This window comes from Girardinichthys multiradiatus, chromosome 21, assembly GCF_021462225.1.
Source record: "Girardinichthys multiradiatus isolate DD_20200921_A chromosome 21, DD_fGirMul_XY1, whole genome shotgun sequence".
Lineage (NCBI taxonomy): Eukaryota > Metazoa > Chordata > Actinopteri > Cyprinodontiformes > Goodeidae > Girardinichthys > Girardinichthys multiradiatus.
The window spans coordinates 28,830,431-29,118,788 of record NC_061813.1 but is presented as its reverse complement, the minus strand read 5'-3'; the positions used below and the strand labels follow the sequence as shown (position 1 = coordinate 29,118,788).

General features: G+C 39.5%; 9 protein-coding genes across 13 annotated transcripts in view; 5 read left to right on the top strand and 4 right to left on the bottom strand.

The window, feature by feature from the left end:
• Positions 1-81,443: 81,443 nt before the first annotated feature.
• LOC124858461 (glucagon family neuropeptides-like) lies at positions 81,444-90,991 on the bottom strand. Of its 3 annotated transcripts, XM_047350519.1 has the most exons (7): positions 90,661-90,991; positions 90,353-90,457; positions 89,815-89,949; positions 88,902-89,006; positions 88,142-88,276; positions 87,541-87,661; positions 81,444-81,895 (listed from the first exon to the last, which is right to left on the bottom strand). In XM_047350519.1, exons 2-7 carry the CDS (start codon positions 90,448-90,450, stop codon positions 81,887-81,889), a joined length of 603 nt encoding a protein of 200 aa, XP_047206475.1. In that variant the 5' UTR covers positions 90,451-90,457; positions 90,661-90,991; the 3' UTR covers positions 81,444-81,886. The 3 variants fall into 3 exon arrangements, with proteins under 3 accessions (XP_047206475.1, XP_047206473.1, XP_047206474.1); XM_047350517.1 differs by lacking the exon at positions 88,902-89,006 and having other exon boundaries at positions 90,661-90,987; XM_047350518.1 differs by lacking the exons at positions 81,444-81,895; positions 87,541-87,661; positions 88,902-89,006 and having other exon boundaries at positions 87,736-88,276; positions 90,661-90,982.
• Positions 90,992-105,229: 14,238 nt separating this feature from the next.
• Positions 105,230-141,383, top strand: LOC124857676 (tyrosine-protein kinase yes-like). Of its 2 annotated transcripts, XM_047349047.1 has the most exons (13): positions 105,230-105,733; positions 117,786-117,917; positions 124,404-124,704; positions 130,006-130,105; positions 130,636-130,734; positions 130,910-131,013; positions 132,416-132,565; positions 132,908-133,063; positions 134,327-134,506; positions 135,465-135,541; positions 135,724-135,877; positions 136,843-136,974; positions 137,913-141,383. In XM_047349047.1, the coding sequence occupies exons 3-13, from the start codon at positions 124,413-124,415 to the stop codon at positions 138,119-138,121; spliced, it is 1,653 nt and encodes a 550-aa protein (XP_047205003.1). In that variant the 5' UTR covers positions 105,230-105,733; positions 117,786-117,917; positions 124,404-124,412; the 3' UTR covers positions 138,122-141,383. The 2 variants fall into 2 exon arrangements, with proteins under 2 accessions (XP_047205003.1, XP_047205004.1); XM_047349048.1 differs by lacking the exon at positions 117,786-117,917.
• An 83-nt stretch (positions 141,384-141,466) lies between these two features.
• Positions 141,467-152,599, top strand: enosf1 (enolase superfamily member 1). The gene is made up of 15 exons (XM_047349050.1): positions 141,467-141,613; positions 141,705-141,807; positions 143,086-143,201; positions 145,124-145,210; positions 145,302-145,328; positions 145,405-145,477; positions 146,311-146,349; positions 146,505-146,587; positions 146,665-146,787; positions 146,859-146,993; positions 148,506-148,547; positions 148,630-148,759; positions 151,511-151,610; positions 151,682-151,763; positions 152,492-152,599. Exons 1-15 carry the CDS (start codon positions 141,533-141,535, stop codon positions 152,582-152,584), a joined length of 1,314 nt encoding a protein of 437 aa, XP_047205006.1. The 5' UTR covers positions 141,467-141,532; the 3' UTR covers positions 152,585-152,599.
• Positions 152,600-152,715: 116 nt separating this feature from the next.
• tyms (thymidylate synthetase) lies at positions 152,716-156,739 on the bottom strand. Its single transcript, XM_047349051.1, has 7 exons — positions 156,425-156,739; positions 155,525-155,598; positions 155,259-155,433; positions 153,548-153,649; positions 153,302-153,477; positions 153,150-153,221; positions 152,716-153,061 (listed from the first exon to the last, which is right to left on the bottom strand). The coding sequence occupies exons 1-7, from the start codon at positions 156,651-156,653 to the stop codon at positions 152,924-152,926; spliced, it is 966 nt and encodes a 321-aa protein (XP_047205007.1). The 5' UTR covers positions 156,654-156,739; the 3' UTR covers positions 152,716-152,923.
• Positions 156,740-158,546: 1,807 nt separating this feature from the next.
• Positions 158,547-164,019, bottom strand: LOC124857677 (clusterin-like protein 1). The gene is made up of 9 exons (XM_047349049.1): positions 163,958-164,019; positions 163,067-163,158; positions 162,826-162,974; positions 160,884-161,054; positions 160,370-160,808; positions 160,155-160,277; positions 159,617-159,822; positions 159,089-159,269; positions 158,547-158,847 (listed from the first exon to the last, which is right to left on the bottom strand). Exons 2-9 carry the CDS (start codon positions 163,155-163,157, stop codon positions 158,837-158,839), a joined length of 1,371 nt encoding a protein of 456 aa, XP_047205005.1. The 5' UTR covers position 163,158; positions 163,958-164,019; the 3' UTR covers positions 158,547-158,836.
• A 4,972-nt stretch (positions 164,020-168,991) lies between these two features.
• Positions 168,992-231,164, top strand: LOC124857633 (collectin-12-like). Its single transcript, XM_047348953.1, has 10 exons — positions 168,992-169,273; positions 175,015-175,065; positions 211,247-211,369; positions 224,110-224,196; positions 224,284-225,327; positions 225,457-225,942; positions 227,326-227,462; positions 227,557-227,666; positions 230,451-230,596; positions 230,697-231,164. Exons 1-10 carry the CDS (start codon positions 169,267-169,269, stop codon positions 230,705-230,707), a joined length of 2,202 nt encoding a protein of 733 aa, XP_047204909.1. The 5' UTR covers positions 168,992-169,266; the 3' UTR covers positions 230,708-231,164.
• A 2,826-nt stretch (positions 231,165-233,990) lies between these two features.
• hacd1 (3-hydroxyacyl-CoA dehydratase 1) lies at positions 233,991-261,471 on the bottom strand. Of its 2 annotated transcripts, XM_047350563.1 has the most exons (8): positions 261,315-261,443; positions 259,211-259,469; positions 252,026-252,143; positions 251,921-251,939; positions 251,731-251,819; positions 247,899-248,020; positions 238,021-238,199; positions 233,991-235,178 (listed from the first exon to the last, which is right to left on the bottom strand). In XM_047350563.1, exons 3-8 carry the CDS (start codon positions 252,119-252,121, stop codon positions 235,096-235,098), a joined length of 588 nt encoding a protein of 195 aa, XP_047206519.1. In that variant the 5' UTR covers positions 252,122-252,143; positions 259,211-259,469; positions 261,315-261,443; the 3' UTR covers positions 233,991-235,095. The 2 variants fall into 2 exon arrangements, with proteins under 2 accessions (XP_047206519.1, XP_047206518.1); XM_047350562.1 differs by lacking the exon at positions 259,211-259,469 and having other exon boundaries at positions 261,315-261,471.
• A 3,626-nt stretch (positions 261,472-265,097) lies between these two features.
• On the top strand, positions 265,098-269,859 carry LOC124858394 (transmembrane protein 236-like). Its single transcript, XM_047350417.1, has 4 exons — positions 265,098-265,369; positions 265,559-265,631; positions 266,147-266,270; positions 267,703-269,859. The coding sequence occupies exons 1-4, from the start codon at positions 265,098-265,100 to the stop codon at positions 268,434-268,436; spliced, it is 1,203 nt and encodes a 400-aa protein (XP_047206373.1). The 3' UTR covers positions 268,437-269,859.
• A 1,963-nt stretch (positions 269,860-271,822) lies between these two features.
• Positions 271,823-288,358, top strand: part of mrc1a (mannose receptor, C type 1a) — a 19,016-nt gene continuing 2,480 nt past the window's right edge. Inside the window, exons 1-26 of the mRNA XM_047349062.1 lie at positions 271,823-271,962; positions 272,045-272,446; positions 272,674-272,847; positions 273,519-273,674; positions 273,757-273,870; positions 273,951-274,091; positions 274,183-274,362; positions 275,056-275,213; positions 275,287-275,403; positions 275,479-275,594; positions 275,759-275,907; positions 276,959-277,158; positions 277,260-277,375; positions 277,475-277,556; positions 277,650-277,794; positions 280,366-280,404; positions 282,287-282,450; positions 282,582-282,646; positions 282,776-282,876; positions 282,958-283,097; positions 283,246-283,348; positions 284,424-284,593; positions 285,094-285,199; positions 287,391-287,623; positions 287,718-287,880; positions 287,956-288,108. Of these exons, the coding sequence (XP_047205018.1) occupies positions 271,893-271,962; positions 272,045-272,446; positions 272,674-272,847; positions 273,519-273,674; positions 273,757-273,870; positions 273,951-274,091; positions 274,183-274,362; positions 275,056-275,213; positions 275,287-275,403; positions 275,479-275,594; positions 275,759-275,907; positions 276,959-277,158; positions 277,260-277,375; positions 277,475-277,556; positions 277,650-277,794; positions 280,366-280,404; positions 282,287-282,450; positions 282,582-282,646; positions 282,776-282,876; positions 282,958-283,097; positions 283,246-283,348; positions 284,424-284,593; positions 285,094-285,199; positions 287,391-287,623; positions 287,718-287,880; positions 287,956-288,108 (3,757 nt within the window). The 5' untranslated portion in view covers positions 271,823-271,892. The remainder of the gene's footprint in view (positions 271,963-272,044; positions 272,447-272,673; positions 272,848-273,518; positions 273,675-273,756; positions 273,871-273,950; positions 274,092-274,182; positions 274,363-275,055; positions 275,214-275,286; positions 275,404-275,478; positions 275,595-275,758; positions 275,908-276,958; positions 277,159-277,259; positions 277,376-277,474; positions 277,557-277,649; positions 277,795-280,365; positions 280,405-282,286; positions 282,451-282,581; positions 282,647-282,775; positions 282,877-282,957; positions 283,098-283,245; positions 283,349-284,423; positions 284,594-285,093; positions 285,200-287,390; positions 287,624-287,717; positions 287,881-287,955; positions 288,109-288,358) is intronic.

The following is a 288,358-nucleotide window of genomic DNA, read 5'->3' as shown; positions in this document are numbered from 1 at the left end:
GGATGAACGGCTGCCCAAATCAAGGCAGAATTAAATGTGCACCTCAACTCTCCTGTTTCCACTAGAACTGTCCATCAGGAGATCCACAGGGTCAATATACACTACCGGGCTGCTATAGCCAAACTTTTGGTCACTCATGCCAATGCCAAACGTCGGTTTCAATGGTGCAAGGAGCGCAAATCTTGGGCTGTGGACAATTTGAAACATGTATTGTTCTCTGATGAGTCCACCTTTACTGTTTTCCCCACATCCGAGAGAGTTACGGTGTGGAGAAGCCCCAAAGAAGCGTACCACCCAGACTGTTGCATGCCCAGAGTCAAGCATGGGGGTGGATCAGTGATGGTTTGGGCTGCCATATCATGGCATTCCCTTGGCCCAATACTTGTGCTAGATGGGTGCATCACTGCCAAGGACTACCGAACCATTCTTGAGGACCATGTGCATCCAATGGTTCAAACATCGTATCCTGAAGGCAGTGCCGTGTATCAGGATGACAATGCACCAATACACACAGCAAGACTGGTGAAAGATTGGTTTGATGAACATGAAAGTGAAGTTGAACATCTCCCATGGCCTGCACAGTCACCAGATCTAAATATTATTGAGCCCCTTTGGGGTGTTTTGGAGGAGCGAGTCAGGAAACATTTTCCTCCACCAGTTCCACGAAGTCACCTGGCCACTATCCTGCAAGAAGAATGGCTTAAAATCCCTCTGACCACTGTGCAGGACTTGTATATGTCATTCCCAAGACGAATTGACGCTGTATTGGCCGCAAAAGGAGGCCCTACACCATACTAATAAATTATTGTGATCTAAAACCAGGTGTTTCAGTTTCATTGTCCAACCCCTGTAGATTTTAAGTCTTGCATGCTTGAAGACTGTCTGGATGAAAATTATGCGCATAACTTCCACTTTAAAAAAACTTTGTGTTGTTCTTACCCATGTACTTTTTTTGTCACACATACTATGATGCATCTCATCTCTTATTTTGTGAGTGAAATCAGTTCTGACTAAACTTTGCAACAATTAAATTTTACAGCCGTTTGGTGGAACCCAAAAAGATTGGGATAATCACAGAAGGTGTTAAAACAGATAATTTATTTATTTCATCTGCAAATGTGAAGTTCACAAATTCTAAAGTATGAATAAATACTGAAGTTCTTCTTTTAGTACTTACATATTTTTCCAACCAACCAGTCAAACCAACCTAAGTCTGTATCATTGTGAATTATTACCCTGACAGAAATGTAACAAAAACTAATTATTCCATCTAATTCAAGAGAATTGTGCAACGGATGAGTTTCTTTTTGCTTTTCTATGTTATTATCATCTAAGACCAAAGTACAAAAGGACAAAACTACTGACTCCTTTTGTTAGTGTCATTGCTTTTGTTACAGGTGAAGGTGAGTCTTATGCAGACATTTGGGTGGAGGAAACATTTTCACACATTCAGATCTCAGTTTATTGTTCATGAAGAATAGGGTGGGAGGAATTCCATTTCCAGACAGCAGGAGTCCTCTGTAGTTTTCCACTGCCTGTCTTTATCCCAGTCTCAGCATCATTTTGGCCACCAAACGGTGTGATGTCAGATCTCATCCCTTGCATCACAAACCAAAGGTGCTCACTGGAACATCTGCTCATGCTGTTACGGTCGTAAAATCTCATACCTCGGCCCATCAATCTGCAGACGTGTCAGACAATAAAAGCTGATAGAAAGTGTTTATTTTAATCAGTTTAAGTTTGGAATTTACATTTGTGCAGATATCTGAGGGTTCAGGAGGTGCAGCTAATGATATCATCGAAGAGATGCCAAAGACAAATCGTCTGGGTCAGTTTTTCACCAGTATTACATGGTACCATGCTATAGTGTACTGTTTGCTGAATTCAGTGTTTGGCGTTGATTTGATAAACTGTCTAAAGCCCCAGAAAGAGTAAAGTTGCATTCTGTTTACTTGTCTTTTGATTTTGCTTTCCATTTTAAACCATTAAAGATTATTTTAGCAGAGGAGTCTGTCATATTCTGCACAACTACTTCCCCTCTGCACCAATTTTTTGTTAATCAATGTATGCTGTTCTGACCAATGTCTATAAACATTAATACTGTAGTTCTTCAGTCTTCCAGAAGGTATTCCAAGCTTTTCATTGTCCACTCAGTCCAGTCTCTGTACTCGACCATGACAGCGTATTCTCCAGTGTGTGCCCAAAAGATGAGGTAAATGTTTCAAGAACCTGAAGCAAATGAACAGTATATAGAAGTCATGTTTTTAGGAAATAGGAAAATAATCCAACAAAGACCTGACTCAGGACCTAACAGATGCATTTTCTTCAGCCAGTCATTTACTGTTCCCAGAACTTTCTTGTGAGATCTGACATCTGAACTCTCCATTAACAATAAATTTAGCAATTTATGCATTAAGATACAATTACATCCAAACAAAGCAGTCCAGATTAGATTTTAGAGGCCTATTTCTGTGACTTGTGTCAAGCACAAAGAAGGATGAAAAGCTCCCAGAAATGTGCCAATAAATTACAGATTTGTTTTACTTTGATTTGGGCGGACTAACCCTTTAAATGTTTTAGCATCTGATTGATGAAGAATAATAACCAGTGCTTGTCACTGGGACATGTGTCAAGCAGTTCAACTCCTTTTGAAAGATGTCTCCTAAGCTGGGATCACACGCTTCCAGCTGAGGCCCTGGGTTTATATGACGGGTGAGTGAACAACACATGACAAGGCAGGGGCTCAGACATGCTTGGTGCCCTGGTGATGTGAGGTGGACAGTCTCCCTCTTCTCATTATCCTCTCACTGGGTGTTAAGGAGAAGTGGAGATGAGAGGGTGGAGGAGACTGGCTGGCTATCTCTACATCCCCTGTGGACAGGGAACAGATGGGACCTGACTCTCTGCTCACAAATCACTGCCAAGAAGGCTTTAGTCTGCTCCAGTGACTGTTTCCAAAATGATAACTGCTGTTTACTGAAACAAGAGTAGAGTCATGGATCAAGGGAATGCAAGGAAAATGAAGAGATTACAGTCTAATAGCAAAGAAATAAACTCCAGGTTGATGCGAGACAGTGAGAGTTGCTGGTTGTTAAAATTTGAATCCTGTCAGGCTTCGCTGGATGGTATAGAAACTACAGCAATAAAGCCAGAGAAGAGAAATGGCTAGTTTTTAAGAAATTTAAAAATGCTAAAAAAATATCCCTATGCAGCAACTGTTGCATCAAAGGTTCTAACAGCAAACACTGCTCAGCAACATTGGCAACAACAGAACCTTCGTCTGTCCAGGACAATGCAATCATTTTTAGCTGAGGCTGGATATAGGTTTGAACATTCTCAAAGACTTGAGGATTCAATTTTCCTGACCACAGTTAGTGGTTTTCTGGGACAATTGTCCTTATTGGGTTGGTACTATTAATGGAACGTTTTCTAATTTCACCACCTATTATTTGCATGTACAGGAGATAGATTACTGCTATTCACCTTATTAGAGCTGTAGCTGTAGCAGACCGGGTTGTTTTGGTATGTAGTCAGCTGTATATTTGAGGTAACTTGTTTGCATCCATCCATCTGTTGTGATCATGAATATGAATATATTCCTTTATATTTAATATTAAAACTTTAATATTTTCAGTCAGTCATTTTCTACCGCTTATTCCATAGTGGGTCACGGGTGAGCTGGTGTCTATCTCCAGCAGTCTATGGGCAAGAGGTGGGGTACACCCTGGACAGGTCACCAGTCCATCGCAGGACACCACACATACAACCATGCACACACTCATTCATACACCTAAGGGCAATTTAGAGTTACCAATTAACCTAACAGGCATGTTTTTCAACTGTGGGAGGAAGCCAGAGTACCCGGTGAGAACCCACACATGCACGGGGAGAACATGCAAACTCCATGCAGAAAGACCCCAGGCTGGGAATTGAACCCAGGACCTTCTTGCTGCAAGACAACAGTGCTACCAACTGTGCCACCGTGCAGCCCCACTTTAATATTTTATTAAATAATATTTCAGTCTGTTAAGGGTTGTCCTGTGAATACCAACCCAATAAGGTAGTGGTATTAGGACAAAATGGAAAGGGGTGACCCAAGCTCTGGCATTATTGAACAGGAAGAATCTGTACACACAGAATGAATTCACACAATTTCTTAAAATACAAGAATTTATTAACAAAAATAAGTCAACTCAAAGTCAAATATATTTAAATCAACAAACTCTTACCCAACTAAACTACCAAGCAAAATGAAAGAATAAAGAAGACCAATTGTCATCGTTTGTTTAATTGTTTTGACCCACATGCAGAGAGACACTCAGGAGGCAGGAGAAAAATTTAACAAGTTTATTTAAAAGGAGAATACTGGAACTGGAACCGGGACCGGAAACTGCAAACTGTACGGGAGAGACGCAGGAGGTAAGTAATCTTAAATTATGTTTAGGAAACAGATGGAAAATGATTCTAAGCTTTGGCTTACTGTGAATGAGGTGAGTTTGATGAAGAAGAATGATGTCGAGTCAGGGAGAGCTGTGAGACTGCTGCTGAGTCTGTGGTAACCCAAAGTGGTTTTGAGTTTCTTAGGGGAAGCATTCAGAAGAAATCTTGGCAATTTGATTCTGTGAGTTTGGTTACCTGACGAGATTCTCGGAAGCTGGTGGTGGATTGTTAGTTGGTGGAGGGTGAGCAGGGTTCGCTTGGAGGAGGACAGAGGCTTGGAGCTGTCAGCTAGTACTTGATCCAAGTAGATTTCTTGGGAGCCTGGAAACTTGACTTTGGCAGGATGCAAAGCAGGGACCTGGAGCCAGGGCTGAGAATTGCAGGAGCTTTGGAGCTTGGACTTGAAGTCACCTGGAGCCAGGGCTAAAGTTGCAGGAGCTTTGAGGCTTGGACTTTAAGTCACATAGGAGGGAGCACAAGAAAGGGTAAGAAAACTGCGAGCTTCAGCAAGACTATAGTCTTCAAGGTTTTGCCAGATGACGTTACCACAAAGGCAAACACTCAGGCACTGGAGTGCTGACAGCTCCACCTTATTATGCTCCTCCAGATGACTGCAGATGGAAAACACCTGCTACCCTCACACCTGGGAATCCTGGCGGCATCTAGTGGTGAGTAAATGTAAGCAGCAGGCCAGAAACAACACAACAAAACTCCCAGACTCTGACAACAATGGGTTATGTACAATATAAACAAGTGAATGAAAGATGGTTGAAAACCATGACCGAAAGAGTGATGCAATATTACCATGTAATATTTATGTTTGAGAACCAAGGATTATCTTGAAGAATCTGGAAGTGAAGTTAAGTTAGTCTCAGAACTAACTTAGGCAATAATTGGTATACCTTCAAACAACCATTCACAATGCAAGATCAGATAAAACATTATTTTAATGAAATGATATTTCAAAGAACGATTTGCTGAATAAAACCAACCTTCTGGATGACTAATTCTCAATGGTGTTTAATTAGCTGCCTTTATTTATTAAAATAATATTTAATTTTTTTACATTTTTATTTATTTATCTTGCTCTCGGTGGAAGACACACGCATTTTCTCTCCCTCCCTCCCTCCCTGCTGATCCCTGCTTCTGCTTTTGTCTGTATTGTTCTCAGAGCCTCGTTTTGCATATCCTCCAAACTTGTAAATTATGGATTTGGTCAGCTGGACTCTCAACGTAATTGGTCAATTTTTTTTTTTTCCTACGGGAAGACAGGGTAAAGGAGACCCTCTTGTCCAGGCAGGACGTTCTTCTCTGGATACACAATGGATTCTTGGCAGCAGTGGAAGATTGTGTTCCTGACTACGATGTTGGTCGCGGACGTAGAAAATGTGTACATATTTGGACTTTGATAACAGGATTTCTGCTTTTTGGAGTTGGTGGTTACCTGGCTTATCGGGTGATTCGCAAAACGTGGGCGGCTGTTCAAAGCATTCCAAAGCTTCCTGCGATGTTAGATGGAGTCTGTAGAGCGATCAACCCTCAGACTGAAATGTTAAGAGAGCAAAATCGCAAGCTGGACATGATTCTTGAACAGAATCGCAGCCTGGCAGCGGTTGGACTCATAGGTTAAAGGATATAATCTTGGAGAAGTTGTACGCTCCAGATCTGCGGAAAATACCAGAAATTTGACTATTTGGATTCGCAATTGAGACATACCAGTAAAACTCTTAAGGTGGTTGGAAATTCACAACTGCCTGAACCACAAAAAAGACAATAGCGCGCTGTGTCCCTCCGTCCAGTTCCACTGGGGACCTGCGTGGAAGAGGTCTGTTTGTTGGCGCGCGGATAGGAGCGGAGGGGCGCGAGGCGGTGCGAAGGAGATGAAGGACGCGGTGCGAAAGGTGCGCCGAGCGAAGCCAGAGCGATGGACGAGTTGAAAAATCTGAACTTTTTTCTAAATTCACATTGCGTCAACCAATCAGGGACTGGATGTGGCTGTGACATAGGGTGAAGGACCGCAGCGCAGAAGAAGCGGTTGTCAGTGAAGATGGAGGACCAGATCATAGTGGCGGTGTGCAGCAAGCCATAGTTGTATGACTCAACTAACTAGCTGAGATTTATTTACTCACCGAAGACAGATGGACAGGCGTTCAGCAGCGGGGATACAGCGCCGGTAGTTGGTGTCCTGGAGGCCTATTTGTCTCTCAACACAGGACTGCAGATCTTCAAACTGGGTCCTGGATAGACGGAAGTACCGCTGAAATCGACCGTCATCCAGACGCAGCTCCTGGAGTAGGTGATGGTACTCTCCGAACTGTTCCCGTTCCTGAAGAATCTGGTGAACCCAGGGACGTTGGCAGCGTTTTTCGGCTCTCCACAGGTAAAACACCGTGATTATCTGTGAAATCCATGTCCGCCATGTTCCGTTGAAACCAGCAAGCAGCAGATAGAAGCTCCTCTTATTTAATGACGTGGTGAAGCGTTACCATTTGGCCACATGGATTGCATGCGAAATGTCAAGCGAGCAACAGCACACAAATGATGCAAAAAATTCGCAGAATCCACGTTCGGTGTGAATGCACCATCAGGCATCGAAGTGCTGGCAGTAGACTCTCCTGATGAGGCTTGATGAGCAACACCTGTCGCTCCACCCAGCCACCATGTTCAGATGCCACCTAGGGGAAGAAAAAGGAAGCAGCAGGCAAAAGAGGAGACAAAGCCAGATTACCAGGAGAGAACCCACACATGCATGGGGAGAAAGACCCCAGGCTGGGATTCAACCCCAGAACCTTCTTGTTGCAAGGCAACCCGACTGGTTTGCAGTTCATCAATAATAACACAGAATCAGAATCAGAAAAGCTTTATTGCCAAGTACGTTTTTGGACATACAGGGAATTTGTTTTGGCGTAGTGGGTGCAATATATTACTCGAATTAAACAGTATAAATATAGCTACAAAATAAATATAAATATATGTGCACAGTTTTAAATGAGTGAGAGTAAATGTAGAGCAGTATGTAGAGCAGTATAAGATGCGAGAGCACAACAGTGCAGGTGATCAGTGTGCAAGTATGGCAGTGCAAGTAAAGCAGAAGTCCAAGCAGAGCGTTAATGTAACGCATAGAGTTGCAAGTTACAAGTGTCCTGTCAACAAAAAAAAAAAGTTGGGGGGGGGGGGGGAGGGAGGGAGAGTGTCAGGGTGGTTTCTGAGCTTTGTTAACAAGGCTGGTGGCAGATGGGAAAAAACTGTTCTTGTGGCGTGAGGTTTTGGTCCGGATGGACCGCAGCCTCCTGCCAGAGGGGAGAGTCTCAAAGAGTCTGTGACCGGGTTGGGAGGGATCAGCCAGAATCTTCCCTGCCTGCTTCAGGGTCCTGGAGGTGTAAAGTTCCTGGAGCGACAGTAGACTCCAGCCAATCACTTTCTCAGCAGACTGAATGACACGCTGCAGCCTGCCCTTATCCTTGGCTGTAGCAGCGGCGTACCAGATGGTGATGGAGGAGGTGAGGAAGGACTCAATGATGGCTGTGTAGGAGTGCACCATCATAGTCTTTGGCAGGTTGAATTTCTTCAGCTGCCGCAGGAAGAACATCCTCTGCTGGGCTTTCTTGATGAGGGAGCTGATGTTTGGTTCCCACTTGAGGTCCCGGGAGATGATGGTTCCCAGGAAGCGGAAAGATTCTACAATGTCAATTGTGGAGTCACAGAGGGTGATGGGGGCAGGTGGGGCTGGGTTCTGCCTGAAGTCCAGAGGAGAGAGAACACAGCCTTGGGGGGAACCGGTGCTGATGGTCAGGGAGTCAGAGACGTGCTTCCCCAGCCTCACGCGCTGCTTCCTGTCAGACAGGAAGTCAGTGATCCACCTGCAGGTGGAGTCGGGCACACTCAGCTGGGAGAACTTCTCCTGTAGCAGAACTGGGACGATGGTGTTGAAGGCAGAGCTGAAATCCACAAACAGGATCCTGGCGTAGGTTCCTTAGGAGCCCAGGTGCCGGAGGATGAAGTGAAGGGCTAGGTTGACTGCATCATCTACAGACCTGTTGGCTCTGTAGGCAAACTGCAGGAGGTCCAGGAGGGGGTCGGTGATGTCTTTTAGGAGTGAGAGAACAAGGCGCTCAAAGGACTTCATCACCACAGGGGTCAGGGCGACGGGTCTGAAGTCATTAAGCCCTGTGGTCCTCGGCTTCTTGGGAACAGGGATGATGGTGGAGGACTTGAAGCAGGCTGGCACATGATATGTCTCCAGTGAGGTGTTAAAAATGTCTGTGAAGACTGGAGACAGCTGATCAGCACAGTGCTTCAGGCTGGCTGGTGAGACAGAATCCGGTCCAGCAGCTTTCCGGGGTTTCTGTCTCCTGAAGAGTTTGTTGACATCCCTCTCCTGGATGGAAAGAGCCGTCCCCGGCGTGGGTAGAGGGCTGGTGGGGGGGAACTTCAGGGTGGGGGTTGGAGGTGCCCGGGCCCCTCTTGAGGTTGGGGAGGTGGGGGTGGTGGATTGTGGCTGCAGCTGTTGGGGGGTGTCGTGGGGGATGGTTGCAGGACTGTCCCTTTGTCTTTCAAAGCGGCAGTAGAACTTGTTCAGGTCATTGGCGAGGCGTCGGTCGTTGATGGAGTGGGGGGCTTTCGGCTTGATCTGGCGGTGATCTGCCTGAGCCCTTTCCAGACAGACGCAGAGTCATTGGCTGAGAACTGGTTTTGGAGCTTCTCAGAGTATAGTCGTTTGGCCTCTTTCACTGCCTTGCCAAACTTGTACTTCGCCTCTATATATATGTCTGTGTCCCCACTCCTGAAGGCCTCTTCCTTATCCAGTCTTAACCTTCTGACTTTGGCTGTGAACCAGGGTTTGTCATTATTGTAATTCACCCTGGTGCATGATGGTACACAGCTGTCCTCACAGAAGCTGATGTAGGAAGTCACAGCCTCTGTACTCATCCAGACTGTTGGTAGTAGTCCTGAACACATCCCAGTCTGTACAGCCTAAACACGCCTGGAGATTCTCCACAGCTTCACTGCTCCACTTCCTTGACGTCCTCACCACAGGTTTGCAGAGCTTTGGTTTCTGCCTGTATGCAGGAATCTGGTGGACCATGATATGGTCGGATTGGCCCAGTGCAGCATGTGGGACGGTGTGATAAGCGTCTCTGATGGTGGTGTAACAGTGATCCAGAATGTTGTCCTCTCTGGTCGGACATTTAATAAACTGTCTATATTTGGGGAGTTTGTGCGTGAGATTACCTTTGTTAAAGTCACCAGCGACGATAACTATGTTCCGCTCCAGACTCAGTATCTGGTCAGTGAGCATGCGCTGTGCGACCTGCACGATAGCTTGCGGCGGGATGTAAACACAGACCAGGATGAACGAAGCAAACTCACAAGGGGAATAGAAAGGCTTACAGTTTATGATGAAGGATTCCAGGTCTGGAGAACAGTGCTACTGAATCACGTCATTGCAGCAACCACTGTTGAGGTAGGAACAGATTCCTCCACCTTTCGCTTTGCCGGAGAGTTCCGTGTCTCTGTCTGCTCTGTAGAGCTGGAATCCTGCCAGCTGCAGCGCAGAGTCCGGTATTAATCCACACAGCCACGTCTCCGTGAAGCACAAAACTGCCGATGAATAAAAGTCCCTGTTTTTCCCCAAAAGCAGTTGTAGTTCCTCAATTTTGTTGGGAAGTGAGCACACGTTAGAGAGAAATATTCCAGATAACGGTGTTCGTAGTCCACGCTGGCGAAGACGTACCAGCACCCCAGCCCATTTCCCTCTCTTCCGGCGTTACACCGCATGAGCAAAGGTGAGCGCACCTTTGACCAGGATGTCCAAAAATTCCAGAGCAGTAGGCAGAAAAGTCGGAAATAACTCCTCTGGTGTTGTCGCCCTGATGTTCATGAGTTCTTCTCTGGTGAGAGAGCTCCAGGTACCATCACAGAAGACCGTTTTAAAACAAAAAACAAAACAAAACAATGCACACCAACACGCCGAGGCAACCATCTGCGGCGCCATCTTGAAAGTGATGGGACATCTTGACACCTATGGGACACAGCATTTTGCTTGTGCATTTTGAAGATGGATTATTACTGTGATCCACTAACTATTTTTAATCAGGTACCAGTATATGATTAATCAAGATTAATGTGGCTGAAATGTTGAATTTAAGGCAACAAATAATAGACAACAGGTGTGCTCTTTTCATTAAAAGCCTTCCCCACGTTATGCTTGGGCCATGACTGCCTGCCAGGTAAGCAACGTCAGCTTCTGTAAAGGATTTACACTGCTGATGTGAATACATCAGATATAATTTTAGGTTTCAGAAATTAAGTCCTTTTATGATCTATAATAAGTCATTAATGTATTTCCCTCCCTGTGTTAGGATCTGCCATTTTGGACTCTGTTGTGGTTTTGTGTTTGTTTACTTTTCAGCTAGATGTTTTTATTTTGGGTTTGTTTATTTCTTTCTGCTCCCTGATAGCTTTGTTCTCTCTCCTGCCTCCTAGTAATTTTGTAGTTCTTTCTCCCCTCGCCCATAGTTCCCTTGGTGTTGCTTTCTTATTTATTTATTACTGGTATGGTTTTCTCTTGATTATTATTATTATTATTATTATAGTTCTTTGGCTTCCTTGGGTTCTCTAGTTTAGTTTCCCATTTAGTATCTCTGTGTTTATTTATGGTAAGATATTTGTTCTCAAGGGACACAAATTTAAAGAATAGTAAGAGAAAGAAAGAAAAAACAGGGGGGTGACTAAACTAAAATTAGATACTTACCTGAGCTAAATCTAAATTAAATACCCACAGAAACAGTTTCTTCCCCCAGGCTGTTTCTCTGATGAACATTTGACAGTCCGAGTTCCAGAACAACACCATGCATACTTTGACTGATCTCACAGTATCTTCTCTTGTATAGTCACATGTGTATATATGTATGTTTAAAAGGTATTTTTTATTTCCATTTATATTTACTAAAAACAAAACCTTCACTGACATCAAAGTATAAAATTATAAAGTATAAAATACTAAAATTCCTTGTTTGTGTGCACAAACCTGGTAATAAAGCTGATTCTGATGTTTTGGGCAGTCTCAAGAGTTTGAAATACACTAAACCTAGCTGTTTATCATAATTTCCTGAAAGATGGTGTCAGTGATGCCATGGTATATGAGATGATTTGGTAATCTGTAAAGAACTTGTTTGCACCTTCTTTGCTGTTAATCAAGTACCTCTACCTTCCAAAAAACGTGTTGGTATTTTTAATCTTCACCCACAGAGACGCTGGATAGAAAAAAAGATTCCACATAATTTGTGAAGAGGCAGCAAAAGAAAATCATTGTGAAAAAAACATACACTGTAATAAACAGTGTAGAGACAAAGGCTCATTCTCCTGTGGAATAACTGGGAATGATTCATCCCACTGATGGCCCATCTCTACCCCCACTCTCCCGCCTGTCACAGGCTTAGGGTACCTGGGTAATGTAGTCATCCACTGGGGAAATAATTAGAAAGCTGCCACCTGTACTTCCTCCACAGTCCTCCTCCTCTAGAGCTCATTAGAGAGAGTGTCTGTGTGGAGTGGGAGAGAGTAAATTAATCAACAGCGGAAATCTGACATTAATTAGTCATCTTGGCCTAAACACTTCCACATCCACAGAGGCAACGACACGCTCACTGAATACATTTTATTTGTACTGTCAGACGGTGCAAGCAAAAACACATCATAACATTAACAACTAGACTTCAACGAACATTTATTAACATGACAAAACGGTCTGAGGAGCCAAACCTTTAAGTCCCCAAACAGTTCAGTGTTGTGAAAGTACTTAGCCCTTCATTAACCCCTGAACACCATGTTTGTGTTATTCATATTTTGTTTGTTTTGACAGCTAATTTCTTACAAGTGTCATAAATTATTACATTTCCTTTTACTAAACATCTTTTACTAACATGTTTAGTAACGATGTTTAAAAGACACTATGTTTAGGATCATGTTGAAAATGCTCATTCAGGGGAAGAAAAAAGCAGGATTTCAGAGAATATTTTCATAGTTGGAAGAGAAACATGGATATAGTCGTTTATGTAAATATAATAAAATAAAAAACAAGACAACCCCCCCCAAAAAACACTTCTACAGCACAACAAAAAAATAATCTCAAATACCCTTTCTTACTCTTGCATCATTTCAAGAAAGAGGCTTTGGGAGAGGAACTAAGAGACTAACAAATAATGGAAGTGATGAAATGTAAGTGAATTAAAAACACTGGATTTGACTTATGTTCAAAATTCAAAAGAGCTACTTCATAAAAGGACAAGGATGTATTTTTTCAGTTAATAGGCATCATTATTTGTCCTCAGTTCTATACTTTGACAAGATGGCTAATATTGATCAAATTCAAGTTCAAAGCAGACTGAATGACTTTTGGAGTCATGTTGGCATGAACTAGTTCTTGGGACTGCATAGATGCTGAAATGCATTAATTTGTCAGTACTTACATTTTTTAGGTACAATAAAACCATGCAGTTAAGTAAACCAAACAGTAGATTTTACATCATAAAACAAGGTCAGTTGGTCAGTTGGTAAAGCTTTTTATCTGACGACTCTTATAAATTGCAATCTTACAATCAAAACATTTTTTTTCCAATCTGTTTTAGCCATCCTGTCATAAGGAGATTTGTATTAAATAAAACAAAGACAAAATGGTGATAGAGTTAATATTTCAAGCTTTCCTTTGATTATATTTGCAATTAACTCGGTTACCGTTATTAGCTGTAAACATTAATCTCTTTATATCAGGTACTGTAGCATACGTAATATGATCACCAACTAAGCGGAGTTCTTATACATCATTGGGACTTGTTTAAAAAATTTGTTGGCATGAGAACTGCATTTGAAAGATGCCATATATACCTTACAAACTCTTACCAGCAATCTTAAAAGGTACAACTGTTCCATTGTGTATTAACACAAGTAGTGACCTAATAGGCAGCAACTCAGTGCATTGAGGTATCAAGACATGGTTGAAGGTGATTTCCTTCAGTTCAAGATGAGCGTCACAAGGGGAAAGAAAAGCAGATTTAAATGACTTAAATGGTGCCAGATGGACTGGTCTGTATTTCAGCAACAGCTAATCTGCAAGGATTTCCATACACAGCCATCTATTTGTTTGAAAATAACCAGGTAAACTCCATTGCGTAGACGAACAGACATTTTGATTGAAAGTCAGAAGACAATGGGGTATTTAAGATCAACAGTCGTTCGACTAACCATTCGTTCCAACCAAGGTATGTGGAACCCCATCTCTGAACCCACAACACATCCTACCTTGAATCACATGAAAGACAGAAGATGGAGGACCACTCCAGTTGCCATTCCTGTCTGCTACAGTTTCCACTGGATCACCAAAATCAGACAAAAACAGCTTGGAAGAACGTTGTGTGGTTCGACTCCCAATTTCAGCAGCAACATTCAGATGGGTGCCTATGAAAGATAAAAGCTTCAGAACATTTCTGAAACCTTGTTGAATATATGACACAAAGAAGAAAGCCGGTCCAGAATATAATCAGATGTCCAGCTTTGTTCTCCCAAGGAGTACCCACAAAAGGGACCACTGACTACAAAAGTTACAGAAGTGCAAAGAAAGATTCGGAGCCATTACCTGATTATGACCTTACAGAATGGTAAAGCACTATATGCAGTCACTCTGTCTGCACTGCTGAAGTGTCACTTTGGCACGGTGAATGATTGAAGTGCCTGAGACAGCAGGAGAGTTGGACCCATTTTCTGTTTTTATTGGGGCGCTTGAGGACACTCAAAGACTTACATCCCAAGGTGTTCAGGCAATTATGAAGTATTCAATACATTATGGGTACAGCATTCAGGTACAGTAGGTAAGAAATGTATGTAAGTGCTATCTAAATGTCATAGCAATTACCCTAGAAAAATATGCTTAATCGCATGCTACTCTGTGCAGATGATAATTCGGCATTGATTAACATCCACTTACCTTGACATGCTGAATGCTTGCAGTGACAGACACAGCAAGGTAATTTAACCTTGTTTAGATTAGTTTGGTCAATTGTTATCATTTATTTACTGTTTTGCCACAGATGCAAGTTGTTAAAATTATACTTTTACCTGAGTGTACCTCAACAATACTGAATTATTTCATAACTAACTCCTTAGCATCTGTTAACTGTTTTTTTGTACATGATCTGATGGCATTATTAAGATGTTACTCATGAAAATACTTAGATTTTTAGCAGTTTATAATGATACATCATTCATTATGATTGATGTGCAAATCTCTTGGAACTTTCATTTGAAGATCTAAAATAAAATAAGATTCTGTGACATGCATGTGTAAAAATAAAAAGTGTCATCAAACTAAGTTTAACACACCTGGTTCCGGTCCACTGTAGGTGTATTCCTTGTGGTGCTGTTTCTGTCTTCAACATTGGAGCTCATTAGGGGGCCTTTTTTTTAGTACTGAGTAATTTTCCATTCCGCCCCACACAAGTACAAAATGTAGAGTTACACAGGAAAGATGTAAGATGAAACCTTCATGGACAAAAATATTTTAGACAGATTCAAGCATTTCAAAGGTCCTCGCATTGTGTAACAATTTGTTTAGTCCTGAACCATTAAAGCAGCAGAATTGAAACAGGTACAATGATCATGTGCACTAAAATGAAAACAGACGCTGTTCTATATGTTCGGATTCTCCTGGGAGGAAACAGATCAATTAGTGACAGAGCTGCTTACTGTAGTGAAGTCATCAGACTAGAAATGGAGACACAAAGAGCCACATTGAGAGCATCGCTCATACATAATTTAGGAGAATTGGGAAAGGGTTTGTCAGGAATAATTTAATAGTCACAGCAGAAACACTGATCATCAGTAGTTATTAGCAGAAACACCCTATTACCAGAACTATTCCACAGAGAGAAAGCATTGCAGCCAGGTATTCGATGCAGATATATGAAGGTGCAATAATACTTTATTTCCCTAATTAGGCTTATCCTGAGCCAAACCGGTGAAATCTTTCAGAGAAACAGTATGAAAGGAAAGCAAATCAGGCCTCCTGTCATGATCCACACCTTCCTTTTGTTGATTGCACCTACCTGATATCTGTTCAGCCCTGTTGTATTTAGGTCTGTGATTTCTGTTTTCTCATTGTCTGGTTGTTATCATCCTGTTGACATCCTCAGTTCCTGTTACCTTCATTAAAATGTATCCATCTTCCATGCCTCTACCTCTTAACACTTCAGTCCTTCATCACCACCCACCATGACAGTACGACCAGACCATCCAAAGGACATCATGTATCCAAAGGTAACAAACAGGTGTACCTTTGGATGCTTCGGTTGGCAGGCGGAGAAGAGCTCGCATCGTGCTGGAGGAGAAGAAGCAGCGATCACCCTTTTGGGGCTCAAGGCTGGTGATTTTTTCTCACACTGTCTGACATTAAATCTTGTCCTGTTTTAAGTCAGTTAAAATATCCAAGCAATTTGTATATACTAAATGCAAGAATAATGAGAAGAAAGAAGAAAAAGGAAGAAGCATTCAGGCCTAAGAACACCATCCCAACTGTGAAGTACAGGGGTGGCAGCATCGTATTGTGTGGGAGTTTTACTGCAGGTGGAACTGGTGAGATTCACAAAACAGATGGCATCATGAGGAAAACACATTATGCACAAATACTGAATCTTCATCCGAAGGCATAAGGAAGTTAAGGCTTCAGCACAAATGGATCTTTCAAAAGGTCAATGAAACTGAGCATAACACCAAATAAGTTACAAAGTGACCTAAAGTTAACTATTAAAGGTTTGGAAAGTCATGATATCAGTGCCATAGATAATTTGTGGGCAGAGCTGGGAAGGTGTTTTTGAGCAGAGCAAGTCTGACTCGGTCACACCACTTCTGTCAAGAGGAATGGGCCAAAAAACCTAGAACGTTTAAACCAAATCAACATTTTAACAGCAAATCTACAAATTCCTGAGAAAATGCATTTAAACTCCTGAATTTGAAAATTGTTGCTTTAAAATACACACAGCCACAGATGCACCTCAATGTAATTAAGATGTTGTGAATTAACCTATAAGAAGCTTACTAAGATGTGACATGATCTGGGCTTTCCCAAATTCTTTAAAGGCATACTAATCTCAGTGTATAACGGTTACGACGACGTAAAACCTCTCTGATTATTCTGGCAGTTAGAAAACAGAAATTAATTAATTTGAATCAACCTAAAGGTGGTACAGTTTGGTGTGATTTAATGTAAAAGGAAAAAATGTATGTGTTGTTTTAGGTATGGAAAGATTTTGTTCATTAAATATGTTTTTGTGATTATAGATATCTAAATGTCCTCATGACACAAACATACATATGGTCAGCTTTAAAAAAAATCTGCATTTCAGGCTACTATTGGTCCCGAAATTAGCAAAACAAACAGATTTTGCTTTAAATAAGCATTACTGTATATGCCAACAGTTAGAAAAAAGTTACACAAATGATGGCCCGTTATTAACTATAACATTTTAATCACTAAAACAGTTGTCTCCTTTTTGGATTGTTTCCCGACTCTGTGGACTGGATTATATTAGTACACTGAGATGTGGGGCACTGACAGTAGCTGACAGATGGTTAGGACGCAATGTTGCTAAGCAACAATTAATTAAAGTAAGCCAAAACAAGTTTTTCTTTGCTTCAGTCTTTAATTAAAAAGTAAGACTTAGTTTAAAATCTCACATTAGGTAGGGAAAATGATTTTTGTATTAAGGTGTAAACATTTGTCTTGACAAACTAAATACATTTAAAGTTTTTATTTATATATTTTTTATAAATCAACATAAAATTATAGACATTCTATTAAGATCAATATCTAAGAAGGATGCATTTTTTTTTTTTGTGGAATAGACAAATCAAAGAGGAAGAGCAGCCAAATCAGAAGTGAGAGCTTCGGCTCACACAACAGAGTTGCCCGGAACATCATGAAGGCTCAAGTCACGTGAATGAACAATAACCCTATTGAAGAATTTAAAGAAAGTCACTGAATTACAACTTTTCTTTATTAAAAAAATTTATTTTGGGCTTGTTTTTTTGTCACTTGTACAGGCCTGGATGTTCATCAGAGCACATGGTTCACAAAAGCAGAGAGAGGCAGCAAAATGATGGTCCCACTACACAGCGGGGTAGATATGAGGGAGGAGAGAGGGAGGTTTAGATGAGGAGTGAATGTGTGAAGTAAGAACAAATGCAAGGAGAAAATAATGATCAGTACGCCAATAGACAGTGTGAAAAGGCCGAGAAACATTACATCCACATTTGTACTTCCATTGTGGCAAAACAATACAAATGAAAACTCATATTTAGACATCCAGTATGACCCACAGAGGCCAAACATGTGCTCCACAGTTCCCTTTTGAACAAAAATAAAACCAAATTGCAGCATTGCTCCATATTAATTTGTCTTTAATTATTTATTTACAAAATCTATCAACATTAATCAGGTAAGTTAAAAGGTAAATAGATACTCAGCTGAAAGTTAGGCACCTTTTGGCAGAAACGTAAGCAGTTTTTATCAGCCTGTTTCCCAATTTTGTTGTGACTTTTTTGTGCTTTACTCAACATCATTTCATGAAAGACTATTCTTTTTAGATTGTCTCACAAATACTACTTGTTTCACATCTTCCCAAAACAAAGCAAAGTAAGATATCAGACACTTTGACGCATTACTTTTAAATAACAGATTTTCATTTTCACACCTTGGCTTGGAAGATATAACTTGTTAATTGAGTGTGATATTTTTTTTTCAAGTGACTTGAGGCAACCTCTTTCTATCTGTATTACACCAGGCTACATAGTTGCCAGAGAAAACTACAGATCAAGGCTTCTTAAACTTCATGTTCAAAGGTCCAAATCTGATTTCTAGATACATAATTGTCAAAGGTTCAGACTAATTAGTGATGAGTAAATCACTTTTAAATTTGCTTAAATCCTGTACATTCTTTGGTGCACAAAGTTATTTGTTAATCTATCTGTTAATCTGTTTGCAGACATTTGACATTTCATAGTCAAATATATAAGTTTTCTACATTTCATATGTATTAAATATGGAAAGTCTTTTAGAGCAATTGGAAAAACACTAATTTCAGTTTTGTTTCTTAACACAGTCTTCATAGTCTGCATCAGCAATTTAGCTTTCCTCAACAAATTGGAGTCCTTTTCTAGTAACCATGCTTTTCTTGTTGTATACCATTCAGTTGGTGTTATATCACAACATATGCATAAACCTCTGTGAGTATGTGTGCACTCTGTGCAGTCTGAGTGACACCATATCAATGGTGACATTTACGTTTTCCTCCTACTCACTGCCACATGGAGAGAAAGCAAACAAATGCATGGGAAATGTGAAAGTGATCTCTGTGGTCAGACACATGGTAAACTAAGCAGGCTTGGAAACAAAACACTAAGCGGCTATTTTACATTGGACCTGAGTGGACACGAGTTTCTGGCTCTCTGCAGGGGAGCTTAGAAGCAGGAGTCTCAGGAACATTAAAATGTCTCTTACAGAAAATAAAATCTGTATGATTTAATTTAAAAAGTTGGAATTAAATACAAAACCTTAATTTTTCAGACATATTGTCTGTTAGCACTTAATTAGTTGTGTTATAGGTGACTTGATGTTATGGTCAAATGAGAAAAGTTTGAACTGTGTGGCCTTACATGAAAAACACAATGTGTAGGAGAAAACTAAGCCCCAGATTTCACATCCTCCGCTCCTGTACGTGTCCGTTCCGTTCAAGACCGCCTCCATGAGTCTGTAAAAAGCAACACCCACTACATCCGTGGTAACTCCGTGGAGCTCCGCTCCAAGTTCCTTGAAGCCCAAAGAGAGCATGCGCGTTAGGTACGAGTTACGAAATTTAAACTTTTCAGAATAAAATGTAAATATATTGATCTACATATATATATAAAAAACTAGACATTGTGTTTTTCCGGGTACCACCTGTCATGCTGCGGGTTGGAGGTAGGACCCAAATGCAAAGCATATTTGATGAAGAGGATTTAAGAAGTCACAAACTTACAGATTGACCAGGTACTGGAAAACAGCCAGGAAAGTTATATGAGCAGAGGACATGGAACCAGGTGGCAAGCACGATAATTTTCAGAAAGATATCCAGATGACAGACCAGGTGGCAAACAGCATAATGTTCAGGTAGCAATCAGGGTGATAAACAAGCCAGGTAGATATCAGGACGAACCAGTGGCAAACACTGAAACACAGAGAGTTTAAATACTGAGGGAAGTGGAGTGTGAACCAATGACCAATGACCAATTATCTCTGTAAATGTAAATGGATATGTACCACAGGCTTTTAATTTAGCTGTAATTAAACTTTTACTTAAGAAACCTTTGCTTGATCAAGATCATTTCATTAATTACATTCCTATATCCGAATTCTTGAGAAAATAGTTGCTAATTAAATGTTTGAGCATTTACACAGCAATGACCTGTTTGAAGAGTTTCCGTCAGGTTTCAGAGCTCATCATAGCACTGAAACAGCTCTGCTGAAAGTCACTAATGATATTCTCCTAGCCTCAGATAATCGACTTGTGTTTGTACTTGTCCTCAGATCTCAGTGCTGCATTTGATACAGTCGATCACAATATTCTCTTAGAAAGGATGGAACATTCTGTAGGGATCAGGGAAATAGCGCTAGTCTGGTTTAAATATAATTTTTCCGACAGATTCCAGTCTGTTCATGTAAATGATAAATCATCTTCAAAACTCCAAGCTTAATTGTGGAGTACCACAGGGTTCAGTGCTTGGGCCAATTCTCTTCACTATATATATGCTTCCAATAGGTAAAATTATCAGGCAGCATGGGATACATTTTCACTGTTATGCTGATGATACTCAGTTTTATCCATAAATCCTGATCCCAACCAGTTAGATAGACTACAAGCATGTATTGAAGACATAAAAACTTGGATGATTTTCAATTTTCTGCTTCTAAATTCAGACAAGACAGAAGTTGTCGTCTTTGGACCGGAGTCTTTGAAAAAAAACTGCTTTGTCAATCACTTGACCTCGATGGCATTAACTTGACCTCCCGTAATAAAGTAAAGAACCTTGGTGTTATTTTTGACCAGGACATGTCATTTAAATCCCATATTAAACAGGTTTCTAGGATTTCCTTCTTTCACCTCCGGATCATTGCCAAAATTAGAAATATCCTATCCAGGAGTGAAGCTGAAAAAACTACTCAGGTTTACTGGTGGTTCCTAGAGTCTCTAGAAGTAGAATGGGAGGCAGATCCTTTAGTTATCGGGCTCCTCTCCTGTGGAAACAGCTGCCAGATTTAGTCCGTGAGGCAGACAGCCTGTCTACTTTTAAGGCTAAGCTTAAAACTTTCCTTTTTGTTAAAGCTTATAGTTAGAGTGGCTTAGATTATCCTATCTCTGTAGTTATGGTGCTATAGGCTTAGACTGCTGGAGGACATAATGACCACTTTCACTCTCTTTGCTACATTCTCATACTACTCTCCAATTTTGCAATATTTGCTGTTATTTCAGCTTTTAACTTTGTGTTCTCTCTTTTTCTTCCTAGAAGCTACACCTGGCCTGACTCTGTATCTACCTGTGACACCTTTCTGGAGAGGGGCATCAACCAAGCTTCTGCTGCCAACAACTTAATGCTCACCTTCTACCAATGATCCACTTGGCCCAGTGTTTCAGTGTTCAACCCTCTTTTTCTCCAACACATAGGTACTGACTGAGCTTTTATCTGTGACTAACTCTATGTGCTCTCGTTTAAGACTCTAACCTTGAAAACTGGCTCAGAGTTTATCTGTTCTTTATTTCGAGGTGAAACGACTAAAGGAGCTACATCCATTAACATTTACTTTTCCTTTCCATAGAAAGGACTCCTGGATCAGTGCCTCTGTGATCTTTTTCTGTGTCTGCTCTGTTCTCTCAAACCCCCAGTTGGTTGTGGCAGATGGCCCCTCACACTGAGCCTGGTTCTGCTGGAGGTTTCTTCCAGTTAAAATGGAGTTTTTCTTCTCCACTGTCGCTACATGCATGCTCAGTATGAGGGATTGCTGCAAAGTCAACGCCAGTGACTGTCCGCTGTCGCTACATGCTCATCCAGGAGGAGTGACTGCTACAATTCGATGCAATCTGCTGGGTTTCCTTAAATAGAAAAACTTTGAATAAATAACTTAATCTGAGTGCACTGTTTGATAGTTAGGATTATTTGGAATGTATGTACCTAACTTGAAATCTGTATGATTCGTTTGAATTGACTTTGTGAAGTGCCTTGAGACAACATGTGTTGTGAATTGAATGAACGGAACAGAACAGAAAATTGGAGTTGTTCCGTAATTTGACGGAGTACGATGGATAGCGGGTCCGTTGACGAGGACGTTCGGAGTAGTAAAGGAGAATGTGGAACCGTTCTTATTAATTAACATAACAACGGAGTTGCTCCATCAGTCAGAAGTGAGCGGTCCTGAACGGACCTGTTTGTTTGTTCCTGCCTCCTCCTGAGAGTGAATTTTGTTTTATTGGCTTAAAATCAAGCCTTTTTACTTATAGTTACACTGCCTGTCCATCTGCATTCTGGAGTCCACTCCTATCAGCCATCGTGGCAGAATGTTTCCACCAAACACGGGCCTCGCAGACCAAAAACAAGATGCTGACATGGATCACTGGGTTCAGCACCAGATCGAGAAAGCAAAGAGGCTTCTCCCCGAAGATCTGAAGGTTCTGCCCTCTCCACTAGTGCTGGAGCAGATGGAGCATGAGGCAGCCCAGCGCCGTGAAAGCCGAGAGGGTGCACACCTTCTTCTGCCTCTGCTCCAAGATTGTTCGTCTGCTCCCACGTCTCCGGATTGCTGCCAATTGCCGCCTAATTCGGGGTCCGGCGGCGGGATGGTGGATCTCTTCTCCTACCTATGTGGCGAGGCATGAAGAACGTTCTGTGGGCCTGCCTGTGCCGCAGTCGGCTTATGATGGCTCCAGGTTGGCGATTCCTTGTCCGAGGACTGGCACCTGACACGGTGCTCCTTCCCTCCTTCCAAACATCCTGCAGTTGAGCCCACATCTTCCTCCCACCGCAGAAAATGTTGGTGCAGAGTCACTCCCAGCTGTCAAACTGTCGAGGTGGATGTTTACATTTCCACTGCTGCAGCAGCTGCAGAAGTGTTTTCCATGCCTTGGGCTGCCACAGCGCTGTCTCCCAGACTGGCTGCAACTCCGCCCATACCGTCTGCGGTCTCTCCAACCCAAGGTTCTGTGGCAACGCCAGATGAGCTGGAGGAGTGGTTGAGGTTTTTTGCATGCCAGATCAAGGGCTTCAGGAGGACCAGTCTCCTGCATCCCTCTTCTGAGCTGAAGGAGAAAGTGAGGGAGATGGAGGAGACTTATTGAACAGCAGGGAGGCAGTTTTACTGCCGGCCATGGAGATGGCCGCCTCATGCCTCCAGAGCGGTCCTGCAGCTTAGCCCACGCCATGCCTCCAAAGCGGTGCTATGGAGCCTACCTCAACCTCCTCCACATGTCGCAGAGGGCGCTGTAAGAGGGATGCCTCGGCTCCAGTCATCGGGTGTCGGGCCAACGTCTTGGCTCCTGCTCACGCCACTGACCTTCACGGCGACGCCTCAGCTCCTGCACCTGATGATGAGCTTGTCTGTCCTCCTGAACTCCTTTTTGGATTTCTGTGTGGCTTCTTCACTGAACTCATCCATGCTTCTGGAGGTCAGCTTGATGCTCCAGCTCCAGTCTTCGCTGTTGGTTGGCTCGACGCTCCAGTCTCCGCTGTTGGTCGGTTCGGCGCCCCAGCCTCTGCTCCAGCTTCTGTTGGGCAGCCAAACATCTCTGGAAGGATGTAGGAGGTCCAAACTCCAACCCTTGTTCCCAAGGTCTTCCAGGTGTTCAAGGAAAGACTGGTCCTTGTCCTGGTCGCTAAATCTGGTGACGAGGGGTTTGAGGACAAACTGTGACCTCATCCTGTTCCTGAGCGGCTCGAGGACGAACCGCTGCCTGGTCCTGTTCCTGAGCAGCTCGAGGACGAACCGCTGCCTGGTTCTGTTCCTAGTCCTGCCGCTGGGGGTCCTGCTGCCGCCAGCTCTGCTTCTCTGAGGGTCCTGCCGGGTCTGCTTCGGCCTCCGAGGTTTGGCCAGGCACCGTCTTTGCCTCTGATGGTTTGCCAGGCACCATCTCTGCCTCTGAGGGATGGCCAGGCACCGTCTCTACCTCTGAGGGTTTGCCACGCACTGTCTCTGTGAGGTTCAAGGATAACTGGCCTGTAGGTCCTCCCTGTAGGTCCTCGCCTTCATCGCCTCTGCCAGTCCCCTTGTCTTCGTCGACGGTCACCCAGACTCCTGCTCAGCCATCGCCGGCCACTCAGACATGTGTATGTGTGTGGTTACTCTCTCCCTTCCTCCTGCAAGGTACGACAGGCAGGTGCAGCCTTACAGCTGAAGATCATCAGGGCTAATCAAGAGGAGCTTCTTAAGCAGCAGGAACCCTGAAGGAGTCTTCAGATTGTTAACTCACTTGAGTGGTAATCAGACCAGCAGACTAAGCTCTGTCTCTCGTTCTCTGTGTCCTTGTTTCTTACTCGCGTTTGATCTTCCCTCTGTAGAGTGGAAAAGGTCTCCAAAGACCCATACCTGGTGTGTCTCTGTCCATTTTATGAGCCTGAGTTTGCATTTGGCTGAAGGCACTTCACTGTGCTTCCCCAATCAAGAGTCTCCTTCAGCTTCCTGGAACCTGCGAAACCAAAGAAGGCACTAACCTTTCCTCTGGATCACCTGCCTGCAAGACTCATGCCTGTCTACCCTTCAACTTCACAAACACCACCTGGAAGGAAACCCAAAGGAACAGTCACCATCTCACCATGACCTCACCTGTCAAACTCATTCTTGTGGTGTTGCTCATCTTCCCCTGGAAACTCAACTTCTTTCTAACATTCTCTCAAACATTTCTAGTTGCACATTAACAGCAGCCTGTACTCACTTACCTTTCTTACTCAGTTCACTGACCAGCAGACCCCGGGTTCCCTGACGACCCTGTTGCATTTTTCAGTTTATCAATAAACCAGTTTAACTTGAGCTCTGCCTCCGTAAGTATTGTTTGCACTACTTCCTCAGAGAGTTTTCTTTCCGTGTACCCCGACAACATTCTCTTTTTTTCCAAGGATCCCATAGCCCATAAACGACATGTCCGAATGGTCCTTCAGCATCTCCTGGAGAACCGACTGTATGTCAAGGCTGAAAAATGTGAATTTCATGTAACCTCCATAACATTTGTTGGTTTTGTTTTTGAGAGTGGACAGGTGAAGGCAGATTCCAGCAAGATCCAAGTCATTATGGAATGACCAGCACCTACTGCTACAAAACAACTCCAATGTTTTCTCAGTTTCACAAACTTCTACCGCAGGTTCATCCAAGACTTCAGTACATACTGCCTCACCTCTTCCAGAGCTCACTTTTACCAAGAGGACCTATTCCTGTACTTCTGAAGTTGAAAAAGGGCTAACATACATTGAAGGAAAAGTTCTCCTCTGCTCCCGTATTGATTGATCTCAAGGTCCAGTTTGTCCTGAAAATGGACGCGTCAAACACAGAGGTCGGAGCCATGCTATCCCAGAAGTCATCCACTGATGGTAAGCTCCACCCTTGTGCACTACAAAGTTGGAGATCGAGAGCTCCTTGCCATAAAACTAGCTCTGGAAGAATGGAGTTACTGAATGGAGGGCACCACCATACCCATCATCATCTGGACTGATCATAAAAACCTCTCCTATCTTCAGTCAGCTAAGCGCCTTAATTCCCGTCAACCCAGTTGGACATTGTTTTTCTCACATTTTAACTTTTCCTTCTCTTATAACACAGGTTCCAAAAATACCAAGCCAGCTGCTCTCTCCCATCAGTTCTCCTCAGAAGAAGAGTCCCCAGAAACAGAAACCATCATCCCTTAGTCCTGCATCATTGGGGCCCTCTCCTGGGACCTGGAGGACAGCATTCACCAAGTCCAGCAATAGGAACCAGATCCAGGAGGAGGGCACCCGGGACATATCTATGTTCCATCCACCATCAGAGCACAGGTAATCAAATGGGCTCACTCATCCAAGTTCTCAGGTCACCCCGGTTCCAGTCGCACCATTGCCTTTATCTGCCATTATTTCAGGTGGCCAACACTAAATAAGGATGTGGTAGAGTACGTGGTGGCCTGCTCCACATAGGCTCACAAAAAACAAGTTTATTGTTTTAATGTGATGAAATGTGGAAATATTCTGGAGTTAAAAATATTAGAAGACAATTATTAACCTCTGAGAGCTGTCAAGTGACAGTAATAATAGCATGATTGTTCAGTTAATTGCAATTAAAAGTAAATATATTCAGATATTTAGTAAATAATAACTTGTTTGAATTTTAAACAGAACTGAAAATGCAAATAAATAATAATAAAAATAAATAAACAAATACTCAAACATACATTCATGCCTTTTTATTTTCAAAAGTAGAAGTAATAGAAGGATTGCATAGCTTTGTCATCAGGTGTGTCAAGGCCATAGTTTACTGTAAATTTGATCTAAAGTTTGAATATGATTTTTAGTGTCTCAAAAGTAGAAATAAAGAGATAGTTGATAAAAGGTTTCTAAATGACTGCTTTACTTTTTAGTATAAACATAATTTACTACTAAGTTTACTAAGAGCTTTCATTTTTGAGAAAATCGCTGCTGTGGATTAACTGGACATTGAAATATTTTAGTCTAATGACTGCATTCAACAGTAAGCAACTCAGACACTATGTAAGGTATAACATACTTCCTGGCTGTTTTCATTTTGACTGTAAAACAACCTCTGTAAAATTTCCTCTGTCAGGTGAACTTAATGATAAGTAACTTAAGTTTGGACTAATGAATTAATTGTTTGCAGTTATATTATAGGTACTTCATAATCTTGGTTCACTTGGTGGTTGAGAAATGTGAAGTGAGATATAACTCAATAATTTATCAGCAATTTCAAGGTTTTGCATTCCTCCATACCTTAAAACAGTGAGCAGATTTTCCATCAAGACATTCAGGCAGTCGGTGAATTCTCACAAACACTCCATTTCTGGTGTTTTGCAAGGGACATGCTCATACGTGTAAACAGGAGGATCATGAGAGGGTCCAGGAGTGAAGAGCTTATGGATGAAGGATCCTTACCAGCTTTCAAAGTCATCCACATATGTCACTGCTTATAAATGTCTATAAGTAAGAGTTACAGGCAGCATTGAAACAGTAAGAATGATGGATTAAAATGTGAAAGATGCTCCCATGGATACAGCACCAAGAAATGTATCAATTTAGTCTCAAGATGCATTCATAATTAGGGCATTCAGCATTTATTCATGAGGCTGAGAATAAGAGCCCAGGTTTGATTATAAAACTTAAGAAAACCATTAGCATCTTTTTGAATCAAACACCCCTCTTCAACAAACCAGCACAAAAAGACCCAGTGCTAAGTAAATAAAGCCCACAAAAAGTGAACCTGAGTGCAATTAGAAGCAACCAGGCTCAACCACCTCCATGGCCGATCCCTTACAGAAAAAAACAACCTCCATTCATTCTAAATGGTCCATGCAAGGATTTGAATGGAGCAGATGCAGCACCACGTTCTCTGCACATTCTGCAAGGTCAGTTTTCACCAACAGCCTGTTTTTAGATGCTTCCAATGGGTCTCCTGCTTTGTCCTGACTGTGTACTCCGAAGCTGATGTGATCCTTACAACGTCAGAAATTGATGACAGTTTATCCTCCGCCTGCAAGCCCAGCAAGGTCTGTTTGGCTGAAAAGTTGACTGCAAAGTTGTAGCAGTGCAGCTAATTAAGAAAATATGTAGAAACTGCTTGCTTTTGTTAAAATCACATGAAAAGTTAAATTATTCGGCCATTTAATAAAGTTAACAATTCACTCAAAGATGCTGAATATAAAACTATTAAGTAAGATTGCAGAAGCAATGTCACCCAAATTACCATTTTATTGTAGCAAATTTATTAACACATATTAGCATTTTTTTCCCACTAAAATGTATCATAGTGTTTACTGGGACTTTCACTGGAACTGTAGGCTTTGGTCAGATGAGACTAAGTTTGAGCTTTTTGGCAACAAATGCTCCAGGTGAGTTTAGTGTGAAACAAAGGATAAATATGTGGAATAGCACCTCATAGCCACTGTTAAATGCGGTGGAGGTTCTGTAATGTCGTGGGCTTGTTTCACCTTCAAAAGCTGTTGGAACCTTGTTGAATCATGGCCTTCAACCTTGTTTGAACCGTGGCCTTATGAACTCTTTGAAAAAGAACCAGATTTTATATAAAACTGTTCAACCTTGATGGAAAACTGAAATTGGGTAGTCTTTGGGACTTTAGGCATAGTGATCCAAAACATGGCCAAAAGCACAGACATGTTTTAAATGAAACAAAGTGAACCTTCTTCCATGACAATATAGGACCTAAATACTATAGAAAACATGTGCGAAGAGGGTCTAACAAAAGGAGAGAAGCAGCTAGTCAGGCTTTTACCATCAGTTTTATTGGCCATTTAAAACAATTCTAAATGAAAATGTTAATGTTAATTTTCGTCGGATACATATGGTGCATGTGACCACATGGTGTAATTTTGAAAGTTTATTCACTCTTGTGGATTGGTATTGAAAGCAAAGAATCCACATCCATCCACATTCATCTATCCATAATAGATCAAATGCAGATTTACCAATTATGTGTACTTTGACTGTAAGGAAAAAATACGGATCTTAAATTTATATACCTCTACTGTCTTACGTTTGCGAATACGGTTTTAGTGACAGTTTTAGTTACCCCATAGATATGACACAATGTTAGCAGATATCAATTGTCAAGACTTTTTCTGTAGACCATTGTTAAGTTTGTCTATGTTTTCTCAGCCAAAAAACATCCATATTATCGTGACACATTCTGTTAGTTGAGTCTGCCTGCTGTATCAGACTACCCAATCAGCCACTTTGATTTCCAAACAACTACAAGACCTGCAAAAGCACAGCAAACATACAATCTGCGATGCTGTTACGTAAATGACACAATGCCGCAAAATCTATTGCAGCTATTTAATTGAATTAAACAGTTACAGCTGATCAGGTGGATTAATGCAACACGATTTTGAGAACACATAAACCATTCGGCTGAGAAAACAGTACCAAATTTAACAACCATCTATGAAATGAACTAAAATGGAGGATGCATCTGACCCCTCTGAGGAGAGATGGAAGGACATACGTATGGCATCTGCATGCTACAGGTAAGATAATTATCACTTATAGTAACTTTAAAGAACATCGCTACAAAAGAAGGAGGAAAACAAAACTGTGGCATTGCTGCAAAAGTAACTAATTCTGTCTTTACACATCAGCACACTGAATATTTAACATTTAATCCTACCCACACACACTATACAAAACAGGTTCACGTGACATGCAATACACATACTTCATAGACATGGTAGTGCTTGTTTAGAAGATGTGATTCATTTCTTCATGTTTAGACCTACAGGACTGTGTTAAATGATTTGTCCCCTAAAGGTTTCTTTGGTTTTGCCCTTTTTTCCACACTGAAATGATTTAAATCAAATAAATTTCAATATACAGGCCCTTCTCAAAATATTAGCATATTGTGATAAAGTTCATTATTTTCCATAATGTCATGATGAAAATTTAACATTCATATATTTTAGATTCATTGCACACTAACTGAAATATTTCAGGTCTTTTATTGTCTTAATACGGATGATTTTGGCATACAGCTCATGAAAACCCAAAATTCCTATCTCACAAAATTAGCATATTTCATCAGACCAATAAAAGAAAAGTGTTTTTAATACAAAAAACGTCAACCTTCAAATAATCATGTACAGTTATGCACTCAATACTTGGTCGGGAATCCTTTTGCAGAAATGACTGCTTCGATGCTGCGTGGCATGGAGGCAATCAGCCTGTGGCACTGCTGAGGTCTTATGGAGACCCAGGATGCTTCGATAGCAACCTTTAGCTCATCCAGAGTGTTGGGTCTTGAGTCTCTCAACGTTCTCTTTACAATATCCCACAGATTCTCTATGGGGTTCAGGTCAGGAGAGTTGGCAGGCCAATTGAGCACAGTGATACCATGGTCAGTAAACCATTTACCAATGGTTTTGGCACTGTGAGCAGGTGCCAGGTCATGCTGAAAAATGACATCTTCATCTCCATAAAGCTTTTCAGCAGATGGAAGCATGAAGTGCTCCAAAATCTCCTGATAGCTAGCTGCATTGACCCTGCCCTTGATAAAACACAGTGGACCAACACCAGCAGCTGACACGGCACCCCAGACCATCACTGACTGTGGGTACTTGACACTGGACTTCTGGCATTTTGGCATTTCCTTCTCCCCAGTCTTCCTCCAGACTCTGGCACCTTGATTTCCGAATGACATGCAGAATTTGCTTTCATCCGAAAAAAGTACTTTGGACCACTGAGCAACAGTCCAGTGCTGCTTCTCTGTAGCCCAGGTCAGGCGCTTCTGCCGCTGTTTCTGGTTCAAAAGTGGCTTGACCTGGGGAATGCGGCACCTGTAGCCCATTTCCTGCACACGCCTGTGCACGGTGGCTCTGGATGTTTCTACTCCAGACTCAGTCCACTGCTTCCGCAGGTCCCCCAAGGTCTGGAATCGGCCCTTCTCCACAATCTTCCTCAGGGTCCGGTCACCTCTTCTCGTTGTGCAGCGTTTTCTGCCACACTTTTTCCTTCCCACAGACTTCCCACTGAGGTGCCTTGATACAGCACTCTGGGAACAGCCTATTCGTTCAGAAATTTATTTCTGTGTCTTACCCTCTTGCTTGAGGGTGTCAATAGTGGCCTTCTGGACAGCAGTCAGGTCGGCAGTCTTACCCATGATTGGGGTTTTGAATGATGAACCAGGCTGGGAGTTTTAAAGGCCTCAGGAATCTTTTGCAGGTGTTTAGAGTTAACTCGTTGATTCAGATGATTAGGTTCATAGCTCGTTTAGAGACCCTTTTAATGATATGCTAATTTTGTGAGATAGGAATTTTGGGTTTTCATGAGCTGTATGCCAAAATCATCCATATTAAGACAATAAAAGACCTGAAATATTTCAGTTAGTGTGCAATGAATCTAAAATATATGAATGTTAAATTTTCATCATGACATTATGGAAAATAATGAACTTTATCACAATATGCTAATATTTTGAGAAGGACCTGTAAACCAAGATAAACGCAGAAGGAAATAATTTCATTAACTAAGGGGAAATAAATCTATCTAAACAACCTGGACCTACGTGAAGAAGTAATTGCCCCTAAACCTAACAACTGGTTAAGCCACTCTTGGTGGCAATGTTGTGGAATGTTCTTATCAAAGTGGGTAGAAGTTGACTCATAACAAGAGAAAATCCGGACTTTGTCTTTATAAGTTTTATTCAAAGGCATTCTGCATTTGAAGACCCTGTCACTGAGGTTAGTCAGTGAAACAGAGCCCCGATCAACATTTACACACAGTATTTATACCAGAACATGACAGTGTTATCTCAACTTCAAAGAGTCTGTGTTTTACGACCCTAGACCCTTCTCGAGTTCAGAAGTGACAAAGTTATCTGGGAACCCATCTGTCCTTCCCAACACATCATCCTAACTGTGGGTTTTAACCATTAAACTTCTGATAATGGCTTTTACAGCTTACTCCCTAACACAGATGTTCACAGAAGTGAGGTAACCCAAAGGTCACACACTTTGGAACACTTAATAAAAGAATTTCCATTACAGCAACATCTGCCATCAAGCATTTGTGATAACTGCAGATTAGTCTTTTATGTCACTGTGGAGAAATTATGGCATAATTTTTTAATTCACCCACATTAAAGAGTTTGTTTTTTAAATAAAACAGCTTGTTCAAGAAACAGGAACTAGGCAATTTCATAACCATCATCTTGTTATTTCTGAGCCATTAAAAGGTGACCTTGCTGGTGCGCTTCAGATAGTACGTGGCATATGCTTGGTGTTGAATTCTGTCTCGGAGCTAGGGAAAAGAGCACACACCTTGAAATTGTGTCCAAGCTTGGTGGAGCTGGTTCTTACTAGTAGTATATTTGTTTTAGATGGCAGTATGAACACAGCATGTGACTATATGCCAAAGAAAATCCTGGGAAGATATACTTTCCGATTATGAGGGGGAGTAGAAAGTGAGCAATCATGTGATGGTCACACTGTAAGAGTTTAGACTTGTTCAGCAGCTTAGTATAAAAAAACACCACTTCATATTCCCTTGAAACTGGGCACGAAGCACCATGAGAGTCTTTAATATGATTTCTAAATTAAAATAAATTAAAAACAGCTTTAAGGCCTTAAAAGTTAGTGTGATGAGCTTGCATGGATCAATTTGCATACATGAATTTTGTGTGCTTGTGACCTTATGGTGTGCTGAGATAGCATCATGAATTGCAGTGCAAGGGCTTGTTGAGTCCTATGGAAAAGCAGAAGACACCAAGTGTGCTTGAGCTTAAGGTTTCAAAGTGATGGACTAACACTCTACTTTCCAGCAGATGTCATGATTACTTATGTTATGGTGAGTAATGCAGGTTCCAAGACTCTAAAGGAGCCCTAGACCACCAGATTACCACCACCATGTTTGACAGTTGGTATGAAGTTCTTTTTCAGATATGCTGTTAATTTTACACCAGATATACTGGGAATGCTCATCAGTCCACAGAATATTTTACCAACAAGTATTTGGGATTGTCAAAATTTTTCAGCAAATGTGAAACAGGACTTTGTGTTCATTTTGGTCACCAGAGGGGTTGCTCTTTGAACTCTCCAACTGCAGTCGTCTGTGTCTCTTTCTTATCGCTGAATCATGAATACTGACCTTAATTGGGGGAAGTGAGGTCTGCAGTGCTTTCAGTGTCTGGCTACTTTTCCACGTTTTCTCTATTTGTGGATAATGGATGATTCAGGATGAAACAAGTAGGGCAATAACTTTTTCAGAAGTTGGGTTGAATAGCTTTTTTCCATTGGTAAAGGAAATTATTTTATGAAATCTTCTTAATGTACCAACATTAATGTACCAACTTTATCTGATATGACATTTGTTCTGTTGATCTGAAACATTAAAGTGGGCTAAAAAGAAGCAACAACAGAGGAAATCTGTGAGGTGGCAAATACATTTGCACAGCACTATATGGAAAAACACAGAATCTGTCACGATTGCCTCACAGTTGTTAACCACAAGTGCACACAAACTTCAATCCCAAACTTTTGACTGCGTCTTAAACACTCACTTCACCCTTGTTCACAAACATAACAGCTATTGCATAACTGTCTTTTTTCATGAACAAAGCTCAAAGCGAAAATTAAAACGATGTACAAAAAAACACTCAAAGTAAGAAAATATGTTTTAACACCTTGAAAAGTGAGAAAATAAAATTATTCAGCTGAATAATCAACTTGGATCCTTAATCTACTATATGAAACCTGTTTCATTCACAATTTTACAAGTTGTCAAAGCTGGTGTTAGAGTGATGACAATGTCCTTTCACTTTATTTTATTCCATAGTTTTCAAATCAATGACAAATAAATTAGATTGACAATTTCTTCTTTGTGTGCCAGCTCTTATTTCTGAAAACATCCAAATCCTGACCTGCAAAACTGAAAAGCCATTTGATATGTAAAATGAGTTGCTAATTTGGTTTTTACTCCAGAGAAATTATGTCTGATTATTCAATGGTTACATCAAATAAATGGAATGTTTGGCAAACACTGACATTTCTGCCAAGCCGTCCATTGATCCCTTTTGAAATGCCAATAGCAACACACAGAGCACACTTATTATTTATGCAAACTATATTTGAATGTTAATAATTCACTGGAACAATGAAAACCCTCAACATCCTCATTGTGTCACTAAAAGCAGCAATTAGATTTATATTGGTGCTAAAAGGTATCTCTTTACATGACAATTAAGTGAACATATAAACACTTTCAAATTTCCTGTTTATATTAAATGCAACTGTTGCATCATGTGGGGGTTTGTTTGAAAATCACAATGAAGATAATTTGGTTATTTGATCATCTGGATGAGCACAGTTTTTATGGAGCAGGTATATTTGCTCACTTGTAGACTTTATAAGTACTGTCATATATTATGTCTATGTCTATATGTCTCTGTCAACAGAGCAAGAGTGGGTAAGAATGAGCCTATGAAGTTTCTCCATATTAACTGTGGTTTACTGTTGTTGAGCATTAAAAGTAGTTAAATCTAAAAAGAAAAATAATATATGTATATATGTGTCAACCTTATTAATAACCAAATGAAAGCATTATGTGTTTATTAGGGATTTATTAGTGATAATACAAATGTATTGTAAAGAAACACAACAACATAGGCAAAGAAATAAAAAAAACAGCTACTACTTAAAGCAACATTCTGATGAAAACAGAAAATGAACACTGAAATTATTATTAGTGTAACTTTTTACTTGTTCTGTTAGAGCATCTTTCTGTAAAACGTTAACTCAAGGGTAATCGCACTTAATTTTGAGTTCTTAATACCTGACAAAAGTTTAAGGGAAGTTTGGAAAGGAAGAGAAAACTGAGGTTTCTAAGGGAGGAACCTTTAGGTCACTCAGCTTCTAAGCTGAAACGCCATGGTCATAGAATAAGACAAAAAAGCGCTTACATTTGGGTCAGATAACATTTTACTTTTCGGGTCCAGCTTGGGCGTCTGCTCTGGCTTCAGTCAGCTCTTGGCCCCTTTCTCCCTCTTTCTTGTACTCTCTTGAGTGGGGAAATTGTTTGCTCCAGCTGCAGCAGCTGTTTTGTACGCACGAGAGGTTTCTGTGAGACTAGGAGGCAGTTGATTCTTAGTTCATTCTGGATGTGTTTTTGGTTCAATTCAGTTTCAATTCAGTTTATTTATATAGCGCCAATTCACAACACATGTTGTCTCAAGGCACTTCACAAAAATCAGGTACATACATTCCAATTAATCCTAACCATTGAACAGTGCAGTCAGATTCAGTTATTTATTCAAATTGGATAAAAAGTTTTTCTATCTAAGGAAACCCAGCAGATTGCATTGAGTCAGAGACTTGTAGCAGTCACTCCTCCTGGATGAGCATGTAGAGACAGTGGACAGTCACTGGCGTTGACTTTGCAGCAATCCCTCATACTGAGCATGCATGTAGGAACAGTGGAGAGGAAAAACTCCCTTTTAACAGGAAGAAACCTCCAGCAGAACCAGGCTCAGTATGAGCAGCCATCTGCCACGACCAACTGGGGGTTTGAGAGAACAGAGCAGAGACACAAAAAGAACACAGAAGCACTGATCCAGGGTACTTTCTATGGGAAGGAAAAGTAAATGTTAATGGATGTAGCTCCTTTAGTCGTTTCATCTAGAAAGAAAGAACAGATAAACTCTGAGCCAGTTTTCAAGGTTAGAGTCTGAAAGAAAGCACATAGAGTTAGTCACAATAGAAGCTCAGTCAGTAGCTATGTCTAGGAGAGAGAAAGGGTTAAACACTGAAAGACAGGGCCAGGCCATGTGGATCATCGGTAGAGGGTGAGCATTAAGTTGTTGCCAGCAGAAGCTTGGACGATGCCACCCTCCAGAAAGGTGTCACAGGTAGACACAGAGTCAGGCCAGGTGTAGCTTCTAGGAAGAGAAAAGAGAGAGAACATAAAGTTTGAAGCTGAAATAACAGCAAATAATGCAAAATTGGAGAGTAGTGTGAGAATGTAGCGAAGAGGGTGAAAGTGGTCATTATGTCCTCCAGCAGCTTAAGCCTGCAGCATAACTACAGAGATAGCTCAGGATAACCTAAGCCACTCTAACTGTAAGCTTTATCAAAAAGGAAAGTTTTAAGCCTAGCCTTAAACGTAGACAGGGTGTTTGCCTCACAGACTAAAACTGGGAGCTGGTTCCACAGGAGAGGAGCCTGATTACTAAAGGATCTGCCTCCCATTCTACTTCTAGAGACTCTAGGAACCATCAGTAAACTTGCAGTCTGAGAACGAAGTGCTCTATTAGGAACATATGGAACAATAAGATCTCTGATGTATGATGGAGCTAGATCATTAAGGGCTTTATAAGTGAGGAGGAGAATTTTAAATTCTATTCTGGATTTAACAGGGAGCCAATGAAGGGAAGCTGAAGTAGGAGAAATATGATCTCTCTTTTTAATTTTCATCAGAACTCTTGCTGCAGCATTTTGAATCAGCTGAAGGCTTTTAACTGCATTTTGTGGACATCCTGACAGTAAAGAATTACAATAGTCCAGCCTTGAAGTAACAAATGCATGGAGTAGTTTTTCAGCGTCACTCCTTGATAGGATATTTATAATTTTGGCAATGTTCCAAAGGTGAAAGAAGGAAATCCTAGAAACCTGTTTAATATGGGATTTAAATGACATGTCCTGGTCAAAAGTAACACCAAGGGTTTTTACTTTATTACCGGAGCTCAATTTAATGCCATCCAGGTTAAGTGATTGACTAAGTAGTTTCTTTTTTAAAGACGGCAACTTCTGTCTTGTCTGAATTTAGAAGCAGAACATTTAAAGTCATCCAAGTTTTTATGCCTTCAAGACATGCTTGTAGTCTATCTAACTGGTTGGGCTCATCAGGATTTATGGATAAGTAAAACTGAGTATTGTCAGCGTAACAGTGAAAATGTATCTTATGCTGCCTGATAATTTTACCTATTGGAAGCATATATATAGTAAAGAGAATTGTCCCAAGTACTGAACCCTGTAGTACTCCACAATTAACCCTGGAGTTTAAAGATGATTTATTATTTACATGAACAAACTGGAATCTGTCAGACAAATAAGATTTAAACCAGCCTAGCGCTGTTCCCCTGATCCCTACAGAATATTCCTGCCTTTCTAGGAGAATATTGTGATCCACTGTATCAAATAAAGAATTTTAGATAAGAATGGAAGATTGGATATAGGTCTGTAATTTTCCAAGTCATCTCGATCAAGCGAAGGTTTCTCAAGTAAAGGTTTAATTACAGCTACCTTAAAAGCTTGTGGTACATATCCATTTACTATGGATATATTAATCAAATCTAAAATGGGGCTGGTAATCAGAGGGAACACTTCCTTAAATAATTTGGTTGGGATTGAGTCTAACATACAAGTTGAAGGTTTAGATGAAGCTAATGTTTCTGATAACTCAGGAAGCTCCACAGGATCAAAACAGACCAAACACAGATCAGGTTCTACAGTTACTTCCAATATTGTCTCACTTGCTGAGGATGAAGTAATCATCTTCGGGAGTATGTCAAAGACTTTATTTGTAATAGAATCAATTGTATTTTAGAAAAATCCCATAAAGTCATGACTGCTGAGGGCTAAGGGAATGGATGGCTCAACAGAGCTATGTGTAAGTTTAGCAACTGTACTAAAGAGTAACCTAGAATTATTCTTATTCTCTTCTATTAATGATGAGAAATAAGCTGTTCTGGCTTGGCGAAGTGTCTTTTTATACAACAGTAGGCTATTTTTCCAGATTAAGAAGGAATCCTCTAGGTGTGTAGAATGCCATTTTCTCTCCAATTTTCTAACATTGTGCTTTAAAGTACGCAGCTCTGAATTAAACCAGGAAGCCAGGCTCCTATGAATAATTACCTTCTTTTTCAAGGGGGCTGCATTGTCTAATGCACCACGCAATGATGAAGAAACACTATAAACAAAAGAATCAATTTGTGAAGGGGAAGAAACAAAATTATTGCCCTCCACTGTGTTTTTCTGTGAAAATTAAGAAATTAAAAGTGGAACAGATTCTTTAAAGGTTGTTACAGCATTTTCTGATAATGATCCACTATAATAAAATTTTCTTTCAGGTGTGGAGTACTCGGTTAAATTAAACTCAAACGTTATTAAAAAATGGTCAGACAGGACAGGTTATGAGAAAATATTGGTATGTCTTTACACTCAATGCCAAATGTCAGCACAAGGTTCAGAGAATGAAGACAAAGGTGGGTAGGTTTCTTAATGTTTTGAGCAAATCCAATTGAGTCTAAGATAGCATTAAATGCTATATTTAGGCTATCACTTTCAGTGTCAACTTGAATGTTAAAATCCCCCACTATAATAACCTTATCTGTATTTAACACTAAATCAGATAAAAGGTCTGAAAACTGATCTAAAAATTGAGAGTAAGGGCCTGGTGGACGGTACAAAACAACAAACAGAGGTGGTTTTAATGCTTTGCAATTTGGATTAGGAAATCTAAGGATGAAATATTGAAAAGAGTTGTAACTATTGATTGGTCTGGGACTAGTCAATAAATCGGACTGAAAGATGGTTGCTACTCCTCCTCCTCGCCCGGTATTTCGAGGAATGTGAAAATTTAAATAATTAGTAGGAGTTGTCTCATTTATAGTAACATAATCCTCTTGCTGCAGCCAGGTCTCTGTGAGGCACAATAAAGCAATCTGATTGTCACAAATCAGGTCACTAACTAGCAACGTCTTTGAAGAGAGATATCTTATGTTCGGTAAGCCGAATTTAATTGTTTTAGTTTTCTTTTCAGTCTGAGTTGTGTTTATTTTTGTGAGATTTTCATGAGATTTTCCTCCTTTTAGATTATTTTTTTAATCTATTCAATTTTGGCCGTGGGTGAGACACTGTCTTAATAGGGTAATGGGTGAGTAGCAGTACGGAAGCTGCAGAGAGGAGTGTTAAACTAAGACCCTGCTTCCTGGTCTGAACCCTGGGATGTCAGAGTTTTGGAGAACTAATAAATTCAGCCAGATTCCTCTTGTTCATCACTTTATATTCGCAAACAAATTATAAGCGATACAAAACATAATTTGATAAGCTGGCCCTGGTCTCTACCACAGGTGAATGAAGGTTAAACCAAACAAATCAATCAGGCTCTCTTCTTGGTTTTGGTTTTGTCTGTCTCTTTGTCTGATTCAGCATTGATAGCTCATCTAAGAGAAGCTGTCCATAGATGTAATCAGTCATGACCTTCTATTAGTTAGCAAAAAATATTTTTCATACCATGTTGCCACAGTAATGGGGGCGCTGTGCCGGTCCGTTGTGGTGAAGACAGAGCTGAGCCAAAAAGTGAAGCTCTCAATTTACCGGTCGGTCTACGTTCCTACCCTCACCTATGGCCATGAACTTTGGATCATGACCGAAAGAACGAGATCCCGGATACAAGTGGCTGAAATGAGCTTCCTCCGTAGGGTGGCCGGGCACTCCCTTAGAGATAGGGTGAGGAGCTCGGCCATCCGGGAGGGGCTCGGAGTAGAGCCGCTGCTCCTCCACATCGAGAGGAACCAGTTGAGGTGGCTTGGGCATCTATACCGGATGCCTCCTGGACGCCATCCTCAGAAGGTGTTCCAGGCACGTCCCACCGGGAGGAGGCCCAGGGGACGGCCCAGGACATGCTGGAGGGACTATGTCTCTCGGCTGGCCAGGGAATGCCTTGGGCTCCCCCCGGAGGAGCTGGAAGAGGTGTTTGGGGAGAGGGACGTCTGGGCGTCTCTGCTGAGTCTGCTGCCCCCGCGACCCGGTCCCGGATAAAGCAGAAGACGACAAGTACGAGTACCATGTTGTCCCAATGACAGACAATTTCACTAGATGAGATATATCAATATCAAGAAGCAACGGTTACCAGCATGTATTGTAAAAATTAGGTATGCTTTCAGTTGAACACTAAAGGTTTTTACTGGTCCTGAATAGAATATTGGTCATTTCAAAAGCTTATTAAATTCTAAAATAACAGAATGAGATCATTCACCTTAGAAAACACCTTGACATGTAATCAGGAAGCTAAATAACCAGCTTATCACAAATGTTTCGTGGTCATAAACCAGTCTGTGGAATAAAACAACATTTTAGCTCAATCTAATGCCACTATACAAGCATTTTAAACTATTGTGTGATATATCAGCGAAAGATCAGATGTCCAAGTTGACGTCCATGCATGACTGTCTTTCATAATCATTTATTTAACTATGCTGTCAATTATTAGAAATTCATTTTGTTTCATGTAAAGATAGAATAACAATAACAAATCTTTCCTTACCTACCAAGAACTTGCCACAGAAAACAACTAGAAAATGACTTCCTCAATATTTCTATAACCCAATGTTGTCCAACATTTTGATATGAGGTCTCATTAGCTGACTCTATCACAAAACCAGACAGCAACCCAAGAACCAATTCTTCAACATAGATACAAGGTGACAATTCTAAAGCACCCCTTTTCATATGCAAAGCTCATTATATTTCTTCAACTAAAATAGCCTCTAGATAGTGCTTTGCCACACAGACTTTACTTTGACAGGAATTGTGGCCTTTTAATACTGCAGGATCGCATGCCATGAGTTACTGTTACCCTTATAATGCTAAGTAAGAACTAGACCTCCCATAATCAAAATGGGAAAACTAGGTCTAGAATGGTAGAGCTATAGAGCCTGTGGGACTTTTAAATTTAAACAGTGAAACAGCTTATAGGGCTTACCTAGTGGACACTGAAAGGATGCAGAAACTGGCTGTAGTGACAGAAAGATGGATCCAAAGTAACATCAACATCAAAAAGATGGAATGAGAAGATGCTTTTGGGGCTGTTACCCCCAGATTGGCAAAGCGGCTTCACCAGACTCCACAAAAAACCTCTGAGCTCTCTGTACACAACAGCACAGTCCTAGAACCAGTCAAAGTACTGCCCAGAATTCCCAAGAACTTGCAGTCACGTGGTAGAGAACCCGAGCTTGAAGTGGAACCATCTGAATGGATATGGTGAGTGGAGAAATTATTTGCACTCATCGGCCACTTTATTAAGAGCACTTGTTTAGTAGCTTGTTAACACAAATGGCGAATCAGCCAATCACATTGCAGCGACTCGGTACATTTAGACGCCCATGTGAAAACGACTTGCTAAAGATCCAGCTGCATCAAGATAAGGAAGAAAGGGGATTTAAGTCACTTTGAACATGACATAGTTGTTTATGATGTGGTAAAACGGGTTGCGCATTATGGATGTGCTGCTGACAAATGCCACAGCAACTGCGTGATGCTATCATTTCAATATGGATCAAAATTTCTATAGAATGTTTTTGACACCTTGTTGAACCTATGTGTCAAAGAATTAAGGCTGTTCTGAAGGCAAAAGTGGATCCAACCTGTTAAGTAGCATGGTGTGATTATGAATATGAATATATTATTTAATCTTTTATTAAATAATATTTCTGTCTGTTAAGGGTTGTCCTGTGAATACCAGCCAAATAAAGCGGTGGTATTAGGACAAACTTGAAAGGGATGAGCCAAGCTCTGACAAGCCACGCTTTGTACCTTAATTACCCTGTTCATGAATGAATACCGGATACACAGACAGCAATTCATTCCTACTTAACTTAGTGCATATGATCGCATGATCGTATGACACTCTTGGATCCAGTTTGAAGAGTTATGTCTGTTTGCCCGCAAAGAGACATTAGCGCGCTGTGTCCCTCCATCCAGTTCCTCTGGAGACCTGCCTGGAAGAGGTCAGCTTGTTGCAAAAGCGGGGTTTTTATTCAAACAATGACATCACGGGTTACCCCATTTCTGGCTGTGCTGGAAGTAGGTTAATGCGATTTATTTTGAAAGTTCCAGAAAAGTTCTTATCATGTTGTCCCCATGGCTGGGGTCCCAACAATGGTATATCTAATAAAGTTGTTGGTGAGTGCATAGGAACTGTTCAAGCAAGAACTGCCTTTTCACTACTGGCCATTTAGAGTTGAACAGCACAATACATTGAATCACAGTTGTCATCAGAAATCTCTGTTTGCAAAGTAACAACCACAAAAGGCTACTTGGAAACAAGGTTTTTATTGGATATCTTATTATATGTGCCATGCAGCTACACATCGCATGCGAATTATATTTGGTCAGTTGTATTGTCTTACTCCCCTTGATGCACAACTCATGTAACATTTTAGTAGCAGAGATGCAAAGGTTCACAGACATGGGTGAGGAAATTGCAAGGATGAAAAGGAAAGAATGTGGATTGATTGTAATCACCCAACATTCAGCAATAGTATCATAATCACATTTTGCTGGTGTTCTAAAGTCATCATTAATTATCCACTCTTCTCAGTTGATACTTCTATTTCCTCAAAATTTGTCAGAAAATTATTTAAATGTCTGAATGTCATAGTTTCTGTTGTGGTGCTAATAGCTTTGAATACTATTCCCAATTGTCTCTTATCTGGCTTCAAAAGATTTATGATGATGAAAACATACTTTGTATATATTATATACCAGATGCTTTACTCTAATGCCTAATTATGCCTGGAAATGATAGATTTGCTTCTCCTAAGTTTCTTTGCTGACCATTGTGGTCAAATAGTGGTCACCACACCAAGCCACTGATGGACTTGTGAAAAACAGTGGCTTGTTTTGATCTCACATGTGGCCTAAAATATTCCAGACCTAAATCCACTCCCAATTAACTGAGGTGTAGGTTGTGAATAAGGCTAAGTGCATTCAACTAAATGGATGAATGTGTGACCGCTATATTGTCATCTTCCACCACAAGGCCTGTCTCTGTCCAACAGTGAAGACGCTTCAGAATAAAAAGAACCGTTTTCTGAATATTCTGTCTGGAAAAAATGTTTTAAATTGAGTCAAAATTTTTTTGAACCTAACTTTTTTCAACATCCACATTCAAAATTCATTGGAATAACCTGAACGGAAACTATAGACAAGTATGTATGGGTAACTATATAATCCTAATAGTGACTAGGTATAACAAAGCTACAAGCAATATTTCTTTCAAAGGTTTTGGCTTTGTTAACAATTCTTAGCAAAAGTGTTTATGTCACTGAAATTTTATTAGATTACTGTAATTAGCTCATCTTCCACTGAAAACCCCAGGATTTAAAGCCCCAGGATTTGTTTTTCCTGGGTAATAGGAATCCCAGGGAATCTCGTACAATCTTTTTCCATTGCCACGGAACATTTATATAAATCAGCGTAATGACATATGGGGAAGTTGTGAAGAAAACTGCAAAACACCGTCATTTCAGCAATGGCATAACTCCTTTACTCTGTTTAAATTGATAAATAATAGATGGTGAGCAGCTTTAGAGTTATACAGTTGATTAAATCCTTCCATTATTCCTTAAGTTGTACTGGATCCATAAGCAGGAAAGGTTTAAATCATTATTTTACTTTATTTTTTTTTTTACCAACCTGCATCTGGGCAGTTGTTGCTTTACAACTACATGATTAATTTACAATAACTGCTAAACACTGATTAACACACTTATTTTTATTTTATTTTCATCAGGTAAACTCATTTTAGATAACTACAGTACATGTTTTTAGTAAAAAACATTATTTATTAGAATAAAAAAAAACTGATGACCAGTCCAGTATTTCCGGAAATTGATACCTTGACTGTTTTATCATTAAAAAAAAAATATTTATATAAAGTAGATGAGCAGAGGATGGCAGCTACTGGGAGACTGCCTCCAAACCTGAAACTCTTGTCTGTTCTCCTGCAGAGCTGTCTGCATAAAAGTATGAAACATTTAAAATATTAAAGAGTTCGTACTTCACTAAAATAGGTTTATATGAAAAGACAATTTTAGGAGAATGCTGTACTTTTTCATGTACATGGAAAGTTTAAAGTGCTCTGATCATCAGCACTGCATTAAAATATTTGTCTTGTAGAACTGTGGTGAAACAGGTAATAATTAATGCCAACAATAACTTAAAATGTCACAAATTTCTGAAGAATGTTCCGTATTATTTTCTGGTACTTGCGGTTATTCACCACATACCTACTAAACGCTTTATATTCACTTTCAGCCGCCGTAAACAGATAACAGGTAGTGGGAAATCCCAGAGTGCAGGGCAGTGGCAGTTTTAGACCAAATTTACCAGGGGGGGCCAGGGTGGGGTCAGTATTTTTTCATGGAGGCATAGAATAAAAGAATGAAACAAAAAAAGACAATATTTCCTCTTTTCATCTATGAAGTGAGCCACAGAGCCACTTGCAGGTTGCAGACCTCAGATCTAGCAGATGAAAACTGTGATTCTATCTCAATACGGATGAAGCTAAAAGTGCAACATCTTGATTTTGAATTTATTGTTAAAGTTAAACTGTAAAGGTAAAACATAAAATTGATCCAAGGGACCAATCAGTCAAGGTTTCTGTTCCAGCACATATCATCATATGAAATGGATTTAGTATTATGTTGTCAGTACAGGGGCCATAACAGGGGCTGGACCAGTTCTACAGGGGCACTGGCCCTTGTTGGCTCCTGTCCAGAACCACCCATGGTGCCGGGCTGAGATCAGGCAGAGGTTAGTGGGGAAGTCCCAGTCCAGCTGCCCGGTTACCTAAGCAGCCAGACCAGCCTGTAAGCGGAGCACCACTGCTTCGAAAACTCTGAAAAAACATTTAAATGTAGGCTTATTCTGGATGAACAGACTGCACAGATCAAGTTTTGAGGTGTGCTTTCTTGCTTACAAACATGTTAAATCTATGTTTAGTGACAAAATAATGGCATAAAAATGATCAATTTGTACAGTAACCTCTGCCGTTACTGAAGCTGCTGGTGCCAGGCCTCGCTGCACACAGCTCCGCCCCTAAGACTACACATTACCTCATCTCAGCCATGAAACATGGTGCGTGAGCATCAAGCTGTTGGGAATGCTTTTCTTCTGCTTATGCAGTGAAACTGGTCAGAGTTTCTAGGAAGATGCATGTAGTTAAATAAACAGCAGTCACAGAAGAAAACCTTGTAAAGCTTCAAAACAATTGTTACTAAGACTGTTCACCTTCCAGCAGGAGAATGAGCCTGAAAATACAGCCAGAGCCACAACAGAATAGTTTAGATCAAAACATATCCATGTTTTAGGACAGTCTAGTGAACATCTAGAACTAAATCCAATTGAGAATCTGTGACAAGACTTGGAAATTGTTGTTTACAGACACTCAATGGCATTCAATTTGACTGAGCTTGAGCTATTTCATTAACAAGGAATAAGCTTATATTTCAGTGTCTAGATGGTGGCAAGATGGTTAAGACCCCAAAGGACCTGCAGCTTTGAAGCAAAAGGTGGTTTTGCAAAGTATTGACTCAGGGGCATTCACACTGCTGGTCAGGTCCAGAGATCAGGATTGGTAGAAGTGAGAAAAGTTACACCTTCGGTTGGCCCGGTTTGCCTTCATGCAGTGATGCTTTTAGACCAGACCAAACAAAGTCATGCAGTTGGAATGGATTGTTTTAGGGGCAGTATTTAGCTGATCAAGAAGAAAAATAGCATGAAGAAGAAAGTCCATCTCATTGGGGTTTCTGTTGCTGCTTTGGTTTCCTAATGTAGTTGGGGCCTGCACCTCTTCACTACTCCACGAGATATTTTTAAAACTCATTCGTCTTCAGATTCGTTCTCTTACTTTGTTTTTCTTCTACTTCTTCTATTGAAATGCACTGCTCTTACGTTACATCCTCTTTTCCTGCTTTAGGTACACTGGCCTGGCATGCATTCACACTGCAAACTGCTCCAGGCTCTGGATCGACCCAGCCGAAACCGGCGGTTGGTGCCACTTCCACTTTTCTTCCACTGTATACTTCTGCAAAACGTTGTGTTAGGGTTTCACATACAATTTTAGTAAAATACATTAAAGTTTGTGGTTGTGATGTAATGAAATCTAAAAAGGTTCAAGGGACATTAATCCTTTTGCCATCTTGGTTGGTTGGTACTGTGCCTCCTACTTTAAATTTAAAATTAAAATTTGCATCTGATTTAGATTTAATTTAAAATCTTGAGAGGTTACACGGTGGTTCCAATGTCCTTGTAGAATAAAGGTGCTAAAGTTCCCAGGCTCTGAACATATAATTTGCTATTGTTTGAGACAAGTGTTTAATCTTCACTCTGTATCCTGAGACTCACCTCAGGTGGAGCAGGGGTAGATCAGGTAATTTTGTGTGACAGCTGAAGCGGACAGAGAGGTAATGGTGACTTTGACAACAGGGAAATATCGTCCCACTGCTAAGATTAAACAGCAGGTGAATCAATAGGGTGTTTGCTTTATGAATAATGTATGAGGGGTGTTCTCCTGACAAGTTTCTTCAAAGCCCACGAAGAGGAGGAACAAACAAAGTGTAAAATATGCAGCTGCAAATTAGATTGTTGGCCTTTGGAAACAGGAACCAGGCAAAGAAATCCAAATGGTGATCAGAGTGAGAACATACTGCAAGTCAAATGTTGCAAAAGAAGAATCTTTTTTATGTTAGATTTGCGTTACTATAAGAGAATTTTAAGAAACATAGAAACTAATAATACCTACTGCATACTAGATACATTCAGAGTGGTTTCTTAAAATCCAACAATTATGAAACAGTAGACAGGGTTTTTCTGAAGGACAGTTATATAACAATATATATAATATATAATATATAGCAAATTGAGTTGGAAAAATGCACATTCCAATTTAATTTTGGAAGACATTTTGCCTGAGGTAAAATTAAACCATGATTTAGCAGAGGAAAAAGCCTTGCCTAGATAACCACAGCAGAATTATTATTCCAAACATAAATTATCAGTTTATGTTTGGAATAATAATTCCACACTGTCAGACAGAGACTGTTATTTCTCAAGGATAAATCACCCAAACACAAGCTCAGCGGTGTGGTATATGCAGTCCAGTTCAGTGAGGAATGTTCAGACCTCTACATTGGAGAAACTAAACGGCAGCTATACAAACGGATTAACTAACACAAAAGGGCAAACTAACTGGGTCAAGATTCACTTATCGTCTTCTGCTTTATCCGGGACCAGGTCGCGGGGGCAGCAGACTCAGCAGACTCAGCAGAGACGCCCAGACGTCCCTCTCCCCAGACACCTCCTCCAGCTCCTCCGGGGGCAGCCCAAGGCGTTCCCAGGCCAGCCGAGAGACATAGTCCCTCCAGCGTGTCCTGGGTCGTCCCCTAGGCCTCCTCCCGGTGGGACGTGCCTGGAACACCTCCCGAGGAAGGCGTCCAGGAGGCATCCGATATAGATGCCCGAGCCACCTCAACTGGCTCCTCTCGATGTGGAGGAGCAGCGGCTCTACTCCGAGTCCCTCCTGGATGGCCGAGCTCCTCACCCTATCTCTAAGGGAGCGCCCGGCCACCCTACGGAGGAAGCTCATTTCAGCCGCTTGTATCCGGGATCTCGTTCTTTCGGTCATGACCCAAAGTTCATGGCCATAGGTGAGGGTAGGAACGTAAACCGACCTGTAAATTGAGAGCTTTGCTTTTCGGCTCAGCTCTCTCTTTACCACAACGGACCGGCACAGCGCCCCCATTACTGTGGCAGCCGCACCGATCCGTCTGTCGATCTCCCGCTCCATTCTTCCCTCACTCATGAACAAGACCCCGAGATACTTAAACTCCTCCACTTGAGGCAGGAACTCCCCTCCAACGTGAAGAGGACAAGCCACCCTTTTCCGGTCGAGAACCATGGGCTCGGACTTGGAGGAGCTGATCTTCATCCCAGCCGCTTCACACTCGGCTGCGAACCGCCCCAGCACATGCTGTAGGTCTTGGCTAGAGGGGGCCAGCAGGACCACGTCATCTGCAAAAAGAAGAGACGAAATCCTCTGGTCCCCAAACCAGACCCCCTCCGGCCCTTGGCTGCACTTAGAAATCCTGTCCATAAAAGTTATGAAAAGGACCGGTGACAAAGGGCAGCCCTGCCGGAGTAGAGAGGCGTAGGCCTTACCAGGGAGGCTGAGGAGTGTGATCCCCTGTAGTTGGAACACACCCTCCGGCCACCCTTCTTATGTAGGGGGACCACCACCCCAGTCTGCCAATCCAAAGGCACTGTCCCCGTCTGGCACGCAATGTTGAAGACGGGGACGATGTTGTGGGGCTGTCAAGCATGACAGCCCCACAACATCCAAAGACTTGAGGTACTCAGGGTGGATCTCATCCAACCCCGAAGCCCTGCCATCGCGGAGCTTTTTAACCACCTCGGTGACTTCAGCCCGGGTTAAGATTCAGTGGTCCATTAATACCTAAGAGAGGGTCACTCATTTGAAGACAGCAGTGTGCACATATTGGACTGGGAAGGCAGATGGTTTGATTGAGAAATGAAAACGCCATTTATGTAAACATGAAAAACCAACACTAAACACAGGAGGGGGCCTCAGTTTTAATTTTCTCTCCAGTCTTCTTTTCAGCAATTCACACCTTGGGACATGTGACCAAAACAACTCACATGACTTCATTAGGGGCATATTTGAATCGTCAAGCAACAATGACGAAAACATTTAGCTAAATAGAGGGGATCGGGCCAGTGACCCACATGTCCTAATTATCCCAGCAGTGACTTCAATGGTCCTAATAGTGTGATTGTTCTGACTACAATGTATAAGTCAGTTACTTCCAGCCATGTTCAGAGATAAAGAAGCCTTTTGGATGAGAGGCCAAACGTCTTCTGGAAACATGATAAGAAGTCCAGTTGCCTTCTACTTAAGCACTTAGGATTGTATCACATGCAAATAGTCCAGCATCAAAATAAATTCCACAATCTCTGGTCATATCGTCCAATAGCTGTTCTTAATTTATATGTGATCTGTATTTAAATAAATGTGAAATTGTTTGGCCGGTTGATTCTGCTCTAAATCAACACTGAATATCTCTAACATCACAAGTCTTTTATCTCATGAGCTGATTTTATTTCCCACAAAGGCAGAGTTTTTCAGTAATGTAGCAGGGACCATCAAAGTCCCCAGAGTGTTTCTCCATATTAGAAAGTCAGTGTGCAGGTCAAAGGTCATTTCTGAATACAGGAGCACCTGCTGAATAAAACCCAGTGATATAATCCAATCTCCTAGTCGAATCTGCAATAGTTTTTAACACCAAGCAGGTCTCTATTAAAACATCAATATCATTTGAATACAACAAATACAAACGACTAGCTTTGATTTTTGACTGTTTTAGACTAAATTAGTTTGGTTTCATACAATTACAGTGCAAAAGTATTCACAGTACTTGAGCCACAAATTCACAACCGCAAACTTCATCGTATTTCTTTGAGATTTTAAATGATAGACTAACACAATGTAGACTGTTCTTGTAAACACATGGTTTGGATTATCTGGTTTAAATAGAAGTTAGAAAATTGTATTGTGTTTTTACATTCAGCTCCCTTTACTCTGATGTCCCTAAATAAAATCCAGCATAACCAACTGCCATCATAAGCCATTTAATTAGTAAATAAAGTCCACCTGTGTAGAATTTAATTAGAGTAAAGTTGCAGCTTTTCTTTGAAGGCCTCAGGGGTTAGTTAGAGAACATTAACAAATGGCATCATTATGACTACAGACTAAGAACATACCAGAAAGGTCATGAAGATGTGGAAAAATATGAAGCTGAGTTAGGTTCTTCAGCAGTATCACAAACCTTCACTATTAGCTGTGCACTGCACAAATATAGCAAGAGTGGCATGGAGAAGACATTGTTGAGAGAACGCAATTAGAACTCTAATTTCAGTTTGCCTCAAGTCATGAACAGGACACAGCAAATGTGCAAGAACCTACTTTTGTTAGATGAGACTGAAATTAATTTTTTTGGCCTACATGCAAAAATCTATGAGTGGCAAAAAACTGACCACATCATAACACATAATCCCCACACTGGTGGCAGCATTATGCAGAGGGTATATTTTTCTCATTGAAATAATGTCTAGTGAATTTATCAAATCTATTCCCCATGGTTGGTAAAACATGGTAGTTTTTCTTCAGCAGGGATAATTGCGCAAGTCAGCAGCAGCATGTTGGAGGAGCTCTCATGTTTTTGTGTAGCCAACTAAATAGAATTCTGTATGGATAACACCATCCCCACCAGAAGAGTGAGATGCTTCTTCAGAAACAAACCCTGGATCACCAGGGACTTAAAAGACCCGCTTAACAAGAAAAAAGAGCCTTCAGAGAGGGAGACAGGGAATTATTGAGGAGTATACAGAAGCAACTTAAAGTCAAGATAAGACACAGCAAGTAGGTATGTCAGAAGAAGATACAGAGCAAGCTCCGGCAAATCAATATCAGAGATGTGTGATCAGGGATGAAGAAGATCCCAGGCTTCAAGCAGAAGGAGGATCAGACAGATGACAGGCTGGATACAGCCATGGAACAGAACACATTCTCAGTAGGTTCAATTTAGGAACAAGCTCACTATCCTTCTCTCTTGCCCACAGCCAAACAGACATCCCACCCTCATTGGACCCGTAATTTCCCCGTCACACCTCAAATGTTTTATCTTCCACCTAAGCCATGGACCCTTCTGCTTCAACATGTTTGTCTTCAACCAAATCAGAAGATACTAATCCTCCCTTTGCCTCCCCCTTCCACACATGTGTCTCAAGAAGCCAGGAGAAGAGACAACTAGAAATACTGAACCAGAATAAGGCTACAAGTCCAGATCGTGTCAGCTGAGAGTCCTGAAGGTCTTTGCAGAGGAGCTCTATGGGATTCTGCAGCACCTCTTCAACCTTAGCCTGGCCCAGAAGAAGGCTCCAGTGTGGTAGATCTCTTGTCTTGTTCTGGAACCAAAGAAAACTCACCCATCAGTCCTCAATGACTATAGACCTTTTGCCCTAATATCCAGGTCCTAGAGAGACTCCTGTTTGCCCACCTGAGTAAGTAAACAATAAACTATCAGGCCTCCCTCAGTCTCCTGTTCTCTGTGGAGTTGGAAATGAAGATGCCATCATACACCCAGTTCAACAAACCCACTGTCATCTGGACAAAGCCAGCAGCACTGTGAGGATTATGTTTTTGAATCATTTAACACAATTCAACCAGATTGGCTTCTTTAGAAACTCTAAAAGACTTAGGTGAGGGCCTCAACAATCTCACATGACAAACAGACCACAGTTTGTGAGACTGAAGGGTTGTGTCCAGGGGTGAAAGTAGTTCTAAATTCTTGCCGGTTACCGGTACTTAGGGGCGGAGCTAGAGGGGGGGGGGGGGGGGGGGGGGGGGGGGGCTGGGGAGGCACTGGGGGCATTTATGCATGCATATATATATATATATATATATACACAGTGCAGACCAAAAGTTTGGACACACCTTCTCATTCGAAGAGTTGTCCTTATTTTCATGACTATGAATATTGTAGCTTCACACTGAAGGCATCAAAACTATGAATTATCACATGTGGAATTATATACTGAACAAAAAAGTGTGAAAAAAATGAAAATATGTCTTATATTCTAGGTTCTTCAAAGTAGCCACCTTTTGCTTTGATTACTGCTACACACACTCTTGGCATTCTGTTGATTAGCCTCAAGAGGTAGTCACCTGAAATGGCTTTCACTTCACAGGTGTGCCCTGTCAGGTTTAATAAGTGGGATTTCAAGCCTTATAATTGGGGTTGGGACTATCAGTTGTGTTGTGCAGGAGGTGGATACAGTACACAGCTGATAGTCCTACTGAATAGACTGTTAGAATTTGTATTATGGCAAGAAAAAAGCAGCTAAGTAAAGAAAAACGAGTGGCCATCATTACTTTAAGAAATGAAGGTCACATAATCTGAACAATTGGGAAAACGTTGAAAGTGTCCCCAAGTGCAGTCGCAAAAACCATCAAGCGCTACAAAGAAACTGGCTCACATGAGGACCGCCCCAGGAAAGGAAGACCAAGAGTCACCTCTGCTGCGGACGATAAGTTCATCCAAGTCACCAGCCTCAGAAATCACAGGTTAACAGCAGCTCAGATTAGAGAACAGGTCAATGCCACATAGAGTTCTAGCAGCAGACACATCTCTAGAACAACTGTGAAGAGGAGACTGTGTGAATCAGGCCTTCATGGTAAAATAGCTGCTAGGAAACCACTGCTGAGGACAGACAACAAGCAGAAGTGACTTGTTTGGGCTAAAGAACACAAGGAATGGACATTAGACCAGTGGAAATCTGTGATTTGGTCTGATGAGTCCAAGTTTGAGATCTTTGGTTCCAACCACCGTGTCGGAAGAGGTGAATGGATGGACTCTACATGCCTGGTTCCCACCGTGAAGCATGGAGGAGGAGGTGTGATGGTGTGGGGGTGCTTTGCTGGTGACACTGTTGGGGATTTATTCAAAACTGAAGGCATATTGAACCAGCATGGCTACCACAGCATCTTGCAGCGGCATGTTATTCCATTCGGTTTGCGTTTAGTTGGACCATCATTTATTTTTCAACAAGACAATGACCCCAAACACACCTCCAGGCTGTGTAAGTACTATTTGACCAAGAAGGAGGGTGATGGGGTGCTGCACCAGATGACCTGGCCTCCACAGTCACCGGACCTGAACCCAATCGAGATGGTTTGGGGTGAGCTGGACCGCAGAGTGAAGGCAAAAGGGCCAACAAGTGCTAAGCATCTCTGGGAACTCCTTCAAGACTGTTGGGAAACCATTTCAGGTGACTACCTCTTGAAGCTCATCAACAGAATGCCAAGAGTGTGCGGAGCAGTAATCAAAGCAAGAGGTGGCTACTTTGAAGAACCTAGAATATAAGACATATTTTCAGTTGTTTCACACTTTTTTGTTCAGTATATAATTCCACATGTGTTAATTCATAGTTTTGATGCCTTCAGTGTGAAGCTACAATATTCATAGTCATGAAAATAAAGAAAACTCTTTGAATGAGAAAGTGTGTCCAAACTTTTGGTTTTTACTGTATATATATATATATATATATATATATATATATATATAATGTGTTTGTGTGTTAATTGCTACTCTCACCTGTGGCCCCTCGGGATCTCTGTCTCTCAGTTATGATTGCTGGCATTCTAACTCAACTTGTTCCTGTGTTTCATTATTAAAAAGAAAAATTTTTGCCAAACGCATCCTAAACAATAGATCTTGTGTATTATATTACCTGTTTGTGTCATTATGACATGCTTGAATTTCCTCTTCCATAATTTAATTAAAAGTTTCCTCCATGGCGAGAGTTATTATAATTGAATGGCATGCAGCTTCACTGTCTGGTGTTGATCAGATTCCAGTACCATCAAATGTGTGGAGCCCAATATTATGAAATGCCTTTGCAGCTCTGCTCTTGTTCAGGGAGCTCAGCTGTTGCTCTTTAATAACTGTCAAAAACACCTGAGCTCCATCTCAATGGTAGTCCAACTTCATCTAAACTCTGAATATGTGACAAGTTTGTCTTTAACCACCTCTGTTCTACTCAATTTAATTACATCATGTTGCCACAAGTGTCTCTTTATGTGTTTGCCTGCATGGCTTCACAGCATTTGTCCTACTTTAAATTTCCAAAATATTATTTCAGAGCAAAATGTAAAGTATAAATAGAAGATTACAAATATGCAATTATGCACTGATCTGTTTAGTGAGAAACCAAAGTTTAATTGGAGGGGAAAGGTGACAAAAATGTTTTGTTTTTCATCATGTTTAGTTTTTTTATGAGGATATATATTATTGGCAGAAACATTTCAATACTAATTAACCAACATATCATCTTCTAGACATTAATTAGGTCTTAACATTTTAATTTTGAGGTTTTATGACATTGGGGGTCTCTTGCCAGAGAGAAGCAGTCAGTATTTAAAAAAATACTAGATGGTCAGAAATATTAAGTCTGGAGATAGGTTCAAACAAACAGCTTGTCAGATTACAGCCAATTTGAGGCTCAAAATGTCATGATCTTTGTGACTTTGGTTTTGTGTTTAACTTTATTTTGTTATTTGTATTCAGCTACCATGTTCCCTGTGAATTCTGTCAGCTATTTTCTCCATTCAACCTAAGTAACTTGCCTTCCCTCACAGCTGAACGCTGTTTCTAATCAACTGCCTACATCTTGTTCAGTAATCACCTCTCCAGCTTAAATATCTCTCAGTTAATCAGCTCTTGGTCAAATCATCCTGTTATTCCCCCCAGCCTGTTTCCTTATGGTCCTCTTGTAATGTGTTAATTTTGATTTCCCATTAGACCTTAGTTTTTGTAAGTTTTTTGAATTTCTTTTCCTTGAGCAAAATTGTTTATTTTTCACCTGTCTGCCTCCTCCCTGCATCTGGGTCCTGCTCAACATAATTTCTTAACAGAATAGCCAACTGTTTGATTTTCTTGGGAGTTCTAAACTGTTGCCACATTCATCAGTTTGAGCTATAATATGCAAGTACAGTATAAATGCCATAAGAATGTCCAGCCATCATATTGTTCTGGATGTAGACAGGTCCTGTTTCCTTAAAGTGAACATGTTTTAGTGTAAAATGTGTTCAAGAACAAAAGCAAAAGACTTTGTGAAAATGCTGCCTGAAGCTGGAAAGAGAGCATAAATAAGTCATGCCCCTCAGAGAGGAAGAAGCCATTACCCTGAAGCCAAATAAATAAAAGCCAAATTACAGTTTGCAAATGCACTTAGGGACAACAACCGCAATTTGTCTGTTGTCTGGTGAAAGTAAAATGAAGGTTTTTGCCATTATGACATTCATTACATTTGGAAGAAAAGGAAGGATGTGGCGGAATCATGTTCTGTTGATGTTATTGCTGCACTAGAGACTAATGTAATTCGCATCATGAGGAAAAGAGGCCCCCCCCCCCCTGACAATATACCTTTCAGTTCCCCTTACTGTCCCCTGCATGGCTCTACTGCCTGCCAGGTTGCACCCCAAGTACAATGCTAAGATGCATTGATTTTGTCTACTTACATGGTTTCTATGTAAATCTGAAGATAGTGTAGTCATATTTTAATAGGGCAATTGATTTTGCAGACCAGCACTCCCAATTCAGCCTTGTTAGAAACAGGCTTAGGTTTCTAACAAGGCTGAACCTAAAGCCTTTCATACTTATACTTTAAATTGATGCCAACATAAGCACATCTTATCTTTCCACACACACATATATATCCAGTCCACTTTTCAGATTGTTTTTCTGCAGTTTGATGCTGTCATACGTAATTCCAGCACAGATGAATAGAGGCGAACATGTCGCTTTATAATATTGTACATTCTTCAGCAGTCAGATCAATAGGGAGCGGTGGGCCTTTAATGAATAGATGAACATGTGAGGGTTTGGTAAGGTGATGTTGTCATTATATTAGTGAATGAATCTTGAATTACTGTGTTTTATTGTATTTAATCATAAAGCTCAGCCTTGACTGAAATCATTTCAGTTAAGTTCTTTAATAGTTGGTTGTTTTTAAAGTTTTCTTTGACATGTAAAGGTTTGGGTCTGAAACAGACTGAGAAGTTAGCCAGCCAGGAAGAGAGAAGGATTAGCAATGCTTGATGCTGAATATGTACAGTATTCATGTAAGGTTCTAAACGCTAGAGAGTGCTGCTGCAAACAATAAATACATATGTACTTTAAATATATTTAAATACAAAACAGCTTAAGCTGCTATCGAAATGGTGTGAGGAAATAAAACCTTTGTGTTCTGAAATTCTTTAGAAACATGGGAAAGGATGGATTGGGAAACCATACTTTTCGAAAATATACGAAACTATAGAAGAAGTGGGAGGGATTTGTCCAAATGAGATGCCAATCTTTCTAACATCTGAAACAAAATAGTCTCCCACACAAAACTCTGATTAAATGCTCGCACTCCTGGCATGATGAGGACTTCTGTCCCACTCAAGATTTTGCCCTAATGGTAAGCCATGACAATCTGGAAACAGGGTACACCATACAACATCTGTGCAACATCTGTGTCCCATAGAGATACCAAGGACCCTGTTGTCAGTCAAATAAAAATAGAAAACAGATGTAGCAATGGTTAACTTTAAATTCCATACAATAACTACAATCATATTCAACAAATTACAATATGCATTTGAATGAGGATTGTTTGTCAGATAAAAAGTACCTTTTAAAAATAACAATCTTTAAGCAGGTATTAAACATACTTTTTATTAAGCCCACATTTCTGCATGAAAAATCTTTTTTAATGGTTCTGTAGTAATATTCTAATCTTAAATGTCATGTTTTCATTGGCTGTAAGAAGAAAATCTTCATAATTCATCATAAACAGAAACAAATGGAAAACAAGATCCGTGCTTCGACGTCTGTCTTCAACAACCTTAGGATCTGTTCTGCTACACCATATCATTTATATTTATGTATTAAGTTTTAACTAAACCTATACACTAACTGTTCCACAAGTTTCAGAATTTTATGACCAAAAATATACAATACATTTGAAAGCATTGCATAGTCGTGAAATCAGGACACATTATTAACTGAATTGCTTAGAAGATCGTATGCATAATTTTTAAGAAAGAAATGACAGTTTGTGTGGCTTTTATCTGATTTTACATGCAAGTAAAGGTAAATAGTTTTTAAAGTAGTGTGTATGAAGTTTAAAAATGATTGTTCATATCATATTTTTTTTAAATACAGTTTGCATTATTCAACTAAGGAAATATACTATATAAACAATCAGATCTGGCACCAGAACATGTGTTATTGCTATTTGTTAAACATAGATTAAACATTATGTTACACTTATGTCTAATCTACACCAAACTCCATTTCCTTCATGTTTTATCTGTAAAAAGAAAAAGAAAAAAACAAGCAAAAATCAATAGCTTGCAGATGTGAAATGTTCTACTAAGTTCTGCCGTAATGTGATGTGCATCGGCATCCAGGTCCAAACCCTTCATGCAAATACCATTAATTAAAGACAAAGACATTTGACCTTTCAGTAGAATGGGCTAAGATTCATCTCAATTCATCTTGTCCCCTTCACACATAATGAGGCACAATGCATCTCATTGCATCACAGCCTTCTTCAAGCCATGTGAAATATATCGCATTCACACATACACCCACAGGTGTTTGGATTCAGGTGTATACAGACACACAGATATACAGATATACTGAGCTGCAGTTGCCATTAAATAAATCCTGTATTAATTAGTACTGTGTACTTTTCGCCAACGTTGTTGATATGCATGCATTTGCTGTTTGTCCCTGTGTTTTTTTTTCTTCTTCTTTCTCTCTCTTTCTACAGGTGTAGAGCAGTCTTCTAAGGTGTTATCTTGGATTTTCTTTATCCTCTACTCTTATCTCCTCTCCCTTTTAACTTTTTGCCCCAACTCTTTCCCTTTCTTTCTTCTTTTTTTCCCTTTTTGTGTCCTCCATCTACATGGCATTTAAATAATCCCAAAGCAATTTTAATAAAGTGATTTTTATATAAAGCAGATGTCCCTCCCTACAGACAAATATAGCTTGTTTTCTTTCTCTTTCCAGCTGAGTGAATACATAAAAAAAGACAAATAAATATAAATATGTAAATGTTAAAAAAATGTGTATAACAGACCTTGCTCATATAGTTTAACATAATTCACGACCAATAAACGCTGGGTAAAAGTATTAGTATCTCCCTTTGGTGCAGTTCTTTAAAGTCCCCTGTTTACTGCTTTGATATGACATTTATTTTAAATCAGCTCAATATGAGCAAACTGAAATTAAATTGAATGAGATTAAATGAAAGCCATTCATAAAAGAGATTCTTCAAGGAAATCTTCTCCAGAGGGATCCGGAGCTCAGTCTAGAGTAACAGCCTTCCAACATGATAATGACCTAAAGCACACAGCCAGGATAACAAAGAAAGGTAAAATCTGAGAATGTCTTTAAGAGGCCCAGCCAGAGCCAAGACCTAAATCCAATTAAGGATGTTTGGAAAAACCTAAAAATGACCTTTGACCAACACTGCCAACACAATCTGACTGAGCTTGAGAGATTCGGTAGAGAAATATATGGGACAATATCCCTAAAACATGTGTGCCCAGCTTCTAGAGACACAAGTTGGCTTGAAGCTGACATTGATACCAAAGGTCAATCAATCAGTCAGTCATTTTCTAAACCGCTTCTTCCATAGTGGGTCGCGGGGAAGCTGGTGCCCATCTCCAGCAGTCTACAGGCGAGAGGCATGGTACACCCTGGACAGGTCGCCAGTCCATCGCAGGGCAACACACAAACAACCACACACACTCATTCATACCCCTAAGGGCAATTTAGAGGTAACCTAACAGTCATGTCTTTGGACTGTGGGAGGAAGCCGGAGTACCCGGTGAGAACCCAGGCATGCACGAGGAGAACATGCAAACTCCATGCAGAAACCCCCGGCCCGGTGGCACAGGGGTAGAGCACGAGAACTTAGTCCTCAACACAGCCTGTCACAGGTTTGAGTCTTGACCTGTTGACCTTTGCTGCATGTCTTCCCCCCCTCTCTCCACCCCATTTCACTTTCAAAATAAAGGCCACTAGTGCCACAGAAATAAAAAACAAAATAATTTTAGAACAAGTCCGTAAAGTAACAAAATGTGGAAAAATTGTGGGGGAAGATCTGTCTTATCATATATATTTTCAAACAACAACTTATTAAAATTGAAAATGTTTTTTTTTTTTTAAGGCTGCTTAAGGAGGTCATCTACATATGTGTACATGCTGGATGTCATCTAATTCCACTTGTAGAAATGTACAAAACATTCCTCCCCTCATGCTGTTCACTGCTCTTTTATGCAAGCCAACATGTCAAAGCACACAGGGAATTGTATCTGTTGGCTTCAGCCAACAATGTGCTAAATGCCAAAGACCAATTAGCCTCCTGTGGCCGCCACTGCTGGGTCCTCCAGCAGAGCCTTAATTCCAATCAAGCTCTCCGCCTGACATCTAGCTCAAGTTCAAGGCCATTAGATACAAGAAGCTCTGCTGTGCTGCACTGTAGTCTATGTAACACACTAGAAAGTGTAATATTAATCAGCTATTTAATATATAGTGTTATGGCTTGCAAGATATAGGACCCCAGAATGCAGACTAGGAGGCAGTATGTCGGTAAGTAAAAAGGTTTTAATGACAAAAAACAAAAACTCATTCACAGCAGGAGGCAGGAACAAAACAACAAACGGGCAGGCGAGACAGGCATGGCATGATCCGAAAACAAGACTTGAGCATGAAAAATGTTTCCGCAATGAATGACAGAACAGGTGTGTATATATATGAAGTGAAAACCAGGTGGAGCCAGGAGACAGATTAGTTTGGGCAGGTGAACCGAATAAACTTAATTGACAGACAGAACAAAATGTGGCTGTGGCAAAAACAGAGACTCTTGAACACAAACTAACAGAAACTAGAAAAAACATGAAGCAAAAGCATAACCAGATCCGAAAACCAAACTTGACAAAACATAAACAAGACGACAAAACTAAAGCATGACCAGGAAAATAACAGAAGCATGATTCAAAATCTAAGAATAATAATAATAATAAACAAAAGAACAAGTCAAAACCTTAACTGTGAAAAACATAAGAAAAAACCAGAAACCAAAAACCAAACAACCCCAAATCATAACAATATAGACTGTTTCAAAAAGGCAATATTTTGGTGAGCACAAATTCTAAATTAGTGGAAATAATTACTCCCACCATACTCCAGAAACTATGTCCCTGCAGGGAAAATAAACTCTATCCACCTTTCTTTAGCTTCTCATCCACTAAAAATACCCATCAAGTGTGGACAATGAGGACTTAAAAAAATCCAACAGGCCAAATATATTACTCACATGACAGAATTTGCATGCATAGCTACAGTAACATATAAAATTTTGCAATATATGTAATTGTGCTTGCAATATTGCACACACTGACATTGCGAAAATGATTGCGATTCTGTTTGTTGTGCAGTTCTAAACTGAATCATAAGACACTTTGAAGAAAACGACCACTGCATGTTTTTGACATGATTAAGACTGAAGTTGCAATCCTGTCTTTAATCTGTTTGTTGCATGACATTTGGCAAATACACTTCAGTCTAAAAATAGTCATTCAGTAGAAAAATAACGACTGCTGATTTGTATTCTAATAGTCCTCCATCATGTTAAGGATTTATACACTTATTTCTTTAATTAAATAAATATTTTTCTGACCATCATGTTCTCCTTATTTAGTACATCTTCTGCCAAAGTAATGCTGTTGGGTGGGATATAACACAACGAATGTATCACTCAGAAGTGTAAATCTGTTACGCACAGAAAGTCTGTTCTGTTTTCTGCTGGTTGCATTTAATTGGTGAAAAGTTAAGCTTTTTAACTGATGTGATTTTTTTATACATCCCCTTTTTTTGTTTTATTGTCCATTATTCGGACAAATGCATCCTCCCTGAACCATAAACAAGAATCTGATTGAAGAGGAGTGAGTAATTGATCATTCAATAATAGTCATGACTGACGGAGTAAATCAGGGTGCGAGCATTGAGCTGCCTCTCAAGCTTTAATAAAGGTAATGAATGAACATGAGCAAACTACCCTGTCGCTGTCATGAGCCTCCTCACACAGTCAATCCTCTCTATCCGCCTACCTCATCAGTGAAATTCACTGCTGTCTAAGCAGCTGATCCATAAATTACATCAAGACATCACCATGAAATAGTCTTAACTGATATAGCCTCATAACACCTTTACATTATGTTCTTTTATTTACATAATTAATTATATCATTTTTATTTTGGTGACTAAGAGGTCACAGAAAAACCTTCAACTTGCAATTTGAAAAGTATGTGAGCACTCACTGGCACATGTGATTTGGTCCACATGCAGATCATTGATGGATATGTCAAAGCATTGATTTGTAAGGGGTTGGCATGTGTAAATGGGCACCAGTAGACATTAGGGGTGTATGGATGTGACTCATGTAGCCCCACATCCCAGGCATTTGTAGAGTACTACTATGAAAACAACCTCATGGAAACCCCACCATCCAGCCACTGTCAAGGTTCATGAAGGGATGATAAAACTGTCTAACAGGTTTAAGAAGCATCCTTTGTCTCTGTTGATCTGAAATCACTGATCTGATTGACTGCTGAGCAATTTTGGTTTGTATGTGTTACATTTGTGGTGTACCACAGGCATTAGCACTCGGACCTGTCATTTTCCTTCTGTAAAAAGTGGATCTCAAAAGTGTGCACACACCATTTTAATTCCAAATATTTCTGAGAATTTAAAAACTGAGACCATGATAAATCATTTACAAACTTTTTTCACCTTTAATGGTACATATATCCTGCTTAGTTTAACTGAAAAATCAGTTCAACAGAAGGAACAGATTAGTTGATTTACCTTGTTGGGTAAGGGTGCACATCATGAGAATACCATTTTGTATACCCACTTTTGAATTATTTTTAGCATTCAGTCTTCTTTAGTAGGAGATTGTCAGCATTCCACATCTTGTCCATAACATTTTCCCTCTCTGCACTAAATCTTTTAGATTGTGAGAACATCCTTTGTCCACAGCCCTCTCCAGGTGACCCCACCGAGCTTTCAGATTTAGTTCTGAACTCCCAATTTTATTGCTGTATTTGGATGTGAGCTTAGACTTGCAGAGATGCTGAAAAATAAAATCCCTCTTCATCTTTAGCTTACTAACAGACAACTAAAGGTTTTGGATCAAAACCAAGAGATATTTACAACTGTTCAAACATTGGCTTAGTGCTTGACCAGCTTCAACCTTGTGTCATCAGATCTGCAAAAGAAAAAAACATTTTTTTTGTTGCTATGGTCCCACATTTGTCTTACAGACCCATTTAATAAATTAGAATATTACTGAAAAGTTAATTTAATTGAGTAACTCCTATTATACAAAGTGAAACATTATATAGATTATTTACACACAGACTGATGTTTTTAAGCCTTTAAGTCTGTTAATTATTATGATTTTCAACTTACAGCTTATTAAAACATAATTAGAATATTACATCAGACAAAATGAATAAAATTTTTAATACAAAAATGTGGCATATTTAAAATCATTTTAATAACTGACTAAAGGTTTTTATTTTCAAAATATCCTTTTCATTTTATAAATGAGCCTCATCAGAACGCATATTTGAGTTTATTGAATATAACTGTACCAAATACTGTGGATGTTTTGTACCCTTTCACTGACTAATACAATTGTACAATGAAATGATTATGATCATTCAAACCCTTATTGCAAGTTTAGTTAAATGATTAAATGAGCAAATTCCAAGAAAATCTCAGGGCAAGGAAAATCTATTTCAGGCTTAGCAGATATTCTTGATTTAATGGCAACTGTGATCTCAAGAACACTGAATGCTGAAATTAATTCAGAAGTTACTTCCACATTGCTGTAGTTTAAAGGCTTTGCACATGCAATGTTATTGCATTTTTATTTTAATTTTTTTATATTTTTCATGTTAACCAATTTGTTTGTTTTTCACTAGGAAGTGAAATTAAAAGTGGAAAACATTAGAAAATTATTTATCATTGTCCAAATTTTCTAAATTTCAAAGACCTGAAACAAGGTTGTGTACACATTTAAGATCCCCTGTATGCTTAGGACACCTCATGCAAATATTCAAGTGTGTGTGTTTTCTGTGCTATGCTGACTACACACACAGTTGCATATCTCCAAAGTGGGGAGTTTTTCTTACTCTCCACCACTGCTTAACAGCAATTATTAACTTTATGGTTCTTCATTTTCTTTGATTAAATTGTGATAAAATAGATGTATTAGATATAATACATCAACCAAACCGATGTTGTAGTTGTTTCACGTGCAAGATTGAAATATTGAAAAAAAAAACTGGTTGAAAACAGCTTTTAAGAGATTTTGATTGGTTAAATACTCTAATCACTTCTCTCAAAGAGCCCCATTGAGAGAAATTCCCCTGGGCATGCTTATGCCAGATCTGGACAAGTCTCATTGTTACTTGATGCTGTCTGAAAACACATGGGGATTGTGCTTTCTATGTAGTGAGTTCAATGCTTTGATATGTTCTTCCTCTAAACATTAAGATAACTGATTCAGTTGATGGATTTAAATCATACCCAAGGATTTACCATTTTCCCAAGTGTTGCTGTTTATGACCCAACTGTCTTTGATTCTGGATTTTACTGTTGTACATTAAACACCTTGTAACTTCTGTTTAGAAAAGCGGTCTATACCTGTAACCAGTTAATTGAAGGATTCCTCTTCTTACTTAACTGTTTTGGCAATGATTACAGGTAAAATAATACAGATACAAATTACATAGATACATTTAAATAAAAAGTAAATTTATGGCTTGCAATAAAATGTTTACCTTCTTGGAAATCTGGTACAGTTTTTAGCGAAATTAAGGCATTTATAAACAATTGTTTGATAGTCACAATTGTGACAAGCATTTCATTAAGTCAAAAAACCTAATTCAAGTTAGTTAGCTATTAGCAACAACACTGCTGCTCAATTTTATGCCCAAATTTACACTGAGACAAACTCCTATTTGCCATCTCTTTCAATTCCTCTGATTAACTGAAAAAAAAGCACTTTGCAAACAATCGACTGTAGTCGTATCTAATTTCTAATTTCCCAGATCTCTTCACTGAAGTCTTTTTCCCCAGATGAAGTTTTACTGTGACATTGTTGAAAGGGAGCAAGGTCATAGCTTCATGGTTAAATTTCCACACAGAGGAGCCTGCCAACTCATTACAGACAAAGAAGGGCGAGTATCAACAGGGCAGGGACTTACCTTATCGCTCAATCATTTATGACATTTTTATTCAAATCCTAACTCTGAGCTAAAAATTTGTGAGGCATATACAATTGGGACACTGCCAGCAGATAGTGAAGGACTCTAAAGTCAGCCAATATACCATCAGGGTCTGTCCCTCTTCAGTTCTGCACATTCTACAGAGCAAAATGTTCTTCAACAATCAGCAAAATAATGCAAGTGTTGATTACAGTGTCCTGTAATGAATACCCTTTGGACTTTTGCACATCTTGTCATGTGACAGGAGCAAACTTTAAAATATTTTTTTGTGACTTTTTCTGATAGACTGACACAAAGTGATACATGTTTGTGAAGTGGAAAAAAAAGAAAACATGGTTTAAAAAACCTTTACAAATGCACATCCTTCACTCCAACTGCAGCTGCAAGCCTTTAGTGCTATGTCTCTACCATCTTTGCACATCTGAATCTGAAGTATTTACCCATTCTACTTAGCAAAATAGCTCAGGCTTGGTCAGATTGGACCCCATCTGTGATCAACTTTTAAGTGTTGACAAAACTTCCCTTTTAAATTTAGTTCCAGGCAATTTTAAGACATAAATATGCTTTGATTTTAACTTTTATAGTATAGCTCTATATTTAGGGTAATTTCCCTGCAGGAAGGTGAATCTCTGCCCCAGTCACCTTTGAAGTCTAACAGGTTTTCTTCAAGGATTGGCCTTTATTCAGCTCCACTGATAGTCCCCTACATAGATTTCGCAAACTACAGATAGGGAATTCTTTTGACTATGTTTTCAACAATTCAGCAATCTCTGCACTCCACTGCACTTCCATAAAGGCCAGATTTGTTGAGAGCATACTAATAGTTTTACTGTTAACAGATTCCTCTACCTGATCTATGAATCTCTGTAGCCTCTCCAGAGTGACCATAGCATTCTTCTGTGATTAATGCTCTCTTTGCCTGGCCGGTAGGTTTAGGTAGTTTTGCTATACTCTTACCTTCAGATTATTGACTGAACTGTCGCTCTGTTTGGCTTTTAAAGAACAGATGACACATAGGGGAGAACTATGTAGTAATTAAATAACTTTTGAAGGCAAATTCCGCTAGATTTATTTTGGTAAGGTATTCATATAAAAAACATTTTCTTTCACTTCACAAGTATGTCCTACATCGTGTTGGCTTATCACATAAACTTTTGGGGGAAAAAAATACACTGAAGTCATTGAACTATGAAAACAGTTTTTCAGCTAACTGTTAGGTCTGGCAATATGGATTCCACAATTCAGCATCATGTTACCAACCCAGAATACCCAACTGTTTGCTGTGAAGTTCATTCCTCTACACACCTGATAAATTACTAAAACTTTATAAAAATGTTATAACAATATGCATGGTGTGCACCTGTTTTGTGTTTCTGTTAGATGCACCTGCCTGTTTTCACTTTAGTTCAGTTCATTCCTGTTATATTTAAGTCCATACTTTTTGTTCCCTCAGTGTCGGGTCTTCTGTCCTAGCTTCATTGCAGTTCCTGTTGTCATTCCCGGTGCCTGAGTTTTCCTTTGTGTCCTGTAAGTTCAGTCAGTCAGTCAGTCAGTCATTTTCTACCGCTTATTCCATAGTGGGTCACGGGGAAGCTGGTGCCTATCTCCAGCAGCCTATGGGCGAGAGGCAGGGTACACCCTGGACAGGTCCCCAGTCCATCATAGGGCAACACACAAACAACCATGCCCTGTAAGTTCATTTTTTGTTTAATAAATGTATCCATTCACCATGCGCCTGCCGATATCCCGCTGGCGCTTTGGTCCATCAAACCACAAACTGTGACATGCATGAGCTCGTATTGGATAGTAGTATGATAATGCTGAGTAAAAATCACTATTCCACTGGGTTTATCTAATTTAATAATGAAGAATAACATGATATGTTGCTTTCATTAAAAGCAGAAAAGCAACAATTATTTTCACTGCTAAAGTAAAACAACAGATCATTATATTTGTATTAAAATGACCTGGAACATTAATTTATATATTTTTTATTTAGATACAAAAATGGAAGAGTATTTGCAAAAACTTCAGCTAAATTTAGTAGGAATGATCAAGCACTTATTGTGCAAGATACTTAAACTTTGTTTCGTTCTGTTCTCTAAAGAGCAACACAAGAATAACAAGCTGTTGTTACCTGGTAAATTAGTTAGGCTATCTGCTCTCATAGCCAGCCTGCAGTCAGCTGCTTAATCATTATGTAGAAACCTACATAATGAGCTACAACAACATTTAATTTCCCTTTGGGATTAATAAAGTATTTTTGAATTGAATTGAATTGAATTGAATTGAATTAATAGACATGCTGCTCTTAGCTCGCCAACTGCAGATTTATAAACAGTGTTACCTCAATAAGAGTTATGGGTGATGCTCATATAGTTTGGACATCCTGACCGTCTGCACTTTTTGACACTAGATCTATGTTCAGATCTCCACATTTGCCTTCCTTGTAACAGAGAAAACAGTGTAATAGGCTTTTTTCAGCCAGTTGACTGGCAGGTTTGGAAGGTGTGTTACAGTATGATTCAAATTCCAGTCAATGTGGTATCTTCTTCAGCATTCTATTAAAAGATTATCGGCGTTCCTTGATTCCCATGCCTGGAAGTATTTATTTCCGTCTCTACACAATACAGATTATTTTCTTACTTTTTTGCATTTCGTTTACTATTGCTTCTATCTTCTGCATTTATGTGAAACTTGTGGGAAAATAGTTTTATCTTTGTCAGCTGTATATTTTTAATATAAATATTTGCAGTGTAAAATCTTCTTAAGAGATACAAGTTTGGATATGATCTTAATATGAAAATTGTACCAATGTAAATTCGATTTTTAAATAAACAAAATCAATTAAAAATAATATTAAAAAAGATGATATGACTATGTATACATATTTTATAGCAAGTACATGTATTTCAAGATTTCAGTGAATAAACAACCTCCACACTTTCATATTCATGGCGATATTCACATTAGCTCATCTGCACACAATAAGAATATTTGGGTGGGCTCAGTAGGGGGAATAAAAACTCCACAGCTCCATATTAATAAAATGTTTGTGTGCCTGTATTATGATTGTGCTGCAAAGTTGTCTCATGAACCCATTGCAGTTATTTAATGACAAATAATTTGCCCTCCTTTTTAACTGTCAAGAGACATTTGTGTGGTATGGAAGTTTTTCTGAACAAATATTATCAAAAGTGAACCTTTAGAACCAGGTTTTATTGAGGAATAACACTGAAACCATCATCAGTTCTCACTGCATCAAATATTTACACATTTTCTTGATACCCTCATATTTTTAACCATTAGCAGCAAAACAAAAATTTCCAAGGGGATGCTTTGCTCCAAGCATGACATAAGCACAGATTGCAATAGATGGAGGTTAAGCCTGGCGGATGGAGGATCATTGTCCTCTCGGTTGCAGGGGCTCCACACTTATGCTGCCCATAACAGTGGTGAGCCAGACAGGAGCAATTATTCACTATAAAGCAATGTGGCAATGGCTGGGAGTAAATTACTGAGAGAAAGCTTCTGCCAATTACTTCAATTAATGGTGAGACAAAACTCATTTGACACTAAAACACCCCTGCATCGAAGGGATCAATAATGAGGATGTCCTTGTTCAAGGAAGCTAAAGAGAAGGAAACAGTACTATCTATAAAACACAGCATGCGTAAAGGTTTTTGACATAATTATGTTAATTTCATCACCATCTTTTGCTTTCTTTTATTTAATGCGGGGTTTGCAGAGCAGGTTAGATTGACAGGTGGTGATAAAAAGCGTTCAGGGTGACTCTTCCACCAGGTAAGGTTTTTTTCTTTGGCCATAAACCTTAAGGTTATATGAGCCAATGACATGCAGGTTGACTTCATGCCTCTCTGCCCTGTCTTTCATTACAGACTCACCAAATGAAAATGTCTATACCAGAACATGAACAATCCCTAATGAACATAGTTATCAGGTCCACCATTCAGTTCATGGTAGCTCAATTTACAATACTGCATTAACTTTAAATGGAAACTACTGTATATCTTGAAGATCAAACACTGGAGAACTTTGGTGCTACAGTTAAAGGCGTCAATTGGAAAGGTGAATGCTGTTAGTCACTTAATTTCTTAGGAAAATCTTTTTCATGATGTTCTTTTTGCCAAAGGTGGAAAGACAGTTGAAAGCAAGTATTTACATACACTATAGACACTATATATACATTATATACACTATATAATAAAACATTACAATGTTTTTTATTACCAGAGTTATTTCTATTTGCTAAATGCCAGACTAATGAGGGCTGCGGTTGTTCTTTAGAGAGTTATTTCTAACAATTTTTTTCAGATTAGATATATATACACTAAGAATAATATGACTTTAAACAATAATGGAAAGCCCAATTGTTAATGTCATGGCTTTGTAAGCTTTGGATTGTCATGATCCACTGATGTTTGTGTTTTTGGTTTTCATTTGTGTCTGTATTTCAATTATTTTGCATTATTTATTATTGTCATTAAGATCTTTCCATATCACTTTATTCATTTGTGTCAAGTTTCTTAGTTTTTTTTGTGTTCTGTTCTTAGTGCGTTTTTGGTTTAGACCTATGTTAATATTCTTTAGGTTTTGGTTAGTAAAATCTTTTTGGCATGTTTAGTTCTCTGTGTTAATTTCAGAGTTTACTTGTATCCTTCCCTCATTTCCCTGCTTTGATTCTCCCTCAGCTGTTCTGCATTTCTCTGATTAGTCTCACCTGGTTTCTAAGTCACTAATTGCCCTCTCCTAAGTCTTTAAGCTTACTGGTTTCATTGTTGGAATGCTTTGGTTACTCTCATCATGGTTCTATGTCTTGAGTTCCTAGTGTCATTTCAGCAAGTTCTCCTTTATTTTCATCATTGAATTCTCTTACCACCATGCATTTGCCGCCGTCTTGTCTTGGGTTGACTTTAAGCACCACACCTGACACTGATGGGTTAATTCACAACATTTGGGTTGAATGAAGGGATACCTGTCGATGTATTTTAAAGCAATAATTCAAACACACTGGTTCCTATTGTGATATCTCCAAGAGCAACATGCTGTGAATTGGCGCTATATAAATAAACTGAATAGAATTTAAATTCAATTAAAGCCATTTCAGTTTGCAGATGCATGCTGGGACATTTTCTGTGCTCTGATGAAACTAAAATTGAATTGATTGGCCATAGTGACCATTGTTGCGTCAGTCAGTCATTTTCTACCGCTTATTCCATAGTGGGTAGCGGGGAAGCTGGTGCCTATCTCCAGCAGTCTATGGGCGAGAGGCAGGGTACACCCTGGACAGGTCGCCAGTCCATCACAGGGCAACACACAAACAACCATACTCATACATACACCTAAGGGCAATTTAGAGTGACCAATTAACCTAACTGGCATGTCTTTGGACTGTGGGAGGAAGCCGGAGTACCCGGTGAGAACTCACGCATGCACGGGGAGAACATGCAAACTCCATGCAGAAAGACCCCCGGCCGGGAATTGAACCCAGGATCTTCTTGCTGCAAGGCAACAGTGCTACCAACTGCGTCACTGTGCAGTTTAGATAAAAAAAGAGATTAGCTTGCAAGCTTATATTGATATGTTTGTGGTGGTCCCCATACATCAATAACACATATAGGAACATTTCTGTGCATTCAATTAAAATGTTCCCATAAAATAGCAAAGCTAAAAACCTACTAAGACATGGCCGTCCATCTAAACTGACTGGCTGGGCAAGGAGAGCATTAATCAGAGAATCGGTCAATAGGCCCATGGTAACTCTGGAAGAGCTGCAGAGATTCACATCTCAGGGTCAGGGTTAGGGTAAGGAATCACTAAATTTATCTCTGGATGTGCAAAGCTGTTAGCCATACCCTCCAAAAAACGTGGTTGTAACCTCTGTGAAAAGTGGTCCAACAAAATGTCAGCTCAGGGGGGCTGATCACAAATGCCCACCACATATGTAATTTTTGTATTTGTAAAAATCTTGTAAAACAAAAACCCTGGCTAATTCTCTCCTTACATTATTCACAATCCTAATTCCTTCCATTATTCACAATCTGTTCAATGAAATCTGTGAAAGCGATAAAAGCTGTTTGCAGAACTCTCTCATTTTATATTTTCCTTTAATGCATCTTGTACAAGTACAAAGATCTATCTACAAATAACACCACTAGGTATTACTGTGGTTCTCAGTAAGGCTGTTTGACAAATATATAAGGATAGGCACATACAGTTAATAACACCCAGGTGTATTGGCTCTCAATATCTTCTGAACCACCAGAATCTGTCTTTTAAATACGGTAAGTTCCAAGCTTAACTGTACAATTCAATGTTAGACAGTAATGGTGCTGGTTTTGACAAAGAGGGCTGTTTGTTGCTCTGCTGAGACTGGGGAAGCAACAGTATACAAGCGTCATTATTTTTTATGACTTCAGACTTGAGGTAAATCATAACTTTTATATATTAAACACATATTTTCTATCCACATATCTCCGATTCTCCAGCAGTTGTTATGAATTTCTTACACATGCTCCTGAGATCTATAGTTCTATGAAAAAGTATATGCCCTCAGATTTAATTTGTTTTTGCTATTTAGTCACAATTAAAAGTTTCATATCATCAAACCATCCAATTTTTATATCAGACAAGAATAATCTGACTAAAATGTAATTTTTAAATGATGCTTTTACTTATTAAGAGAAAAAAAGCTTTCCAAACCAATGTGGCACTATGCGAAAAAGTAATCAAGTTAACTGATTTATTTAGAGGCTGCATGAGTTTGAGATCTTGCATGTTCTCCCTGTGCATGCGTGGGTTCTCTCCAGGTACTCCAGCTTCCTCTCACAGTCCAAAAATATCACTGTTAGTTTAACTGGTCTCTCTACATTGCCCTTAGGTGTGAATGAGTGTGTGCATGGTTGTTTGACCTGTGTGTGTCTGTGTTGCCCTGTGATGAACTGGTGACCTGTCCAGGGTGTACCCCGCCTCTCGAACATAAACTGCTGGAGATAGGCACCAGCTTCCCCGCTTTCCACTATGGAAGAAGCGGTAGAAAATGACTGACTGACTGATTTATTTAGTTCAGTTTCACAAACCACACCTAAGAAATTTTAATCACTTAAACAAAACATTACTGACAACATAAAGCAGGCTAAAAGATCTGAAAATGCAACAAATCCTTCCCTGATCTCAAGAAACGTACAAGAAAATGCGAAATCATTTACTTCTACTATTCTGTAAAGGGGTACGAAGCTATTTCTAAGGCTTTTGCTCTCTAGTAACACACAGTTAGAGCCATTGTCCATAAATGAAGAAAATAAGAAAAGGTAGAGAACATTTCCAGAAGCTGCCGACCTGCCACATTTACCCGACGAGAGCACTGACTACTCCTTCAGGAAGCCAGAAAACAATCCTAAAAACATATTTGGAACTGCATACCTCACTTACCTTAGTAAAGGTTGATGTTTATAATTCAAACAAAAAAAACTGGGTTGGGTCTCTCTCATGTTTGCCTACAAACGCCTTGATGCTCTCCAAGACTTCTGGGAAAATAATATGTGGACTGGCAAAAATAAACTGGTCCCATTACTTCTGGTGTTAAACTATCAGCACAAAGAACAAAAGTGGTAGTGTGATGGTCTGGGGCTGCTTGACTGCTTAAGGACTTAAAGGATGTCCATAATTAAGGGAACCATGAATTCTGCTCTCTACCAGAAAATCATGAAGGTGAATGTCTGTCCATCAGATCATGACTTTACACTCTGCATCTGAGATATGAACAGGACAATGATCTAAAGCATGCCAGTGAGTCCACCTCTGAATGGTTCAATAATAATAAAACAAATAATTAAAATCAAAGGGTTTGGAGTGTCCTAATCAAAGTCTGAACTTAAATACAATTGTTAAGCTGTAGGATGATCTTAGGCTGGTTGTTTATGCTTAAAAGCTGGTCCACTGTGGAGTGGACCAAAATTCCTCCACAGTGAATTTAAAACACTCATCGTCGGTTATGGCAAATGCCTGATGCCAGCTGGTGCTCCCAAAGGCAGCACAAACAGTTATAAGGTTTTGGAAGCAGTTCCTTTTTCACATAGGACAGCTTTTTTTTAACCATTAATAAAGGATGTTATTGTTTAAAAATAGCATTTTGTTTGTGATAGTAGTAAAATTGATTTGATGATCTGAAGTGTTTAAATTACAAAAATTAAAACAAGAAGGAATTTACAAGGGAGCAAATCCTTTTTCTCTGCACTGTATGCAATGAATTAGCTCTGCCCATCTTTGATTTCATCAGCTACAAAACTACGGATATCAACATCATTCATCTTTGAAAGTGTTCTGCTTTCTCAGTTGTTTGCTCCCTGCTGCCTCATCAACACTTCCACACTATGAACAGAGACTTTTATTTCAGGAGCAGTCACTGTCTACAAAGATGAACTGTGAACAGCTAAAGATAGTGACTCTATTTTAGTCCCTGCAGTTATTAAAGATACATACGAAACAGGCAAAGCAGATGGCAAGACTGATAGCACACTCTTTCAGACGGTGACTATGAAGTAGCTTTATTCAAACAGCCAGAGGTTATATGAAGTCAGTGACCAGCTGTGTAATTATGCATGTTATGTAGACAATGGTTATTGAATTCCTGATTGGTGCACAGGTGCAAATTTGTCCAACATCTGTTTATGATCATTAACCCACTGACTCATATTTTAAGTAAACAAACGAGTCATTCAAGAGATTAAACCTTACATGCTGCACTCTAATAGGTACTATGAAACCAACATCATCCTGAACATTTACCGCTATCGCTAAATGGATGACTTCATTGCAAAGGAACGTTAATGATGTGTAAAATCCAGAGAGGGATGAATGACTCATGTGCTCAACCATGACCTGGATAAGGTTCAGAACAAGCTTCCTAATCATGTATGACAGGAAATTAATTTGTCCCACAAAGCAGATTGGAACAGTCATGTAACTATTGCTCAGATAATTTAGAAATATGTTTAGGCTCAAGTCAAAACCAATTACCTTCTCTATTCATCAGCTATTTATTAGGGTGTTGTTACGATGGGAGCCACTTAGAAGAGTTAAAGGAATCCAGGAAATGATTTCAGGCTGCCACTTACTTTGTCAGTCAGGAAGACTAATGGATGAAATCTCAAATGAAGATGAATACTAGGGTTTTTTTCATTATCTGTCATACTGTTCATAATTTCAGAGCTTTTTGTTTTAAAAACGTTATATTTTAGAATATATTGCAACCTGTCAGTAAAGATACATGTCAAAAATTAAGACCTCACAGTTAAACATTTGGTTCTTCAAAAGACAAATTAACATGTCGATCACAAATAATTTTTTTCATTTATCTCTGGAAAAGAAAGGGATTTAATAACAGCTATACACTTAAACTTAACCTTGTTTCACTCATTATACAAACTTAGTAAAAAGTTAGGACACCCTACCTTCTAATAGCTAGTGTTACCCCGTTTGGCTGAAATCTTATACATCTTATAGCCATCTACCAGCCTCTGACATCAGTCTAAGGAAAGTTTGCTCCACCTTTCAGATGTTTGAGAGGCTTCTTGCATGTGCAGCTTGATTCAAGTCAGTATCTCAGTGACATCAAGAACAAGGCTTTGACTCGGCTCAGGACTTTCCATTTCTCAATGTTCAGCTGGTTCCTGGTGGATTCACTGGTATGTTTTGGGTCAACGTCATGTTGCAAAGTCCATTTCTGCCACCATTTAAAGTTTTCTAAAGAAAGTCTCCCATTTTTCTCAAGCACCCTCTGATACCTGGTAGAGATCATGGTAGATTCTATGATGGTGAGGTGGCCAGGTCTTGCTGCAGCAAAGGATCCCCAAACCATGACACTTTCACCTTCATGCCTCATAGTTGGTTGGAGGAGCTTTCGCTGGAATGCTGTATTTACTTTATGTTAAACATATCCTCTGTTGTGGAGTTCAGATAATTCAGTGTGAAACTAATTTCTCCAGAAAATACTCTTCCAGATGCTATGATCTTTGTTTATATTCTCACCGTCAAACCTCAGTCTGGCCTTCATGTTTTTTTAGGGAACAATAAATTCTTCCCTGCACATTTTCGTGGGAAATGTGCAAGCAGTCTCTTTCTGATTGCACAAGGATGTACTTTAGCATCAACAGTAGCAAGAGCGTGCTTTAGGTCTGATGATGACATTAAGAAGTTTTTGATGACTTCTTTTAGAAAAATAACAATACGCCAATATGTAATTTCAGCCATTTTAGGTGGAATTTTATGTGAAGGTGCCCTAATTTACTCCTGACAAGAAATTGAGATTTTTATTACATTTTATCAACAATTTCAAAATGGTTTTCCTTCAGTTTTTGTGTACATATGTTATCATTGAAATTCATTAAACATCTACCTGTCCAAATGTAGGTGCACAAACTTTTTTCACACACTTTAGCTTGATTATGTTCAAAATGATCAAATTAATTTTATGATATTGTATGGTTGAAATTGAGTCTTCAGTTCCTTGTAAATATTTTTAAGCCAAAAATCCATGTTGGTAGACAGAGCCATGGACAATAATATTATCAAGCTAAGGTGAGAGAACCTGTCTTGGTGCTATTTTATAAGAAACCAACAGAATGCTCTTTTCTGGTGTTGAATGATTTATTTTTTGTTTGCAGTGAGTCCTTCTAAAGCAGAAGACAGGTTTTACCTACGTCAGCAGAAGGAAGATAAATTAACTCAACTTCTAACTTTAACAAGATTTAGAGCAAGCTGGTAAATTGATTTATTACCACAATTCTGCTGGTGTCAGATGAATGATGGGCATTGAGAACTGACATTTACTTCAACATGGCAATTCATAGTCTTGTTTTTTGTTTTTATGCCGGTTACTGTGTGCAAGAGCAATCTCTGAGCTGGAGAAAAGAGTTTTATCTTAAATATCAAGCTTTCTCATAATGTGGTACCTTCTTATTCCTGCACGGTTTCAAAGTTACAGCCACTGGACCTCTACGTGATGATTTCATGCAGAAACAGAGTCTGCTAATGGATCGATCGATAGTGTGACGACAGTGAATGCATATTAATGGTGCAGTAATGGGAGAGGGAGTGTGAGTACCGTCTAGCTTTGAGACCAACAGCATCTCTAACAATGTGAGCAAAATGACATCAGGGGTCACCTGACAAGCTCAGTAATGAGTACAACGTTCAAGTTAGAGTCTAGGAACATGCTCCCCAACCTCTGGCCCCTAAGCCCCCAGACCTGAGTGACGTCTTGGGCTGGAGAGTGCTAATTGGGCTCTGATGTGCTGTACGTGTCTGTGGAGAGGAGAGACACAGTGCAAAGCTGGAGGAAAAACTCAATAAAAGGCAATTGGAGTGCACTGCAGATGAGGGTTCAAAAGGAATATGGTTATGAAATGTTGGGTATTTATGATTTTGGGGTGGAACTTTGCTCGGTGGGGTTCTGAAAGAAATCAATAAAAACGCATGCCGCCTGCTGCAAAAATAGGGTAAAAAATAGAAACAACCATGTAACATGGCATGCAGTGCTGTGAACTCTTTACTCCTTGTTAATGATGGACGGATGGTTAGATGGATAGAAACTGTCACCATGCATTTGTGATAAAAAGGCAAGGAGTTGTTTACAACACTGCAGATAATGTTTGCTGAATTGTGTTTTTTACAGCCACATTGGAGGATTTCGGGCATGAAGAGCTAGTCTAAGGTCATGCCACAGCATCATAATTAGAGAAAACGTCTAAACTTTGACTAGGCCACTCCAAAACTATGCTTTTCCTCCTGGATTTTTGGATAGAAAGCTGAATTCATGGTTCTATAATTTCTGGTCTGGAAGCACCAAAGCAGCCCCCGATCATCACACCACCCCCATTGTTTTTGAGAATTACTATGATTCTTTTTCTTAAGTGATATGTTTGTTTAGTGCAAAATTTGCCACACCTTGAAAAATGTTACACTTTTGCCTTTTCAGTTCAAAGAATATTATTCCAGTCTTTGGGATCATTACTTGTTTTGGTAACTGTGAGACAGGCCATGGTGTTCTTTTTGGTCTCTCGTGGTTTTTGACCTTGGACCTCTCCAATGGATGCCATTTTCTCAGTTTCTTAGTAATTGCTGAAACATAAGAACTGAGGCAAGTGAGGACGGCGGTGCATTGGATTCAACATGCAACATCCTGACCCAAAAACAGCATTTTTGCTTTTAGACTTAACTGCTGTAATTGCTGTATTATCATCTTGTTGAAAAAAAATACAAAGATCTTTCGGCTGGTCCAAACTTTTACAAGAGTTCTGATTAAACTTAGATTGTGTCTTTTGTTATTTTAGCTTAGATTTTTTTCAGCTTCTTATTCTACATATGTCTTAACTGATCAAACTCTGTCCTAGTAAACACAGATATATTCCCAGATTAGATTAGCTTGTGGCTTTACTGGTACAATAGTTCATTGAGTTTCTAAAAGCAGAATGGAGGCAGATTTTTCAGTTTCTAGTTTTTGACCATGAGGCAGGCACCCTGTCTACTTTAAGACTAGGCTCTAAACTTACCTTTTTATAAATCTTAGACTGCCTTAGATTATCCTGAACAAACTATATAGTTATGGTTGTGATGTATGCCAAATATTTACATCTTCGTTAAATGGGTACATTGGGACATATTTGTGAGAGGTTTTATTATCTGACCCTTTTTTGAGCTTAATATCAAATTTTATGCAATGGTTGCAGCATTTTGATGTATGTGTGCAGATTAAAAAGGGGGGTACCGAGATGGCTGAATGTGGTAGTTTGAGGTAAATGCTTCTGCTGAAAAAAATCAATGTCTGGCATTGTTTCATTGTTATAGACCCTTGTGAAGTCTGTATTCTGCTATGGCATAATATGAGACACAAAGAAAACTCTTTTGCCGAATCCTGGTTTCCAAATGTATCACTGACTGGCTTTCCAAACGTTTTCCTCCATGTGTTGCTCTAGGCTTAGGCTGCTGTAGGACCGGACATTCTGCACACATTTCAAGTTTTTTTTCTTGGTGGTAATGCACACCATAATTGTCAATAGATGTATTTATTGTCCTCCTAGCTGGTCCAAAGAGGCTGGTCCAGCTCATCCTGAGCCTGTTTCAGCTGGATGTTTGTTCTAATAAAAAGAGAGATCTGGGAGGTTAAAGTGAAGTGAAGGGGAGTGGAGTATTAACTGAAATTATTTTTTTAATAGGATTGCACTGGATAAGACCTGGCTTGATACTTGGTTTAGCTGAATTCATGCATTGTGATTAGTGTTCACATGTTTTCTAATTCACAGACAAATGACAAAATGGAGTTCAAATGAAAATTCAGAATGAAAGACTCACCCTCGCTGTCTCCACCGTCCAATGACTTCCCTGTGCGTCTCCCGGCCTTCCAATCAGCATCCTGTCTGCCTGGTTCATCATCCAATCACCTTCCGACGCCTTGTTTTTAAAAGACCTTTGGCTGTGTTCCTCCTCGCTTGTCAGCTGAGCTCATCCCTCCTCCACCTCACCTTCACCATCTTCCTTCACATCTACTCCTGGCTTCCTCGCTCCCTGGCCGCCAATCCACCACCAGTGGATCAGGGGGAAGACATCTCTAAATCTAAGCCTTACAAATGTTCATCTTAGCTCATTTCATTCACAGCATTCATGTCTTCCTCCCAGGTCCAAGCGCCAAAGATATAGTAATGTAATTTCTCATCATTAAAACTTTTCTAATTGCCAACCCTCTCTTTGTGAGTCTTTTCAGATTGAAATAGTAGTGAAACAATTTCAAACATTAGTTTATGTTTTTGTTGCTTAGCTGAAATTGGTTTAAAGTTTATTCTTTGGTCAAATGAGTCAGCGTCATTTTCAACTATTTATATATGTAATATGTAAGATTACCCTAGAAAGATTGTTTAGACCCAGATAGTAAAGAAAACCTTTTTCAGCTAACAGTCAAACTCCAATTTCTCATGGCAATGCTGTACTTTCTCTTCTGAAAAACATTCTACCATTTATTTTAAAAAGAAATCAATTTTGTCTCAGTTTGCAGCAAACATATGAAGGCTTGTAGGGAGTGTGGGCTGCCTGTAACAATGCTAAGCTCATCTAGCAGGCTTTGTAATGTCTGTTACTCAAAAAATATGGTATCTTTTAATCAAACCAGACTGACTTCTGATAAAGAAACCCTGGCTATATTGACTTCATCAAGGTAACGTTTATTGTTGGACATTTTCATTAGCAAAAGGAAAGGTATGTTGTTTTTCTGACCTTGTAACAAAGTGTCATGTTGAGGGGGCACTAAAAGAATCATGTCTGGTCTGAAAGTTGTTTTCAAAGGGCTTTCTTTAACGTTTTAATAGTGCTACACCTCTTTCACTCGCCATTAATCTGATAAAATACAGTAAACCCTTTACAGCGTTGCAGGTGTAGGCTGCAGGTTAGCTTGGATCTGTAACCAATCTGCAATATAGCCACCTGCATCAGCTACAGGCATGTTTTCAAACTAAATCTAGCTATAAACTTTTAATTATATTTTTAATCAGCATTAAACCGAAATAGCAGAAAAAAATCTAATAAAAAAAAAACCTAATTACCAATATTTGATAACGTCACATCTTGTGCTAGTGGTATTTTAAAAGGTTGCAATTATTGTGCATGCCTTGCTTGCACACACCTCTTCAGCGTTACTGTATTCCTCCATTTGGAAGACTAATTTCTTACCGTTCATTTCCTGGCTGATGTCTTGGGGTTCTGCTTCAATATTTCCACATAATTATCTTTCCTCATCATGCCATTTATTTTGTAAAGTGCAACCATTAATCTTTAAGCAAAATACGAATACAACATGAGCCTCCCAGCCTCGTACTTCACAGATGGCATGAAGTTGCAAGCCTTAGTTTTCCCTCCTTATTCTGTTATTATCAAATTTAAATAATTTAGGTAATCCTGACTCTCCTAAATGTTGTCTGCTTTTATCTCAAACAGCGGGAAAGGTCTGTATTGGTGTTGCTAAGGATGTTCTTTTATTATTAGTGATGTATGGTCACCATGAAAAAGATTTCTCAATGAATGTTTGCTTCCTCAGGTAATTTCTTACTACTTTCCATATTCATAACCACTTAAGCATTTCAGGTTTTGGTCTGTTTTATGTATGGTCCATCTTGTTTCCATGTGATTTACCTGCAAAAGTATTTGCTACACTTTGTGTGCCTGTCTGCACACTGCAATGAATCACTATGTTACTCAACCTCTTCTTTCTCTCCACCACAGACAGTGAGAGAGAGAGAGAGAAACAGGCAGACTGTATAACTGACCGTGTTTGCAGCTTTCAGCCTGTAGAAGACACTAGGGCTTCAACTGAAACTGTCTGAGAGAAATGCATCTTCTGTGATCTCTTGGTGCTCACAAAGGCCACTAGCACACCACCCTCTCCCAACGCATCCTCCTGGGACTGGTTGCCTGGCAACTGCAGCTGATTGGGTTAGCAAGGTTAAGAAAGGGTCTGGCACAGGCTGGAGGAATCAGATCACTCCCATTGATCATCCTCTCTGTGAGCTCCGCTGAGAGCCGAGGTCACAGCAACAAAAAATCAAAGCCATGCCTTCATGTCTGAGTGGGGGTCATCACGCACTCAAACATACAGGGGGAGCCAACAGAGCCATGACAGGCTTTTTTGGCTGCACAGACAATCATCCCATACCAATATTGTAGTGTTCTGGAGAATAACTCAGCTGTAGCTGATGTGATTGTAAGGGAAAGCCCTTAAAGAGAGTAGGAAGCACCCAGAGAAGCTTTTAATGTGTTCACCTACAAGTTATCATAAAACATGGGGGGTCTCTTTAATGTCTTTAATTGACACTGACGCACACATTTATAAAGGTGATGAAAGAACGGCTGGGAGGTCACCCGGGTGGGTGGTGGAGAGTTCTAAATGCCACCCTCCACACCCACAGAGTTTGAATTTCAACAGGAAACCAACCTCAGTTCATTTATTTTTTACAGCATTGTTAAAAATCAGTTTTTTCTTCATAAGCTTCCTCCTCAGTAAGGGACAAAAGCTATCCAAACCTGCCCTTGGTAAATTCATTATTTGACAAGGACAAGTTTTTTTTTTTTTTTGCAAGATCTGAAACAAATTTATTAATCACAGTTGAATGAAGAAATTACCTAAACAGAACCTGTCTGATAACATGAAGCAGGCCAAAAGCTGTCAGAAAGCACCAAATCATGGACCGACCTATAGAAGTCTCTGACATCTAGCAGTCTGGGTTTTGGACCCCACCGAACCGCAGTGAGAGCCATTTTCCACAAATGGAGGAAACATGGAACAGTGGTGAACCTTCCAAACAGTGACCGGACTTCTAAAATTAGTCTAAGAGGACATCCACAACTCATCCAGGAACTGAAAAATAAACCCACAACATTATCTAAAGCACAGCAGGCCTCACTTTCCTCATTTAACATCAGAGCTTATGATTCAACAATATGAAAAAAACTGGGTAAAAATGGCATCCATGGGAGAGTTCCAAGGCAATACTACTGCTAACAAAAAAGAGCACAAGGCCCTTTGCAAAATTGTCTAGATGATCTCCAAAACCTCTGGACAAAAGTGAAATTGTTTGAAAGACCTGCATCCCATTACATCTCAAACTAATATTGTGTTTCAGAAAAAGAATATATTTCTGAAAGACAAACGTGGTGATGGGTGTGTGGTGGTCTGTGACTGCTTTGCTGCTTGAGGACCTGGAAAACTTGAAGTAATTAATAGAACCAATGAATTCTGCTCTCTAGCAGAAAATCCTGAAGGAGAAGTCTGGCCATCAATTTGTGACCTTAAGCTTGGGTTATGCAGACGGATAATGATCTCATGGAAACCAGCAGGTCAACCTCTGAATGACTTGACAAAAACAAGGTGAATGGTTTGGATTGGTCTAGTCAAAGTCCAGACTTAAATCCAACTGAGGTGATGTAGGGTGACCTTAAACATGTGCTCCAAGACCCTCCATCACCTTCTGAGTTTGTTTCATTGTCAATTTTGTTTTTCCAAGTGTTTTTTTGTTTTTTGTTTTTCAATTTGGACCTTCTTGATCATTTTCAATAGGAAACAATCCAATTTGTATTATTTGATCAGTTTGTTTTCATTTACATTTTTTTTTTCTAGATTTTCAAAACTCTGATATTTAAATTCCAGTAAAAACAAACGTAAATTATAATATACTTAAACTGTAGATATGCATGGATAAGTGCCATCATCTTGAATCACCTGCAGTCTTATCCTGATATGATAATGTCAGTAACTTCTAACTTTCTCATCTGTTCTTCAATTTCTTTCCATCCAGACATGTGGTTTTGCTTTTTCAGATCTTCTGGCCTACTTGCTGTTGTCAAACTGGTTCTATAATTTCTGAATTCTACAGATCAAGTAACTTGATAACACTTGACAAAAACATGTGGTTAATTAACACTTGACCAAAAATGTGGTTAATCACAGGTAATTGATGATTTAATAAGGGAGGCAATGATATTTTAAAGCACAGGTAGTTTGGTTTGGATAGCCTTTCCTCTTAATAAAAACCTTAATTTCAAAGCCCCTTTTTGTATTTACTCCGGTAATCTTTCTAAGATCTGAAAAACTCTTTTGATGGTCTGAAATATCAGCTGTGAAAAACACAAATATATGTGTATGGGTGCGGATACTTTTTCATGTTACAGCAGGTGTTACAACAGTAAGTCCTTACCGTTAACAAATTATGAAAACATGGTTCTACACATGTATCCCCTCATGTCTGCATATGCAGCCTCTTCTGCTTCAAATTGCTGCTCTGTTCCCTCAAGCCGAGCGCGGCCAACTGTTCTTCCAGGCCCGGCAGGCCCTTAGCGTCGCCTGCTGCAGGAGGGAAGGTGTAAAGTGCACCAAAGCAGTGTGTAGCACGGGCTGGGTGATCCCTCCCACGACTGCCTTTTACTCATGCTGTCCCAAGGGGAGGCAGACACCCGGCCAACTGGTGTCTACTCTCCTCTGCCAAAAACCACTGAGTTACTGTGAAAAACGGGTAGGAGAGTCTCTAAATCCTCTCTTTCCCCTTATTGCTTTTGTTTGTTGGGTTTGCTGTTAATATCCAAGGTACGGCGCATCCACATAATCCACATAAGGCATAATGATGAGTTTAATTTGAATGTTTGTGTGCTCTATTACTCTGAGTTGCAATGTTTCACTGAGTGACGCTCAATGATTCACAACTCTTCTTCGATCTTTCTTTATTTATTCTGTAAGACTCCCTCAAAGCAGCAGAGGGAATTTTTTCAGCTGAAAGACTACATATGCTTAGATAAATTCACAACTCAGGGTATGATTAGCTTCAAGGATTGGACAAAATATTTGTTGTTTACAAAAATTTATTCATACAAATCTTACAACACCTTTATTTTTAGACATTTATTGACTCGACCCTTGTACTAATCTAATATTCACTTTTCACACAAGTTTATATATATATATATATATATATATATATATATATATCTGAAGATAAATTCACTTTCATAAGGCTATTGGCGCTTTCATTATCACACGTCATATTTCTTGGAGGAGCTGCCGCCTCCCCCCTCCCCCACTGTTTTCACAAAAACCTAAAGCTCTAAAACAAAGTGCAAAACACAAAGCAGTGCAAGCAGGAATCTTGTCTAAGCGGCTAAAGATCCTATCAAACACATGGGACATGAAGACGACAACAACAAAAAATGGTGATGAAGCATGAGCCAAAGATGTGCAGCATTGTAGGGCCACTAAATAGCCATCCGTGATTCATGGCAATTCTTTTTTTTTTTTTCTTTTTTTTTTTTATAGTCGATGCAAGGCACCATAGCTGCAAACCGCTCCCCTGCGTCACAAAGCCTGGAGGAAAATGCAGAAGTAAACAAAGATTGATACAGTAACAGAGGGATGGAACAACTTTAACCTGTTCTCTTTTTATTTGATATACAGGTGCCTGTCTATGAATTAGAACATCATACAAGAGTTTATTTATTTTATAAATTCAATTTAAAAAGTGAGACTTAGATATTTTATAGGTTCATTACACACTGAGAGATATACCTTAGGCAGTTTCTGTAGATATTGATTATAGCTTACAGCTCATGCAAATGCAAAACTGATTTGTTTTGAAAATATTTAACAGAAATGTTATGTTTTAGCCTGAACAATCAAGGTGTAGAGTGCTGACTTGATAATTGTCCGGCAAGCAATCAATGGCATCCAGAAAGAGGATAATGCACAAAAGGGTATTGCTAAAGTAGCTGGCTGTTCTCAGAGTGCTGAATGTAAGCATATTATGAGAAAGATGAGTGGAAAATAAAAGTGTGGCAGATAAAGGTGCACAAGTAACTGGGGTGACTGCATCAATGAGATGATTGTGAAGCTAAACACATTTAAAAGACTGAGTGAGAATCTCAAGGTATAAACTGTAGCTTATAACCATCATATAAAGACGTATTCAGGACATGGGCTGTAAATGCCATCATCTTACCTGGGCTAAAGAAATAAAAGACTGGACTGTTGCTGGTTTAATTGTTTAATAATCATAGTATCACTGTGATTGAGTAGCCAGCAAACTGGCCAGACCTAAACCTGATTCTGAATCTAGCATCGTCAAGAGGAAGATGAGAGACACCAGAACCAATAATGCAAAGTAGCTGAAAGCTATAATTAAGGCAACATGGTCCTTACACTTAGCAATTCTGTGCTGCATTATCCCAGTTGGTTATTCACCTCTTTTTAATGCACTTTTTTTCTTCCACTGATCTATCCTTTGCTTGGCTACAGCACTTTTTGAACAGCCAGTTTCTTTAGCAATGTGCTTTTGTGGCTTACTCCCTTTGAGCAATGTGTCAATGACTATCTGCTGGACAAGTGTTATTTTTAACCTGTTTAATCTTATGTTATTTCTTTGATTTCCGTAAGTTGTAAGCCATATTTTGAGCAGAGATGAACAGAGATGTGTGTGTAATGAATCTAATATGTAAATTGACTGATATAAATTTACTTTTGGAGATATATTGTAATTTATTGATAAGCACCGTAAGTGAGTTATAGTTTGGTTAAATTTGCCTGATAATCGGCAGGTTTATTGTCTGCTTGCTCAGTATATGTTCTTTCTGTTTCTAAAATGTGATCAATTATGGAAGCGTTTGTGCGTCTCTGCAGCCAGAAATCATAAGATACAACTGCTCATTTAGAAGTATCTTAAAAAAAATAATAGTAAGCTTTAATAGATTGCATCAGATTGATAAATTCTTATCAACAGTAAAGTACATTCATAACAAAGTTCAACAAACAACAAAACATCCAGCAATAATAGATATGTATATATGTAGAAGTCAGAAAGCAAGCAAAACCATCTAGTTTTCTGCACAGATACGATGAGCTGGTGCAATTAGTTTAATCATGCATTCTGCTAGGAGTTTGTACAGCGGTTCACATGACAGAAAATAGGGAAGCACAATAGATCCAGAGTTCAAACCATCTTTTATGTCCCTAACACAGAACAAACTGATGGAGAAAACCATGTAACAAGTATCATTACTTTTCTTGTTTGTTTGTTGTTGTTTTTTTTTTTTTTGCTTATTGTTTGCTTTTTATGCTTGAAATGTCATTGATACTTATTATATGGGCAGAGATACAAGGGAAAATCTCCAAACATATTAGGTTGAAGTTGGTAGATACACAACATTGGCACTTCACATGAGTCAGAAGTGGAGCATCTCTTTGTGAACACTGTTGAAGTGGGAAAGGAAAGGTGAGGAAAAACCTCAAAACTACTCTGGTCCTCCTGCTTAGATCTGATATTTTCCACTTATGGAAAACCTCAGAATGTAAAGGGATATGGATATGGACTTATTTCAGTGAGGTTCTGGGAAGTTATAATCCACCATAGGTTTCCTTATCTGGGTCAGAAAGGTGTCATATCAAATTGAATTTGAAGAAAACTGAGAAAATCCACACAGCAGTAGAAGATAAAGAGCTAGTCTGTCAGGGGGCAACGATTTTGCTGATTTTAACTACTGAAAACACATTGAAAATGTTTACACCCATGGGGTCCAACGTTATATTCACAGATAAAAAACTATAATATGTTTAATCTAATACGAAGATCAACTGATGTAAACGTGCACAATTCAGACACATGTGTACAACACAATGTTAACATTTTAATAAAATCTCTTTTAAATTAGAACTATATGCATAATTTTTAAAGGTAAATCAAAAATCTGTACCAATTAGATGACAGTTACCTTATAAAAGATCACTTGTAAGGCTTTTTATTGTGCTGCCATTTCTTTTGTAAAGTTATTTTAATCTTCTTTTGAAAATCTCACCAGAGTTGAGATTATTTTATTTTACTATTATTTTAGCAAGATTTAGCAAGATTTAAACGACACCAGTTTCTGAATCACTTCTATTTGATTACGTTTACATTGCCATTACAGTTCTAAAGATTCAGCTTTTAAAGGTTTACTTACATTGTTATTGTTCATGATCTGGAAAGACATTTTTCTGATATTGCGTTTCCGTGTTTTCTATCTTCCACGTGGTGTTATGATTAACTGGTATTACTCAGATCACGTGGGGAAATTAAGCAGATCCTGTTATATCTTTGAAGTATGTATGTCAGTTTTGATGGTCTCTGGGTTTGAGCAGTGCATGTGGGTTGGGATCAAGGATGTGGAATTTACAATGTTCTACTGGGTCAGGACAAGAGTACAGTGCATTGTTGTATTTTTTTCCATGTCAAGATCAACTGTCTGAGAAAGAAATTCCAATGCTCTGTGAGTGTCCACATGCGCTCAATTACTTATTAGTTAAATTAAGCTAAATATAAATAAAACTATCAGTTTCACTTTCAGTTCCAAGAGTCCAGTTTGTGAATCTTCATCAGTGTAGACAAAGAGTCTGCATGATGTTGACTGAGATAGTGCTGTTAATAAGTACTGTTAATAATGGGCCTTTGCTGTGATATCTGAGTAGCAGTGACATTTGCAACATGCATGGTGTGTGAGACCTGTGGGGCTCATGTGGTTACATTTTAATTTCTATTGGTTTCTATAGTAACGGCAGTAAGCATTGCAAGCCTGTAACAATAGATTTCTCTCCATTTTATATTTACATTTATATTCACAACAGCACTATGTTTGCCCCTAGGATAATAATAAAACCTTATAAGTGCTGATAAGTAGTTTAGGCCTGTAATTTCTACTATGTTCTATATGAGCAGCAGCCCTTTTGGGTACTAAAGAATTCTGACTTTAGGCGGTGTTGTTGTTGTATTTCTGACTGGCAATTCAGAAAATCCAACCTTTGAGTGCAAGGAGAACGCACCAGAATACTATCTGGTTTCTAATGGGAAAAAGATCAATTTCTCATTGGCTGTTCGATATTCCATTGGATGAATGCACTTTAAATCGTGGTTGAGAAGTGAATAAAATCTTATCAAAATTGGGGATTGCTGCTCATATGTTTTTTAATTATCTGATCGCCTGTAATGTTATAAGATATGTATTAAATCAGCGACAGAGCAAAGATACCCAACCCTTATCTACACCTTCTCAAGATTCTCAAAGCCCAGACTTCATTTTCAATCTGGATCTGGCCAAACCAGATCCAAGTCCGCCCGGATCTCCCCCACATGTTTTTGTTTTTTAGGGCAGATTACATTACAGCATGTGGGAGAGACCTGGACAGAGTACAGAACGCTGCTTAAACACCAGTCATTAAATATTACAATGTTCAAAACAAAGCACTTAGTTTATAATGTGGGAAAAGTGCTTTTTTGCTAAGTTTTATTCACACACGATTACTTGAAACAGCAAAGAATAAAATCTTTTAGGTGTAATTTTCAATGACTCACACAAAATATAGAGAAAGCAAGCTTACATGCCTGGCATCTCAGCAAAGTACAAAGCTCCTCAACAGAGCGAGAAGCGTATTAATTGAACACGTTTTGTAGATCTATGTGCTTTTTGTAGCAGTATGAACCCAGTTACAGAGTTCTTTGGATAAAAAAGGTACATCTACATGTGTTTTAGGTGAGGTTTTGTAGAACATTATAGTAGCTTTCTTAAGCCCAGTTAGTCCTGCATTACGGCAGAGAAGCCTATCCAGAATCTCCAGAGGTAACAAAATACTGCTGGGCATCAAAAATGTAAAAAAACCCATCTTTTGCGGAACTGAGTGAGTTAGATAGAACACAATCACAATACTTTGTAAATCATGTAATAACAGAATTTAGCACAACATAAAAATTAATTTTGGAAAAAATTCAACTAATTTTTAAAGGGCTTTTTACTCTAGGTTACTATTTATTCTGTCTGGGTCTCTGTAAGTTTTACCATAGCTACACCACTACGGGTACTTGTTTTTATCGGTTCGTGATCCCATTCACATCTACATTGCCTCTGGGATTCCAGCTAATGATGCCGCAATACCTATGCTGTGCCAGCGGGTGGCAATAACGTCAACAATAATAAGTGTCACTAGCAATTTTGTCACTATATGTATTGAGTATTCTGACCCACCTGGAAGCTGCTTTCAAAAACTTTACTAGTCACAAATCTGATGCCATTTTCTGGTGTCATAGTAATTTTTTGGAGTCTCTGACATGAAAAAATATATTGTTCTTACTCGTTTCAATTAGCAGTAGGTGCTGCGGACCTACAATCTCAAAGCAATGACAGTCCTCAAAAGAAATTTGGCCAGAGATTATCTTTTGTGTCATAGATAACCGGAAGAGCTGCAATTGTGACATTAAAAAAATCCAAGAAGCAACAGAAGACGCATTTTTTTCTTGTAAGCATATTTTAGGTTTGTTTTTTATTCCTAGTTGTCTCTCCCATAATGTTATTTCTCTCAAATACACTGTCCAATGCAGGTACATGCATGTTGCCAATTATGCATATTAGGCATTTGCATCAAATTTCCAAAGAAGACTATCCTAAGCATGACTAAAGCTGTGCTAGGCTAAAGATTATTCCAGAACAACTGTTAAGAAGCTAATGTTTCCATTTTAGAAAGCATTTTCCAAAATCAAATTTTTTATTCCATGCATGCATGTGGGTGAGAGGTAGAAATGCAGCAGTCTCTGTTTGGCAAAATATCTTAGACCCTTCAGCTGCTCAGAGGATTTATTCACTTTTCTACAAAAACTTACTGCAATGCAGCATCTTTCTATAGGTACTATACTATAGGTAGGGGAACTATCACACATAATAACCTCACAGAACCTCACTTAAAAATTGTAACTGCCGCTTTAACCAAAAACAAGCCAGATTTGCAGATTCCTTTGGCACTGTCATCATTGACAGCCTACGTTCTTGTTGTCATAAAGTCAACTAATAATCTGTGAGACAGGAGCACAGATGAGGTGAAAAAAGTGCTGGATTTGAGAGTCAGAAACAAGCTCACAAAGTGAGAAGAAAGAATAGAACAAAGAAAAAAATAGGAGAGACTTGAGTAATCCCAGCCTCGGGAAAGAGTCGGAAACTCACCGCAAATTCGGGAGAAAACTGTTTCAGCCAGTCTCCCAAAAAAGCGTCAAGCTCATCCCCGTCCGGGAGGGCGTCAAAGTCTATCCCTTGTAGGACATGGTGAAAACCTATGTCTTCAAGGCTGTTGTGAATAGAGACAACTAAACTCTTAATGTTATGTTTCATGGGGAAAAAAAGCAGCATTTAATGCATTGATTGTCTTTTAAACAGTTTATTTCCTTCTTGTTTCTGCATTTTTGCTAAAAGTTTAAAAGACAAAACTGTTGGAACAGATTCTCATGGTAAACAAGATACATTTTTTCTCTCTAAATTAACAAATGTTGGTCCACATTGGAAATAAGTGCATCCTTAAGTGCTTTAAGTACAAAATGAAAACAATATTATCAAAATATTCAATTAATGGCTTACTTCATACATAAATACATGTTTTAGGAACACAAAAAGCGATCCACTGATTGGTAAACTCTCCAAAATGACTTCATCTGGGGCTGAACACATTGATTTTTAGGGGGGGGGGGGTTTCTCTGTACTCAGGAGGCTTAGTGGGAGATGCTACAAATACGCCATCCGTCGTCCTTTGTTTCTAATTCTCTGTCTGTACCTTTTCCCCAGGACTGCCGCCAGGTATTTCTTGACAGCCATTTGCTTCCTGTAGCGGCTGTAGCTGTCTGTGAAGATCCCATCTGAGTGTCGCTTGGTGAGGGGTTCCGAGCTGTCATCCAGTGTTTTGCCCCCACTGTAAGAGATACAATAGGGAACCATGTCACAAGGTTATGTGATGGGCATATATACCAGGCATATGTATATATATATATATATATATATATATATATATATATATATATATGTTCAGTCACCCTAAAGGGGGAATAATAGCATGATTGGTTGAGATTGTTAACAAAAGACCTCGCATGAGGAATCCAAACCAAAACAGGAATTTCAGCGTGTATTTTCCACAAACTGCATCCACCCACTTCCTTCCAATTAGAATCCACTGGGATTTGGCCCCATAAATTATTCACAGGGAAATAAATCTAAACTGTTAAACTTAATTGTCCCCTACTGCTTTTTCCACAACAGCCATCTTGGAAAGTGATAGTTCCCAAATTAATCAAAGAGCAGTTTGCTCCTCTTCCTGGCGATTTTATGATGAGCTGATTTATTAAGAAGGGGTGGGGGGGGGGGGGGGGGGGGGGGGACAGATTTGGCATCATGTTGAAGAAAAAAAAAATTACACCACAGACATATTACAGCATGAGTTATGAGCATTTAAAGACCCAACACACAGGAACAAAGACACACACAAGACATGAAGCAGCCGATTTAAAGAAAAAAAGGGACGAACAAGAAGATATTCTTACCCTACACGTTTTGCCATCAGAGAATGAAGGTATTTCCTTGCTGATAACTGACCCAGCGCCTTCCTGTAGGCTTTATTAAACATGCCGTCTGCATGTCTTTCCGTTCTGGGATGATATAGATAGCCACACAGTAAAAATCACCACACACACTAAACGCAACAGCACATATTAAGACTCTATGGGGCAGCACATATCCATGCTATGATGTTATTTAGTGGAATAAAGTAAAATTTTGAGCCAAAAAATGGCAAAAGTGCTAAAAAAAAAGGATGAGACCTTGAAAATTATGTTTAGTATTTTTAAAATGTTTAGATAGATAGATAGATAGATAGATAGATAGATAGATAGATAGATAGATAGATAGATAGATAGATAGATAGATAGATAGATAGATAGATAGATAGATAGATAGATAGATAGATAGATAGATAGATAGATAGATAGATAGATAGATAGATAGATAGATAGATAGATAGATAGATAGATAGATAGATAGATAGATAGATAGATAGATAGATAGATAGATAGATAGATAGATAGATAGATAGATAGATAGATAGATAGATAGATAGATAGATAGATAGATAGATAGATAGATAGATAGATAGATAGATAGATAGATAGATAGATAGATAGATAGATAGATAGATAGATAGATAGATGATAGAATTTCACCAGATTTCTTTTGAGTTGTTTTCTATTTCTAATATTCTAAGATTTTTCACTCTCGCTCTATATATATGTAAATATATAATCCACTGGAGAAAAAACAAACATTTTGACGATACATTAATTCACACATAACAGATACATAGACAGGAATACAGAAATGACATGTTCCACACAGATGTCTCCTACACTAATGAAGGACAACGAATTAATATTTAGGTTTCTTTGATAATAAAAAAATCACCTTTTCTCTGATGGGTAGAACATGGTGAAGACGTCGTCTGCGACAGAAGAGGGGCTTCTCACCTCCAACTGATCTCCATCAAAATCCAGGGATGGTAAGGAGTTGCCACCCTCATCATAAACCTCACTGTCAAGTCTGAATTATGTTTAAAAAGGGAGAAAAAAAAATCTTGAACAAACATTAAGCTGAAAGAGTTGAACTTTTATTCTAGAAATGAGAAAAGGAAGCAATGTCTCATGTCTGTTTATCTGGAGCCATTTTGCTCCATTTTAATTCCTATTAATTATTCCACCAGATAGATTGATCGATTAATTGCCAGGTCAGCCTGAGGCTCTGCGCAGCAGCCTAAATTACATTATCTCCTCTCCCTGGTAAATGCACCTCAGCCCTATAGATTGTCTGTCAGCTGATAGTATCCTGTAATAAGCTGTAATATTCACAGTCATAACTTGTAGATCTAGTTCTTGCTGCTGCACTTGTACAATAAAGGGATTCTCACAGATTCTAAGAACAAACAAGTGTTTAAACAGCTACTTACCTTATACTTGGAAAGTTTATTCCGATAGGTGAGCAGTTAATGCTGTGATGCATTATGATTCCATAGATGAGCAATACTAGAGTTGCTTTACTAGACATTGTCCTGCTGCAAAAAAATATATAAAAAAGAATAAAATAGGATTTGTTGTTAACTATAAAAGTGAAATCCGCTCCTTAGAATGTTATTAGATACGATTAAATTCAGAACATTGGAGATATGTTTCTAAAATAAAAATAAAACTGCATCGGAAGACATTTTTTATCCAAAATCTTTGAACTTTTATGTAGCGTAAAAGCGCCTCATCTTACCAGTTTCGAGACGATGGACACGATCTTCCGAGGACCTCAACCGGGAGAGTGAGATAGGATCTCTATCTCAGTCTCTCTCTCTCTCTTTTCTCTCTCTACCTTTCTCTGGGAAGTATTTCTTCAGTGTCCTTATTGGGATTGTGCAGCAAACCGTGCGCCCTCAGCTCAGCTCTCAGGGACTTTTCTCAGTCGCTCATGGACGGGACGAAAAGCGCCACGGCTGCACCTGCTGTCTCTGTGAAAACTTTCCAGAGTCCTGTGAAGTTAACTCCCTTCAGTTTTTTATCCATGAATCCGAAAGGGTCGACTTTTCTCACTTATCATGTAGGGGAAAGGGGTGGGAGTTAGAGTTGGAGGTGCGGTGTGGGGGTGGGCGGCTGCGTCATCAGCCATACCGCCCTCACTCCTCCCTTTCTCTGTCCCATAAGAGCGCAGACGTCTTCCGCCTCAATGAAAGGCCCAGGGCCAACTCTTACAAAAAGAAAGAAGCGAATGGTTCTTTGATTCAGACATCATCATTAATTAAACTGTGAATTGATGTCAACAGCTGACGTCACGCCATAAGTAAGATCACAAGACGGGCCTTGGAGCCAGCTGAGAGCAGCATGGGAGCTGTTCAGAGCTTGAAGTGCTGAAATGAGCGTTAGAGACAAGAAAATCACATGTATGAGAGTAAAAAGGTATTTTATAATCAAGCTACATTTGATTATATTCGCTTGATGTTTCCCATTGGCTACATGAGCTGCTGAGGTTCGCACAACTTTATACTAAAGCAGATTGTTCAAGAGTTCACATTGAGCTGGTCGACTTTAAAATGATCACTTTTTTATTAGTTAAGGTGTCATATGTTGTAGATGCGTCAATAAAAACAACCTATTCTGTTCTGCAAAGCTGGCACCACTGACCTGCCACTGAGACAGGTAGTTAAACATTATATGTTAGTGTATGTTTTGTGTATTATTCGTATAACTGACACTGCATTTCTATTCATTAATAATTGCAACAAAGCTGTAGTCTTTGGGTGTTGTCCAGTGCTGAATATAGCTCCCTTGCATAAAACGTTTCTCCACTCACATAATATAGAGAAGTTGCTACTCTTTTAGTACTTTGTTGTAGATCTTCATTAGGATTTAGGTACCATATCATTGTCAAAATTACACACAGGTTGTGTTTTTTAAACATTAAACCAGCAAGAAAGAAATATACATTTCTTTTAATTTTCTATTACCCCCAGTCGGTCGTGGCAGATGGCCGATCACACTGAACCTGGTTCTGGTTCTGCTGGAGGTTTCTTCCTGTTAAAAGGGAGTTTTTCCTCTCCACTGTCGCTACATGCATGCTCAGTATGAGGGATTGCTGCAAAGTCAACGCCAGTGACTGTCCACTGTCTCTACATGCTCATCCAGGAGGAGTGAATGCTGCAAGTCACTGACTGGATGCAATCTGCTGGGTTTCCTTAGATAGAAAAACTTTTTATCCAATTTGAATAAATAACTGAATCTGACTGCAGTGCTCAATGGTTAGGAATAATTGGAATGTGTGAACCTGACTTTTGTGAAGTGCCTTGAGACGACATGTGTTGTGAATTGGCGCTATATAAATAAACTGAATTGAAACTGAATTGAAATTAAAATTCTCTCAGTTGTCCATCAATCCATTGTCTATAGCAACGTATCCGTGCAGTATTGCAGGAGGACTGATGTCTATCTTCAGCAGTCATTAGAGGTGGTTAGAGGTGAGGTAAACACTTAACAGACTGCCAGGCTGTCACACAAACAGATAGGGTACACAACACAGGACAATCAACTATGCAGACACACAGTCAATCCTAAAGGAGGATTAGAGTAACCAGTTAGCCTAACAGTCATGGGAGATCTAGGGAAGAAGCTCACCCCTGTGCAGGTGGAAACTTATCTGGATCCAGCGCTTTATGCTGATCCTACTGTATGTCATATATATATAAATATATATATATATATATAAATATATATATATAGGTAAGTTAGACATGGAATATTTGAGGCAATCATTTTAGCAAAATCAATGGAGATCAGCTTTATAGCCCCAAATCACAACCATATCCTGTTTGAGGAACTTTAAAACAAACAGGTCTATGTAAAATCCTTGCCTGTTTATTTAGGTCTGACTCCCTCTAATAGCAATTCAGTCCAATACAATCAGATTCATGTGGAATTCAATAAGATATAGTCCAGTTCAGTCCATTTATAAAGCAGTTTAGAACATTCACTGATTTGAAGATGCCAGCTTGATCTAAAACATCCTATACTATAAGGCAAGGAGGCTGTTAGTTATTGGGCCTGAGTTAAAATTTAAGTTTGAGTCTCATCTGAATTTGAAGTCTAAGGTCTACAGGTACTTCTCAAAATATTAGCATATTGTGATAAAGTTCAATATTTTCCATAATGTAATGATGAAAATTTAACATTCATATATTTTAGATTCATTGCACACTAACTGAAATATTTCAGGTCTTTTATTGTCTTAATACGGATGATTGTGGACATACAGCTCATGAAAACCCAAAATTCCTATCTCACAAAATTAGCATATTTCATCCGACCTATAAAAGAAAAGTGTTTTTAATACAAAAAACATCAACCTTCAAATAATCATGTACAGTTATGCACTCAATACGTGGTCCGGAATCCTTTGGCAGAAATGACTGCTTCAATGCGGCGTGGCATGGAGGCAATCAGCTTGTGGCACTGCTGAGGTCTTATGGAGGCCCAGGATGCTTCGATAGCGGCCTTTAGCTCATCCAGAGTGTTGGGTCTTGAGTCTCTCAATGTTCTCTTCACAATATCCCACAGATTCTCTATGGGGTTCAGGTCAGGAGAGTTGGCAGGCCAATTGAGCACAGTGATACCATGGTCAGTAAACCATTTACCAGTGGTTTTGGCACTGTGAGCAGGTACCAGGTCGTGCTGAAAAATGAATTCTTCATCTCCATAAAGCTTTTCAGCAGATGGAAGCATGAATTGCTCCAAAATCTCCTGATAGCTAGCTGCATTGACCCTGCCCTTGATAAAACACAGTGGACCAACACCAGCAGCTGACACGGCACCCCAGACCATCACTGACTGTGGGTACTTGACACTGGACTTATGGCATTTTGGCATTTCCTTCTCCCCAGTCTTCCTCCAGACTCTGGCACCTTGATTTCCGAATGACATGCAGAATTTGCTTTCATCCAAAAAAAGTACTTTGGACCACTGAGCAACAGTCCAGTGCTGCTTCTCTGTAGCCCAGGTCAGGGGCTTCTGCCGCTGTTTCTGGTTCAAAAGTGGCTTGACCTGGGGAAAGCGGCACCTGTAGCCCATTTCCTGCACACGCCTGTGCACGGTGGCTCTGGATGTTTCTACTCCAGACTCAGTCCACTGCTTCCGCAAGTCCCCCAAGGTCTGGAATCGGCCCTTCTCCACAATCTTCCTCAGGGTCCGGTCACCTCTTCTCGTTGTGCAGCGTTTTCTGCCACACCTTTTCCTTCCCACAGACTTCCCACTGAGGTACCTTGATACAAAACTCTGGGAACAGCCTATTCGTTCAGAAATTTCTTTCTGTGTCTTACCCTCTTGCTTGAGAGTGTCAATAGTGGCCTTCTGGACAGCAGTCAGGTCGGCAGTCTTACCCATGATTGGGGTTTTGAGTGATGAACCAGGCTGGGAGTTTTAAAGGCCTCAGGAATCTTTTGCAGGTGTTTAGAGTTAACTCGTTGATTCAGATGATTAGGTTCATAGCTCGTTTAGAGACCCATTTAATGATATGCTAATTTTGTGAGATAGGAATTTTGGGTTTTCATGAGCTGTATGCCAAAATCATCTGTATTAAGACAATAAAAGACCTGAAATATTTCAGTTAGTGTGCAATGAATCTACAATATATGAATGTTAAATTTTCATCATGACATTATGGAAAATAATGAACTTTATCACAATATGCTAATATTTTGAGAAGGACCTGTATATTCAGTTTGGGTGGGAAGTTTAGGTGTACTGATCATGGACATAAATGTCCTATTGATTTGAGACTTTTAATGATTTTATGATGTTTTATTTTTCTCTGGATTACATAATTAAAGGTAAAACTGCAATTAATCTTAAAAACTGCTTGCACAAATTTAAATCTATTATGTATTTTTTCTATTCCACACAAGAGTACAACTATGCATACAGGTTCAAATATACATGTATAACCCCACAAATATTTAGATATACAGGGGTTGGACAATGAAACTGAAACACCTGTCATTTTATTGTGGGAGGTTTCATGGCTAAATTGGACCAGCCTGGTAGCCAGTCTTCATTGATTGCACATTGCATCAGTAAGAGCAGAGTGTGAAGGTTCAATTAGCAGGGTAAGAGCACAGTTTTGCTCAAAATATTGAAATGCACACAACATTATGGGTGACATACCAGAGTTCAAAAGAGGACAAATTGTTGGTGCACATCTTGCTGGCGCATCTGTGACCAAGACAGCAAGTCTTTGTGATGTATCAAGAGCCACGGTATCCAGGGTACTGTCAGTATACCACCAAGAAGGACGAACCACATCCAACAGGATTAACTGTGGACGCAAGAGGAAGCTGTCTGAAAGGGATATTCGGGTGCTAACCCGGATTGTATCCAAAAAACATAAAACCACGGCTGCCCAAATCACGGCAGAATTAAATGTGCACCTCAACTCTCCTGTTTCCAACAGAACTGTCCGTCGGGAGCTCCACAGGGTCAATATACACGGCCGGGCTGCTATAGCCAAACCTTTGGTCACTCATGCCAATGCCAAACGTTGGTTTCAATGGTGCAAGGAGCGCAAATCTTGGGCTGTGGACAATGTGAAACATGTATTGTTCTCTGATGAGTCCACCTTTACTGTTTTCCCCACATCCGGGAGAGTTACGGTGCGGAGAAGCCCCAAAGAAGCGTACCACCCAGACTGTTGCATGCCCAGAGTGAAGCATGGGGGTGGATCAGTGATGGTTTGGGCTGCCATATCATGGCATTCCCTTGGCCCAGTACTTGTGCTAGATGGGCGCGTCACTGCCAAGAGCTACCGAACCATTCTTGAGGACCATGTGCATCCAGTGGTTCAAACATTGTATCCTGAAGGCGGTGCCGTGTATCAGGATGACAATGCACCAATACACACAGCAAGACTGGTGAAAGATTGGTTTGATGAACATGAAAGTGAAGTTGAACATCTCCCATGGCCTGCACAGTCACCAGTTTTACTTTGGGGTGTTTTGGAGGAGCGAGACAGGAAACGTTTTCCTCCACCAGTATCACGTAGTGACCTGGCCACTATCCTGCAAGAAGAATGGCTTAAAATCCCTCTGACCACTGTGCAGGACTTGTATATGTCATTCCCAAGACGAATTGATGCTGTATTGGCCACAAAAGGAGGCCCTACACCATACTAATAAATTATTGTGGTCTAAAACCAGGTGTTTCAGTTTCATTGTCCAACCCCTGTATGTCTCTTGGCAAGTTTCAGTGCAACTACATGCTTTTTATAGACATCGACAAGATTTGAGCATAATGCTATGTGGATAGATGACCATTGTTTAAATTGTTAGGTTTCCAAACAAGCTTTTATGCATAATGAGTAGATTTTCGCTATTGTTGTGGTCAGGTTTTTGTAAAGGCCATTCTGGAAGCTTTTGTCAGCCTGCTTAGTTTGTTTGTGTGTTTGGATCATTGTCCTGATGGAAGACCCAATTTCATCCAGAATTTCTTTCCTCTGAGGGTGACTGTTTGGGTCATGTAGTTCATTTGGTTTATTCAAAATAAAAAAAAGGCACTAACACTCAGATTTTAGAATGGCTAAGGCAGCTTACCATTAAGCTTCCTGGATGGTCTCTAAAGACCCAACTTCAATCCTGTTGAAAATTTGTGAAATAGGTTTAAAAGCTAGGTCTCTGCTACAAAACCAAACAATTTAAATAAACTCTACCATTTCTGATAAGAAGGGTGGTCTAAGCTATGTTTTGAGACGCATTAATTCTCAAATTAACAACTTTCAGAAGCTGCAAGATGACCACATTAGACTAAAATGTATTTTCTCTAAGTTTTTGTGGGCAGAAGTGTGAAGTTGCATAAGACTAAAATTCTAATTAAAACTTATGTTAATGTTTTTTTTTTCTCTCCCTTTCTATCCTGTTCATTAGAAGTCAGATGTGGCTTTCCTCTGCGCAGACATCGTCAGGGCCATGTGTTGAATCTTTAGTGGGTGATTCAGACCTATTCGGTCCCCTCCGCTCTTTGACGTCAGGTGATGGTTTGCTTAGCTAAAAGGAAATGCTTTCATTTGAATTCTTGAAAGCTAGAAGGTGAAAATGTAAAACAAACTGTCTTTAAACTGAACCCTGTTTCATGCACTGGGTGAGCACTGCGCCCCAGTGGTGATGGGAAGAACATGCACACTGATGCACCAAGAGTCTAAGAAAAAAAAAACATTAAAAAAATCTGCAGGTTTAGCCACCAGTCTTAACTCAAAGGTGCATATAATAATCTAAAGTATGATTTAGCTAATTTATTTTAAAAAATATATACTTAGTTGTTGAATGTCACTACGTTTAAAAATAGGCCAACTGTCTCTTGGACACTTAACCATGTAATTATGTCTGAGGCGGCTAATCATAACATTTCCATGACTGTCTTATGTTGAAATGAATCAAAGTAATCATTGTTAAGTGGTGATTACTCATTCATCTTCAATCATCTCTTAATAAGCTCTTCTTCTGATTATAGTAGAGTATCTGGACCTAATTACAGCTGCATAAAGCTGATATGAATGTTTAGCTTTAATAAGCCAATACTTGAATCAGTGCAACGTTTAAAGCCCTTACTATATGTTTAATAGTAATAAACCTGCTGACCATAACTTATTATATTTGTCAAACACTTCACTAATTAAATGCATGATGGCACCAGGATCTGTGATATAGCAAAAAAGAATACACACCCTGTTTGTTCAAATGCGTCTTCATATCTTTCTCTCAGAGGCTGAGCTCTCACTAATCATATTACACCACACGAAGTAAGACTGAGCTTTATCACCTCAAACAAGACAGCAGAGGAACATATAACTCATTCTAATTTTAGCTCTGTTTGCTTTTTATAGCCCCAGCTGTCTCCGCCACTGGTACGTTGTGTTTGAAGACTTTTATCGATGTCGCTGTCTCTTACCTCAAGTGCTTACAGAACAAGCCTTTTGGTAATCAAATCTGGAAGGTGTGCAGGCAAAGCTGCACTGTGGACCCTCTATCACATTGTGGGGAATTGACTTTTTTGTGCGAATGAAAAAGGAAGCACTCATGTTGTAAATCATCACATTTAATATGAAGATTTGTGGCCAGTGTGGTCACCTCTAGGAAATGAACGTGACTCACTGTTGTTGTGTAAAAAGATAAAGTAAAGTATATTTAATCTGTGAACTTTTCTTTATGATATTATTTATTCATGATTTTATTTATAATATTACATTGCTTATTAGACACTTTTAACAAAATGTTAAGGTATTATATTGACAGTTTACAATAGAGATTATATTAATAATAATATAAATTTCTTCCAATGCATTCAGGTCTAAATTAAGTAAAAACGTGTTACAGTTTTAATTTTAGGTATTTAAAGTACAATTTCAATCAATAAATCCTGTAAAAAACAACATATGCAGTGAACCTTGGGGGTAAAGGGTGCTGTTTACCCAGGGCCCACTGCAAGACTGGGCTCTCAAAAAGCTTGCATTAAAAGCGGTTTTTACATTGTATTTGTTATTATTTCTAATAAAATAATGCTATAATAAAATTCCCACTGGGTGAATAAAGTGGTTGAGGGAAGAAATTCTGCATTGGCAGTAATGATGTATACTCTCTGATGCCCCTATCTCTACTTAAAACAATTGATTTATCTGATTTAAGTGTAGAGTGATCCAACAACCAGAGGAGAAGGGGGCACCAACAATGTCTCATGTTTTTTACTAAGAAAGGAAAATCAGGCTTCAACAAAAGAAATGAAAGAAAGAAAAAGGCAAGAAAACTGAGTAACAAGCATCCTACTTATTTCTTAGAGATGAGAGTTGAGAAGCTCCACCGAACAAACACGCAGTTTAATTTGAGATAAGCAGCAGTGAAGGTAGCATGTTAGCGCTTTACTTTGATAACGTAGAATAATTATCATAAATTCAGAAGTTATTGCTACCAATCATTAGACAATAAGATGTTGTGGATCTTACAATAAAAAACATGCATCTTTGTATAGATATTTAAGCCCTTGTCCAGTGATCGATCAGGACATATTTACTGTAAACGTCAGGATGTGAATATGCCACGGCCCATTACACTTTTGAATGTACTGAAAAACTGAAAGATGTCAAAAATGCTAATATTATTATCAACTGAGCAACCAGAGGGTTAAAATTGATCAAATGAAACAGATAAGGTGGATTTTTAAACTTCAAGGCCATAATGAATGAGTATAGGTTCACAATAAGACAGGAGGTATAATACAGAACATGTATGACTACTTTGCAGGCATAGCCTAGAAAATGTTTTAGTACATAGCTAGCAAACATCTATTCAAGCTTTCAGAAGGACTTTAAGAGTGTATTATATCAGTATTTCCAAAGCTTAAAATCATGAAGCCTAGCACTTCTCTCCATTGAAAGACAATTATGAGCTCTAAAAACCTTTGTGTTTTTGTAAACATGAAGACCCATCAGTGAACCCTTAGTAGAGCATAAATTCCAACTCAATTATTTTGCTTCTTTTTTTGCACAACACATTTGTTTAAGTATATTATCTGTTTTCTACAAATAGCAATAAAGATTGGTGAATTCTAGACATATTACCTTATTATGTTGGTGATCAGCTATTTTCTGAATGTGGAGACTAAACTAAGATCCTCTTCAATAGATCTCGTATTCAATAGAAAAACATACTAATTATATAGACCAAAAACAACACACAGTTGGAATATTCCTGGATCTGAAGAAAAAATTCACCACCATATAGCATAACATTTCAGTGAACAAACTTGATCATTATGGCGTCAGGGATACCGCATTGAAATGGGTGAAAATCATCTTTGTGACAGGAAGCAGATAGTCATGATGGCTGATTAGTGTTCTTCACACATTCAATTTGCGTAAGGTTTCATAAATATTGAAGTGTGTACTGTTTGTCGATGATACGATTTCTTTTTTTTGTTCAGGTGACAACTTGCTATTGTTAGCAAAGAGGTATAATACAGAGCTGAAAAAGTAAAAGTTTAGTTTGATATAAAGGAACTTTAAGCAAATTTGAACAAAACAAAGATGATTCTGTATGGATACAGCAGAATTTAAACACAACAATAAGTTCCCTTAGATGGGGTTTATATTAAAAAACCGAATGAAATAAAAATCTCTTAGGGTGAAAATTGTTAAACAAAAAAGCTGGAAATCTCCCATCAAACATCTACAAATCAAAGTGTCAAGGGGGATTGGAAAATAACAGGTTTTGGATTACAAATGACTTTCTATAGTTTATTATATAGTTCTTCCATAATAAAATTACTGTGTAGAGGAAAGTCAGTCAGTCATTTTCTACCGCTTATTCCATAGTGGGTCGCGGGGAAGCTGGTGCCTATCTCCAGCAATCTATAGGCGGGAGGCGGGATACACCCTGGACAGGTCGCCAGTCCATCGCAGGGCAACACACAAACAACCATACACACACTCATTCACACACCTAAGGGCAATTTAGGGAGACCACTTAACATCACAGGCATGTTTTTGGACTGTGGGAGGAAGCCAGAGAACCCTGGACCTTCTTGCTGCAAGGCAACAGTGATCCAAACTGCGCCACTGTAGAGGTGTGAGGTAATAATTGTAAAAGTGTAAAATAGCCTTGATTCATTCTACAAAAGTAAGCATTAAGGATCATTCATGGGACCGGATAAAGGGACCAAACCAATTCAATATTTTTGCTGTCAACACTGAAAAATTTAAATTCACAGACCTTGTGGAGGTTCAGACAGCACTAATAAAATATAAAGCAAACTGTTACTAATACAAGGTAATGTGCAACAGTTGTTCATTGAAAGGGAAGGGGGTTATAATTAAAGGGGACAGTTTAATTTTAAACCAGGGGTGGTTTGTAAAAGTTTTTTTTATTTCCTTTCAAGGAATAAAACTATGGAGCAGTTTGAAAGTAGAATTCAAGGGATGTCCAAATAAAAACAGTTCAAATAGAGGTAAATACATAATATTCAAACAATATAGAGATGAAGAGTGTGTCTGAATATTTCTTGGTAACTGGTCATTAGTTCTTTCATGTAATTATTGTAATATACAGGGGTTGGACAATGAAACTGAAACACCTGTCATTTTAGTGTGGGAGGTTTCATGGCTAAATTGGACCAGCCTGGTAGCCAGTCTTCATTGATTGCACATTGCACCAGTAAGAGCAGAGTGTGAAGGTTCAATTAGCAGGGTAAGAGCACAGTTTTGCTCAAAATATTGAAATGCACACAACATTATGGGTGACATACCAGAGTTCAAAAGAGGACAAATTGTTGGTGCACGTCTTGCTGGCGCATCTGTGACCAAGACAGCAAGTCTTTGTGATGTATCAAGAGCCACGGTATCCAGGGTAATGTCAGCAAACCACCAAGAAGGACGAACCACATCCAACGGGATTAACTGTGGACGCAAGAGGAAGCTATCTGAAAGGGATGTTCGGGTGCTAACCCGGATTGTATCCAAAAAACATAAAACCACGGCTGCCCAAATCACGGCAGAATTAAATGTGCACCTCAACTCTCCTGTTTCCACCAGAACTGTCCGTCGGGAGCTCCACAGGGTCAATATACACGGCCAGGCTGCTATAGCCAAACCTTTGGTCACTCATGCCAATGCCAAACGTTGGTTTCAATGGTGCAAGGAGCGCAAATCTTGGGCTGTGGACAATGTGAAACATGTATTGTTCTCTGATGAGTCCACCTTTACTGTTTTCCCCACATCCGGGAGAGTTACGGTGTGGAGAAGCCCCAAAGAAGAGTACCACCCAGACTGTTGCATGCCCAGAGTGAAGCATGGGGGTGGATCAGTGATGGTTTGGGCTGCCATATCATGGCATTCCCTTGGCCCAGTACTTGTGCTAGATGGGCGCGTCACTGCCAAGAGCTACCGAACCATTCTTGAGGACCCTGTGCATCCAGTGGTTCAAACATTGTATCCTGAAGGCGGTGCCGTGTATCAGGATGACAATGCACCAATACACACAGCAAGACTGGTGAAAGATTGGTTTGATGAACATGAAAGTGAAGTTGAACATCTCCCATGGCCTGCACAGTCACCAGTTCTACTTTGGGGTGTTTTGGAGGAGCGAGTCAGGAAACGTTTTCCTCCACCAGTATCACGTAGTGACCTGGCTACTATCCTGCAAGAAGAATGGCTTAAAATCCCTCTGACCACTGTGCAGGACTTGTATATGTCATTCCCAAGACAAATTGACGCTGTATTGGCCACAAAAGGAGGCCCTACACCATACTAATAAATTATTGTGGTCTAAAACCAGGTGTTTCAGTTTCATTGTCCAACCCCTGTATGTCTCTTGGCAAGTTTCAGTGCAACTACATGCTTTTTATAGACATCGACAAGATTTGAGCATAATGCTATGTGGATAGATGACCATTGTTTAAATTGTTAGGTTTCCAAACAAGCTTTTATGCATAATGAGTAGATTTTCGCTGTATTTTGTATTTACATCTTACTTCCTGTCACCTTTCCAATAAAGGGGCTTTGTACTCCATGAAAACAGATCTGCTTCTCATCAGATGTGCACAGTCATCTTGGTCTCTTTAATAAAACTGGCACTTACCACCTGTGGCACTTCCTGTAGCACTTCCTCTATCCTCCATCAGAGGGCATAAAGACAAGATTACAGCAGGGCTTTAGCGAAAGTATCAACATTTTCAAAGACATGGACATCTCAATTATACATGTAACAAAAATTGTACTTATTTTCATTATTTTCTTTTGTCTTAGTCTCACAAGTCATTCCCACTTTCTTATCCCATGAGTAACCACGCCAGTATACTGTTTTTATTTGCACATATTATTTAATTTTTATTATCCCCTGGTAGAGTTGGTAGAGTTAACATTTAATCAGTTTACATATTAAACATCCGTAAAGATTACGGATGACTTCATCAGTGGCAGGATAATTGACTTGATTTCTCAATAAACTGGGGTCATCATAGATAAATTACTGGCAGTAATCAACACACTAATCAACATGGTGTATATAGTCTTGTAAACAGACATTTCTGATAAAATTTGTTACTTAATGCATGCAGACGAGACACTAAATAGATTTTATGAAGTACTATGAAGGATAAAATGTTAGTGCAATTTAGTACCCAATCAGTAAACTTCATAAGCAGGGTTCTCAACATTTAATGGTTACCCCGGTGAAGATGAAAAAAATAGTCTAATAATAAATGTATCTTTTACTGCAGCAGCATAGTCTCACAGTTAGACTAATCTTACCTCTTAGTGTGTACAACCATTGAGTGGGGGGAAAAAATCTAATGTTAGGCAACAATTGTTTTTAACAAAATCACCAACAGCAAAGTTATTGACATCCTTATCAGTTCCGATTACATAAATTGAGTTCACTTCTATACAAAAACACTTTCCTAATACCCACAGGGAAATTAAACATGGTAGTGACCCATAGATAAATCTGCTGTGCTCTTGCTCCCCATCCACCATGGCTCCTTTTTAACTCATCTGGGATTTGGGGTTGCATCTTGGGTATTATGTGACCTTTGGAGATGTTGATCAACTATTCATTGTTTATTATGGCTACACATCATAAAAACTGTACAAAAGTAACACGAAAAATCCTTCCAGCTGCACAGTATCAACAACCACCAGGAAAAATCTAACAACAAAAAAAAACAATAATTCATGCAAGAAAAAGGAGAAAGAAAAGATTTAAAAAGCATAAATCCGAAAGAATTTCAAAGAGTCACTTAAGAAACGTGGACAATATGAGTTAAAATAACAATTTTCATTTGGGATTTCTTAAAGTACTTTTAAATTGAATCAAATTAAATGGAACAGAACAACTCCAACGAATTGTCACGTTGTGTGGCACAGGTTGAGATGTCACCTGTAAATAAATGTAACAAACAAAAATCATAACTGAATTTTTTTAAGTCAATTAGAATGTCTAGAAACTGTTTACCTAGACATATACACTCACCGGCCACTTTATTAGGTACACTTTCCTAGTACTGGATTTGACCCCTTTTGCCTTCAGAACTGCCTTAATGAGTCTGGAAGGAGATTTAGAAAGGTCTCAGAAGCAGTGGCGTTTCTAGACCAAATGTACCAGGGGGGCAGGGAGACGACAGTGTTTTTTCATGGGGGCACAGAACAAAAGATTGAAGAAAAAAAAAAAAAAAAAAAACAGGGCAATATTTCGTTGTTTATTATATTCAGTGAGCCAAAGAGCCACTTGAGGCTTTGGAGCTGCAGGTTGCAGACCTCTGATCTATCAGATGAAAACTGTGATCCTATCTCAACATGCTTGAAGCTTAAAGCGCAATACCTTCATTTTTAATTCATAAACTGTAAAGTTAAAAAAATGTATTGGTTCAAGGGACCAATCAGTTACAGTTTCTGTACCAGCATATATAATCATAAGAAACTGATTTATTATTATGTCTTCAGTACAGGGGCCAGGACCAGTTCTACAGGGGCGCTGGCCCCTGTAGGCCTCTCTCTAGAACCATCCATGCTCAGAAGAGTTTGGAATTTGGCATTCTATGGAAAATAGTCAAGTTATGGGAATCACCTTGATTTTATGAATTTTTTAAGACAATGTTAGACAGCCCTTGATTCTTTCTGATTGGCAAAGACTTTGACTTGGAACTCTCTCATTGATGCAATTTTTTCCCAGTCTGTTTTTTTATGAAATCAGGAACACGGATCTTAATGGAAGCAAGTCAAATGTGGAGTTATGACATTTCTGGGACATATCACCACTCTTCCATGTTTCTTTATATGTGATTAATGGCTTTTAATGTGGTTTCTGCAGTCCCCAAGTCTAAGATGACTGATTATGATTATATTGATTTTGTTTCTTATCTATTCTGGAATTTCTTCACATCAGGACATGATGTTTTGAGAAGTTTTAGCCTACTTCATGTTGCTACACAGATTCGCAGCACTGTACAAATATACTTTAAGATAAACTTTTTTTACATATACAAGGCGTAAAAACATGCCTATTGCACATTGCATGCTTTAAAGAATCTGCAAACTGGTTCAAAATAACGGAACTGTTCCTTAACGGACCATTAGTTCACCGAATCTTACTTTTGGACCTGCAGTAGACCCATAAAACCAGCAGAGAGCGCCATAGAACTATTTGTGCATGGGAACGGTACCATTGAATACTCCGTTTTTGCACAATAAATATTATTTAAGGGCCGGTTTGCTTATTTCCACATCTCTTTTCTCATCTGCTATTTATTATTTTTTCCCAACGTAATGGTTTTCACCGTTTATCTCTGCGTGATTTTTTTCACGCCCCGGCTGCTCTCAGACCAGCTGCTCTAGACGGCTCTGTATGTCTGCGTCTCCAGCTGCGTGGCTCCAGTCCCGCAGGCTGGGTCGGCCATGTTGTGTGGGGGTTGATGGAAGTTTGGTAGTAGGAAGTGGAGAGGAGGCTGCTTCTCTCCGGGATACTCCAGGATCCCACTTTTCCTCCTTCCTCTTTGTTTTCCATCACCAGGCATGCATCTGCAGGATTTTCCCCTCAATGATTTCTCCACATGAAAGAAAATGACAGCCTCATCCAGCGCTTCCTTCAGCCTTCAGGACTGCAACACTTGATTTAACTTGAAACCAAACCGCTGGATGGATGAACTGAGGATGAAGACAGATCGGTACCGGCTGGAATAACTCGGATTTACTTTGTCCCTAACTGATTCAAGGGGAAAGTGAGGGAAATAGGGGGGGGGTGGGAATCACACTGAAAGGACGCAAATCTGAGAAGGTAAATGCAAAAACAAAGATATTTATTTATTTGTTTCTTTGTCAGAGCAGGATGGTTAGACAAGATGGGCCAGCTGCTCCGCTTGCTGACCTGTCATCAACAAAGGACTGCACGCATTGCCAACACTGAGTGCTAATCAAATGCGACTGTTTTTATGCAGCCATTTATTATATATAAGAAAAGACATCATGTGCATGAAATCACAGAGGGAACAAAAACCACACCAAATCCCTCTAGACAATTTACAGTAGGACACTGTAGTGATTTAATCTGGAAAATTGCATATAATTATAGCTTTAATTCAACAAAGACAAACCTTGACATGTGGTTAGAGAGAGTAGATGTAAAACAAAAATTTTTTATACTATATTACAATGTATTTTGTAATAAATACTTGATTTTTTAAGGTTTTTTTTAAAGTGCCTTCTCATTTTGTTAAACACTGCTAAATACATAACCTACTCTGTCATGCTGATTCAGACCTCTGGAACATTTACAATATTTTTTTAAACAGCTGGAGTTTCGTTATGGCTGTTATTAGCACAATGTCAATAGAGTTTCTCGAGGTTAAAACTGTTTTCCTAAAGTGATTCAGTAACATGTCACATCCTGAACAGCTCTTTGCTCAACTCTACCTGAATCATCTGCTTTAAAACCCCTTATAAGGTAGGTTGGACCTGGAGAATGAGGAGTTCCACTATTTCTAAAGCGGCTGTCAACTTGTTTCTTATCTTGCCACGCATACTATTTACCAGAAGTATTCGTCTGTGTACTTTTACATGTACATGTACTTTGATGACATCCTATTCTTAATTTCTAACATCCAATTTGTTGATGGTCCCACCGCTGCCAGCAATGCCAATTTTAACAATTCTTTAAACATCTTCCACAAGGATTATGAGTGAGATAGTTAGATGAGAAAACCAGAGTTGCAGCCTCTGCTCTAATTTATCCCAAAGGTGTTTAAGAAGGTTAAGGTCAGGACTGTACAGGCCAGCCAAGTTCATCCACACCAAATGTTTTACACTTGCATCCATGGAGGTGATTGGATCACCTGAGTACATTGATTTGGTGATGGGACCCAATACCTTTAGCAGTATAGTGTATGTTGGTGTGTCTAAAATGGGCTTAAACCTGAAGACATGAAGTGCATTTTGTATGCTATCACAAATATGAAGTGATGTTTGTCACCTTGCCATTGGGACAGTTTCTTTAGCTAGGACCTCACCAGTGGTAGATCAAAAAATGCTCACATAGTGTATGAGGGCCCCCAAGTGGTCAAATCAATTATTAGCTGACATAGTCAGAAAAGAAGACCAACTCCCCTGTCATGTCAGCCCCTCCCCAGAATACAGTTACTTATGGGGCTCATCTGAGTAGGAATTTGGCCTAAAAATCAACCCCATAGTTTGTCCACAGGTTGCAAAATGACCCAATGTCTATTGCCTATGCCAAAGTTTAACTTTGAATAAAATGGGGGACCCATATGGGCCCTAGATATGTTGCACAAGTTAAACAAATGTTCTTAATATTCATCTGAGAACCAGTTTAGACCTTCAGGGGTTGTGTGAATTCAACCCATAGGGTAAGAAACCTATTCTAAGCCCATGTACACATGTTGACCGGGTCCAGATAGTTGGCATGCAGAGGTCAGTGACACTTCGTCAGTGCACAGAGCTTTATCTCTATATCTGTGTTTGTATAGTTTAGCAAGTAAATAAGTAATGTTTATATCTAGGGATGCAAAATATATCGACATTAACATTGGTAACAGCCCCTGCTAGTCATTTTTTAACATCTCGCTATCGATATGTTACCGATATATTCCTGATAGTTAAACTGTGCCGATATTAATAACCATTGTATATTTACATCTTGTTTCCATTTGTATATGTTTTTCGGGATGGGAAGGATGTGGGCCATGTGGCATTTGTATGTGCATTTGACTGTGATCGAGCGCAGGATTGTTGGGTTTTTACTGAAGCAGAGAATCAATGTCAGCAGTGTGGATGTTTTTTCACAGTGTCGACAGGGAAGAAAAAAATATATAATGCAAACACTACTGGTCAAAAGTTTTAGATATACCTTCTCATTTAATGGGTCTCTTTATTATTATGACTATTTACTCTATACATGACTATTTAACACACATGGAATTATGTAGTAAACAAAAAGTGTGAAATCACTCTGAACGTTTTTATTTTTTAGATTCTTTAAAACACCCACCCTCTGCTTTGATTACTGCTTTGAATCTTTAGCATTCTCTCGATTAGCGTTATTAGGTGGTCACCTGAAATTATTATTATTATTTTTTGTAAAAAGAACTTCCCAGAGGTTAATTGAAAGATGGCCAAAGGTTAATATTTCAGTCATCACCACAAAGGACAGCTACTTTAAGGAATCTAAAATATAAAACATAATTAAGGTTCTTTTACAAATTTCCGTTTGCTACATAATTCCATATGTGTTCATTCACAGTTTTGATGCCTTCAGTGAGAATCTATGTACAATGTAAACAGTCATAAACATAAAATAAACCATTAAAGGAAAAAGGCGTTGTAAATCTTTTGACCAGTAGTGTACAAATTTTTGTAATGTTGCATCCCTCTTAATATCAGTTCATTTGTAGGTCATCATAATAGTGGTTCACATATTAGGTATAATTAGATCTGCAGGAAGACATGAGACCATGGCATATGACGTGTACTTTGAGGTTGACACCCTGGTTTATCTACATTTGAGACTTTTATTTTATACTAATAAAGAAGCATTGCTTGAGTTGCCCTTTTCTGATTTCTGGTCAGGCTGGCAGACGGCAATGAGTTACAAATGTACTGCATACGGGATTTTACTCTTACTCATTGTACTTATCATTTTCCACTTACCCGAGAACGGTGGTGGGGGCATCAGTCTCAGCAGAGACGCCCGGACTTCCCTCTCCCCAGACACCACCTCCAGCTCTTCTGGGGGGAGCCCAAGGTGTTCCAATGCCAGACGATATGCATAGTGTATCCAGCATGTCCTGGGCCTTCCCCCAGTGGGACGTGCCTGAAACACCCCTCGAGAGAGACATCAAGGAGGCATTCGAAACAAATGCCTGACTCTTCACAATGTGGAGGAGCAGCGGCTCTACTCCCAGCCCCTCCTGGATGGCCAATCTCCTCACCCTATCTCTAAGGAAGTGCCCGACCACCCTGCGGGGGAAGCACATTTCTGCAGCTTATATTCAGAATCTTATTATTTCGGTCATAACCTAAAATTCATGACCATAGGTGAGGGTAGGAACGTAGACCGACTGGTAAATTGAGAGCTTTGCCTTTCAGCTCAGCTCTCTCTTCACCACTACAGACCAGCACAATGTCCGCATTACTGGGGCAGCTGCACCAATCTGTCTGTCGATCTCTCGCTCCATTCTACCCTCACACGTGAACAACAGCCCACAGCTACGGGAGGCTGCGTCAACAATAGAGGTAGTGAACATTGCCCACTCGGACTCAATGGCTCCAGGTCCCACGAGGAGTAACCCAGCCACCAGACGCTCGCCAATAAGTCCCGACCCAATGCCTGGCTCCAGGGTGGGGCCCCGACTCCGCCGTACTGGCCGTTTTTTCCTTCGTCATGAAGGGTTCTGAATTTCTTTTTGTCCGGCCCGTCGCCCAGAGCCTTTTTGCAATGGGAGACCCTACCAGCATCATTCAGCCCCAGACAACATAGCCTCTGGGGTCTGGGGCGCTTAAACCTCCACCACATTAAGGTGGTGGTTCAAGGAGCTGGATTTAATTGAGGGGGAAATTAATTTTTCAGATTTGTATTTGTGAGAAAATTTTGAATATCTATGTATCATTTTCTCTCTGCTTCACAACTATGCATTACTTTGTGACTGTTGTATGAGAAAATGACAAAATGTTTCATTGTTATGAATATGTGTACATCATCCGCTCTTCTCATGCTAATTTACCCTCTTTTAGAAATAAAACTGTTGCAACTTTTAAACTTTTGCATAAAGACATTTGATTGAAATAAGGTTCATAACAAGAGAAACAGTATGTTTTTATGTTAAAATACACGGATATATTATTTTTATAATTATGGGTAAGACCAGACTTTGCTGTGGCATGTGAGAAATTAGGACCACACCTTTATATTAGCAGCCAGATACAGTTGAGGGTATGTGGATTAAGCCCTCTAGTTTGACTTAAGCTGATGTAGAAGAACTCATATTGCTCCCAAACATGTTACCTTTAAAATGCAGTTGTATTCTTCAATATGTGTTGCCAGCAAAGAGTCTATTATGTCAGTTGTGTCGTCCATTTATCAAATGACTGGAGATTCCAAATATAGCCCATTTACGCATTTAGGTATTCCCATGAGATTTGTTATTCTGGAAAATATGTTTGTCTGTCCTTGACAGGCTAGCGACTAAAGTGAGCTTTACATCAGGGTCTTTGTTGAGGTTTTGTCTTTTATATACTATGTTCTGTGGTATTGTTGATGATCCCAGGTTACAAGAAGAAGGATTGATAGTTCCTGAATCTGTCTAATCTGATTTGAACACCAGGGTAATCTTAAACCAGAACTCCCTAATTAGCCTAAGTCTCAAAATAAACCAGTTAGTGATGGTTTTCTCATGGCTCTGAAGGTTTTTTTTGTCTGTGGTGTGTTAGCCATTAAAATTAATGTGGTGCTCGTGGCAGCCAGCATCTGCTGCAGATCTGAACTTCAGCAAGGCTCCACACACCACCTTCCTGTCTGCAGTCACAGATGGGCTTGCTTTCAGTCAGACCGCTGGCTGATGGATGGAGGAATTCAAGCATCATGCTTCCCTTAAGCTTGGCTGCTGGGCTGTCATCCAGCCAAATGTCTTGTGATCTAAACCATAGAGGAGAGGAGTCTGTATGAAAGACTGGTTATATTTTAGTATTTGATTTCAGGTCATTAATAATTTACAGTATGCATGCATCCCTACCGCATCTGTTTACTACTACTTGTATTTTCAGTCTCTCTAAAAGCATTCAGTAAGAGTCAGTTTTCACCTACAGATGATATAATTGTTAGCTAACAATAACAGTCCAGAACATGATCTATTAAAAGATTTTTCTTTTTTTATTACTGTATCAGCTACATAAATTTGCTCAAAAAGTAAGGAAATTAGTGTTTGGTCTACAATTTCTTTGTTGTAATAATGTTTCTTGGCAACAAATCTTAACGTTGATGAAAAGTATATTCATTTCCTTTAAATGCATCCTTGAAAAATATGACCATGTAGTGCCATGGTGTGGGGATGCATCTCCCTCACTGATAAAAACAAGACATGTCAAAATTCGATACAGTCTAAATGCAGAGAGATACTAAAATGCAACCAAATGGCAATCCAATATCTCTAACTTTTTGCTTTAAGTTTTCAATGCTGTCCCTCAAAAAGTGGGGTTTATCAGAGACTACATCCAGAAATTGGGAGTGGAGGGGAGGAAATGGTCTGCTTGAATTCCTGACCCAACCCCCATCACACCCCTACAGCAGGGTTGATCAAAGTTGGTCCTCAAGGGCCTGTGTCCTTCATGTTTTAGATGTTTCCCTGCTTCAGCACACCTGATTGCCATTGAGGGCTGATTACCAGGCTTTTGCTGAACTGCAGTCAGTTGTGTTAAAGGTGTGTTAAAGCAAACAAACATCTAAAACATGCAGAAAACTGGCCCTTGACACCGACTTTGAACATCCTGCCCAACAGGATCAGCTTGGGAGTACTGTTTGTGCCACAGTGACCAACACGGCCATATTGGCTGAATTGGAACCAATGCTGGTGGATCAATGAGTTGCCATCCCACAACAGTGTGTGACCAAATTAAAGACCAGCAAGGGGAGGAGGTGCCTAGCTGTTATGATTGTATATGATTCTCCTACACCCTATAGAGGCTCCTCTTTGTTAAGTTAAAAATTGATTAAATTGCCAATATGTCTTGTTTTTTCTTACTTTAAATATAAAATCCAATCCACAACACCAAACAATAGCAGAATAAGCTGTGTGACATGGTTGGAGAGGATTTGCTAAGTTTCTCACAGGTGCAGCTCACATACTCATACCTGCTGCTCAACCCTCACTACTAATATTGTTTTTTTCCTTTGCTCTCTATGATTTTTTTACATGTGCCGTAAGATAAAGGGGGTGCCACTCCCATGAGCTATGAAGAGGAAAATTGAGGCCACAGTCAATACACTGGCTCACCAGAATAGGACAATAACAGCTTGGAAAAATGTCACCTGTCACAGTGGGTTTGGATTCTAGCTGTGACATTCAGGTGGTACGGTCAAAATGTGACATAAAATGAAATTATGGCTCCACCCTGCCTTCTAAAAGCGGTTCTGGGGGTGGTAGTGTGTTGGTGTGGAGGCTTTGTTCTTGGCACAGGTTCTGGATGACCCTATTGTGTCAGTATGGGGCAAAATCTCTGACGAATGTTTCCAACACCCTGTTTAATCTGTGCCATGAAGAATTAAGAAACCTCTGAAGGCGTACTGGTGTCCAACCAAAAACTAGCAGGATGTACCCAATAAAGTGGCATGCTACATTATTTTACATTTATATAATTGCTAGCCCCGTTGATGTCCTTTTTTGGATTCAGAGATGTAAGTGTAGGTAACGGTCTTCCACCTTGGTCTTTCTGCAAACTTTGTAACTACCTGAGATGTGATCTTAGACTTTTTGCCAGAAAAAAGCAGAACTGTTTCCTGTCTTATCAGCATTTTGTAAATCCTGGCTTGACTGCTCATGGTGTGGTTGGAATAGAGGAAGAAAACCACAGGATGGTCTTCGATATGCAAAGAATGATTTCCCACCTTTAAAGCCCAGCGAGACATTGAGTGTTTTTTTTTTTGCGGCAGCTGGCTGTGAATCTTCACGGTGGGATGTTTTTGGTTAAGTGTGCACAACCCAGAGTCTCTATGAAATCTCTCCAATGCTGTTGCTGCACATTGACCAGAGTGTGACTTATGAGGGCCAGTATTAGTAAATCAAACTCCCAGAGAGAGCATTCCTCTGACATCATTGAAAGCACCAAAGACAAAAGGTTAAGGGTCAGAACCTTTTGGACATGCAACATCCTCTGTGAATGTTGGATAATTATGGAAAGATTTAGCCTTTACAAACATCTGGAGCTGAATCAGGATGTTCGCAAATAGATTGAGTTTTTTGTTTATTCTACGTTTCCTGGAAAACATTACAATGAAAACAATTATTACTCAACAATGAACCAGCTTTGAAAGAATGTGAATGCTTTCTTGTAGAGGCAGATTTCAGCAAGTCTCTGCTTTTCTAAGGGTCCTTGAGCAACAGACTAAACCCCTGTAATTCCTTCAGGCAGTCCGACGTTGCTGGAATAGGTATTAAACAAAATTATTGCCCAATCTGCTATAGTTCTAACTGGACAGACGAATGAGGAGGAGGAGGAAAATTAGCAATAGATGGAAAGGTATTGCTGTTTATTTTGCAAATATAGTTTTACTGTTTTTGTAGATTAGATATAAATGAGAGAATACAAGCAGCATTGACTGAGTGTATTATCCTATCTGTGTTTATATTTATACAGCCTTTGGCTGCAGAGTAGGAGATCTTTGCCAGTAGGAGAAGGTTTTAAAAAGTCTGTGCCTGATAGTTTTACTTTGATTCAGGCTGATTTAAATGTCAAACTCACTTATTTTTGATTTGCAAACTATGTAAAGCAGAGGGAGCACAAGGATCCTCAGTTTATACACGTGCATGCTTGTCATTAAAACTTTTTTGTTTGAACTGTTTTCCTTCCTCTGTCATTATTTTGGCTCCAACTGGGGAGACTTGGTTGTCTTCTTGTGTTTGCATGCAGTCTGCAATTGTAGGTCATTCTATCATCCTGGATGCAGCAGGATGTTGTCCGTAATTACAATAAGATGCTATAATTAGCAGCAAGTTGGACTTGCTAACTAACCAGTGGCTGAACTGTTCAGAAATTATCTCATTTTCAACTGAAAACACTTTTTTTATTTTTTAGATCTACGACAGCAAGATCTGGTTGCATAAACTTTGTGAGCAAGACTGAGATATGATTCTAGACTGCATCTCTTTGTTTAATGACTGAGTTGCATTACTTTACATTTCATTGATTACCATTACAAAGACAAGATGACAATGACAGAATTACATTACTTTAGACATACAGTCGCAAAAAATACTAATAACTCTGGCAATAGTATGAGTTGTTATTTATTTATTTATTTATTTATCACTTAGTTATTATTTATTGATGATGATATTGATTGATGATAATGATTATTATTAAAATTACTAATAGTATTGTTATAGTAGTTGTAGTGTTGGTAATTGTAGTAACAATAATATTTATTCATTTATCTATTATTCTGATCTTAATTAATAGTAATGATTGTTTTTATTTTATTTATTTAAATAGTCTAAATTTCATTGAGAAATTAATTCTCATTTTCAATAGAGACATTTATTTATTCATTTATTTAATTCATTATTCTATATTTTATTTCTGTTGATGATGATGATTATCATTATTATTTATTTATCCAGTTATTTGCTTATCTACATTTTTATAAATATGTCCATACTCTGTTAACATTATTATAATTTTTATCATTATTACTATTATTATTATTATACTGTAAATACTACTACTACTAATACTTTTACTACTCTTGCCACCACTACTACTATAGCTATTACTAATAATAATAATAAAATATAATAGTATCAGTTGTGGCAGTGGTAGTAGCAATAGTATTAGTTTAGTATTTTCCTATTTACTTATTTGTTTGTTTGAAATCTTCAATATTTCTATTAAGTAATATGTTTTGAATGTCCCATGATGCATTCTTCTACTTTACACTTTCCGGCTGTGACACTACACTCCGCAATTCTTGAATATGTTGACAACCCCCACAGTGTCGTTACATAACAGCTGTCTGATTTATCTGACTATTAGGAAGTTGACTGCCTTTAGCTCTGGGTAAAGTCAGGCTTCTGTGTGACCTTACAGCCGGGGTGAGCTTGAGACCTCCTTCCACTGGCCAAAATGACAATATACCAACATGAACCCTGGTGGCCACTCTTACTTTGTTTTCTGTTATTATCCTCTTTGAGTAAATCCTTCACCCTTGTAATCCTCCTAGTAGTTCCAGCTGGTAGAGCTGGCAGTGTGTGTGCCTGGCTGTCCTCCTTTCACTCAGCCAGCCTGCTGTCCTGCTTTGCTTTCTCTTCCTGCTCTACACATTGAAAGGTCAAAAACCATTTTATTTGTGCCTACACAAACAATAGGAGGAGTGTTTATTTGAGTTTGCTGTGCTGAGCTTATCACTAGGGATGGCATTGTGTTATGGTAGTGTACATTCTTCTGTCTATCAAGGAAAGTATTATTTGTTAAGTCGCTGCTCTGTAATGCACTTTCAGTTCAGATTTAATTTAAAAATGTAATTTATCTTAAATGTAATTGGTTAGAGTTCATTTAAAGAGGAAACAGGTGGGCAAAATATCAAAATAGACTGGTTGCACTGTAATATTTGCCATGCATTCAGACTCTAATAATCAGGCTCTAATTTGGTAGCATTTTTTAATAAGAATACTACCAAAATTAGCTTAGAGGGTAAAGCTAATGGAGGGTGATGGAAGCATTGTGATGGCAGAAAAAGAAGCATGAGTAAAATGAGAGTTAACCACACTTTCAACACTCTCCAGCTCATTTGGAGATCCTATGGTGTTCCCAAACAGAACTGGACATATTGTCCCTCAAACTAACAGTGTGGTTTCCTAAAGGTGGGATGTGCTTACAAAACACGCAGTGGGAGGCACACAAATGGCTAGTCCCTACTCAGTGTTCTTTGGCTCAGCTCTACTCGCTTTTTAGGCTTTTCCATTAGTAACGGAAACCAGGCTTTTAGTAGCTGGTTAGTTGTGGTTCCAACCATGCAGAGTCGTAGTAAAATGCAACGACAGAAAACTGTTGGTCATTGATTGCATAGGGGGAGGAGTCACTTGTCCCAGCCTACATATATAATAACAAATCAACCGAGTGTGATTGACACTGCTAAGATATTTCTCCTGGCTCTGGTTAGTTGGTTCTGACCGAGAGCGGTGAATTTCTGCAAATGGCAGTAGGACCACTGGGAAGAGGCAGAGGAGCTTGATCATCTCCCCATATTCTACTGTCAGCACATACTGACAATTTTAACAAATATGTAACAGATACTCTTTAACAAAGGCTACCTACTGCAGCTTTAAGTCCAGATTTTAACTAGGCCACTCCAGAACTTTCATTTTGTTTTTGTTAATCCATTCAGAAGGAGATCTGCTGGTGTTCTTAAGCTCGTTGTTCAAACTGATGTACAGACATCTGCTTTAATGATTTTTTGCCGGAGAGCAAAAGTGATTGTTTCATCAATGCTGGCAAGATTAATGGGAATATGTTAAAATAAATGATGACTCGACATACATATGATGGCCGATTCCGATGTTCATGCCGAAATATCGTGCATCCCTAATAATTTTAGAAGGCAGGTCAATCCTGGGAAGGTTAATCTCCGTACCATATTTTTACATTGTGGATAATGACTCTTACTGTGGTTCACTGAAGTCCCAAAGCAGTAGAACTGTAACCCTTTCCAGACTGATAAATGTCCGTGACTTTGTTTATTATCTGTTCTTGAATTTTTTTCAAGTTGGCGTCATGATACATTTTTTATTTTTTGTCTACTTCATGTTGTCTGACAGGTTCTATTTAAGAACCCGCCTTTCTGTTGTAACTGAGTCAGGTTTGGAGGCGGCCTTGCTCGCACACACCTTTTCAGCTGGACTTGCAGGTGTCATTGGGACTGAGATTAGAACTTTGTGATGGTGACTCCAAAACATTGACTTCGTTGTCCTTAAACCAATTGGTAACTAATTTACTTAGGCTCATTGTATATTTGGAAGACCTATTTGTGTGCAAGCTTTAAGTTCCCAACCGATGCCCTGGAATATTGCTTCAGTGTGTCCACATAATGTTCTTTTCTCATGATGCTATCTGTATTGTGAACTGCAAAAATCCACCCTGGAGCAAAACACACACAGCACGATACTCCCACCCCCATACTTGATAGCTGAGATGGTCTTCTGAGATGGCTTGCTGGCTTTCTCCTTTTCCCCCCAAATGTACAGATGTTTATGGCGAAAATGATTTATTTTTAGTTTTAATCAAACCAAAGAGCTTGTTTTCAAATAGAAAGGTCTTTGTCCCTGAGTGCATTTGCAAACTGTAATCTGTCTTCTTTTATGTTGCTTTTGGAGTAATGGCTTCTTACTTGCTTGGAAGTTGCCTTCCAGCTCAGAGAAATTGTTTAGGGTGTTGTAATGTTAGTGGATGTAAAATTTGAAGAAAGTATTTGAAATGAATTCTCGTAGTCATTATTGCTGCTCTAAGCAGATAAAAAAAAGTTTGGTGTTCCTATTGTCCAAAACAGAAAAAGTTTTGTCTGACATAACGTTAGACAGTTTAAAAAAGGTTATGTATCTTATACAGTGGCAGTAAATATCTGATTTCAGTTACACAAACAACCTCTATTTATACTTTTTAATGCAATTAATAATTTTTTTGGTTACTTTGCATCTCTCTTCTAATAGTCTGTGCATTCTCTTATTAACAGTCTCTGTCTGTAAGTTAAGAGTTACATGTTTCTGTTTTTAATGGTTTTATCAACAGGGGTATTTTCTATATCCTTCACCTTTTTAGTCTTCCCCATTACTGCTGTTTTTGCAAATGTGGTTTAAGCAGACGGATAAGAGGAAGCAACCTAAAAAGGACTGGAATAATACACATTATCAATCAGTTTTTACTACCACCACTGCTGTTTAGTATAGCCACAAACGATTGATTTGACCTGTTATAATACAAGTGAAATAAGAAATGGATCATATGTCCATTTTCAACCTCGCCAGCTTTACATTTCCGAAACTTTTTTGCTTATTGTAGACATGAAATTAAGTAAATCTAAGTATTTGTGTGTTTTTACAACCCCACCACTGTAGATGACAGGATGAAGCCTGTCTCTGCTTTCCATGAAAGATCTTTCATCCTGATGCCGAAGAAGCGTCTGGCTCAGAAACAGAAAGTCTCTTTCTCTGTGCCAACATTCTCACCATGTTGGCTCTACATCTAAGGTCAGACATTACATTTATTGCCATACTAACTTAAAGCCCTTTGTAAGAAATCTGAATCAGAAATCTGTTAATTAGAAATCTTTCTAGTGCCTGATTACTTCTAAAACTGGTTTCTTAAAAGACTTACTTAAAAGACTTACTTGGCAGATGATTTGAAGAACTCAGTGGACTCTTGATTATGCACCTCCCTCTAGGATAAGACATAATATACCCTTCCAACATCAAGGCCACTGCTGCAGAATGTGAGAACCAGGAGAATCTATTTAACTAATAATACATGATGTTGACTCACTAATAAAGCACCCTGATGTCTTTGTCATTTCTGCTTCACAAGTGTACCATGATGCTAGTCAATAGCACTTTTTGTTTGGTTTATTCTTATGAACACATTCTTCTGCTGCTTGTACTTCTATTGGTAACTTAATAAAACAAGTGTAATTTACTTGATAACATGAGGGTATCGTGGGGCTGGTTATAAATTCATCTTTCTGGATTTCTGTCCTGACATTCGCTGGCAATCTGTAACAGTAGTGTTTGATTTAAGAAGGATACTCCGCAATATGACTTTTACTTTTTAGAATCACTTGTCAAAATCATGGTGCTGAGTTCTGAAGAAATGACATATTTGTTTTTTTGTAGATTCAAAATAACATATATTAGTTATGAAGAACTTAAAATAGTTATCTGGATATAATCATGGAAGGATAAACCATTATATTATGCAATTAAATCCCTAAGAGGGACTACTTGATTATGGAAAAAAATATTACAATTATCATCATAATTACAGTCGTCAGTGTCGATTGAGTGAGACTTGTAGGAAATGTTTCTTCCAGCTTCAAGCATCTAGAGCCTGCCATGTTTCCCATTCCTCTTTACAAAACACCTCAAGCTCTGGCAGATTGGATGGAAAGCATCTGTCATCATCCATTTTCAGGTTTTGGCATAGATTCTCAATTAGATGATGGTCAGAACTTTGACTAGGCCATGCCTTGACATTAATACGTTTTTACCTGTAGCTTTGGCTGTGTTTCGAAGGTGAATCTCAGTGTTGCATCCTTTGTGGCCTATAATAGGTTAACCTCCAGGATTCTTCTTTATTTAGCTCTATCCATCTGCCTATCAATTCTGACCAGCTTCCCTATCCCTGCTAAAGAGCATCCCTAAAGAATGATGCTGCCACAACCATGTTCCACCAAGGATATGGTATGTTTTGTGATATCTGTGATATCCACTGTTAGATGGCCAAGAAGTTCAGTCTCATTGGAGCAGAAGGCCTTCTTGAACATATTTGCTGTATCCTCAACATGGTTTGTGGCAAAATGCAGATATTACTTTCCAGGGCTTTGTTTAAACAACAGTTTTCTTCTTGGTTTGAGATTACTGTACCACTTTTGCCTTGCAGCAAGAAGGTCCTGGGTTCAACTCCAGGAAAGGGGGTCTTTCTGCATGGAGTGTGCGTGTTCGCCTCATGCATGCGTGGATTCTCTCCGGGTACTCTGGCTTCCTCCCACAGTCTGAAAACATGACTGTTAGGTTGATTGGTTTCTCTAAATTGCCCTTAGGTGTGAATGAGTGTGTGCATGGTTGTTTGCCCTGTGTGTGTCTGTGTTGTCCTGCAATGGACTGGCGACCTGTGTACCCCGCCACCTGCCCATAGACTGCTGGAAATAGGCAGCAGCTTCCCCGTGACCCACTATGGAAGAAGCAATATAGAAAATGACTGATTGACCTAATCTTATATTAAATATCTCCAGAACTTTCTCCCTGGTCTGTCTGCTGTGTCCCTTTGTCGTCATGATTCAGTTTGTTCTCCAATTACAAACCAGTGGCCTTCACGCAACTGTATACTAAGACTAAGTTACACAAATACATATTTACTCTTTACTAATTTAGGGACTTCTGAATGCAATTAATTACTGCAAGGTGTGCAGTGGCAATTGCTCTAAGACTGCAAGGGAAGCTCAGCTTACCCTAAAATGTCAAAAATTAAGTGATCAAATATATACTGTTGTGTGCACATGTCATTGACAATATGCGCTACAACGCGCTCAACTCTTGTTCAGAATCAGCTTCTTATCACTGGTAACGACCCGGCTTTCTTTTCATTCATTCCGGCAGCTTCACAGTGCTTTAAACAGTGAGTTCAATAGCAAAGCAAAAATGCTGGGCTTTGTCCCGCCAATCGGACGCTCAGCGTCTCTGGGGGTCTATGGGCCAGTGGGCTGGCCTCGGATGGCCCGGACGCTCAGCTTCTGCATGATGATTGGACGATCTGTCTGAGGCTGAATCCCTTTTTGATTGACAGCAAAATGAGCCAATCAGCGATCTTGAAATTGAGCTTCCCCTCCTTGAAAGACCAGCATTTGCCACTGAAGGTGTCTCAGAGTAAACTGGTCAGATTAACATTGTGTATTTTAATTTGTTTTGTAACCCTGTCCTGTCTGGCCGAGTAGCACTCAGAACTGTTGTGCCAAGAAAAAGCCCAACAGTTTTACTTTCACAAGTGGAGCATTCAAGCTCTGCTTGATATTTATAAAAGAAACTTTATTAGAAATTGCTTTAGGATTATTTCAATTGTTATGGACACGGAGACAGAAATGAAAAGGAGAAAAATATGAAGCACGAAAGAGAGGTTGGGCTAAAAGAAAAAGGGGAGAGAAGCAGAAAAAATTGGAGGAAAGAAAGAAGGATGAAAAGAATACAAGATAACACCCTGCTTGCTTCTACACCTGCAGAAACATTCATATTACCAGCTTTTTTGCCAAAAGGTGCACAGTACTTATGAATGCAAGATGTATTTAGTGGAAAATGCAGCTCACTATAGAACATCGGTGTATCTGTTAACACCTGAATCTAAACACCTGTGGGTCTGAGTGTGAGAACGTTGTGTATACAAGGTTTCTCCGTAAAAATATGCAATAGAGAGTGTGAGGAGCCACAGACCTGCCCCCCGGAGCTTGGACAGATATGGAGGAGATCTGAGCCATAGACATCCAAAGGCCCCCCAGAGCACAGGAACCCCAGGATAACTGTCACCGGGACAACCATCAACCCCCCAGAGAAGAGCAGGGGAGAGTCCCAAGGGAACCACCCAGCAGCCACAGTGCAGAAGCCCCAGGGAGCTGCAGCGACGAGCCAACACGCCCTTCCGGTAGCAGTTTACGCCCGCCACAGCAGATCCAGCCATGGACCCAGAGGCAGGAGACCCCGGGACATATCACTCCCCAAGCAGAGGCCCAACAGAGCACAGAGGTCCAGGCCCCAGCAAGCAGCCGGCACACACCAAATCACCCAGCACTGGACACTGAGAACCACCAGTACACCACAGTATTGTGTATTTTTTGTCAAAAACATTTAAATGTGGAATGTAAGAAGACATTTATATAAATATATATACAAGATTTATATAAAAATGATATAATAAAGTATTTTGTTGTTACATCTCTGCAGTTGAATCTTGTTACCACTGCAGAGAATCTATATTTGGGTGTGTATTTTTTGCTGCCAAACATTTTGACCTTAGGAAGAACAAAGAGGGTGGATCTTGATATGTGCAATAGAGCTCAGTCCCAAGGGAGTCACTTTGTATGACCTGTAATATGAAAACCTAATAGAATATTCCTCTCTGCAAAGGTTTAGATCACCATACAACAGCTTTTCTAAGATATTTGGACACATTTTAAATCAATTTTAATAATACTGAAAAACAAGTAAGTAATATAAATAAAAAATAAAAACTGGAGAAATACCTTTTATAGTTTTTGATAAAATGTAATAAATAAATGATCCCACTTAAAGTGTCTTAAAATGGCTAAAACCACATACAGATGTAACACTAGTTTGCCCCATTCAAATCTCGGACATATAGTTTGGTGAGCTCCTGACTGTTAAATTGAGATTGAAAACTGTGGAAAGATTCAAAGACGTGTCTTAAGCATTCCTAAAGAAGGTTATAGCAGTTTATGAGTCTGGTAATGAATTTAAAGAGGTCACAAAAGAATTCAAATTCAGCCTTTTCACTGTTTCTGAAAATATTTTACAAGTGGGGAACATTCAAAACTGCTGCCAACATCCAACGTCTGGCCATCCAAGCAAGTTCACCCAGACCGCAAGACACTAAGAGAAGTCTCCAAAAACCCTGAAATGTCACCACAGAACCTGCAGCATGCTCTATGCGACTTTTGATTTGAAAGTTTGTACATTTAGTAAGTGAGAGCACATGTTTGACTTTGATTACAGATGTGCATGAGGAAATATTTGCTCCTTAAGAAAGACATCAAGACTAAAGTTTGCCTAGGGCTGCAGACAAAAAACAAAACCAATGCCTCTGAAATAAAGTTTGGTGATGAGTCTAAAATGTAATTGTTTGGACAATAGAACAGAAGACATATTTACATTAAACCATATACAGCATTCCAAGGAAATAACCGCATACAGACTGTGAAGCACAGAGCTGGAAGTTTAAAAATGTAATTTCTCTTAAATGTAATTGGTTAGAGTTCATTTAAAGAGGAAACAGGTGGGCAAAATATCAAAATAGACTGGTTGCACTGTAATATTTGCCATGCATTCAGACTCTAATAATCAGGCTCTAATTTGGTAGCATTTTTTAATAAGAATACTACCAAAATTAGCTTAGAGGGTAAAGCTAATGGAGGGTGATGGAAGCATTGTGATGGCAGAAAAAGAAGCATGAGTAAAATGAGAGTTAACCACACTTTCAACACTCTCCAGCTCATTTGGAGATCCTATGGTGTTCCCAAACAGAACTGGACATATTGTCCCTCAAACTAACAGTGTGGTTTCCTAAAGGTGGGATGTGCTTACAAAACACGCAGTGGGAGGCACACAAATGGCTAGTCCCTACTCAGTGTTCTTTGGCTCAGCTCTACTCGCTTTTTAGGCTTTTCCATTAGTAACGGAAACCAGGCTTTTAGTAGCTGGTTAGTTGTGGTTCCAACCATGCAGAGACGTAGTAAAATGCAACGATAGAAAACTGTTGGTCATTGATTGCGTAGGGGGAGGAGTCACTTGTCCCAGCCTACATATAATAACAAATCAACCGAGTGTGATTGACACTGCTAAGATATTTCTCCTGGCTCTGGTTAGTTGGTTCTGACCGGGAGCGGTGAATTTCTGCAAATGGCAGTAGGACCACTGGGAAGAGGCAGAGGAGCTTGATCATCTCCCCATATTCTACTGTCAGCACATACTGACAATTTTAACAAATATGTAACAGATACTCTTTAACAAAGGCTACCTACTGCAGCTTTAAGTCCAGATTTTAACTAGGCCACTCCAGAACTTTCATTTTGTTTTTGTTAATCCATTCAGAAGGAGATCTGCTGGTGTTCTTAAGCTCGTTGTTCAAACTGATGTACAGACATCTGCTTTAATGATTTTTTGCTGGAGAGCAAAAGTGATTGTTTCATCAATGCTGGCAAGATTAATGGGAATATGTTAAAATAAATGATGACTCGACATACATATGATGGCCGATTCCGATGTTCATGCCGAAATATCGTGCATCCCTAATAATTTTAGAAGGCAGGTCAATCCTGGGAAAGTTAATCTCCGTACCATATTTTTACATTGTGGATAATGACATATACTCATCATGGTTTGATGAGTATATGAGACAGATGACCCAAAACATATCAGTAAATCTTCCAAGTCTGGCTAAGAATTTGGACATGGAAAGTCGTTGACAGAGTCAAAGCCCAGATTTCCCTCTCATTGAGATGCTGTGGGTTGACTTGAAACAAAGTGTACATGCAATAAACCCCTGAAACATCTTAACAGCTGAAAGCTAAGATCGGGCAAACCATCTTCAGACTGATGTCAGAGACATCAGAAGAAGAAGCTCATTGGAATAATTTCAACCAAAGGGGATTAAACTAGCTATTGGAGGGTACAGTTTCCTAACTTGTTTCAGGATCATTTTTGTTTCACCAGCAATTAAATTCTCTATTTTTCCAAAGGTAAAAATAATAAGATATGGTAAACCTTCTTGTTAAGAAACTGAACATTATTGGAGGGTTTTTAAATTAATTTGCATTGAAGTTTTATGTTGCAATGTGACAAAATGTGGGAAAATACAAATGGTGTTCATCCTCTGCCAAGTCACAAGACTTAGAGGCCCTCCTACGTGTTATCGCTATAGTTTATGCCTCAGTATGTCATACATAGATTAATTGATTATAGTTATGTTTAAAATAGTGATGCAAAGCAGATTTAGTGTTTATTATATGTCCCTGTTATAACAGGGCTTAAAGTCTGAGTGGTTGAAGCAGCAACAAAATGATTATGGAAATATTGGGTCATTACGTTTTGATTTCATAACATTTGTTCCAGCTCCTCCTGCTAACCTTATGTCGCAATTCCTAATCCAGACTCCTCCTCTTATAGCCTGACACGATATGCTGTCCTGTTTTACAGATTTTGTTTCTGCTAAATTGATCTGTTCTGGTTTTGTCTGTGCAGACTGAGACGATGGGTTGTGTAAAAAGCAAAGAAGACAAAGGCCCCACCATGAAATATCAGACTGAAAATTCCTCACGGTCCGACCCCAACGCCTCCACTTCTGTGCCTCATGCCGGTCACTATGGGCCTGATCCTACGCAGCAGAATCAGCCGCCTGCATTGTCCTCCAGCTCTGCAGCTCTGAATTTCAACCACGCCCTCACGCCATTCGGAGGCTCCTCCTCTGCCATAACTCCCTTCGGAGGAGCGTCGACCTCGTTCACTGGTCCCATGTCCAACTCCTTCTCTGGTGCCGTCTCTAGTGAGTAATAACATTGCTGATAGCAACACAGTTCACATTTAAAACATGTTTTTTTGTTCATATTTGTAGTCACGTTTTATTGACTTAAAATCAGCTGTCAAAGCCCACTTTAAACATTTAACAAAACAAATTTTGTTGAGTTGTTCAATGCTTTTTTACAGCCAATCCAACAAGCTGAATTGTTGGTTAGTCAAAGAGAAAAAATCAAATGTTGACTCATGTAGTAAGTTAATACAGTGGATCTAAAAACTGTAAATTGTTATGTTAAATTGCCAGGGTTTTGTGACATAAAATAAATCATGGTAAAACTTTTTTTTCCTTTAATGTGTATCCTGCACATTTTAATAAAAAAACAAGCAAAACAATCAGGTGCTGCAATACCCTGCCTGCATAACTGTACAAACCATTGAAATAAAATTCAGTTGAACGTCTTTTCATTTCAGCTTGAAAAATAAGTCTCTCAACATCCTGCATCTGGACTTGCCAATATTTACCTGCTACACTTTGCAAAGGTACTCCAAATCAGTCTGATTGTGAGGACATGTCTTCTCTACAGCCCTCTTACGTGACCTGACAGATTTCTTGTCAGTTATTTGTGGACAGAAGTATTTCAAAAAGAATGTTCTTCTTAATAAGTCATTCTTTTGTGGATTTGAACGTATGCATGGAGTAACTGTGATGATGAAAACTTTGATTCCTGAAAATTTTGGCTCAAAACTGACTGGTATTTAAAACTATTAAAACCCAAGGTTCATCTTAAGAAACTTTCCGTGATGCATAATACTGCCACCACCATGTTTCACAGTGGAGGTGGTGTCATTTTTGTGAAGCACAGTGTTGTTTTTGTGCTAAACATCTCCTTGAGATTGTGATACAAAATGTGGAGTGTAACATATTCTTTCACAAGGTTTTGAGAGATTTTAACCAGACCTAGACATTTTCTTCGGGAAAAAAACTTTCATCTTTAAAGTCTCCCTAAACTAGACCATGTAGACTCCTCATGTCATCAGAGACCTGATGTGTTTCCAGGACTAATCAAGTGGAGGCAAGAGGACTAAACACGAGGATTTAGTTTTTTTCCCCTTCAGCTCTGGAACAAACTTCCAGAAAACTTGAGATGTGTTGGCTCCTTTACATCAGGCTGTAAACATTTCTGTTTACTGCAGCTGTCGATCAAATAATCCAACTAATGAACTGTTTGTTTTTTCACTGCCTAGTCACTGAAGCATAAGACTGAAGATTAGATTTGAATTTAAATTAACAATAAAAATACATTTCGTCATTCGTTTCTTTGAACAGTTCTTTGACATATTAAGTTCTTTCTTTATGCAAAACCTGTGTAGTGCTGGGCAAAAAAAACAACATTTCAATTATTTATCAAGAAACAGAAAATGTCAATAAATTGACCATGGTAAGCTTTCTATTATTGTTTTAATACCTATTTTAATTTGTTCTTTAATTTTGTATTGAAATAGATAGTAAATAAACTGCATTTTTATTTTAAAACTATTTCATAATAATTATCATAAAGTCTTTAATACAGGAAAAATACTGTGATATTTATTTTATCCATATTGCCCATCTCTAACTTAAAAGCTTTTATTTATGGTATTTTCTTTGAATTTCTTTAAAGCGTTGTGGATTGCTTTGTGAATGAATAGTGCTGTATAATTAACTTGCCATTTACGTGTCAACATCCAGTTTTTCAACAGCACGTTTTGTCTCATTTTCTCTTATATCCTTATATATCCATCCATTGTCTGTCCCCACTTATCCACATCCGGTTGCTGGGGGCTGATGCCTTTCTCTGCAGTCTTTGGTATGGAGGTGGGGTAAACCCTGGAAAGGTTGGGGCAACACAAAGACACACAGAAAGAAAAATTGATGCATACCCAAACTCATTTCTAGGGGCAGTTTTGAGAGACCATTTGACCAACATGGATGTCTTTGGTCTGGGGTAGAAGGTCAGCATACCCAGAGAAATATGAAGAACTATGTCTTAGGACAGATGGGTAGCTGTTAGTCGTGGTATTTATGATGTTTTTAGGCACTGTTTTTTTAAAGAATACTAAATGAGGTGTGAAAGAGCCACTAATCCTGTTTCATAGCGAAGCCTCCTGGCTCTGTGTCATTGTTATTTTAAGTTCATACATTTTTACACAAGTCTTCCTGTCAGTTCTGATCCACGGAGAAAATAACTGATGATCAAACCCTCCTGTTTAGATTGGATTTTGGTTGTAATCCTCCCTGGTGTCAGATTATCTGCTCTTAGACGTGTCACTGCGGTGGTGTTTGTTTTCTGCAGGTGATAATAGGATTATTGTTGACAGCATTGTTGTTATGAAAGGCCTCCGCATGGGAAGGCTGCTGCACAGTAGTCATGTTGATTTACAAGATGCTGTCACAGGATGCAAAGAAATAGCTGATTTATAGCATATAATCAGGAACATTGGCTTTTAATGATTCATTTGAGCTCATATTCCAATAACTTATTGTAACTTGGGTTACAATAATCATTGTCTTTTTGGAAATAAAAGTGTCACTACATAGTCAGTGCCTAACAAATGCTGCTGTAAAAATTAAACAAACCCCTTTCGATGACGCTACTGTTGTACACCAGTTACATAATGTGGTTCTACTGGCTAAACAGTACACAATAATTGCATTAAACCATATTTTTAATTATGCAGATGTTAATTTAGTTCTTGTGTATAATTGTTTAACAGATGACTGTGACATCATCTAGAAATATCCAGGGTCATAGTCGCATCAGTTTGTGAAGGTTTAAAGTGCAGACTGAATGGCAAACATTGTTCTTTAATAAAAAAGTGCAAAGGAAGAATCCAGCAGTGAGTAAAGACAACCACAGAGCTTTTATACAGAGGGAAGTGTTTAAAAAGGTATGGCAAGCAGGTGAGAATGTGGAACAGCTGAGGCAGAGGAGCTGAGGGGAGGAGACTAATTAACACAGAAGAAGAATGGAGAGAAATAAAACCCTTGGAAAATCTTACAGAGAAAATGTAAATGTACAAAGAACACAAGAATAAACAAAGAAATAGGAATACAAAGGAAGGAACTAAAATGACAATACTAAGAGAATGTAACATCAGGGAAATAAAGAAAACCGAGACATAAAAGAAACTCAAACACCTAAGGATCATAACACAGAGATTAACCAGACTTAAACGACAATTATCTTTCAGATATTTATTTTTCCATGATGTCACAAAAGGAAGGACTGTGTTTGAGGTGTTACTTTAAAATATATACACAAGTGTGCCTCATTAATTCCATATGTGAATGAACCTTATTATCTGGGCTTTCCCAAATTGTTTAAAGGCTTAGTATACTTAGTGTACAGGTCCTTCTCAAAATATTAGCATATTGTGATAAAGTTCATTATTTTCCATAATGTAATGATGAAAATTTAACATTCATATATTTTAGATTCATTGCACACTAACTGAAATATTTCAGGTCTTTTATTGTCTTAATACGGATGATTGTGGCATACAGCTCATGAAAACCCAAAATTCCTATCTCACAAAATTAGCATATCATTAAAAGGGTCTCTAAACTGAGCTATGAACCTAATCATCTGAATCAACAAGTTAACTCTAAACACCTGCAAAAGATTCCTGAGGCCTTTAAAACTCCCAGCCTGGTTCATCACTCAAAACCCCAATCATGGGTAAGACTGCCGACCTGACTGCTGTCCAGAAGGCCACTATTGACACCCTCAAGCAAGAGGGTAAGACACAGAAAGACATTTCTGAACGAATAGGCTGTTCCCAGAGTGCTGTATCAAGGCACCTCAGTGGGAAGTCTGTGGGAAGGAAAAGGTGTGGCAGAAAACGCTGCACAATGAGAAGAGGTGACCGGACCCTGAGGAAGATTGTGGAGAAGGGCCGATTCCAGACCTTGGGGGACCTGCGGAAGCAGTGGACTGAGTCTGGAGTAGAAACATCCAGAGCCACCGTGCACAGGCGTGTGCAGGAAATGGGCTACAGGTGCCGCATTCCCCAGGTCAAGCCACTTTTGAACCAAAAACAGCGGCAAAAGCGCCTGACCTGGGCTACAGAGAAGCAGCACTGGACTGTTGCTCAGTGGTCCAAAGTACTTTTTTCGGATGAAAGCAAATTCTGCATGTCATTCGGAAATCAAGGTGCCAGAGTCTGGAGGAAGACTGGGGAGAAGGAAATGCCAAAATGCCAGAAGTCCAGTGTCAAGTACCCACAGTCAGTGATGGTCTGGGGTGCCGTGTCAGCTGCTGGTGTTGGTCCACTGTGTTTTATCAAGGGCAGGGTCAATGCAGCTAGCTATCAGGAGATTTTGGAGCACTTCATGCTTCCATCTGCTGAAAAGCTTTATGGAGATGAAGATTTCATTTTTCAGCACGACCTGGCACCTGCTCACAGTGCCAAAACCATTGGTAAATGGTTTACTGACCATGGTATCACTGTGCTCAATTGGCCTGCCAACTCTCCTGACCTGAACCCCATAGAGAATCTGTGGGATATTGTGAAGAGAACGTTGAGAGACTCAAGACCCAACACTCTGGATGAGCTAAAGGCCGCTATCGAAGCATCCTGGGCCTCCATAAGACCTCAGCAGTGCCATAGGCTGATTGCCTCCATGCCACGCCGCATTGAAGCAGTCATTTCTACAAAAGGATTCCCGACCAAGTATTGAGTGCATAACTGTACATGATTATTTGAAGGTTGACGTTTTTTGTATTAAAAACACTTTTCTTTTATTGGTCGGATGAAATATGCTAATTTTGTGAGATAGGAATTTTGGGTTTTCATGAGCTGTATGCCAAAATCATCCGTATTAAGACAATAAAAGACCTGAAATATTTCAGTTAGTGTGCAATGAATCTAAAATATATGAATGTTAAATTTTCATCATGACATTATGGAAAATAATGAACTTTATCACAATATGCTAATATTTTGAGAAGGACCTGTATGTACTCTTCTGAATTTTAAGAAAGCTCCCTCTCATTATTCTGGCCTTTAACAAAAATACAGTTTGTTAATCCTAACTGACAATAGACAGAATAAGTTTAATCTGATTCAATGTGAGACAGTGAGTAGAAAAAAGGTAATTTACATGTCTATTTATACAGTGTATGTAAATATGTGGTTTCAACTGTGAATTTAGAGCAAATATGTACACAGTGAAGTTACACAAAATGCCTAATAATGACACATTAGCCATTAGCCAAACATTTTGTTATGGGTGTTTGTGCGACCACACAATGTTCTTTAAATGTAGGTTTTGTTTTCATATTTTCAGGCGGTGTCACCTTCTTTGTTGCCTTGTATGACTATGAAGCCAGAACGTCAGATGATCTTACATTTAAAAAGGGGGATCGCTTTCAGATCATCAACAATACGTAAGACTCTCCTCAGTTTCTCGCTAAATGACTGTTTTCATGGGAGATCTGGCTCTTTTCAGCTTTCATAAATGACTTGCAGTGCCGGCCAGAAGTCCACATACACTCATCAAGGACAATGAAGTAATAGTAATTTTGAGATTTTGGCGAAGCATTTGAATCATTCTTTTTCCAGGATGGGATAACATATGATAATGTGTGTAAACTTCTGATTGCAAAAATAGCTTGCTGTTGCACAGTTTCAATGAAAACCAGATTCATCTCATTCTACCGAGTTTTTCTTTAGATTCAGTCTGAAGCATCCTTTCAGAAACATGTTTTTGTCACATTTGTAGATTTATCAGAAGTGATAGGATTTAATGTCCTCTCTTTCATTAGAGTCAGACATAAAATTAGTAACTACCATTAACAGTGTTTCATTGCTGCTCTCAATCAATCTGCCATATATATGTACAAGCCTCAGTCCTGTGCTGACAGTTGAATGAACAAGCTGTCTATGTACTCTCTCCCGTGTCATTGTTCTCCTGCAGCGAAGGAGACTGGTGGGAGGCTCGCTCCATCAACACCGGGATGAAAGGCTACATCCCCAGCAATTATGTGGCCCCTGCCGACTCCATTCAGGCTGAAGAGTAAGGCTGGGTTGCTGCTTCTCCTACTCTCTCTCTACAGAACCTGTGTTAGAGAATAATGGCTGTAGCATGATTGTTGATGTTCTACATTAATGACGTCACACTCTTTTCTGTCTTAGTTAGCCAGAATCAGCTTGGTTTTACTCTTCTTTTCTATTGTCCTCCCTTTTTACAGGTGGTACTTTGGGAAAATGGGACGCAAAGATGCTGAGAGGTTGCTGCTCAATCCTGGGAATATTCGAGGGACTTTCCTGGTGCGGGAAAGTGAAACAACTAAAGGTCAACATTAAATGACTACCATTCAGGCAGGGAGAGCAATTTAGGACAGTTCAATAACTGCTAGCTGCTTTTACCCCTTTAAGTGAAGGAACTTCAGTGAGACGCTTCTTGTAGCTATTTACCAGTCTCTGGCATTGGTCGCAGGAATGTTTGCTGCACTCCTCGCTTTCAGCTGTGAGATGTTTGAGGTATTTCTTGAATATAAAACCCACTTCAAGTCACCCACATGATAAAGCTCTGGGCTTTGACTGGACCTAGGACTTTCTACTTCTTAATCCTTGGCCAGTTTTGGTGTAGTTTCTAGTCCTGGTCTTTGTCTACATTCTCTTTAATCTGGCCTTGAGGTTTTTCCTAGAGATCAAGGTTTTCCTTCTTACACCTCCCATGAAAGTAAAACTCGTACAGTCTAGTTCTGATTTTACTGGTGTGCACTTTAATTTGAACAGAAGCAAAAGTCTGCTGTAGGTCTCTTGATGACATTTTAAGGTATTTGGAGACTTCTTTTAGCATCTTGCTGTCTGCTCTCAGAAAAACTTCATAAATAAGTATTCAACACTAGGCACGAGCTAGTATGGGAATGCTTGAACAGCCACATCTGGGCATGTCAGCAGTTGTTTTGAGTGTTCTCCACTTGTAGTCTATTTTTTATACAGTCTGATTTCAGATTCTGCTTATTTGTGTACTGATGGGACAAAAATAAAACTGTTTGGATGGTGTGCTTCCTGTTAAATGTGGCATTAAATCAACACAACTTTAAAAAAAAAAAAATAACATCACAGTTACATTCAAACAAACAAACAAACAAAGACTTCTGAAAAGAAGAATCGGTCAAAATTGCTCCACAGCGATTTGAAAGACTGGAGAGTGGTAAACCAGTTATTAGGTTTAGAGGGAATTACTATTTCACATAGGTCCTGGTTGGCTTGGATAGCTTTTTTCTTGTATTTAATGTAATCATCATTTGAGGTTTTTTTTGATGATCTAAAAAAATTTAATTGTTACAAAAAACAAAATCAAAAGAAATCTGGAAGAGGACAAATATACTGATGTATTTTAGAAAAGACAAAGTGTAACATTTAACACATTTGGCCTAAAAACAGGGATGCCGATAGTAATCTGAAACCTGTAGCTATGTTGTAGCTGTATTCATTAAGAAGGTGTAAAGGCAGGGAACCTGTGTGGAAAAGCATTGTACTCCCATGCAGAAACAGAATAAACACCAACTTAGAGTAAGTTGGCAAGGTTAGAAAGCAATAAAGGACAAAAATTTGCCTTTCAGGTATCTTTAGGTATTATCCTCCAATTTATTTCCTGCTTGTTAAAAGATTCCCAGAAAACTAGCATCTCAGCCCAGTTTCAAACTTTCTAAGGTTTTCTTTAACTTTTCTTTGTCTCACTTTAGGTGCTTATTCTCTCTCCATACGGGACTGGGATGAAGCCAAAGGAGACAATGTGAAGCACTACAAGATCCGCAAGCTGGATAATGGGGGATACTATATCACTACACGAGCCCAGTTTGACACGTTGCAGAAACTTGTCAAACACTACACAGGTATGGTCCTGTTTCTCCCCGCAGTCAGACCTTGAAGAATTGTCTCGGAAAATTACTCTGTGCCATACACCTCGCTGCATCGCCAAGGGAGATGAAAGCTCTTTAGTTTTAATGATAGTTGATGTTACCATTATGTTTCGCCACATCTTCAGCGTGAAGAGGCCTCAGGTTAAGTATTTTTTATTCCACTTGATTTCTTTGTGATCCCAAAGAGGTTATTCCTGTGATAAAAAACACTTTAACCGAATTTAACTGGATGAGCAGCAGCATAAAAGAGGTTACATTTAAAGCAGCTTTCTAAAGCAGAGCATCCTTGTAGCAGTTTTTATCTCCGTGTCACAGAGCATGCAGATGGACTCTGCCACAAGCTGACCACAGTCTGCCCCACGGTCAAGCCTCAGACTCAGGGGCTCGCCAAAGATGCCTGGGAGATCCCGAGGGAGTCGTTGCAGCTGGAGGTCAAACTTGGCCAGGGATGCTTTGGAGAGGTGTGGATGGGTAAGAGCAAAGCTTATACATGCTTAATTGCCTAGAACTGGATATAGATAATAAGGAGACACTGTGTCTATAGTTGCTTGCTGTCGCTTTCAAAACTGGAGAGTTATCCACTTCCTGCAGTTGCTTCCTTTGCTTGCTGTGTCCCTTTTCATCTCAGGATACGACCTCTGTCAGGATAGCCGATACAACAGGAGTGTGCAAAAGATTGAAACCACCCCATTGTATTTATGCTTAGCATTCAAGGATAACAAATTTCTGATAATCTTTTAAGGTGGATCTAATTAATAGTTTTACCCTGTTTTTTGATGGTTCTGTAAGTTTTTTCTTTGGACTTTTACTTCTTTATACTCATTTTCTGTGCAGTCATTAATGTTGTGCTTATTGTACAGTGCATGCTTAAAAATGAGGAGATACACATCATTAAAAGACAAGAAAAAATCAAGCAAACACCTAACACCAATAATAAACCAATACGATCAAACCTTTGCAGAAAAGATGGGCCCTTCTAGCAGAACAAGTTGTGAATGTGGTTAAAAGCACATCCAGACAAAAACAGCTATTTATGTATTAAATGTTGCTGAAGGGTTGTTCAGATTGGCTTACTAAGCTTGACTTTCTGAGTGTTTGATTAGACTACATTTGGACAGGATATATGGGCTAAAAAAGGTCGAATTTTCAACATATTTTATTTATTTATGGCCTTGCTCAGTTGTTGTAATTAAAACTTGTTTTTAGATGCATGTTTTACCTTTTTGAATACCCCTATTTGCCCTCTTTAAATAATCAGATTCTTTCAGATTCTATACCGATATTTAAACAATAAAGAGAGAAATATGAAATAAATCTTTAAATAAGGAATGAAAATAAAAATCTTTTTTGCAAACAATAGATGGTCAACCTTGGTATAAATATTAACTAATTCTTTTAAGATTAGACCAGTCCTGTACAGATAATTGCTAAAATGTATATTAAGAGCTTGAAAAAGACTTAAAGAATATAGATCAACACCACTATATGAGATTACAAAAAATAAGGTTGCTTGGAAGAAGAAAAAGATAAATGAGGGATGAATCAAGACTTTGGCACAATACTGGATCTGCCAATTTTTTAACTCAGAGGTTGAATCCACTCCTAGTTGCATGACAGCACACGCTTGAGCAATTACAAGACCTAATTAATGATGCAGCTTTTCTCTCAACCGATTATTCACACTGATTCCCCCTGTGGCTTTCATTTCTTTTCTTCCTGTCTTTGTCTCTGCAGGCACATGGAACGGCACCACCAAAGTGGCCATAAAGACGCTGAAGCCGGGGACCATGTCACCCGAGGCCTTCCTGCAGGAAGCTCAGATCATGAAGAAACTCAGACATGACAAACTAGTGCCTCTTTATGCTGTTGTGTCTGAGGAGCCCATCTATATTGTCACAGAGTATATGTCCAAAGGTAACTGAAATATGCCCAACTACCTTAGCAGTTTTTTCCTCTGAGAATAACACAACTTAGCTGTATTTTTACACAATCCTAATGAGTTCTATTTTTAAAACAAAGCAAAGCTACACAAGACAAGATTTCTAGACGAAACCGGTCCTTACAGCCTGACTTTGGATTAATGTATGGACATTTCCTTGAAGGAAAAATTGGAATTTTACAGGCATTTTAATTGATATGCTGTTCTGGTTGAGAGTCCCTTGTGGTTCCCTGAAGGCTGGATGTGAAAACTGCAGCAGTTTCTTTGGAGTTTTTTGTAGCTTCAGCTGTAGCAGCATTTTTTTTGTGGTTGGGGGGTTACAAAGAGGTAGATTTATGTGAAGGTAAATGGTAACCATTTTACATGCACCTTTGTGTAATGCATCCAGTTTGTTCGTCTACTGCAGGTTTTCAACGTGAGAAAGCAACTGTTTTAATTTTTCCATACTTTAACTTGCAGTTAAAGAGAAAATATATTTTTACACACAGTGAATTGTATCCTAAATATCAGTCACATCCATGGTGTTTTTAAAATGGATTTGTGGTGCTCACAAACAGTTAACATTTGACCCTACACCTACTTTAAATGCTTTTCTGAGGTCCTTGCCTAGGTTTTAGGTCTAATCTGAATAAGCCTTTTATTCCATGCAGTTACTCTTGAAATCTACAAAATATTAACATTTTGGCAACAACAAAGGTTACCTCAAAAAGCACTGTCTGAATATGAGTTTGACAAACTTCCCATTATTTGAATTTATTTAAAAAAAGCCTTTTTTCCACCTTAAGCTCTCTTTTCACTAATCATCAACTGCATAATGGGCTCATATAATAATAAAACAACACTGACTGAAATAATATTTAATAATAGAAATAACAATTAACTCACATCAACACCTTCCTGTATTTACAGCTTCTCATCTTTCTATCTTTCCAGGAAGTTTGCTTGACTTCGTCAAAGAAGGTGATGGCAAATTCCTTACGCTCATCACGCTGGTGGACATGGCCGCGAAAGTGAGACAAAAACCTACATTTTCCCTTTGTGTTAATTTCAGAGCTTTATTTTAAGAGTTTTATAAAGAGAATCACAGTGTCAGGTGAACATGTCAGGTTTCCCTTTATTGCCTTGCTTCGTGTGTTTTATGTCTGACATTGCTTCTAGCTGAAAATGATTCAGTCAGGTATTTTATTTTTAGATTGCAGACGGCATGGCCTTCATCGAGCGAATGAACTACATTCACAGAGATCTGCGTGCTGCGAACATACTCGTGGGCGAGAACTTGGTGTGTAAGATAGCCGACTTCGGTCTGGCAAGGCTGATAGAAGACAACGAGTACACGGCGAGGCAAGGTTGGTACATGCACATAGACGCACACAGAGAAACAGACTGCATGCGGAGTAGGAATTGAAAAGCATAGAGAGTTATCTGTGGTCTCCCATCATGGATGAATTAGGCTAATAGTGAAAACCAGATGCTGCTATTTGCTTTGATTAGTTGCACTTTTCACACACTGGGATCTCATCTCTCTCTCTCTGGGTAGATGAGCTTTTTAGCCTACATGCAGATTGCAACGATTGGTGGAAAGATATCTCAATACACACTGTGAAATATGGTGGTGACAGCAACATGCTGTGGGAATGCTCTTCTTTAGATGGGGCAGGGAACTTGGTCAGAGTTAATGAGAAGATGGATGGAGCAAAATACAGGGCAGTATCGGAAGAAAACCTGTTAGAGACTAGGGCGTTGGCTCATTTTCCAGCACGACAACATCCCTTAACAGAGCAAAAATTGAATGGTTTAGATTAAAGCATCCAGTCAAAGTCCAGACCTAAATACAATGGAGAATATGTGGCAAGTCTTGAAAATTACTGTTCAGAGATGCTCTCCATTCAGTTTGACTGAGTTTGAGCTATTTTGCAAAGAAGAATGGTTATGCAATTTCAGTCTCTGTGCAAAGCTGGTAGAGACGTACCTCAAAAGAAGGTAATCTTCTAAGTATGACTCAGGGGACTGAATAAAAATACACGCCACTATTTCAGATTTTTTTTTTCAGATATGTTAAAAAATTTCAAGAAATCATTATTTTTCTTCTTTTTCACAGTTGTGTATTACTTTGTTTTGGTCTATTACATAAAATACAATACATAAAATATGTTTGTAAGGTTTGACTAAGGGACTGTTTCAAGCAACCTTTGTTAAGTCATGATGAGATTGTGAAACCATTGGTTGCTTCTTGCTTGCTGGAGAAATTTACACAATATCTGCACTGAGGAGACAGCCCCTCTGATGTTACACCTCTTCATAACCAACACAGGAGCCAAATTCCCCATCAAGTGGACAGCCCCTGAAGCCGCTCTGTATGGTCGCTTCACCATCAAGTCAGACGTCTGGTCCTTCGGGATTCTCCTCACCGAGCTAGTTACCAAAGGCAGGGTGCCCTATCCAGGTGAGCGACACGCCAACACTCACACTTACATACAATATATTTCTGATTTATGACCGCAGCAGGTTAACTCCAGTCTGTCAGGTGTTGTCATGCTGCTGTTGTTGATGTCAAAGGACAAAGTGAAGATGTCTGACACTTTGTGTAAGGTAGTTGTTTATGTAAGGTAGTTGTTTATGGCTCTGACACATACACACACTCTTACACACATGGTCAGATTTGAGATTAGATATGGCCATCTGGTGGGAGGCGATCAGGGGACCAAACAGCGCACTTATTAATGGCCATCTGCCGGACTCATTCTGCTTCTAGTTTTCCTGCAGTATGTACCGTCGCAGAGTGTCTTCAAAGTGTCTGATGTGGTGCAGAAACCTTTAATAGATTATTTCAGACGCAGATATATATGTTTAAAGTACATTTTTATTTAGAAAATATTTGCATGTTCAAGTGCAGTTTCCCCTTTTATATAGCAAGCAAAATGTTACATTGTTGTATTTCAGTTTTCAGATTTGCAGGATGAGATTCTGGAACATCTGTAGAAATACATGTAAATTATTATGATTAAAACCAATATTGTTACTTTTTTAGAAAACTTTATCAGAATAAGGAATTCGATTTAAATATTCTCTGGACCAGGATTTGTAAGGGAAAGGAAAAAAGTGAATTCCTAATAGCATTTCCTATTTATACACAAAATTTGCTAAAATGTTTTAGGAGCTCTTGGGAAAGTTGATCCAAAAATGTCTGGAATGAACATAAACATGATCTGGAAACCTCTATAAAAGATCCACAAGAAAAAGTTTAAACCAGAATTAAACCCAGTTAGAAGATCCAGGCCGGTCCTTTTGTCCAGAGTTGGGATTATTGGTAATGTTCATTAAGCATCAGTCTTAGATGTCCAGCCCTCAATGTGATCTGTAATCCTAATCCTGCTCCTTTAGGAATGGTGAACCGGGAGGTGCTGGAGCAGGTGGAGCGAGGATACCGCATGCCCTGCCCGCCAGGTTGCCCTGAGTCTCTGCATGAGATGATGCTGCTCTGCTGGAAGAAGGAGCCAGATGAGAGGCCCACATTTGAGTACCTGCAGTCCTTCTTGGAGGACTATTTCACCTCCACGGAGCCTCAGTATCAGCCTGGAGAAAACCTATAGCCATTAGGGAGAGGGGGCTTTGTCAACTGCATCCATCACTACTTAATCTGCGTCTCATTTTTTTTTTTGTTCTTCCATCTTCTGTACAGATGTTTGTTTTTACATATTGTTTTTATGTTCTCACATCTGGTACTACAAAAATTTGAGTTTTGTTTACCTCTTTATGTGAATTTAATCAAAATATATAAATGATCATGGTAATGGGCATATGTGTTCATGCTCTAAAAGCAGAAATCACATGGTGCTGTGTTTCTGTGAAATAAGTTGTGATTAAACACCCACGTTTTTATGTTTTAATGTGGCCATTTGCATCCTTTTGGTGGGGATGTAAATTGAAAATAGTTCACATCACCAGCCTGGAGAATGTCTGGAAAAGTATTGAATTTGACTTCAGTGTTTCCAGGTACAGATAAATATGAAAAAAGAAAATAAGAGCACGGAAAAATATTTTTGCTTCCAAACCTTATTTTTTATCTCACTTTTTCTTCCTCCAATCTTTCCTTTGTGTTTTGCCTTTTTTCTTTCTTGGTATCCCCTATTTCTTCGGTCATTTTCTTAATTCCTTCCCTCTTTTACTTATGTCTATTCTTTGTTCCTTTTGTTCCTTTTTTGTGTTTTACCTTCCTTTCTGTCTTTACTGTTCCCTTCCTTTCTTTCTTGTTTTCTTCCTTCTTTCCTTACTTGTGTCCTTTCTTCTGTCAAAGCTTCCTTCCACCTTTCTTTTTACTGGGTTTTCTAAGCCTGGCCATGATAGAAATATCTGCCATAATTTCCCAGTGGACTTAAATTTTCTATATTTAAAAATGATAATAAATGACTGAGATCTCTGGAAAGTTGGAATTCTCTTGAAAAATGTTTTGGAACTGTGGAACACTTGTATCAATTGGAAAATCTGCACTTATAACCTAGTGAGAGGGCAGAGTGCAATAGTCAGTTCAACATGTGGTAGAGGAAAAAAGGTCCAGAGTTAAACCTGTAGTTGCCTAACTTTGTAGTAAAAATGTTTGGATCAGAATGTTTAGTCCCCGATATCAATCTGAGTCATGTAAGATTAGATTTTTACCCATACCAAGTCCCAGGCTGATATACCTTAACATCAAGGCCATTCATATACCCAAAAACCTCAGTTGATTTAAAACGCAGTAAAATACCTCACTGCATTTCCGTCAGTATTACTGGGTTTACACTAGTATTGTGATTGCGTCCCACTTAACCCCCTCACCAATGGCGTTCATCACGCTGCAGCATGCATTTTGGTTGACCGCGATAGATGTTTGTTTCTGCAGGACAGCCATATGTTTCTAAAGATTTCTCTGACCCAACACATACAGCTACAGTCTTCAATAAACTCCCTTCTTGCTCCTGCTGATAATTTATTCATTCGGACCAGTTTGCTGAAATGGTAGGCTATCCTTTCTGTTTTGATATGACTCTTTGATAATTGTTACATATTTAAGTGAAGTCCCATTTAAAAATGTGCGGACAAAAAATACAGAAGATGTTCTCCTGCCCCATAAACTTAGCGTTTTGTTTTAAATGTCATAAAATCGAATGGCTTGTGTTTTAGCTGCTCTCTGCCCAGCTCTATTACACAGTAACTGTTAAGTGAAACACAATTAGACTGCTAGAGAAAACCCAGATTTGTGAGATCGACAAAATAATGTGCACAGCCTAATGAAAATGTACATAGGCTGTGCTTTAAACAAATATATGTTTTGCTTTGCCCGCTGGGATTGTGGTTGACAAAAAACACTGTAGACCAACAACAGATATGAGGAGTTGAGTTTTAGTCAGGATCTCTAAAACCAGTTATTTAATGCCCCTGATCTGATACATAAGATTACATTACCTGCAGGTAATATTGATATTTCTTCCAAAATAGGCTTGTCTATGGTCCAAACAAAGTACCGGTATTTAGATTTACTTGCATCTTTTAAAACTGTTTGATTCCACAAAATATTTAGGAAAAGGCTGTTCTTTGATACAATTAAAGCTTTAATGGGTTTTCTGATCAAATTTTACATCAACCTAAACAACTTTGATCCTAAAATCCTTAAGCAATAATTGTATAATGTTTTGTTTTCAGGGGCAAAAAATAATAAGGATTTTAAGTTACAGTTGTAATGATAAACTCTTAAATGATAATGCTTGCTAAACCCCCTAAAATGACTGGAATTGTTATTTCTACTGTTTAAACTTTTTGGTGAACTGTTGGTTCCATGAGACCTTCAGTAAATCTAAATAAAATTAAAAGTATTATTATGTGTTTTTTCTATTTGTTGTTTAGCCATACAATTGCATTATCTCATTGGTGTTCTAAAGTAGCCTATTTGACAGATTACACTTAATTTTTATAGCAATATTGGTGTTTATGTAGGTTTCTGACTGTACCATAGGACTGATGGATTGCCAAAAAACCTTTTTATCATCAATTTTATTTTCATTGCCGTAAATGCCCCCAAATTACTGTGATCAAATTGTAAATCAGAACATTCCATCTCCTACCCTTTATTATATTAGTAATTTTAAAAACCATGATAATATATTTTGTAAGTAGACGTTCTCAGGGGGTTAATATCTTCTATTCCTATTCATTTAAGGAGACAAAAACTGAACGTAACTCCCACACAATTTAATTTTGTCCTTTGTGTGTTTTCCGTGCTCCATTTATATATTTTTTATAACATACATTTTCACACATTACATTCATTGCCTAATAATGTCATTTGGAGACTGTCCATCTCTGTTTACCATCCAGCCAAGCAGTTATTTGTATCCTGGTTATTATAATCTCTCTGTAACCGCTCTATATTGTCTTCTCACTGGTTGGGTTTTTACAATGAAGAATTGGTGAAGAAACCTATGGACTTTGTGGCTTTCTGAAAAATCATGACAAAAAACGTTGCTTCCAGCCAAGTATGAAGAAGACCTTTGGTAACCTTTGTTTTAAAGTACGGTAAGCAAAGCATTTTTATCCACCAAACTATGACTGCTGAAGAGCCTTTGGACTTGCCTGTTTATGTAACCAAAGGAACTCTGCAAACACTATATTTAAGACATTGGATGGATGTTTTTAATGTTTTTTTGTTTTCTTAATGTTGCTCTATTATGGTCTAAACAGGATTGTATTAGGATGAGAACTGAGCCCAGTGCTTGTAAAGGAGTGCTTTGTATATTATGAAATCAAAATCCATGATGGGGGGTTAGGCTGTGGGGAATCATCTGTGGAATTTGTAGAATAAAAACTTGCTTTTAAAGAGAATGCTTCTTTTTTTAAGACATGTTTTGATGTGTTTCTTTAAAAAAATATATATTGGTTTTTATTTAACCAATGACAGTACGGAAGTGGGTGGGACTATAATCTGCAGGTGACTTCAGAGTGGACCACTGAAACAGTATTTAAGTGCTAAAATGTTGCAAAATATAATTAATCTGACAGTAAAAGACGTGAGGTTTCCGACGTCTTTGGAGCAGCACGGCTCAGATGCGATGGTGAGACCTTTTTGCACAAACATCGGCCAGATTGGGTTCAGGTCCATTTAAAGACGAGGTCTTTCTGCCCTGTTTTCTGTCCACGCTGCAGCACACAGACCCGGATTACTCAGCCGCGTACGTGGTCCTGGATACGGACGACGGGCTGAAAGGTTTCGGCCTCGCCTTCACTTTGGGGAAAGGAACCGAGATCGGTAAGAGTTGTAGCGGTACTGAAGACTAAAGCGAATGGCGTTGTTTCACATGACCGGAGTGCTAACTTGGTGGTGCGTTCAGGTGCATATCAGAAGCTCGGATCTTTAAACTTCAGTAAGGTTGACAGATCGTACCGATGGGTGAACAGGGGCCCGAAAGAGAAAACTACACATATCAGGCACAGTATAAAAACTAAAGAAAACCTAATGCTTAAAAAAGTAAAATTCATATAGAATATGAGGTACTAAAAAGAATCTGCACCAAAAGTCTGACCAAAATATATATTTTTATATAAACACCTTTTTTTTAATCTGTTAATATATTAAATTTAAACAGGAAACAGTATGTTATTCTTATATGTGCATCTATTTTGAAAAATATTATATATATATATAAGTACGTGATCTTGGCAGTTAAAAATAACACATATTTGTGAAAAGCTTTAAATAAATCACCCTGACATTGCCGGATGCTACATAATTTGACTTTGGAAAAATCTAACCTTTAATTTCAGTATTCAGTGGTGACAAAACACACAATTGGTACCCCTAACAACTCCTTAAAGATAATTTAACTGGGACATTTTATAAAGATTCCCTATGTAGTTGGTTAGAGTTTCCTGGAACTTCTTTTTGGATATCCATGCTTTTCTCTGTCCCTGGGGGAAAAAATATGAAGTGAGTCCAAAGTTTTTAGACCTCTGGCGGATTAAGATTCAAAGTATTGTTTTCATGAGCATTATTAATTTTTTCTGATTGGAAGAAATGCAGTTTTGGAGTAGCACAGCCAGAGTCCTGGCTTGAATCTGAAAGATAATCTGTCACGTAAGATAAAGATTGGGGTAGTGGACCTTCCGATCTCAAAGACTTAGATCTCATCACCAAATAAATGATAAAATAACAGTGAAACAAACAGCTAAAAGCTGCATAGCAATTATAAGAGGGCCTTGATTAGTGTTAATAAGTTTTGTATTGATTATTGAGAAGAGTCTAAATAGTTCTGGACTGCCAAAGCCAAACCAAAGACACTCTAAAAATCCCATAACTGACAGTTCTTGAGAGGTGTATTTCTGTCATTGCTTCAAGAAAGCATTTTTATTCTCCTATGCCAGGGACAGAAAAAGCCCACGGGGCTATCTTGTGGCCAGCCAGTAGTTTGTTAGGCCTCTGTTGCAGTACGTATTCAGAAGATTTACTTTATGATATAGAAGGTTTAGAATGATTTATGCATATATTAATGTACTCTAATGCAGTATTTTTTCAATTGAAATCATTCAGTGGTGTGTGCCGTCCAGGCTCTGGCTGGACTGGTTGTTGGAAAATCCTTGCAAGACATCGTGCGCAACTTCCGGGGGTTTTATCGCCTGCTGACTAGTGACGGCCAAATGAGATGGGTAAGATGGGACAGATCTGAACCACATAAAGGCCTTCAGATTTTGAATTTGGTCCCCGTTTGACTTTAGCATTCAGATTTCATTAAAGATTCATGTTGAAACCAAGCAGATTTTGGTGCAGCTTGTCATAAAAACGATTGGCTTTTTTCAGTGATTCCATTCAGAACAGATTTTTTACACACAGAGTGCGTTAATTTCTGTTCATTTCGATGATTATGGCCTACAGCTAATGAAAAATTCAGTTTCTCAATAAATATAACAAAAGGATCTTTCAGAGCAGCGTAACATGGAGTCTATCAGCATGTGCACGTTACATATGGAGTCTTAAAAATCTGGAAAAATATACAGAATGTTCGGTTGTATAGACTAATAATGTTTAATAAGCACTGTTGATTGTACATACACCTGTATTTACATTACTCATCTTTTATTTTAATATTTAACCCATCAGTATTTAGCATTTTGTGGCTCTCTGGCTGAATCCACACTCATTCCAGAATCAAACAAGGGCTGTTTTAATACTTAAAATTTAATTTTCACTGATCCTATGTTCCCAAAACTAGCTCTGCTATTTTTTTTTTTCTGCAACAGAATAAAAGTATTAATATTCACAAACCGTGTTTTAAAGAATTTAGCATTTAGTGCAGGATAATCTCTCTTTTTTTTTTTTTTTACAGCTTTTAATAAGTCAAAGAGTGACAGGATTTGGAATAGAGCTGATTTAGTTTAGACAGAAGTGAAAATAGCAGTGATATGGCCCTATATGGCACACCACAGAATTGAACGCCAGCTCTAGCATTGTTTGTTTCATGATTGGCTCGACCTACTGATAATGAGACCCGATTACTAATCAAGCAGTTGAAGGTTGATGTTTGGTGCTCAAATGCTTAGAAAGGATGGATGTTTGGAATACAAAATATGTAGAAATCCAGGTTGTGGCTCAGCTGAGGTGTGAAGCAAGCTCAGGTTCCTTTAATAGTTACCTTAAACTGATTTGCTTTGTTGGTTCTGGTGTCTCTCATCTTCCTCTTGATATTACTCTATTGATTCTCTCTGGGGTTTAGGTCAGACCAGTTTGCTGGCCAATCAAGCATGGTGATACCACGGTCATAATACCAGGTTTTAGTACTTTAGGCAGTGTGCACAGAGTGCTGCTGAAAAATTAAATAATTATTAAGTGCCTCAAAATGTCCTGGTAGACATTGCCTTTTTCCTTCCACTAAACGTATCATAAATATACTATGGTACTCTGTGAACAACCAGCTTGGAGAACATCCAGCAATGACCTTATGCAGCTTACCTGCATTGTGGAGGTGTGTCAGTGGCTGTCTGCTGGACAACTGTTAAATCAGTAGACTGCCCCTTTATTGTGTGAGGCATACACAATTTATTTTATTAAAGCCAATTTTTTTGGTTAGGATGTGGTGTTTTCCTTAGTTGTAAGCCATAAAAATCAAAACTATTGAAAAAAAAAAACTCTCCTGGTGAGCTTTTAATTTATCACTGCTGCCAACCAGGCCCAAAGTGGGCCTGGTTGGTTTTCCTTTAATGTAATTAGCAGCTCAAGATAAAAGTATTTCAAGACATTTTATTTTAATTATGCAGAGGGAAACTAGCCAGTTGCTGTCTCTTACTGAATAAAACTATGACTTATGAGCTGTTTTCAAATGGATAAATAATTAGTTATCGATTTTCCTGCCGGTGGAACTGATAAATCTCTTTATCCTGGACAAAATGGACTATAAAAATAAATGTGATAGGGTAGGAACTCCTGAATTCAGGCTTTTCTATATTTGCATTTGTATTAAAAGCCATTTAGCAGCAAAATAACACCATCTTAGAGACAAAATATTGTCAAGTATAGCTTACACTTAACAAACATCAAGCATAGCTTCTGCTGTATCTTATCTTGGCTGGCACAGTTGGGCCCAGAGAAAGGAGTGATCCACATGGCCACTGCTGCAGTCCTGAACGCTGTGTGGGACCTGTGGGCTCGGGCGGAGGGCAAGGTGGGACCTTCATATAAGGATCTGATGGTAACATTTACAGGTTCTCTCAGGAGCTCAAGACTAACAACTCACTGTCACTGTTTCCCTGTAGCCTCTGTGGAAGCTGCTTGTCGACATGGTGAGTCACAGATAAATTAGATTTACATCCAGGATGTGATCATGGGGCACATATGTTTTGTCTTATGTCGATTCAGGATCCGAAACAGATCGTCTCGTGCATTGACTTTAGATACATCAGCGATGTCCTGACAGAAGAGGAAGCCATCGGTGAGACACGTTCAGTTCATAGCTTTAGAAAATTACTTGCCGTTTTGCTCAGATGTTTACATCCACTCATTGTGTTCAGGTTTCAACCACTTACGTAGCTGCTGATTTAATACCTCTGGTAGCAAAACAGCCCCACAGCATGATGCTGTCACCACCATGCTTGAAAGTGGGTAGAGTTTTGAAAGCCTCATCTTGACACCTGCAAGCATATTCCATGTCATTTTGAAACTAGTTAATTTTATGTCTCATTTAATCATAAAAACGTTCTCCAAAAGACATTGACATTTTGGACACCACCTTCTAATAGTTTGCTGATGTTAAAGTTGCTTCACTGTGCACAGTCACATTGGTTTTCCAGCGGCTTCCAGTTTTTCCTGGATTGCAAAGCTTGCACCGTGGTGGTTGTTGGATTTCTCTGGATCATCCTAACAAGTTTCTAGCTCTCGGAGGATGATAGATTGGGTGAGATGGTTGATACGTTAACACAGTTGGGTGTCCAACAGGACTACGGTCCTAAACACGCATCAAAACTGGAGTTGAAATGGATGAATCAGCTAAAATGAAGCTTCTGGAATGGCCTCCAAAAGGCCCCAACCCTAATCCTATATTCATAAATTTCAAACTTGTGCACCCTCTTCTTGTTTATTTTTTTTAATCATCTTTGTTGAATGCTGTACAATAAATCCAACCTAGAAAAGGAATGGTTCAAAGGTGTCTTTAACAGAGCAAATATAATATATCCCTTGATGAGTGTCAGTAAACACCTCACCGGCACTGTATTTCCTAATGAGACTAAGTTAAACTAGCAGGATCTGTTTGCTTTCCTTTTTCAGACATACTTATGAAAGCAAAGGAGGGAAAGCAGCAGAGAGGTGAGCAAGCAAAGAGTCAATAATCTTACACCTTAATTGGACTTTAATTGAAAAACCTCTTCTGGATCCAACTCAAGTGCTTTTAGCCAGCCTAAACAGCTTCAATATTATCTGTTATTTTCTCTAACTGTTTAATGACAATTGTCACCTGCTAGAAGATCAGATGCTGAGGGAGGGTTATCCTGCATACACCACCTCCTGTGCATGGCTTGGATACTCAGACCAACAGCTTAAACAGGTCCCAGAACTGTACAACACAACCCGCAGTGTTTTCACTCAGATCAAGTTTTTGGTTTTAACGATGCTTTTCTCCAGCTTTGCGCAGATGCTCTTCAAAATGGTTGGAGCAGGTTTAAGGTGAAGGTTGGCGCTGACCTAGAGGATGATATTCGGAGGTGTCGTCTCATCAGACAGATTATTGGACCCAGTAACACATTGGTAACGTTGGTTTAACCTTTAAACTTGCAAGAAAGTTTTGTTTGTTTCATTTTTAAATGTTTTTGGGTTAGATGATTGATGCAAACCAGAGATGGGATGTAGCCGAGGCCATCAGTTGGGTGACCAGACTGGCTGAGGTCAAACCTCTGTGGATCGAGGAGCCCACATCTCCGGACGACATCCTGGGTCATGCAGCAATTTCTAAGGTGACAGAAGCTTTTTGTTAATTTTCCAGGTCTCCTCATGGATTGGGACCCATTGGAGATTTTATAGTAACAGCTCAGATCTACGTGTGCAGATTTCAACAAGAGGTTCCTTTAATGTTAGGTCCCTAACCCTAACCCTCACTTTAAGTCATCTTGAAGTAATCTTGGACACCTATGTTCTAATGCTACATTGGATTTGCCTAGGAGGTCAAAGGTCAGAGCTGGGAATTATGTAATGTACGAGGTGGGACGATTGTAGGCGAAAGTCGGAAAACGGTGGGATCTGTTAATTGTAGTGGTTGCTTAGTGCTGTTAGCAATACAAGTATAATGACGTATTTCTCATAACTCTGTTGGTTAAAATCCAAACAGCACTATGTGCCTCACTAGTTTAAACAGATGCAAGCCATCAGAGGTGTTAATACATAGTTCATATTGGCCACCTTTACTACATTTTATGTGAGCAAAGCCATTTTGGAAAATTAACTACTACTGCTGCTGCTGCATTTTATTTTATCTTTTTAACAAGCTGCTTCCATGTTCCTATCTTACATGAATGATTTATTGCTCTGTACACAGACCAGAAAACTTTTTGTCAGTTTCGTTGTACTTGGGACAATGACAATAAAGGATATTCGGCAAGCTCAAAATTTCCCAGTTGATTCTGACTTCAGGTCGTTTTTGTTGTGTGTCCGACTAGGAACTCAGAAAATCAAACTTGAGCGAAGAAAGAGAACGCAATGTAATTCTTCTTCTTTTCTGCATATCTTTGTGTTTATATCTGGAAAGGCTTTTCGTCTCTCTGCGGTTCTTTTTCTTCTCCTTGCAGTCACTACAGATTTGTCATTTTAAATATTTGGCTTCTTTGTTTTATGTCTCTGTAGAATTGATTTTGGCTACAAGTCAATATGCCCCTCACAAATTTGTCTTCCTCATTGCATACCTTTAAGCACACATTTATTATCATGTCCTTAAACCCCAAATCAACTTTTTTTTGCAGATAAACCGTATTAACTGGGCCTTAAGTATGCTATCTTTATGTTACTGTGCTATATTTTTTAATTTCATATAAACTTGTTTAATGCTGCAATATTTGTCCTAAAACCGTCTTAGTGCTGCCGTCTTTGAACTTTTTTTGTGGCTCAGAAATGTTTGCGACTGTGGTTGTAGTATGTCTCTACAGTTTATTCCATTTCTCTTTGTGTTTGTTTTTTCAAGAGTATTTAGACAACCTTGTGGGGATAAATCATATTATGTGCAATGCTTTAAAATGCTGTATCAGCATAGGCCAAGTCCTACTAGAAAGGACCCAATATGGGCTTTTTTTTAGCTGATTTCAGGGCTAAACATTTAAACAATCAAAGCTTGATAAACTATAATAAAGTTGATGAAAATGAATAAAGCTGAATGTAATACAAATTAATGTTTTTACAAAAGTTTACCTCTATCATCCTTTTACATTTATTAATCCCCTGTTGCCAAACCTGAACATTGTTTGTAATTCCTATATCAGGCTTTGGCTCCACTTGGGATTGGAGTGGCTTCAGGCGAGCAGGTTGGAGTTTTTAATACACTTAAAGAACGGTTGATTGACTAGATTTGTCTCCCTGTATAACTCATTGGTTTTTATTCTGCAGTGTCACAACAGGGTGATGTTCAAACAGTTCCTGCAGGCTTCAGCGCTGCAGTTTGTTCAAATAGACAGCTGTCGGTTGGGCAGCGTCAATGAGAACCTGGCTGTGCTGCTGATGGCTCACAAATTCAAAGGTAAAAAGCAGGATAACAGTCTTCAATCATGCATCATACAGAGACCCATACTCTGGATAACTTGGTCAGTTTATTTATATAGCACCAATTCACAACAAATCAAGTTAACTTTGCAACAGAAACAGGCCAAATTAATGTCATGTTTTTTGGACGCAACTCAGTCCTTATTCAGTAACAATCATATTAATTTCTCTGCAGTCCACTTATATTCGGATTAAAATAGTTCAGAACAAATTCTAATACAATACAGTAAACGTTTGCTCATTCAGTGCCAATTGGAAAAAAAATCCATCGGAGGTAACGCAGCCAGCTCAATCAAGTTATTGACTTTGCAGTAGTCCCTCATCCTGAGCAAGCATGTGGCAACAGTGGAGAGAAACAGTTCCCTTTCAACAGAAGGAAACTTCCATAAAAGCCATCTGCCGTAACTGGCCAGGGGTTAATAGGACAGGAAGCACACAGAAAAAACATGGCGGTAATAAAGAGTACTTTGTATGGGAAACAAAAAGAAGCAGCCATAGCTATGTCAATGAGTTTGTCCAAGAAAAAGATCCAGCTAACTGAGCTAGAGTTACTTTCACAGAAAGTAAAGTTGAGTGCAAAAAGTTAATTACAGTGGTTGTCAGTTAATTCAGAAAGGAAACTGTGAAAAAAAAAAATACAATCACTTACCAAGGATTACTTTCAATGGGAGAGAAAAACAATAAGAGAGCAAAAAGTAAATGGCAGCTAAACTAAGAAGCATTGAGGCAGGACTACTTTCTGTGGATAGGAAGAGACAAAGAGAACACACAGTTAAAAAAATACATTACGTTCTTTTCATTGTTAAAATTTTACATTGGGGCATATCTTAATTCTTCAGTAGCTTGGATTGTAAAGTTGAAGCCTGAAAAAAATTGCCTTGTTTACACAGCTTTTTAGAAAATTCTTCCTGTCAGTTCAGTTGTTTTTCTCTTTTTACAAAGTAAATTGGTTAATACTAATAAATAAACTAGTCCTCTAAAGTATTTAAGTACAAAAATGTGCTTGCATATAGTAATTCTTGTGATTGAACAGGGTCATGACACAAAAGGTAAAGAAACAAAATAGAAAATATTAATATATAATAAATTTAACACTGTGTAAGGATTATGATTATTGATTAATTAATATTCATCAAGAATTATAATTTAAAATCATAATTTGGAAAATAAATTAATTTTTTAACCAAAAATCATTACTTACGAATAAAAACCAGAGATATCCTTTGGCGTTGTGATTATGGGTTCAAAGCTCTTTAATAATTACAAATTATTAACCAAAACCACAAACTGTCACTGTTTATTCAACCACTTTACCGAAGGTGGGGGAACTTCGACCTTGTTTTGACAGATAAATCACTCTTGCACGAAATAAACACAAATGCTTCTCTTAATTATATATATGAAGATTTATTGAAGCCAAAAAATCCTGATATACCATTATTCTGGTCCAAAAACCTTCACCTAACTAACAAGCACCATTCTACACAAAGGGAATAAAAATGACTACCTAACAATAATAATAAAAGAAAAACATATATGCGCATTTAGTGTCTATGAAGATCAAACCAGTAGTTTTATGGACAAAATGTGTAATTTGGGTTAAATGGAAAGAAACCCTCCTGGTGCTGATGTCTCGATTGCAGCGATCAGCTAATAAAACGGTGGGGCCACGCCCCTTTAGCCACAACCAGCTGATCGCTCCAAATCTTGACAAAGAGTCATAAAACTCTGAGGCGGGAACTCAGTGGAAAATCTCCAGCAATAAAACTGGAACAAAGAGTGGTCGGTCGAGGCCCAGACAGCAGTTGCTTTGAATGAAAACTTTTAAAAGTCCAAATTCTAACTCCTGGCTGATTTGAGATCAGCTGGACAAACATTAACCACGCACAATTCAGCAGCGCTTGCGCAGCAAATCAAAACACAGCTCAGCATAACATAATTCAATCAGTATTGCATGCAACAAGTTAATACCTGAGACTAACTACTGGTGATCCTACATCACCTTAACTGCCTCATCCTGCCCAGACCTCTAAATGCATCTATCCACTTTAATATGAAAAGAACGAAATTACTTTGACATTTATTTCTGCTCTCCACTGGTTGAGGATGGATCAGGTCTGAAGAAAAAGGAGGGGAGGGGGGGATCACACGTCCGTGATCGAATTAAAGAAAAAAAAAACGGTAATTTCTCATACTCCAGGAGGGGAAAAGATGAACCGTTAGTCGACTGCATTACACAAGGAGGAAACTCTTCTCCTTGGACATAGAACCTCTGTGGGTTTCCACCTGGGCCGGGTGTCAGCGGGGTCTTCGATCAGTAAATAAATCTCCTGATCTTCTCCTATCAGACAGATTTCCAGCTTTCAAGCTCTTCCGGGAATGGCCTTGTGGAGCAAAAGTTTGCCTGCGAGCTCTTGTCTCTCCAGATATGCGCCTCCGTTACGCTGTCCTGTTAGACAGGCGGGAAATGGCAACGAAACTTCCCCTCTGGGTTTTACGCTCTTGGTGACGTCAGAGCTGCGACGTCTGTTGAGCTGCGTGTGTCAAAATGTGCGACCAAAATGGATGACCCCAACAACTGTTAACAGTATAACTCAAAGTTGTGTCGCACATGCATTAGATAAGAAAGAAGTAGAAACATTAAATCCTACTCCAGTTTCATCATGATGGTGAAACTGGAGTAGGATTTAATTTTATAATAATGTTGTGTGTTTGTTTGTTGCTTCAGTGCCTGTTTGTCCTCACGCCGGAGGGGTCGGTCTGTGTGAGCTCGTCCAGCATCTCATCCTGTTTGACTACATCTGTGTGTCGGCGGATCTCAGCAGCCGGTGAGAGGTGGTTAATTTACTGACTGCCATGAATCCTCGCAACATTTGAACAATCTTCAATATCTTTGCAGAATGTGTGAATATGTTGACCACCTCCACGAGCACTTCACCAGTCCTGTGGTCATAGAAAACGCCCACTACATTCCCCCGAAGGTAAAGAAATTACATCAACTATTTCATATTTGACTGCACATTGCCTTGCTAAAGTATTATCAACTTTTGCACATTCTGTCCTGTTTAAACAACAACCTTTAATTTATTCTATTGGGATTTTATGTGATGGACCAAGACGAAGATCTGAAAAAGTAAGACTCAATACATTGCAATTATTACCGTACATTTATTCCAAGGAATAAAGCAGACAGGTAAGGGAGAAACATGTGAAGTTTAAAGCAGGATTAGGTTATAGAACAATACCACAGGCTTTGATGTATGTAAAATGCTAAATGAGGCAGAAAAATAACACTGCCCATTACCATGAAACCTGGGGGTGGCAGTATCATGCTGTGGGGATGCTTTTCTTTAGCAGGGATAGTGAGGCTGGTCAGAGTTGATAAGAAGATGGATGGAGCTAAAAACAGAGCAATCCTAGACTTGAGACTGGGCAAAGGTTGATTGAGTTTGAGCTATTTTGCAAAGAATGGTCAAAGATTTCAGTCTGGTAGCAGACCTGCAGCTGTAAATGCAGCAAAAGGTGGTTCTATAAAGAATAAGCTCAGGGTGGCTGAATACAAAGGCACACCACTTTTTCCCGATGTAGTTTTGGTCCAGTCTATCACATAGAATACATTTAGGTTTGTGGATGTAAACAGACTAAATGTGGAAGTTAAAAGGGGTGCAAATACTTTTACAAGCATCTGTGTGACCTTTCCTGGTTTTAGGATCCAGGCTATTCCTGTGAGATGCTGGAGTCATCAGTGAAGAGACACGAGTTCCCTGGAGGAGACGTTTGGAAACTACAAATCAAGAAATAAACACTTCATCTTCAACATTTTAGTATTAAAAAGTACTTATTTAAATGATTTCTCTCACATTAGCAACGTTGAAACTTTATCCAAACAACTTTAGCAAGGTATCTTGATTTGCTTTTTTTACATGACTCAGGTTAACCACAAAGTTCTTTATTTACAGAATTTCATCATTTATAAGTTAAAATACAGAAAAGAAAAGATAATTACCAGTAAACATTAGAAAACACTTTCTGCAACAGCTGAACCAGTTTTGACCCAAATAATGCAAAACCAAGTCTGGTATAAACCACATCTTGTCAAGTTCAAAAAGACACACAGTACATCTGAAGCTAGGAAAATGTTTCACACAGCCATCTGCATCTTTATGGCGGGGTGTGGGTTGTAGTCGCAGATCTCAAAGTCATCCGCCTGGAAGTCATCGATGCTTTCCACTTTTCTCTTGATATTCAGCGTTGGAAACGGGCGAATCTCTCTCTGAAGCTGCACATTTAAACAGATGAGCTCGCATGAAATAGAAATCAAACAAAACCAGAGAAGTGTTTCAGCTGAACTGGTAGAGCTAACCCACCTGCGCTTTCAGAGGTTCGACGTGGTTGATGTAGACGTGAGCGTCTCCCAGAGTGTGGACAAAGTCACCGGGCTGCAGGAAACAAAAGATGTGAGGTGATGGACAACACACCTCTGGATATTATGGAAACAAGGCTCACACAGCTGCCCTACCTTGAGTCCTGTAATGTGTGCAATCATGTAGGTGAGAAGTGCATAACTGGCGATGTTGAAAGGCACCCCCAGACCCATGTCGGCGGAGCGCTGGTACAGCTGACAGGACAGTTCTCCATCGCAGACGTAAAACTGACAGAGGGCGTGGCAGGGGGGCAGAGCCATGAGAGGGAGGTCTGCAAACAACAAAGGAAGTTAAAACCCAAATCAGACTTAAAATAAAAATAAAAAGTTATGTCGACTGACCTTTGGGGTTCCAGGCACACATGATGATCCGCCGATCCTCCGGGTTTCTGTTTATGGTGTCGATGATGTTCTGCAGCTGGTCGACACCTTGTCTGGTGTAATCTGTTGGAAGAATAGTGAAACCAACACATTTAGATTAATAAAAGTCAGATCAGATGCTCCAAGTGAGGAATAGAATAAGAGAATGAAGGTAAATGTGTTTGTTGATTATAAATAAGCAACAGTAGGACATTGATTTGTTTATGCACTGGTTTCTAAGCATGAAGACACAATGATAGGCGTCAAGTTAAGATTCACATAGATGGCGGGACTCAATGTTTTCCAGCAGAACATTGCCTCCACAGGCTTGCCTTCTTCCCATAGTGCATCCTGGTGGCAATGTCCCAGACCACATTCTTCCATTGCTCTATGGTCCATTTCTGATACCAACGGTTGGTTCTTTCAGCAATAGAAGGGGTCAGCATGGGGATCCCACCTGCTCTGTGGCTATACAGTCCCATATGCACCAAACTGTGATGCTCTATGTATTCTGACACCGTCCTATCAAAACCAGCATACAGTTCTTTAGCAATCTGAGCTACAGTAGCTTATCTGTTTCATCGAACATCGGTGGGTCTGGTCCTACTGTGATCCTGATGCTGGACTCTTCCTCTTCATTCGTTCCTTCATTTGACCACAGCAGGCCAAGAAGAGCTGTAGGTTTGGAGATGTTCTATCACAAAGTCCTTCACAATTTGGACCTTTGTAAAACTCACTCAACTCCTTACACTTGTCCATTTTTCCTGCTTCTAACAAAACAACTTTGAGGAAAACATTTTAAATCTCCACCTAACAGGTGCCAGGATGAAGAGTTACCTGTCAGTAGTCATAATGTTATGTATGGTTGACATAGACAGCGAAAGCTGCTCAGACTCCCTTAATGATATCGTAGATATATACAGAAATTCTGTGAATCTGTTCAGCATTAAGAAGTCATCCTGTGCATTGGATTAACCTCTAGTTGCATAAATATGAATCTGTGGCACATTTTTAATTATAAGCAAATAATGACATAATGCACCTTGATCTTTCTGGTAGATCGTCCATTTTTGAAAGTATCACCTCCTTCCCATTACGGGATAAACTCCTTCAACATAAAGACATAGGCAGAAGAGGGTCCTCAGGGTGGAAGACAAAATGAAAATTAACATTGTGTTTCATATTTTCTAAGAACTTTCTTTTTTGTAATTTGGAAATTTTGTAATTCGAAAAAAATATAATTGAGGTTATACTCTAGATTTTAAGGTTAATTGAGGCATAAATTATTAGTATAGCTTGTGGGAAAGGAAAATGTTAGTTTCTTATAGTTTCCTGGACTGATGAGCAGTCAGTTTACATATATATGATTCATTTGAATAAAATTGGTTGGCTTCATATTAGGTTTCTAATGTATCAAAAACTAAAGGATGAACCAGTTCTTTAAATTACACAACTCTGCCACCTGCTGACTTAGACCTGCACCTGCAGTGTACAATAACTGCTATATTTTAGTCCTTTTTTTTAGACTCTTCTGGTGCTTTCAAGACAACTGAGATTAAATATGTTATTACCAAAAAACCGTTAAAATGAGAAACTGTATTTTAATTAAAAAAAGATCAACTGTACGTACACTTTAGTGGGTCAAAGATTAAACATGCCATTAAAGATGTAACTTTTTATAAGAGTGCAGTACCTGTGTGCATGTTTTTGTATTCTGCACCGAAGTGCCTCCACTGGAAACCATACACAGGTCCGAGGTCCCCCTCCTCTCTCTCTGTGAAGCCCAGGTTGTCCAGGAAGGCGCGGGACCCGTTGGCATCCCAGATCTTTACTCCTTTCTCCGACAGCTCCTTGGCATTTGTTGATCCCTGCGGTTTATAAAGCAAATGGTACAGCCTCATTAACCTTGCTGCATACAGAAAAATGAAGGAAAAAGTGGGTATTTTCCATCAGCTTTACCTTAATAAACCACAGCAACTCTTCCAGAATACCTTTCCAGAAAACTCTCTTGGTTGTCAACAAGGGGAACTGATCTGCAAAGAAAACAGATAATCATAATAAGCACTGTCCAAATACTATATGTCATTCTAATATATTTATTTATTGTAATTTGACCTGCGATTAACCTAAGTCAGCTCTACAGTGTCTTGAAAGTCTTTACATCCCTTCAACCTTTGCTCATTTTATTACATCACAAACACAACCCTCATTGAAGGCAATTGGGATTTCATGTGATAACAAATTTTCAACCTTTCTGTTTGAAAAAATGAAACTTGCCAAAGTTTCTCAAGTAGATTTAGGTCTGGACTCTGACTGGGCCATTTTAATACATGAATATGCTTTAATCTAAACCACTCCATTGTAGCTCTGGCTGTATATTTAGAGTCATTATCCTGCTGGAAGGTGAACCAGCAACCCAGGCTCATCTTTTCCCGCCTATGACAGATTTTGTTTTTCCTGAGTTGGGCTGTATTTAACTCCCTATCAATCAACTCTGACCTGCTTCCCTTTCCTTGAAGAAAAGCAACCCACACCTGATGCTATCACGACCATGTTTAACAGGGAATGGTGTGTTCTGGGTGATGTACAGTGTAATTTTTCTACCACAGATATGGTCGGAATATGACCGTAGATGCAATGAAAATCTGGAGAACTTTAACTATGCATAATCACTAGAAAAACGGTGTACAGTGTGTAGATCTTTGCCTGTCCTGAGTCCTATCATGTGATGTAATTTTCTCTATTCTCTTGCCATCTCTACACATGTGCTGCATTTGCATTTAGGAATACATTTTCATTATGTCGGTTATTCCGTGTTTAATCTTTCGTTCAGACACAGAGTGCAGCTGTTATCTGTACCTCGCAAACTGTATCTGACTTGAGCTCCGAACACAGACAGGACTCCTGTCCCGGTTCGGTCCCCCTTCCTGCGGCCGTCCTCAATGATGTACTCCACTAAATTCAGATACCCGCGTTCATCGCACAGGAAGCCGAACTTCTTCTCCTTCTCCACCGCCGGCTTCTCCTCCGTCCCACAGGCGGCCTTCCTCTGCACCTCTCCGACGTGCATTTCAGAAGTGGCAGGCATTTTAATAGATAAAAGTGATACCTCGGTATCAGAGTAAAGTTAGAATGTCTCTAGAAGGCGCTGATTTTAATTTTTTCCCGGATTTTTTTCTGTCTTCCTATTGGCTGACGGTTAGTGGCTACACGCCCCCCCCCCCACATCAAAGCCAATAGGAAGACACGGGATGGGATGACAAGTTCAACTTTGCTCCTTTGGTTGGGTGAAAAAGGGCGCGCTGCTTCTCTTCCGTTTCCTTTTTTTCACTTCATAAACTTTATGCAAAAAAACTCACTATAGACAACGAACTTTTGCTATGTTTTGGTATTCTTTGCCAAATAAGTTTCCAGATTGTGTTCGGTTCTTTGGCTTGATGGTTGCTTTATTGATACTAGAGGCCAGGCCTCTCTGCATATTGCCTGATGGTTTCCTATAGTTATTTACTGCAGTTATAAGGAGCCCCACAGGTGGCATTAAAATATTAAAACTATAATTAAATATTAGATTACAAATTTTACCTGTCTTTGATAACAAAACTGAATATAACATGCTACAATTAAATTTTACCCAGCAAAGGTTGTTTTGAGAGCTTAGTGTAGACAACAGCTACGGGGTGCCATTTGTAAAGTTACGCAATCAAAAAATTACAGCAATGTTTTGTGTTATTTAGCTTTTCATAAGAGAAGAAAAATGTGGTGTGTTTTTCAAATTCACATTTTTACCATGACATTGATACATTTATGTGACCTGTGACCAACTGTGACCAAATATTTACAGAACTCATTTTACAGTTGCAAGGTTATGACATAATATGTTTTGCTTTGTCTTAGTTCAAAAATGGTAACGGGGAAGTGAAGGACCTTAAAGAGGCATTCTTTCAGGCCAGCAAAGGACACTTCTTTGTTTAAGTCTGTTAATTTTACATCCAGCAGTGCTTCTTTTTATATGGACCAGATAGGTAGTTGCCCAGGGCGGCAATAGGAAGAGACGTGCCCAAGCACCGAAAAAAAAAAAAAACTATAACCTATTTGTTAGTTTCGCTTGAACATTTAAAAAATTTTTGTTGGTGCCTCTTCCCTACTTGCTGCTAAAAGTAGGTTGTGCAGGACTACACTCAGTTTTATCCTGCCCAGGAATTTAGATGGTTTCCTGCATTTTGCTCAGCATGCAAGAACCGCCACTGTTTAAATCATCTCATTATGCTCCCTGGTGAAACTCTTTATTTAGATTCATCAGGCTGATTAAATTGCATACCAAAATGGCAAAATTCAAAGTTATTTACTTTTTATGCAAAGGCATAAGCGTATGTTAAACTTTCTAAAAGGGCATAAGATTAGGATGTTGGTTAGATTAGTGGTTAGATTAGTTTGTTATTAGTTTGATTAGTTTGTCATTAGTAAGTAATGAACACTATTTCTATAACATATTTTTATTTTCTTCACAGTAGGGTTCTGAAGAGCCAAGGCTGCCAGCTATTTCTTACCTAAGTCACTCCAAATAATACAATCAACCAAAAGTGAGGATCTATTTTAGCTGAAGCAAATGCTATTAAATGGCTCATGAAACCTTTCACAAGACTGCAAAGGACTGGACTTTCAAAATAGAGTTTAAAACATATATAGCATCAGGAATTTAGATCCATACTTATTTTACTGCCATGTTGGTTATTGTAGGGTCTGCACTGTGGCACAGTTGGTAGCACTGTTGCCTTGCAGCATGAACTGGTTAGCTTCAAATCCCAGCCTGGGGTCTTTCTGCATGGAGTCTCTATGTTCTCCTTGCCCATAAAGGGCTTCGCTCCCAGTAGTTTTCAAAAGCATGAATGTTAGGTTAATTGGTCTCTCTAAATTGCCCTTAGGTATAAGTGTGTGTGCATGGTTATTTGTCCTGTTAGTCTTGTACAGAAGTTGACTCAAAGTAAGTCAATTATTTATTTTCATCATGGAACATGATGATGATGATGAGTTTGCGCCTTAATGGAAAAAAACTATTATAATCAGTGCAGCAAACAGTATATACAGTCTTACTTTAAAAACATTTTAAACTCTTCCCAATGTAAGCCCAGGAAGTTGGAAAGCTTTCCCAATTTCATTTAGTTATTTTTCAGGTTTTACATTTTTCACATAAACTTCAAATTATGTAAGACGAATGGACTGGGCTGCAGATTTAATTGAACTTCAGAGGAATCTGTTCAGATGTGTAGGTGGTCACTTCATTCCTGTAGATAAAAAAAAAAACATTTTAGATTCCTATTGAAAGTGATTGTAGTATAAAAATCAACTTTAACCTTAGAATAGCTAAAATTATCTTTTGCCTCACTTCTACCAAAATAGATACCCTGGAAGTGTGTTTTATAATAAAACAAATCTTAAAGGCTTTAATCACAATGTTTTATTTTTGATTTTAGTGTTCTCTAAGGTGACGCACAGTGTAATATGGAATCTAAGAAGAATAGGTACCTCTTATTTGCTCCTTATAGTGTGTCAGAGCTTGCTGAGCAATGTATTCTATGAACACAGGATCCTCCACCATTAGATCTGCTGGGACCAATACATTTAAAGGAGCTGAATCCAATATGGACACAACCACAATGCTGTCAGCTCTGGGGCTGTTGGTCTGCAGCTGTTGCTGCAGGTTTACCTGAAAAAGGATCAGAGTGAAACTGCATTACCCTACTATTTAATTTGGAACTGCTTATTGAGGCTTCTGAATATTAGGATATTAAATATTATCAGTGTCTAATATATATATATATATATATATATGTAAAGTATCTGAAATATTGTATTACAAAAACACCAGATTGTGTCATCTTCATATTCAGTGCACCGTATGTGGCTTGTCTTAAAGATGCTTACATAAAATTAGATTTCGGGGATCAAGTATTTGCATGAAAAGCAGAATTAACTTAACATTAGGGAGTTATTGACTCTTCAGAAATGAGAAATCTTTCCAGAATTCATGCTGCGATCCAAAGACAGACATACTGTGATCACTCTGAAGATGTTGTTTTGAGCGCTTGAGACGTTGGCCAGCCAGTTGAGCCCGCCATAAGTGTCCCGAAACCATCTCTGTGTGTCTGCTGTGTGTCTGTGGACGAGCTGCAGCCTGTTGTCATATTGAAGACAGGATGCGTTCAGCAGGGTGCGCATCTCTTCCATCTCAGAGTGGAGCTGCTGCAAACGGGGACACTCTGTGAGCAGAAATGTTAATGGAAAGGATAAAATCAAGGTACAAAAAAACAAACTGCATAATTAATTCAGTGGGCCATCATCTCTGCAGTCTTCAAGTCCATTTTATTCATACCACTGCATACTATTTTATTTACCTTTTATTTTTTTTCTGTATTTTGGAAATTTTCTATTATTTAATTATTAATTTATTTGCTTTCCTTCATTTATTTTTGCTGGTACTTGTGTGTATAAGTTTTATGTTGTTGTTTTTTACATACTATTTTAAAAATGTGTTGAAAATAAATTTTGTAAGAGAATACAGGGCTGTTTGCTGAAAAAACACATGATTTACCTTTAATCAGATAGTTTCTGCAGGTCTCACACAGGTTTTGGAGCTGCCAACACTCCGATGCTTGTCTGCGGAGCACTCTGCACAGATACCCATCTGGATGCTGTCCAAATGCAGAAAGCGATTCTGCATTTTTGGATATTGGCAAAGAATTTATTACTTTTGTTTACATAAAGTGAATAACACAAATTTATAGTACAGCAGAATGTGTCAGATACCTCTGTTTGACTGATGAAAATATTCTTCGGCTTCTTGAATCTCTCCAAAAATGTCCTCCACTGTGCTGCTAACGTCCCCCAGCACATCCTTCCCAAATGCAAATGCTGAGTAAAATATGTGATCCAAACCTAAACTCTTGAAAAATCCATCACCAGACCCATCTTGTGGTGCTGAGAGAGAGCTCGGCTGGAGCTCTGAGGTTAAGGCTTCTAAAAGGGAGGGTCCAAGCACATGCCGCATTCTCTTCACCAGAGGGACGCTGTGGTTGTACAAGTCACTGATGTTTGACAGCAACTGAGTGAATGAAGCTTCGGCCTGAAGCAGCTCCGTCTCTGTTTTATCCTCTCTAATCTTGCTCTCAGCTGAGGAGGTTTTATCTGAATTCTCCTGCTCTGTGGCCTCAAACTGGGAGGCCATTTTCCTGAAAAAATCCTCAACCTTTAAATAAAGAGAGATTTTCCATGTCAGCATCATTGTCACTTACTGTCAGACTTTTTAAAAGTGAAACCAAACCTTAAAAGTAAAGGAAGCGTAGCCGCGACGACATGTAGAGGTATAGAAGGCCTTGCAAGAATTCTCCAGGCAGGGACGACAATCCCCAAAGAAAGATTTGGTTCGATCTCGACACTGCCGCTCAGCCTCCTCGAGTTTCTGCTCCGTTTCCCTGGCCAGCTGCATGGCCCCCTAAAGCAACCCCCCAACAGATACCACTTCATAAGTCTAGCATGCAGCCAAGCTTTTCCTACTGAAATTAATAGAAAACATATAAATCTGTTTATAAATCATTTATCCTACACAAGCTGTGCTCCCACATACATGATTCTCTGTCTGCTTTGTGGTTTCACTGTGACATTGAAGTGACAGGTATGAAACTGTAATGTTCTTTCTGTGACAAAATTAGGTACAAAATATACTTTTTTATCATGAGTGTATTGTAACAGAAATTAACCCTGAAAATACACATGCTAGAAATGCACCAATCAGAAATTTGCAGCCTATTCCCACTGTTCAGTTTGTGTAAAGATGTAGCCTGGGGATGCCAGTTTTAGGTTATTGCAAATTCTCTTTAACCTCTTTTAGACGATTGTCGCAAAATCATCGCAGACTGCCTCCAGTCTTAATACAGCCAAGATGCCTGCCGATGCATATTCAGCAAAAATTAAAGATCAGATGTAAAGATTTGAAGTCCTTTGTGGCCATCTAGAAGTCATAGTGTGAACGACATCCATTTGGGATTTTACAGTAAAAAGTTTTATTTGAAAAACTTAAATGATGGACCAGAATGGGTCAGTTTGAAAGTTCTGTTTCGCAAGAGTAGCATGAAGAAAGTTACATAGGACTGGAAAATTTGTTGGATGCTTTTGAGCCCAATTTTGTGTAATCCTGCTGTTTTTCACAATAAATGTGCTATAATCAAGAAAACAATTTACCTAATTTAGCATATGCTTAAAATTAAAAATACAATAAAATATTTTATGTAGTGATAAAAACACTCAGACAGTAAGGGGTTAACAACTTTAATTAACAGGGTGCAAAATGTTGTCTAGCTTTCTGGCTATGAGTGGTTGTTAATTATTTTTATTAGTGGCAAACGAGTGTCACACTATGTGTATGAGAGAGCAGTTGCTAAAAAACAGGACCTTACTAATTTAAAACAAAGTCAAAGTAACTTTGCTGTTTTTTAAACTGTCTTTTGTATATTATATTAATGATTACCTAGGTTAACTTTACAAACTGTCAACAGGGGTATCTGTGTATTCCTAGTAGACGTCCTAATTCTAACCCTGAGATCTTCACCCACCAAAGTCTGGACTTATCTTGTAGCAGTCTGACTGAACATAAATGCCAAAATGCAGTTTTCCTTTAAATGACTAACAAAATTGTTTGTGCTTCCGCTTACTTCCTATAATACCTCATTGATAAAGAAAATAGACCGGGGGTCTTTCTGCATGGAGTTTGCATGTTCTCCCCGTGCATGCGTGGGTTCTCACCGGGTACTCCGGCTTCCTTCCACAGTCCAAAGACATGCCTGTTAGGTTAATTGGTCACTCTAAATTGCCCTTAGGTGTGTGAATGAGTGTGTTCATGGTTGTTTGTGTGTTGCCCTGCGATGGACTGGCGACCTGTCCAGGGTGTACCCTGCCTCTCGCCCATAGACTGCTGGAGATAGGCACCAGCTCCCCTGCGACCCACTATGGAATAAGCGGTAGAAAATGACTGACATGACTAAAGAAAATAGATGACTTGAAGGTTTTTCTTTCCCATACACTAAAACAACTTCCACACTGAAGAGTGTTGCTGTCAGCGGGACCTGTTAATACTTAGCTATGATGCACTCAGTGATAAAAAAAAAAAATTTAATTCCTAGGTTTCCAACCAGCCTATCAGTAGGCAATTTTTTCATCTACTTCTAACATGTACTACTTTTGTTATTTAAAAATTAAGAATAGTGCACCTTCTTCTTGTCTCCGCTGTGCCTTAGGGCCTCCATCAGATGTCTGTACTTCTCTTCTTCTTTCACCATTTTTTCTTTTACCTGCTTCACTCTGAGTATAGATTCCTTTATCTTCTCATTCACATACTGCTCGCCAGCTTCAGACAGCTCTGCACAAATCAGAGAAACAATCAGGTTTTCCTTTATTTTTGTTATCCCTTTTTTAGAGTCAGGTAATTAGTGCAATGGAAGAAGACCTTACTTTTCAGGTTGTCTTCACTTAGTGAAAGAGAATCAGCAGCACACAGCAAAATCTTAGTGATGCACAGAACCTGAACTAGAAGCCTCCTCATCCTGTTTTAAAACATGCACAAATGCAGAATTACCATTTTTCTTGTATAAAGTGGAGGATACTGATTTTCTGCTGTAACATAGAGCAGGCTTTCGCTGCCTTGGTCCTATATATTGCAAATAATCCTCTGCTCCAACAAACCTGATTCAAAAGAACAAATTACCTTTACAAAAAGTATTTATTATTAACAATAACCGTGGAATAAACCTTAACCATCCGTCCATCCATCAATGCGCTGGAAATTTGACTATAAAAATATGTGGAAAATAGGGATTCCTTTTCATCTAAAAATTGCAGGAACACTAAGAAAGTGGCCACCAGGTGGCACCATTTCTCACATCTTCACCTTCAAGACATGACGCGTTTACTGAATAATAGAAATGTCTGCTTTGTTTGGAGAATAGTAATAAATGGGACTTGTGTGACCAATGATTTTAATTTATTTAATTTAAAGGTATTCTTGTAATTTACAATGTGAAGCTACCTAGCAGAGCTAGCTAAAGAGATTATTTCTGGGTGATGCAGTAAGACAACATAAACAATAATAAGCTTAGATAAGTACAGATGACCTCTTTGCTTGAAAAATTGGTCAATAAATTTGTTACCTTTGCAGCACCTGCCGTATATTGCTGGCTACTGCTTTAGTACTTTACATTATTATTAAAAAAATCAACAAAGAAGTGAACTGTCAGTGCTAACTGTTGTTATTTATTTAGTTTGTCCAGTTCAACTGAAATTATAAACTGAACTTGAGATTCTACGTAAAATAGAAACCAGAAACAGGCTAGACCAGACTTTTACCTTGAAGAAAACACCAGACCCCAGAGTGAAAGCTGCAGGTTGTACACTTGGATGGATGAGAGTGGGAGAGTCTGCCCCCTCGAAGGGTATTCTATTTTTATGGAGCTACTCAGCAGCACTGATCCTCTTAATGTATTTGCATTATGTGTGCTGCATACCTAGAGATCAGCGTAATACAGGCATTATTACACAGTTAGGAGGCTCAGTTGTTTATAGGGCTGTCTCCCACACATACCTGCCAGTAACAGACTGCAGGGGCTTCTTCAGGTAAAACTTTAGACTCTAATCTCCAACGGACTGAACCTCCTGCAGAGACCCAGCACCTACTTCCTTTGTCTCAGACAGTGGCTGAGCTCTACTTAAGAGGCCATCATACGAGCATACCAACAAAAACATATTACAGAGAGACAAGGAAACAACGTATTTAATTTTTAACTTGTGCATTGTATACTCACTGCTCATTCAACTGCTCATTAACGGAATTTACTAAGCGAAACACATTATATAGACTGTCTACAGTCTGATGTTGACAAGTCATTTAATTACTTAGAAAATTAGAATATCACATCAAACCAACAAAAATGATTTTCATGCAGGAATGTGGGCTTAATGAAAAGTATGTTTAATACCCGCTTAAATTTAGCTATTTTTAAGAAGTATGTTTAATCTGACAAACAAGCCTCATCGAAAGGCATATTCCATTATATGACTGTAACGACCACTAATATCAGGTTACTTTCATATAGTACAGTTGCTAGTGAAGTAAAAATAATAAGAACAAGGACTTACTGTGTTCTAGCAAAACATTTTTCTGCTGTGTATAGTGACCTCCACAAGAAATGGTACCTTGGTACCATCAGTCCAACAGTCAGACAAATTTGTGAATGAAAGTCACAAGACAAACAAACTCTGGACGTGCAAGTTTGATAGCCACATAGTCACATAGTTGATTTACTTTTGACCAAGTGGTCGCATGGCTTGTTTGGCATATGAAGCATAGACCCAGTGGTACAAAAGGGGGGCCTCTTATTGCTAGAAGGGTCAAGTCACCAAATACACTCCATCATATGGGACGATTATTATTTTGCTTGCCTGGCATTACAAAACCCAATAACATGTATGCTCCAGACAAAGGTAGGTGTTGGACTCTGAACAATAACATGATTTCTTCCTGCCTTGTATCTTGATGACTGGTGTCAGCTGAGCTGACACCAGGGGCTACTAACAGGGCTACTAACATCCAAACAGAGGTAAAATGTTTTTGTTGCTGCAACCAGGAGGCAGGAAGTCATCGTCTGCAAGTATGGAAGTGCTGAGGCAGAAGGACGAACAATGTTTTGGGAAGACTCAAACGTGTTACTCCTGGGATCATAATGTGGGAATGTGAGGACATCGGCAACACAAAATACTCAGAGACCTATTATATTCACAAACCAACGTCTTCCTGATTGCCGGCTTCATCAGAGCTATACCACAAGCCAACAACCCCTTGGTTTGTAATAAGGTTGTTTTCTCATTGAGTGTCTCTGGAGTCTTGGCATCACTGGATCTTTGTTTTGTCTGTGCACATTAGAAATAGGTGAAATTTTGCCAGAAATGTTTGGATCATCATGATATGGGAAGCCATAAGCTATGACATTATATTCATTTTGTAAGTAATTCAGGGGGCCCTTACAAGATAATGCTATCAATGATTACCTGCGTTAACGGCTCTTACATCTTTAAAGACTACACCCTGCTATAGACTATCCACAAGACAATGCTGTGTTCACAAAAGCCAATGAATAAAGATGCTCTGTTCTCCACTGTTGTTGGCACCAACTGCTTTTATGCTGGCCTACTGACACCTTTGCAGCATCATCCTCCATCTTAGAAGATTGCTCCAGAATTGTAAACACTAGAGGATCCCTGGGTGTGACTGAATTACCCCACATTTCTTTGCATTTATAAGTCATTTTTTCAGAGCTGGCTACAATGTGCACACAACCCCGGCTAGCAAATGCCGCATTAGCATGCACCAAGCTCCCAGACACACTGAGAAAGCATCGTGAGTAGTAACTGGTCCTGAACACCTAGCTACAATGGCTACACAAGCAGGGCATTTTCTTGCTCTTCTCTGAGGACATAGTAGGAGTCACAGAAACCATTTTTATGAACTAAGCTAGTGGGGCCTCTTTGGGGTAAAACGTCTAATTGGCCTTGTTGTAATAAGGTCTTTAGGTTGGTTTCACAAGAACACGACCTTCACACTCAAGAGTTGTACCGAGTGTACCGACTGAAATGGAACGTATGTCTATGGAAAACCTGCATAATTGTGAAATACTGCCATCCCCTGCAGGGTCCTCCAATCTTTGGAAAATATAATCTGTATAGAATCAGTTCAATCAATTCTAACCCAGTACAAACATGCCAGATTTCAAAGGCCAGGTACAACAGCTGTGGGCTGACTAATATTAAAGGCACATGACCTTCACTTCTACCTATTCTCCCTGATTTATGTATTCTTTGGTAAGTAAGTGCATGAGAATTCTGATACAGATGGAGTCATGCACCTAACCACACCAACCACAGGAAAAAAGGTGGAATGCATTCTGGTTTGTGTAACACTGTGTAGCAATAACATGAAAGCCACAAGCAATATATCACATGCAACCATCTTGTGCTGCAAAACCTAAGGAATTGAAATCCAGTTATGGTTCGTCTCATAAGACTAATAAAACATGAGTTCTCCGAGTACGAACCTTTTTATTCCAGCTGCATCACACAGATGCTTAACTGGACTGAGATCAGGTAATCTGGAGCTAAATTCCTAAAAAAATATTATTTTAAAAGAACTTTTTGTGCTTCTTGTCATTCAAGCCTACAGCATCAATCTCGTTCTCCTTCCGCCTGCTCAATTATCCTCTCATGTAAGCTGCATGGTAAATGTGGAATTCCTGTGTGTTTCCAGAGCATTGTTTTAATCTGAATTTGCTGCTGAAAAGCCTTGACCCAGCAAATGAGATCCCCGGCCCTTGAATGAGAGCCAGCAGGAGGCAGTCTCTAAGATACCTGACCCAATAAAAAGCTGGTAAAAAAATCAGCTGCTTTTTAGCAGCTCAACAAAATCTTTGAGCCACAACACACCCCTCAGCCACAATTACTGACAGTGGAATAACAGTTTTGAAGCCTTTAGGTAATTATAATATTTGTCATTGAGATGTTGGTCATGAATCACATGTTGAAGGCTGCACTATAAAGATAACAGTGGAGAAATAGAGCTTAGTTGGATGTTTGACTTTCTTTTCAAGTTCGGAGGATTTCAGAGCAGGTGTTTTCTAAATTCTTTACTGGTTAAAAGAATTGGTTTGAACTATTTTCAACATGAATTATCATCAATAACAAGTCTACCATCGAGACAACACTATGCATTCTGTATTGCTTCCTGTTTGCCTGCAAGGATGCAGCTGAGCTTTCAGCCTTTGATCACTGATCTGCATCAGCAGGCCGGAGAGATTGCAGACGCAGGAAGTGCTGAAATTATCACAGGACCTGGAAGAATTAAAGGAAAGTGGTTTCTGGTGGACATTACATTTTATAACCTTGATGAGACGGGTCTAATTTAGACGGCTTTAGGGAGGTCTTTTGTCTGCCACTGATAACATAGTTAAACGAAAGTTATTGGGTAAATATAAGCAACAAAGATAATCTATATGTAAAGTGTAATGCTTGCTTCTTAAAACAAGGAATTTATTTCTGCATTAAATTTGTTGTATGTGTACATAGAATTTATGTAATTATTTATTTAGGCTATTTATTAGAATGTATATATTTTTGAGATACTAACAAATATAATGTATAAGTCATTTTTAATTGTCGTACTCATTTTATTCTCAGAAAGAAACAAGTTTGTGTAAATACAAGAAATTTCCTCAAAACACGTCGGTAATGGGTACCAGGTTTTCCCCCGGGGATAAGACTGCCATCAAACCGCTGGTAACCTAATCTCCTCGGCTGCAGCGCTGCACGAGGTCGCGGGTTCGGAACCCCGTCTTCCAGCAGGAAGAGGCACGGCAGCAGGAGTTTGGACCCCGATGTAGAAGCGATTAGTGAGTGTCAAGATCTGGAGAAAACTGCGGGAAATACCGGAAAAGTTAGGGTTTGCTGCCAAAACAAAAGATTCTCCCAAATTGGACATTCCATTTTTTAGTTTGAGTTAAATTAGCCTTAAAGTTTTTCTTTCAGCGATAAAGATAAATCTTTAAAACGAACAATGCTTCTTTCTCGAGATGTATGTGCACAGAATGCCACCGAGGGAAAAACTGGATTGATGTTTTGCGGTTAATTTCAAAATATCACTGACGAGGCAAATTGTTAAATAGGAGATTGTTACTTTAGCTAACCACAGCACTGGGGCTTTCATTATTGTGGTCAATATTACCAATATTAACTCCATATATATATAGCGCCAACACTATCGTTAGTATTTCTAACAAAGTTGGTAGTTTGCTAAAAAAAACAAACAGCTGCACTTCTATGCCCTCTGGTGGATGATCTGAGGTTCTACAAGTAGTCAATGCCAGTTTCTAACAGATGGCTGCACTCACCTTTCATGGAGCACAAAGTTCTTCAACAAAAAATAGTACTTGACATATAATGAAACTTTTCCCCCCCAAAAACACTCGTAAAGTATTGCCAACTGTCAATGCATAAAGTGTAAAATAAAAATAAAAACGGCAAAACATCTATAACTTAATTTATATGATTGAATGTTTAATTAAAACTTGACGTGTATGTCTATGGGAAGTAGTCGGTGTATAATTTATCAACTTAATAAGGTAATGGCGGTATTTAAATTTTGTCAAAAGCATCCAATAACAAGTTACATTTTAAAGTATGTATAAGGCTTAAAGGGTTAAATATGATTAACTAAGGATGAAATAAAATCTCTTAGACAAAATTGCTTTAAATTCGGCTTTATTTTGAAACTACCAGTGGAAGATCTCTCTTAGGCCTTATTTTAGGTAACTTTGCTTAAACTGGAATAAGTCAGCGCCGCTCCACGCAGCGGTGAAGGATAAGATTCTTGGATCATCATTGCGGCGTCCAGAGCTCCTCTGAACCACAGCGAGCAGAAGAACAAAGACGATGGGATTTTAAATGCAGAACCGAACATGAGCCCAGACATATAGCTTCTCAGAGTGTAAGCTAAAGAGGAAGGTGTTGCTCTCAGTGAAAAGTTAAAGTACTCTGCTCTGGATGCGGAGATGCGCAGAAAGTGATCGGGATCCTCATCGCTTCTACAAACCTCTACTAGTAATTAAAACGCCATGAAAGGTAAGAACTGTGGAGCACAGCAGTTGCAAGTGTGTTTTTTTATTTTTACAACGCTTCAATTGTTTAAATTTTATTTTAGGCTGAAATTGTGAAATGATGAGGGTGATATGACAACTCCAACTTAAAGAACTTTAAATGATAGAGGAGTTTTCTTTACCGTTCTTGCTGCATTTATTAACCTATTCAAACATACACAATATGGCTATGTACAGTTCAGTTTACATATTTATATACACTGTATAACAAGACAAAACCGTTTTTGTCTCACTGTCTGACATTAAATCAGAATAACCTTTTACTTTCCCTCGGTTACTTTCTTGAAACTCAGAAGCTTGCATACAATGAGATGACTAAACAATTAGTCAAATACCAGATGATGATGTGACTTTGAAAACTTTTCATAGGTTTCTTTACAACGTTTGAGTTAAATGGAGACACACCTGTGGAAAAAAAATTAAGGAATCAGCTCAAAAACAATACTACAAATCAGTCAAGAGAATTGTGGAACTTCACAAGTTTGGGTCATCTTTGGGTTCAATTTCCAGTTTCCTGAACGTACCATGATTATTTGTTCAAACAATTATGTTCAAACCATTCACAGGGAGGAGACAGGCTATGTGTCCCAGAGATTACCATGTTTTTGTACAAACCGTGTGTACCAACCACCGAACAAAAGCAGAACATCTTTTGAAGATGCTGTGAGAGAGTGTCATTATCCAGTGAAAGAAGTCCTATAGTGGCATGAGCCGAAAGTCCACCCAGCAAGGAAGAAGCCATTACTCCAAAAGCAACATGAAAACCATATTACAGGATATATTTTGGTATTCGAAATACCAAATGATTAATGATCTACAACAGGAAAAGTTTATTTAATCCTACGTTGGACTGTGAGGGAAAAAAGGAGACGTGTCTATGTATACAGTGTGTGCAAATATCTGGATTCAACTGTATAATCACGCACAATTGCTACACAATTTTTAACTTAATTAAAAATAAATAGGCTAACTTGCGCACTAGCAGTATTAGTACAAGCATTAGGACTGTAGCACAGCTAGCTGCTGTAGGAAATTAAGAAAAAAATATAGGTTATGGGATTGTTCATGGTCCATTTATTGATTATTCAGTCCCTCGTTCCCAAACTGTTTAGTTCAGTTCAGTAGAGAGAAGTTTGAGACGGACAACAGTAAACCAAGCAGAGTTGTTAAAGGCCAATCTGGGAATGTGCATTGCAAATTAGCGAAGGTTATAAATGTTAGTGTTCAGTATTTGTTTATACTTAACGCTTGTCCCTATGCTAATAAGCAATAATGAAAGAAAGGTCCTGCTGGCTACGGTATGCTGTGCTCTAGTCATCGTGGACATTGGAACTTAGATCTGGGAAGATATAAGTTAATTCAAAAACTTAAATGTGTTCTAGTTCTAGTTTGTTTTGATTTGTTAATTGATATGCTTAGTAATGTAAGGATTATGATTATTGATGAATTAATATTAATCAAGAATAATAATTTAAAATCATAATTTGAAAAAAATGAATTTCTTAACCAAAAATCATTACTTATGAATAGAAATCAGAGATGTCCTCTGGCGTTGTGATTATGGGTTCAAAGCTCTTTAATAATTACAAATTATTAACCAAAACCACAAACTGTCAATGTTTATTCAACCACTTCACCGAAGGTGGGGGAACTTCAACCTCGTTTTGACAGATAAATCACCCTTGCACGAAATAAACACAAATGCTTCTCTTAATTATATATATGAAGATTTATTGAAGCCAAATAATCCTGATTTACCATTATTCTGGTCCAAAAACCTTCACCTGACAGTCTCCGCCTGGACCTAGAGTTGGTCCTGGTGGCAGTCAATGAGTGGGGCCAGCCTGTCCAGCTGGTCCTGGCCACCAAGGAAAAGCTCTGTGTTCAATGTGCACATATAGATAGGGTGCACCAGGGTCATGTCTTTGAGTGTGATGTCCATCTCCACCCAGCTGATGATGCTTACATCACAAGCTTCAGCCTGAAATAGTTTAATGAGGGAGAGCATGGCTCTATTCACCTCCTCGAACAAGACTGAGCCCATCAGGTTGATATCTGATCCTGTTTTAAAATGGAAACTCAGTTTGACATGTCCTCCTATACTGGTGAGATAGTATAGGTAACCTGTATGTTCATTTTGGTTCAGTTTACTTAAGAACCGTGGAAAAGTGGTTTGTTGTGTTTCTCCTGGAGAGGTCCCAAGGGGTTCTTGGAGTTTCCCAGGATTGTCTCCCCATCCGTGCAGGTAGACTCCGATGGCTGTGGAGATTGGGTCCACGCCTAGTCGTGCTGGCGGGGGTTTTGGATCCGGTTTTACCGGATGGTCAGCTGCCTCTAATGATGGTGGAGGTTGGTCCTGGCGCACTGCTTCTGTCAGAATCTTGCGGAAGGCAACCTCCATCTCTCTCCTCGGGTTCCATCCTGTGTGTTGACTCCAACCTTTACCATCAGGCTTACCTTTGAGTCTCACGTGATGGTCAGGTCGTCTGTTCGACCGGAAGTGGTCCGGCAACTTTGACTGTGGTTGGTACTCAGTATCAACCTCCCGGTCCAGCTGACCGAACATAAGTTGTTCTCTTAACCTGTTCTTAACAAGGGTTCTGTTTGAAGGCATTTCTCGGCCTTCTAACGCAAGACTGTCTTCTTCTGTATGCACCTGTAAAGCTCTAGCCTCATCTTCTGATCCATTAGTAGGGCTTGCACGTGTTTCCCACACCATCTGAGCGTATTTATGGATCTCCTGCATGGTGAGGGTTTTTGTATTACAGTACATAGTAACATCATAACATACGGTTTCATGAAGGTTGTGGAGGAATAATGATTTAAAAGCATGTTCCTCCTCTATGCTGGGAGCATTACCACCTTGGAAGGAAGCGGCTATCAGGCGCTGGTAATACTCTCTGGGTGCTTCGCTTTTCTTTTGCTGGATAGCCAAAGCACCAAGTGTTGTGGAGCCCCGGTCCATGTACACGTTGATTTCTGCTCTCCACTGGTTGAGGATGGATCAGGTCTGAAGAAAAAGGAGTGGAGGGGGACAACAAGTCCGTGATCAAATTAAAGAAAAAAAACGGTAATTTCTCATCCGTCCAGGAGGGGAAAAGATGAACCGTTTGTCGACTGCATTACACAAGGAGGGAAAACTCATCTCCTTGGACACTCCTTGGACAGCTTTCAAGCTCTTCCAGGAATGGCCTTGTGGAGCAAAAGTTCGCCTGCGAGCTTTTGTCTCTCCAGATATGCACCTCTGATATGCGCTGTCCTTTGTGACAGGCGGGAAATGGCAACGAAACTCTGCATCTCAGCTGGTTTATACTCCCAGTGACGTCAGAGCTGCGACGTCTGTTGAGCTGCGTGTGTCAAAATGTGCGACTAAAATGGATGGCCCCAACAGTAAGTAGGCTAACCACTCATATATATAAGCTGATGAAAATATACAGAATGTCTCTGCGTGCTGTACTTTATAACGTGCAGCACATTTTTCACTAAAAAAGTCTTGTATAGTACTGTGTATGTAAAATATTAATTGACATAAAACTCATCAGAAGTGAAAATAAATAGTATTTAATTGCAGCTATCGTTAGATTTCATGTAGCAAGGCTGCCATATTGGATTTTGAGATCGGGTAACAAACCCCGACTTTCCCTCTATCATTCCAACTCCTGGAATTTTCCCAAATGGGAACTTGAAAATTTCAACTTCTGAGTAAAAACTGAACACAGCCACTGAAACTGCTTTTTTCAGCATTGTGCAGTACCAATAAATAAGAACACTTTTTCTGCCTTTTTATGTAATGGCAATAAGTACAATTCTACTGTTTTAAGCTCTTAGCAAGCAAGTTGGTACATGGTGAACATATTGTTTATGGTGGTTTTTATAAAATGACCAATTAAAGAAACACTTGTACTTCAGTAATATTTGGTCTCCCAGTCAATCTGTTTTCAGGACACAACGTAGCAATCTCACTGCTTCAGCTAAACTTTTCACAGACTTTGTGGAAGCCTTGGATGCCAAGGACTACTGCATTGCACTTATTATTAATTTGTCAAAAGCATTTGACATTGTGGATCATGATCTTTTATGCCATAAACTTTGATATAGGCCTTACAGACTGAGCCATTGACTGGTTTTCAAATTTGCCTGGTTGTAAGCTGTGTTCAACTCCAAGATTGCTCCTCCTGTTGGCTCAGTGTCACAAAAGGTATGCCTCAAGTGTTTGTATTAGGGGGGAACACTTTTTGCAATTTACAATACTAATTTGGGGCTGAATATACCTGATAAATCTGCCCATCTCTACACTGATGACACAGTTGTTTACTGTCATGCAAACTCAGTTACCTGGTGTTTAATCGTCATTCAATTGTTATTCATCACATTTGTTCCACTTCAACTTGTCAATGGTGACAAAACTAAGGATTTGTTTAAATCCCTGTTGTTTTTCCTGTTATTATGTCAAGAAAAGGTATCTCTTGACTTTCTGTCTTGTTATAAATATCTTGGTATTTTAATAGATGAAAACCTTTAAGTCACATATTGAACATATTCATAAAAAGTTCAGATTGAAACTGTGATTCTTTCATAGAAATAAATCATATGTTTTATTTAACTGTAAAAACTTGTTGAAGCCACTTTCTTACCTCACATTGATTATGGAGACAATATTTATATGAATGCTCCTGTCAGCTCTTTACAGATGATTTTAGATTTTAGTATATGTTTATTTTGTGTGCCTATTTAAAACAGGGTACCCTTGAAAGTGAGACCTTGTCTCTTCATGTGATTAACCCGTATAAATGAAGGTAAAGTAAAAAAATTACATAAAATTAAAAAGGTTTGTAAGCTATTGCATCAAAACAAAAATCTGTCATTAATTAAACCTACGTGTTTAACAGAGAACCAAGAAAAGATACAATTAGGCTCTGCACAAAACTGTTTGAGGATAAAGGTGATTGAACCCCACTTCATTATTTTACCAATCTGAGAGACACTGAGCTAAGTAAATGGTAAATGGATTGAATTCTATGTTGCGCTGTTGTAATCATACAATCCACTCAAAGGGGATCAGCCCAGTCTCACTCATAAACTGGCACACATTCATACACTGATACGCAAATTGGTAGGCAATTTGGTGTTAAGTGCCTTGCCCAAGAGCAAATCTATATGTGACAGAACGAAGCTGGAACCAAATCCACAACTTTTGGCTGGCAAGATGACTACTCTTCTCACAGAACCAATACCCGATTCAGTCATTATCCACAACATTTCATCTGAGCTCACCCCCTCTGACCTCCCAGATAATCCCTTCCTACTTCCCTGCCTCTCTGCCCCCTTTTCACCCATGTCTTCCTCCTCTTAGCCCCATCTGCCTACCATTAGGCAGGAGAGTGATGCTCTCCTTGTTTTTGCTCCAGTTTTCATTGCAGTGTAGCAGAGTGTAATTAGAGTTTACTGTCAACAAACCAGAGGAATCACAGCCTGTTGCATTCCTGGGACCACTGTACCCCACACACTCACACAAACACAAAGACAAGAAGTCAAATTGAAACCATCAAAATCCATGGCTCTGCATTCCTACACAATTTTTTTTAATTTGAAGACAAGAATCTAAATATTTGTTCTTATGCAGTTGAACTTTGTTGAGTTTTAACTGCTTTCATGTCAACGGACCCCTATTAAGGTTTGCCTAATGTTTCTCATTATGTCACCCAGACGACTTTGGAGACGAGGAGGAAGTGCAGTCTTTTGGATACAAGAGGTTCGGTGAGTGACTGATTTCTTTTTTAAGTTTGTTGTTCTTAAAGTTGTATTAGAGAGAAACCAGCACACTTGGAGTTCTAATTGTAAAATGTTTATGGTCTTTCAAATACATTGCCATGGGTAACTGGCACTAAATGTGTGGGCTTAACTCTTTCTGATTTTAAGTAGTTACTTACATACAATTACCTTTATATTCACAAGCATGCTGCAAACGTTGTATGCCTGAACCTCCACAGATATCTGGTATGAATGCTGATGATTACATCATCCAAGTTAATTTTAAAATGTGACTGAAGGTCTGTGAGGTCCAGCTCACCATAGGCCAAGCCCTTGTTGACAAGGCAAACAGGAACAGAACAGAAACTCTCTCCTCGCTCTGTCTTTTATCAACTTACTGAGTCACTTAAACTCAGTGATTCACATAAACACCTGGGGCAAAAGTGGCTACACAAACTAAAATTGTTATTGTGGGAATGTTTAGGTCTTGGAAACACCCTCTGGTGGTGGTTGAAGGTCATAGCAGTGTAACTTAACTGTACCCAAGCACAGAATATTTTTTAGAATATGGGCTTTTAAAAGCCCATATTCTAAAAGTATATTTTTATATGCAGTACTGTTTTAATTACGGACATAAATAAAAGCACCACAGCTGAAGCCAAATCTCACATTACTGTTTACTTACAAGCTAGTGTTCCCACTACAGCACAGCTAGCTGCTACAGGAAAATAGAAAAACAGACCTAAACCATGTTTTACTAGCTATTTTTCCCTGGATCTAGTGGGTCTTAAAATTGCATCCACCCCTGTTAAAATTGCAAGTTTTGGTGACATTAAACAATAGGACTATGATAAATAATTAAAAAACTATTTTCAGACATAATGTCACATTAATCTTGTACAATTCAACAGAAAAATAAACATGTCTGGGAAAGGAAAAAAATATAATATAAGTACAATAACCTAGTTTCATACATGTGAACATCCTAAAACTGACACTTTGGTTTTGCACAATTTTATTCAGTTTTAGCGTTCAGTCTTCTTTAGTAGGAGTCTTTCAGCATCCAACATCTTGACTTGGTGGTGCTTGACCCCTCTCCTTTTCAAAACTTCTCTAAATTTGCTAGTTTCAGTTGATTTCACAGATTCTTTGTCAGATTTAGTTCTCGACTCTGTCTACTCCATTCAAAAACTTTAATTTTCTTCTCCTGAAGTCATTCTTTTGTTGAGTTCTACATATTTTTGGACACAATGTGATGCTGAAAAATAAAATCTCTCTTCATCTTCGGCTTTCCAGCTAATATCTAAATGTTTGGGTCAAAACTGGCATTCAGAACTATCCATGATTTCACCCAGCTTTACAAAGTCTTGTTCCACCTGAACAAAAGTAACCCGAAAGCATGAAGCTCCCACAACATTTAATTCAGGGTGTGCTGACTTTTAATGACTTGATGTGTTGATTTTGTGCCAAATTTCCTCTTTAGTGTTGTTGCCAAAAGTAAAATTTGGGTTCATTAGATCACAGCACATTGTTAGTCCTGGATATTTTCTTTAAAAGAACAGGCATCTGTTTTCAACCCTGTGTTTTAGTGCAGACTACGAGAGAACATAAAATACTTTTATCACACGTAGAACACAACCAGAACTTGCCGCACATTGCTGTAGCTCCTTCAGTTGTTGATGTTTCCCTCTTTGCAGCCTCCTTGACCAATTTCTGTCATATCTTTTAATCAATTTTGAGGAAATATCCAGTTTTTCTAATTTCAGTGTTTTGCCATTTATTTTTCAATCATTGGTTACCATCTTAATTGGTCCATGGCATATATTCTGTATATGATGCTGTGGCACATTTATGTATCCTTCTCTGAATTGAAACTTTTCTCAGTGAGCTCATTTAGCTCCTTGCTAACCTGTCTGCAAACTATGGCTTCGCTGAAGGATGTAAAAGTCAAGAAAATCTAACTAGGATCAGGCATTCTTTATTTCGGTCAATCAAATTTTCTATAATCATAGGCAGGTTAGTTTAAGGGTGTGAACATTTAATCAACAAGCTTATTGCAGTTTTTTTATTATTTTTTTTTCTTTAACAAACTCGTTTGTTTTTCACCTAAATTGTACAGATAAAATGTTTTTTTTTCATCACATAACTTTCCATTTTAACTGGGGTACATTTTGAGAGGCTCTGTATCTGGTACTAACACTGATGATGATGTTGACTTTAAAATGTGACTGAAACTCTGTGTAGTTGACAGCAGGTCTAAAGACTGCTAACATGGCAAACTAGATCAAGACATTTTAAAAACTTCTTTGTGCATTTAAAAAATCTATGAAGCCTATTGACTCACATAAAGAGGTATGGGATAAAACAAACTGGATTACTTAAACAAAAATTATTTTTAAGGGTTTGTTTTGGTGCTTAGAGACCCCCATCCACCCTTGTGGTTACTAAGGAACCTAGAAACATAACTTCACAGTAAATTACACATGCACCTGCTAAACACATCAGATTTCATAATTATTGGCAAGGCTTTTTTTTACTCCTGTGGGCCTAATAACTTTAAACATTTAATTATTAATTTTGGAACAGAAAAACAAGACCAACAAGGCCAGGAATTGATCCCACAACAGTCTAAGTCAAGGACTAAGGGCTCCATACACAGGTCATGTGTTTAACCCCCTGCACCACCAGCACAGCTCCCCTAAAATTGCTATTCTGCTGGCATGAGTTGCTTTGCAGGTGTTTGCAGGGGTAAACACCCCAGCATCCTGCGCTGCATCACTATCACTGTCACATGCCCACACAAATACCACATGGCCTTCCCCTCCCCCTCCTGAAACATAAATACGAATGGTAAAAAGATGGAAATAAACATCAGTTATTAAAAACAGCCCAGTTTTAGTTATTGAATTATCAATTCAATAACTAAAACTGGGCTGTTTTTAATAACGATATGTTAAAGAAAATAACAAATATCGGCCAATATTGATGTTAATGCCGATATATTGTGGATCCCTATATTGTGTAGTAGTTCATTGGTAGATTCATTTACCCAATTTAAAGACAAATAGAGTACATTTTATTATTTATTTATTTAATTATCACATTTATATAACTTTGCAAACCTTGCAAGTTGTTTGATTTGTTTTACTTAAGCATTTTAAGGATTGAAATTGTTGAAAAATGTTTCAGGAAACGTTTATCCACACTAAAAAAGTTTTGACAAGGGGTTGAATGTGCCGTCTGTATATCACCATCAATCAGGGGCTAGCTGAAGTTAAGCTTAACCAAACAGAGGCAAGTGGTGTAATACAGCTATTTGCTTGGTGAAGAGTCATTGTTCTTTCTGACAAAAAATTTTTGAGAAGCAAATATCTGTAACAACAATCATTCTGTTACAACTTAACATTGTCAACAAGTTGGTTGTTTGAGTTTAGTGTGTTTTCTTATGCTACTCTGAGCCTTTTTTGCCCGACCTTAATTAACCTGAACCTTAAATATTGATAGGGCTGTTTGCTGTGTGTGTTTATATTGCAAGTACCGTTTCTTTATGTTTAGATGAATTGATGATTCTGTCATTGTATCATCATTCTGTACCTTATGCAAAGCCACTCCAAACTCCATGCAAAAATGTAACACATCTTAAATGCCAACCTGGTGTTCTGCATTCATAACTCCTATTTGACATTTTTTTCCATATGATTTTTTTTCACTTTACTACTCATATCTGACATGCTTGCCAGCCTCCGTTCACATGCTCCGACCCAAAGGTTTAGGGTAATATCAGAAGTCACACCTGTTAACAGAACCATCTTCTGAGGTAAATTTCTACCAGGGTGATCTGATTTTACTCTGGTAGATGCTGTTGAACCTAAATGGTGCAATGCACTAGAAATGTGCCTTAATTGCTACGTCTTGCTTCTTAATCGCAAATAAGACACATAAAACCCTTTCTCCAGTTTTAAAACATATTATCATCCTTGTTAGAGATAGAGCACAAAGCTCCATCATAGTTTCGTTAATTTAACATTGATTTGGAAGCCTCTGTGTATCTTTATGGAGAGTTTTACTTTAATATGATACATTCAGACAAAGACCCTCCGAAGAAGCCACGTAAAGCAATGGTCCAATTCTGCCTTACTCAGCACCAGCAAAGATGGATTTAAACTGTGTTGAAACACAATCTCTTTCATCCAGGTCATCAGAGTAGGGGCTTCCTTTTTTTCTTTCTCTGTGAGCGCATGTGAGTCCTGCGTATGGATTACATTAGAGATCTGCGAGGGGAGCCAAATCCTGCTTATTTTTTAACTCTGTTCAGATGAACTCGTCGCTTTTGTATGAGCAAAGGGAGAGATCCGGCAAACTCGTAGCTGAGTGTCCTTGGAAAGACAGTGCAGCTGTTTAGGAGAGCCGGCTCCAAGGTTCTGCCTCACCCCTCCAGAGACTTTGTTGCACAACACCGCTGCATTCATGCAAACCATCACAAGCTTTCATTCTTCTACTGTTATTGCTGTAATGTCAGTTCTCCTGGGGAATCAAACAGTTAGCTTGGTCTTTATTCATTGCAGTCTCCATGAAGTCTGGTGGTGTTTAAAATGTTGATAGATGTCAAAGCTGTGAATGTTTTAACTCTCTAGTTTCTAAAGTCATGTCTCAATTTTGGAAAACAGAACATTTCATCCTTACGGTTTTATGTGGTGAACAACAAAGAAATGCCTAAAGTTCCTATTAATGCTTACATTTCCATGCTGGACATTTTATAAAGAACTCTTTATAAGTTTCTTTAGGTAACCACTAGGGCATAAACTGAAAATATTATCAGTCAGTGGATGATGGTTCACAGTCACACCCTATAGGTTAGTTCCTTGCTTGTAAAAAATGTGTTAAGCCATTGATGCAGACATATTTGACTGTCTTGATTCATAAATTATAGTAAAGATGTCTGGGAATGATAGTATATGAGTTGGATTTGGAATTGTATTTGAAAATATATTTTAAGTACCTGTTTAAAATAAAAATTAGAGCTTTAGGACCTAAAAAGCCACTAGATCTCCACATTAATAAATTGTCTACCTTTACTAAACACACCTGTAAAAATGGACGAAATTAACATGAATGAAGAATAAGCTGTAGTATTGTAAACTCCCCTTCACTCTGGCTTGGGATAACAGAGCAACAATAAAAATCTGTCAGAACATTGATGATCTGTGCAGGGTCTTGGCAAGGTCTTCTTGAGCATATGAAAAACGTAGTCATCAACATGAATGATTAAAGTTCCTTGACTCTTTAGAGCTTGCAGAAAGCTGTAGCTAGGTCATGGTGGTTTATCATACTGACTTACTGCATTGGGCCAGATGTAGGCCCCATGCACAGATTGGTCCTGCAGAACTTCCTGCAGGGCTGTAGAGGTTAGCCTCATGCCAAGGCTACAACCTCTTCATGCCCACATAGGGCTGCAGATAAATGCAGTAATGTGCTGTAATTCATACATGGGGAGGAAGAAAGAAGAGAAATCAACAAAATGTTTCCCTAATCAAATCCAAAGGAATTTGCAAAACCCTTTTTAGGTTTTGTATTTACATGTCATAATGCCAGGGAGTTTTTTGACCCACATGTAGAATCAGACTGGACTCAAGGAGCAGTTTAAATAGTCAGTCAGTCATTTTCTGTACTGGTTCTTCCATAGTGGGTTGCAGGGAAGCTGGTGCCTGTCTCCTGCAGTCTATGGGCGGGAGGCAGGGTACACCCTGGACAGGTCGCCAGTCCATCGCAGGGCAACACACAAACAACCATGCATACACTCATTCACACACCTAGGGGCAATTTAGAGAGAACAATTAATCTAACAGGCATGTTTTTGGACTGTGTGAGGAAGCCAGAGTACCTGGTGAGAACCCACGCATGCATGTGGAGAACATGCAAACTCCAGGCAGAAAGACCCCCGGCCGGGAGTCGAACCCAGGACCTTCTTGCTTCAGGCAACAGTGCTACTAACTGCACCACCGTACAGCCTGCAGTTTAAATATTTATTTACAAATATAATAAATAAAGATGACATCGGGCAATTGGGTCCATCGGCGTCTGGCAAAAGGAGAGGAGAGTTAGCGATGGTGGTAGAAATCTCTGGCAGCATGGTAATCAGACAGGTGACTTGCCAGGCTCAGGGGAAGGCGAAGGCTGAAAGGGAGGTTAATGATCCTGGTAGCAATAGATCCGTGTGTTTAAAGGCATGGGAGCCAAGTGGTCTTTAGAGGTCCATGGGTATTTTGCACAGAGTCTGAGAGTGGACAGGAGGGTAGTGGCTGGGGGAGAAGGAGCCGTTTGGGTCCAGTAGGGTCCAAAAGGTTTCGACACTACTGCTTTATAGGTTAAGTTAACAGTAATCATTAGAAAACATACTGACATTATGGCTTATGTTTTCAACATATACCATATTGAGTGAATATTGTGTGTTATATCCTCCTCCAGCGAGGCTGAAACTGATGGTTGCAGTGGAGTACCGAAAAGATCCAGTACAGCCCTATCGGTTTGGCACGCACATGTACCAAACAAATGCTGTTGTTTCATACCTTAGCACATGCAGAATGTTTATGTGTGGAACTAAGTATGTAATAATGTGTTCAGTAGCCTAAATTTAAAAAGCGACACCACTTAAATTCAGTTACATTTTATTTTTTACTAAACTCGGTGGTGTCATCGGTGCACTTGGAGCTACAAGGGGGCTGGGGGGCTGGGGGGGTGGGGTGGGGGTGGGGGGGGTGGGGGGTGGGGGGAGGTCTGCAGCAGATTCGAGGAATAACCTCTGGGATCCTTGTCCAGGAGATTGCAATCCAAGCAACAGCTATAGTGTGCAGAACCCTAAAGCTCCCACGCCTCTAGTAAAGGTAGAGTTTAACCTGTTAAGCCATAAGAGTTTTGGAAGCAATTTCCACCTGGAATTACATAGTTATAACAAATCAAGATTAGCTCCACAGTTATAAAGTCTAAATGCAATGTACCTATGTAAAGGTAAGGCATAAAAAAAAAAGTTTTCAGTGGAACCACTATTGCAACTCTTACTATGTCAGATTTATTTGAAATTAAATAAAGATGTATATTTCTATACTCCCAGACATGCAGGGGTTCAGAAATTAGTTCAGTCGTTCATAATCACACCTGTCTGAAGGACCTTTTAATGTGATCGTGGGTGTTTAAATTGCCGTAAAACCAAAAGTATTGGTGAAAAACTAATTTGGCAAATTGTTTTATTAACATTAAAACCTCCTCTTGTGAGGTTAAAGTGGAACTGCCCCAGTCGATAGGGAGTTGACTGGGAGTTGAGGGAGCTGAGAGAGAGTGTTGAAAATGCATTGGTGACGTGACGTTCACAAATGAATCGATTCTTTTGAATGGCTCCTTACCTTGAACGATAGGACATGAGTCTTAGTTAGTGCGAGGCATTCTTTGCTTTTGCTACTTTACTTATAATGCTACTTTTTAATTTAATTTTAAATTATATCACTTAGGCAATTAAAGATGAAAACCGGAAGCAGGTAGCACGCATGCTCATTGCTCACTAATAGGTTTCCTCACATGTCATGGCGGCAAGGGGTGTAACCTGGCTGCAACGGCGACACATGCGGTGGGAGAGAGGAGGAGAACGGTCACAGTGTGCTTGTTGCTCGAGGACAAAACAATTAGTGGCTCAGCAAAAAAGTTTAAACACTTTGTTTGGTTAATGTTTACCATTAGGTGTTGTTCACCATTAGTGCATTGCCTTAATTATTATATTTAATGCAGGAGGGGATTTTTATTTCTGCCAAAGCAACTCAAGTGCACTTTTTTCCATTCTCTTCTATTTTGTTTTATTTTGCTTTCTTTATTTTGTTTCTATGTTACATATAGCATTAAAATGCTATTAATGCACACAAAACTTGTAAAGAACAACATATTTGATATTTAGTTTTGATATTTTATACTAAACTTTATGGAAAATATATAAAGATTTTTTTTGCATGAACATACTGTAGTTCTATTTTGCACATTTTCAATAAAACAATTAATCTCACTTAATACTGATGATTTTGCTTTAGTTGTGCATTTCACCAACACATTCCAGGTTTCCCAAAAATTAATTGCTTGTTCAAACTGATCATTTCAACAGCTCTCTTGAACGGCTCTTTGAAGTGAACGGCTCCTGAAGATTCGATTCCCTTTAAAGAGCCATAAGTCCCATGACTACTATGCAAAAGTCTTGGAAAATGATGAAAATCCTTTTTGGTAAAATCTAGGAGCCTAGTTGCATCCTGATTGGCAGTAGACTGAAAGAGGCTTTCCAAATTTTTTGTGCAGCTGGGTTCTAACAAGCAATTTATGTAACATGTCCAACCAGCTCACCTTCCTTACAATCCTTTTTGTTGTATAAAATATTTTTGGTATTTTCTACAACGTGAAAATTTAAAAATCTAAGACAAATCTGTTAAGTACATCATGCTCCTTAATTATGTGATGTCATGCTCTTATCTGGTTTGTAATAAAAAACAGCCTACTGACATGGCTTCTATTTAGTTAAGGTAAAATATATACACACTAGTAAAGTCTGGCGTGTTTCCCAGTTTCCCAGAAGGCTCCCTTGAAAAATATGCAGTGTGTAACATCAACACATGTACATGTAACACAATGTGACCAGGCGCTGAAATACATTTAGAGGTACATTTGGAACTGTCAGTAGTTTTACTAATGTGCAGAGTGACGTGCCAGATTGTTGAACAATTAGATCAATACACGCACACTCATTAAAAACAATGAGATGTTTCTAAATCACTCTTACTCATTTGTCATTATGAAGGCATTTGTACGTTATCTATATGTACACAAATACATGCAAATACATGCACAGACTTTTTCAGCTCACTTGAGACACAAAGAGTTTCATATACACGCTGATTAAATTCATATGGTTATCCCATTGTCCTCCCTGCCAAGGTACAGTCAGGAATGTTTTGTCTCCACACTGCTCAGGGTTGAAATATATTTCTTTGTAAGTGTCTGACATTAGATGTTAATTAATGTCAGACTGGCTGAACTCTTCCCACCCAAATAAGGGCTTGTTTAGCCATCGGCCAACGTACTGGTCCCGGTGAACACTGGTGTGATTCGCTTACAGTGGGAATGCAACCAGACTGTCCAGGTACCCAATGAGAGAAAACAATGTCTCTTGTATGCATTATTTATTGACATATATGTGATCTGAAAACTTGATGTCTGTTTGTGCCTCTTTTTCTTTACTGCTGCACTTGTCTCATATATACAGAGCAACATGCTGAATATCTCGCTACCTTGCCCGCTGCTCATACTCAACATGTTCCTGTGACAGCCCCCGAAATGACCAACTATTGCAACTGCATGAAATCCAGGTGGTTTGGTTCATTATTTGTTGCTAAGTCAGTTGTTACACTGATAAGGAATTGCTTTTGGTATTTGGTGCAGGAGACAAAAAACATGTATAATGACAGACATAGAACAAAATTGTTTGTTTTTATTTGTTAATGAGTTTCATTTAATTTTTGCCTAGTTTAAATCTGGATAAAGGAAATGCTGGAATGTTTAGTTCCATTATCAACCTGCTGAGTCACAGGTCCTCTGTTTTTTGGAGTGGATCAAGGTCAACCAAATTAATGTAGCACAATTGAAACAACAATATTGTATTAAAGTGCTAACAAGGGAAATGTGGTCAAATTTTTTTGTGTAAGTTTAAAGGCATGCGGCAGAGTTTTGGACTAACCTTTACGCATCAACCTGATTACTGGGCCAAGCCTACATACAGTGCATTACAGTACTCAAATATACTGGATATAAAAGCTTGAATCATCCTCTCCAGGTCTTTTCACTGGAAGATAATAGCTTCACTTTAGCTATTTCTGTAAAATTAATGAAGCTTGATGTTACAACTACGTTTAATTGTTTATCTAATTTAGAAGAGTTGTCATAGATCACTCCTACATTTTTGACAGTATCATGACAATATGGTTACAAAAGGCAAAGGAGGGACTGAATAGTGGGGCCAAATTTTCCGAGGGAAGCATGAATAAAATGAACAATAAGGGACTCAAAATGTATTGTTGGGGAACACCACAAGAAAGATGCAGTTGAGGAATATTTATCAAGACAAACAGAAAAGTATGCAGATAGGACAACAAAACAAAGGTGGCCGATGACGTTAAAGACAAATTTAGTTTAACAGGTAAACAGAAATGTGAGCTCATCCTTCTGGGATGTGCATTGACATCTTATTTGAGGTCACTCAAGTCGATGTCTCCAGTTCCCACACATGTGGATTTGGAGAAGCTGGGCTCGGGAGGGTTGCGGCTGGCGCAGAACTCGAATGCACTGTATCTATTTCCTACACTTGTTATGGTTTCTCCAAGAAGGCTCTGGAACATTCCTCTAGTCAAGCTTGGTATTGGGGGATGTCTGTGCCTTGAACCAGCTGTGTCAGCACAGACCGGCTTGGATCAGTCTTGAGGGTCTTTGTGGCTGAGGGAGGACCCCCGGCTTCACACTGATGCCTCACCCGTCACCTCATCCCTCCTGGTTGACAGGGATTCAGACATGCTTATGTGAACATGGGCCCCTGACGCATTTAATACACATTGCGATTATTAAGATTTTATGCTATTTTGCGTGGTTTTGGTTCTATTCTCATGTTCTTCTTTCTTTGCCAAGTTGTGAGCACTTAATACATCTGTGAAGTGTAAAATTCCCTTTTTTACTACCTGCCATATCCCCATTTTTTCCATTGGCTTTGAAAATGACCTGTCAGCATGCCTCAGCAAAGACAATAATGACGCATGTAGGCAAACTTAAATATCTTTCATGCCCTTCTTTAATTACACTTTAATTTCTACTAAGATTTTTACACGTTTTTATACAGTTTACACATCTGGTCTTACTTAAGATGTCATAATACATTTTTTATAATTTTACAATTTTTACCTTTTAGGATGGGTGATTCAAACTTTTGTTAGCTCCCAACTGGATCACTCTAACTCTCTTTATGTTGGTGTTAGCCAAGCTGGCCTCTCACAACTACAGTTAGTTCAGAACGCTGTATCTCTTAACAAGGACAAAAAACGTGAACATATCTCCCTAGAGTTTCCTTCCCTTCCCTGTTTGTTTGGGAATTGATTTTTAAGTTTTATTGATTACCCATAATGCCCTGATTGGGAAGTCTCCGGTACACCTGTCTGACCTCCTCCAGTCTTATGTGACCACAGATCTCTTAGATCTGACGATCATTTGCTTTTATCTGTCCAGACGTTAAGGCTGGTCTACAAAGGTGATCGGACCTTTTCAGTTGTAGCTCCTAAACTGTGGAACCATCTCCCCCTTCATACAAGACAGGCTTCAACTTATTCTCAAGTCTTTTCTTCAAACATACTTGTACTTACTGCCTTTTAATACGGCATGAGTGTTGACTTATGGTTTTATTTTGTCTAGTCATGTTTTTCTTTGTTTATTGTTTTAACTTTGAATTATTGTTGTTATTTGTTGTTTTTTCGTCCAGCACTTTGGCCAACGTCATTTGTTTTTATATGTGTTATATGCATAAATTGGATGTGATTTGACAATCAGTTTCAGTTACTAACTACATTACTGATGGTTTTGAACTAAAACAAATTTGGCTCTAAAATATTTGTATTTAGTTTGGTCCTGCTGCTTCTGAAGTGGCCAAAATTGTTAAAACATGTTTAAGGGTAACATATCACACTTTGATCATATCACAGTTTTAACAATTTACAACAACTTTGTGGCTGAGTTGCTGTCATTCTAAATCGCTTACGTTTGTAATAGTATTGACTATGGAATATTTAGTAGAAAGTTTCATGACTAACCTTTTTGCAGAGGTGGCATCAAACAGCAGAATTCACTAAGCAACTGAGAACAATCAGCTCTTTCACAAATGTTTGTAGAAGCCGTCTGCATGCATGGGTGCTGGATCTTATACATGCTTTGGCAATGACAGTGATTGGAACACCTGAAGTCAATGATTTGGGGTGTCCCAAAACGTTTTGCAATATAGTGCATGTTCATACAGAGAAATACTATTTTAGTCATTTGTAGGCATTATGCTGTTTCGTGCATTGTTAGCACCCTTTTTCTGTTTATTTGTTATTTTCATATGTTGCCCATTGGTTTATTTTCTATGTGAAATCAGGTATCCTAAGCAAGGGAATCTCTGTCAACCCAAACAGCAGCTTGTCCTAAATATGCTTACACCCAGAAGTATTGTTTTAAACCCATAGAGAGCCTTGAAAACTCCCAAAATCATGTTACACAGGAGGAATACGTTTATATTGTGACAGGAGGACAATTAGGGGAAATAAATGTGCGTGCTTGAATGAGTTAGAGCAAAAGAAATTGTAGGCAGACGGTACAAATTTTATTTCTCACAGCGACACCCAAGAACAATGCATTAGTGTGACTTGAAATAAAGAAAGTCAGATGTCAAACAGTATGTTCATGTCTCAGTTTCACTTGGTACGTTTAGTTTTATTTTTTCTGGAAAGTACAGCTGCAGACTTGTAGATAAACAGTAAGATGATGTCGGTAAAAGGGAGGAGGGAATTCTTCAAATCTGCTTTTTGGGAGTATCTCACAACCCTGCACAGAAAGACGTGTCTCATAGATTTAAGATGGGGTACTGGCACCATGGTATTTTGTCCCAGGAGAAAGTATGGGAAAGTAAGAGGTGGAAAAAATGCAGCTGGTTGAACACAGAGAACAGGGAGTTTGATGGGCTTGGAGGAGTATCAGGCACTGTTATACAGAGATGAGTGTTTGTGATTGTTTTATATGATAAAGCAAAGCTGGAATGTTTCCAGATAGAAGTGTTTATTTGAATCACACTCTACATCCCATTATATTATAACATATAACCTTAGTATTTTCTACGAGATAAAGAACAAAGAGCACAAAGTTATTGGCATCAATAGTTCTGGATCCGTCTGGTGAAGAAATGCAGTTAAACACAGAAGCACTGGCTCAGGACTATTAATGGGAATAAAATAAGGAAAAGAGAACCCAGACCTTAAGGCAGCAATTGTTATGATTTGGGGTTGTTTGGTTTTTGGTTTCTGGTTTTTTCTTATGTTTTTCCCAGTTAAGGTTTTGACTCGTTCTTTTGTTATTATTCTTCTTAGATTTTGAATCATGCTTCTCTTATTTTCCTGATCATGGTTTAGTTTTGTCGTCTTGTTCATGTTTTGTCAAGTTTGGTTTTCGGATCTGGTTATGCTTTTGCTTCATGTTTTTTCTAGTTTCTGTTAGTTTGTGTTCAAGAGTCTCTGTTTTTGCCGCAGCCACGTTTTGTTCTGTCTGTCAATTAAGTTTATTCGGTTCACCTGCCCAAACTAATCTGTCTCCTAGCTCCACCTGGTTTACTTTCCATATATACACTCCTGTTCAGTTGTTCTTGGCGGAAACATTCTCAAACCAAGTCTTGTTTTTTGATCATGGCATGCCTGTCTTGACTGCCCGTTTGTTTTGTTCCTGCCTCCTGCTGAGTGTGAGGTTTTGTTATTAAATCTTTTTTCACTTACCATCACGCTGCCTGCTCGTCTGCATTCTGGGGTCCTATATCTGGCAAACCATAACATCAATGCTCTCTTCCAGGAAAGAAAAGCAGCAAAACACAGAACCAATGAGGTGGGAGTACTCTCTATGGGAGTTAGATCTTCTATCTGCAGTAACTCCCATTGAAAGTTTAACTTTCAGATCATATTACCATTTAAACAATGCAATCATAGACAGTATGGGTAAAGTAGGGCCTAGATGTTCCTATTTTAAGGAGCTACTGTATATAGAGTCTCTACTGGAGAGCTTCTAGCCGACCACCCCTAGAGAACGCAGCCTGAGATCAGTCTTAGAGATAGGATGAGGAGGCACTGCTTTTACACAATTAAAGGAGTCAGCTGAGCAGGTTCGAGCATCTAATCAAGATACATCCTTGTTGCCCTCATTTGGAAATCTTTCAGGTTGAGGGGCTGAAAGAGAACTCACTGGAGGGACATCATATGACCTTCCTGGCCCAACAGAATGAGATAGAGAGAGTTGCCTGCCATTTTAACTCTGTGGCTGGAGATGATAAAACTTAGAACCTGAACAATGTAACGATAGACTGCAGAAAACCTCTCTAGACCCAAGACCTAAAACACCTACGCTGAGTTGTTTATGTTTTTTTAAGTAACTTTGATGTTTATTACTTTAACATTTCTAAAAACAGCTTAGACAGCATGAAGAGGGGACAATGGTTTTAGCATGTTTTTAAGCTTCAAGAGGTCCCATAAACCTTTTTACCTTTCAACTAACATTGTCTTTCTTTTATTGGCATGGCTTCATTAAGCTGAATAAGACATCAGTAACAAAACTCCAGGTCCTGCATATAAAGAGGCGTTGATCGGTGATGTGTTTGCCAGATTAAACCATGTGCTATTAATTAGCTGCTGTTTTCAGTGTGTCCTGTGATCCTTGAGGGTGAGCCACTTTTCTGACTCACCATTAAGAGTGAAGAAAAGCAACGAAGTCTTTGAGTTCCTCCTCGAGAATAACCCGGGTGTCCCTGATGTGACCCACATTACAGATGTCAGGGGAGAGTTTTGGGAGTTCAGCAAGGCCTCCATGAAGTGCCTTTCAAACTCTCGGGTTTGACTCTTTGAATGAGGAACTAAATATCAGCAGAGCAAGAAGAAAATTTGCCAAGACACCTGTGTTTCTGCAACTCCTGCTGTTAGAATGCTTACGCTTTGCTTTGGCAAGCTGCAATTCTCTGTTTCACAAGAAACATGCCTGAAGCTTAGCCCCTACACTTGTATACTCTTTAGTTTGTGTATTTCTTTTTGCATGTGTGAATAAAGCTCAAGAACAACACACAGCATCACACTTTTGTTAAACAAACTGGTACTTTCCCATGCTCACAAACACCTCCGGCTGCAGAACACACAGACACACTTTTACAATGAGTTTGGGGATTCTAATTTTTTCCTCTTTTAGTGTAAGCAATACAAAAAAAAAAAAAAAAAACAAGCTCCAAGATGTTAATGAAAGGAGGGAAAAAAGGCAACTGAGGGTTGCCAAAATCAACCCACAGCTTCCTGCTTTGCAGAAAGGGAGTTGAAGCGGAGAGGAACAGCGTTCAGCTCCAAAACCCTGTCAGCTGTATAATGGTAATCACATTTTCCATGTGTGCATGAGCCTGCAGACAGATGGAATTCACTATGTTTCATTTTCTGGCACCATTCCACAGTTCCTTATCATAAGTATATGTTTAGTTCCAGTGTATAAAAACATACTTCGATCTACAGTATATCACAGATATACTGTAGATCTGATACCGTTCAGCATAATTTGATGTAAAGGCATCTCTGTACAATATGTTTTCAGAAGTCTATGTCCTGTGATTCCATCTGTTCAGTATTTCCAACTTTCCAAATATGGTAGTTCAGTTATGTTTCAGGATAAATAGCACTTAATGTGCTTGTTTAAATGATGCACATTAGCAGGACTTAAGACACGGACCTAATTTGGACAGAAAGCCATAAAAGATTGCTGGAATACTCTGGAATCACTTAGATTGGTTTCATATGTTTGCTGTATGATTGTGTATGTATTTGCATACATTTTGAACATATAGCATGCTATATATGTAGAGTTGTCTGAACTAAAATGTAAAATTAGTTACCAATATCAAGAAAATACCCATTGCAAACATGACTTAGGTTAGATAGATTGGTCAGTCAGTCATTTTCTACACCGCTTTCTTCCGTAGTAGGTCACGGGGAAGCTGGTGCCTATCTCCAGCAGTCTATGAGCGAGAGGCGGGTTCCCCCTGGACAGGTCGCCAGTCCATCGCAGATAGACTGACCAGTCTTTGACTATTCCTCCTGGCACAGTCTCATGTCTTATTGACCATCTCAGTACCACAGGTTTTCTATAGGATTTGAATCTGGGGACTGAGTTGGCATGTAAGAAGGTTGGGTTTGTTTCTGATTAACCATTTCTGTGTTTATTTGGTAAATTTATTAAACATTTATTCCACCAAAAGAGCCAGTGATTATCAGATTTCTATTTTAAATTATCTTGGTAAGGGTATGGGCAGTGGTGCAGGGGGAAAGCGCACAACCCATATACAGTATAGAGGCTATAGTCTTCGACACAGCCGTCGTGGGTTTAAGTCCCGTCCCTGTCTCTCCTTTCTGACTTCCCCTCTCTCTGAATCTCTCCACCACATTTCCTGTTGTTAACTTACAAAAATGAAGGTCACTAGTGCCACAGAAATAAAAAAAAAACTCCTGGTATCTCAAAGATTCCATGATCTAGTTTGGGTGCATCCATATATGAAGGCTGTTAGTCCTAGATGCATGTCTTTTCCCTCTACTTTTTTCTGCCTATTTACAATTTGCCTACTATCAATAAAGGCCACTAGCACCACAACATCTTAAAAGAAAAGAAACAGGCCCACAGCATCACAGATCCTCCCCCAAACTTAACAGTGGGCATGAGGTTATTTTCACATGTTGCTCAGTTGTTTTACACCAGGTGGGTAAGATGTGTTTGCAGCTAAGGTTGACGTTCATTTGGCCAAGGAAATCAGTTTCAGTTAAGGACCCAGTAGCTTTTAGCCAACTCCACATGTTTACGTTGTAATGGTAGGTCAGAAAAGGCTTTTTACTGGAATGCTGTTAAGACAACCAATTGGTATGTAAATAGTGTCCAATTGTTATTATGGAGCCTTGAGCACCCCAATATTGGCACATTTGTGACCGTTCTCTAACAGTTAGGTTTTCTTCTCTCTTAAAATCATCTTTGCTATGTTCTGTGGCAAGATACAGTATATGTAGGTGTTTGTCTATCCTTTTAGTAGTTTTACACTTTTAAATATTACTCTGTAGATATGGGCAAGGAAAAGTAAATATGTTTTTGCAGCCACTTCCCGCTTTTTACGATCAAAACATTTACATGAATGACATGTACGCATTTCATTCTCATGTTGAATAGTGGCTAAGGCAAATTATCATTTGTTTCTGATCATATTTATGCAGTGGGAAAACAAAAGTCATTAATCAATTAAAACTCTGATCAATCTTAATAAGTAAAAGTGGTGACTGTTTTCTGCTGCCTTTTTTATTGCGATCTATTGCATGTACAATAAAACCTGGCATCTCTCAAAGAAGTGATACTTATACATATAACAAGACAGTTGAAGGGATTTACATTAATCATCTTGTTAATGGCTCTTATTATAACACATACCACCCACGTAGACCAGAGTCAATATGTAATCCCATTTTGGCAGATTCAAGGAAGAATAAAAAATACAGATAAAAGAAAATGTTCAGCCTATTCAGGCAAAGTTGGGTTTCAATGAACATCCCAATCAAATTTTTGTAATTTTTTTGGTATAATATAAATAAATCAGAAGATAAAAGATCATATTATTATTTATATTCTTCAGGACTTCGCAATGATAGTTTGGCTTTCAGTATTTGTTTCCTTTGTGGTACGAATGGAATTGTGTTTTACTTACTAACGTCCTGCCAAGTTTTCTCTGCTGAGACTGATAAATTTATTTCAGTCATGAGTCTGACTCCTTTCTTCAAGGATTTATATCCCAGACTCTGCTACTGATCCAGTTCTGGAATTCTTTTTATTCTGAAGATTTTCCCTAAATTAAACTCTTTATTTACTCTTAAATTAAATGCATTTGCTACTAATTTCTATACAAGACAAATCCATGCAGTGTTAGTCATAATGGTAACAAACAAGTTTTGTCTGAAACTCCCAGATTTTAACCACTCATTTTTGACAGAGATTTCTCCTCCGGCACTTCCTAATTACTTTAAACAAACTGTGATGTGGAGTAATTCAATACCGTTGTCTGGTGTTAATTATTGCTATCGGTGAGCGGTATCGCCTGTGTGTGTCTGTGTGACTCCCACACCAGATGTCAGGCAGTTTCTCTTGCCTCGCGAGGCTTCATGTTGGCTGCTCAGAAGCGAAGGAGCGTGCCGCCCTCACGTCTGGAGTGTGGCTGTCTGAATGGGCTCTTCTTCCTGTAGCAGGACGGTTTGTTGTCTTTCACACCGACTTACCACACACTAGCATTAGACCACAGATGTTGGAGGGCCCACCCAGTAGAAAACCCATTCTGCTGCGTTTACAGATTGTGTTTCAATTGATCAGCTCCTTTTTGTATTTTCCCTTGATGATTCTGGAGGTTTAACAACATTTGGAAAATGTGTATAATTGGGTAAATTAACATTCTGCTTGTGGCTTTTAAAAAAATATTTTTGTCCTAAATTGAATTTTTGTGGTTAACACTTCATACATGATTGTAAATTTTCTTTGCATTCTGATGTTTCCTTCTTGCGAAATGTGTGGACTGTAATGTTCTTCTTAATGAGAACACACATAACACTTTCTGATACTTTATAACATAGCAGTCAATATATTTGCATTTTCATGCTGTAAACTCCCTTACAAGAATATTTATAACCCTTAAACTTTTCACATTTTGTCTCATTAAAATCACAAACCTTGCTGTATTTTGGGGGGATGGTATATGATAGAGCAATCACATAAAATCACAGCCAATTTCTGGCCAATTTGTCCTGGAGAACTTCAAGGCCATTGCAGGTCAGAAGGTATATGCAGTGCTTCTAGCATAATGATGGACGGTTTATAAAATTTTCTTTGCAAAATAGCAAATTGGATAGGGAGCATCTGTGAACAGTAATTTTCATACCACAGGTTCTCCACCATGACCATCTTCCCTGGCCCTGCTGCAGAAACGTATCCCACAGCATGATGCTGCCACCAACATGTGACATAATGGAGAGGGTTTGTTCCGGGTGACTATTTGGTGTCTACTACATGTACTGTTTTGCATGTAGACCAAAAAGCTCAATTCTGGTCCCATCTGACTGGAGCACCTTCTTTCACAAATTTGCTGTTCCCCCCTACATGCCTTGAGGGGAACTTTAAAAATGACTTCTGATTACTTTTTTCCAGCTTTCTTTCTGTGCACTACTCGAAGTTGTTCTCATCAACAAATTCCCTCACTTAAGCTGTGGATCTCTGCAGCTCCTCCAGAGTTACTATGGGCCTCTTGGCTTCTTCTCTGATTGTTTTGTCTCCTCACCTGGCCTGTCAGGTAACGTGGATGGCCATGTCTCAGTAGATTATCAGTTGCGGCATTCTTTTTCCATTACATGCCTTCTGAAAGTAATTGCACTGGCTTTTATTCAGAGGTATCAGAGTAAAATAGGGCGAACACAAATGCACACCACACTTTTCAGATTTTAATTTGTAAAACATTTTGATATCCATGCATCTTCTTGCATCAGTATGTTGGTCTATCAAATAAATGAGAAGACTTTTGTAAAGTACCGTAGAATCTGTATTTGAAATATATTCAAAATTCAGTAGGGCGTCAACCAGCAGATATCACCCACATCACAGTCCTATACGTATTTTACTGCTGCTGTTGGATGATATTACAAAAACCCTAAAATCTCAGAGCGGTTTATTCCACCATGACCATAATGTTATATAGCTGCTGCCCACAAATCACACCAGAGGTAGAAAGTAGAGAACATGTGGTTGGATAGAAAGGTCTGTCCATGTCAAAGTTTGGTGAAGATTTTATTTGTCCAGGTGGCAGGGTCTGTGGTGGACATGGCAGATGTGGTGACAAGCTGTGCTTCAGAGGTAGGGGTGGGGGCAGTTTGTAAGAGGAAGATTTTACTCACCAGCACATTCTTGTCATATTTTCCAGAGATCCACATAGCTCCTTTGCTCCTTCAGGGTTTAACGTGGTGGCAGCTAAGCAGAACAGGAAGTGTGTTTCAGTGCTTTTGAATGTCAGAGACTGCTTTGGGACAACACAGAGGAAGAAATTCCTTCTTTTTATGATGGGTATTTTGAGATTTTGTCTGTAAAGTTGACTGATTGGGCTTTGAGTTTTTGATTTTGCAACTAATTTTATGCATCTCTAGTATCTTACACTATTTGCATAGTACTGTTCAAGAACTCCCATCCAAATAAATGTTGCAGAAATAGAGAATGTTTTTCTGGACTGTTTATCATTATTGCATTATAAACACCAGTTTCTCAGTGTATCTAATTTTACCATCACAAATTACGTATTTTTTAAAAGTTATAGATTGAATAAGACCGATGTCATGTTCAAGTATTTAACTGTCTTAATTTTTGTCTTGGTGGTTAAGGATAATCATCATATTTTTCTCTTTACTTACTTAAAAGTAGTCCTTCAAAATATGTTCACCAGACTGTTTCCTTAATTAAGTAAAGCTGGGGTGGTTCCAACCCAAAACTGAAGGTGACCTATGACCTCATTGTTATTACACCAAGATGCTTACTTTCAGCCAACTTTAACAAAACATTGTTCTAAAGCATTTTTATGTTGAAAATATATTGTTAACATTAGAACAATATATTTAAAAATAGAGAAAGAAGTAGATTTTTAAAAGCATATTCATTTAGGAAAGCTATGTTTTAAGATACTTCTATGTCCTTTACAAAAACTTAAAGTTGAAATATACCCCAAGTACCATTCTGGGGCTTATTATTTCAGCTGTTCATCAGAGGGAGGACGTCACTTTATTTATTTTATTTCTGGTTTTCTCTGACTAGCAACATTTAGCGGTTTGTTTTTCTTTGAACTGTTTGCCAGCGCTCCGACAGCATAGGGGATCTTTGTAGTGGGTTCCACGTTTTGACTGGCACTTGAATTGAACAGCAGGAGATCTGATCAGGGATGGATAGAACCAGCCAGAAATTCTGGTTTGTGCTTTGGTGGGTTTAAAGACACGATAAACAATTAAGAATTCAGATTCTGTTGTTCTATATGTTTGGAGCTGTAAGGAAGATTTAAGTGCGATTTAAATTAGTTATTTTAGTAAAGTTTTACATTTGTGATTGTTTGAAATGGGCTTTGTACTATGCTTTGAATCCTGTATCAAAACCTTCATGCTCTCCTGGAATCAGTTCAAACTAACTTTTCTCCTTGCTGACTGTGATATGGTTCCTTTAAAGTCAAATGTGCACAGGCTATCGAATTCTGGATGCTAATGTGATAGTCATTAAGCAGTGGGCCAAACATACAAAGCCAAATAATATCTCTCTCTCTCTCACACACACACACACACACACACACACACACACACACACACACACACACACACACACACACACTTACTTGAGAACTGGAACTTTTGGAGTGTCTTGGTTTGATGTTTTGCTTTGAAACCAAAACCAAAGTCACTCGGTGGGCCCCAAATCTCCAAGCTGAGTAGGCCATTCCCACTCCCCAATCCTTTGTTGATGACATTTTCTGGAAAGACGAACTGTTTGTTTAACTGCAGCAAGAGCTGAGTTACAAAGTCGAGTGGGGGCCTTGGAGCTCATGGATGAGTGTGGAAAAAGCAGTGCCGGAACGTTTATGGATGCTGCCACAGCTTTCAAGAGACAGCATCTGAAAACCATTTTTAATGTCCTCTTTGCCTTTCATATCAGCTGGTTTTTATGCTAGGACCCATTTCGGTTACACAACCTCCTGGACATTTAACAGGACTAATTTTGAAGTGAAATTGTTTTTTGATTACATCTATGCGATATATCAGACTCCAAGCCTTAGTGTTGACTTTGACTTTGCAGAGAGTTTTTCCATCTTTTTGCTTGTTGTTTTGGATTAATGGCTGTGAAATCTGTTCTCAACAGTCCAAGTTCTGCAGCTTTTGCAACAGGAACCAAAAAGCTTTAATAAGCCTACTGTACACCACCTTAAAAACAAACTGACAAAACTAATGCTGCTTTATGTTTTTTTTGTGTGTGTGTTAGACCATAATGTCTTGCCAGGACCTTCTACATTACAGCTTTATAATAATGCGGTAATCAGTAATGTTTTTTTTTTTTTTTTGTGTGAAGTAGTTTTTAAATCACCTAATTAAGTCTAGGGCTGAAACAATTAATCAGATTAATTGTGAATAATGGATTATTGAAATAATCGTTATTATTGAAAACTAATTTAATAATCGAATAATCGTTAATTGTAGAGTGAGTATACAAACTCTAAAACATGCCATTTGCTAAAAGAACGACCCACTCAGAGCAGTAATTAAGCCAAAACTGTACAAAAAATATATACATTTCTGATTTAAGATAAAAAAACTTTCTTTTTCTGTAAATATGCTCTATTCAGAACTGCTCAAGTGGCATAGTTTTAGCATCACCTGGTTCAAATACTGTAAAAAATCTTCAGTTAAGCACCGAAAAAATAGCCAACAATTTAATTGATCAGCAAAATAGTCGCTAGTTGCTGCCCTAATTAAGTCTAACTGTGTCGATCTTATGTGATCATCAGTGGCGATTCTTGCATGAGTGGCAAATGCTTTATAAATCTTAAATGTCTTACAATTAGTATTCCTTTACTTTGGAACATATTGTGAAACCACAGATCAAATGCCAACTTCAACATTACATGAAGGCCTCAGTGTACGGCAACTTTTTCTTAAAGTGCTTACATTCTGGGAGAATGTGTCATGGTCTGATTAAACAACACATAAACGTTTGGGCCAAAATTCCAAAAGATATTTTTGGAAAAGTGTATATCACCAAAAACACACTTAACAATACCCACAATCATACATTGTGGTGGTAGTATCATGGTCTGTGGATACTTTTCTTTCTTCTGAAAGTATTTTTTTTTTGTCTGAGTTGATGTTATGAAGAGTTTGAACTACCAGTCGGTGCTGAAAAAAAAAAAAAAAACTTCCAGATGATTTTTACAAAGCATAAGAGTCAATCCAAGCACGCATACTATTCAACAAAAGAAAAGCTTCACCAGACTACTATTAAAGTTTTAACTGAGGAAAACCCTAATCTGAAAATTTTTAAAACCATGTTTTTAAGAATTAAACAATGTGGGAAAATGTTTCTTAGTTTATGGGTATGCACACTTGTGCAACCAGGTGATTGTAACTTTTATATTTTTGCATTTTTTCTTTTAACAAGTGAGCCCAGACACCCTGTAGAGGAAACAAATTTCTGCCGCTTGTATCTGTGATTTTGTTCTTTCGGTCATGACCCAAAGTTCATGACCATAGATGAGGGTAGGAACCTAGATCGACCAGTAAATAGAGAGCTTTGCTTTTTGACTCAGCTTTCTCTTCACCACAACAGACCGGTACAGCGCCTGCATCACTGCTAACGCAGCATCGATCCGTCTATCGATCTCCTGCTTCATTTTTCCCTCATTTGTGAACAAGACCCCAAGACACTTGAACTCCTCCACTTGAGGCAGGACCTCCCCACCAACCTGGAGAAGGCATTCTACCCTTTTCCGGCTCAAGACCATGGCCTCGGACCTAGAGACACTGATTCTCAATCCGGCCGCTTCACACTCGGCTGTGAACTGCTCCAGTGAGAGCTGCAGATCACGAGCTGATAAAGCCAATAGGACCACATCATCAGCAAAAAGCAGAGACACAATCCTATGGCCACCAAAACGGACCCCCTAAACACCTTGACTGCACCTAGAAAGTCTGCCCATAAAAGCTATGAACAGAATCGGTGACAAAGGGGAACCAACCCTCACTGGAAACAAGTCCGACTTACTACCGGCAATGTGGACAAAGCTCTGACAACGGTCATACAGGGATCTAACAACCTGTAACAAAGGGCCCAGTACCCCATACTCCCGGAGTACCCCCCCACAGGATTTGCCGAGGGAAACGGTCGAACGCCTTCTCCAAGTCCACAAAGCATGTGTAGACTGGTTGGGCGAACTCCCATGCACCCTCCAGAACCCTGCTCAGGGTGTAGAGCTGGTCCAATGTTCCACGGCCAGGACGAAAACCACACTGCTCTTCCTGAATCTGAGGTTCGACCATCTGATGGACCCTCCTCTCTGGAACCCCCGAATAGACCTTACCAGGGAGCTTTAAGAGTGTGACTCCCCTATAGTTGGAACACACTCTACGGTCCCCCTTTTATGAATAGGGGGACCACCACCCCGGTCTGTCAATCCAGTGTAACTGCCCCTGATTTCCACGTGATGCTGCAGAGTCGCATCAGCCAACACAACCCTACAACATCCAGAGCCTTAAGGAACTCCGGGCAAATCTCATCCACCCCCGGGGCCTTACCACCAAGGAGCTTTTTAATGACCTCAGTGACCTCAGTACCAGAGATTGGAGAGCCCACCCCAAGGTCCCCAGGCTCCGCTTCCTCAGTGGAAGACGTGCCGGTTGTTTTTGAGGAGGTCTTCAAATTACTGCGGCCGCCGACCCCCAACGTCCCGAGTTGAGGTCAACAGCACACCATCCCCACTGTAAACAGTGTTGGTGTTGTACCTCTCCCCCACCCCGAGGCGCCAGATCACCAGAATCACCGCGAAGCCGTATGGAAGTCGTTTTCCATGGCCTCTCCGAACTCCTCCCATGCCCGAGTTTTTGCCTCAGCAACCACCCAAGCCGCATGCCGCTTGGACTACGGGTACCCATCAGCTGCTTCCGGAGTCCCACAAGCCAAAAAGACCCGATCGGACTCCTTCCTCAGCCTGACAGCATCCCTCACCGCCAGAGTCCATCAGCAGATTCGAGGATTGCCGCCACGACAGACACCAACAACCTTGCAACCACAGCTCCGGTAAGCCGCCTCGGCAATGGAGGTGCGGAACATAGTCCACTCAGACTCAATGTCCCCCACCTCCCCCGGAACGTATTTGAAGCTCTCCTGGAGGTGGGAGTTGAAGCCCTGCCTCACTGGAGACTCCGCCAGGCATTCCCAGCAGACCCTCAAGATTTATTTGGGTCTGCCGGTTCTGACGGGCATCCTCCCCCTACCATCGGAGCCAGCTCATCACCAGGTAGTGGTCAGTGGAAAGTTCCACTCCCCTCTCAACCTGAGTGTCCAAGACATGTGGCCGCAGATCAGATGTGACGACGACAAAGTCATTCATCGAACCGCGGCCTTGGGTATCCTGGTGCCAAGAGCACATATGGACACCCTTATGCTTGAACATGGTGTTAGTTATGGACAATCCATGATGAGCACAGAAGTCCAATAACAAAACGGGAGTGCCAAGGCCACTTCAGAACGGGAGGGCCATTCCTCCCAACCACACCCCTCTAGGTCTCACTGTCATTGCCAACGTGAGCGTTGAAGTCCTCCAGCAGAACAACTGAGTCCCCCGGAGGGTGCACTCTCCAACACTCCCTCCAAGGACTCCAAAAATCTGAACTGCTGCTTGGTCCATAAGCACAAACAACAGTCAGAATCCGTCCCCCCACCCGTAGGCAGAGAGGGACTACCCTCTCGTTCACCAGGGTAAACCCCAACGTACAGGTGCCGAGATGGGGGGCAACAAGTATGCCCACCCCAGCTCGGCGCCTCTCACCAGGGGCAATTTCAGAGTGGAAGAGTGTCCAACCCCTCAAAAGGAGACTGGTTCCAGAGCCAGAGCCGTGCATCGAGGTGAGCCGACTATTTTTAGCCGGAACCTCTGTACCTCGCAAACTAACTCAGCCTCCTTCCCAGCCAGAGAGGTGACATTCCACATCCCGAGAGCCAGCTTCTACAGCTGATAATCAGACCACCTTCGGCCGAGACCTTGGTAACACATTGCACACGACCCCTTCGGCCCCTTCCACGGGTGGTGAGCCCATTGGAAGGGGGACCCACGTTTCCTCTTCGGGCTGTGGTTGGCCTGGCCCCATAGGTGAAAGCCCGGCCACCAGGCGCTCGCCAGCGTGCCCCACCTCCAGGCCTTTTTAGGGAATCTGGATAGCATTTTATCAATTCTACCTCAATTTAATGAGATATTGTCCTAGTTCATGCAAGAGCCACCACTTCAAATTGAATAAAAGGGTATGCACAGCAATAGCAACTTTAACAATTTTAAAAATATCTTCCATAAGGTTTAGGAGTGTGTTCATAGTTAGATGAGAAAACCAGGATTGCAGCCTCTGTTCTAATTCATCCGAAAGGTGGGTTGAGGTCAGAACTATGTGCAGGACAGTGAAGTTTCCACACAACAAATTTTATACACCTGCAGCCATGGAAGGGGTTGTAACAGCAGAACTCATTGATTTAACGGTAGGACCCAATACTTTTGGCAATATAGTGTGTTTTTGTAGATCTAGGAAGGTCTGACAGATGGACCAGGAATCAAATAAATAGTGAACTGGAATTAGTTTAAAACAACAACAACAAACAAACAAACACCTATCTTCTACAAAGCAACCACTTGATTCGGCCATGTCTTGTGATACACATACTGAAGTTCATTGTGGACTCAGGAAGTGATATCGGTGATGTTGGTTATAATAGGGCGTTGCCTGCACCACCACCCACCACAAACCTACACTCCAATTTGTCTCTGTGTACCTACATTGGTGGCTCAGAGACAGTAGATTAACACCGTCCCTATGCTGCGTTGCATAATTCACACTTTGATAAAAACAAGGTGTTTAGGGTCTGGACTTCTGAGAGCTTGTAAAATGTTGCAACCTTGCTAGCTTTACACTTTCACAGTACGGTACCTTTGTTGGGTCTAATGTTTGAGGCACATTGATAGATTTCCTGTCAGAGAGGCGCCATGTTCTTCTTCATTTTTCTGTTTTCATAAGGTCGGTCTGTCTTGTGGCTGTGTGCTGGAGAGATTCTTGGCTAATTCTTTAGACAGAAGTGAATGGATTTCACAGTTTGTCTATCATCTATTTCTCTCTCCAGCTCTTACATCTTTATTTGCTTTTCTTCTCATTTTGTTTTTTATTTTTGTTTCACAGTTTATCCTTTTGTAACTAAACTTGGCTCCCTCATCTTTACCTCTCCTTCTTTTTCCTCATTTACTGACAGGCTTGGGCTTTATGTCTGACTGTTTCATGTGATGGAGGCGTATGTTTTCCATCACTTGTAATACAAGAGACCGAACCTGAACCAGCCCACACAAGATGCTGGGATGGTGTTGGTTTCCAGCAAAGCGCCAAAGCTATCTGATGAACTCAGACCGAGACCCAGAACTTTGGCCTCACTTCTTCCCTTTCTCTGGTTGCGTCACTTTCCAGGTACAACCTTGAAGTGAGCACTGTAGGCATGTTGAAGGATGTAATGTATTCTCCATGCTGTTAACCAGTTATTTGGGTGGAAATATCCTCAGAGCCAGGGCCTCCACTGCAAGAGAGAAATGTATTACCAGTGGATGCACAACATTTCCATGTGCTGCCTCTATTAGAGCGAATCACTCCCAGAAACACAGTTGGGTTTGGATTTTTGTCTCAAGATGTAAAACTATTTTTTTTCTTTGCTTTTCATTACTAGTAAAACAAGAACATCATCTGACTAAAACGCTCATTTAGGGGCTAATTTGAACCTTGGAAATCGTCTGCTTGGGAATAAACTCAACCCACCACCTAAAAGCTGTCAGTTTGTGTCAAAAACATGAGTTGGGGGCCCAACATGATCCAATGCATAACCCTTTAATGTCCCACTGAGACATTTGGGCTGTGGATGACTCATTTAGTGGGCCATCATCTGCCTTCTGACTGTAAAACAATTTGGCCCAAATTACAGTATGTTAGAGATCCTGTAAAACATCTTAGTAACGAAGGACAGATGGTTTTAAATATTACAGCTCGGCTCGTTGGAAAATAACAGGAAACAAACATGCTGAGATTAAGGCAGTGCTGTGTACAAGATCTATGTGTTACACAATTTTAGATGACTCATCACTAGATTAAATTTGTCAAAAAGATGAAATTATATATTTTTATCCCCTTGGAAGTAGTGAGAGTGAGTAGTGAACATAATAGTTTAAAACGAATGAGCAAAGAGACAATACAGGTTTCTTAGGAGAAGGCCAGAACTGGGCTTTCTTCAAGTGGAAACTACTTTATAAACTGAAAGATTAAGACTGGAATTGAAATGGACTCTCAAAATGTCTTTCTACACCACCACCACTTCAACTTCCCTTTTGTCAGCCGGGACAGGGAAGCTGGTCATTGTTGATAGTAAATTGGATCAAGCTAAACTCAGGACAATCCTTGAAGAAAACCTGACAGAGACTGCAAAACACTGGGGGCCAGGATCCTAAACCTACAGTCAGATGCTTTAGATCAAAGCATTTTCATCTTTTATCAGATTACTGAGATAGATGTGCCAATGCAGATTGCTAGCTAGACCCAAAAAGAGTAAAGAACTGGCGGTGGGTAAGAAGAAGCACATAGTTTGCCCTAGTAACACTAGAAAGTGGATTTGTAAAGGAATCAGTGTTACACAAACACCGGAGACATGCAGGATGACAGAAGGAAAAGAGAGACATCACTTATGGCAGTTGAGGTGCAGGCTAATGATCAGAGGGTATCCGAGCTTGTGACATAAAAGGAACAATGTCTGAGTCGAGAACAGGTGGAAGGATCTTCCTTTTAAAGCCAGTGCTCGATTGTCAACTGACCACTACCTGACATGTCTTAGAATGTCATAGAGTGAAATCTAATTGGAAACCTGTGACAAAGCTTGAAACAGATGTCAACAGGTGCTCTCTGACCTACCTTGAGCTTTTTTGCAATAAGAAATGGTAAACAATTTCAGTGTTAATATGTACAAATGTGGTAAAGGCATATCCCAAAAGACCTGTAGATATACAGTACAGACCAAAAGTGTGGACACACCTTCTCATTCAAAGAGTTGTCTTTATTTTCATGACTATGAATAATGTAGCTTCACACTGAAGGCATCAAAACTATGAATTAACACATGTGGAATATTATACGGAACAAAAAAGTGTGAAACAACTGACAATATGTCTTATTTTCTAGGTTGTTCAAAGTAGCCACCTTTTGCTTTGATTACTGCTACACACACTCTTGGCATTCTGTTGATGAGCTTCAAGAAGTAGTCACCTGAAATGGTTTTCACTTCACAGGTGTGCCCTGTCAGGTTTAATAAGTGGGATTTCAAGCCTTATAAATGGGGTTGGGACCATCAGTTCTGTTGTGCAGGAGGTGGATACAGTACACAGCTGATAGTCCTACTGAATAGACTGTTAGAATTTGTATTATGGCAAGACAAATGCAGCTAAGTAAAGAAAAACGAGTGGCCATCATTACTTTAAGAAATGAAGGTCAGTCAGTCCGAACAATTGGGAAAACTTTGAAAGTGTCCCCAAGTGCAGTTGCAAAAACCATCAAGCGCTACAAAGAAACTGGCTCACATCAGGACCGCCCCAGGAAAGGAAGACCAAGAGTCACCTCTGATGCAGACAATAAGTTTATCTGAGTCACCAGCCTCAGAAATCGCAGGTTAACAGCAGCTCAGATTAGATAACAGGTCAATGCCAAACAGAGTTCCAGCAGCAGACACATCTCTAGAACAACTGTTAAGAGGAGACTGTGTGAATCAGGCCTTCATGGTAAAATAGCTGCTAGGAAACCACTGCTGAGGACAGGCAACAAGCAGAAGAGACATGTTTGGGCTAAAGAACACAAGGAATGGACATTAGACCAGTGGAAATCTGTGCTTTGGTCTGATGAGTCCAAGTTTGAGCTCTTTGGCTCCAACCACCGTGTCTTTGAGTGGCACAGAAGAGGTGAACGGATGGACTCTACATGCCTGGTTCCCACCGTGAAGCATGGAGGAGGTGTGATGGTGTGGCGGTGCTTTGCTGGTGACACTGTTGGGGATTTATTCAAAATAGAAGGCATTCTGAACCAGCATGGTTACCACAGCATATTGCAGCGGCATGCTATTCCATCCGGTTTGCGTTTAGTTGGACCATCATTTATTTTTCAACAGGACAATGACCCCAAACACACCTCCAGGCTGTGTAAGGGCTATTTGACCAAGGAGAGTGATGGGGTGCTGCACCAGATGACCTGGCATACACAGTCACCAGACCTGAACCCAATCGAGATGGTTTGGGGTGAGCTGGACCGCAGAGTAAAGGCAAAAGGGCCAAGAAGTGCTAAGCATCTCTGGGAACTCCTTCAAGTCTGTTGGACCATTTGAACCATTGGATGCACATGGTCCTCAAGAATGGTTCGGTAGTCCTTGGCAGTGACGCGCCCATCTAGCACAAGTATTGGGCCAAGGGAATGCCATGATATGGCAGCCCTAACCATCACTGATCCACCCCCATGTTTCACTCTGGGCATGCAACAGTCTGGGTGGTACGCTTCTTTGGGGCTTCTCCACACCATAACTCTCCCGGATGTGGGGAAAACAGTAAAGGTGGACTCATCAGAGAACAATACATGTTTCACATTGTCCACAGCCCAAGATTTGCGCTCCTTGCACCATTGAAACCGACGTTTGGCATTGGCATGAGTGACCAAAGGTTTGGATATAGCAGCCCGGCCGTGTATATTGACCCTGTGGAGCTCCCGATGGACAGTTCTGGTGGAAACAGGAGAGTTGAGGTGCACATTTAATTCTGCCGTGATTTGGGCAGCCGTGGTTTTATGTTTTTTGGATACAATCCAGGTTAGCACCCGAACATCCCTTTCAGACAGCTTCCTCTTGCGTCCACAGTTAATCCTGTTGGATGTGGTTCGTCCTTCTTGGTGGTATGCTGACATTACCCTGGAGACCGTGGCTCTTGATACATCACAAAGACTTGCTGTCTTGGTCACAGATGCGCCAGCAAGACGTGCACCAACAATTTGTCCTCTTTTGAACTCTGGTATGTCACCCATAATGTTGTGTGCATTTCAATATTTTGAGCAAAACTGTGCTCTTACCCTGCTAATTGAACCTTCACACTCTGCTCTTACTGGTGCAATGTGCAATCAATGAAGACTGGCTACGAGGCTGGTCCAATTTAGCCATGAAACCTCCCACACTAAAATGACAGGTGTTTCAGTTTCATTGTCCAACCCCTGTATTATTTGTTGCATTTAATGGTACATTAATTCATTTGTTAAACAAGTTATTGGGAGAGTAATTAATTTAAAACATTACTTATGTATTTGTGAATTTATCCTTAATTATTGCAGGACTGGTCCTCGCTAGGGTTGTTTTTGAACACCTCATAAATTTCCTCTATTCCAAGGGTGACAGTTTTGGTTATACGGTAGGCACAGCTGGCTGTTCCAGCAACACAATGATCCAAAACACACAACAGAACTGATTTTAGAAAGGATAAATCAGGTTAATGTTAAGCTTGTGGACTGGCCCCTGATGTTTTGTCAAAAATGTGTAAACTGTTTACAAGCCTGTTTTTTTTGGGTAAACCAACTAATTTAGCTGGGTTCTTCCATTTCACATCAGAAAACTGCTGAAACATTCATCCACAATCATACCAGAAGCTTGCTGATGGCTAACATGTTATGAATATATTTTAGCCCATATGTGTAGTTCCAAACTTGTGTGGATTAGAGAAAATATACAGTAAACTGAAACATGTATACATTGATCTTGTTTTTAAACATATCACCTTATGGTTCAAATCTGTCTTTACAAGTCCATAATTCCAATGCTATTCATGCCCACAATTAGTGGCATAACCTGACTGGATCACAGATTTAAACAGAAAATGAAAATGAAATGGATCTATGGAAATTTACAAATCATCTTTCATGGCTTCTTTCAAATGCAGCTCAGAAATGATGCCAAAGATTAATGTTTCTTCACATTTTAGCTTAAAGTTCTATATAGTCATACATCCATCAGTTCTCCATCCCTCTGGTTACCTTCAGTCCGGTCATAAACTCTTCTTCCACTGCTGCAGTTTGTGTTGAACTGCTCTTTCTTTTTGGTGCCAGGTGTAATTTTCTTTACTACTCTCTTAGTAGATTTGCTCTCTGCTTTCTGGGAAGTGTTTAGCAAGGCTGAAGGCCAAATCACAGTTTCTGTGATCTAAGCAACACAGAGCTTTGTGTTCTCCTTGGTTTCTATAGAGTTCCTGACGCTGTTTATTGTAAATAAACACAGAATTCAAATGTGAGAGGCTCATGTATCACTGTGACCTCATGAACTTTGGTTTGGCATTTCAGATGGTTGATGTTTGGGTAGGCCTTTGTTTTAGGAAATTAGGCTAGTGAATGACACTGTCTTGAAGATACTTTACAAAGTGTTTTTGTATAGTTTTGCCTTAACAGATTTAACAAACACTATCAGCCTGTTTACTCTGACACAGCAACTTTGGACAGAAGCGCTTTGATTTCTGTGAGATGATGAACTGATATGCACGCTTCTTTGTGAAGTAACTGCTTAAACATGTCGGCAGTTATGAATGATTAAGAAATGCATTTTTTTGTGGCTGTATTCCCAGAGTCCACTTTTCTGCTTGCAGTCAAACTTTCTGCTGAGTAACTCACCTCACACCTACATCTACAGCAGATATTTCTATAGGAGAGCCTTAAGTACATAAAAACCTGCCCTCGCTTTTATAAACTGTTTCTAATGTAATTGGCAAGTAATTTTAACGAGTTGATTTACAGTGAGGCAAACTGGCCAAAAGTGAAATCATTGCTTTTCAGTCATTCAATATATATATATATATATATATGTTTTCGTTTGGAATGTGGGAGGGGTTTTGTTCACAATATGGACACAGAAAAGAAATGCAAAAAACAGGGATGGAAAAAAAAAGAATGTGTAGTATGGCAATATTTTTTCATTAAGAAGCATTTGATTAAAATATAAAAACTAAAATAAATTAGTGTAGTGTAGTTACTGATACCCTCCTTGAACCGCCACCTTAACATGGTGGAGGTGTTTGAGTGCTCGAATGATCCTAGAGGCTATGTTGTCTGGGGCTTAAATACCCCTGGTAGGGTCTCTCATGGCAAACAGGCTCTGGGTGACGGGTCAGACAAAGAGCGGTTCAAGACGAAAACAAAATTGACGATCGGATCTCTGGATGCTTGGGCCTGCTCTAGGGACATGGAATGTCCCCTCGCTTGGGGGGAAGGAGCCTGAGCTTGTGCTGGAGGTCGAGGGATATCGACTAGAAATAGTCGGACTCACCTCCACGCACAGTGTGGGACCTGGAACCCAGCTCCTCAAAAGAGGGTGGACTCTCTTCTACTCTGGAGTGGCCCACAGGGAGAGGCTGCAAGCTTGTACACTTGTTGCCCCCCAGCTCAGCCGTCTCGTTTTGGGGTTTACCCCAGTGGATGATAGGGTCGCATCCCTGTGCCTTCGGGTCGGGGACAGGTCTCTGACTGTCTTTTCGGCCTACGGGCTGAGCGGTAGTGTGGAGTACAAGGCCTTCTTGGTGTCCCTGTCGGAGGTGCTGCATAATGCAACTCCCGGGGAAGCCGTTATTCTGCTGGGGGACTTCAATGCCCACGTGGGAAATGACAGTGGCACTTGGGGAGGCGTGATTGGGAGGAATGGCCTCCCCGATCTGAATCCGAGTGGTGTTTCATTATTGGACTTCTGTGCTATTCACTCCATAATGAACACCATGTTCAAGCATAAGGGTGTTCATCAGTGCACTTGGCACCAGGACACCCCAGGCAGGATGTCGATGATCAACTTTGTTGTCATGTCTTCAGACCTTCGCCCACATGTTTTGGACACTCGGGTGAAGAGAGGGGCTGAGCTGTCCACTGATCACCACCTGGTGGTGAGTTGGATCCACTGGAAGAGGAGAAAGCCAGACAGACTTGGCAAGCCCAAGCTTATAGCAAGGGTCTGCTGGGAACGTCTGGCGGAACCCTTGGCCAGGGATGTATTTAACTCCCACCTCCAGGAGAGCTTTGACCAGATTCCGGGGGAGGTTGCAGATATGGAGTCCGAGTGGACAACTGTCTGTTGTCGATGCTATCACCCGTAGCTGTGGCTGTAAGGTCTGCGGTGCCTGTCGATCCCCGAACCCCATGGTGGACACCTGCAGTAAGGGATGTTTGGAGGGGAGTTCCTGCCTCAAGTGGAGGAGTTCAAGTATCTTGGGGTCTTGTTCACGAGTGAGGGGAGAATGGAGCAGGAGATCGACAAACGGATTGGTGCGGCTGCCACAGTAATGGGGACGCTGTGCCGGTCCGTTGTGGTGAAAAGAGAGCTGAGCCGAAAAGCCAAGCTCTCGATTGACCGGTCGGTCTACATTCCTACCCTCACCTATGGCCATGAACTTTGGGTCATGACCAAAAGAACGAGATCCCTGATACAAGCGGCTAAAATAAGCTTCCTTCTTAGGGTGGCTGGGCACTCCCTTAGAGATAGGGTGAGGAGCTTGGCCATCTGGAAGGAGCTCGGATTAGAGCCACTGCTCCTCCACTTTGAGAGGAGCCAGTTGAGGTGGCTCGGGCCTCTATACCGGATGCCTCCTGGAGGCCTCCCTCAGGATGTGTTCCAGGCCCGTCCCACCGGGAAGAGGCCCAGGGGACGGCCCAGGAAACGCTGGAGGGACTATGTCTCTCAGCTGGCTTAGGAATGCCTCGGGCTCCCCCCAGAGGAGCTGGAAGAGGTGTCTGGGGAGAGGGAAGTCTGGGTGTCTACTTAGTCTGCTGCCCCCAAGACCCGGGTCCCGGATGAAGCGGAAGACGACAAGTACGAGTAACAAGTAGGTACCAACATGTTCCTGTTTTTGTTGTTTATCATCTAACCAGCCATAGAACTTTTTAAATTGGAGGCCGACTGATGTGAGTTCTTCCATGACCAATACCTGTACCAATATTCAAAAATCTAGTAGCCATTATTTAACAGCTTATATGTAAAGAGGTGCCAATTGAGCTCTGTAATGTTTTCACTTGCTGTTACCAATGAACGTTGCTTCAGTTCATTGAGGTTTGTTCAACATTATTGTATGCACAGCTCTCTTACAGTCCCACCACAGCATTTCAGATGATTTGATGTGTTTGGGTTCATTGTTCTGTGGTTGCTGATGCCTGTAGAGTCTGAGATGTAGCTCTCAAATTATTGTAAATTTTCCCTGATTAAGCATGGCCTTTATATTTTTGCTTAGTTTTTGCTTAATATAATATAACAATTTATAATCTGTTTGCTACGTTTGCACTCTTGATGTTAAATTTATTAGACTTTCATTTTATAACCTGGTAAAGACCAGCTCAAGTTCTTAATAAATTTCTTGACCTGAAAGCAACTGCACATTGTTCATCAATGTCTGTGACTGTATATACAATTCAGTTAACAGAAGAAAATTATTAGTTTAACATTAGACAGTACTCTGCTGTTTGTTCAAAGGAAGAATAAAATAAATGCCTATTATATTTGTCATGTTTGAAGATTTATGGTGAAAAAAAGCTGTCTCTGTGTCTCCAAGGTCCAACCCCCACCTTTTCACCTTAGACCGTTACTTCCTGGCTGAAAGGGGTGCTTAACTGAGTCCTAACTCTCAGTAACCATTAAGAGTCCCTTTATACCTATAAGAACAAGCTCTGCTATTAACTTTGGCATCTAAACTCCCAGTGGGATGTGGCAAAGCCAATCCGTGCTGCAAGTGTAATCTATTTAAGCGTGACCTCAGCACTCTTAAATAGATGTGTGTTGGCACTAATTGGCTCGTGCAGTTTGTTTGATGGCTAACCTAGTCAGTTTCTGACTGTTTAAAAATATTGAATGACAATAATATCTTTATGCTACATCTAGGAATTGGCAGGTAGTGCTATTCCAGGTGCATGAAAGCCAGAACCCTCAACCCCAAGCCACCACCCACCCCTGACATTCATACACACACCGCCCTCCCAACCCTTCCACTCACACAGACGCACACTTCCTGAATTGAAAATGAAATACAGCTGTGTTCCCGGCAGCAGTGTGGATCTTGCCACTCATCTGTTATGAAAAACATCCTCAAAAAGGAATACTCCACTAGGGTCTTGGCTTGACCATGATGCTGCAAGAAGGAGAAGGGCAAGAGTTTGTGCTGAAAAAAAGTACAGTAACTTTAAGGAGAGTTTGCTGAGTGAAAAGAGAGTTCAGGGAAACAAGCATGTTACTGAGTGTAAACAAGACAGTGGGGGGAGTGTTTTTTGTCCCCTTCCCCTTCACCACCTAGCCCCAGAGGGAACTGTTGCTCTCTGTAATGTAGACCCCAGGGTTGTTTATCCAGATGTGGTACTTCCAGATCCCATACTGACCTTCAAACTCTAACAAAATGTGCATGTTAAACATTTCTGCTCCAGTATAAAACACAATAAATCAAGTGGTATTCACTGTTCTCACCCAGGGATCCAGGAGGGCACCCAATGCACAAAGTGTAAGAATGAATGGGCGCTGAAGACCTCCATAGCTCTGCTCTATGTGTTGTGCACCCTCCTTACCATTGCTGTTGCTGCTCTTGGATATAAAGGTGAGACTGAGCTTTCTCTATATAATTTTTGTTATTGTTTTGAGCCTTGTATCTTATGAAAATTACATTCTTTTTCATGCATCACACAATGGACTCTGGAGACAATGGAGAAAAACGTATCGATACCAAAGTCTCGAGTTATGAGTTCCTAAGGTGAAGATTTGTGTCCAATTATATGATTATGTATGCTTTTACCATAGATTTAATCAAATTTTTAATTAGTGATTTTCACATTCAATCATTTACTTTGTATTTTATAAATTGTTCAAAATTGTATATAATTCTAAATATATTGGTTGATTTATTTTGGTATATAATATACGTATTTAAGAATTTTTTTAAATCGATATATATGAAAATATTATTTATTGACTTACTGAAATATTGTGGCTTTGGCCATTGACAGCATTGATATTTTGATGACCATTTCTTCTAACAACTGTTTCATCTGGATGCAGTGGTTTTATAAAACCTAGCAACAGTGAATGGAAGCAGATGAAAGTCCCATTTTATTACATATAATTAGCCAGTGTTTTACTCATGAGGGTTTAACTGTACTACAATGACATAGTTGTCAAGAATGTAATTCTGAGAGCACCATCTATTTAACCACTTAACCTTTAAGCTCATGTACAGTTTTAGAAGACTGATAGATAACTTGTTGCTTATTTGGCTCAGACACTGAATAAAAAAATGTGGCAGCTAACTATTACGGGTAGCAGGAAGAAACATCTGGAGAGAGTTGCTATTGATTTATTTTATAAATTGGTCAATGGACATTAGGCGATGGACACTACACTCCAAAAGTTTAGAACCAAGATCAAAATGTCAAGGAGTGGGTTTGGTTCAGACCAGCTTGCAGGGAGATACTCGGGAGCCAGAAGGTAAGGTTTTGATCCATAATTTATTAGAAAGGCTTGAACAGGGCAGGATACTCTGCCAGGAGTTCAGGAAGCAGTTAACAAGATATACAGAACTCACAAGAACTGAACAAGAACTAGGCTGACGGGGATTCTAGGAATAATGCAGGAGCATGACAGGTGAATAGCAGGTATCTATCAGAACGAGGCGATGGGGAACAAATGAAACTGGTAAGCTTATATACAGGGAAGGTGAATGATGAAACAATGGGAACGAGAGGAGTAGTTAATCAGATGAATGCTTACAGGTGTGCTGGGCAGGTGAAGGGAACTAAGGTAATGGAGTTGCTATGGTGACTGGAGCTAGGAAACGCAGAGACAGGAGGGGAACCTAACACTAAACTAAACTGGGAGGAACAGGGAAAAGAAACCTAAAAATAAGCTGACGTAAAAAGTAACTCTAGCAAGAACTAAATCTAATGATGTGGAAGGGACTACTAATAGGGAGCAGGAGAGAGAACAAAAACTTACATCAGGATGACAGAAGGAATAAACAAACATAACTACTAAACTCAAAGAAATAGAAACACCTAACTGAAAATGTAAACAAATACAAAACCAAAACAAAGTCCAAAATGGCAGATGCTGACACCAGACTGTTTTAAAAAGATACCTTTCAACAAAATAAACATGATTTTTAGGGCTGAAACAATTAATCTAATTAATAGATTATTGAAAGAACTGTCAACTAAATCAGTAATTGAATAATCCTTAACTGAAGTATATAGACTTTAAAACATGCCTGCTGAAAGAACAACCCACTCAGAGCAGTAATTAAGCCAAAGACGTACAAAAAATATATACATTTTGCATTTAAGATTAAAAATCCTCTTTGTCTCTAAATATGCTTTATCCAGAACTCCTCAAGAGGCATAGCTTTAGCTTCACCTGGTTTAAATTTTCTAAAAAAATCTTCTCCTCTTTCGGTAACATTTATTCAACGTGTGTCTGGTAGCTCCAATAAATAACTAAAGAAAAGCATTATTAACAAAAGACCTGAAGTTGCCTCCAAATGAAAAGTATTGACCTGGCTTCCATCCATTTGTAAATGCAACACAACATAACATAAAGCGACCCTAGCAGGAGCGGTAGACCTTATAGGCTAGAACAGCTACTCTTTTGATTTGTTTTTAACTTTTGGACTGAAGCTGTGACTCTTGCAACTCTTCTCAACTATAAAACTGAGCCCTTTTTATATTTTATTAACATTTAGTTTCCAATGGTCAGGTAAAACCAATGTAAGCCAATAGCTAGGCTAATTAAGAAAAATAGTGCATAGTGAAAGTTATGTGTGATCATAGAAACTTGAGGGTGCATCCAGACATTTGGCTTCCATTGGCCTTGCTTCCAAGCTTTTGACTTGTACTGTATGTGCATATCATACAATGTTTTACTCATGAGCATTTTTGCACGTCTACTATTTTGGGACTTTTCCACAGTGGCTCCGTTCATGGAGCCTACAGGCCACCAACAGGGTAATTGTAATGTAAAATAAAACAGACAGCTTAAATTACAGCAAGGAAAAACATTAAAAGGTTATTAAAATGACCTGTTTTTTTATTAAGATGTAGATCTTTCTAGATTTCCTGGGGGTGGTTTATGTAACTCTGTCTCCATCCTAGCTGACTTATAAAATCAACCTGTGGGATTCAGGGTAGTAATGAAGCAAGTGGCTGGTGATTTTCCCAGCTAATAAAGCAAACCAGCATAAAATAGCTAGAATAGAGCAGGGAATCAGGTCTTCCAGGCTCACACTCTCAGTAAGAAACAGCATGCTTACATCTGTTACGGAGGTCTCTAAATTCCAGCTAAAGTTGTGGTCAAACTGTATCGAAACAAAGCAGGGACACGGACACAGTTTGTGTCGGTCAGTGATGGATAAAACAGAGAAAAGAGAGAAAAGATAAAAGAGAGAAGCACACAAGTGCATAGAAGGGTCTGCGTCTTGCCAACTTAACCATCTGGAGGTTGGAGTGTATTTGAACTGTGGTTCCCTTGACGGAGCAGCGCTTCAGGTTGAGTAAAAACACAATTTTAGTGAGTTCTGCTTGAGCTCCACTCAGTTCGCCCGCTGCCCATATGGCAAAAATTAGGCCTGCATGACAACATGCAGCTTGGAACAAGAAAGACTGACTTTACTCAAAATGTAGGGGACTGTCATTGTACAGGCAGTAAATGCACAGAGATAGCCCGTAAAACATGTTAAGTTCATTCCATTTACACCAATTGAAATAATGAGGGAACATATGGGAATGTTTAACACAACTACAGCAGGGACATTAGGAGTTCAAGTTCGGAAAAAGACTAAAAAACTGACTTCTGAACTGGAAAAAAAACAGAACAAGGAAGTTCAGCCCAACAAAGCCTTTAAGAGGTTCTCCAGAGGTGTGTGCTTGGAGGGGGGTGATGGAAAACTACTGGGAGAAGGTTGTGGGGTGGAGACAAAGGAGCTGAATAAAAAAAAATGAAAGAAGACAGACAGTCACTTAAAGCTGAAATTTAAAGGGCCTGTTCACCCAAATTACAAGAATTCAATTAGTTTTTGTGGTTTGTAGCAAAAGGAATTGGTTTGATTGAAGTGTGGAGGTCTGGGATTTTTTTGTCACCGCAAAAATGCAGAAAGAGGGATCCAAGTTTGTTTGCAGGGATTTTAACCCAATTTTACTTCTAGTTCTTAGAAAACTTGGACAGGAAGACAAATTTAAAGTAATGCAGACCATTAGGAAATGTGCTACTGTGAATTGGTGTTTTCTGTTTTCACTTTTTTCACACATTGAATGTTTTAGATCATCATAAAAAAACTTTAATATCAGACAAAGAAATCCTTAGTAAATACAAAAGCATTTTAATTAGTATTTAATTTATTAAAGAAAAAGCTATCCAAACCAACCTGGGCCAATGCAAATATAAGTACCCCTTTATTAAAATATGAATAACTGTTATTAAAGTACATTTTGTTTTGGTTCAAAAGCAGTTTTAATAAGTATTTAATTTATAAGGAAAAGCTATCCAAACCAACCTATGTGGAAATATAATTACCCCTTTATTAAAACATGAATAACTGTTATTAAAGTAACTTTTTTGTTTCAATTTCATTAGCCACACTGATGATTGATTACTGACTAACTTGTAGAATCAAGACATACCTTAAATAGAACCTGTCTGACAACATGAAGTAGGCTAAAATATCACAAAAAGAAACACATCATGGCCAGTCTAATGAAATTCAGCAACAAATGAGAAACAGTAATTGACATTTGTCAGTCTGGAAAGGGTTGCCAAGTCATTTCCAATACCTTGGGACTTCAATGACCCACTGTCAGAGCACTCATCAACAAATGGACAGAAGATGGAGCAATGTTGAACCTTTCCAGGAGCGGCCAGCCTACTAACATTACTCCAAGAGCTCATCAAGAACTCATCCAGGGGGTCCCAAAAGAGCCTAGAACAATATCCAAAGCCCTGCAGGCCTCAATGGCCACAGCTGAGGTCAGTGTTTATGATTTAAGAATAAGAAAGAGACTAGGCAAAAACAGCATCCATGGGAGAGTTCTGATACCAAAAGCACTGCTGACCAAAAATAAAAAAACTATGTCTCACATTTTCTAAAAAATCTCTTGCTGATCTCTAAGACCTTTGGGAAAATATTTTTTGGACTTATGAGACTGAAGTGCAATGTTTTCGACGGTGTGGCTCTCATTACACATGTGGCAAAACTAACAGCATTTCAGGAAAAGAACACTTTACTCACAGTTAAACATAGTGGCAGAACTGTGATGGTCTGGGGCTTCTTTACTGCCTCAGGTTTTTAAGTGGCCTATTCAAAGTTTGGACTTCTAACTGAGATGTGGTGGCATGACAGGCTTTTTGTGCTCGAAAACACCCCAATGTGGCTGAATTAAAACAATTCAACAAAAAAGAGTGGGCCAAAGTTTCTCTACAGTGATGTTTAAGGGTGTATTCACACCTGCCCCTTTTGGTCCGCTTTAAATGGACCAGAGTCCGTTTTCTCCCTTGGTCCCGACCTTTTGTCCAGGTGTGAATACACTGACCCTGACCAAACAACCGGAGACCCACCTTTTGAGGTGGTCTCTATCCGCTTCCAAACAAATTCTGGTGAGGTTCGCTTCTGGTGTGAATAAGAACCGGCCTCGATCCAACCCAACTACAGGAAGCATACGCTTTTTTGGACTTAACAAGCAGCCATAGCAAATGTTGTGAATAGTGAATGCATTGAGATCATACCTGACCCTTGGTCTTTTGCTGAGCAACGCTGCCGCCAGCATGCTGTGGGTCAGGGCACGCAGAGCACGTCGTCTCCTTTAGCTTGCAGCACACATTCATTTAGTCTACTCATTTCTGTCCAATAGGAGCAACGATTGTCACGCATGTGGCTTTGTTTACACTATGGTTTACCTGCAAAAAGTACAATGTGAAAGTGAACCGCACCAAACAAAAATCAATTAAGTCCGCTTTTGGTCTGGACCGAACAAGTGGACCGAAGGACATTCCTGGTGTGAATACACCCTAAAACCCGTTGCCAGCCATGGCAGCAACAACATATTGCCATGACAAGCAGTTGTTAGGGTTAAGTGAAATTAATTTGTCACATCAGGCCAATTTGGTTTGAATATATATATATTTTATTCCATTTTAAATTCAATTCTAATTTAAAAGCTGCATTTTATATTTACTTGTGTTATCTTTGTCTGATGATAAAAGTTGTTAGATATTGTGAAGAACAGCAGATTGCATTGAGTTGTTAACTTGGCAACTGTCCCTTTTCCTGAGGGAGCATGTGGCAACAGTAGATAGGCACAACTCCCTTTTAACAGCAAGAAACCTCCAGCAAAAGACTGCTGCAAGTGGGGTTTGAGAGGACAGAAAAGAAGCAACAGAAAAACACAGAAGCACGGTTCTCATTGGGAAATAATAACTGAAAACACAGTTCTCAAAGACACCCCAAATAAAACACAAATAGATTTTTATAGGAAAATATGTCATTTTATAAAACCAGTAGGCTTGACTCTCTTTTTGTTGCATCTGTTTCAAACCTATGTCACTCAGAGACTGTCATCTACTGCAGGGAAGATATTGACTGCTCAGAAATAAACCACATAAACCCAGTACAAAATACTAAACAATCCTGTTTATATTCTGAGACATTTTTTTATTTGCACAATGACATGCTTGAGTTATTACTATAACCTTTGAAGCTAACTCTGATCATTATTTTAGGACCCTTTGTTTATATCTAACTGTAACAATAATGCCAATAGCAGAGTGACAAGTGTTGAAGTGACCAAATCCAGAAAAGAGTGAAGTTTTGTTCTGTGGGGCCATATTCTTACTGTTGCTCATGATTGGACTGTGGTAAATTACAAGTCAAACAATTCAGATGGTTTAGTTGACATAATTTCTACTGCAGGTTAACTACTGCGGGTAATATTTGATGAATCTGTCGACAACATGGGCAAACATTTCATGCATTGACGTTAACTTACTGGGTATACAAATATGCACCAATCAGGCATAACAGTGTGACTACTAAAGAAGACTAAAGAAGTTAATGCTGGTTCTGATAGAGAGGTGTCACAGTTTGTTGTCAGAATATAAAAGGCATTAATGTTTGTTCTTTACATGGCTGCATAGCTGCGCACCAGTCAGGGTGATCATAATATTATGTCTGATTGTTGATTATTGTACAATTCTGAGAAAAACAATTGAATAATTTACTCCTCATTTTTATTACAGATGTCTCAGGGTTAAAAAGTTGCATTTCCAGTAATGCCATGCTGCGTAGTGAGTCGTTACAATGGTATATTCCCCTAGATGATTCCTGTTTTTATTATTCTTGTAAGTCGAACAGATTTGGAGTCATAATTTTCAGACATGATTTACAACGTATGAAAAAGTATTATGACAGAATGTTCATGTCATACTTGGCCACAGTGAAGGCCACTAGTGAGACATACAGCTGCACACAGGAGGTCTCATTGTAATCAAAAGCTCACTTAACAGCAAACTCTTGGCAGCCTGATGAGAAAACTAATATGCATGGAGTTTCACTTTTACATCAAACAGAAAGGAGTCATAACATTTTCGGGAATAAAGTGCATCATCCTCCAATACATGAGCGATAATGCCGTTGACAATAATGGCCAAAAGTGTAGGAGGAAAATCAATTTTGTACATAAAGAACAAAGTTTTACCTGTATGATTTGAAACAAAATGAACATCATTATTGTATGAACAGTTAGTTCTCAGAACACATTTTAAGGACGTTTTCTAAAAGCTTAGTTTTGCTTGTTTGCTCTGCTGCTCAGGCTTTAAAAGCATCATGACATAAATACAGTGCATGTATGCCTTTGTTTGCTTTTTACGTTTTTACTAGTTTAGGAGAGATTTGACTATTCTTAACTCTAAAACTAAGCCCCTTTTCTTTTGTTAAGTATTGTATTAAACAATGGTCTGGAAACACCAATGTATACCTAAGGATAAATTGAGGGAAATGGTTCATATCAATTGAAGCAAAGGTGAAATCACAGATTTTCTGTCAGAGTTTGTTGTGTAATCTGGCTAGAAGTCATTCTTTTGTCAATTTTGACGTATGCTTGGACTCAATGTGATGCTGAAAAATGAAACGTAATTTTAATATTTTCTATCTAGAAAAAGGTCTGAAGGTTTAAATTAAAACTGACTGCTATTGGGAACCATTTATAACTTAGATAAAAACCGTATTTCCATATGATGAAAAGTAACCCCATATCATGTGGGCAATGTGTTCCTTTCCCAGTTTTGCTTCTTTGTGCCAAACATATCTTTTTGAACTATAGGTCAAACATTTGTTTTAATCAGACCAAAAAAAAAACAAAATTTTCCCACATGGTTTTGGAAGAGTTTTACCAGAGCTGGGTGTTTTCTTTAGAAGAAAGAAATTATATGGAGAATACAGGACATTGTTGTCACATGGAGAACAGTGCTGCTGGCCTCTTGGCATTGATATTTATATATAATTACCGTATACAGTATAAGGGTATAATTTTTGTACCCTTCTACTGACTGATATCTTTGTAAAACATGATAATTTTGACCTTGTAAACTCTTTGCAAGCTATGGCTAAAGGATGCAAATAACAAGAACTGAATGCAGAAAATGATGGAATTTCAAAATGTACAATAAACCAAGGATTAGTTAAACTTTGTTTACACTTATCTAATCAGGCACTTAAATCTTTTTTAAAATCTTTTTACATTATTAGCGTGTTGGGGTTTACCCCAGTGGATGAGAGGGTCGTATCCTTGCGCCTTCGGGTTGGGGAGAGGTCTCTGACTATCATTTCAGCCTACGGGCCAAGTGGTAGTGCAGAGTACCCGGCCTTCTTGGCATCCCTGTCGGGGGTGCTGGATAGTGCCCCTCCCGGAGACTCCATTATTCTGCTGGGGACTTCAACGCCCACATGGGGAACAACAGTGACACCTGGAGAGGCTTGATCGGGAGGAATGGCCTATCCGATCTGAATCCGAGTGGTGTTTTGTTATTGGACTTCTGTGCTAGTCACGGATTGTCCATAACGAACACCATGTTCAAACATAAGGGTGTCCATCAGTGCACTTGGCATCAGGACACCCTAGGCAGGAGGTCGATGATCGACTTTGTTGTCGTATCATCAGACCTTCGGCCGCATGTTTTGGACACTCGGGTGAAGAGAGGGGCTGAGCTGCTGAGCTGTCCACTGATCACCACCTGGTGGTGAGTTGGATCCGCTGGAGGAGGAGAAAGCCGGACAGACTTGGCAGGCCCAAGCGCATAGTGAGGGTCTGCTGGGAACACCTGGCGGAGCCCTCGGCCAGGGATGTATTCAACTCCCACCTCCGGGAGAGCTTCGACCAGATCCCGGGGGATGTTGGAGACATAGAGTCCGAGTGGACCATGTTCTCCGCATCTATTGTCGATGCTGCTGCCCGTAGCTGCGGCCGTGGGGTCTGCGGTGCCTGTCGCAGCGGCGGTCCCAGAACCCGGTGGTGTACACTGGCAGTGGGGGATGCTGTCAAGCTGGGGAAGGAGTCCTGTCGGCTGTGGTTGGCTTGTGGGACTCCTGAGGCGGCTGACGGGTACCGTGAGGCCAAGTGTGCTGAGGCCCGGGCTGTGGCAGAGGCAAAAACTGGGGCCTGGGAGGAGTTCGGTGAGGCCATGGAGAAGGACTACTGGTTGGCCTCGAAGCGATTCTGGCAAACCGTCCGGCGCCTCAGGAAGGGGAAGCAGTGCTTCGCCAACACTGTTTATAGTGGGGGTGAGAGACTGCTGACCTCGACTGAGGACATTATCGGGCGGTGGAAGGAGTACTTCGAGGATCTCCTCAATCCTGCCATCACGCATTCCGTGGTGGAAACATAGGCTGGGGACTCGAGGTTGGACTCTTTCATCACCCAGGCCTAAGTCACCGAGGTGGTTAAAAAGCTCCGCGGTGGCAAGGCTTCAGGGGTGGATGAGATCCGTCCTGAGTACCTCAAGTCTCTGGATGTTGTAGGGCTGTCATGGTTGACACGCCTCTTCAACATTGTGTGGCAGTCGGGGACAGTGCCTCTTGACTGGCAGACTGGGGGGGACCGGAGGGTGTGTTCCAACTACAGGGGATCACACTCCTCAGCCTCCCTGGTAAGGCCTACGCCAGGGTATTGGAGAGGAGAGTCCGACCGATAGTCGAACCTCGGCTTCAGGAGGAGCAGTGTGGTTTTCGTCCCGGCTGTGGAACACTGGACCAGCTCTATACCCTCTACAGGGTGCTCGAGGGTTCATGGGAGTTTGCCCAACCGGTTCACATGTGTTTTGTGGACCTGGAAAAGGCATTCGACTGTGTCCCTCATGATGCCCTGTGGGGGTGCTCCAGAAGTATGGAATCGGGGGCCTTTTATTAGAGGCCATCCGGTCCCTGTACGAGCAGAGCAGGAGTTTGGTCCGCATTGCCGGCACTAAGTCGGACCTGTTCCCGGTGCATGTTGGACTCCGGCAGGGCTGCCCTTTGTCACCGGTCCTGTTCATATCTTTTATGGACAGGATTTCTAGATGCAGCCAAGGGCCGGAAGGGGTCTGGTTTGGGGACCAGTGGATTTCGTCTCTTCTTTTTGCGGATGACGTGGTCCTGCTGGCGCCCTCTAGCCAAGACCTACAGCATGCGCTGTGGCGGTTCGCAGCCGAGTGTGAAGCGGCTGGGATGAGGATCATCTCCTCCAAGTCCGAGGCCATGGTACTCAACCGGAAAAGGGTGGCTTGTCCTCTTCAGGTTGGAGGGGAGTTCCTGCCTCAAGTGGAGGAGTTTAAGTATCTCGGGGTCTTGTTCACGAGTGAGGGAAGAATGGAGCGGGAGATCGACAGACGGATTGGTGTGGCTGCCACAGTAATGGGGGCACTGTGCCAGTCCGTTGTGGTGAAGAGAGAGCTGAGCCGAAAAGCAAAGCTCTCAATTTACCGGTCGGTCTACGTTCCTACCCTCACCTATGGTCATGACGGAAAGAACGAGATCCTGGATACAAGTGGCTGAAATGAGCTTCCTCCGTAGGGTGGCCGGGCACTCCCTTAGAGATAGGGTGAGAAGCTCGGCCATCCGGGAGGGGCTCGGAGTAGAGCCGCTGCTCCTCCACATCGAGTGGAGCCAGGTGAGGTGGCTCGGGCATCTATACCGGATGCCTCCTGGACGCCTTCCTCGGGAGGTGTTCCAGGCACGTCCCACCGGGAGGAGGCCCAGAGAACGGCCCAGGAAACCATTTTTTCAAATAATTTAATGTGATCTAAGCTTTTGCTTCAACAAAAACTAACATCTTAACATGGGTGTATGGACTTTAGAGATGCTTTATACAGGTCCTTCTCAAAATATTAGCATATTGTGATAAAGTTCATTATTTTCCATAATGTCATGATGAAAATTTAACTTTCATATATTTTAGATTCATTGCACACTAACTGAAATATTTCAGGTCTTTTATTGTCTTAATACGGATGATTTTGGCATACAGCTCATGAAAACCCAAAATTCCTATCTCACAAAATTAGCATATTTCATCCGACCAATAAAAGAAAAGTGTTTTTAATACAAAAAACGTCAACCTTCAAATAATCATGTACAGTTATGCACTCAATACTTGGTCGGGAATCCTTTTGCAGAAATGACTGCTTCAATGCGGCGTGGCATGGAGGCAATCAGCCTGTGGCACTGCTGAGGTCTTATGGAGGCCCAGGATGCTTCGATAGCGGCCTTTAGCTCATCCAGAGTGTTGGGTCTTGAGTCTCTCAACGTTCTCTTCACAATATCCCACACATTCTCTATGGGGTTCAGGTCAGGAGAGTTGGCAGGCCAATTGAGCACAGTGATACCATGGTCACCTCTTCTCATTGTGCAGCGTTTTCTGATACACTTTTTCCTTCCCACAGACTTCCCACTGAGGTGCCTTGATACAGCACTCTGGGAACAGCCTATTCGTTCAGAAATTCCTTTCTGTGTCTTACCCTCTTGCTTGAGGGTGTCAATAGTGGCCTTCTGGACAGCAGTCAGGTTGGCAGTCTTACCCATGATTGGGGTTTTGTGTGATGAACCAGGCTGGGAGTTTTAAAGGCCTCAGGAATCTTTTGCAGGTGTTTAGGGTTAACTCGTTGATTCAGATGATTAGGTTCATAGCTCGTTTAGAGACCCTTTTAATGATATGCTAATTTTGTGAGATAGGAATTTTTGGTTTTCATGAGCTGTATGCCAAAACCATCCGTATTAAGACAATAAAAGACCTGAAATATTTCTGTTAGTGTGCAATGAATCTAAAATATATGAATGTTAAATTTTCATCATGACATTATGGAAAATAATGAACTTTATCACAATATGCTAATATTTTGAGAAGGACCTGTATTTAAGTGAAGAAGAGCAATTTAGGATGAAAGTTCAGTGTATGTGTTTAGCTTGATGGTAAAAGACTGGAATAGGATTAACGCTTCATTTAGGTTATAGATTAATGTAGGAAGAAATATTCTTGACTGATTAAAAAAAAAAAAAATACTAATCATACACACTTCAAGCCAACATTGGTTCCTGTGGGAGCACAAATGAAACTGGGAGCTATGCAGGGATCATCATCATCCCGTCTTGTCTATTTGGTAAAAGGCTTTTGAACATTACATTTGTTTTAGCTGCTGGGGTTAACAGTGTCCCAGTACAAGAACCCATGGCAATCTCAGTTGGAGGAAGTTTCCCCCTGGAGAGGCGGATGGTAGAAGTGGGCTGCTTCCCTGGAATCCCAGACACATTCCAGAGGAAATTAACACTGGTGTCGCCTGTGGGAGCTCCAAGAGCCTCCCTGCAACACTGTCTGTCTCCAGTGGGTTGTCTTTGATCCTTCTGTTTACTGAAGAACCCCCCGATCCCCCGACACACACACTCACAACCTATCTCCCCACCTGATGTCAGTCCCTTTCCCCCAGGGCCCTGGCCTCTGTCCCTCCATACATCCCCAGTCTTGTTCCAGCTCACTGACCACCAAGTACTATTGCTGAATCATTGCTTTCATATGTGTTGCACAATTCCTAACTCCATTTATACACCCCTTGTCCAGTTTTTGTCTAATCCAAGGAATTACTTTAACAAAGCCTACATTTATTACATGCCTACAAGACATGGAAAAGATTTCTTGTTGTATTAATAAGATATTTTATTTGTATCTTCTCTGAAGTCTTTGATGTCTGTAGCCAGAGGCCCTTCTGACATTAGTCTGTTTAAAGGAGTTTAATCAGATTATAACACTAACCTTTGTGTTTCTCCTTCTGTTTTCTTTGCAGTGGTGCAAAGAGTCGACAGTGTGTCTGAAGGTATTGCAAACTATGGCGGAAAAATAATTGCTGTCGAGACAGATCTAAAAAAGCTTGGTAGGTTTATATTAGATATTATATAAACATACTAAAATGAGACAGTGAGAGATTTCTGCAACTGTATGTGCAAATGTTAAATTTCAGATGATCAAACAGAAGAGAAGTCAGAGAACACCACCACAGAGATTCAGGCTTTCAAGAGCAACATCCGGGCCCTGCAGAGGCAGTTATCTGCAGTGCAGGAACACGTCCACAGCGATCAAGTCAAGCTGAATCAGCTGCAGAGCATAGGCTCAGAGATTCAGAGCAGCCAGGGTACCATTCAGGGACTGCTCAACAGCAATACGGCCACTCTGCGTTCTGTAAACGGCACTCTGCAGTCTTACAGCAGCATCATTGAGAGTCTGCAGGAGGACACGGGCAGACTGCAGAGGGAGCTCCAGCAGCAAGTGAAACTGCAAAACCAGGCACTGCTCAGCATCAGCAATCTGAACCTCACTCAAGCCCAGCAGAGAGGTCTAATTGCAGTTCTGCAGCAATCGGTTGATGAAACCAGCCAAGCAATACACAAAATGCGCAATGACTATCAAAACCTGGAGCAGAATGCCCGGCAGACACGCTCCGATGCAGAGTGGCTTCGTGGAAAAGTGGAAAACCTGCAAGTCATAGCCAGCAATGCCACAGGTCTGGCTAAAGCCAACAATGACAGCCTGGAAGATGTGGGGGCACAACTTGCTTTCATGACCAGCCAGCTGCAGAACACCAGTAGCCTGGCTGAGGCTCATGACCAGACGCTAAGGGAGATCATGGACCAGCAGAGGGACTTCTGCAACCTCACATCCACAAAGTTTGACCGGGTGGAAATACAGGTGGACGAGTTGGAGGAAACTATGGACCGCGTGACGGGCAACATGAGCTTCACCACGCAGCTTCTGGGAGCCATAAACTTGAACCTGAATGACCTACGCAGCTGTTCCGAGACCATTGCCCGTCACTCAGATGTCCTGCAGAACCTTAACGACAGCGTGACAGATGTGAGGACAGATTCAGCCAGCCTGAGGTTACAGCAAGAGGAGCTGGCAGCTCGTTTGGACAAGGAGGTCACCAGCCTTTCTATTATCATGGAGGAGATGAAGCTGGTGGACACCAAGCACTCACAGCTGATAACAAACTTCACTATTTTAAAAGGTGAGTAATCAGGTGGATGGTGAAAACTATTTAAACCACAATTTCCAGAAGTAATATTAGTAACAGGAGCCGTATTTGAACTTCTTTTGAATTTATTCCCCAATTTAAACAACTCTTTTAAATTTGAAGGCCCACCTGGTCCGAGAGGACAAAGAGGGGACAGAGGACCTCAAGGATCACCTGGTCAGACTGGATCAAAGGGAGAAAAGGGAGAAAAGGGACCTCCAGGAATGAGAGGATCGAGAGGAGAGCAGGGTCCACCAGGATCACCAGGTCTTCCAGGGTTCAAGGGCCTCTCAGGTGTACCTGGAAGTCCTGGACCTAAAGGCTCTAGAGGGTCAGGAGGCAGAGCTGGACCTCCAGGAGCTAAAGGAGAGCCAGGGTCTGCCGGTCTACCTGGAAGAGACGGCCAAACTGGTGTGCCAGGACTGCAAGGCCCACCCGGTATCAGCGGACCAATGGGACCAGCTGGGGAACAAGGTCCAAGAGGACTACCTGGACCAGTGGGACCCCCGGGGCCTGTGGGTCCACCGGGGCTACCAGGAATTCCGATTCATAGTCCAGTAGTGCCTTTTCCACAGGATGAGGCAGATCCTACAGCACTGTCAGCCCCAGGTACATCTTATTTCTTCTTTAGATGTTTTCAAACATTATTTGGTTTCTAGTGGCAGAGAAACCAAACCATTACATCATGGAGATTAACAGTAGATCTTTACTAGAGTGACTTCTAGTTGCTAGGAACTAACCTTGTAGCAAAACTCCCACATTGAATGTGAACTTGAATGTGCAGATTGCTATTTTTGCAGGTCTTTCCATGTGGCCTCGTAGGGGCCATAGATTAGTAGCATCAGTACCTATACTGATGACAGTCAAGTTAATCCAAAAATCAGTTCCAGCATTGCAGTGTGTTATTGTCGAACATTTTCTCACTTCTTTAACATTATTGGAGGCAAGTGTAACGTTAATAGAATGTTTTCCTTTCCACTGTTGCCACGTGTGGCACAAAAGTTAATGATGCAATGCAGTCAACTGGCCACTGAAGCTACACAACCCTTCAGGACGAGGGATTGTTTAAAATTCAGTGACCTAATGAAGTTCTCTGCAGCAAAACTCTTTCATCAATTAGTATAATAATCTTAATTTGACTGTATTGTTTTGTAACTGGCATCTAGTTGGAATGTATGTAATTAAATAAAACTGTCTATATGCTTGGGCTGTAGATAGATAGATAGATAGATAGATAGATAGATAGATAGATAGATAGATAGATAGATAGATAGATAGATAGATAGATAGATAGATAGATAGATAGATAGATAGATAGATAGATAGATAGATAGATAGATAGATAGATAGATAGATAGATAGATAGATAGATAGATAGATAGATAGATAGATAGATAGATAGATAGATAGATAGATAGATAGATAGATGGATGGATGGATGGATGGATGGATGGATGGATGGATGGATGGATGGATGGATGGATGGATGGATGGATGGATGGATGGATGGATGGATGGATGGATGGATGGATGATGGATGGATGGATGGATAGGATGGATGGATGGATAGATAGATAGATAGATAGATAGATAGATAGATAGATAGATAGATAGATAGATAGATAGATAGATAGATAGATAGATAGATAGATAGATAGATAGATAGATAGATAGATAGATAGATAGATAGATAGATGTATATATATATAGATATAGATATAGATATAGATATATAGATATATATATATTATATGTATATATTGGATCTGTTTGTCTAGTAAGTTGCCTCAAAATTACAATTTTTGTGACGCATCACTTAATAAATAAACTGAATTGAATTGGATTCATAAAAAACCATACAGTAAGTAGTTGTACAGAGAAATTAAATTATTTTTTAGCTGCTGTTAATTAATGGCTACAAACTTAATTTATAAGAGAATATTGTGGTACATTTTTTATCAAATAATTATGAAATTGTTTAATGTTTTGAAGGTTGCCCACTTGGTTGGATAAACTACAAAAACAAGTGCTACTTTTTTTCCAAAGACATGCACAGTTTTGATGATTCCAAAGCAAACTGTGAATCAAAATCTGCAATGTTACTGATCATCAGTGACGAAGAGGAACAGGTGATGTGTAAATCTGGTCAGTGGATGTGAATACAGTCAGTGCTGATGTTGAGAATTCCACTTGTGACTCTGACTGCTTTTTTTCCTCACCCAGCAATGGCTTGAGAGGCAAATAGTTGGAAAAGGCTACTTCTGGATTGGCCTGACAGACAGCGAAGAGGAGAATGTGTGGCGCTGGGTGGATGGGACTGCTCCTGCTTTCATGTCAGTGCTAAATCATTATTGAGAGTTTTTTCTTTGTTTTCACAATTCCTTTATAGATAAAATGTGTTGTAGTGTAAATAAAATGTAATGGAGGTTTACAGGTTAAATTACATATTACTAGGTAATCATTGTAGTTTATATCAAAACACTTTGTTTCTAATTGAACTTGGATCTTAGAGTGATGTTCTCAATTTCTGCTTTAAGTCAATTTCATTCCATATACGTGCTGTGATTATTATGATGAATATATCATTTAATATTTTATGTTTTTTTAAATAATAATTTGGTATGTTAAATGTTGTCTGGTGAATACCAGCCCAAGAAGGCGGTGGTATTAGGACAATAGTGAAAGGGGTGAGCCAAACTCTGACATTATTGAACAGCACAACTCTGCACACACGGAATAAATTCACCCAACTTCTTAAAATACAAGAATTTATTAACAAAAATAAGTCAACTCAAAGTCAACCATATTTCAACAACCTCTTTACTATACTAGAACAATCCAACTAAACTACCAAGCAGAATGAAAGAATAAAGACGACCAACTATATACAATATGAACAAGTAAATCAAATATGGTTAAAAACCATGAACAATAACATGATGCAACATTACCATTCAATGTTATTTATGTTTGAATACCGAGGATTATCTTGAGGAGTCTGGATATGAGGTTAAGTTAGTCTTGGAACTAATTTAGGCAATAATTGGGATACCTTAAACCTCCATTCATAATGCAAGGTCATATAAACATGATCTTAATAAAATGATATTTTAAGAATGATTTGCTGAATAAAACCAACATCTAAGTAATTCTCAATGGTGTTTAATTAATTGCCTTTAATTAGTAAAATAATATTTAAGGAAATATTACTTTGAATAAAACCAACATCCTTCCTGGAGAAATGATTCTTAGCTATTGTTTAATTAGCTATAACGTTTAGTAAAATAATATTTAGGGAATTATTATTTTTGTAGATTGGAAATTAGCAGCCTTTCTGGATAAATGATTCTTAATGGATTCATAAAATGGCAGACATAAGTCACGTGTTACCTTAGCCGTTAGCAATTGAAGCTAAGAAAAGAAGATCATAGCTTGTTACCATTCCTTTAAAATCAAACATGTACATTTAAAATACCATCAATAAAAAGATTAAAATGCAAAAGCGTTGACCGAACGTTATGGCCGATCCGTGTTTAAAAACCACCCTTAAAAAAAACACACAGCACACATCATTAGCTGGGCAGTTAGTCTGCTAGCCCTTAGCTGAGTTTTCTCAACACAAACAAAAACCAAACGTCATTAAACAAAGATTTTTTGATAATTTTATTCTAAACTAATCTTCTCTGCCCAAACATCACCTTTTATATGAATCGTGCTGAGGAAAAGGTTTTCTGGGCGACGAGTTTAGAGAAGCAAAGCATCCACTTATGGACTGAACTGTATGACAAAGGCACTTTCAGCTGCTTCAGTGGGGTGGGTCTTGCTACATGGACATGCATGCAGGAAGGCATGCGATGCTGCAGTCCCAATGCCTTCTTCTCCAGGCCGTGAGGGAAAATACACTTCAAAAGATCAAGCTACGCTTGTCTTATTACACCCTTTTATGAATGAATGCTGGGTACTCGAACAGCAAAATCACTACTTAACTTTGTTCTTATGATTGCGTGATCGTAGTCTCTTTTGGATCCAAGTTGAAGACTTGTCTACTCGCTGGCAAGGAGACATTTTGCACGTTGTGTCCCTCTGTCAGGTTCTCCTGCTGGAAGTCTGCGTGGTTGAAACTCTGCATTTTTGTTCAAACAGTGATATCGGAGTCTGCTATGACTCCTCCTCTTCCTGGGCTGGGTTAGGAATAGATTACTGTGATGCTGAAAGGCGCAGAGATTTATACTGGCCATCAATGATGTATAGTTCAGAGTCCATGTTGTAATTCATGTTGTAATCCTTGACTGGGGTCCCAACTTACAGTAATGTGAAAAGTTTTGTACCACCGTTCATATCTGTATTCTTTACTTTCAACAAGCTAGAAAGTCTTTAAATATTTAAGTTTTTATTAGTAGTTCTCAGGCTTTTTATAGCTCCTCCTAAATTGTTTAAAATTTTTTTATTTTTCTAAATTTTTTCATTTTTTCCCTGTCCTTGTAATCCAGTCATCACAAGATTATGTCGGTTTCTCTCTTAAAATTTTTATATTTACATAGACTTATTGCCTGTATGTGACAAAATGCTTTCTATTAATATATTTCTTAATAATATATTTCCATATATGACACCTAAATGTTTTCATAGTGTACATTTTAACTTTATTTAATTTAAAATAAAAAAAATTTAATTACTATTACACACATATATGTAATACACATATAAGTATTTATAGACTAGCTGCTAAATATTTATACTAGTACAAAAAAAATGTAATAAAATTATTCATTTATACAAACGAAGATTTTACTTTTCCAGATATGTAAGGAACAATTATTGGGTTGCTTTTCTTTACATAACAGAGCAAACAATTGTTTTAAAAACATTTAAAAAGTTGACAAAAGACTATGCAACATGTAAAATATTAAGAGATTACCTATTTTTTTAAATATAAAAAGTAAGATAAATCTTTGTTAACACTGTAAATCCGATGTCCAAAATGTTCCTCTTTTATTACAAAATACTTGCTGCAGGAAAATGTATTCTCTTTTCCACCAGCCTTTCACTGCACAGTTACCTGTAACCAAGAGTGCTATAAATATATTGTATGATTGTCCCCTGTTGTCTGCCTGCAGAAAGTGGAAGCCCGGACAGCCTGACAACTGGGGCCACAGTCATGAGTTAGGGGAGGACTGTGCAGGTCTCATCCACAAAGGGTTGTGGAATAATTTCTCCTGTAAAGTTCTCATTAGCTATATCTGTGAGAAGGAACTAGAGATGAGTAAGTCTTCTTCAGTGACTGAATTTTTATTTTCATCTCAACTTGTGTTTTAGCAGTAGTTTAAAAGGTTATCTTTATTTTGACTTGTTTTTTTTTACAGCAAGATCATAGCAGCGTGTTAAATAAAGGAGCACAGTGAGCAGCTCTGCTTCGTCCGCACTGGTTGACTGACTGGGCTCGTGGACCGTCTGGACGGAGAGGAAAAAGAGACACTTTTGAAGGGGTTTCCAGGGGCTTCAGCAGCAAACAGCTTCCTCCAAGTTCCTTCAGTTTCCTCCAAGGTGAAGCCAGTGCATCATTACCAGCAAGTGCAGAAGGACAACCGAATGGAGGAGAAACTGTCAAATATCAGGCATTTTTATATATAAAACATGGTATTTACCTGTACCTTTACAACTAAACACCTGAATGTTTGCTTCATTAGCCACATTTTATAGGGGAGTATAAGGGCTATAAAGGTCAAAAGGACTGTAACTTTGTATATTTCAGAGATTAAAATGTGTAAAAGGATGCATAAAAAAGCACACAGCAGACATGCTATCTTCAATGAAACATATACCTAACCTCATGAATGTTTATGTACTGTTTTCATTTAAACATAAATATAATGAAGGTACACATAATATTAGGACAATATCACAATCAAATTGACTTTTTTTAGAGATGCATGAACACATGCAATTGAAAAAGCTGTGGGTTATTTGATAGAGCTAGTAGTTTTTATCATAAAAAGGTATAACAAGAAAATTCTACATATTTGTACCAAACCTTTATCTGGTTGTTATTAAACTCAAAAAAGAGCATCATAGTAAAGTTGCATCCCAATTAATTAGTTCATTAATTTAGTAATTCAATAAAAATATGAAACTTACACATTTTTATTTTAAGCAATTCTTTGTATTAATTTTAATAAATTACAACTATCTCAGTCCCTCTTAAAATCAGAATATTACATGAATGTACAGGGGTTAGACAATGAAACTGAAACACCTGTCATTTTAGTGTGGGAGGTTTCATGGCTAAATTGGACCAGCCTGGTAGTCAGTCTTCATTGATTGCACATTGCACCAGTAAGAGCAGAGTGTGAAGGTTCAATTAGCAGGGTAAGAGCACAGTTTTGCTCAAAATATTGAAATGCACACAACATTATGGGTGACATACTAGAGTTCAAAAGAGGACAAATTGTTGGTGCACGTCTTGCTGGCGCATCTGTGACCAAGACAGCAAGTCTTTGTGATGTATCAAGAGCCACGGTATCCAGGGTAATGTCAGCATACCACCAAGAAGGACGAACCACATCCAACAGGATTAACTGTGGACGCAAGAGGAAGCTGTCTGAAAGGGATGTTCGGGTGCTAACCCGGATTGTATCCAAAAAACATAAAACCACGGCTGCCCAAATCACGTCTGAATTAAATGTGCACCTCAACTCTCCTGTTTCCACCAGAACTGTCCGTCGGGAGCTCCACAGGGTCAATATACACGGCCGGGCTGCTATAGCCAAACCTTTGGTCACTCATGCCAATGCCAAACGTCGGTTTCAATGGTGCAAGGAGTGCAGATCTTGGCCTGTGGACAATATGAAACATATATTGTTCTCTGATGAGTCCACCTTTACTGTTTTCCCCACATCCGGGAGAGTTACGGTGTGGAGAAGCCCCAAAGAAGCGTACCACCCAGACTGTTGCATGCCCAGAGTGAAGCATGGGGGTGGATCAGTGATGGTTAGGGCTGCCATATCATGGCATTCCCTTGGCCCAATACTTGTGCTAGATGGGCGCGTCACTGCCAAGGACTACCGAACCATTCTTGAGGACCATGTGAATCCAATGGTTCAAACATTGTATCCTGAAGGTGGTGCCGTGTATCAGGATGACAATGCACCAATACACACAGCAAGACTGGTGAAAGATTGGTTTGATGAACATGAAAGTGAAGTTGAACATCTCCCATGGCCTGCACAGTCACCAGATCTAAATATTATTGAGCCACTTTGGGGTGTTTTGGAGGAGCGAGTCAAGAAACGTTTTCCTCCACCAGTATCACGTAGTGACCTGGCCACTATCCTGCAAGAAGAATGGCTTAAAATCCCTCTGACCACTGTGCAGGACTTATATATGTCATTCCCAAGATGAATCAACGCTGTATTGGCCGGAAAAGGAGGCCCTACACCATACTAATAAATTATTGTGGTCTAAAACCAGGTGTTTCAGTTTCATTGTCCAACCCCTGTATGTCCCTGTAATGTAAAGTTTTGCACTCAGTGCTTGGGCACAACTCCTGTTGCACAAAATGTTGCATAAATCCAGCTTGGTACGGAGGCAATCAGCCTGTGGCTCTGCTGAGGTGTTAAGGAAGCACAGGTAGCTTTAATAGCTGCCTTGAGCTCGTTTTGGTTGTTGACTCTAGTGTCTCTCGTCTTCCTCTTCACAATTCTCCATGTATTGTCTACGGGGTTCAAGTCCCGCTAGAAAATGGATTCAGCACTTCCATAAAGCTTCTCAGCAGAGGGAAGCATAAAGTGGTCTAAGACCTCCTGGTAAACAGCTGCTCTGAATTTGGACTTGATGAAACACAATTACCAACACCAGCAGACATGGCTCCTCATATCATCACCGACTGTGAAAGCTTCACACCGGATCTCATGCCACTTGGATTATGTGTTCCTCCACTTTTCCTCCTGGGACCTTGATTTCTAAATGAAATACACAATTTTGTTAAATTTGAAGAGTAATTTGGACCACTAAGCAACAGTCCTGTCCTTTTTCTCCTTGACCCAGGTAGGCTTTGTTGCTTACACTCCATATGAAGGATGTCAATTACTGTCTGCAGGACAGTGGTCAAGTCGGCGGTCTTCCCCATGACTGTGTAGGCTTTAACATGATATTGATCTGTTAAAAAACCTTATTTGTTATTAGCTGTAAACCATAATAACCAAATTTAACAGAAATAATTCCTTGAAATATATCACTCTGTCTATAATGAATCTATATATTAAAGATTCAAGTTCTGCATTTAATAACCAAAATAAATCAGATGCACCTATACATGCTGTTGGATGATACATTGATAGACCAAAAAAGGTTTACAGTCGTAGTTTTAAGGATATTAATGAATAGGGGAGAAATCATTTTTAGTATTATTTGATCTATCAATCACAAATCAAAGCTGATGAAGAAAAAATTGGCTGATTATAATCTGCAGCCAATCAATTGGTGCATCTCTAGGATTTTCCGATATTGATAAAACACATTTGTTGAGCCTTCCTGCTTGTAAAAAATGTGTTTTTCTGGACCGGAAAAACAATGAAGGGAAATCTCACCCTTAAATCCACCAAACCTTTAAGATTTGTTTGATTTCTACACAGATTAACCAAAGTTCATCACAAACTCTCTTCGCTGTTGAAGAATTGAGTTTATTTATTTTGCACAAAAAGGTATTATCACATTTTTTAAAATATCTTTCCATTGGATTTAACATTTAGGGTTTATTCTCTCTCTTTTCTTTTAACCCAGATGATAAGCAAAATTGTTGATTCTCTTTGATTAACCACAGTCCATTCAGATCATTGACCAACATTTCCTCTCGAGTCATTTCACATCCTGCTTTCCTGCTTTAGGTCAACTCCAATCACAGTCTCTACTTCAGCTGCACAGAAGATTGAAAAGATCTTAACAATAGCACCTTTAATACGATCGTGGCTAACTACCTTTCTAAGAGTATGGACACGTTAAAACACAAAACGAGATGCAGAACGATGACTTAGATAGCTGACAGAAATCTAAAAATGATGTTATACACACTTTTATTTCTGCGACGACTCCTAGAAAGTCTGGTGGACACAGTAAACATCAACATATTAAAACAAAGCACAAGCTGAGCCAAGCAGACAGAGTTAAGTTGGAGCTGTGCTTGCTCTAAGTGAGACGGTGTGTGGTTTAAGATTTCACATTGCATAATTTACACAAAAGGTAAAACAAATATACACAAAAGCAGCAGCACATTTGTATAAATGTAGATTTATTGTTGAGGTATGATTTAACTTTTTGAACCATGATCTGTGCAGCCACATTGCTTTTAAACTCTGCCAATTTGTTGGGCTAAGGGACAATTCAGAGCACACAACGTACAATCTTCCTTCCACAATTCTTCTCATGCCTCATGTTGCGATGCAGTGATGTGGCTCAGTTTCTCTTCGGTGCAGTGAGATGTAAAGCCAATGGGTGAATGAAAGAATCCAGATCTCTCAGAAGCTGAGACACAACTCCAAAACTGTAAACATCTTGCCAAATAACCGTTCAGACAGGAATTTGTGCCAGTTTTCATCATCATTGCTGGTCGTCAGACGGGTCGTTAGCTATTCTTCCGGTCCCTTGCGGTTAAGAATGCCAACAGCCAAAAAGAAAAGGTGAGATTTATTGGGGGTGAGTGGGTGGAGCGGAGGTTAGGTGAGGGTGATGTGGAGGCAGGCTGGCTCAAACGGATGAGGTGGTGCACGTCTAGTCATCCTTCTCCACTATGACTTCACCATGGAGCACCCTCCTCCTCTGTCGCAGCATGTGCAAGTAGAGCTGAGGAAAGACTGCGAGAATAAAAACATAACAATGACTACTGGCTTTTAAATCAATACAGTGCATTAAAACAACGTCTTTCCTTCTGGCATACATTTTTATTCAGCCACTTTCACTCCATTGCCCCTAAATCATTTAAAAGAGTATTACTCTTCACACCTATCAAGACATAACTGTCCCCCTGAACAGACAGGCCAAGCAAGAAGAGGCCAGTGGCAACTCTGGAGGAGCTGTGAATCTCTGCAATCTCTGCTGCAGAGATTCACAGCTCAGGTGGGAGAATCTGTCAACAATATTACCTTTTGTCTTGCACTCCACAAATCTGGCATTTGTGGAAGTGTGGAAAGACAAAAGGAAGACAAGAGCAGTCCTGTTTGCAGTTTGCAGCACGCCTCGTAGAGGACACAACAAACATGTGGAAGAAGGTGCCCTGCTCAAATGAGAACAAAATTGAACTTTTTTGTCCAACATGCACTATACTATAGGCTGAAGAAACACTGCACATCACCCTGAGCACCCAATCTTCATAGTGAAATACAGTAATGGCAGCATCATGCTGTGGGGATATTTTCTTACAGGGTTGGTTGGAGGATGGTTGGAGCTAAATATAAAGCAATGCTAGAAGAAAATTGTTTACATGCTGCCAAACTGGTGCAGAACTTCATCTTTCAACAGAAACATGACTCCAAACATACAACCAGAGCTACAGTATATTAATTTAGATCAAACCATTGTATGCATTGCAGTGGCCCAGTCAAAGTCCAGACCTAAATCCAATTGGAACTTTAAAATGTATATTGACAGATGCTCTTCATCCAATCTGACTAAGCTCAAGCCATTTTCCAAAGACTTAACTTCCAGCTTATAAGACATACCCTTTAATGCTCAGGTAGGCTGAATACAAATGCATACTATTGTTTCATCTTTTTGTCATCTTTGTTTTGAAACAAAGATGACAAACGTAGATTTGTTTTAGCCAGATACCTACAGAGGCATTTATACTTGGGATAAATGCATTAAGAGACATTAAGAGTCAGGTTTTTTGATAGGGTACTTTTAATAAGGGAGAAAAAAATCTTGAGTGACATATTTCATTTTCATGTATCGCCCTGATTAATCACCTCCTAAGTAGCACTTAGGTTTAACAGTTTGAGGCCAATTATGCAAATTAATATGATGGATTAACACTTGTTTAAACAATTGGCTCATCTTTATAGCTGTATGAGTAACTGTGTGCAACATGGCTCTGTTACACTAATAGAAAAACGTTTCAATAACTGCCAACAGTTACATGAAAAACTAAGTACACCCTATGGTTCAAAAAACCTGTGGACCCATCTGATGCAGCAGTGACTTGAAGTATTAGTGTTCTGTAAGGCTGCCTTGTTTTTGTGGAAGGGTTTTGGCCTACTTTTACTTACAGCATTACTTTGGATCATTGGGACAGAGACATTTGCTTCTGCACAGTTTAAGATCATTGTCTTGTTTCATTATCTAATTTTGAACAAAAGACCTCATATTTAAGTGGAATATTTGCTAATTAGGTGACGTTATTTAGGCTAGTGAAGTAAAAGGAATAAAAAGGAATGAGCTCCTTTCAGTTTTTTATTTATAAAATTTTTCATAACTACACACTATTTTGTGTTGGTCGTTTACATAATATGCTAATGTAATACACTGAAGATTGTCATTTTAGCAAGACAAAATGTGTGAAAGTTCGAGGGTTGTGAAAATAAGGCAATGTACTAGGTTTGCCCATTACTGAATACATGAAGTCAAGCTATGGTAAAAGACACACAATGTCATCTTGCCAAAAACAGCAAGACCATTCCTGAAAAACACTTAGTTTCGAGAGCTGAATGCTCTCCGTATCAAAACCAGTTTCCACAGATACAGGCTAGTAATAACCCTGAGTTATTTTAACTGGAGTGTAACTGCTCTTTCCTGTCTCAGGGTGGTGCTGTCACCCCATCCTGTGCTCTTAGGATCTTGTGGGCTCCTTGTGTTGGCTACCAGCAGAGCTGCTCATGGGGGTCTGCATTAATCAGGTTTCCACACATCTTGCAGGTCCAGACTTCTACTTCTATAGTTACTAATCCTTGGTCTCCTTTGTATAATATAAGTATAAACTGCAGACAGGAGGTTTTAAATATGGCAAAAAGCAGCAACGAGAAAGAAAGAAAGAAAGAAAGAAAGAAAGAAAGAAAGAAAGAAAGAAAAAGAAAGAAAGAAAGAAAGAAAGAACATGAGGGAGAAAGGAATAAAGGATTAAGGGAAGGAAAGAAGGAAGGAAAGACATTTGGAAGGATGAATAGAAGGATATAAAAAAAATACAAGGAAGTAAGAGAGGACAAAAGGGAATAAATGGGAAAGGAAAATAAAGTCTGGAAACAACTTTCAAATTGCAAGATGACTGCTCTTCCCACTGAGCCCAGGTTGCCTCATTTTGTCGATATGCAGTGATTGGATGCATGACATTTGAAATATGATAACCTACCAAATATTGCATTTAAACAGTAATTTGCAACTGCGGTCTTGCGATATTGCTCACACTGATATTGCAGTGACAATTGTAATTCTATATATTAAGCAGCCCTTGTTAATACTGATAATGTCTACTTTAAGTACTGGTTGTAACATGGCTCCTAAACAGTAGTAAAGATATCAGAAGCTTTACAAGGTGTCAATAGCATTACCTAAGAGTCATCTTTTCACCTGTAGAAGCTAGGAAACATTTAGATCCATCTTATTCAGTTCAAATATATTATGTGTGATGAATTTTCTGTTAGGTCACATATTTTAGAACATTTACAAACCAGCGGATGCAAGCATAGGAAAGACATTTCTCCTTACGTGGGATGTAGGACAGCATGACGATGATGAGGAAGTAGTAGTAGTCGAATGACACGTTATATTTGTTGGGAAGCCTCATGGAGTACATTCCAGACCTACGCACAAATGGCAGAGCGGTGTAAATAGTGAGCAGCTCTCCGACGACTCCCAGCGGGTACAAGACAATGAACAAGTTGTATCTGCAAAAAAAGAAAAGGATATCTGTTAATTCTAGCTGAAGTTACAGCCAAATGCAGTTGAACACAGTATGGTTACCACATAGTTAGAACAACTGAGCATACTTGCATGCAGGGCCATCATGATTTCTTTCACAAGTTGATGACTTTTTGATCAAACCACTAGTCATAGGTAACATTGGAAAAATTACAAGCTGTAAACGCTCCACAGAAATTCTGGGAAATAGATGATTACTTATTTGGGGAAATGGAAACTGAGGATAATTTAGAAAAAAACTGCATCCAAGTGATATCTGCAAGTTTGCATCATTAATAGCATGCATCCGATATACGCTGCTCAAACAAATTAAAGAAACATGTTGAAAACACATCAGATCTCAATTGAAAAAGCTGGATAGCCATACTCGTATGGAGTTAATGTGTTATGAGCAAAAGGATGCAAAATGAAAAATTATCAACCCACAGGGTTTAATCCGATGTCACACAGACATTAAAACTAAAAAACTGCTGTGACAGGCTAGTCCAGTTTGCTAAAAAGTCACTGAAGCAAATTAAAATTTGTACCCAGTAGTTTGTATGGCAGCCACCTGCTTGCATTCATGCCTGACGTCAGGGCATACTCCTTATGAGATGATGGATAGCATCACTGAGCTCCAGGGCGCCAGTGGCAAACCTATTAGTCAACCTCCACGGTGCCGGGCAGTGAGCACAGGGCCTACTAGAGGACGTCCGGCCCTCAGGCCACCCTCAAGAATTCTGTTTCTAACACTTTGATCAAAGACATTCATTACAGTGGCCTACTGTAGGTCACTTTGTAGGGCCTGGAGGTACTCATCCTGTTCCTCTTCACACATAGTAGCAGATACTGGTCCTGCTGACATGTTAAGAACCTTCAATGGCCCTCTCCAGCTCTCCTACTGCCCGTCTCCTGTAATCTCATCCATGCTATTGAGACTGTCACAGAGACACAGCAAATCTTTAGGCAATGGCAATGGTATTAATGTACTGTCCTGGTGGAGTTGGACTGTCTGTGCAACCTCTGTAGGGTCCAGGTATAGCCTCATGCTACCATTAGTGACACTAACCCTGGTCAAATGCAAAACTATTGAAAAGAAGAAAAAGGGAAAACATTTCTTTTGCCTCTACCTGCAAAACCATTCTTGTTTTTGGAATCGTCTCATTGTTGCCCCTTTAATGCACCTGTTTCTAATTTCATAAACACCACCTCTACTGCTGAACTGACTAGATCCACAAGTTTAGGTGACTTGATATTGTTATTTTATGCTCTGATTAAGAAGTATTCCTTTATTTTTTTGAGAACTGTATATTCCCAGTAATATAATTAAAGCCTTTTCACTTTATGCCATCCAGGGGCTCAAATATGAGGCTACAACAGTCCCAGGTTCGATAAATCATCTGTGCATGGTATGGAGCAATGCAAAGTTCATGTAGGGGGAGTGGCTTTTAACACCCTTGCAGGAAGGTGGCTATGTGCATGTAATTGTGCAATTGCATAGCAAGTGCATAGGTAAATTCAAGTGCAATTTCAGTAAAAGTAAAGTTGTGGAAAATACATTTCCCCAACTTTATTCAAAGGTTAAAGTCTAACTGTCAGTATTTGAAATTCCAGGATTATCACATAGTCTCATATATTCCTGTTAATTACCACGGAAAGTTTCCAAGTTAAAAATGTCAAGAATCCTTATTCAACCATAAATAAAACTAGACCAGCTATGTTTAGCAATTAGGGTGAATTACCAATGTTTATCTATGCTTCAACTGGCTGCGTATTAAGTCAACCACCAGATCTCGGAATTGAAGAGGGCGCACTGTACCCTCCGAGAACCAAGCTCCTGTCAGCGATCCGGCAACTGCAAACATTAAAACAACCTGTGTATACTTAGCCTGGCATAGTACACTGAAAGCAGTTGCTTCTGTGACAGAGATCTGGCATAACATTATGATCACCTGTGTTATTCCCATTTTTGCTGCCAAAACAGCCCTGACTCTATGAGGCATGGACTCTACTAGCTAACGTAAATCGGACAAAGATGTTCGCAGCAGATCATTTAAGTTCTGTAATTTGTGAGAAGGGACCTTCATGGATCTGACTTGTTTGTCCAAAACATTCCGCAGATGCAATGTTAGATTGAGATCTGGGGAGTTTAAAGCCCAAGTCAACCACTGAAACTTGTTGTGGTTCTCAATAGCCTTCCTGGACCATCTTTACTTTGTGGAAAGGTTGAGTATCCTGCTGATTGAGGTCACAGCTATTTAGGAATATTGTATCCATCAAAGTGTGTACATGGTCAGCAACAATGTTTTCCTAGCATTGCCCAAAGCATCACATTGTCTCTACATGCTTGCTGTCCACCCATAGTGCATTTTGGTGCCATGTAGTTCCCACGTAAAAGAGACAGTCGCACCTTGCATTCAACCTGATGTGGGAAAAAGATCATTCATATCACCAGGGCACCTTGTTCAAATAGTCCGTGGTCCAGTTCTGAGGCTCCTGTGCCCGTTGTTTGTGTTTTAGGCAATGGACAGAGCTCAGCATGTATGCAGCCCTATACAAAACAAGCTGCAATGCAGTATGCATCAATGAGACTGGGTTACCCACAACCCAGTCTCATGTTCACCACTGTTTAATCCTTTAATCCCAGGAGACCAGGTAAACGTCAGAGAAGCAGCAGCTTTGAAGTTGCTCTTACCGAGTCAGCTAGCCACCACTGTTTGGCCCATGTCAAATTCACTCAAATGCTCATGCTTGTACTTTTTTGTTGCTTCGTACATATCAACTTTGAAGACAAACTGTTCACTTGCTATCCAACAGACATCACATTTGAACAGGTACTACAATAAGGATATAATTAGTGTAGTTCACTACATCTGTCAGTGCTCATAAAATTCTGCCTGTTCACTGTTCTGCCAACCATTCAGAGTTCAACTGGGCACATTGCTCTCTCGCACCAAAGGTGAAAGCAGGTCAACGTTCTTGTCCTGTGATACTTAAGCTAATAATCAGAGTAGGAATAATAATGATAATAAAAGTAGTTTAAACCTACCATGACCATCAGGTTCAAATTGTGGAGGATTATAGAAATGCCTACATTTAAATCCAAAATAAATAAATGTTAACTTTTTTCCCACTGGTACAATAATCTGGTGTATTTGTGTGAAAGCGCTTGAAAAAATCTCCGTTTTCTTCAATGTTGCCCTCTGGGTATGGAGTTCCAACAAAACCAAATAAACGCAGAGTGTAAACCACACTTTTCAGACCTCAGACATTGCTGTTTGCATTTAGACACAGAATATGTTTTTTGAGAACACAATACAAGTTTGCCAACACAGATAAATAGATTCAAGGTCTGATTATTCCCGTTATGCTAATCAACATGCCAAGTCAGCAAAATTAAAAAAAGCTGGTAAGTTGATCTGTTTAAGAGCATAATAAATAGAATTTGTGCCCTACATGAACTGACCAGCAACGCAACAGGAAACTGTAGTACAGAGATAGTGACTCAAGCTGCAGGATCAGACTGTGGCTGTAATTTGACCTCAGACAACAGTTCACAACAATAACTGCACTGTGACTGAATGCACTTTGAGTATTTAACATAGTAACACTTGAATTTACACAAAGTGCTACTGTTACAGACTGCATTTTAAACTTTCTTTAGGTATTTTTTTCTCTCAGACAGTCACTAAGACACTACTTACTGATATTTAACTAAATAAGTGAAAAGCACCAAATACACAATACTACGAATACACAAGCAAACTAAATGTTTTTGTCTACTATTGCATAGACATGAACTTTGATGACATCCTATTTTTTATCTATGAGGTCCAATTTGTTGATGGACACATCGTTGTTAGCAATAGGAACTTTTACTATTTTGTAAATATCTTCCACAAGGTTTAGGAGTCTGTTCAGCCTCTAATCAGCCTCTACTCTAATTCATTCCAAAGATGCTCAAGACGGTTGAGGTCAGGACAGTCAAGTTTCTCCACACCTGCAGCCATGGTAGTAATTGTTATACCTTAATTCATTAATTAGGCCTGTTGGAGGCTAAAAGAAAACTTTGTGAGTGGAGTGGTGTTTCACCTTTCAGCATGACAATGAACCTAAATGTAAAGCCAAAACTACATTGGAGTGGTTTGGATCAAAGCATATTTATGTGTTGGAATGGCCCAGTCAAAGTCAAAATCTAAATAAAAGGGGAATCTGTAAGTTAGTGAAACCGATGTGCGCAACTGATATTCTCCATCCATTCTGACTGGGTTTGAGCTATTTTGCAAAGAAACAGAAAAACAAACCAGTCTCTAGATGTGCAGAGCTGGTAGAAATATACCAAAAAGACTTCAGCTGTAAAAGCATCCAAAGGTGGTTCTGCAAATCGCTGACGCGGGGAGGCTAAATGCAATTGATTGTCAAAATGTAAAACCATGCATCATTTTGTTCCTCTTCACAATCATGTACTACGTTGCAGTAGTCTATCACAAACAAAATCCAATAAAACACAATGAATTTGAGGATGTAACATGTTAAACGTGAAGCCCTTTAAAAGATACGCATATTTTTGTGAAAAACATCCTTTGTTGTCAATAACTGTTTTAGGAGTGGCACTTCATCTGTCTTCCACATTTCAACTTTCACCATTTTTAAACACACACTACAAAATATGCTTCAATGGTCAGGAATAAAGAAGAATTTTGAAAGACCTCTAAGAAATCTGAAGAACTATTGATTAAGACTTCACAATAAATTTGGGTTCCTTTAAAGCAAAATATAGAGATAGTACTGGTGGTTTAAAACTTTTCTGCAAAACTCAAGTGGTCAAAAACAGAAAGAAATGCTGTTATGTTTTCTGTCCTGTCACTATGTACATTTGTAGGCAAATGTGCCAACTTCTGCAGTTATGACAACATGGCACGACCCAGGACAGCGGAGATTAGTGGAGAAAGAGGCAAAGACTCGGGGGAGCGTCTCTGCGGATGTGAGAGAAACATCGGCTGAACATTCCATGACCAAAACAGACGGTCTTAAAAACGGGAGCAGCTGAACATGAGCCGTTCTCTGGGGGCCTGGCTCTTCCACACTTAAAGAAAGACATGAAGAGTGGGGTTGGGCGATGGAGAAGGAGAGTTTTTCTGAGGGTGACAGAATCATTACCAGAGACGGAACAAAAGGGTGGCCTGGATAGGCCCCATAAAGGACACAGGATGTAAAAATAATGAAGCATGGGGGTCTTACAGATAGGACTGTGGATGGTGTATCAAAGAGTAAGAGTAATGTCTCTCTGTGTTATTGAGGTGTATGAACAGTGTTGGGATTATGATTATTGATTAATTAATATTTATCAATAATTATAATTAAAAATCGTAATTTGAAAAAATTAATTTCTTAACCAAAAATCCTCATTTATGAATTGAAACCAGAGATGTCTTCTGGTGTTTTAATTGTGGCTCAACGCCTTTGATAATTACAACCGTTAAATACTGATAATTGATAACCATTACCTGAGATGTCACTGTTTAATCAACTGTTTCTGCTGAAACGTGGGGAACTTTAACCTTATCTTTACTGACAAATCACTTTTGCACAAAATAAACACAAACGACTTCTCTTTATCTACGATAATCTTTAGTGAATCAACCGCCAGATTCACCTCGCTATTCCGATTCAATAATCTTCACCTAATCAAACAAGCAAAGTTCTACACAGAAGGGTAAAATATCTAACTAAAAAAAATAAAAACAGCAGTGAGTGTGTATGAGATCAAATCAGCAGTTATGGCAGTTATGGCAAAATACAAAGGGAATATGGTTGAACAAAGCTTTGGGAGCGCAGCCCGCCCGAAATTGTAGCACAGTGAGATACAGACAGTCATAAACCTTCCCCCACCGCTGGGGATGTTACAGAATACAAAGGGTTATAAAACGTTTGGCGGCAACTCATAAAACACGAAGTTGAAGACAAAGAAAATGGTTGATTTTCACCATAAGGTTATTATAGTGGTCCAGTTTCACAGCGCACCTGCTCTCAGGTGTTCGCAGAGTAAAAGCACAATCTTGCGAGACTTGGCGGCCTCAGAAAACCACAGTAATCACGTTTCAAAAGAACAATGGCATGCACATACAATTCAGAACACATTAGACTATAAGTGACGATTCTACATCGCACTAAATCTCCTCTACCCTGCCCAAACTATTCCTAATAAAGAAATAAAAATAAAAGGTGGATTTTACTTGTTGAAGACTTCCTTCTGGGCGGCAAGTGAGAGGAAAAAAAGGGTTGAAGAGCACCTGCGCATCCGCAGTTATACTCCAAGAAAGTGGTCAATCTCCGTCTTTCGGCCTCCTTGGCGAAAAGGAAAAATATGGTCTGACCGTCAGCAGTCGACTAGTACCAAGCAAGGAGGGAAAGTTGCGTCTGCTTGAAACTCCGTGGTTTTTGGTTACGTGTTAAACTCACATCTTCGATCGGCAAAGTAAAATTTCTGGCCTTCTCATTCCAGAAACCTCTTTCATTAATTTTTTGTTGGCCAAGGAGAATAAATGAAGAATCCACGTGGGACCTCTTCTTCTCCAGAGATGCGCTTCAGTTACTGGTCCGGTTTCCAGCATGAAAAGCAAAGCTTTAAAGGGACCACCTTCATATATGCTTTCCCGTGATGTCAGACTTGGGACGCCCCATCATGTCAGCTGCGGTGGCCGTTGGGATTCGTAGTAGCGGGCTATCCTGGGATACAAAATGGCCGATGACGCCAAACGGCCTGGTAGGGTCCAGCAACGTGCGAATGGTCCAATATTCAGCACATGTGGTCCAACAACAGTGTCTATCAGGAGATCAACATAGAGCAGTGCATAACTGTAAAGTTAAAGAAAAAAAAACATTTTCAATATTTTGTACAAAATAAAACAGAAAAGTGTAACACGTATTTGTATTACGCCCCTCTAACACAAAGGTCTGTAGACCCAAGAACCCTCGTACTCGTCGTCTTCCACTTTATCCGGGGCCGGGTTGCAGGGGCAGCAAACTCAGCAGAGACACCCAGATGTCCCTCTCCCCAGACACCTCCTCCAGATCCTCCGGGGGGAGCCCAAGGCATTCCCAGGCCAGCCGGGACGTGCCTGGAACACATCCCGAGGAAAGTGTCCAGGAGGCATCCGATATAGATGCCCGAGCCACCTCAACTGGCTCCTCTCGATGTGGAGGAGCAGCGGCTCTACTCCGAGCCCCTCCCGGATGGCCGAGCACCTCACATTATGTCTAAGGGAGTGCCCGGCAACCCTACGGAGGAAGCTCATTTCAGCCGCTTGCATCCGGGATCTCGTTCTTTCGGTCATGACCCAAAGTTCATGGCCATTGGTGAGGGTAGGAAGGTAGACCGACCAGTAAATTGAGAGCTTCGCTTTTCGGCTCAGCTTTCTTCACCACAACGTGGCCAACCCCCATTACTGTGGCAGCCGCACCGATCCGTCTGTCGATCTCCCACTCCATTCTTCCCTCACTCGTGAACAAGTCCCTGAGATACTTGAACTCCTCCATTCAAGTCAGGAACTCCCCTCCAACCTTAAGAGGACAAGCCACCCTTTTCCGGTCGAGAACAATGGCCTCGGACTTGGAGGAGCTGATCTTCATCCCAGCCGCTTCACACTCGGCTGCGCATCGACAATAGATGCGGAGAACATAGTCCACTTGGACTCTATGTCTCCAACATCCCCCGGAATCTGGTCAAAGCTCTCCCGGAAGTGGGAGTTGAATACATCCCTGGCCGAGGGCTCTACCAGATGTTCCCAGCAGACCATGACTATGCGCCTGGGGCTGCCAAGTCTGTCCGGCTTTCTCCTCTTCCAGTGGATCCAGCCCACCTCCAGGTGGTCATCAGTGGACAGCTCAGCCCCTCTTCCCCGAGTGTCCAAAACATGTGGCCGAAGGTCTGACGATATGACAACAAAGTCGATCATTGACCTCCTGCCTAGGGTGTCCTGGTGCCAAGTGCACTGATGTACACTCTTATGCTTGTACATGGTGTTCATTATGGACAATCCGTGACTAGCACAGAGGTCCAATAACGAAACACCACTCTCATTCAGATCAGGGAGGCCATTCCTCTCGATCACGCCTCTCCAGGTGTCACTGTCGTTTCCCACGTGGGCGTTGAAGTCTGGCCCGTAGGCCGAAACGATATTCAGAGACCTGTCCCCAACCCGAAGACGCAGGGATGGGACCCTCTCATCCACTGGGTTAAACCCAAACATGAGACGGCTGAGCGTGGGGGCAACAAGCAAACCCATCCCAGCCCGCCGCCTCTCCCCGTGGGCCACTCCAGAGTAGAAGAGAGTCCAGCCCCTCTTGAGGAGATGGGTTCCAGAGCCACGCTGTGCTTGGAGGTGATTTCTAGTCGATATTGCTCAACCTCCCGCACAAGCTCAGGCTCCTTCCCCCCCAGTGAGGGGACATTCCACGTCCCTAGAGCCAGCCTAAGCATCCGAGGATCGGGCCGCCGAGGTCTCCACCTTCGTCTGCCACCCAATCTTCTTTGCACCGCTCCCTCACAATTCCCCCTGCAGGTGGTGGGGCCACTGGGGGATGGCGTCTCTCCTTTGGGCTTGGCCCGGCCGGGTCCCGAAAGGAGCAACCCAGCCACCAGGCGCTCTCTGATGGGTCCCAACCCCAAGCCTGGCTCCAGGGTGGGACCCTGGCTCCGCAATACCGGGCGACATCACGTGCCTCGATTGTATAGTCCTCATGAGGTAGTCTTGAACACCCAGGAACCTTTTCCTGCAAATACTGTTGCAAGGTTCAAGGTACCAAAACTATACATAACTTTGTAAGATTTAGGTTTAAAGTGATCTCTGAATTTTTTCACCGTGTTTCTGTAGACTGGAAGTAATGCTAATGATTTAAAGAGGCCCAGCAGTAGTCCTGCATTGAATCTCTGGAGGGAGCTTTAAATTAGGGTGATGGCAAAGAGGTCTGTCAGCCCCAAAGACTGGGAGGTCATCAACAGAATACTGTATTTAATTAAATGCAATAACTGACATCCTATTTTTTTTAATAAATAACTAAAAGCAGATAAGTAAAAAGAAAAGTATTCCACAGCAGGATGCTGCCACTTCACAGCTATGCGCTACTTGTTGTTTGTCTATCAAATAAAATGCCAGTAAAATACAACAAAGTTTGTGACTGTGACGTAATAAAATGTGGAAAGGGTTACAGGGTATGAAAATGTTTGGTAGACTGTTGTTCCAGATGCTTGACGGCTCTCTCCATGCTGTGAGATAAGTGTGTTTAGACCACTATCAGTGTCAAAACACTAATATCAGCATCTGATGTTCCCTCAAACGTCTCCAGTTTCAGGTGAGCTACTGTGAGTGGGGGGAGTCACCACGTCACAAGTGATCACATACAGCAGAAGGAAAGCATGACTTCCGTCTACAGCTGGGAGCGTTCCTGCATTTTAGATAGTTAGGGATGCAAACATTGAATGTTGTTACAGGATTTGTTTAAAACACATGCAGATAATTCCTGTTGAATTGCTATAACAAAGTACATGCACAGCGCTTTGTGAAAGATGTTTGATGACTAATGCACACAGATAAAATGACCAAATCAGACCAGCATGCTTGCAAAAAGTATGCATAACTCTAATGTTAGATCATTAGAGGCAAGGGCGAGGACGGCGTCACCACCTGGCCCATTTGATGAAGTACGGCAGGTGGTGGAGCAGGTTGAAGGTGTAGTAAGAATATCTGGTAATCTCTGTCACCGTCCACACGACCAGGAAAAGGATTACACTTTCTTCGTTCTGGATCTTCAACAAAATGTACAGATTAACACCCATTACAGTGGTAGGTGCTGCCTTTCAATATGTCTTCTAAGTATGCTTAATGCAAATACTTTGGCACTTCACTGATAATTCTAAAGGATATATGAAAAAGTTCAATTACAACTAATCTACCTCTAAAAAATAGAGATGCACCGACAAATCAACTGATGAGCTGATCAATATTATCCGATTTTCTACGCTTGTCCAGCCTTGATCGGTTATAAGCTTTCAGAAATGTATCTATTTATCTATAATCAGTCCAGGCTGGCAACAACCCAGAATTAGGTAGGACATAAGGAAGAAAAAAAAGGAAGGAAACAGAGTAAAGAAGGACACAAGGAAAGAAGGAAAAACACAAAGAAGGGAGTGAGGAAAGCTATAAAATGGCTAAAAAAGAAACAAAGAAAAAAAAGACAAGGAAGGAATAAAGGACGGACACAAGGAATGAAGGATAAAAAATTAGACAATGGGATAGAGAATTACATGTGAGATCAAATAAATATATTATAATTTTCCAAACTCTTATTTTCGTTTTCCATGCTAATCCAGACCTTGGAAAATACAAATTACTGACTTTCCCAAACTGCAAAGTAACCCTGAATCCAGTTGAAGAGTCCTACTGCCTTTTGTAGATCACACTGGATTTGGAAGTATAGAAAATCTGTAAGAAACTTCACAGATTAGAGTTTTTAACTCAAGAGGAAATACACATGGTAATCACGCTGTCTTTGTTTAAAATTGTGAGCAGGGCGTTTGACTGTAGAGCCGTGTAACACAGGCTAATCTCTCTCACACACACGGTGTTACATCACCTTAGCTCCTAATAGAAATAATTAATTGATCACATAACTGCACATGAGATCTGTTTTTGTTGTTTCAAAATGACCTTGCAGAGAACAAAATATCAGAATTGGCATTCCTAGCCTACAAATTTACTTCATGATGATGCAACATCACTATATTTTTGTCCTGACAGAAAATTGAATAATTTCTGTATAGATTTATATATACTGGTCCTTCTCAAAATATTAGCATATTGTGATAAAGTTCATTATTTTCCATAATGTCATGATGAAAATTTAACATTCATATATTTTAGATTCATTGCACACTAACTGAAATATTTCAGGTCTGTTATTGTCTTAATACGGATGATTTTTGGCATACAGCTCATGAAAACCCAAAATTCCTGTCTCACAAAATTAGCATATTTCATCCGACCAATAAAAGAAAAGTGTTTTTAATACAAAAAACGTCAACCTTCAAATAATCATGTACAGTTATGCACTCAATACTTGGTCGGGAATCCTTTGGCAGAAATGACTGCTTCAATGCAGCGTGGCATGGAGGCAATCAGCTTGTGGCACTACTGAGGTCTTATGGAGGCCCAGGATGCTTCGATAGCGGCCTTTAGCTCATCCAGAGTGTTGGGTCTTGAGTCTCTCAACGTTCTCTTCACAATATCCAACAGATTCTCTATGGGGTTCAGGTCAGGAGAGTTGGCAGGCCAATTGAGCACAGTGATACCATGGTCAGTAAACCATTTACCAGTGGTTTTGGCACTGTGAGCAGGTGCCAGGTTGTGCTGAAAAATGAAATCTTCATCTCCATAAAGCTTTTCAGCAGATGGAAGCATGAAGTGCTCCAAAATCTCCTGATAGCTAGCTGCATTGACCCTGCCCTTGATAAAACACAGTGGACCAACACCAGCAGCTGACACGGCATCCCAGACCATCACTGACTGTGGGTACCTGACACTGGACTTCTGGCATTTAGGCATTTCCTTCTCCCCAGTCTTCCTCCAGACTCTGGCACCTTAATTTCCGAATGACATGCAGAATTTGCTTTCATCCGAAAAAAGTACTTTGGACCACTGAGCAACAGTCCAGTGCTGCTTCTCTGTAGCCCAGGTCAGGCGCTTCTGCCGCTGTTTCTGGTTCAAAAGTGGCTTGACCTGGGGAATGCGGCACCTGTAGCCCATTTCCTGCACACCCCTGTGCACGGTGGCTCTGGATGTTTCTACTACAGACTCAGTCCACTGCTTCCGCAGGTCCCCCAAGGTCTGGAATCGGCCCTTCTCCACAATCTTCCTCAGGGTCCGGTCACCTCTTCTCGTTGTTCAGCGTTTTCTGCCACACTTTTTCCTTCCCACAGACTTCCCACTGAGGTGCCTTGATACAGCACTCTGGGAACAGCCTATTCATTGAGAAATTTCTTTCTGTGTCTTACCCTCTTGCTTGAGGGTGTCAATAGTGGCCTTCTGGACAGCAGTCAGGTCGGCAGTCTTACCCATGATTGGGGTTTTGAGTGATGAACCAGGCTGGGAGTTTTAAAGGCCTCAGGAATCTTTTGCAGGTGTTTAGAGTTAACTCGTTGATTCAGATGATTAGGTTCATAGCTCGTTTAGAGACCCTTTTAATGATATGCTAATTTTGTGAGATAGGAATTTTGGGTTTTCATGAGCTGTATGCCAAAATCATTCGTATTAAGACAATAAAAGACCTGAAATATTTCAGTTAGTGTGCAATGAATCTAAAATATATGAATGTTAAATTTTCACCATGACATTATGGAAAATAATGAACTTTATCACAATATGCTAATATTTTGAGAAGGACCTGTAAAACACAGGTGAAGCTGATAAAAAGTGAAATTACTTCATCAATCTGATTAGCAGATTTACTGCTATAAAAGAAGGGTACATGTGCTTGCAATCATTGTCTTTCTAACTTAGCAATGGTTTCCACCAAAAGCAACATCGGTTTGCATTAAAATGGCTTATGACTTATGGCCTTATGGCCTGTGGAAAATGATACTAACAATATTGTACTTGATCAAGGATGACCAAGAACATCAAGGTGAGAGGTTCAGTTGTAGGGATGAATGTTTACTGGAAGCCTAAAATTGTCCAGCAAGTGCCCAGACTGCCTCCCACTGAGGTGTCTGCTTCATTGTGTTGCTGCCAGTGCAGAGCTTGCTCAACATTGGTAGCAGGGGGGGAGTTTGTACACAGTGAGATAAGGTGTTTTGAATGACAAGAACGCCGCCAAGAAAGGTAAATCTACCTAAGAAAAAAGTCTATCAAAATATCTATCAGATTAACTTTACTTCAGATTATTTGGGATGAGCCTGTTACCGATGTCAAGACTCGGTTTTAAAACTGCTAATATAAAAAAAGTTAAAGTAGAGAGTCCTTTTATTTAGATGCCAGAGAAAGTGCCAAAGTCACACCAGTTATATGAGGCATGGAGTTTCAAGGCAATGCCCCGACCCCCAAATGTTGCTATTCACTGCTGGTCAGCTGGCTGGAAAAAAAGGCTACAACACCTTTTCCTCGAAAACAAAAATTAAAAATTTGGCTATCTGGAAATATTACTGTTCAAATAAACAGTCAACCATGGTGTGGAAACAAAAGGAGCACCACCCATGTCTCTTATAAACATAACATTATACTTACTATTAATAGTAAGTATTGCCTTTTTGCATAAATGTGATGTCATTACAAATAAAAGCCTTTGAAACTTGAATTTTTAAATATATCATAAAAAAACACAATATTTCTGTCACTTTAAAAACATTCAGCCATGACACTGGATAAGAGTACACTGGATAAGAGTAGATACTAATGCAGAAAGATCCAGAAATGAAACAAAATTGTACATCATTTAGTTGGAACGAATCTGTGTGATATTTACCTGTCTGATGCTACTGGTGATGAACCAAACCATGTAAATCCTTGAACACACTTGAACTCCAGTTACAATCACAGAAGTCCTCACGATTCCTGCAGCAGAGCAAGAGGAAAGTAATTCAAGACCTGGGCATATCCTGAAATGTATGTAATGGGTTCAAATTAGGAAAACAATGAAGACCATCCTCACATACCGACAGCACAATGTACCACCTGGATGACACAGAGTGAAGCAATTAGAGTTAACCATCTCTTTGACTTAGTAAATTAAAGGGTTTTTTTATGTTACAAACTCTTACCTCAACTAATGCAAAGGTCTGGAAAAACTTGAGCGTCCTTGCTATACTTCTGTAGAGACCCTTATGTGTTCCTTTCTGGATGTAGAAGCGCATCATTGTGATTGCCAGAACCAGCCACCTGCAGAAAGAACAAACCCAAAACAATAAATCCTGTCCAAACAAAGCCATGCTGCTCCTAAGAGTCAATAACTTGCCACAACAGATGGTATTTTTATACAATAAGAAACAAGTTCCCATGCAGCTGGCACAGTAAGGACTGCATTAGGATTGGTTGATGTATACATACAAACACCAATGCAATGGTAGTTGTGATACAGTGCAGTCAAATTCAGTTTGTAATGTCAAATACTATGATGTTTTCTATAGAAGCCCTGCTGATTGCACTGAGTCATTGACTTTTTTGCAATTCCTCATACTAAGCAAGCATGTGGCAACAGTGGAAAGGAACAACCGTCCGTACCATCTCACATGAATACAATCCCAGTCAAGGAATTTATCACACTAAGACAAAATGGTTTAGAAATCACAGTGGTATTAGATTTGTCTGAAAGATTTTCCACAAGCTTCAGCACATTTTTCGCTTAACCTTGTTGATAGAAAGATACCTTTTGGTTCACTAATTCAGACAAGAAGTTGTACATCTTTTGCATGAAAGTGTGAAGATGACTTAAATTAAGCTGCTGGTTTCATCATGTTACAACCACTAACCTCATTGTACTTAATTGCGATTTTACATGATAAACCAACACAAAGTAGTGTATACTGAATTTCTATTCACCCCCCTTCACGCTGACACTCCTATATAAAATCCAGTTTAACAAATCACCTCCGAGAGTAAATTTGTGTTTTATATAATATCAGCGTACGTACATAAGATATGTGCAGGCCTCCAATATTTTTTAGAGAACATTCATGAGCAAACAGTCTCACGAAGACCAAGGAACACAGCAGACTGGTCAGGGATAAAGGGAAGGTTTAAAGCAGGGTGAGTTTTAAAATTACAAGCTTTGAACATTTCACGGAGAACTCTTTGATCCCCCATCTGGAATAGCACAGTTACAAACAATATCCACAGCTCAGGTGGGAGAATCTGTCAACAGGTAAACTTCAAGCGTCAAGAAATTTTATTTGCATTTGCATCATGGTATATTGGATTTTTTTTTTCAGCAGTGTGCACCAAGTCATTTTCCCCAAAACATATAAAATACATAAGTAAACATTAACAAATAGGTAAGTTTATCACCAGGAAATTACTGGAATAGTGTAGCAAATGGAGGGAATGAGAAATTAAAAGCAATTGATCGATATTACTTCAGTGCTCCACAAAACTAGCTTTTTAAACTGGCAAGAAGCCATTATAGAGAGAATGCTATAAAAAAATCTAGGTTGCAATTTGGGACAAGTCTTGTAGGGTAGATTTATCAGGTGTAATTCTGTGTTTTGAGCTAGAAAAAAAAAACACTTAAACCTAAAATTCTGATGAGCTATAAATTGTTTCATAGAGGAGATTTACTGCAATTTACTTTTTGTTGGAATTTATTTGTATAAAACCTTCAGTACAAAAATATTGTATTATATGTCCAGTAAACAGAAAGTAAAGATGTGTCACCTGGTGCCGTTATGAAATTAAAAGCGGGGCCAGGATAGCAAGAATTCGCTCCTTATCATTGAGGTAATGGTAAAATTTTATTCCAGATCTGCCTTCACATGTTTTAGCAAACAGTGGATACAGTGGAAAAAATAAGTATTGGGTATGTCAACACTTTTCTCAGTTAAAATATTTCTAATGTGGCCAATGACATAGAACTCATACTGAATGCCAGAAACAAGCCAAGTAATACACACATACAAAGAAATCAAAGCAATTTAGTCAGATAAAACGACTATTTGCTGATCAGCTCTTACTAAGGAATATTTATTAAACAGGGGGAAAACCTAAAGCAGTTTTTTTATTCCATCTCTCCAATTAAGAGAAGATGTAGGTAAATGTACAGGGGTTAGACAATTAAACAGAAACACCTGTCATTTTAGTGTGGGAGGTTTCATGGCTAAATTGGACCAACCTGGTAGCCAGTCTTCATTGATGGCACATTGCACCAGTAAGAGCAGAGTGTGACGGTTCAATTAGCAGGGTAAGAGCACAGTTTTGCTCAAAATATTGAAATGCACACAACATTATGGGCGACATACCAGAGTTCAAAAGAGGACAAATTGTTGGTGCACGTCTTGCTGATGCATCTGTGACCAAGACAGCAAGTCTTTGTGATGTTTCAAAAGCCACGGTATCCAGGGTAATGTCAGCATACCCCCAAGAAGGACGAACCACATCCAATAGGATTAACTGTGGACGCAAGAGGAAGCTGTCTGAAAGGGATGTTCGGGTGCTAACCCGGATTGTGTCCAAAAAACATAAAACCATGGCTGCCCAAATCATGGCAGAATTAAATGTGCACCTCAACTCTCCTGTTTCCACCAGAACTGTCCGTCGGGAGCTCCACAGGGTCAATATACACGGCTGGGCTGCTATAGCCAACATGGCATTCCCTTGGCCCAATACTTGTGCCAAGGACTACTGAACCATTCTTGAGGACCATGTGCATCCAATGGTTCAAACATTGTATCCTGAAGGCGGTGCTGTGTATCAGGATGACAATGCTCCAATACACACAGCAAGACTGGTGAAAGATTGGTTTGATGAACATGAAAGTGAAGTTGAACATCTCCCATGGCCTGCACAGTCACCAGATCTAAATATTATTGAGGCACTTTGGGGTGTTTTGGAGGAGCGAGTCAGGAAACATTTTCCTCCACCAGTATCACATGGTGACCTGGCCACTATCCTGCAAGAAGAATGGCTTAAAATCCCTCTGACCACTGTGCAGGACTTGTATATGTCATTCCCAAGATGAATTTAAAATATATTGGCGGCAAAAGGAAGCCCTACACCATACTAATAAATTATTGTGGTCTAAAACCAGGTGTTTCAGTTTCATTGTCCAACCCCTGTATGTATATGATTTTTGATTGATTAATCTTGATCAATAATTATAGTTAAAAATCATAATTTGACAAAATCAATTTCTTAACCAAAATCCTCATTTACGAATCGAGACCAGAGATGTTTCTGGTGTTGTAATTGTGGCTCAAGGCCTTTGACAATTACAACCGTTAAATACTCCATAATAATTAATAACTATTGCCGGAGAGGTCACTGCTTAATCGACCGTTTCTGCCGAAACGTGTGGAACTTTTAACCTTATCTTGACTGACGAATCATTTTTGCACACAATGAACACAAAACGCTCTCTTTTTATCTATGTGAATATTTATTAATCTTTACCTACTCAACATGCAAAATTCTACATAACAAGGGTAACACATCTAACTAAGCAAAATAAAGCAAACAGCAGTGGGTGTTGAATCAACCAGCAGTTATGGCAAAAAGAAGGAATGAGAATATGACGAAGGGGTGTGGTGGTGAGTGGGGGGGGGGGCAGCTCCCTTGTACTCATTGATATCCGATCATAAAACTTCCCCCAACTCCTGAACGGACAAAGAGTTATAAAACTTTTGGCGGCAAGCTAGCGAGCAGTGAGATTGGAGACAAGGGAAAATGGTGAATTTCACCATGAGGTTATTTTAACAGTCCAGTCTTACCGCGCACCTGCGTTGACTCTCAGATGGTAAAACACGCACAAAGCTAGGAACGCAGCGGCTCCAGATATCAAAATAACACATCAAAGTTCAATAACAAGGTTACATGCACATATCGTTCAGAACACATGAGATCCTAACTAGCGATTGTGATCGCTCTACCACCTCTGACCCTGCCCAGACCTTCTAATAAAGAAATAAAAGATTAAAATAAAAGATGGGTTTTACTTGGTGAGGCTTCCTCCAGGGGCAGCGAGCGAGAGGGAACGGGGGGGGTGTTGCTGCGCATCCGCAGTTAAACTCCAAGAAAGCGGTCAGTCCCCGTCCTTTGGCCTTCTTTTCTTGACGAAAAGGAAGAATAGGATCTGACCTTCAGCAGTCGACTAGAACCAGGCAAGGAGGGAAAGTTGCGTCTCCTTGAAACTCCGTGGTTTTGGTTACGTGTTAAACTCACGTCTTCAATCGGCAAAGTGAAATTTCTGGCCTTCTCATTCCAGAAACCTCTTTCATGTATTTTTTGTTGGCCAACAAAGGAGAATAAAGGAAGACTCCACGTGGGACCTCTTCTTCTCAAGAGAATGCTTCAGTTGCGTAGTAACCGGGTCAAGGTTTCCAGCTGAAAAGCGGCGTGTTCAAAACGGGTGCCTTCCTATATAGCGTCTTGTGACGTCAGACTTGGGACGCTCGTCATATCCGTCGCAATGCTCGATGGGATATGGAGGAGCGGCTGTCCTGGATACCAAAATGGTCGATGCCATTGGAGAGGCACAGTGACGTCCAACAACGTACAGATAGTCCAATACTCAGCAAACAGGTGGTCCAACATATTTATGTCTCTATGTATAATTTTTACCCTGTGCACTTAATTGTTGGTTTTAAAAGTCATTGTAGTTGTATGTTATATGATCATTTCACCCTGAAAAACGAATCGTTAGATTAAGAATTAAAATCTCGAAATAATATGGCATTCACATCCATCATGAGCATATGCCTTGTACAATTATTCACAGCCCTAGAACTTTTTCACATTTTGTCATGTTACTACCTCAATCGTCTGTGTTTTATTGGAATTTAATGAGACTGACCAACACAGAGTAGCACATGATTGCCATCATCACAGCTTTAAAGTGTGCAATATTACAATCACAGCAAAGGACTGCTAGGCTGCAACATTTGGAGGGATACAATATTTTAAGAGTCATTCATTTAAACTGTAATTTGCAAAAACATATTTGGCTAGACTTTATTAAGTCAAAATATCCAAATTAAATTGTTAGGTCGAAATTAAACATACATTTCATTAAGCCCACTTTTCTGAATAAAAAAATAATTTTTATCTGTCTGATGTAATATCCTAATATTAAATGTTGTATTTTCATTAGCTGTAAGCGGAAAATAATCTTATTTAACTGAAATAAAAGCTTAGAAACATCTGCCTGTGTTTGATTAATCTATACAATGTGTCTTAGTCAACTGAGTTACTAAAATAAAATAACTTTTCAATAATAATCTAATTTATTGAATATGACTGTATATGCTGACATAAATGTGTTAAATTCAGTAGTGCTTTCTTAACCTCAATGGGAAACTAAATGTTGTTATAACTCAACTGATTGCATTTTTTGGTTGTCTCTGAACAAATAGTTTATACATCGACCAGAGAAAAACAATACTATGATTTGCTTTGCCAAGAGGTGTTGCAGAAGTGTTTGTAGAGAGCACCTGGATTCCATCACCATGATCATGATGCTGCCACTACTAGATTAAACAGTGAGATGAAATTACACACAATTAAATACTAATTAGGTGACTTGCATAGGCAAGTGGAATTTATTTAGAGCTATTAGAGTAAAAGCAGCCTGAAAAACAAATGCATGCCACCTGCCTAATCTTCAACATTATTGAAAGCCATGTATTCTCGTTTTTCCATCTCACAATTATCCACTACTTTGTTTTGGTATATTACAAGGGTCTACAACCTGTACCTCAAGGCTCACATGTGGCTCTTTAGGGCCCCACAATGGCTCTTCCTAACTGTGGCCAAAAGTAATAAAGACCTGAGTAGTGTTACACCTTAAGCTGAAGCTGTGCAGCTTCATTAAGATGAATGATTTTAAGTTTGCTCCTAAAATGAGACCTTGTATCTCAATTAGATTTACCTGTATAATTAAAGATAAAAGAAAAAATATCAATGGAAAAACAAAAAAAAAATGAATAAAAACTAAAAAATACCGTTTCTTACAATTTTCCTATTACTTAAAGTTAGATTTCCATAGTATTTCAATAACAAAAGGGCTCTTAAAAAAAAAAAAAAGTCCATCTTTTTTGTTTCTATCTACGAGGCATCAAGTTTCATTTTTCAAAAACAATTTCTATAGTCTTATTGTCAGTGGCGTGCACAGACATTTTGGGGGGCAGGTGCGTGGCACATGGAGCTGTCAGTTGCCTTTGTAGTGTGAGATTCATTACAGGCACAGCATGAACATAATTTATATGTATTACTAAGCACCCGCAAAACAAACTGTCCTGTGGGATGTAGGGAAATGACCACCCGGGAAAAAAAAACTCAAAAGAAGAATGCATTTTACAAAATTCTTAAGATTAATAAGGCAACAAAATTATCATAGATTGACTAAAGTTAGATTACTGATTCACAACCTGAACTTCCTGAGTCAAATTTGAAACTTACGTTATCCTTCATCTTTTTTTTTTTTACACACTGAGCACAATGTGTTTGTCTTGACTTTATCATTCTGTATGTTTATCACAAAATGTCTTCTGCACCAAATAACCTTATGTTGCAGCAAAGCAGGTTACACTGCCAAATTTACCAGGTAGGTCACACTAAATGAGTTATCTTCAGAAATGTGAGTAACCAGTGACCATTCTACAGTGTAAATCAACTATACCCAGAAAATGAGTTATAAAATCTTTATAGTCAAAATGAAACCAACAGCAGAGAATATGATCATAAGAAGAATCATCTATACTTCTGCATGTAGCCAGTGTGATACATGACAGAAATTATTCTTAGAGAATAAAAATGAATGAGATTACAAGTCCTGAGAACTGATAAGATGTCTGCTATTTAGAAAATAAAATATTCTGATCACATCATCATTTTTACAGACACAGAAGTAGAAAATACAACTTAGCCTACATGCCCCACATTTACTGAACTTTATTAAAGGTATTTTAGTATTGTATGAATTGTAATGTTAACCAGCTCATTTGGCCGTATTTGCAATAAAAAAAAAAAAAACATGAGCCAAACAGAAGTCATCAGGGACCATTATAACAAATGTATTACCGACATCTATGAGATAGATTTGAATTTATTTATTTCTTCTAATTTAATCTAAGAGATAAATTGTAGACATTCTCCTGGCGCCCGGTGGCGGCTATAGAAGACATAGCGGGTAAAGGTATGCCATTTATTGGCCTGTTCTGTTTAGATAAAATGGTGGCAAGTGAAGTTCTAACTTTTTCATCTGAAATTTAGGAAGCAAGTATATGCGTTTTGTTTGTTACCTGGATGGTTAGCCGGCCTGTCGGCAGGTCTGGGCTCTATCTGACGGCGGAGGGGAGGAGAGAAGAGGTAAGCTGCACCAGCGCACGTCCACCTCTCCACTCTGCTTGCAGCCCGTCTCCGTTGAGAGACACACGAGGCGGGACACGTATGTGTGTTGGTTGGAAGGGGGGTAGTTGTCGATCAAAATTTCAAAATGTGGGGCACTGGTATTATGGGCCTTTAAATTCAGAAATTTTACCTTGGGCCCCACACTATACACTGTAAAAAAAAAAAAAAGGAGGGCACTTATTTTGTCCATAGGATAAAATGGCAGGTGCTCTTGCACCACCTCGTGTCTATCTGTGCACGTCCCTGCTTATTGTACAAGTCTGGTGTATTTCTTTGTCATAAGACCTAAAATTAGATATAAAATTGCATTTCTTACATTTAATTATGAAACAATCACATTTTAGATTATCTTTCTTCAAAAGGTAATGTAGGCTCTAGACTAGCAACCTTTTCAACCCAAAGTACAATAATTTGACATCGCTTGAGCTAAATAAAATTTCTTTAGAGTTGCAAAAACATGACCCTTTGAAGAAATATTTTCTAAATATCTACTATAGTTTTTTTTAATTCTTCCAGAATAGGTATTTTATTTCTATTTTTAGGTTTCAAAATAAAGAAAAACTGACCAAAAGAGGATGATACATCTTTTTCTATTTATGGAAAAATTATGTCAATCAACCCTGACAACCAACTGACAAAACAATTACGCAAAAAAAATCCTTGCAATATTAATCTCATACCATTGTGGATATTCAATGCAAATATTTTATGAAAACAACATAAACATTAATTACCTTTATCTTCATATTTTGTGCTGCTCTGCATGTTGCAGACCCCTGCTAAACACATTTTATTTAGTAGGAGGCCAAAATGACTTTTTGATATTGGGAAAAATGTAACATCCAACATCTGTTGCAATACTGATTTGACTTTCAACAAATAAACAAAAAATTAAAAGGTGCTAATGACGTCTGCTTTGGCTTCAAAGTAAACACAGACCCAAGTGGAAATAGTCTATCCAGCCTCTGAGAAAAAATAGATTTTAATATTTCCATCTCTTTTTATGGAAAAAACTGCTTCTGACTTACATCTGTTTTGGCTTTGAAACAACCTAGTTGTAGTTTCTTAATGGCTTAACCGCCTTTCCGTATAGCTTCTAAAACCTTTTATGCTGCATTAAATAACATGTGTCACTAAATATATTACTGGCAAAGGAAACTGTAATGATTGGTACTTAATTAGCTAATTGCAGTCCAGGTCACTCTTTGTGATATGCATGTTGTGTACCTTGATATTGTGATAACATTATTGGCTAATTGTTATATATTCAGCAGTCCTACTCATTGGACTGTAAATGTTGCTGACCCCTGGTCTGTCACATAAGATCCAAATAAAATACATTAAAGTTATTGGTTGCACAGACACTACATAACCTTTTGTGATCTGAACATGTAAAAAAAAAACCTATTCAGGAAGCACTCTGCCAATCTGATCTAATAACATAATAACTAAAATTATAATTTGCTTTTCAGGTTTTGATCTTATAAACACGCCATAGCCTGACAGATATTTTGTTTTTTTTAAATCTGCTCATTAAGCGCTTTGCTGTCCCAGACTGGGCTCCAGTGTCAGCAGCAGCAGCTCAGTCCGGCTATACTTATCACCGCGACTGTGGGACTCACATCGGGCCTTGACGCTGACAACATGCAGTCAGCCCTATTTGGACACGGCTCCAACACCAGCTTGTCACTTCAAACCAGCCGCTGTTCATTCATTTTCTGACCACTTAATCCGAAACCTCCCCGCCGGTTTTTTTATTAAACCCGTCTTTTACTCAGAACCACTCTCTACCAAATATTTGTCCAAAAAAAAAAGCAGCCAAGCAGCTGCTAAATCCTAAAGGCTGAACAGGCACTTTCAGGCTGACACACACACAGGCTCAGTCCTATAAACAGCAACACACGCTTACAGTTTTTTAGGGAGCGGCAAACTTATCCGGCTTTCTTATTAATAGGCAGCGGCAGGAAGACAGGGGGGTGGACTAAAGGAACATACCCGGCTGTCATGGCGATGTTGTAGAAAGTGAGCCATGCTGTTATGAGGGAACTTTTTGTTCTCTTCTTGTTGTTGTTTTCCTTCTCCTCCACCGTGCCGTCCTCCTCGCTGGACGCCATGGCACCGGGGGCAGGGTGGGGAAGTCAGGAAATGAGCAGACAGCTGGGGTGGGGAGCAGTAGGGTCATCCATCCATCTATCCACCCACAGAGACCCCCCTCTTTGTCACACGTTTTCCCTCTCTTTGTGACAAGTGCGTGGCCTGCTGGTGGGCCCCAGGACGTGAAATTAAAATTAAATTGGGATAACATAAAGGGATACTTTACATTTTCTGTGGGTTTAAGTTGGGTAGTTATGAGTCAGTATTTTACCTGCTGTGGTATTCTTCCAAACCATTTTACGGCGAGTCAGGGGAAGAAAGGGTGGAGGTTTCACTTGTTAAACTTACAGTGCCTTGCAAAAGTATTCTTTAGAAGAAAAATGATAGTTTCCTGTAAATATCGGAAATAAAAATATAAAAAGTGTGGTGTGCATTTGTTTTCAACCTCCCTGATTCTATGCTTTTTAAAACTACGTTGCACAGCAGTTCCAGCTGCAAGTTTTTTGGGGTCATGTTTCTATCAGCTTTGCATATCCAGAGATTTCATCTGCTTGTCCTTTTTCTGAAAATAGCTTAAGCTCATTCAGATTGTATGGAGGGTGTATGTAAACAAAAATGTTCTTGTCTTGCCACAGATCCTAAATTAGACTCAGGTCTGGACATGGACTAACCCATTCTAACACATTAATATGCTTTGAACTACAGCTTTCCATTGTAGTTCTGACTATACGTTAAGGCTTGTTTTACGGCTGGATGTTGAACCTCGCTCCAGACTCTAGTTTTTTCCATTCCAGGTTTTCTTCCAGGACTGCCAGAAGCTGCATTTATCGTCCCATGAGCTTTGACCAGTTTCCCAGTTCCGGCTGATGAAAAGTATCCACGCGGTATGATGCCAACACCACCATCTTTCACCATGGGTGATGGTGTGTTCAGGGTGATGTGCAGCATTAGTTCTCTGTCACAGATACTGTTTAGCATTTACAAGAGGTCAAAAAGTTCAGTTTCTGTCTCATTTGACTAAAGCACATTTCTTTCACATGTTTGCTGTATCCCTTACATGGGTTATATGTAAGGGATACCCTTGAAATCACTGGGAGCCCTAGTCTATCATTTTTTACATGGTAAAGCTGACCTGCAACAGCATTTTGCTGCAAATATCACCTACCATGGGTGATATTTGCAGCAAAATAAGGCAGCTGCTTCTAAACCAATATGTAATGTTCTGTGCCTGGATGCTTTCCACTTTACTGGAATAAAAAAATTTAGAGAACCCGAACTTATCCCAGGTGGTACAGGTGCTGTCATTCCCTGTTGGTATCAATTTAAGTAAGATTCAGATCATGTCAGGTTCTAAAAATAAACATCACTGTGTCATCTGCAAACAATGCTGTTAGAGCCCTAAGTGGTCATATGCACATCCCTCTTTGCACTTTTTAATAGTGTAAGGAGGGATGTTTGTTGATTACTGGTTATATCAGATGGAACTGGTACTCTTAATGCTTCTGTTACCCAGGCAGTTATGGAACCACTGAGATTGAAAGCATGTATTTGGGTAAGAACTGCTAAACAATGACTTTCGAATCTGGTTCATTGGGCTTACTGAACTGTGGGCAAGTAACAGCCTCATCTGGTTTTCCGGACCCTCCCTCAAGAAATCAGTCTTCAACCTCATTGGCTCACACCTTTTCTTCCTCCTATTCGTCCTGTCTGCCATCCAGCTGTCTGCCTTTTCCTTCTTTTTAATACTGTCCTCCTCACTCTTGACCCTCACATAACCATGTAAAATAAAATAAAGAATTTTATATTCAATTCAATTCAGTTTTATTTATATAGTGCCAATTCACAACACATGTCGTCTCAAGGCACTTCACAAAGGGTTTGGAAAGGCATAGGGTTGTTGGAGAGGTTAGATTAAACTACTGAGTGTTAGAGTTTGGCCATTTTAGAATGGGCTATGTGTAGGGGTACTAAGTAAAATAATACACTGATAAAGTGTGTCCATATAGGCCTACATGCATGCCAAACACAGATGTGCACCAAGGATAGAAAATAAATCCTCCAATGAGAAACATGCATGCAAATTCTAGCTAAAAAACAAGTTGAATTTTGTTATTTGCCTAAATTTATGTCATCCACAAAAACAGCATTTAGGCTGTACCTAAGCTCTTTACAGTGAATTTTCTGCCACTCTTCCAGTGTGTGGTCCCAATGCAGGGAAACAGATTCTGCCTGGGATGACTACCCATCATCCCACCTGTCTGACCATCAACATAGCGAGTTCATCTCAGCAATCAACAAACAGACAGTAACCAGTCATCAGCTAGTCTCACTGAACGTTGGTGTTAAAACACCCACAATATTCACAGGTGCAATACAAATAGCCATTTGTGCCAACAGAGTAGAGAAGTGGACTGAACATATTCCCCTTTTTGAGCTCTGTTCCGAGTATTATTGTGTTTAATGCAGAATAGCCATCAATGAAAAGCATTCTTACACAGCTCCCCCGTTTCTTGTCCATGTAGTTGAGAGGTGTGTGCAAGAAGTGGGATGGCATCATCTGTGTATCTGCAGTGGCAGAAGATTAATTGCAATAGACAAGTGGGGCTAGGGATGGAGGAGGAAATGATGCTCTTCAGGAGTTTCTTAAATACTTTCATGACTAGTCAAACATGCATAATTGCAGACTGTAGGACAGAATTGTGGTGGTGAATTATTTACAGAAACTTTGAATGTAAACATATACTCTAAGAATGCGTGTAGATATACTAATGTGAACAAAGATGACAGTGACTAACTCATCTACAGGTATCAGTCTATAGTGGATTGAGTTTTGCTCTCACGGGGCACTACTTCAGAAAGTGCAATGCTGCACTAAAATTGGCTCTCCTCAAACCATCATGCAAAAATGTGCATAAACTAAAGACAGAAACACATATATATCTGATTGACTGAGTCACTTTTAACCAGTTACTCAATCAAATTTTCAAGTTCTGTAGCAGCACAAAGTCCGGCCGCCTTACATGCCACTGACTCCAGGGTATAAAAAGCAGCAACACATTCGTCTTTCCTTTACATGGCAAATTAACACTTTCATTAAAACACAGTCTCATCATGACCAGTGACAGACACAAATATCTTCAACTGGTTAGAGAAAACTTGTTTTAAAGACAGATGTTTCTTGAATCAATGTTGTTGGTTTTTCATTATTATGATTTTTCCACTATATGGCAGCGCATCAATGGAGAAAACCAGTTTGATTTTGTTGATGAAATGGGATTTTTGAATTAAAGCAAACAACCATTAAGAGCAAACACGCACTAAGAAGAACCATTAAGAAGGTCGTGACTCCATTGATGTCCCCAATAGATTATTAAGATTTAAATCTGTAGCTTTAGATGGATTACAAACAAATTCTTTAAGGTGCAATAATTGATTAACTTTGTTTATTTTCTGCATAAAAACAGTCGCATCACCATCACTCTGGTGGCACACAATGCCGACTGCAGTGTAAGCAGTTGGTTGAGCAGAGAGCTCAGGCTGTGGTGTGTGGAAAATGCTAGTGGAGGCAGACAATGCCGCAGTCCGAGGCCTGACCAGCCCTCAGAGGGGCAGGGGTCGCCTCACTCCGGCAACAGCCCCCCACCGTCTCCCTCCTTTCCTTCTCTTTTTGCAACCTGCGACAGGATGGGATCAGGGAGCACACTAAAGTTTGCCCTCTGCGAGGTGCTGCAGTTTGCAGCCCTGTGTGTGCCACTCTTCGTCGTGATGCAGAGATTCGCCATCATCGTGGCAAAGGTCAAAGCATCTGCCCAGCCCCCTGGTGACACCAGCACAGCCTACTGGCTGATCGTGGCCTCCTCCATCGCCTACGTCACCTCCACCACTCTGCTGGTCTGGGTACCCCTGAAGTATATGGTCTTTATGAAAAAGAAGTTCCTCGTCGGGAGGAAAAAGTGGTGAGTTTCTGATATACATACTGTTTGTGGTCAACTTGGATCCTAATGCAGCTCTGACTGGAACAAGACTAGTGGGTGCAAGTCAAAACAGGCCTGTGACTGGTTTTAAGCTCATGTAAATACCAGGAGCTAGCAACTCCTTTAACCGCCTTTGTCCTGGTCTCTTATCTTTTGTTGTACTCACCTCAGGAGGCCTGTTGCCCTGGTATATCTAATCCTGTCCACGTTACCCTGCTTTGCCTTTCTCATCGCCAGCTCAGAGGTAAAAACATGCAGAAAACAGTTTGATTCATCTGTTTAGGTTTGTGGACCATTTAAGTGGAGCAAAGGTGACTAATGAAACAAAAAGACCTCTTGCTCTCAAGGGAGGAATATCCAACCTAATGGATAAGAAGCTACTGATAAGCAGCTGGGTTCCTCTTCCTGTCCATGCTGTCAAATCATCTGTCCATGAGGCACATTTTCACTTCCTTTTTGACTGCAGCCCAGGCACTATTGCTGTTTTCTGTAGTTTTCTCAAAAGTCGGCGCTGACCCGACGGCCTTTTTCTTGTCTTTTCCAAAAGCGTAGTAAATTCTGCTTAGATGGTCATCTTTGTCAGCTTTGTTCTATGTCCCGTTTGGTGTGAACTACTGACTCAAGCAAATACCAGAGCTGCAAGATATATAATGTAGCACGGTCATTCTTGTTCACTTAAAATGGAAGGGTTTGGGTCATTTGTAACCAAATCCGTAACCCTAACCTTAACTCATTATTTTCGTCTCATTTTTTGTCCAGGTTCAGATAAAAAACAACATAAAACACGATACGTTTACGGAGCTCCCTGTGTCTTTGGTCTTCTTCTCCTTAATCTGCATTGATGTTGTGGAGAGGATCCGGCACTGCAGATTGACTGGACAGGGTGAGAGCAAAACCAGCTCCTTTAATACCCAGTCATGTTCCCATCCTGAGATAATTCCTTTTATGTTAGAGTTTTCACCCCTATGGCACTCCTTCACTGGGCATTTGTCACCATGTTGCCCAGTGATGGACTGCTGACCTGTCCTTCATACAGCTGACCTGTATGCTGTCCGTTACTCATTGATAGCTGGAGATAGGATTAAGGATAAAGTGGGATAAAATAGTAGATAAATGCTTAAAATTATAGCATTTTCAATGGAGGAATCATGACTTGAACACCTGCTGATTTTGTAAGATTGCTCACTTGCATGCTGTACTATCTTTAATTTTATGGAAGTTTCAAAATCCAGCACAAACATACTTGTGACCATGAACACTTCAAATATGACTATCATACATATTTATTTCCTTTCTTCAAGTAACTTGTAAATCCCTATGACAGACCATTTACAGTTTAGACCAACATTATTCATATTTATTATTTATTTAAAGTAATGTTTCTATTTTTCCAGCATGTAGACTGGAAGTAATATTAATATTTTGAGGTAGCTCAGCCATTGCCCAGTTATAAAAAACACACCTATGCAGGTCTGTCCGGTTTGTCAGTGAACATCAAAATGATACAGAGAAGGTCTGAGAGACCTTGCTGTGGTCAGATAAGACCAAAATGAAGCTTTTTGGCATAAACTTGACCCGCTGTCTTTGTAGGAGGAGGAATGCGGTGTGTCACCTGAAGAACAGCAACTCCACAGCCAAGCACAGAGGTAGAAGCATTATGCTTTGGGAAGTTTTTTTCTGCTAAGGACACAGGATGACTTCACTTCATTGGCTGACAAGGAACGTTTTCATAAACAACATACAGTATACTTCAGGGGTTCCCAGACCAGCAGAACGGCGGAGGTGACATAGGCAGAGGAAGAGGCCACGATCAGCCATAGGAGGCCACTAAATAAGGCCTGGTGCCATAAAATCTTGGACGAGAGTCATCTTCCTTCAGTAAGAAAATTGAAGATGGGTCACAGTTGACAGTAACTCAAGATTCACTCAGGAAAATCTTTGTTGGGAGCTAAAATCTCTAGTTGCTAGCAGTAACCTAAGGATACAGAGTAGTATTCAGTGTTCAAAGGAGTGGGCCATATCCTTCCTATAATGTGCACATAGTGGTGACCACCAGGAAAAAATGTCCTACACCTCTGCTTGGCAAGAGAGGTTTTTCTGTAAAGTTCTAAATCGTGTTTTGCTGCAGAATCAAATCGCTATTTCATCCATTCACATGCAAATACTTTTCTAACTTATATATAGTGTGTTTAATTTTTAATGAGATCCTCCATCTCTTTAATAGTGAGGTAACTGCAGGTTTTTTAATTTGTACGGCTTTGGGTTGAATTTTCTTTTCCAATACTGTTTCTTCAATTGGGCTTTTCTCTTTGCAGCCAATGACATGGGAAGAAATCCTGAAATCCCCTCCATTGTCCTAACTCATATGGAACCAATATCCCCAATCACCCCGGCCGTGTCAGGACCAGCTGTGTCTGGGCCAGCTGTGCCCGGCCCGGCTGTGTCTCAGCCACCTATGCACAGGCAAGGTGTGCCCAATCCTCTTCAGCCTGAAGCAGGTCAGCTGAGTGACAGAAACCACAATGGAGCAGAAATACATCCAGCGACCAACGGTGCAGTTCCTGGAATACCCGGGACTTCTGGCAGGCCATTCGGCGTCTCTGAACTGAGTTCACCATCAATGAGTGGTCCAGCATATCATGTGTCCCCATATACCTACACAGGCCATCTGAGGTTCCTGTGTGTCAGTGATGCCAGAGCAGATGTCTTCGTGGACAGCTTTATGTTCTGGATGGATACGGTGGAGATGGTGAGGGTGGCAGGACATCCATTGGTCTACTACTCCGGCTGGGTCTTTCCCATCTACATCTTCAGCTACATGTCCTGCCTACGTGTGGTGGTGATGCCCAATACCCCTCTTCTTTCTTCTCTTGGAGTCGCTCTGCAGGATTTACCGTTCTTCTTCGTGCGTGTTGGCCTCATAGCCCTCTTCGGCTTTGTCACGCCCATCCTCTATTTGATGAAGAACCTGTTGGTCTGTCTGGCATTTGTCTATTTTAACTTCATGACCACACTGAGAGTATTTAACACAGAGAGGATGTTCTTTTGAGACCATTGATGCAAGGCCAAAACACTGTCAGGAAATGCAACCTGACGGTGTTCGGAAAGGGGTTCTACAAACTCATAATTCACATTTCGCAATCGGATTAAATGCAAATCAAAATGGGATGCAGATACACTAGATATATCATACAGTTTTGTAACCTAATCACCAAAGATCAGAGGAAAAACAAACAAAACAAAAAATACAACAATTAAAAAAATGAATGAAGCAAAACCTCGGTTTATCTGAATACATTCTGGAACACTGGAGACAAATGTGACATCCATCAGACCCCATATGTTTTGCCACCTCTAGTAAAGATTTTTGAAAAGCTTCCCAGAAAAACTTGTAATTTATTTTTGAACATTTAAGAAAAATCAAACCTTTAAAAACAAAATGACTGTCGGCCCAAACAACTATTTCATACCAAACAAATTTACTCATCGTTTTGAAGCTCTTGCTTTATTTTTCTTATTTGATGAGTGTTTCAGAATTAGTAATGACTTCCTCTTCCCTATAAATATGACAAGACAGATTACTAATTCAATGAACCACTCTTCAAAATGGGAAAGACAAGACAACACAGCATTCAAGAAAAACAGATGTGTGTTGTTCTTTTTCAGTGTGAAAACAAAAAAAGCCATTTGTGTAAACATTATCAACCTTTCTTGGCATCATGCACAGTAAACAGGATGGTAAAGGGGATAAAAATAATAATTCTTAGAGAAATATAACAAACAGTGACATCTTGGAGTGATAAAGTATCCAGACTAACCATTAGATGCATCTATTGCCAATTGCTTGCTGAGAGGCGTGCCAGGACAAAGATCATTCTATCATACCATCACAAACATGATAGAGTTTGCTAAACTCTACAGATAGTGTAACTGGGTGCTTTTTAGATGAGCCTAAGTCAAGGATGAGCCTGATTTTTTCTTCAATAAACACTCCAGCTAGGTTTGGTGTGAAATTATAGATTAATACATGGAAAAGCATGCCATGCCCACTGTTTTGTATGGTGGAGGATTTGTCATGCTGTGAGCCTGTTTCTCTTCCATATGTCCAAGGAACCTTGTTAGAGTGCACTGCATCATGAACTCTTTGAAATACCAGGACATTTTAATACAAATCTTGTGGACTCGGCCAGTTAACCTGAAAATGAGTCATCAGTTACAACATCTATCCATATCAGCACAGAAACAGTTCACCAGACAGGAAATCAACCTTCTTTCTTGTCCCTCCCCAGAGGGGTGCAAAGAGGAATAGTCAAAGGTCCCTCTCTATGTATCCACCTTCTGAAATGTTACAGCTGTTATTAAGTCTTATCAAAGCTGTCCTTTTGTGAAAAGGGGGCTGATTCTATTAAAACCAGTTATTTATTATTATGTATTTTATTACTTGAGTACATTTATTTCTAAATAAATGTACTTAAATGAAAGGTTGGATTATTCCCCAAAAACGTCTGTGTGACATTTTGCGACTGCAGTTTAAGACAGATGTGTTTAAAGTCTTTTTTTTAAAGAAAGCCAATAACTGTGCATAGCTCTTACAAATGTTGTGCAAGGAAAACATTTGTAAGATTTCCAAACACAGAAAACCACATAGAACTCTTTCGATTACAACGTGCTAAGGGAGCACATACAAATGTATTTTGCCCCCTAAAAAAGTGGTTTTCCAGTATTCTTTTGACTAAACTCTATAATTTAATTGAAACACAACATACATTTTTATAAGGTCAATAGTTTTAAACAATGGAGATTTGTGCTCAAATTTTGCCATAGACCCAAGAACACCTGGTGGACGCAAACAGTTTGCTTTTGTTTAATCGGAAATGTTTTTCTAAAATACACAATGGTACTTTTTAGAGGCCAAGTGGGAGCTTTCAGGCAATATGTTTTATTAACTCTATGTGCAAATATACTGTTGTACCCCTTTGGACTCCTTACCTCCTGCAAGACTGATTCGATGGAAATGTGAACGTAATCATGTTTTTTCATCATATGGTGTTGTGAATATGTTCTACAATAAAACCAAGTTTTTTATATACAATCTTTTTCTAATATTCATACGAAGAGCATCCATGTAAGTTTGTAACATAGATATTTTTATTTTAGTAAGATTATTAAAGAAATTCTAAAAATTTTACACTTTAACGTGTAATTCATGTTGTGCATAGATCTTCCCTTTGTTTCGCCTGTTTTTGTCCCCCGCATAAACCTTTTACACTGGAATTTATACAATTTCTTCCCAACTGCACCCCAGAGAAAAGGTTTCCTGACATTCTTCTGAAAAACCCTCCCGTCACACAGACGAGCAACAGAGCACGCGGTCTCAATGCACCTGCAAAGTGTGCTGTGATTCATCACAGGACCCTTTATTGTATAGCACTTCGATTAAATTCAGTTGTTTAAACATGTGGCAAAACATGTTTCTCCAACATCTCTAATATACATGACTGACCAGCAATTGTAAGATTACTGGTGTGAAAATACCATGTACATATGCACAAAACTAAATATTATCAGAGATTCTGTTTTTTTAAATAACAAGATTAAATCCTCTCTTATTCATGAGTTCACAGAACGTCTACTTCTGGACACGTTTACACTCCATCTGTGTGTTTGTCTTAAAGCAGTTTTGAGGAAGAGCAAGTGCCTTTTTTGGTGTTGTTTTTTCATTAATAATTTTTTTCTGTATTATTTTGTGGATACTACAGATGATAAAACACCCCTTTCTCACCAAGCAATATGTATTTATCTAATGCCACTGTTTTTTACTTTATTATAGGGTGGACAAAGATGTAAAGACAAGGCACTTTTTCACAGACACATAGCCAATTTACCTGTATGCATATTATTATAGCAACATTTTTGGGCAGTTTTGCAGGACAGAGTGGGACGATTTCAGCTTACTTCCCCCATCAGGAAGCAGGATTTCCTACGTGCATGCTATCTGTCTACTGACAAGAATCATGTCTATAATCAATAAAATAAAGCCTAATTTACATGTTGAGGCAAATATGCAAAGGGTTCCTATCAAAAATTTAGATCCGCAGAGCTATGCAAACTTAAAAAAGTCGTTCCTAAAAACAGGAAATTAGTTGCAAATTGTCTTGATAAATCTTTGTGGATTGATTGAATACACATTAATAGCCTTTTAATAACTTGGCATACCAAAAGGCAAAACTTTTTTCAGGACTGTTTTAACCTACTAGTCATTTTCTGGTGTAGTAGTGAAAGCCTACTTCCTCTTCTCTTTTGCCCCAAAACTTTTTGAAAACCCATGGAAGTTGCAGAAATTTGACCAAGCATGTTACCACGTGACAGGATATCCATCACTGTGATTAAGAGGACAGAGACACCATGGCTCTGTCATTGCTGCTCTCTGTCGAGTACTTCTGCACACACCAGACCCCCACTCTCATGACTGGAAAACCTTCCAAGTCTAAACCAGAAACGGAGGATGTCACCTTTGTCAACATTTGCTCTGATTCTTTGTGTCCTGCAATGCCTCTACATCCACGCTGAAATTGGTGAGTACCTCAGACACATTTGTTGATTCATTAAGTTTGAGTCAAATTCAGCTTTGAATTTATGTTGTTGTGTTGTTTGCAGACAGTGGCATTTTTCTGATCTTCAACCAGGACCACAACAAATGCATGAAGGTAGAGAGCGCCAGCTCGGTAACACTGGCTCAGTGCAATCCCCACGCCAAGGAGCAGCAGTTCCGCTGGGCCTCAGAGTTTCGCCTCCTCAGTCTCTCCCTGAAGTTGTGCCTTGGAGCCGCAGAGAAAAAAGACTGGGTAAAGGTGCTCCTTTTTGAATGTGATGAGAGTAACGATCTTCAGCACTGGCAATGTAAGAACGAGACCCTCTTTGGTTTGAAAGACCAGGACCTGTACCTAAACTGGGGCAACTTCAAAGAGAAGAATGTAATGATCTACAAGGGCTCAGGGGTATGGAGTCGCTGGAAGATATTTGGCACTCTAGGGGATCTTTGCTCAAAGGGGTTTCAAGGTAGGAGTTCTGGCTTGACAATTACCAAATCATCCAGCTTCCTAGAAAGGTTGGAAATGTTTCAGAGGATACCTGTACAATATTTATCATTTAAGGAAAAGTTGTACAGGCACAGAGTAAGAATAAAACTGCTTTCTGCAAATATTTATCATTCGATTATTTAAAAATGCCTACCTGACATACACAAAACCAAATAATTGTGATTTCTGACATGACAATATCTTCAGAGACCTTCAGCATAGGAGGCAATTCATTTGGAGCCCCCTGTCAGTTCCCATTTAAGTTCCTTGAGAAATGGTACGCTGAATGCACAAAAGACGGCCGCCCAGATGGACAGAAGTGGTGTGCCACAGAGAAGGATTACGACAAAGAGAAGAAGTGGGGGTTTTGTGCAACCAAAGGTATGTGTGAATATTACAGTTTTTTAATCACAAGGTTAACTTGCTCCTACAGTTTTCTGTGTTTATGGAGAGCTGCAATCTCTATGCACATTTTCAACTGAGAAGAAAAACATTCGACATTTATTCACCAATGTTCTTATTTTCCACTTCTTAAAAGCTTTTGCACCTCAATACAGATTTATACTTTCTTGGGCTTTACCAGGTACTTTCTGGAGCTTACTAGTAGCTTTCCTGGAACTACATACCAGGTAGTTTCCAGAATTTAACATGTACTTTCCTGCTACTTTATAAAAACATACTACCTACTTTTCTGGAACTTTTCACAGCGCACTTTCATGATCTAGGCTTGATTATGAGGTGAGTAACAGGGTACTTTCCCAGAATATATCAGGATCTTTCTCGGAACGTATGAGTGAACTTACTGGTCACTTTCCTAAAACTTATGAGGTTTTTGCTAAAACATAGGAGTTACTTTCCCAGAACTTAAATGTTACTTTTCTTCCATCTGGGTAACTAACCACTTAGTTAAAAAAGTATTTGGTAAGTAATGGAAAGTACCTGCTGAGTTCCAGGAAAACAACAAGAAAGGAAAGTACAGGCTGGATTATATACTGCTACCATGAGATGAATCAATTTTTTACTTGTTGACTTGTGTATTTCTCACAATCCAGCATCTCTTGGATGGGACACTGACCCGGTCACCGAGGTTCAGTATCAGAGGAATTCACAGGCAGCTCTGACGTGGCACCAGGCCAGAATGAGCTGCCAGCAGCAGGGAGCAGACCTCCTCAGCATCGTGGAGCTGCATGAACAATCGTACATTTCAGGTATAAAGCTAACATTATGCCTACCACCTATAATGGAATTTTGCCGGAAATCAACAACCTTCCAAATCATGTGTTGACAAAGGGTTGACAAATCATTTGGGGACGTCCCTGTGGATTGGACTGAATAGCTTAGATTTTGAGAGTGGATGGCAGTGGAGCAATGGAAACCCATTCAGATATCTAAACTGGGCCCCAGGTTAGTCATAGAATTGTATTTTACAACATATTCATTAGACACTAAAGCAAAAGAGGTTATAATTATAATGAATTCAACAGGTCATCCATCTTCAGCCCCTGGGCTAACATGTGCAACTCTAAATACTGGCAAAGCATCAAAATGGGAAAGCAGTGCCTGCAACAAAAAACTTGGTTACATTTGCCGTAAAGGAAACTCCACCAGTCTGCCTCCACCACCAAGTAAAACTTTCATAGAACATACTTCAAGATTATCCCTTTTAGTGCAATGCATTTGCATGTGTTTTCAGCTCCATTTGTGCCTAATTTATAGATAAAGGGCACAGCTTCTGCCCAAGTCACTGGGTGCCTTATGGAGGACAATGTTATTACCTGGAGAGGAGTAAGAAGATGTGGAGAGAGGCTTTGGCTGCGTGTCGCAAAGAAGGAGCAGATTTGGCCAGTGTAAACACTATAGAGGAGCAGAGCTTCATTATATCACAGTCTGGATATTGTAAGTTGAGCTTTACATTACTAAAACACTAAAGAAACTCTGTCTGAAGCAATCAGAATTAGGTGGTAAACAATACTGAAATTATCCAAAACAAGAATTCAGTGTTGGTGCTGGGCAGCAAAAAACCTCTCTATGAGCTACTATTTTTTTAACTGTTGTTGCACAGTTATGCACTAATTGGCTGTATAAAAATGAATTAATCTTTGGTTAAAGTAGCATAGGCCTATGCTGAATAGTATTGAAAAAAATCTACCCTTAAAGCTAATGTGTTGCTTTTTGTGGTGCCACGGTTATTCGGAACCATAACAATTCCTACAAAAAAACTGTAACCGAAGCATTCATTTTATTCATACTTTCCTATTTTAAGCATAAAAAACTAAACTAAAAATGTGATTTAAAGTAAAATACAAAATATGTATGCATAAGTATCTCTATAGATTTCTAGGCATGTTTGAAAAGTCTTTAGTGTTCACTGAAGAGGACTTTCTGACCTTTATAAGTTAGTAAAAGGCGGCAAGAAAATAGCTATTCACCAAAATTTGCCTATATCTACACTCAAGGAGATAGGAATTTTAAATCAAGTGGATTTGTAACAAACAATTCTGGATGAGTTAGTATAGTAATCTAAACAAAACAAAAATAGCATTGTTTTTCAAAAAGTATTCACTTCCATCTTTGTATTTCATACATTAGTACAGACAGATGTACTCTGGATTGGGTTGAATGATCAGAGTCACCAGATGTTGTTTGAATGGTCTGATCACTCCCATGTTACCTTCACCAACTGGCAGAGTGGTGAACCATCTCATGCTACTAACCACCAGGAGGACTGTGTCCTTATCAGAGGAAAGGTAACATCTATCACTGGCCTGTTGTAAAGATGTTAATGGATATCCTCTAATTGTGTCCATATTTGTTGTGCAGGATGGAAAGTGGGCAGATCACATGTGTGAAAAGACATATGGGTATATTTGTAAGAAGAAAGCTTCCACAAAACCATCTCAAGGTACCCAAGAGGAAGTCAACCCAGGATGCAAGCTTGTGAGTAATGTGCTCTGCAGTTAATAAAACCTAGAATTCATTCAGTCCAATGCATTAAGCACTTTTGTTTTGTAGGGCTCCTCTAGGTTTGGTTCCTATTGCTATGAGATTGGAAGTGAAACCAAAACTTTTGAACAGGCAACACAGGCCTGCTTAGAAGGTGGTGCTAAACTTTTGGATGTTGCTGACAGGTATGAATCATTTCTAATCTTATAAGCAATGAGATTATAGGATACAACTTAACTGTTAATTTATTTATTTTTACAAAATTATGCAGTTTAAACAAAGATACATTTTGAAAATGATGAAGCTAACACTTGCTGAAATAATCATCCACTTTTGCTTTTTCAAATAGATATGAGAATGCTTTTCTCGTCAGTTTAGTTGGACTAAGACCAGAAAAGTATTTTTGGACGGGTTTGTCCAACACAGCGGACATGAATACTTTCACATGGACAACAAGAAGAAAGGTTACCTTTACTTATTTCAATGTAGGCATGCCAGGTAAAGCCAATCTTCTTTAACTATTTAGCAGTCCACCTTTATAGTTAAAGTTTGGTTGTCCATGAGATAGTTTTTTTTTTTATTTGTTGTCTGGTGTTGTGTTATATTTGTTTTGTCAGTGTTTTACGGGCATATACTTTGTGTCAATTGGGAATTAGAAATCTGAGCCCTTTTGTTCAATATCTGTATGACTCCTCTGTATCAGATTATTAAATACTACAACATATGCAAATGACACATAATTTTGCATTTTTGTGTCACAATGTGACCAAATCCATAACAGCCACTGAGTCTATTAAATAAATGGATGGGTGGGAAATTCAGCCAACTTGATGAAAAAAAGAGTCTCAAAGTTTGAGATTAGCACTTAATTTAACCACAGATCATGCAAGAAACGTAGGTGGGGTTATATAAACCAAGACCTAAGTTACAATGGCTACTAGTTACTAAAATTGCTATAATAAAGAGTTTGTTATTAAATTAGGACACAAGTGTGTTCTTACAGTTTCAGTATGCTAGCTGATTATAGTAGTGTCTTCCTTTGCCTCACTTGATTGGCTTTGTTTTTGGATAGGATAGGTTTTTAGAAACTCTTTTTATTACTCTATATGACAATTAATTGTTTTGGGTCTAAATCAGATATGAACCCTCATTGTAGGCCCTTTCGGTCATCAAAAAGCTGTTTACTCGGTGTTTCCAGGATAAGAACTAAACAGGGGCATGCAGCAGATGAGGTGTTCAAAAATGGTTGGCTTGTTTAAAACAAGCCTGTAATCATTACTGTTTTCATTACTAACTGATGTTTTTCTTGTTGAAGGACATTTTAAATGTGAATAGTGCTATACAAATAAACTTGCCTTGCCTGGATGTTCCCTATTTAAGTTGCACATTTATTTAGTTAAGCTCCATTTGTAGTTTTCACAAAACAAATGAAAGAATTTGAACATAAACAGGCAGTCTGATGATGATGCACATGCTTATTTATACTATGTCTAAGTGTTTTTCATTGGATGGAACTATGATCACTTTTTTTTGCTGTGTTCAACAAAAGACAGAAAACAGGGGTGCGTTGCCATGAAAACTGGGACTTTTGCTGGTTTATGGGATGTTATAAGCTGTAGCAAGAAAGAGAAGTATATTTGCAAAAAACTGGCAGAGGGTGTGCTTGCGACAACAGTTTCCCCAACTACCCCTGAATTGAGCTGTGCCTCTGGTTGGAAACCTGTTGTCAAAAGGAACATCTGCATAAAAGTAAGAGAAAGAAACTTAAGCAATGTGGGAAATTGTTGTTTTCAAGGAAAATTACGGTTCTATGCTTTTTTCCCTTTTTTTTTTTTTTTTACATGAAAAAGGTTTACAATAAAATTAAGGAGAAAATGAAGACTTGGCAGGAAGCACAGGACTTCTGCAAGGCCATCGGTGGGGACCTGATGAGCATACACAATAAGAAGGACCTTGAAAATTTGAAGTATGTTAACCTGCACTAACATACAGCACATGTTGACGCTTACTATAATTGATAGTTCAAATGTTTCTCTGTAATCATGTGTTTCCTATTTTGTTGAAGTATTTATAGTTCTGATCCAGTCTGGATAGGACTAAGACTAATGGGTCCCAATAAAGGTTTTGCCTGGAGTGATGGCTCACCTGTAAGACATGCAGTGTTTACAGCAATAATACAAATAAATTCTCGCTGATCTTTTTAACTCTAATTATTCATTTGTCCAAAAACTGTGATCTAGTTCAGTTTTGAGAACTGGGGCTTTGGCGAACCAAACAACTACAATGACAATGAACACTGTGGAGAAGCTCAGGTTTCCTATATAAATCACTGGAATGATCGGAACTGTGACTCTTATAACGACTGGATCTGCCAGATACGCAAAGGTAATACCCAATGAGTTCCCAAGAGACAAGGCCAAAGCAAAGCTTTTAACTTCAACATACTGGCCACACTTTGGTTTATATCAGTCATAAATACTATATCAACGGTTCACACTTTAACAAAATGTCACAGTTGATTTTCAAGTACCAACTATATAACCTACCGGGACCTGCGAAACAGTCCTCTGCAACAAATGCAAATGATGATCACCAACCAGGCTTGCAATGGGTCCAGTTAGCCCATACATTCCCCCAGTTAGGTTCATAGTTACAATACAAGGAGAGATGTACGCTGTAGCGAGTCAACATTTTGAATGCAGCACCCTATTCAGTTCCTCAAGAGTCTCAAAGTTAAGTCCTATTAAGTCCTGCTATTTCGGGATTTTGTAAAGCATTAAATGTGGATAACATTGTCAATGTACAGGTCCTTCTCAAAATATTAGCATATTGTGATAAAGTTCATTATTTTCCATAATGTCATGATGAAAATTTAACATTCATATATTTTAGATTCATGGCACACTAACTGAAATATTTCAGGTCTTTTATTGTCTTAATACGGATGATTTTGGCATACAGCTCATGAAAACCCAAAATTCCTATCTCACAAAATTAGCATATCATTAAAAGGGTCTCTAAACGAGCTATGAACCTAATCATCTGAATCAACGAGTTAACTCTAAACACCTGCAAAAGATTCCTGAGGCCTTTAAAACTCCCAGCCTGGTTCATCACACAAAACCCCAATCATGGGTAAGACTGCTGACCTGACTGCTGTCCAGAAGGCCACTATTGACACCCTCAAGCAAGAGGGTAAGACACAGAAATACATTTCTGAACGAATAGGCTGTTCCCAGAGTGCTGTATCAAGACACCTCAGTGGGAAGGAAAAAGTGTATCAGAAAACGCTGCACAACGAGAAGAGGTGACCGGACCCTGAGGAAGATTGTGGAGAAGGGCCGATTCCAGACCTTGGGGGACCTGTGGAAGCAGTGGACTGAATCTGGAGTAGAAACATCCAGAGCCACCGTGCACAGGCGTGTGCAGGAAATGGGCTACAGGTGCCGCATTCCCCAGCTCAAGCCACTTTTGAACCAGAAACAGCGGCAGAAGCGCCTGACCTGGGCTACAGAGAAGCAGCACTGGACTGTTGCTCAGTGGTCCAAAGTACTTTTTTCGGATGAAAGCAAATTCTGCATGTCATTCGGAAATCAAGGTGCCAGAGTCTGGAGGAAGACTGGGAAGAAGGAAATGCCAAAATGCCAGAAGTCCAGTGTCAAGTACCCACAGTCAGTGATGGTCTGGGGTGCCGTGTCAGCTGCTGGTGTTGGTCCACTGTGTTTTATCAAGGGCAGGGTCAATGCAGCTAGCTATCAGGAGATTTTGGAGCACTTCATGCTTCCATCTGCTGAAAAGCTTTATGGAGATGAAGATTTCATTTTTCAGCACGACCTGGCATCTGCTCACAGTGCCAAAACCACTGGTAAATGGTTTACTGACCATGGTATCACTGTGCTCAATTGGCCTGCCAACTCTCCTGACCTGAACCCCATAGAGAATCTGTGGGATATTGTGAAGAGAACGTTGAGAGACTCAAGACCCAACACTCTGGATGAGCTAAAGGCCGCTATCGAAGCATCCTGGGCCTCCATAAGACCTCAGCAGTGCCACAGGCTGATTGCCTCCATGCCACGCTGCATTGAAGCAGTCATTTCTCCAAAGGATTCCCGACCAAGTATTGAGTGCATAACTGTACATGATTATTTGAAGGTTGACGTTTTTTGTATTAAAAACACTTTTCTTTTATTGGTCGGATGAAATATGCTAATTTTGTGAGATAGGAATTTTGGGTTTTCATGAGCTGTATGCCACAATCATCTGTATTAAGACAATAAAAGACCTTAAATATTTCAGTTAGTGTGCAATGAATCTAAAATATATGAATGTTTAATTTTCATCATGACATTATGGAAAATAATTAACTTTATAACAATATGCTAATATTTTGAGAAGGACCTGTATGTCCATGTGAGAACCGATCTCAGTTGTATCTAGCGTTTTTGAGAGGCAAACATGCTTGGAATGATGGAAAACATCTGTAAGGAATAGATTCATAACATTTCTAAAAATGAAGATGATCATTATTAGGTTCACCCGTTTACTTCATAATCAGCATCCATGATGGCACCAACCATGGCTTGTGAACCTTCAGAGTAATATTTTGACTCAAACGTGTAAGACTGAACCCCTTGCAGATGCAACGCTTTGTTTGTCTAAGTTATTTTATTCTGATAAATAATCTGTCAGACTTGATAAAAGAGCATCAGAGTTCATGTCAGATTCCATCCAATGTCATTCCTCCAAAATGGTGTTTTTGCTAAATCTAACACCGCAACCATGCTTCCTTCCCTACAATCAGGTGATATTTACAATGCTAAAACAATACATATTTTAGATGAATTTTTTAAAATGTTGCATTTTAGTGAAATCCCGCACTGAAAATTCATAGTTTAATAACCTCTGAACATTTAAAATGTATGCTTACTGTTATTAATACTATTATTGTATTTTCAGGTGTGACTCCCAAACCAGAGCCAGCCTTAGTAGTTGAAGGTAGGTTTCAACATCATGACAACATTTCATCAATCAGGACCAATTTCCAAGACCAAAAAAAAAAACTTGAAAAAAACAAGAATAAGGCAAAACTTAAAGGGTAGAGCAACAGGAAACCAAGCTTCACATATCAGTTTGATGAAATTAAGCATATCACAAATGCAAAAGTGAAAAATCCAAACATAACATCATTGGTTACAAATCTGTCTTTCATTGAAATAAATACTTACCAAACTGCAATGAGCAAACATTGAAACCTAAATATGAGATCAAATTGTAGTAGCATTGGAAATCTTAACTGAAATGTTACAGCTGCTATGGGATGCACTAGGAAATCACTGTGATATAGTACATTGTGCAGAGGCTAGAACAGACCAGCGGCCAAGGTAACAGTACAGTGTACTAAAAGTACCATAATTCTCAATGATCTGAGCTGAAAAGCAAGCTAACACCAACATTAGCATTTACCAGCTGGGGAAAACACCAGCACAATCAGCTAAATATTGGGATTTTTAAGGCTTGTTGAAAATTCAAAGTAAGGACATCTTAGTATTAAGTGTAAAGAGGCTTATATCCTCCTTAGCCTGAGCTGCAAGATTTATAGGACACTGTGCACTAAACAACAAATAAAAGCAGAGGTCTCAAATGTGAATCCTCAAGGGCCAGCAAATGACCTCACGGACTGATTTAGGTACTTCAGACCAGTGACACATCTAAAGTCCTATACATACTCTGCAAGAACAAGATGACATCATTCTGTTCTTGCAGCCCTTGTTTGGTAGCTCTGCAGCTTGTTCTCGATACATATTCTAGAAAAAAGTTTTTTCTTGTGTAGTGTCCGACAAGTGTTGTGTCAGAAAGTGGTTCTGGTTAGCCTGCTGACATATACTGCAGTGTAAGGGACCTGTAAGGTGATCCCAACTGTTCCGCACTTGAGATCTTGTTCTGTATAAAAACCATAGCAATATTCTTTTTCTTGAGACCTTGAGCAAGAAAATATGTACAGGCCTTAAAGGTTGCAGAATGCAACCCCTTGAAGACTAGAGGTTGAGACCCCTATATAAACATGTCAAATGTACATTGTGAATTTTAATTCAAGTTTTTACACAAATACGACAATCCCTTCACCTACTTGCCATTACGTGTTTTTCCAGTTTTGGTCTTTACATACACAACATTTTGAACTGATGCATCAAACCGTACCCATCAGATGGATGTTTTGTAGCTGCTTTGAAAACTGATGATGCCAAAATATTTTTTTATAATCTTATCATGGTCTACTGTAAGGAAATATGGTTGTGTGACTTTGTAAAATAATGTCCACCAGTAAGGGTTATTTTGGTTTCATCAAGGGTCATTTTCAACAAGACTCAATTAGTCATGGGGATCAGAACCACATACCGAATGATCTGCTTTTGTTAGGTAAATAGGTATGAAGTGTTTGTTTACAGTTACAAAAAGCAAGCAATGATGTGGAAACACCTGTGTATGAATGAGAGTTTGAACTGGCAAAGTGGAGAACTGATCTGGAGCTGAAATCCACAACTTCTTGTCTGATTTGAGATATTTAATGCCATTTGTTTGCTATTATTCATTTTCACATGTTGAAGAATGTCATAAAGATATGTCAGTCTGTATAAAAAAAAACTGAGAGGGTAAAATCAGATTTTTGTCATGACATTCAGTGTAAAAAAGACAGTCGTTAAATGTGACATGAGTTCAGCCAAAACAGCAAAAATCTGGCCACCTTGCACCTCACATTTGAACATGCATTCCTTGCTGGCCTCTATTTATGTGAACTAAGACTAAAACAGACTTTGAAACAAGCTGAAGACACAAGCTAATATTGTGGACCCTTAAAGGCTGTTTGTTCTCTTTGCAGTGTTGAACACCACAGAAGATGGGTGGCTCATTTACAATGACAGTCATTATTACATAAACAACGACAATTTACCGATGGAAGCTGCGAGAGATTACTGTAAGACGAACTTTGGTGATCTTGCAGACATAACAGCTGAAAGTGAGCGAAAGTTCCTCTGGAAACAGGTGAGAAATACATTTTATTGCTAAACGGGGGAGGTCAAAATAACCACAATGCTGCATCTATTTAAACAACCCAATCTTCTGCTACAAGTTTTGATTTATGTAAAGTCTCTCTTATGTTTCTGTTCACACAGATAGCAAGGGGGACAAACTCACAATACTACATTGGCATGACTGTGAACTTGGATCAATCCTTTAGGTAAATACAAATATTGAACAAGAGCAATTTGATGGAGAGTAGAATAATTTGATGGCTACAGCATTTCTCAGTAGATTCAATTTAGTCTTTCTATAAAATATTATAAAATATAAAATCTCCTGTTTTTAGCTGGCTAGATGGAACACCAGTAACTTACACTGCATGGGAAAACAATGAGCCAAACTTTGCAAACAATGATGAACATTGTGTAACAATATACAGCAGCATGGGTAAGTATGATTCAGCTAAACTGGTTTGGTACTTTGAATACTTACTGTTGTCATTTAGCTTTGTAAATTCTGTACATGTAGGTTATTGGAATGATATTAACTGTGGTCTTGAGCTACCTTCTATTTGTAAAAGAAGTGGCAGTTTTATTAATACAACAATAGCACCAACCAGCCCTCCCAAAGGTGGATGTGCACCTGAGTGGATCGCCTTTAAAGGAAAGGTAATTACTACTGTGGAATGAAACAAAAAATCGAACGTTTTACACATATCTCAAGACTCATAACTGAAGTTTTTTGATAAATTGTGTTTATATGCTCTGAAAATGTTGAAAATGACACCTGCAAATGAATTATGTCTTGTAAACTCAGTGCTACAAATTCGTTGGGGAAAAGATGACCTGGCAGAATGCTAGAACTCACTGCCAACAACAGGGAGGAAATCTGGTTTCCATTGCCAATGAGAAAGAGCAAGGTCAGTACCTACACTGTCCCATAAGCACTTCTATTTGTTTTTATTTTTACGCCGGATTCACAGAGTAGATAGCACTTAGTGCAGATATACAAACATGCATATCTGCATGCACTAAGCTTTGTGTCGTTGTGTTTTATTGTTGTTTATGGTGTGTTTATCTTTTGTTTTACCTTGTACTGTTTTTTGTTCAATTAATCAAAGGTTTTGGTCAGCGGCTGCATGTTAGAAGTGAACGTATGGACTGGTAGGCTACAAATGAATTGCCCATTGGGATTAAAAAAGTTGATTGAATCTGAATTAAGTCCAGCAAATTACTACAGATTGTCTATGTAGATATATCATATTAACTAGTGATTATACTCTAATAAATAATTAGGTGACCAATTATCTTGTTAATTTTACTTAATAAATGTTTTTTGTTTCTATTGCTTTTTTGGCCTGTGCGATCACTCCCTGCCCCCTCCTTCTCCTTAGTCAAAACCATGGAACGCTCACCCCCATTCGCCCCTATTGTTGTTCTTTACAGAGCTAATTTATAGGAGCTCTGTTTATCTGTTGGAACATCTGACAATGTTTGTAAAAAGCAACAACATGATTTATACAACATTTGTAAAATGCGTTTGCTTAGTAGATGCATTTGTAAGATTATTAGACACACCTCTTTAGAAGAGAGGATAAATTCTGGCCTGACAATTGTCAATTAAGCAGATCACGTTTTTTCTTGTCCTGAAACAAATTGCCACCAGCTTTCAGCATATGGCATTTTTTTATCTGCCATATGCAATTAGCATAGTGCAAACACTTCTGGTCTTTGAAAATGCTGCACTATTTGCTGTGCTCACTTAAATATGGGTAAGCGTTCCCATAAAAACATGCATAGTCTTTTTTTTTTTAGGTGGCAAACCAAGTAAGCATAGAGAGAAACTGTCTGCTATTTAAGCACTATTTTAGCTTCTGCTTTTGTGTTTAGTTTTAGAATTAAAATCTCAAAATTGTCTCTTGAATTTGACTGACAGCCTTTTGAGTTTTTCACTTGCATTTTAGTGCTTAAGAATTTCTGGTTTTTCCTTTCCAGTTTTCCTAACAACTCAGTTGCTGAGCCAAAATGATGATCTGTGGATCGGCATGAATGACGTCAACTGGGAAATGCATTTTGTGTGGACAGATGGTAAAGCCATTTCATTTACCAACTGGGCCAAAGGGCATCCCACATCATCACCTGATGGACGCTATTTTCGGGATGAGGTTTTTACAACTTTATTGAAGTGCTAGCCTCTCATATGCAAGCAATTTATTAGAAGTTGTAATTACTTTGTACAGTGTTCTTTAATTTATAAAGTTTTTAAATATGTAATTAGTCCATTGCTGTCTGTCGTATGCTCTTTGAGGCGACACTAAATTTTTATCATCATAGTTTTTGTTATTTAAACAGTGAAACTCAGAATCTAGACTTCTTGTTCAAGTATTTTTCACTGGCACAGTCTTGATTAAACAAGTCCTTAATCATCACAGCTATGAAATATAAATAGTAGCAGTAACAATTATACACCAATACAGATATGAATATTAATGGTTAACTGCACATACAGATTGTGTTTCATACATTATGTGTCTTTTTATTAAAGCTGTTATATAGTGATTAGAACTTTTTATTCTTTAGCTTAAATAAATAAATAATACATCAAAATAGATTATGAAGCATTTGAAAATATAAGGCAACTTATGTAATGTTTTCTTCCTGACAGGAGTTTGACTGTGTGATCATGGTCGCCAGCACCCTTAAAATAAAAGGACAGTGGAAGGTGGAGGACTGTGGTGCAAAACGTAGCTTTGTCTGTAAAAAAAATGTTGGTAAGTAATGTATGGTCTTACCAAGGAAAAATAAAAATAGAATGAGTTAAAATAAAATAACACAAAATGTTTAAAAAAACATCCCTACATCTGAAAATCTGGCTTTATTAAAAAATATGTTCAAATTATGGTTTTTCAGTATTCAGTATCAATGGCTTTAAGTAAACGTAAGCATTAAAAGAGAAGCCAGTTAAAAATATTTTATCATTAAATTAAGGGGAAAACAATATGACCCAGTATTATTGTACTTCAATTACATATGCAAATGTGGCTATAAGTAAATGCTGTTCCAGCATTACCTTGCTACACATCTGCAGTACATGCCGTCTGGTCTCCAATGAGGCTTGAGTGGCTCTCACACGACGTCATTTCAACACATTCTCTGATTTCCAATTTTCTTGTGTTCATCAGTATTTCACCACTGAGGGCACTTCTTGACTTTGTATAGAGCACACAGATCAAAATGGTCAGGCGATTATTAAAAATGGGAAAAAAGCGAGACAGTGAGGTCACAACAAAAATAAGTTACACTGTCCTGACATAGGTGGTTCTTCAGTTACACACATATATAATAGACATAACAGGACTTGATTTTTCAGTTTGCTACATTTCTATACATTTATGCCAACATGTAATACATTTTTAATATGTAACATAAATGGCAACATAACAAACACTGTGACAACCGAAATAAACAAAATCCCTTTCTTAATGTGGAAATAATGCTGCAGTGAAAAAGGTGTTTCTGCAGACTTTAATGAGTTAATGCTTCTGTCTTTTCGCCCCCATTCAAAAAATTCTTCAAGTAATAACTTATATGTCTTCTGGCCATCTTGAGCATTTGCCAGTTCATCTTTTACAAGAACTAGTTTTAAACTCATTTTAGTCTTGTGAAAATGAATACATTTGTGTTCACAGTTCAATATCATACACATGAACTAAGTTCACAGCTCCAACATGAACTAATTCTCATTTTACCTATAGCTTATGTTCATTTCTATTTCTCCTATTATATAAACAGCTGCTCTCATTTATGTGTTTCAGTCCCTGTGTCATCAAAAAGCAAAATTATCACTGAAAAGGATCCGTTGACACATTGTTTTTTGTAAATGTGGTTACGTTTAACCCTTCTATTAGGATTAGGTGAGCTCAGACAGAATCTGACCTAAGTTTATTGTTTTACCCTTTAAATTGTTCTACTACACTCATAAACACAGTAATACTGAAAAACTGGGAAATACTGAAAAGAGATGTCTTGAAAAAAGAGACTTCAGTACTACTTCACAGCCTTTCAGCTTTCTACAGCTGTAATATCAAAACAAATAGATGTGTAATATATAATTCAGTTTCAATTCAATTCAGTTTTATTTATATAGCGCCAATTCACAACACAAGTCATCTCAATGCACTTCACAAAGGATATATATTTATATATCTATGTATATGAACATTTTTAAAGTGAAGCCTAAGGCTTTATAGCAAGTTTACAGATTCCAGGTCCTATCAAAAACCGTACACACAACACCTGAGTGTGCTCCCCATTTGCACAAACTGTCTTTTAACAACATTAGGCTCTCAACTTAATTGAAAATGTTGCAACTCTTTCTGCATGAAATATCAAAAGTTTGTTTACTGAAAATGTTACTGTAAATCTTACTTTCACGCCCAAACAGAGCACCATTAACTGGCGTCATGGTAATTCTTTCATTTTCTAAGTTCTCAAAAAAGTAAGAGCGAGTTTATGGTCAACACAGGCTTTCTCTTTGTGATTTCTGAATGGACGTAGACCGCAAGTAAGGTACCAATCGAGTTAGAAACAGATCCCTAACCATCAATTTATGAAAGGAATTATCAATTTTGCATCTTTAGGATGTATTGTAAGGATGATAGAAGGTCTGCGTGACCAATTTGCTTCAGGATTTAAGGTGAAAACAGATATAAAAACACACCTGAGTCTCTAAATTTACAACATTAATACAAACTAAAAGGGTTATGCTGAAGTACGACGTCAGCCATGGGAGATTTCCTCTGCAGCAGTAACAGTTGAAGTCCTTGACTGTCATAGGCAGTTTATGAAGTGCTTCATCTTTGTGGATAATAGTATTTTGCAAATGAGGTGAAATAAATAGGCAACACCAGGACTTCCAAAATAAATTTGTCAATAACTGCCTCATGTGTCTTGTTTGCCCAGATTCCCAGATTGTGGTCCCACCTACCACTGTTTCACCAAAAACCTTTCACAAGGCTGGCAATGACTCCTATAAACTGGTGGCTCAGAAGATGAGATGGGATGAGGCTCGGAGACAATGCCAGGCAGACGACGCAGATCTGGCCAGTATCCTGAACCCTGTGGTCCAGGCTTTCATCACTTTGCACATTTCCACAAACAAAGAGCCAGTTTGGATCGGCCTCAACAGCAATGTGGTAAACTTGCTTTTAAATATTTCCACTTGAAGTATAATTTTAAAATAATACTTCAAGACCTGCAACAACAATTGTCAATCACATTTTTTTCCAGACTGGGGGTCGCTTTAAGTGGGTTGACAACTGGTTTCTCTCTTACACTAACTGGGGCAAGAATGAGCCGAAAAACAATGGCTGTGTGTATATAGATGTCGACCACACATGGAAGACAACGCAATGCTCTAATACCTACCATTCCATCTGCAAAAGCTCAACAGGTAAGCTAATCTTGATGTTACCTTTACAGCCATTTATGGTTAAGACTAGAATGACAGGCCTTGCCTCTTTTTCAGACTTAGCACCGACTGAGCCGCCACAACTTCCTGGCATCTGTCCAAAGTCAAAGAAGCAAGGAAGCTGGATACCCTTTAGGGGTCACTGCTATTCCTTCCTAAGCTCAGTGGTGCACAACTGGGCCCATGCCTCTGTTGAATGTCTGAAAATGGGTTAGTTGTGAAAACTATACAGGTCCTTCTCAAAATATTAGCATATTGTGATAAAGTTCATTATTTTCCATAATGTCATGATGAAAATTTAACATTCATATATTTCAGTTAGTGTGCAATGAATCTAAAATATATGAATGTTAAATTTTCATCATGACATTATGGAAAATAATGAACTTTATCACAATATGCTAATATTTTGAGAAGGACCTGTACACACATTTCTTTATCTCTATTGATTAATTCTTGT

Excerpts from the sequence above, each read along its gene's own strand:
- LOC124858394 (XM_047350417.1), top strand. The coding sequence starts at position 265,098 with ATGGGATCAGGGAGCACACTAAAGTTTGCCCTCTGCGAGGTGCTGCAG. Across the intron at positions 265,632-266,146 it reads TTCTCATCGCCAGCTCAGAG|GTTCAGATAAAAAACAACAT; the intron begins GTAAAAACATGC and ends TTTTTTGTCCAG. Across the intron at positions 266,271-267,702 it reads CTGCAGATTGACTGGACAGG|CCAATGACATGGGAAGAAAT; the intron begins GTGAGAGCAAAA and ends TTCTCTTTGCAG.
- hacd1 (XM_047350562.1), bottom strand. The coding sequence starts at position 261,433 with ATGGCGTCCAGCGAGGAGGACGGCACGGTGGAGGAGAAGGAAAACAAC. Across the intron at positions 252,144-261,314 it reads AACATCGCCATGACAGCCGG|GTGGCTGGTTCTGGCAATCA; the intron begins GTATGTTCCTTT and ends TTCTTTCTGCAG. Across the intron at positions 238,200-247,898 it reads TACTTCATCAAATGGGCCAG|ATACAACTTGTTCATTGTCT; the intron begins GTGGTGACGCCG and ends CTTTTTTTGCAG.
- LOC124857676 (XM_047349048.1), top strand. The coding sequence starts at position 124,413 with ATGGGTTGTGTAAAAAGCAAAGAAGACAAAGGCCCCACCATGAAATAT. Across the intron at positions 130,735-130,909 it reads GACTCCATTCAGGCTGAAGA|GTGGTACTTTGGGAAAATGG; the intron begins GTAAGGCTGGGT and ends CCCTTTTTACAG. Across the intron at positions 132,566-132,907 it reads ACTTGTCAAACACTACACAG|AGCATGCAGATGGACTCTGC; the intron begins GTATGGTCCTGT and ends TCCGTGTCACAG.
- tyms (XM_047349051.1), bottom strand. The coding sequence starts at position 156,653 with ATGCCTGCCACTTCTGAAATGCACGTCGGAGAGGTGCAGAGGAAGGCC. Across the intron at positions 155,434-155,524 it reads AGTTGCTGTGGTTTATTAAG|GGATCAACAAATGCCAAGGA; the intron begins GTAAAGCTGATG and ends TATAAACCGCAG. Across the intron at positions 153,478-153,547 it reads GTGTGCCTGGAACCCCAAAG|ACCTCCCTCTCATGGCTCTG; the intron begins GTCAGTCGACAT and ends TGTTGTTTGCAG.
- enosf1 (XM_047349050.1), top strand. The coding sequence starts at position 141,533 with ATGTTGCAAAATATAATTAATCTGACAGTAAAAGACGTGAGGTTTCCG. Across the intron at positions 141,614-141,704 it reads AGCACGGCTCAGATGCGATG|CACACAGACCCGGATTACTC; the intron begins GTGAGACCTTTT and ends TCCACGCTGCAG. Across the intron at positions 151,611-151,681 it reads TCGGCGGATCTCAGCAGCCG|AATGTGTGAATATGTTGACC; the intron begins GTGAGAGGTGGT and ends ATATCTTTGCAG.
- LOC124857677 (XM_047349049.1), bottom strand. The coding sequence starts at position 163,157 with ATGAGGAGGCTTCTAGTTCAGGTTCTGTGCATCACTAAGATTTTGCTG. Across the intron at positions 162,975-163,066 it reads AAGTGAAGACAACCTGAAAA|AGCTGTCTGAAGCTGGCGAG; the intron begins GTAAGGTCTTCT and ends TGATTTGTGCAG. Across the intron at positions 160,809-160,883 it reads ACGCTTCCTTTACTTTTAAG|GTTGAGGATTTTTTCAGGAA; the intron begins GTTTGGTTTCAC and ends CTTTATTTAAAG.
- LOC124858461 (XM_047350519.1), bottom strand. The coding sequence starts at position 90,450 with ATGTCTAGTAAAGCAACTCTAGTATTGCTCATCTATGGAATCATAATG. Across the intron at positions 89,950-90,352 it reads ATAAACTTTCCAAGTATAAG|ACTTGACAGTGAGGTTTATG; the intron begins GTAAGTAGCTGT and ends AACATAATTCAG. Across the intron at positions 87,662-88,141 it reads GCGGCAGTCCTGGGGAAAAG|CCTTGAAGACATAGGTTTTC; the intron begins GTACAGACAGAG and ends TATTCACAACAG.
- LOC124857633 (XM_047348953.1), top strand. Across the intron at positions 224,197-224,283 it reads GACAGATCTAAAAAAGCTTG|ATGATCAAACAGAAGAGAAG; the intron begins GTAGGTTTATAT and ends GTTAAATTTCAG. Across the intron at positions 225,943-227,325 it reads TACAGCACTGTCAGCCCCAG|GTTGCCCACTTGGTTGGATA; the intron begins GTACATCTTATT and ends AATGTTTTGAAG.